Source organism: Lonchura striata, chromosome 4A (genome assembly GCF_050655825.1).
Source record: "Lonchura striata isolate lonStrDom1 chromosome 4A, ASM5065582v1, whole genome shotgun sequence".
Lineage (NCBI taxonomy): Eukaryota > Metazoa > Chordata > Aves > Passeriformes > Estrildidae > Lonchura > Lonchura striata.
In genome coordinates, this window is record NC_140742.1 from 14,532,602 (window position 1) to 14,820,959 (window position 288,358).

The following is a 288,358-nucleotide window of genomic DNA, read 5'->3' on the forward strand; positions in this document are numbered from 1 at the left end:
CCTGCTCTCTTCACCAGTGAAAACAGTAACTCTGAGGAAGGCACGTTCTTCTCTCTCTCAGGATTTTTCATAGAGGAGAACAGAGGAAAGAAAGAGAAAACAAGTTCTATTTCTGCTCCTTGTTTTCCCTTGTGGAATGTGTTTGGAGAATTGTTTACCTGGGCTGATTGCTTAATTGGATTCTGGTGAGGATTGTTTGAGCCTGATGGCCAATCCAACCCACCTGGGGCTGGACTCTCAGAGAGGGTCACAATTTGTGAGTTAGATATGGTAGTTAGAAAAAGTAGGTGTGTAGTTTTAGAATATACTATTAATATACTAAATATTAATAGACACATGTATTATAGTATAGTTATAATAAAGAAATTGTTCAGCCTATTGAACTGGAGTCAGACATCATCATTTCTTCCCACCGGGTTCACCTGCATTTACAATAACTCTGTAAAGAAACTTGGGCATAAACTCTATGGACTTCCAGTGTCAGCCCCACTCCACTGGGTGCAAAGTTTGCATAAATTCAATTAGCACAGGTCCATGGCAGATGAGATAGCCACTATGAAATATACCTTGAGATGAGATAGGCACTATCTTGCCTCAGTGAACAAGAGGCAAGTCCTACCAGTAAAGTACAAGTTTTAGATTTGAAGTGTATAAACTCTCAGAAGTTGCTCCCTTTTAATAAATTGGCAGTCTAGAGAAAAACAAATGGGTTCTGACTGAAGATCTGCAAGAGAAGGAATGCCATCAGTTGGGCAACTTTCCCTTCCATTCTGCACAAATTTGTCAATGGATTCACTTCCAGGGGCACTGAACATGGTTAACATTCATCAAAGCCTACACAGAGCTATAGATTTTAAGGAAATCATAAACTCGAGGCCACAGGCGACTACTGTTGTTAGTATTTGGCTCCTCACTTAATGGACCATTTAATAGCACCTAGCCATGCCTGCACTGAAGAATATTCTCTGCAATATGAAGCTGGAGACCTTAAAAGCTAAACCCAAGCCTCTCACGCTGAGATTTTTACACGGCCAAATGTGAACATTCCTCATTTTTCAGCATTTTCCATGCAAGAATAGATTAATTTTGAAAGGGAACTCTGAAAACCCACCCCTAGAGCAACAATTAAGAACAATCTTATGTTCTATTATATGGTAAAAGACAGAGATATCAAAATTTCATTCCACAGCAAAATATAGTGGGGGGTTGTTGCAAATAAGGATTCTCAGAATCAATTGTAGATGAATTTTTAGTAGCCTTTTAAGGTTTAGTAATGGACTTATTTTGCATTATTTGTAATTGCTATGAAAAAGCTGCCCCAAGGTTACTTTCTCTCCTCATTCTTATTTCTCTTTCTCAATGAGAATTTGAGGTAGTTTTAAGGCAAAAAGAGGAGCTCCTGACAGATCTGTCATCCTGTTATTCCCCCACAAGAGCACATCTATATATCCTTCAGTTTGTCACTAATCATTAATCTGAGTAGCTGAAGATGAGATTGCTTTGACAGAAAGCATTGAAGGGGGCATTTGTTGGGGGTGGTAGTGTGTATATATACACATAAATATATATATAAGTACACACATATATAGAGAGGTATGGTCAAAATTTTAGATACAAAATATTCATCCTCTGAAAAGGAATAAATTTGAGTATGACCTTTCATTTTCATCTGACCTTTCGAAAGACATGATTAAACTCTATCTCCTAGCAGTGCAATTGATTTCCCCCAAAGGGCCATTTATCAGAGAATAAACTGGGTTTATACATTGAAGTGTATATTTTGTGGCTTTTACATATCAATTGGTGTTTCAAAAGAAGTTCTCCATTTTGAAAGCTCTTCTGAGAATACCATAAAAAATATTAAAAACAACTCAGGCAAAGCCCCTGACTTTTTATCAATGTATCACTGCAGTAAATCTTGTCAATTAAAAGACTTAACTTTTGAGAAGAGCTGTACTGAAATAACAAAACAGAACTAGATGTGAGTAGCAAGTTCTCAACAAAAATCCAAACCACAGCCCCATATTAACTACTGTGAAGAAAATTAACTGTATCCCAGTCAAAATTAACACATACCATAAAGAGCAAGTGTTGGATTTTAACTAATATCTGGGGGTTACAACAACCTGGACATGCAGACACCTACATTCATTCTTAGCCCAGTGTAACACCCCAAAACTGCTGTGAGAATCCTTGTGGTTGGAATTAGAGACATTTCATTTAGGAACAGGCAAAAATATTCAGAGATTCCAATCTTGAGCCATAATTCCTTAACTCTGAGTGTTTTAATCCATTCATTTTGACACTGTTTTTAAACAAAGCATTTATAGTAGAAGGATTTAAAACATTTTCATAAGTGGTTCAATGCTAGAATGTACAGAATCAGACACAGGATTTACTTGTTTTACAAATGAGTCTTAGTACTCCAGGTGAATTAAAAATAATTTAATTACTGCACCTACAAAGAAATTTAAGTTAACCAGAAAGTAATTACCTGTGTGGTGTAGCAGAGGTAAAGTGATATCTAGATTTAACATTAAAGTTAATTGAATTATACATCTGCTGTGGGAGAAAAATAACTTGCTTAAACTCAAATTATGTTCTCCCAAATGTGATTATACGTAACACATTTGCTATTCTCAGACAATCATAAAGTAAATATTATTTCATCAGAAGGTAGAGTTACTAGGAATATTTACTCTAATGAAATACAAGAACAAACAGATAAACAAGAGATTGAGGGATAAATATTAACCCTCTACTGAGCTTTACTTGAGTTCAAGACTAAAAAGAGGACTTGAGAATTAAGCCAACACAGCATTTGAGCACATCCTTAACCGTGAGTTTTGTCAGTCAGGTATTATACAAACTGCAGATTCTCCTGGAGATAAGTTATACGAAGGTGTCGGCTTGATAAGCAGTGTAAGAAGCTCTCAGGGCAATAATAAATACACCTTTGGTATGTGATCCTCTGGTTTGGACGGGGCTGCTGAAGTCCATAGACTTGTGTCATGTCAGGACTCCAGAGCAGCCCTGGTGGCTGCCCGCCCGTCAGGAGCTGCTCAGAGCTCCTGCCACCCTCACAGGTTGAGTGCCATGCATACAGAAAACCAAAAGCAGGGTGCAGAAGGAAAGATACAATACAGATGGATTGGAGGGGATGTGAAGCATTCAGTTGTTGTGTGAAAGTCCAGTTTTCTCCAGGAGATCCTACAGCGATGTCAGCTTTGTACTCTCACTGCCAGAAGGGACAGGCAGGTTGCTGGAGCACAAGTGACTTGCTCAGGGTTGCCCTACAGACTTGGGACAAGCACTGGGGCAGGGCCTGTGTAACTGCAATAAATTATACTGAATCTCTGACAAGCATATTAAAGGGGGAAGGTTAAAATCTGAGGAGAAAGTCCCAAAGTACTCCACTTACAGAACAGCATTAGTTTGAGGTAGATTAGTTTTTAAACCACATCCCAACTGAGATGAAAAACACACTTAAAAACTTGCCTTGCTATCCAAATGAATGATGGGCATAATTTGCTGTTCAAATGCACACGGGAAGGGATTACTTTATTGGGTACACTGCCTGCCACCGTCTGCATTTCACTGGCAGGAGCCCCGAGGCACCGAGCAGAGCTGGGACAGCTCTGATTTAGCAGCCACGAACAGGCAGCTGCTGCAGAGCCCCTGCTCAAGCACAAATGCTTGCTAAACTAATCGAGGTTAACTTCCTCTAACTCAATATGCAAAACAGAGCTCTATCTTGCCTGGCTTCAGCCAGGGGATGTCATGACAACAGCCCAATAGATTAGGAAAGTTGGCACTAAAACCAAGCAAGAGAACTGAACTGGGTGGAAGATGGGATGACAAAATTATTTCATCCCTAGAGATGTACAAATAAGTTTGAAAGAATGTTTAAAATATATTGATTCAAAGGGAATGTGTTTAAGGATGCCCTTGTCATAATAATGTCCAACCTCAACTCTGTACCTTGGTCTGGCATGGTAATTTACAGGGCGATTTAAGAATTAATGTGCAGATTTTAGACGATTTAGAAAAGTCAATATTTTGACATCAACTAACTGTTGAATTAAATTTCTAGTACAATTTAATGTCTCTGACCAAAATAAGATATAAACTGACAATTCTAAAGTCACAGTGACAAGAGATTATCAGTAATATCCTCTAAAATTTTCTATTTTGAGTCAGAATGGCAATTTTGTCTGGGTACTCTATAGCATAAAACAATCTGGCACCAACTATTTTTCCAAACAAAGAAGTGCTCTTTAATTCACCTTTGATTTAAGTGATTTGAGTTTTCACTATTTGCACCCACCAAAACAGAATTTGAAATTATTTCTAGAAAAATGAAAAATTACCATAGAGCTTTGATGAAGGCACTGGCAAGACACAACACTGAATCTCTCATCTGATGTGATGTAAGGAACCCAGAAGAAAAAGGAGATAATCAGTAACAATTGTGTATTGATATTCATTATGAAGGAGTTGAGGTTGCCCATTCTAACAAGAGTGCTAAATTCAGTGAGTACCAGTGTGCAAAGCTGTACCACTTTCTTAGAGGGAAAAAAACCAAATTCCACAACTGCTGGGAGAGAGTAATATTTGAAAAGAGACCTTGTATTCAGCTGATTCAGGTTAGTATTGTCCTGACAGTCAGTGCAGCTGCACTGATTTACACCAGCTGAACATCAGTGTCACATTGTTGGAATCTGTGATATTTAAATGATCCTGAGACTGTAGAAAGTCTCTGTCTGTCAGCCCCACTGCCAAAGCAGAAGCCACAATTGGTCTGTGCTGGTTCCAAGGCTGTTTATTCTGTTTATCTCTCACATGTTCTGCTGCCCTGCCCAGCTCTGTCCTGCAGGGCAGCGTGTGGGGCTCTGCCCTCAGTGGGATGTTACAAACATTAAATACCAGAAACTCCCTGGGCTGGATTTACAATAACGTGCCAATATCTGTCACCTACGTTGGACAGTGTGTCCCCAGCCTGAACCAACAGAAAAATGCCAACACCACAGTGAGACATGGAGGGCATGAAGAAGGAGAAAAAGGACAAGACATACCCAATTTCCTCCATCTTGTCCCCTTTGAACCTCTAATCCAGAATCCTAAAATTTTACTTTTGCACCCGTGCCACACTTAATTATTACTCATATCAAACACTCAGAGCTGGTAATTGATCCTGTAAGATTGAAAACTCTTTTCCATGGCCAGAGATCACAGCCAGTGTCTCTGGGGGCTCTGTCCAGGGGGGGTCCTGACCCCTGCCAGGGTCCCAGACCTTCCAGGGCAGCCAGAGGGATGCCCTGGATTCCCACATCACATCTCCTCCATCCAAAGCAGCACATTGGATCTTTGCACAGAGCCACAGCACTTCAGCCAGACTGATGAGATGCTCGCCACACTTCCAAGCGTGTGAGCAGGCAGTGGTTACAGAGTCCTTGGAAATGACAGGATGAAGCTAAACAGCCAATTAATGCAGGAACATTACCTTGAGAGTTTGCTAGAACTAGCATTAGGGCATAGCAAAGAGGAAAAAAAAAAAAAAAAAAAAAAAAAAAAAAAAAGAAGAGTTATCATCTGTAAAATCATTTATATTTTAGAAATACAGAGGTTATGGCAAGAAGGTATAAATGTGAGTAACAACCTCCATAGGTATAGAAATATTGCAGCATCATCCCCACAGCTTTGGTGGTAAAACTGCTGCTTTCTGTTTTTTCAATCACCATATTTTCCTACTTCAGTTTTTCACATGCCATGTATTATGTTTATTAAGTTATTGGGTAGAGTAAATTAGAATTTCAGAGAGCAGCATGTATACAGATACATGTGTTTTCTCCTCTAACCTTATCACATGACAGTATGATTAATATCAGCACACCAAGTCAGAATAAATATTATAAATATTTAATAATTTTCCTTCCTATAAAAGTATTAATAAAGCAGCAGTAATAGGTGCAAGAATATTGCAACAGCGTACTTCTCTGCTACTTTTACTTTCGATTCCTTTTTGTAAAATCATTTCTTGCATAAAATATTTTTCATTTGTAAAGACAGCAAATAATGCTAGATAAATTCTGGGAAGATTTAGAGCAACTAGCAGCAAATTTATCTCCTTGAAGGATTCCCTTGCACCAAAGGGCAGGAATCTGAACTCAGTTATCTGTGAAGTTCCGGATGTGTAGGCAATCTTTTATAAAGTTAGAATTCCAGTTTAAACTTCCCTTTTATAACCCTTCACAGATTCTGACTGTTAATTAGATGCTGCTCAACATGTAAGCAAGGATGTTTAACCAGTGGGCTGAGGTGAGAAATCACTGCCCCTAACAAAAGAACCTTGGACCACAGTGGGACAAATTGGAGTCCAGTAATTTAAGTGCAAAGATGTACAGCCAATCCAGCAGCATTTTGACTGGTAACTCCTTGTAGCTGGCTCCAAAGACAGTTGTGTTCTAAACATCTCATCCCAAAGACAAAAAATCATTTTTTCACCTTGCTTCTAAGTGGTTCATGAGAAAACCTATCCTTTCAATCTTAAAAACCCACTAATTTTTTACTAATTTTTACTAAAATTTTACTAATTTACAAATTTACTAATTTGCTACCTTATTATCATTTGGCATTGTCATACCTCAGTGCAATTGGTTTGGTCTTACAGAAGCTAATGGGACATAGGGAACCTGTGGGTTACAGTACCAGCAGGTGGATGACAGCAATACAGGCATGATGAATATCCCAAAAAGTTCTGTGGGGCTTGTTCTAGACATTAACAAGTGGTTCAAGTTAGATGTTCACTGTAGTAATTCAGCATTTCATTTTTTTAAAAAAATGTATATATTCTTGTTCTGCATGAGACACCCTTCTCAGGAGAGACACACACAGGGGAACAAGTCCTGCACACTTTGAAATGAATTAGGAGCAGAGAATTCAGCTTTTCTCACTGCTCACTTGGTTTCACACTCCTTTCCCTCCAAAGAGAAAGCGATTCTTCTGTGCTAGAGGATTTAGTAGGTGGTTCTGCACTGCTGCTCCCAGGATGGGAAGGAATGCTTTAAAACTATCAACTAATGTCCAGAGGCAGCTGGGGAGCCATCCTTCCTCTACAGAGTCTTTGCACATAGATACCATTTGGAGAAGATGTGTGGCACAGCCCTCCAGGCTGCCAGCATGCATAACCCTCCTGTGCCGTGTAATCAAAGCACCAGTGTCCCTCAGCAAATATTACACCCTGCCTGAGTGTTCCAGGCTCCAAAATTCAGCTTTAACTGTGACATCTACTCTCCCCTGAGCTGGCTTGATACAGCACTTGGGTCACACAGAGGCAGACAGAATGACTTTGTGAATAAAATCTGCTATGAAAACTTTCTAGTTAGGAAATCTCCGCTGCCGTTTGCCTCCCACCCCAAACATTACTGCATGATTTCCAATTGGGACTGAACGTGCACTCCGAGCTCTTTCCCAGGAGGCAGATTGGTCTGCACAGAATTAGTGGGGCAGGGAAGGGAGCTGCCTTCATGTGCTTTTGGTTCCTCTGGCACCACAAAGCAGCAGAAGAGAAGATTCTCCTTCTGACCTTGAGAACTTTGTTCCTTGCCCTTATCCTGCCTTCATTCTGTTTGTCACAAAATGACCATCCTCACTATGTGCTGAATCAAACAATAATTCCAGTAGGCATTGTGACTATATTGTCCTTCTGCAAAATAAGAGTTAAATGCAATTCTTAAGATGTGAAAAGCAGGAAGGCAGGAGATAGTCAAAGATTTAGACACAACAAATGGTGCATTTTTAGAGGATTAAGTCTATTCTTCAAGTGTGTGTCACATAGGACTGAAGGTCAAGTGCATACAGCCACCTGAGCAGTGAAATAATCCTCCAGAAGTACCCTGCCTGCAGAGACTTCTTATTATTCTGAAACAGAAATTACTAAGGGAAAAAAGATGAAAAAAATTCAGAAGTCCAACTTTTTCAGGGATTAGTTCTATAAATATAACATCATTCAAAGCCCATTAGAAACATAAAATATTTCAGCTATTCTGAACCTCAAATATTCTGAAATTCAGGTATTATTCATATCACTAAGGTAGCACTGTGGATTTGTTTTAGCTGATTATATTAAATCAATGTTGTTTAAAAATTCAAAAGACTGTAAGACTATAAGACTATAAAAGCCTGCATATGCCTACAGCCTGTTTGGAGAAGTTTGCAGTCACAAGAGTGGAGTGAGTACTGAAGTTGACAGTTCTGTCTGGAAACTGAAGATGCTGTGCCATGGCCTGCCTTTCACATCCATGAGGGACACTGTGCAAAATCCACTTGATGCAAGTTAAGGAAATGAGGGATCATTCTGTGTATGTGAATCTTGTTCTTGCAAAATCCCTTCTGTATGTCCAAGTTGAAAATCCTGCTTAATTGAACTTCTGTGGCACTGCAGCTGTACACATGATGGAATGGTCCTTCAGGGGAGCTCCCTGTCAGCAGTAACCCCAGCTGTCCTAGAATACCCAGACTTGGCAGAGAAACAATTTAACTTCTAATCAGAACCACTGTGCAAGTATCAGGTAAATCAACGAGGATGCATTTCTCAATGCCTGATACAAAAATTCCAACATAATTGCTGTAATAGAAAATGTAATTTTCTATTACATTTCTAAACCTCCACCAAGATCAAAAGCACCTGAAAAATTGGGAAGGATTCAACACTTATCTTATATATTTCTTACAGTTCTTATAAGGTTTTTTTCCCCCTCAGATCACAATCAAATAAAAGGGGTACTGAAATTTGAGAACATTCACTTGATTTTCTGATTTCCTAAAAACAACAATTGACAAGCAAAGCGGTTGCATCACGCTTTTTGAAACAGAGCAATGAAAAACTCTGATTCATATTCACTGGGTTTGTCCAGAACTTACAGGTAGCCCAGTATGGAGAAGAGAAAGCAAACAAAATCTCTATTTGTGAGCAATTGTTAAACTTATCCTCATTGCACTTTTTGAAGAAACTCTTACCATTACTAGGCACAAGTACAGCAGAAGACATGGCAATATCTATATAAAATGACATGTTGCAAAGTATAAAAAGGTTGATTCAGCTTGAATGGGTTTACATTAACAAACAATTGGCACCAGGTGATGATCAAATTTAAAATCTTAACAGAGTCAATAAAGAAATCGGACTGCAAATTACCATAACGTTATGAACCCTATTTAACACCACATCAAGTCTGCCAAACAGCAATCCAACTTCCAGAAATATTAAATTTCACATCTCTGTATTCAGGAACATCACACAGGCAATGCCTGCCATCTCAAATGGAAACCACTTCAGTAAAAGACTCTGCCACCACTGCAAACCAAACCACTCCCAGCTCAGGCAAGTGTGACCTTTTAAAAGGGTACCTGCATGTCACCTCACCATTAAGTAGTGTATCCATAATCTGCCCACCACTCTGCAATCTAAAAATATTGCCCGAGGCCTTTGTTTCCTTTTCTAGTCTCATAATTGCAGTCAGTTTCTGCAGCAGATTCTGACATTCTCTTGTGTGCTGGCTGAACTCATTCTGTCATGAAAGGTCAGAATGTAAACAGCTTCAGAATGTCAATAGGTGTTTCAAGTATTCCATCTCAGCCCCAATTGCTTATGTGCTCAACCATCAAGTGTTGATTCGGAGGTCATTAACTTTAAGGTAGGCAACTTGAGCTCATAAAGGGAAAATTTTCTCTTTACCTACCTTCTTCAATAAAAATTTGAGTCCAGGTCACATTGACCATTAGCAGTTATTCAGAGTAAAATGAAGATTATTGCACTTCCTTAATCCTCCTCAGCAGTTCCATGATGTGTATTTAATGAGAGTGACATTTAATGTATTTACATTTTGGGAGCTTGGCTTGCTTAAGAAAAGAGGATGTTGTGCTACAGATCCATTTAATCAGACTTGCCCTGATTTACCACAGTCCTGCAAAGGAACTCTATTACAAGCCAAAATAAATCATACCTAATGCTATATAACTTTTTTTCATATGCGAATTTTCAAAGGCACTTTACAAAAACAGTTTAGGTTCATTATTTCTAGTAAAAAGAAAAACTTGTCAAGCTGGCCAGTTTATTAGTGTCAAGCCAGGAATATAATGCAGGTCCCCTGCAGAGACTTAAACAGACTCAGCTGCTCAAGACCAGACTAATACAGGCCAAACAACTGAAGAATTGCAGCATGGTAGAAAAGCAGTGAATTTGTGAGGAAATCACGAGACAAGGAAGTATTTGTGGTTCTCATGTCCACAATCATTTTTTGAATAAAAGACTTCTGCAAATCACTCTTTTCATTATTTGATATGCTAAAAATTAATAGGAAATTTGATGTTAAATTTAGACCAGAACTGAAATATATTTAATGAACTATACCCTGCATTCCCCAAATTTAAATTCTTTGTTGATCAAGAGTTTTGTTTGCATTTTCCATTCCAATTCTTTATTTTCTTTAAAAAGAGAAGAACTATGACAAGCAATTCTAGCTCTTTCTCCCATAGTTTTATAGCAGTTTAATATTGTCTTTAACACTTCTTTGAAGTTCAAAAAATCTTTGATGAAGTTGAGTTTTAAGAACTCATTTTGGATCCACTCAATTCATCAAAATAGTTCCAAAAAACTTATTCCATGTACAAGATCACCTATAAACAACAGTCATTTCAAAATACAGTTTGGAAAAAGAAGCCTACCAGAAAAATCCCACTGAGAGTATCATTAGAGAGTGGGAGAACTGAATACATATTATTTTAAAGCTTGAGAGCTTATTTGCTCTAAAGATAGCGATATCTCTACATCATTTATTTTCTTTTGTTTTCTAGTATAAAAGGATTTAAAAAATAACATTTATTTTCATGTCCTTAATCAGTTAGTACATACTTATTTTTAAACACTGCCTTCAAAAAGGCTGAGTAAGACCCAGACTTGCAGAAACAAACAAGCACCCGAATGTTATGATCATATGCAGGACATTTCAAGTCAAAAATCTTTCTTGTTTGCAAAGTGAGGAGCAATTGAAAATGGAGTTTTATAGTAAGGCTGCATTTCAAGCCCGCTTTCTGTTTGATAGAGAAATGATAGATCTCTCAATGTACACTACAGAAGTTTAATTGAAAACAAACAAAAATCCAGCTAACCCCTGAAAAACAAATCAGAGATGGAATAATGAAATAGTCCCTGCACACTGCCCCAGTTTGCCAGGCAGTGTCTGTTGTTTTTATCCAGAGCATGCAATTTAAACCTTTTTGCTTATTCTTGTTCTTTTCTTTGCAAGAACAGACAGAACTGACTAGAAGTCTCCTCTATTAATATGCCATATGCATGCTGTGCTCCAGCTGCCATGTTAAAAATACATAAGGCTAAATTAAAAACTGCTGCAAAGCCTTTTGGTGGCAATCAGATAACTCTAGATGTAAAATATGATTTTAAATGAAAATATTTTCCACACATTTCGTATCAGTAATATAGATGAAGGATAAAAGAAGACTACATTTTGATAATTATCCTTTATGGACATTCTGTATCAATGCTCTAACTAAACTGTATTTCTAAATTGCATTTAAAAGTACAATAACTGAGTCATAGCTTCAGCTGGTACAAACAGTAGTGAATCCAGCAATTTTCACCAGTTTGAGTGTCATGACCAAATGAACAGCTTTTCTCTTTGGAAGGAAAATAAACCCTTGCAAAGTAGTTATCAGACTACTCAATAAACACAGTGAACTGAACTGTGGTGTTCAGACCAAGTAGAAGCAGCGAAATAAACCCCAGTTTGTGGGAGATAATGGTGCCAGGACATAGTGTTGTTTTGGACAAAAGAAGGGAGAGCAGAAGGAAAGAGAAGCTGGCAAATTTGCAAATATGTGCGTTGTCCTTGTTAATGGCCACAAAGTGCAGAAAGCTTTGTCTGAAAGTGAGCAGGGTTTGGGCAGCTGGCTGCCCTCAGGGGGAAGATGAATCTCACAGAGAGGTTTAACAAGACCCTCCTAAGGCCTTACACTTCAGGGAAATGCATTTTCATTGCCTCAGACACAGCCTCACTCAGCCTTGTGCCCTCAGCAGGGGGACAGTGAAAGGATCTTGTCCTGCATTTTGGACTCCAAAGAGTTATGTGTCCATATCTCCTAAATGTCCTGGGGAGGGCACATGTAGCTGCCTCACTGTGGGAACTCAAAATGTGCCTCAGACATTTTTGGAGGTTCCGGGCCCAGGTCAGAAGCATTTTAGACCCTGGCAGGCAGCTGGAAACAGCTGTGATTTTGGGTTTGAGCCATGGAATGATTTACCAACCTTGCAGGAAGAACAAGAAGTCACAAAAGTTTAGATATTATAGTAGAAGTAGTCAAAAAGTAGAGGGAAAATTTTTTTAATGCTGTACAGGGGGGTTTTAACAACAGTACAGGGGAGTTTTGGTTTTGCACATGGGGGTCAGAGGGTTTAAGATGGAGAGATTTGGGCCTGTCCTGTCCTCCCTCTTTCTTCCTCCTTACCTCCATGTTCTTGGTGATGTTGGCACTCACAGATTGGTTTAGAGTAGAAAAACACCATTTAATATAGGTAATAGGCATTGGGGAAAAACTGTAACCATGTCACACGTAATGTACCATATAAAAGACAGCAGCAGCCCTGGCGGGGAGAGAAGAAGCAGTCGGGGTCAGAGAGGATGTCAGGGTGTGTGTGTGCCTCTGCCTGAGCTGTGAGCAAACCACAGCAGCCCCAGAAGAAAATCTTTTAGATAACTTGCAATAAACTGCCTTGAGACCGAACACCAGAGACTGCTGAGCCTTCCTTTGGAAGCTCGGGTTGGAGGAGGGATTTTTCCACCACACAGAGCCACCCTGTGACCTAGGGTGGTCTTCAACACCTCACCTTGTGCTTGTGGCCCCATCAGAACAATCCCAGCGCTGCCTTTCAGCTCCCTGTGGCAGCACATCTTCCCCAGCCTCCTCTGTAGCACAGACAGCTGGGGCACAGAGAGATAACCCAGCCTGGAAGGCTCAGCAAGGGGCAACTCTGGCACCAAAAGGGCTCAGGCTTTGGCTAAGAATCAATCTCTTACCATGGAGAGTAGTTGTGGGAAGAGATAAAGGAAATATTCTTGACTAAGGGACACTGTTTTACAGACTGTAAAAGCACACACAGTTACCACAAAGCCTCTACACACACTCCCTGAAGGTGCGAGGAGCTTCTCCTGGTGTTTGGACACAAACCTGTGGTTACTTTCCTGGGAGCTGGGGGAAAGGATTTCCATGTGTGCTACACCAACATTGAATCCTAAGCTTATAGTACTTCTTCACTAGCTGCAACTGAAAAGGGCACCTTATCATGCACTGTATGTTGTCCTACTAGTAGTCCTTTTTTTTGTCCTTATTCCTGTGTAGTATATAGTCTGTATTAAGTCTTATGTCTGTTAGTTTTGTGTCTATTAAATAAATAATTCATTCCATAACAGACCAAATCAGCCATTATTCAGGAATAAGAGTGGGTTTTGGGGTATTGGCCTCAATAAAGCTGCTGCCAGAGGCCTAGGTAAAAGGCAAGGACTTATCTAAACCCCCACATCCATTCCTAACACTGCCATGGGATGCTGTTGGGAATGTGCTGCCAGCAGTGTCAGGGACACTTGGGATTGTCCTCCTCAGCAGCAGAACTCCTGCCAAAGCTGGGAAGAAGAACCACGGGACTCAGGTTCTGTGCACCCAGCTCCAGCCCCAAACCCCAGCACCAAGCCCCTGCCCCAAATCCTGCCTCAAATCCCAACCAAGCCCCAAACCTAGCCCCAAACCCAAAAGCCAGCCTCAAACACAGCCCCAAACCCAACCCCAGCTCCAGCCCCAAACTCAACCCCAGCCCCAAAGCCCAAGCCCCAAAGCCAAACTCAACCCCAGCCCCAAATCCCAGCCCCAAATCCCAGCCCCAGCCCCAAACCCCAAATCCCAGCCCCATACCCCAAATCCCAGCCCAGACCTCTCCAGAGCTGGGCTCCCCAGGCTGCCCAGGGCTTGGTCCTCAGTGATCTGCAGCCAACAGCTCCAAATCCAATAACTCTGCTGCTGGATCCCCAAAGTGCAGTGCTGGGCTTGGGACAGCAGATCCCATAAAATAGTACTCTGTCAAGGGTTTAAAAAACCCTTCCTTTGCAGATAAGGAGACTATAACCTAATCCATCATCCCAGCTTTCTTTGGCTTTGTTTTCACACAAGGGAAAGAAACCCATCAAAACTACTGTTCAGCTGTACAGATCTATTTTTCTAAAGCAAAAACTTATTGTTATGGACTATCTGTATAGCTGTACAAAGGTTAATAATTGTCAATCCAGAAAATAATGGGCATATTTAGATAATAATTTTAATAAAAAAAGAATATTGCCCTAACTGCATAGTAAAGTCTACCAATCTTCACTCCAGCTGCAGGAAGTAAATTTCTAAATAAATGGTCATTTCACTTATTATGAAAAAAGTATTGGAAATGAAGCAACTATCAGAAATATATTAGAATAAACAAATTCCTGTACTATACATAATGAAACATGGCTATGTAATTTTTAAAAGACATATGAAATTAATTTTTATTGTATACTGGGGTAGCTTCATTATGCATTTATAGTAACTTATAAAAATATCTGGCTTGTTACAAGCTGTAGTTTCAGCTTATTTCAATAAAATAGTTTGCATCATTTGAGAACCACACATATATAATAGCACAAATAGAAACTAAATCATAACTGTTATAAACATGAAAATGTAAAGTAAAGCAGGGCTGGAATATTAATCTCTTCCAAGATGCAAATACACTGATAATGCAAAATTTTTCTCCATTACTGAACCTGTTCACACCACAAAACTCCACTGAGTCAGATTTCACCAATACAAGAAAAATTGTTGTTGGTCTTTCCCTGATAATTAAAATTTGTGGTTTCTCAACACCAGAGCTATCATCTATTGTCATGGCAGGTCTAACCCAGGGTAGTGCTGCAATGGACTGAACTGAATAATGCACTGCCAAGAAAAATCTATAAAGTACCTTTATTGCACATAATACTGTGAGAATTAGGTTACTGCTGTGCAATGCTGCCATAGAGGGGGTAAGCCCCAAACATATCCAATTTAAAACAAAGGGTTTGTGATGCTTCTGCCTTTCTCAGGCAGCAGACAATACAGTCACATGAGCTTCCTCGGGATCTCCTTTTCCTTTTAGCATTGAACCCTATGATCAGAATTGACATTTTAAACCCTTTTTCTGAAATGCATTGATTCCATACGTGGTGATAAGTTCCTCAGGTGTGGAGTTCAGCCCCCAGTGCCAATGCAGATTGAGCAGTAGTGTGTGCATGGGTGCATGGCATACCTGAGGAACGCAGTTAATGCACTGTGAAACTGCACAGCAAATGCAGATGTGAACAATATATAGACTCTGATCATTTAGCAAAGCCTTCCAGACTTCTCAAAAATCACTGGCTCAGCACTGAAAGCTATAGGTTGCCTCTCTATTGTTAAATCATTAAACATGGTGGGTTAATGGATCTATAATGAAATAGAAGATCAGCATGTTGTAAGTATAAAACATCCAAATTTGCCTTGAAAGCAACACAGAGGAGGAGTATGTGGCACAGAAATTCAGTACTTCACAGTAATTTTAATCCAAGCAATTGATCTGGACAAACACAACTCCAATATTCAGACTTGAAAAAATTCACACTGATTTTGATTCTTTTATTTAATCTATTAGTTAACTAACCCTGTTAAGCATTGAAGGAAATATTATGTGTCTCTTATTCAGGAAAAACTTGCTTCTACATTATATTAAAAATATATATGTAATTTACTTGACAAGATTGACTTTGGCAGCTTTTTTGTAAGGGAAAGACCAATTCAGGGAAGTCTCCTGAGTGAAGGAGCACAGCTGCTTTGTGCAAAAGGAATTCAGGTGGAATGGGAACATGGCATCAATCTTTCAGGCAAACCTGTCCCTTTCACATCAGTGACTGACATGACAGTTTCTAGGTCTTGAGGGAGCCTATAATTTGCTTCCTTGTAGTCTTGTGGCTGTTTTCATTTTAGTTTTGGGTGGTTTATTTCTCTTTGGTTTGAGGTTTCTTTTGGTAATTTCAATTTACTAGAAAATCAAATCAACCATTGCAATAAAAGGCTTCTTTTTTTCTTTTCACCGGGTGCACATCTGTTTCTCCCTGCAATATGTCCTAGAATCATCCTATTATTGCATTTCTAAGGGAAGTTTTGCTTTCTTAGTGCTCTACATAATACAACACAGAGTAGAACATAGCCATCTCCCTTGTACATCTCAGACAGCTCCCAGGGGAGAGCTTGGAGATGTTCTAGCCCAGGTAAATTTGCCCAGCTACTTTGGCAGATGCTACACTGTGTGCAGGCAGTCAGCTCGTTGCTCACCTGGGAATGAAGATCAAACCTCTTCTTTCAGATCCATCAAGATTTCATGACTTTTTTCACTGCACAGAAGGGAGAAAAAAAAAAATACAGGGAATTCTAGGAACAGTGTTCCCTTTTCCTCTTCAGGCAGGAATCCACATTTGGCAGAGTGACAAGGAGCTGGCAGCTGCTGTGCTCTTGGTGGTGAGTCAAGGCATCTACATCACCACAAAAGGGAGTTCCTAGGACCTCAAATGCCTTTCCTGATGGGGAACAAAGAGGAATTACCTCAAACCAAATTATCAGCAGAAAGAAAAAGCTTCAGGATGAATCAATAAAATGAACTGTAACAAATTGCTTTTACTGATTCAGCAGTTCTATTTCCTGAACCATCCTGAATTCACTGAACTTGCTAAAGTGAGCTACCTGAATTTGCTACCTTTCACTTCAGCTCCTTTTTACATCCAGGAACTTTTCTTTCTAAGACAAGCACCAGACCTTTTCTCTTACTCCTATCCTTCTCTCTGATGCTTAGTAAATTAATTCATTCTTTGAAACTACTAGGTATTTTCAGCCTTCAATTTATTAAATAAATAGCAGTTGCAACTACTTTATTTGTTTTGCTTGAAAAGACAAATAGTGGAATATAATGATGCTGATTTATTTGTTTTAATTAAAAATAAGAAGCTCAGTAGGCACTGCAGGATTGATAAATGTAAGTAATTTAATTTTTTCCTACTGTTTTTTCTACTGCTGTTGCAGAGGTACTTTTTCCAGCCATCAGCTCTCATATCTAAATTTCAATATCAGTGGCATAATTTGAAGTCACAGAAATGCAGCAGAATTACTTCATTTCTAGGAAAAAATAAGCAATATGATTGCATTGTATCTATGTATGATTACTAAGCAAGCACTTGTATGGTGTAAGACCAAGAACCAGAAAATTACCCGAAGTATCTCATTATACAGTATAATTTCTCCAGATGCCCAATTCAAAGACCATAAAATGCTCATTTTCTAAGTCTTAGAATATGTTTCATAGTGAGATTTCTATTAATTGAATAAACAAGATTAGCTGTGTTGCATCTTCAGTGTCTGCAATTTTATCTGGGGACTTTATTAATATACTCCCTTTCACTTTTCATACTTGTGCTTTGTTAAATGAAGACTCACTTTGCAGATTTTCATTTTGTCTTGCTTTTTTTCAGTATGTCAGAGGATTGCAATTAATCTGTAACTCCTGCTTTTTTAAAAAATTGGGCAACACACAAATAACATATTTGCTCTTCAACAAAATTTCATTAAGCTTTCTAAGAGATGTTGCAAACTTTTGTGCAAGAACCTCACAAAAAATTACATATGGATAGTACAAGTAATAGAAAATATAAGGACTCCTCATATAGGTTGCAAACAAACAAATTAAAATATTAAAAGGGAAACAGAGAAATAAATACTTTGAACTTCACAGACCTCTCTGTAAAGTATAAATGACAAATTGAAATTAAGAGGTCTCATGTGGAAATTGCATACTTGGATTTGGGGAACAGCAAATACCATGGAAAATAACAAACAGAAAAGTATATTTTTAAAATTATCAAACATCAGAAACTGAACAAAATGTTTGATTTTGAGGTTTACAGGATTCTTCATAATGGCAAAAAATATATGACAGACTGTAAAATATTCATGGAGTGCTTAAGTTTCTCAGTGCCAAAAGATGTTGTCAAACTGAACAGCCTCACATCAAAAATTATTGTGTCTATGAGATACTGGTAAAGGTATCAGATGTTAAAGGTTATGTGTTTAAAATTTGCTGGTAGTGAGTGATTTACATTTATCCTAGCTAATGTATCTTGTTAATTCATAGTTACGGCAAATATTTCTTTACTAAACTTGTGAATTTGGTTGTTCTGGCATAAACATAACTAAAGCAAAATACAGGAACAAAAAAACCAAACTGAACCACATAAATAATTATGATTGGAGGAAAATTTTCATTCATTTCCAGGTTTGGTGCTCAGCATGTGATATTGAAATATGAAATTTAACAATTCACAGAGATAAAAGAGAAAATCACAGTTCCTAGAGTTACCTCCATTATAAAACCCCACCACCCCACTTATTTCTGAACATAATCTCTTGTTAAGGTTTTCTACCAACATGAGAGGTATTTATGTCTTTCTGTAGATAAATAATGCTTAGCTGACAAAAGTGTGAAGTATTGCTGAGAGTTTCCATATAAACAGTTATAATGTTGGTAAATGGCTTTTATGGCTGTTTTGGAAAGCCCAGTAATTCTAATAATTTTCTTATTACTGGATGCTCTTTGCCTTCACACTACCTGAATCACTAAAATTCATTTTCAGTCTTCAGAAGTGACAGAGATGAAAGTTTCTACTGACAACTCATAGAAATTGACATTATAATAATAAAGGTAAATTCATGTATTATCTAAAATAAGAGCATTGCTGTTATTGATACAATACACTTTGTTACTTTAAATAACAAGTCAGACATCATCCTAAAAGCACTGTGAGCATCCAGGACATTAATAAGTACAGACAGGAAGTTGCAGAGTTCCGACATTTTTATTTATAACTGTATTTCATGGACTGACATTAGAGTTTTGTTACAGTCATTCACAATCTTATTTGAAGACAGTCCTTTTCCTGAGAACCTACACAGCAGAAGTGAAAAATACTAAAGTTTATTTAAGCCAAAAATAGGTAGAGTCAGTGAGTATACTGACAGAATTCCAACACAGAAAAAGAAAACAAGAAAACTTAGCACCACCTTATAGAGATGTGCTGGCAATTTTTGAGTGCAATAGTCCAATCGTGGTAAACAAAAATGAGTCACTAGATGAGGAGTTGTTTCATACAGGCAGGAATTTTAGATGGGATAAATTGGAAACACAGCTAAGATGGAGTCAGGCCTGGAAACCACTCCAAGTTTGCTGAAAGACAACAGTAAAATCAGCTCTCCCATGGATTGCAGTTACCACCATGGGACCCTCACTCAAGGTCATCTGTGTGTCTCTTAAATAAATGACAGAAGATATTTTTTGGCAGTCACAACCTTGACTCTTAACTTCAGACAGCTTTAGATGCAGCCCTGTCTGTAGAGTTCTCCAAAATGCACTGAAACTCATTGTGGTTATTCTTCATTTTGTCAAAGCTTCAGTTTCCCTGTAATGGGCTCAAGAAGGCCTTGGATTAATTTTGACAGGTCAAATCCCCTTTCCATTGGGAACACTAAGGAAAAAAGCCTGAGCAGGTACAGCACCTCTCATCCCATCAACAGCAACATTTTCCAGAGCTGAGGGATCTTTTCCTCATGTCATCCTGCTACTTAGAGCACATGCATAATGTTTTCTTTTATTTTGGTTAATGCTTATTACTAATGTATGTAACATGTGGTAGCCTGTTATAAATTCAATTAAATGTTAATGTAAACATCTGCTTGACTTCATCTGTATACTGATATATCAGGCCAAGAAGTAAAATTTTTACCCTGTGAGTTGCTTTTACATTATGTGCCCATCCAAGGAGAAAGAGACAAGGGAAAAGAACCTGTTAAATTGACACTGGGCAGCTACAAAATCCTCTAAGTCATTGACACTATAAAAGATACCTGTATCAAAGCAATTGAGATTAAAGGCACAGGAGTTAAAACATTTCTCACGGGGCTCAGGAGTACCAGTGACTATTAAAGCATAAATAATAACCTCAAAGAGAGTACAATGGGAGATATCACAGTGTTTGGAAACAGAAGAGTGAAGCCACTTGTACAGGCAGGAATAGCTACACGCACTGGACACGTTCAACTTGTCAAAAAATGACACAATTCTCAGACACACTCACAGGTCACTCATAGAAGAGTCACCCTGAGGAAGCAGCTCCGGAGAAAGGCACATAAATAATAGTTTAAACTGTTAAAGCTCATATAAAAGAGATGGCCAAACAAGCAACAGCAACTTTGAAATATGAATCATTACTTAAATACATCCCTGAGTTGGAGAAAAGCTAAGAATCATTAGAGAAAATTTGCTCTCCTCTATCATGCAACTAAGCAATTATCACCTTCCTCTTAATGTCATTTCAAAGCTTTATTTCAGACAAACCATCTCAAAATTAAAGACAGCTTTAGAAAGCAGAAAAATACTCATATGGACTTCTCACAGAGGGAAGATAAGAATACCATTAGTCACATCAAACACAAGATCCACACACAAATTCCTGACATGCTGTCATACATGACAGCAAGAAGTGTTTCCCCTACATGGTGCAGGTCTGCCAAAGAAACCAGTTGAAAATTCAGTTGCTGACAGATGAACACGTGTGTTCTGACTCACATGAAAACACCTACATGACTCTGTAATGAATCACTGATGCACCCCAGCAGCATTATATCCACTTGGACCTAAAGTTCCAAAAGTTTCAGTATCAAAAAAATCATTTGTGTAAGGTTTCTCTTTACCTTAACATGTGGCTGAAGATTTGGCAACAAGAGTCAGCTCAGAAGCTCAATCCTACTTTTTCCCCCTTCTCCAGTAGTGTGCCTTTGATTGGCAGCCTCAATTAGAAGTGGCACCACACATTCCTACTAATTATTGTCCTGCCTAATTCTTGTAAAGCCTGAAGGAATTTAAGCTTGCAAAATTGGTGAATGAAAAGAACCTGTGGGTTGTTATGGTATCTGCTGGCTATAGCATGTAGACTAACAAGATAACACAGGTTAGGATGGATAATAAACTAATGCTAATGGACCACACTAAAAGAAACATTTTAAGTTTTCTGTGCTATAACATTTAGAACACTATTTTAACTGTGCTGATTTTCTCACCCTTGGGAAGCAAAAATGGTGCATCAGTGGTCTCATGTCAGTGCTATGGAGGTTGGTGAAAATGTTGGTGGAATGTCTTGAGGACTTCGAAAGTAATTGGATTAGTGCTTATATAATTAATAGGATTACTCTGACTCTGCACATTAATAGGATTTTTCCTTATCAATTCCAAGCTTAAATGTTATGAAACCACATGTGTCTGTATACCTCCCCCAAGAACTCTGTGAATCACAACAGCTCCCAGTCTCATAATCGTGAAGCAGTTTCTCTGGAAGCTCCCCTCTGACTATATTTATCTGGGCTTTGCAACTCTTCTGAATAAAAATATAGGTTCAACCACATAAATGTTCTCTGATGTCTTCTGTACACCTTTATCTCTTCTAAACGGAACTTTCCAAGCATATACCTACTTTACTGAAACAAGGTTTTCTCTGAACACATTAATACCAAGTTCTCTCCAAGGCTGCATTCAAGATTACTTTTTTTCCCCCTACAACCAATTTACAATCCATTAAGCTGCTCTACTTTTCTCTTTTCAGCAGCTATTTAACTTGGACATTAACCTTTGTGGCTGGCCACAATCTCTTAAACACTTTGCTTGCAATGGACTTCCCTAGGTTGTCAGTTACATTTCTCATAGAGAAATATGACGGGGAAACCATTAAGCCTCAGTATGGTATTTTTCTGCCATTTTTAGTTCTCAGGAAGCTTTCATATGAAACCTCTGAATAACAAAATATTTTGGACAAAGTACAGTTTTAAATCAGTGAAAATGAATCCACTTCAGTGTGTGACTGTTTACATCACCTATTTAGCTGGCAAATTGCACAGACCAAACAGATCAATGCACACATCCTTGACTTGGCACAGCAACTAATTCTGCCTCTATTTCCTCAGCACAACCACCATCTTCATGAGGAATGTTCATGACTTTCTCTGGGAGTTTGAAACTTGAGAATTAATTAACTCACAGACTGCACAAAACCTGTAAAAGCTAAGAAAAGAGTGTACTGCCAGTCTTTCTGGTAAAAGCAAGGAGTAGAAGTTATTTCTTAAAAGCTGCTTGACTTCAGCAATAAGACCACTGTAGAAATTGAAGTTAACTTGCTGGCAGACCTGGCAGAAGACAGTATTTGCTAAGCACAGGGTGTTTATATGTCTTGCACTGAGCAGATACAATTTTATTTTTTCATTACAGGGTATCTGGGTGACCACAAAAACTCCTAGTTAGAAAAAACATACTCTCCACAAAAAAAAAGGATAAAGGATAAAGAAATACTTTTACCTTCCCAAGATAATGGCCCAAAATTTCAGAAAGAAAAAAAAATAGGGTGAAGCTTCAGAATGTGTTTCTCTAGAGATGAGCAGAATCACAGTGTACAGCCAATACAAAGAAAACATCTGAATTGGCTCTCCTACAACTTAAGTGACACGTATTGCCCAGTGAAATCCATAAAGGACCTGGGCTGGAAAGTAACCTGTATCCCTTACTGGCAGGGCAAAGCCCTTTTCAGAGGCTGCTACTTGTTTTCAGCCATGCTCCAGTTCTCAGTGAGTGAAAAAGCACATTCTAGCAAGGGAAAAAGAGGCTGCAGGTGTGGTGGAGTATAAAATAAAGTGCCTGCAGGAAAATGCTTAGCCTATCCCTACAATCAACTTCTTGTCTCAAATCTTCTTCTAATTTTACAGTCAGAGTAAAGGTAATTTTCAGGAAATGGTACAAAAAGAGAGTATCACTGAGAGGATGCATTCAGAGACAGTCATAAAGAACATAAACCCATGAACAAGAGAAGACAAGGAAAGCCCCATGTGGCTTCCCTGTATCTGCCCCTGAACTTTTTAGTTTTCTCAATCTGTATTTTAGTCCTTCTCTCTAGCCATAGATACAAGACACCCTGCTTGTATGTTCTTGGCAAAAAAAGCAAAAGCCACTTGGCACTTCATTTTTTTTAATGTATATTTTATTACATTTCTGTAAATAAAGATGTTTTAAAATTCATTTATTGTTCCTCTCATGTATTTCTGATTGAAAAATCTGACTTGAAAATTGAGTTTTCCAGTTTATGTTTCAGTAGATCCAAAGTAACTCAGCATTGCTTCATGCATTTTGTCTGCTGAGAAATTGAATTTACTTGAGCAGAACCACATCAAAAAATAACATGAGAATATTACAGAAAAAGAGGAAAATACGGTGTGATAATTACCACAGATATAGACTTATCCTAATATCAATCATTGATGTTACTCACAAGACTGGGTTGAAATCTCATTAAGAAAAATCTAACCTTATTTTTGTTTGTAACAATTATCTTGCAATTGTTTGCAGCAAAGGCATGACAAAGTAACATGACTTTTGTACATCTGTCTTATGCTTTATCTGATTAAATCTGGAAAGGCACCGAACACAGAGAGATTACAAACAGTTATAAAAATAAATATTTGATCTTGTATTAAAATGAAGGCTCTAAAATTTGAACCTCAAGTGCTAGCTACATATTTCATCTCCATGCAGGCTGGAAACAAATCATAGTGTCATCTGGAAAATGTCCATGTCTTGTAAGTTTGCATAAAATTCTGGTTTCATTTTTATTACTTCTGGGGCTGCTTCATGGATAAATATATTTTATTGTAATAGCAGTAAAGTCTTTGTTAAAAAACTATTCCCACGACCATAGCTCAACTCATTGCCTTGTTCAGGGTGGAATTCAGTTTTTGTTGGAGCACTGAACCATTCAGGAATTTCACCAAATAATGGATTCCAGTAACAAGGAAAACAATACTCGAAAGTCAATCGATAAATTTCTTGTTTCAAACTACCTATTTTTAAAAGTTCCTTGGACAGTCCCTTAGGCAAATTTAGTGTGCAGTTTAAACATCTCCCTTGCTGGTTTTTATATAGATTACAACATACATCTTGTAAGTACCACAGGTCACTGGTGTGCTCACAGTTTCTATGTTAAATAATCATATTATCTCTACTGCTTAGATTAATTAGTTTGGCTAACTTGTACTCTCTCCAGCTATAAAAGATTGACAGATCCATAATTCTATGTAATTATGCTGAAAATTAAGTGTGAAAATATTGCAACTGAATCACTTGTAAAAAAATGTCTCTTTTCAATTGACAGCTACTGATTTTAAGGAGAGCATATTGAAAGTGAACTGTTTCTCCTGGACTGAAGATCCTAGGAATATCATCCAGTGGTATGCTTGAAGTGAGAAGAGATTTTATATGTTAATCAATTGTTTAAAAAATCTAGATATCTGAGGGGGGAAATCTTTTAAAATTTAAATAAACATACATTTCAGAATTCCTAATTCTAGATCTGTACAGGAGACAATGGTGTGGTGTTACTGGGAACCCTTTTGTAGAGGTTTGACACAACTTGACATGAGATGGAGAGATCAGTAGTATTGTAGAAATAAAGAAATGTAATAAAAATTAAAAATGCATAAATATATGTATTATAGCACCTTCATTTCCCATGTATTGAGGAAATTCAGACATATTTACAATGTCTGAATGGCACAATGGCAATGTGGGATATCTGAATAAAAACTAGAAGTGGAAATATATATACTTGTACAAAACAACAGAGATCATCTACAACATTGAGGTTTAATTTTTCTCCCTTAGTCCCTACAATACAGTGTGTTCTTGCCACCACTTAAAATTAAATATGTGATGTGTAGCCTCAACACATCTGACATTTCTAAAAGAGCACAAATGAAAAGATTCCACATCTTGTGTTCCGTACAAATGACAAGATTGCACAGTACAGAGGAACAGGGTTAGAAGCAGCACAAGGACATTGCTGGAGCAATAAGTAACAATAAGATGTGCAGTAGTAGAGCCATCATGGAAACAAAATGTTTACATAGGACAGAAAGGAGAGCTGACACCAAAAAAAAAAAAAATCCTTTCATATTCCTTGGTACTTTTCTTAACCATTTGTATCCTTGGCATGGAGTAGCAGATGATGGACTAATTAATTTACTATAGATCCATCAGGTTATTGAGTGTAATCTTTTTTTAGGCTACAAACGTCCTTCAGGGAATAGGACTCAATAGTGGCTTCTGATCTTGTCTTACTTGTTTTAACTTTGGTTTTTGTATCAGTAATTGGTGCTGAGGGTTCTCACCCCCAATCATCATCCTTGGTCACTGCCTGATTGGTTTTGCTTTTCCCACGGTTTGGTTTAGCTGCTGGCTTAGGCTCATGGTTTGGTTTAGCTGCTGGCTTAGGCTCACGGTTTGGTTTAGCTGCTGGCTTAGGCTCACTGTCTGGCTTAGCTACCTGAAAGAGAAATGCCATGATGACTCTAAAGAGAAAAAGCTCATTGCAATAAGCTGGACCCTGGCATATGCTTATCACACACTGCTAGATACTGTAGGGTGGCAGACAGAGGCAGCAGGCAGGGAGATAAATCAGCAGCTACCCCAGTCACTCCAGCTGCACCCAACACCAGTTACTCAAGTTATAGCTTGTCAGACATCCCTCAGGCTGCTCTGGCTGTCTCAAGACCCTGGCAGAAGGCTCGGAGACCTTGGCACAAAGTCAAAAATATCTGTGACTTTGATTTTAGCCCATGGAAAAAATGGCCAGCTTTGTGTGAAGATTTACAGGTCACAAGAGTTTGAGTTAATGTAACACAGGGTGAAAAAGTAGAATTTTGGGATTTTTCAGAATGGGGTTCAGGAGTCAAGATGGAGGAATTTGGATGTGTCTTGTCCTTCTTCTTGTCCTCCATCTTTCACTGTGATGGTAACACTTTTTATTGGTTTAGAGTAGAGACACACTGTCTAACATAGGTGATAGGTACTGGGAATTAATTGTAAATAAGCTACATGTATTTCATAGTATAAAATTGTATAATATATATAATATATATATAATTGTAAACACTGCCCTAGAGGGCAGACAGAATGCCTGATCTGACTTGCTAGACAGAGCTTAGCAGGTCAGAGAAAGAATGTTATAGATAAGAGAAAATAAACAGCCTTGAGAAGCAAAACCAATGCATCTGGACTTCTTCTTTGGCTGCTAGGCTGGGAGGAAAAGACTTTTTATGATCTACACAGACCCCCTGAGACAAATCTTATTATTCACATAAATATTATTCAGAACAGACAACTGGGATACAAGCATCATATAGTCAACCCAGGATAAATTGTCAATTTGCCCCTCAGGCTTCCAGGATCACACATTACTCTAAATTTCTTAACAGTCCTTAACACAGAGTTTCATATTACTTTTTTCCTTCAGTTAAATTCAACAGCATTTTAATTAACTTCTCATAATATAACATTTTTTTTATATGCTACTTACTTTCCTAGATGGTCATTCATACATTAATAATGAACAAGTCAGGTGTTAAGTTGCTAACAATAAGTAATACACTGTTTAAAAAAGTTTTAAGTTAAAAGTAATATATTTTTATTATAGTCTTTCCTTCAATAAGTAAAAATCAAAACACGTTAATCATAAAACATTTTTCTGTCCTAGGACCCTCATATAAAGGCCAACCTTCAAGCACTTACAATTTATTTGTCATGGTGGAAAAAAAATCAATAAGGTACTCAATGTTGTGTTATATTCAGAGTGTTAAACACTTTGGAATGTCCCCAGGAATGCATTAGCAGAAAAGTCAAGATATACTGTGATATAGGAGTGGAGATGAAGAACAAAATCCTGACAAACTCTGAACTCCAGAAGCTGGCAGTGCTAAGGCCACAAGAATCATTTCCAGCCAGACCAGAAGACTACACAGGGGGAATGGGGCAGCTCCTGTTGGCACATCCCCACCTCCTTATGAATTAAATCAATATACCAGGTGAGATTAAGAAAACCTCAAGTTTTCATTTCTATAACCTGTGAACTAAAAATGTGATTCAATCTTTTCATTTGTGCCTATTTTCTGCATAATTAACATAATTTTTTTCTTGTAATGGTTATGAGATTTTGAGCAGGTTACTGAGAAATCCAGGTATATTTCAGATAAAAGTGTGTTGCTTCATGAACTCCAGGACATATAAATCAGTCTTACACCTTGGGATTTTTATTTACAGAACCAAACTTTCTTACTTTGCTTAAACTGTATTTTAACCTATCATTCTTCCAACTATATATGAACACCTGTGTTTACAAGTGCAGAACTGTAGCCTGAGGGTTTCTGGTATATTTACCTCATCACAAAACAGTGCTGCCAAGTAAAGTCAGTATATTCAATACAATCTACTCAAGGAGAACAACCAATCTGAGCAGTGTTTTTCATCAAGAAAAAAAACCAGTATTCATCATCAAAAATAGAATATGTATTTAGTCTGGACTAAACCACCTCCATGCACACCTACACCAGCTAAGTTCCCTTTCTTTATCACAGTAAACATCTACTGGATGCTGCAGCCAACTAGAACGATCTGCCTCCTTCTCCTGGCTGTTGGACACCCACTATCTTTAAGAGTGTGCAATTACTATGGAATTCAAAGTTATAATTTCTGGAGGCTTGCTGCTGTTGGCTTTACATCCTCAGTCTGTGCTGCAGCTGGGAGTGTTGCTATGGCAGCACCAGAGTCAATGCAGGCCACAAACCCTGCCCAAGTTCAGGGGCCTGGTGTCCACTCTACTCCTGGTTGCCATGGTTGCACTGCTTTAAGTACCAGCTAAATACAAGTACAAGTTATAATCTGGCTCTGTGCATTGCCATCTTTGTTTTAAATTGCTCTGTAAGAATGGTTCTGGGATTGCCAGGACAAATTCCAGGAAATGGTTCTGCTTATTATTCCCAGCTCTTCCCAAATGGCAGGGAAACAATAATAAGGTGGCATGACCTCCAAAAACATTTTCAAAAAAGTCATTTATGCAAATAAAAGCATTAAATTTTAGGATATTTCTTAATAAAAGTGTCATCTGACAATATGTAGAAGAAACCACTGCTGTTTATTTCCCACCATCCCCATTTCCTCTGGGTTCACACGCTCACCATGACAAATAGTGTACTGTATCTTCTGGCCAATGCCCAAATTCAGCTGATTTTGGTGAAGTGAAATTAATTAATTAATTTTGTAGGACATTTATTTCCTTTAAATACCCAAATAACTCTATAGTGAAGTCAAGAACAAGTTATGCCACATTCTACAGGTTCTGAGAGGGAAACAAGGTTAAAGTCTGAAAATTGTTCTTAGTTTGTTTGGGTTTAGCCCTAAAACCTCCAACTCAACATGTCACCTAATATATGGAATTTGTCATCATGCTTCAGTGTGTTATCAAAACATCCAGACTGATATAAATCAGACAAGATGTGTAGCTTTTCAGACTGTAGGCTGCAGGAAAGAGGGAAAATTAGAAGAATATCAACATTCTTCCCTACCAGGGGATGATGATGATATTCTCCAGATAAAATTCAGTTGTATTGCAAGATGTAAGAGCATCAAATTCAGTTAACTTCCCCCAGTTTTCACTTCCCAAATGTTCACAGCACGACTGTCACTGTTAGGACAAGTCACTCCCGAGTGTGCTGAGCATCTTTGTTTTTTAGCAGGACAGGCATGGGATTTTCTCTGGTACTTTCTAACGAAGTTTAGGATGCAGCAAACTCTGCTTTAGCAGTCCTGTATCTGTTTAGGGGTTCAAACAATGGCTCTGCTGCTGGAAACATCATCATGAATCATGAGAGTCTCAGATTTTCTGGTTTATGAGACTTGAGTTTGAGATTAAATTAGTCTCCTTAATTATCAGAAATTACTTCAGTAAAAATAGTTTGTAAGCAAATTTTTATCCTTTTTTCTACTCTTTCTTTCATCTCCCTAAAGGACCATAGTTCAAAGACTGTGGAAAATTTTTCCTTCTATAAATGTTTACAAGATATTTCTTTAAAAAAATGTGCAATTGTTTTGAAACATTTCCATTTTACAAATATCAGAGTAGTCAACTATAAAATACCTTTTTTCCTAGCATTTCCTATGAGACAGAGAATGCAAACTCCTCATACATTTTCTCTTCTTGCTAAAGTTCAGTCAAAAAAAATCTGCATGACAAATCACTGCAGAGCTGTCACTTCCATTTCTAAGTAAAAACACAGTCTACAGGGAAAGTCAGGTTAATCCTTTTAGTAGAAAGCTGCACAGTATTTGCTGTTTATGTCACAAATGTACCTGTTTCCATTAATTCTCCTCCTCCCTTGCTTAGGCATCATATTTAACAAGCTTGCAGAGTCCTTGCAGGGCAGCACAAAGGTCTCTTCCCCACCTGCACAGCTCTCTGAGATGTAACACAGCTAACTCACAGCAGCTTCTGAAGGCATCATTTTCTGTGAAAAGGAAGAGCTCATATTTGACCCAAACTCCCTCTTTTTTGGGGGTAAATTTGTCCTTTTCTTCTCCAATCTGCCTTTCTGATGCCTCGCTCATTTACAGGACCATATATTGTGGCAGAAGTTCATTTGTGTTGCTGTTGTTGAACAAGAAAATAATCTGTTCCCTTTTCCTAAGGCTGGAGCTCCAAGACAAGAAAATGTATTCACTGTTGTCTACATTTATAAGAGAATTCCACAAACTATCATCCTGAAACACTGAAACAAATTAAACAAATGAAACACATCTGCTGATCCTTTCCACTAAATAATAAGAGATTTCTTCGGGTTTTTTACCAACAATGGCAGGTCAAAATCTTACTTAGGCAGAACATTCTTGGGTGTACTCAGGAACCTAAGAAATCAGGTACTTCACACTGAATTTAAAATCATTGCAATAAAATAGACCAGTGTTTAAAAAAAAAAAAACAGATCTAAAGGGGAGCTTACTTCAAGTTTGAGGCAGAAAAATTTAGATGCTGCTGCAAGAGAAGCTCAGAATAAGGATATCCATATCTTAAGTAATAGTCACCTACTGCTTGAAAAATCATAAGAGAAGGCTGATTTTCATGTATTTATCTGAATTCCTGCATGTAATTCTCTTGAATTTCAAAGCTATACTGACTTCCTAGACTAAGCCTCAGGCCATCGAATAATAAAAAAACATAGCATTAAAACAAGTTATCATCATTAAGAATTTCCTAGAATGACAACAAAGAGCTCCCACATAAGAATGTGCTGGAGGCAATGTGACTGCTCCAGATCTAAGTGGATGTAACTCACAGACACTGAGCCTAGCTGCTAATGAAGAACGTTCTCTAAATACATTTAAGTTTGAAGCAGAAAGGTTTATTCTAGAGAAAAATGAGGCAGTGGGACAGCAAATACAAAGGTAAGCTGTAACTCAGAAACAACATTCACCCTATTAATATGATTTCTGTTCAGAAACAGAGTTACTTAATGTATTTTCAGAGTTCATTATGAGCTTATGCTGCACACATAGGAATGCTGGATGGAATTAATTTAGCAAAAGGCTGTATGTACACAGGCTCAGAACAAGACTTCTTTTTTCTTTTGTATTTCAGAACTCACAGCGTTAAGCAGGTTGCATCAGAATTTCTACCCAAATTTACAGAATTCACCTTAAATATTCCTCTCAATGTACATCATTGTCTTGTTTTGGGATTCAGAACAAAAGCTTAAGGTAAGTGGAAAGGCTGCCATCAATGCCAATCTGTAAAAGGCAAAGCCACCTTTGTGGGAAAATAGAAAAAGAAAAGTCAGGAAAGTGAAGGAACAGATGGACATGAAAATTATACTTTGGGAACAATAATATTTGCTCCTATCCCAAGAGCTGAGGCATTTTGTAGATTGTGTTTAAATTCAGTTGAAGAAAGAAATGCTAATGGTGAGATGATGATGCTTGTTCACATAATCTACAAGAAAGCATGAAAAAATAAAAAAAAAAATTAGTTTCGAAGGGATGGATCAATACAGTAAAAGATCCAGAATTACAAAGCACTTGTACCCAATGCAATGATGCAGAGGAGTACAAACCTTGACAGTAAATGCAGAAGAGCGGGGATAAACTCTGGGTTTAAAAAGAGCTTAGCAAAAGTATCTCTCTTTGTGAAGAAATTCTTGGGAGCTCTAACAACACAAACAACGATGGGAAAGGAAAGCAGCAGGAGCAGCCACTACACTTCCCTGCACACGTTCTAGCAGGAGCTGGGCAGATTCTGAGAGGCAAACAGATTTGTGCCCAGGAGCTCTGGAGCTTGTTTGGTTTCTGCTATGGCCAGCCCAGGAACTGAGTGGCTCCCAGTGCATCCCCATGGCCCTGCCTGAAGAGCCCCTGGCTGGTGTCACTGGTCCCCCCTGCCAGCTGTGTAGGTTGCACACAGATACCCAAACCTCACAGGTGAGGCTCTGAGAATCACCTGCTCAGGTGCTGTGGTATCCAGGAACCTTAGCACTCCTCCCTGGAAGGGAAAATCAAACCAAACGAGAGTCTTGTGCTTCAAAAAAGGGGCAGGCAAATATTTATAGGCAATCTTTGGGGTATTAAAAAGCTATCTGAATTGGGTATTTCTCACCAGTTTATTGATGATGATGTCTCCTCTTTTGCATTTTCATGCAATAATACCTTAGGATTAAAGCTATTGTGCAGAAAGATGTCAGATCCAATTGCTCTTTAAATTAAAAAAAAAAATATATATATATATAATTTCAATTTTTCATAAACTGGCATGTAGCCTGCAAGCTAGTATCACAACTTTTGCCAGAAAACAACAAAGGGCTTGTCACCAATGCCTTTTGCTTCCATAAGTGTTTCTTTCCTGGTAGGCAGCCTCTTGTTAGACCTGGGTCAAAAGTCATCTTATAGAAAGAAATCTACAGGTAAAGGCCTATTTAAACCAAACCTACTTATGCTAAATTCTAACATTCATTACCTGAAAAACAAAACCCCAAATCACTGAGAATGAATTGATGCTCTGTATTATTAATTTCAGGCCAAGCAAAAAGTAGTTTTTATGAAAAAACACCTTATCTGAACTATCTAAAGAGCATTTTGATTAAAAGAAAACACCAAACCCAAGAAAATAGCAGTAATAAAATCTATGTTTAAAAAGTATTTGAAAATATTCAATCAACAATATGATTGGCTTTTCAGCAGTGACACCTCTGGCTTAATTTCCTCCCTCTGGGACAGGTTCTTGGGTGGTATAGGATATCTCCAGCACCTGCCAGACAGCAGTAACTACCATTAAGCAAATGAAAAGCTTTTCTGAGAGTGTCAGCCCTTAAAAAAGACCATTAATTTCTCTTTGCTCTCTATTTCCCCATCACTCACTCCTATGGCAGTTGTCATACACCATCCTGCTCAGCTGCAAATTCATATTTCTATTTTATTGCATGTGCCTTGCAAAAGTCTTTCCTCATGACAACTTTTAGTTACATTAACAGTAAAATAAAGACTGAAAAACACTGTGGTGGTTTCTGGACTTGATCATATTATCATACTGGATCTCTGCATTTTTCCTTATAACAACATGTATTTCAAAAGCCTCCTATAAGTGTGTGTATGTACATATATATATATATATATATATATGTATGTATCTCCTGCTTCCTGTAAGAAAACTATTTGTCTACAAGGGCATCTGATGACAGCACATTTGCTTTTCAGGTGTATTTCCACAATTTCTTTTATACATTCTATACCATTACCAAGGAATAGCTCAAAGTTCAGTGCATCAGGAACACAAGATGGGGTTTTTTTATTTATAGGTGTGCAACTGTATACTTTAATTCCAGATATGATCCATCTTCCTCTAAAGGAAGTACACTATGTTTTATTAAAATCTTCTGGAGAACATAATTCTCAAAATAAGTGAAAGTGTAAATAAATATTCTTGCTAGGAATATATGAATTATTCTAAGTCAGTAGCAGCATGTCAGTCAGGGCTGATTAGATTCTTTACAACACCACCTTATGAAAAGAAAAAATGTTAGATTTTGTCCAAATAGGTAATTTTTAATGAGTGATATTTGTGGAACTTTTGGGATCAATGAGCCTTCTGTCATAAACTGAAGCAAAACCTTTACTGCAGAACTGTGAACATTTTCTTGGAAATTCAGGTTTGCACATGTTATAAATCTGAATTATATTAACACCTGGAGAGCTCAGCTGAAATCAGCCCTCATTGTAACAGGTATAACTATATACAGTGAGAGAGGCACAACTCCATTATCTTACTATCAAAATTGCCTAAGTGCTAAAAAGAGGACAAAAGGTAAATGGCAGTCAAGGTCCTGGGTTACTCCAGGCTCAGATGCCAACTTGACACCTAGTTAACAACATTTTCTATACTGTCCTCCAGCTTCTGGCAGCTAAATCCATTTTAAGACAAATAGCATCACAGAGAAAATTTATGCAAGTGTATAATCTTCCAAGGAACTCTTCTAACTTCAAGGATGCAGAAAAAAATACCCCAACACATTACCCTAGAGGCAAACTCAATATATTGTCTTCAAAGCATAAAATAGTAAAGAAAATGGTGTTTCCAACTTCCATCCAAATATATTTAAAAGTATATACAGAGTCTCTATCTGAAACACACCAGTGAACAATATCTGAATATTGAATACAGAATTTCCTCAATCTGAATTGAGGAAATTACCTCAATTCATTCTCCTTTCCTCTCAAACCCTGTAAAAGAATCACTTACAGAAATCTCATACAGAACAATGCTGCCTATTATTGCCAATGAAAGTTATGAGTCCACACTTTCAAAAAGACTTGTGAACAAAGTTTGCTTGCAGCTATAACAATTCACATCCAGAGTTACTCCAATGGTATTTACAGAGCTGTTCAAATTTACACAGCTGTCACTAAGAATTTGGTTCTGTGTTTCACACACCCAGATTTAACAGCTTCCCTCTGTAAAATGCAGATGAGGCGATTACAGGAATTTCAGGGACACTCAGGTATGCTATCCTGCATGGCAATTCTATCTCACTTGAAGTAAATATGTTCTAGCATGTTGCTGCAAAATAGATTCCTACTTTATTGTGAGTAGACCTGCATTTATAAAGATGAGTGTTCCTTCCTAGGAATGGATCATTTCCAGATTAATTGGTAAATTGCTGTACCTTGGCAATTAGCACAATTTGGTCTACTTCTACAATAATGTAAACATTCTCAAATGAAATTGAAATTATTTTATCTTTTCTCTGTCCATTTTCTTTCTGCTCAGGTGGGAAAAAAAAGGGGGAAAAAAAAAAGAAAAAAAAAAAAGGAATGAACAAATTCTGTTGCACTGCAGGGAAGAGTAACTATAGTAATACCATTACCATGTGATGTTGTAAACACCAATATTATAACTGTGTCCAAAAAATATGAGCTATTACATTTTTAACAAACAGTATCAAGCAAGTTACTTTTATTTATTTGGTTTACCTTCTAAAGATTAATTCCTTTACGGTTTTTTCCAAGTATATGGGCTAGGATCTTTAAAGAAAACTGATGTTTCCATATAATCTCAAAGTGGAACCATGAAAAAAACTGAGATATAGCAGGAATTTTGACAGTAGCTTAAAGGGGTGTCTTGAGAGCTGGTTCTGGCCTTAAAGTTGCTGACCTTTTCATCAATCATGACTATTATTCAGGTAGAGTTTACTTCCACTCCCTCTCCCTCACTCCTCTGAAATCTGTTTTGATACCTTAACAGTAAAACTGCTCCCTAAGTTGGTTCCAAAGTTTTCTGTAATATTAGCAATACCAAGTAGAGAGGCAGGTCTTATCCAGACCTGCTTGCAATTCTTAAACACTACTGTTTTATACAGTTTAACAGAAGTGAAGATTGATTATTCAGACGTTAAAATCTGTTTCTCATCAGCTAGTAAATCTGTTTCTCATCAGCTAATAAAAGACAATTCCTTCCTTAAATATCTTTTTCTTCTCTTACTTAGATTTTCTAAGCAGTGCCATGGAAACTAGACATCAGTATGGTGTGATATTTGCAAGCATCTACAGGTTTAATGGAAAAATGTGACAATTAAAAGAAATCTGAAAATTGCTGTGTTTCTATGATAGATGGATTTTATTAAATTAAAATTTCTTGATCATTAAGCAATTAACTTATTCTGTTGTGAGAAAACGACTAATGAATTATCCAGTTTTAGGAGCCAGAAGGGAGAGGAGAGAAAGGTTATTTTTAATGTTACTTAAGAAATATGACAGTTGGGGATCAATAAGGAAATGAAAGAAAGCTCCATGGACCCTGGGATCTCAGCAGGGCAGTGTGATAGACCTTGCCTGGTTTATTCATCCTTCCCAACAAAAACCAACTCCCTGCAAGGGCTGTGTGTGAGCAGTGACAAGAGAGGCCACATTGAACTCAGAAATCTCCATGGTCAATACTCACATGGATAGAGATGGAATGGAAAATAGCACAAGTCTTAAGCAAAACTTAAATCAGTGCTTGTGGACCTAAGTGACCTTAAAGAATCTGATGTTCACTATTAACTAACAAAGCAATTTATCTCTGTGATTATTTTACCAAGTGACACAGTTAAGATACCTTCCCCTCCTAATTTCCTATATTATTTTGCAAATGCCTTGTCATCTGACCTTTCAATGTAGGTAGATACTATTTAAACTGACCTAACATGATAACTATATTTTCATTTTTCACAATATAGAAAAATTATGAAAATCTCATACAAATTAAAGAGTGCCAACAAAAGTGCACTACGTTGCTTTAGTAAAAAATTCATTTGGAGAGCAATATAACAAATGAGATATTGCTCTGAAATATGATTTAGATTACCATGTAGACTGATTTTGCTGCAATTTCTTACTAACTGCAAAATGCCTACTAATTAAAGCAAACCCAGTCTTGCTCTCCAGCACCTACAGCACAGTTCCCCTGTTCTGAGAACCAGCACAGCTCAGTGTTTTCCTGCAACCAAAATGTAAGGAAAATATTTGAACCACTCTTAATATTGATTAAATGAATGACTGAAGACTGGAATCCAGTATCACATTTTTGGGGTGATAATAGCAAAATATACAGGCTATACAACAAATTTAGAACTTTCAGGATAGAAGGAAGATCTGAACTTTGTGGACCAAAAATGTATTAGCTTCAATATTTGCTTTTGATGAGCAACATGCTTACACTGATATAGCTCTTTCAAGGTAATATGCAATGACTTACTGTAACTCTAACACACAGGAATTGAAAACTGAAAAAAATAGAATTCCCCTCAAGAATTTTATTCCCTCTCTTCTCAAACTAAAGGCTGATGAGTGTTCTAAATACTGTGCATAAAAATCAACTAACATGTAGGCCTTTAGCGATCTGCCCTGCAACACAGTATCCCAGAAGAGGTATTCCATGAGAAATTAAAACATTATTTTTCTGAACAAAGATATTACAATACTGCATGAGAATACGTGCACTTCCTTTCATTTGTAAAATACTTGGCCCACAGTAACCAAATCCTGTGAAGGCAAATCCTCCTCTGACTAGCTTACCCACTAATTTTAGGAAAATGGTATTAAAAAGGAACCAAACATATTTGTGGGCTTCTTTCTAGTCCTACTGCTTCTGAATTTTGCCTGTAAGTCCAAATTAGCTTTCAGACAATCCTCCTAAAGAAGGAAATATCTATACAACCATTGTCAGTGCATCTGACTGCTTCTGCTTACCACCTTTTCCTCCTTTGCCTGGCAACGCCCATAATGACTTTCAATTCCACCCACCAATTTAGATCAAATTTAGAAAAGGTAAATGTTTCAGACATGTTACACCCCAGAAAATTCCTCCTTCATCCTCTCAAAAAAAACAAACTCTGAAAGTATTCAGTATAACAATGAGCTTTGACTTAATGACTCTGTAAGGAAGATGGTGCCGCATCCTTTGATCTTCATTGGACCCAGAGAATCAAAATAGGACAGAGGTGTCATCAATACTTACAGTTCAGGAAAAGCACTAACAGATTAGTACAAGAAAAGCGGGAAAAGGTGTAAAAAAGAGTGGATTTTGTTTATCTTGCTTACAAATGGAATGATAGAAACAGTTAAATTGGCAAAGAGCTCTACCATCAAGTCCAACCACTAACACTGTCAAGTTCACCACCAAACCATGTCATGAAGGGACACATCCACACATCTTTTAAATACCTCTGGGGATGGGGATTCCACCACTGCCCTGGGCAGCCTGTTTCACTTCTTGACCACTCTCCAGTGAAGATGTTTTCCTGATATCAGTTCTAAACCTCCCCAGGCACTACTTGAAGCCCCTTCCTCTTGTCCTACAGTTTTTCCTAGGGAGAAACTCACCAAGTGACCCCCACTTGGCTACAACGTCATTTCAGGCAGCTGTAGAGAGCAAGAAGGTCTCCCCTAAGCCTTCTTTTCTCCAGGTTGAGGAATCTGAGTTCCCTCAGCTGCTCCTCATCAGAGCTGTCCTCCAGACTTTCTCTGGACACACTCCATGTCTTGTAGTGAGTGACCCAAAAATTGCCAGGCTTTTGCTTACTTGTTTGTGGCATTCTGTTTGATTTCCATTTCTGTTCCTAGGTACCTTTCTGTATTACCAAAAGGTTTATAAAACTGTTCTACAATTTTAGGAGACACGTTGTTTATCAAAGACTGAGAGTAAACCCTTATGGTAACTATGCTACTAATTTAGCTCAGAACTGATGAGTTTTTATGTAGAAATTGGTAGATAAAAATTTGCTTTAAATAAAAGCTCTCTTTCAATGCTCATTATGGTGTGCTATGGAAATAAAAAGTGTCATCCTTTATTATTCCCCCTCCTGATATAAAATAATGTTTACATTGCAACTCCTCAGAAGAGGCAAAATTTTCCTGATCTTGCAACTTACAACACAGGTCAGTGTTTCCTGAAGCCTTGACCAAAAGCAAATCTAATTCCAGACATCTTTATTTAGGTCATCTATCCAGGCTCTGTAGAGACCTACCCTGTGCAATGAAAGATGCACTGAACCTTTGACATTTCCACAGATATACATCAGTGCCTTAAGGATTTATGTGAACATTTCCATTCCACCAGAGTAAACACATCACTCTTATTGATTTTAACTTACCGAAACAAAGATGGAAAACACTAACTTTATAATGTCTTGCTTAATGGTTGGCTGGGAGATCTCATGAACCACACTTACAGTCCCAGCAATGAACTTGACCTAAAATGCAGAGAAATGTTAGGACATAAAATGTAACTTAATAACACTTCCAACACAAATAGACCTTGTCCCAGCAAAGTGGTGGAGGTGCAGATAACAGAAAAGAAAGAAAAGTAGAATACAAAAGAAAGTATTCAATAGAATGATGGTTTCTTTGGATTAATCCCTTGAATTCTCTAGGAATGTTCAGAAAAAATTAAAAAGTAGTGAAACATAGGAATCATGAATGACTGAAATATCAAAGCTCACAAAGGCAAAATATGCATATTTAACATAAAAAATAGGATATATTCTTAAAATTTACTACAATTCAATTTGCAAATTTTTTAAGTAGGTATTTTTAGTATATTTTGTTGTTTTTTTTTTTTTGGGGGTTTTTTTTAAGGCATGGATTGGCCTGACAGAAGGATAGCCAATACTTTGCAAAGTTCAGTACTTGAAAGTAATACTCAGTGAGGGAAAAAAAGTCAATATAATTTAGAACTTTCCCATCTAGTTCTACTCCCAGTGGAATGTATGCAAAAGAGCAGCAACAAACAAATCACCAAAATAAACTTTGGGTGAGAAGGATGGTGGATAGTTTTTAAGAAGCTTGGACTTCAATTAAGGCTTTCAGGCAAATTTCCTCTGTGGGTGTCCTGTGATGCCTGAGGCACAAGGTCATGATGAGTTGCTCCACTATTTCTGTCCAAAAGAACTACACACACTTTAATTCTACTGAATTTTTTGCATCCTCTACAATGCCTAAAATAAAGTACAGTTTTCCTTCACTCCTTGTTTAATCAGGGGAGAGAAACAAATACCTATGAAAAGCAATTCAATTTTTCTTATTCAGTCACTCTCTGGAGTGGTTTTCTGTTTTGTTTCTGTGTCAGTATTTTTAGCCTGACAGTATAAGCACTTTGCATAAACACACCTTGACTTCACAGAGATAGAAATGACTGAAAGTCTCTTAATAAATTTTGTGTGACCATTAGAAAATCTCTCCCCTTTTCAAACATATTATCAAAGCTGAAACTAAACATCTAGAAAGCTGAGTTGCTGCTGTGCCAGGATCAGTAACTGAATTTCTTTAGGATATGCAAAGACCTTTCTATCAAGCCCTACAGTCCCATTTCATTGCATTACCTATTTACTTCAAGAGACTCAGATTAAATATTGCTTTAAAAATCTTAAATTATGCACTCAGATACATAATCACCAGCCTTCTTCACACTGAGGAGAGTGATAACAGCTAAACACATGATTCATGAGCCCAAGTGACATCACACCCTTGTGGGGGTTCTTTTACAAGAGAGTTTTCAGCAGCAGTCAGAAAAGATCAGGCCAATGCACGATGATGGGCAAGGACATGATCCAGGTCCCACTGGAATCTCTGTGAATGTTCCCATTTGCTTCAGCAACTTGGAAAGCACAGAATATTGAGTAATGCTAACTCTGAAAACACTCAGCTGGTGCTGATGACTGCATGGCTGGGGAGTCTGCCAAAGATATCTCTTGAAAGTGTTGTGAATTTACTCAAATTCTTGAAAACTGACTCCTTATCTGGGTTGTGAGGCAAAAAAGAAGGAAAGTTTAAATACTCTTCATCTCCAGCATCTTAGTCACCATTCTTCCTATGCAAGAGGATTATGTCAAATGAGTGTTTTCTCTACAGAGGGAATCTAGCTTGGAGAGTAGGTAGTGGTAGGATTGCCACTGTTTTTATAGAATTTTCCTTTCAGAGGCCAAAACTCAGCAAGTATATTGCACAAAACCCCATTGCAGCGTCTGTCCCTCTCACCAGCTAGCCCTGCACAGATCGACTCTGCGGGCAGCGGGGCCACCTTCCCCATCCGCAGGCAGTAGGGAAGTAAAGGAAGTAAAGGAGTCGTCCTCTTGGGGCAATCCACAATCCAAATTTATCAGGGAGCTCCAAAGAGTCCTCAAGGAAGGATGCCACCAAAAGGCCCCGAGCACCAGTGTGCAAGGGGTTATATTGGGGGGTGGTAACAAAGGGTGGGATTACCAACAGAGCAGTGGGGTAGCACTAGGGTGTAACAACTGGGGTGACATGCAGGGGAAAGACCCGATGGGAGGGGAGAGAGGAGGGGACCCTGGGGACCAGTCTATCACTCAAGGCCCTTAATGGAACTTTCTAGGTGGAGAGGAGAGACCTCAGAGTGACAGACAGCCCCCAGGGTGGGGTCAGGGGAATGACTCGGCAGGATTTAATGCAAGGTGGGTGGAGGGAGGGAGGATTGACAGGTGGAGGAGGAGGAGGACAAAGAGGGCAGGACCTTTTACATAAAAGGGGAACGGGAAATAACCACCTTAAAGGGGAGAACCTAAAAACACAGCCCAACTACTCCCCCTTTTTTATTTTAAACAAAACAAAATGAAATGAAAATAGAGTCTCTCAAAATGAGTTAAACTCAGCCTGGGGAAGGAATTCTGAGTTTGGGTAGGTGTCCGTGAACTAGGGCTGGCAGGTAGGAGCTGTTTCTCTCCAGAGTCCTTTCTGAGGCTCCGGTTCTGGATGATCTTCTTCATCTCTGGTGGACTCTTGAGCCGAGAGGAACGCTGCCTGGTTCGCACTGTGGATGGTGAGGAGTGCAGGGTACATGGTGTCATGCAGGGGTCTCAGGCTTGGTCTGCAAATAAACACAGAAAAAGGATTAATAGGTATAACTTAAATAGAATTGGTCCTGTGTCTCCTTCGCCAGCAGACGTCCTGCACCTGCCGGATGGACTTACCGTGAGTTGTTTTAGGAATACAGGGCTGCACCCACTTCAGAGGGACTCATTTTAACCCTGAGGGCGTAGCCACACAGGCATACCCCCACCCCCAGGTGACCAAGTCAAATGGCCCTTGTATCTGCCATGTCTCAGGGTCCTTGACAAGGACCGGGGGCCTCTCCTTTAGCTCCAGTTGCAGATTTCCTCAGAAATGCCTCACAATTGGAGGGTTCAGGTTCTCAATAGAGCAGTTCAGGAAGTTGAGTGTGAATAATGCCTGGGCCAGCTGGACATGAGGGGATTCCACCTTCATAGTCCCACGTTGGTGTAACAGAATCTTCTTGAGACTCTGGTGGTTTCTCTCAACCACGGCTTGGCCTGTCAGGGAATGGGGGATGCTCCACTTTTGTGCTCCACTTCCCACAGCTGCAGGAAGCTCCTGAGCTCCCTGGAGCTGTATGCTGGGGCACTGTCCGTTTTGATGACCTTAGGAACCCCCAACACGGAGAAAGCATGGATGAGGCGATTCTTTACATCCATAGCTCTCTCCCCTGCATGGGCTGAGGCGTAGACTGTGCCAGAGGAGGTGTCCACCGATACATGGACGTCTCTGAGTCTGCCGAATCCAGGTACCTTGGTGACGTCCACCTGCCACACCTCGCTCTGGAGTCCTCTGGGGTTGGCCCCTGTGCTGAGCACGGGCATCTGATGATCTGATGACTTTGGCACTGAGGGCATGCTGCCACGGTGGCCCGGGCCTGTTCATGGGTCAGATGAATTGCTGCACCAAGCCAGGCGCAGTCTGGTGAAATTTCTGATGACTGATCCGCGCCTGTTCGAACATACCGGGGAGTGGATCCGCCAGGAACAATAGCAACTTAGTTTATGAAATAATATCCTCTGTTTATAAGCTGAAATACAAAGGGTATAAAGAAGTAACTGAATTAGAGAGGTAACTGCATGTCCTAGAGAAACTAATAACACCAAATGTGTTATCTATATTACAATGCAAGGAAATTCTATGCTATTCAGAATAAAATGTTCATTATCCAGAGAAACATAAATTGAAATGTCCATAATTTTTACAAAACCCCCAATAGTCTGTTCTACATGCATATGAATACCAAATTTTGTCAAATACCTAACAAAAATATTTGGTGCAATTAATTTGGTTTCTTGGTCTTCCTTTGTGAACCATATGTACTTCCTTATTCTTTGATTCCAAGCAAAGTTTGATCCAGATCAGCAGAGGGAGACCAGTATCTTTAGCACCCTAAAGAACTGAGTCAAAAATTGGCAGTAGATGTTTGCCTTGAAGAAAATTATTTTTTTTTTTGGCCATGAAATTCACAGGATTCAGTTCTACTGTAGTTCTCTTTATTTACTCTCAATAAATTTACCAGAGAGCACGATTTCAATAGTCTGGAAATGTTGAAGTTTGTACTTATTTCCTGACTATTCTGTATGAAATACTGGCTTATATCATTAGTATAGACAGGAGTATAGTCTTTTAGCAGTTAATATTGTTTTGGAATTAATATCTCACTATTTTAATTAGAAAGATGTCTATTAATGAATGAGTTAGAGAATGGCTATGTCTATTTGGATACAATAACTGCATACAACTCATTTTCCCATCTCAAAAAAAAATTACATATTTATATATATATACATATTTATTCTGTGGGGTAAGATTCATTGCTGATAAGATGGATGAAGGCAATCACCTTGTCTTAGTTTCAAAAAGATATTTAAATTTCTTTAATTACTCAAAATTCTTTGTGAACCTCTGATAGCAATTAAGGACAATGTTGTAGTAAGATAACAGGTGTGATAAATTTGGAAAAGTGCAATATTTTATTTGAATAAAATAAACAGGGGTGACATAATTTAGTATTTTTATAATTTAGACAAATGCAGGGCAAATTAGAAATAATTGCCCTTAAGATATTATGATGATTTTCTAATCAAAATGTAACTAGAATATTTTCAAATTTAGAATATGGCTATCCCTAATGTGAGAGGAGAACACTACATTATAAAAAGGAAAATGTTGCCCCTATTACACTGCAAAAGCCTAAGAACCTCCTCCATCTTATTTACTACATGTACAGCAGTGCTTTTATACCACCTTAATTGAGTGCTAATTGACTGCCTACTTTGCATGCCTATGAAGTGGTTTTCTTCATCACGGACAGACACATGGAAGGTTTTATTCCAGCAACTGCAAACTTCTAATTGATCCTCACCAAAATTTCCCAAGCTTTTCCCCTCTGATATTCCTCTCAGCTATTAGCTCCTTCATTCAATTTCATATGAGAACACACAATTTTGCTTCCTCTCATGGAATGTAAAGTCAGGCACAAGAATGCTCACTCACATAAATTTACTTGTCAAATTAAGAAAGGGCAGAATAGCAGCAATGAGCATGTATCTACCAAGTTCAGTGTGTGCCAAATCTTAAAAACAAGGTAGGATGTTACACAGAGCAAACATCTGGAATTCTCTGTGCAGCCAACCACTAGACTTAGGTGCATTTTGTGGTCCTCTCCTTGCAAAGTTACACTCAAAGATCTTGTTGAAAATCCTTGAGACAAACAGAACTTTTCAATTATCTTTATTTCTTTTTCATTCTCAGTCTTCTGGAAGCCTTTTCAAAGTCAGAGGATATTTGTAGCTGAAAAAATAGGCAATTTGTTGAGCACTGCTGGTGATGGACACCGTCCCTTACACCTTTTCATTGCATGTGCATTCTGTACAAAACCAGGCTATGCCTCACTTGTCCTAATGTCAGCAGCTATTCAAGCCTATCCTGTCTCTCCAGAATAAGGCTCCTTCCTGGACCTGACCCTTCAGCTGCACTCTTTAACACTCCCTCATGGGTATATCCTTTAAAACTCTTGTCTGCTGCAGGATGGATTTGGCATGGGAAGCTGAGTGCACCCTGCTGTGCTGTGTAAAACACCACATCCCAGTGCTGCTTTTCAGTGGAACCTGTGGCAGCTGGCAGAGGAGCATAAGCAAAAGGGATAAAATAATTTTCCTTCCTTATTTCAAAGCAGTTGGAATATTTGCTTTTTAGATAAGCTACTGCAAAAGTATCTTCATGCTACCACTGGTTCCTTAGGATGCCCCATTAGCTGTGGATATACAGAAACTTATATATAAGTTTATATATACAGAAACTTATATATATCAAACTTATAACTTGAAAGAAAGAATGCTCTGCACAGCAGAACTCACTGTGCAACAAGGGACTTACCTTGCACCAAATTATGTTATCAATTATGTTAAAATTAAAAACTATGCTGCTGTTTAAGTGTTGCCTAAAATCTTCACAAGATACAGACACTCCAGACTTCCATTAACTACTTTAAGGAGTCTTACATTAGGATTTAAAGGCTAAAAAAAGTCCACAAGATGTTATTTAGTTTATATTAATAGCTAGAGACATTAATATAATTATTTCTCCTAACTTCACTACATAAAACCACTCCCTTTGACAAAGATGTCTTTAACTAGAGAAGATAAATGGTTGGAACAGTAACAAAAAGATACAAAGTAGAGGCATTTTTGACTTTACAAGGTAGATAATACAAAAATCTCAAATTATTATTTGGGCCACCTGAATCCCTTCCCACTGCTCCGTTCACTAGGCACACATTAGTCATGTTCATAGTATCACAGATTTTTTCCTTTTATTCTTTTCATTTTCTTCAAACAATTTAGATATTATATGAATATAATTTTATTCCTTTACACTGGCACAGGTTCCTAGAGAGATGTTCAAAGCCTCAAGCCTGTCACAGTTTGAGAGGCATTTGGATAATTCAAATTAACATTGTTTTATTTAGTCAGCCCTGGATTGGTCAAAGAGTTGGATGATTGTTTTAAGTCTCTTCCAACTGAAACAGTCTATTCTATTCTAATCTCACTTCACATTTGCAAGTAATGTGACATCAGTGAGGAAGGAAATGAAACACTTGCCTTGATTTATATCATATATTCTACAATGTACACGTTTTCTACACCCACCCCTCTCCCTTTGTTTCCCTGATCAGAGCTCTTCAGTGCTCTACAGAAAGTTCTGTACCCTTAACTGAAATTGTGTAAAAAAAACTCTGAGAGAGAAAAAAAACTCTGCCATAGTTGTGACCTAACCAAAGAACATTTCAGTTCTCTCTTTTCCAAGAGCACAAAAGGCTAGAAAATGAGAGATCAACAAAGCAGCTGCTCCGAGCTGACAGAATGATCACCTGTTTGCTCAGAGCCCCTGACAGAGCTGACTAACACAATTTCTTGCAGCTCTTTTCTTTACTGTAAGAACAGAGATCAGAGGAAGCACTGTCCCCAGCTCACCACAACTCTTGGACACCCTCTTGCTGAATGCTGTGTGAAGAAGCGATGAGCATTTTGGCAGGATGGATATGGTGCTGCAAGTAAATTTGATTTGTCCTCATGTAGCAAGAAATAAAGGTACAGATCAACTCATCACACAGGGTTTATGAGTAAATAATTAACTTTTCCTGCAAGATAAAATCCTTAAGAATACCTCATCCTGCAGAATGTTGTAACTTCCTATCACCTGTTTCATAATTTCTGTGTATTTTTTGTATGTGATTCAAGGAAGCATGTCTTGTTCGCCCTGCCTACTCCGCTTTTTCTCTCTTTAGGGGAAAAAAAATATCTTTTTCCTCTCCTCTTCTCTCAGTTCAGTCAAGTAATCAACTGTCCTGGGGTTAAACAAGAGTAGGGCATGAATGCATTTTAATGGTGCAAATTATCTTGGGTTTGACATGACAAAAGCTAATCTGACAGTCTTTTATGAACTGTTAGAGTCAGATATACAGACAGCAATTTTCATAATACCAAAGATTATTCAAAAGTTATATAGATAAATTATACAGATATCAGTTTCCAGTATTAAAAAAATATATACTGCCATTTTCATCTCCCAGTACACCCTATTAAGACACTGAAACCTACACAATTAAATTTTATTTTGCAGATACAGAATAAGTATATGTTCAAGGAATAAACTTGTGGACCTGTTAGTCCACACTTTTCACTGACCTGCCACGTTGACAACCATTTCAAGTAAACATGATATGGACATTTAATCTATATTTTACTTATATTGACAAACAGGATTATTCATCAGCCTAAAGTTAAGCACCAGTGGAAGTATGGAAGAATCATATGTTTACTTAATCTCTTCTAAAAAATCAATAAAATTAAAGTGCCTAGGGAAATAATAAGTTTACTCACACTAAACTTCCCAGCTACAGTACCAAGACTGATAGGAAAGGAAATTACAAAACAACAAAACATACAACTAAGTAAAGATGCGTGAAGGTGTCTCAGCTGAGGATAAATATTTATTAGGGAAATGAGGCTTTCCTAAAGAGACAATTTAAACATCAAGAATTGCTAAAAGCAAAGGACAGCCAGTCAGCATCAGCCAAAGTAACACAGAAAATTCAAAATCTGCCCAGCTAGCTGCATTTAAGAGATAATTGAGTGGGCACAGTCTTCAACATGGACAACAGTTTTAGGCAAAAAGGAGAGTTACTGTTACATCTCTTTGTAATCATGCCTTTCTGTAAAACAATCCAAAATTATTTTTAGTCATTTTCCATTTTGCTGCCTCTGCAAGCAAGGAAAATGTGCCATTTCACCAAATGCAGGAGTCTTTGGATTTAGCTGAGCAGTAACATTTGATAAGATCTAACAGTGAGCTTGGCAAGAGGGCAAGAGCTACCTGAGATCTAGAATTAGCAGGGTTTGGGCAGGAACCTCTCCTTCCTGCTGCAGGGTGAGTTCAGTGTCCCCTTGGAGGCCTCGGGGCTGATGTGCAGCACTCTGGGATCTCCTTTGTCCCACCACCATCAACTCACATCTGCTGTCTGGCTGCCAGTGCTGAATTACATAGATCTGCTCTGCATCTCTATTAACTCTTTCATCTCTATCTCATGGTCAAAGCTTTCCTAAGCTCTGCAGCATGCAGATATATTTCATTTCCTCTGAATTACTTTGCCTCAACCTGCCATAAAGTGGCTGAACCCCGTGGACAATCCACTTTTTTGTTGTCCCATCACACAGACAAATCCATCATGATTTTCAGGTGCTTTTGAGTTCCACATCAGATGGAGATGAGGTTGTTTTTAAAACAAGCAAAGCACCAGATGTGACCAGAGGCATGATTCAGATGGAAAAGGCTGCTCTGTGTATGGATTTTACAGGGTCAAGGCATACTGGGCTTATGGCAAACGTTTTAGCTTGGAAAAATCTGCAAATGAAGCAATGGCCTAACATCAGTTACTCTGAGCAAGTTTGAGATCAAAAGCAGCCATTTCAGCAATCTTTTATACTGTCATTATAAGGGAAGTGAGCTCTTACTCTCTCTGCTGCTTGAAGACATAAAAGTCCATTAAGGCAATTTTGTCACATAGAGAAGAAAATCTAAAATTTTAACACAATCTTAACTCTACTATAAAGCCAAATCTTAACTCTGCTATGAAGCTAAATCCCACTAAATCCTCAACATATTCATCAACTGATGGTAGATAACAAAACAAAAGATCAACAGGTGGGGAAAAACACAAACTTCATCTTTTATGATAATATCTTTCAATTGATTAAAATCAGTTGTTTTTTTTTTTTTTTAAATTGCCATTGATATTTCACATTCATGGAATATTTTAGTGAGGATTTTATTCTGGAGTCAACTATTTACCTACCTGCTACACATGAAGCAATCATTCAACCATAAATTAATTTACAGATTAAGAAAAAAAGAACAGAATTTATTACATTGTCTCTTTTAAATAGATTAATCTTTGTTTTCTCTTTTGACCATAAAGGAAACAGTAGAAAATGTGTTGTCATGTTGGATTTAAACCCTGTGAAAGGGGAACTTAGACTCAATTTATTACATAGTGCTTTTACTTTATTGTGCAGGTGGTCTCCATAAATTAAAATGCTCACTATATTGAAAGGAACTTGTAGCATTCAACCTAAATTCAGCTTTTAGTCAAATCCTTCCCTCTGTAAAATTTCCTATGGAACTTCAGCTTCGGGGTGTTTGTATGGTTCAAACAGGGCACAGATGTGCCCAACATGCTATTGATGCCTGTTCTTTATTTCATGGATACATGATTCTGGGTGTAGTTTCATGAAATATTTATCAGATAAGATAATTTCAACCTTGTTTTTCAACCTAAGAAACTCTTTTTCTTCTCTTTATTACAGTAGCCTTCAATAAGGATTATAAAAAGATATCTTGGATAACTATTTCTTTCTAAATATCAGCAAACCTCACTCCGGTGGTGTATAATTTATTTTGGGGCCTCACATGGACAGGAGCTGGGACAGGAGTGCACTTATTCCTGTACCTGACTTAGAGCAAGAGCTGGTGTTTGCAGAGGAAATTCAATTCAATTCTACCACTTAAATCATAGTCAACAGCATGCACTACAGAGGTCTTTGTGGGACAGACAACTTTTCATTTTAGAGCTCTTAGAACTCTGGGGTGTCCAGAGCAGTGGCAGGAGAGAGGAAATGGGGGAATGTATGAAAGGAAATAGAGGTACATCCAGGTCCCACTTTCTTGCAGCTTTCTGAATTTAAGAGGTTTCCTCCTGCAGATTTTGCAAGTGATAGCAATCTCCTTTTCAGTGGCTCACCTGAACTTTCCAGGCTCAGGCTCCCTGCAGGCCCTGCAGTTCACCTGAGGACAGCAAGATCCTGGAGTTGCTTCTTGTGTTGCTTTTTCAGACCGTGACACAGAGCTACAGAGCACTACAAGAAACATATCACAGCTTATACAAAGAATTGTGAACATGGATGTAGCTCAGTTTGTCATAATGCTTGCTAAAATGTTGCTTAGTTAAATCACTTAAAGAACATACCTGTAGCAAGCAACAATTTCTTCAAAATATTCTAGATCATTAATCTCTGCTCCTGCCCCCAGTTGCAGCTGCTATTACCTTCTGCAATGTCATCTATATTTATTCCTTCACATCTTCCTCCACTTTCACATCTTTTCCTTCTAGTAATTGCATGAGAGAGCCCGTGGAACCAGTGATTTATCCTGCTGGCTTTGATATCTCTTTCAAATTCTGTCTCAGGGCATAGAAAAATCTGACGTTTTAATGATGCGGCTACTTTAAACTGCCCAGCAACTTTTCTCTGAAAGTTGCTCTACTTTGTGTACCTCTGCTTCTCTTTATGTCAGGCAAGACATTAGAGTACATTTTAAAACATTTGTCAGTTTGGTTCTAACTAGTCCTGCTTTTCTCTAAAACCAAAAATAGAGAGAGCTCTTTTGCAAGTTACTGGAAGAGAACTATATCATTTTAGGACACAGATCTACCTGCAGCCAAACTAAATTTATCTTGCAGAAAGGGCATATCCCCAAGTCCTTTCACTACTTAGACAGGAAAGCCAAGTTTTTAAAAAGTTTATTCCTTCCCTATACCTTTCTTTTGGCTCAATTACCTGATTACTAAATTGATTTTGTAACAGACCCAAGGTACTACAAATTTCTTTTGCATCTGAATATCTCTTTTCATTTTTGGATTGTCAATCTATGTAGGAGCATGCTGTGATCACAAATGATTTTTTTCTTTCACTCATACAACTATTAGTGTTAATGGTTTTCAGTTATTAACCTTGGGACTGCATCAACTTCAGAAGACTGATGGAAAAATTTTGCTCCAAAAGTCAAGACACAAACCAAGATGAGATCCAACTCAAATACTGTTATTGTGGACTGGCATGTTTATTTCACTGTCTGCTTACATGAAAAAGGACAAGAATTCAAAAAAATACTAAAAAATACAAAAGGAAAAAGAAACTGCTTTTTTCTGTTCTAAAAACTTTCAAGATTTCCATGTTTTTAGTTAGTGAGTAGTCTTTTAAAAATCCATACTCAAATTTTCACACCAATATAGGCCTTTCCAAAGGTTTAGTTGCACCCAATCTATATCCTAAACCTACATATTAATGTACTTATTTATGCACTAATATTTTATTTTCTACATAGTAGATATTATAAAACATTGTAGTTAATAATGTACTTTAATACATGCTGCCATGCATTGAATCTTTCCTTGCAATCCTGAAATCAAGGGCTTAATTACCTGATATTCCAGGCACTGGGGTTTTTTTTGAGGGAGACTGTTTTCCTTTAATTAAGCATGTTGTGATGTATTGGAATTTCACAAGTTTTTTAAAACACTCATGAATGAGTCTGTATTAGCTACCAGTAATATTTAGATGTCAAAAAAGTTGGATTTTGTAACTGGTAATAAAAATACTTCAGCACATAAAATAACACTGATTTCTTAAATGTTTTTAGTTTATTTTAATGTTATCATCAAAGCATATTTTCAGTTCATATTTTCCTCTTTTTAAATTACACCAACATTTGTATGGCATTAAATCTCATTTCCGTTGCAAAAATTTTCTTTTGATTTTGACTTCCATATGAATAAATGTACTGCAATAATAAAAGCCAGCTGTTAGTGCTTCCACACTTTCTACTTTTTAATTAATATCCCAAAAAATATGGGAATACCAAGCACCTCCTGCAAACTGAGATTGGGGGACTGGGATGGTGAGTTTTGTTTCTCACAGAAAATGGCTTCCATATTATTTAAATTCACCTTAAACATACCAAGGTTATTTGAATCCTAGTTTTATACATAAAAATTATTCATATGTACAGGAGAACTCTTCTTACAGCCTGATTACAGTGGTGGCTGTACCCTTTTACATTTGTAAAAAATCCTTCTCCAAAACCCTTTTATACAAAAGCACTCTTACAAAACTAAGCTGGTTCATGAAGTTTTGCAAAGTGTATTTGTAGTGTACTGAACTTCTGTTTTCAGTCTTCAAATAGCTGAAAACTGTTCAACAATAGTGTCATTTCCTCTTTGATCAAATATTACAGTAAGACCCTGCCTTTAGAAAAGTACAGGAATACCAGTAACTCACATGGAAGTGCATTGACACGATCCAGATGGTGATGGAGGAAGATTTATGAGGATGTAAAGTATCAGCTAGCTCCATACAAAATAGAGGTGAGGAAAATTTACATCTTCATTCTGAAATATTTTGACTTGTAGTTGTTTATAGATAAAGAATGTCTACCTGCACTGGCAAAAAAAAGGTAAAGTTTTCCTCTATCTGAAAAAAAGCCATTACTTTTTATCCATGAAAGGCAAAAAAAGTCATCTAGGTAGCTAAATGTTGTAGTTATATGGACATTCATATTGCATAGACATTGACAAGATTTTTTTGCTCACATAACATGGTCTACAAGATTCAACATTTATAGTTCTCTGAGAACACAACATTTTACTCTGAATTGCATAAACAATAGTTGTCCTTTCTTAGCTGGAAATGCTACTGAAAAAGTGAATCCCAAAAATATCACAATCTGATACATGAACTGCAGCTAAAACCTACAGGGTGCTATCTGATAAGTCTAGAAACCAGAAAGTTGTTGAACTTATTCATGAGAATCCCCACACTACCAAGAGAAGATTGGTACTTGTGCATGACACACTTATACATAAGAAACATTAACTTAGAGCCATCAGCCAAATTGGCTCTAAATTTTGGTGGGTTTGTTTGTACTGTACTACATATATTTATTAAGTTATATTTTCTTCACTGTAAGTCATGTCAGGGTTTCTGCAGGAACATAGGCTGCACACTGTTACATTGACATTTATTGTCAGTTTTATTTGCAGTTTTATGTGTGTCATTTCAGATACTTGCTCTATTTCTAATTATTTTCCAACACAATATTTGTGTCACAGTGCTCTTGCCAAAACAATTCTTATTCTAAAAATGGGAATTTATTCTATGTGATTTATGCCATATCAGATGTGACTGATGGAGGCTCTAATGGTGGGTAATACTTCATATCATGTGGTGCAGCTCTTATAAGCACAGCACACGTTGTTCACATATTATGTACTGTAAATACTGCCAAATAAAATTTGCTGGACTTGTCAGCGAAGAATGAAATAAAATTCCTCAGTGATGGCAGTTCAAGTGTTCCATTTAGGTAGTCAGCACCACTTATCTGGGAGCTATTTAACTACATTTGCTTGCACTATCAAGCAGAAATCAAGAAACTTTGAAGTTATTTGTTAACTTCACAGTAACAGACACAAAGAACATTTAAGAGAAATAATCAGCAAAGCTTTGTTGGAGGCAAAGAGCTCAGCCTCCTCCAGCACTCAGGCTGCAGTGTTTCCCTTCTCACCAAGCAGTAATTATTGTCCAAGCTCAGCAACAGTTAAAAATTGGCAGCAAACAGCACTACATTTATAAATGCTTGACATTTTCTCATTGTGTACTTACTGAACTGAGTGAGAGCTGGAAGTCTTGAAAATATGAGGCCAAAAACTTGATAGAATCCTCAGAAAAGGTTGTCCAACATTCTGTAACCATGATTTATACACTTGAACAAGAGAGAGGTTTGGCCTTGACAGGACTGGTTTTGTTGCAGAAACTCGAGTGCTGATGTTTGTTTTCTAAGGTTTAAAAATTACTACTGTTTAAATAAAGATGCATTTGACATGGAGAAAGCATCAAAAATGCAGAAATACATGTAAATAAAGGTGCAAGAGTTTCCACTGATGATACTGAAGTATGTAAAAGTGCTAAAAAAGGAGAGTTGACTAAAAAAAACTGCAAGAGGACCTCAAAATACTGAGCAAGCAGGTGACGAAACTGCAGGAAAACATGCATGGTGATAAATATTAAAGGAAAAAAAAAAAAAAAACAAAAAAAACCACAATGCACTGAAAGGCACGAGAGCCCTAAATGCACAAAGGCAGTGAAAGACTCATGAAAGAGGAAATAGGTGAAAGTCCAAAATTACCCAGTAGTGCTTAAAGCCCCAGTTTAAGGAAAGAATTTTAAAAATCAAACAAACAAACAAAAAAAATCCTTGTTATTTTTGTGCATGGACCAGCAAATTGCCTGCAAGCAAAGTGCTGGAAAGAGAAAACAGATTAGGACTTTCTAGCATCTAAAAGAAATGTCTGCAGAGGTGTGATAGATGCCTTCCTAAGTTATAATGTGAAATAGCTAATCTTAGATGGAAGGTTTAAAGTAGAGAAATGGCAGAACTTAATCACACCTACTGTAGTTAAATATTATTAATTGCCTCAAAATTGGTGCAGATAGCAACTCTTTACCAAAGTTCAAAAAGTGGCTAGATAAACTCACAGAAGAAAAACATCCCCTAGTGCTTATTAAACTCAAATGTGACAGTTCTGACTGAGTCTCTTATTAGCCTGAGGAAAGCCAGAGAATTTAATGATACCTGGGAAATAAAGTTTAAAAAGTTATGCAAAAGAATACAGTAACTAATAACTTAATGGGAATATAGTGCTAAGAAATTTAAGTAAAAAAATGGACATAGTAACACCAGATACTCTGATATAACATATGTCAATAAACCATAACAAAATATATTAAAGACATTATAACTGATAGTAATGGTCATATTCTTTATCTGTTTTCAAGATGATCAACTCTGTCAAGAAAGTTTTCTTTCTCCAAGAAGCTTTCAGTAGAATTCAGTTAGTGAGATAAGATCTTCATTACCTTAATTTGCTCTGTTTTTAAACTGCAGCAACAACATAATGAAGCATAGATTATACCCTCTAATTCCTTAAAATGGGTAAACAATGGTTACAGCTGAATGTCAGGAATTTTGGAGAAGGCTGTTTGAAGTATGGATTGTTTTATTAGTTCCCACTCATTTAAGCCATTGGGATCCTTAGGAGTAGCTACCAGATGTGTTCATCCATCCATGAAGGTTATCCCAACACCCTCTCAGATGAACACCTGAAACAGACAATGAAATCTAAACATCAGCTCCTTAAACCCTCATCCTTAGCCTGTTAAAGCCATAGGCAGATATGCCAGAATTTCAGGCATGGAGCTCTGGTACCCAAATAATTTTGGATTAGTATTTTCCTTTCTTTTACCTGACATTCCTTCTATTGGCTGCTGTCCCAGAGACAGGACACTAAATCCAGCTGATCTTTGGTGAGATGCAGCACGGGTGCTCCCATACTTAGTGGTCAGTTTTCAGTTTTATATTACCTTATTGCACAGTCTTTATATTAACAAGCAAAAAACCACCACCCTCTTTCCACATATTTTTAATTATATTGCTTAGCAAGAAGAGTATCTCACCACTTAGGGTAAAGAAATGAAGGAGAAGAATAGAAGTTTGATTTTCCTTAAAACCACATCATAGTTGAAACATTGCCAAGTACCCCTTTAATTTCTTTTACTATTAATATTTTGTTCCCTATTTCTTGATCCTTTGTCTTTAAATCTTCTTTAAAATTGTGCTTTGGATATCCCAGTGAAAAGAGATATTTCTGAGTGTAGGGTCTCTGTACCTGCTGTGGGCACAGAAGCTGTACCAGGTAACCCATGTAAGGTAATTTAATTTGGGTTTCATATCTGAGGGGTCAGGCTGTTAAAGTCAGTGGACAATCATTTTTCCTGTGCAAAATATGAAAGTAGACAAAGATTAATCAGTGCCATGTCACAAATGCTGAGAAACCTTTGTTAATAAAATCAGCAAAGACTTGAGAAACATTATGGACACAGCAGAGTATCCAAAGGATACCGAGAGGCCAAGGGACTGTCACTCAATTGTCCTGCATGCAGCACTTTGCACTTTCTAGTAAAGAATTGCACTCAAAATCCCCAGCTCTATACTGGAATTCAATATTTTCATCCTACAACTTTGTAACCAGGCATGTGTGGGTATTGTAAACAGAGAATCAAAGAGAACTCTGAAATTGGTTTCCCTAATGGGGGAGGCAGGGCAGCAAAATTTTCCAGTGGTAGAGATGATGTTTTTAAAAATAATACAGTTATGTATTCTGGTGTTCTGCAACAGGTCCAAATACATACACTTAGTGAAATTAAAATAATTCATCACATTGATCTAAATGACAGTGATGAATCAAAGAAAAAAGAAATCCTTACGTCTTCCTGGAAACAGTAACAAAGCAAAACAGAAACTACTTCTATATATAAAGCATTGATCAGTATGATTTGTGGGAGGCTAATACACCTGACTGCCTAGACTAGATTTCCATTTGCATTAAAGAGGAAACCTTTCTGGCCTGCACATGCACAAACTGCAATTATAGGCTAGAGGCTCTAATCAGACTTTTTAGAGCATAGAATGTTATTGTTCAGGTACCTTTAAAAGTGAAAAAAAAATTAAAAAAAAATTTAACAATGTACTCCCAGGGAGGAGTGCTAATCATTTCTTCAAAAAGGATAGGCAGGTCATGGAACCAGTCTGATAACAGCTACCAAATATTGTTTATCCTTTATATTTAGATTATATTTGTGACACTTCTGAAACCTGCCTTTCAGGAACCTTCTCACACAGCAGACACAGACAGTGACCTGTAACACTTTGATCTATGACATACAAGTTCTATCAATGCCCCATGAATTTCTTAGTGGTGAATTTTATTTCTTTCAGTGATAAAAAAATCAGGTAAAAATGTCTTCTTTTCAGTACACATGCTACCAACACAGGAGAAAACTGTGCCAGCTAAATCTAAAACAAAAATCTGGCATTTGCATTTAAGAAGAGTGAAGAAAAAAAAGCTCACTTTTACTGTGAATTAAGTCTCATTAAGAGTTATTGAGCTCTTTACATTTGTAAAATAAATAGGTATTTTTTATACATGTAGCTCATAGTATAGCTTCAGCACTTACTCAATTACTTATTACAATTTGGATGCAGATTACCTGAGATTTGCCAAAAATTTGAAGATGTTGTTACCACAGTCTCTACATCAGTTCTGTAAGGAAAAGGGGATCTTAGTCCAGTAATTCCCAGCAAGAAGTTTTAATTTTCAGAATGCTTGAGTCATCCAGTTGTTGTCCCCTCAGTTTTTTGTGGTTTTTTGAAATTGAAAATTAGTTAGAAGGAAAATGTATATGAGTGATTTAAGGAAACTATGATGACAATGCACACAATATAAAAGATTTTGCAAAATCCAGTGTTCCCTTTCAGAATTAAGTACAATGTATTGGTTTCAGAACTGCCTATAACATGGGTGGGCTATTTTTAAATTATTTTTGACAGGGTCCTATGTTGCGAATGAGAAGTAAAACTAAGATTTTGCCTTGGAAAATTTGCATTTCTAGCTAGTAAAACAAGAACTAAATGAGATAGTTATACAAACCATCTTTTATTCCTCATATAAAAAAATATCTAATTAACTGTTCATTCTGCTGCAGACCAAGATTCAACCATCAATAAAACATTAAAAAATTAAAATTTTTCTTAGAATCTGGTAGCTTTAATGTGACTTGGTGTTTCCTGGAATCTCATTGGGCCCTCTATCTTGCCTTGTAAGAAGCTGATATTTTATTCATTGCCTCATCAGAAGTAAATACCCCTGTGCTTGCTCTTTCACTTTTAAATATTTATACATATGTTTCTTCTTACAAACTTGGAATATTTCTATCAGTGACAGGAGTAAGGCTACTGACATATGGTTAGAGAACAGAAGCCTACTTTTTTAACTCGAGGTATTATCTGGTCAAATGGTTTTTGTTATAAATGATTTACAGGGCTGTTACCATCAGCAGATTCCTCTGCCACATCTTGCTGAGAATATCCTGTACAGTGACATCCACATACCTTGTAAGCTCCAAAAGGATGCTGTGCCAAAACCCTGGTGCTGTGAAGAGTGCAGAGGATTTATTGGCTCTCTGTGAATTCCCAGGTGAATTGTAGGCCAGTGACCTGCGAGGAGATCATCACCCTGTGCCTCTCAGTTCCTTTAGAGCAGAAACTGTCAAAAAGATTCTTCCTCTTACAAAATGCTGTGTGTGACACCAAGGAAATGCTGAGGGTATTAGGTTTCCACTAACTTTGTGATCCATTAAAAAATTATCGCAATTCTATTTTTTGCAGTGTTTTTTTCTGTTTCAAAGAACCCCCCAAAGAAGCCTGGGTTTTTCAAATCCCTGTGCTGTGCTTACTAGAGAAAGAAAGGCCCTTTCTACCCTTGTATTGTGGCAAAGAAGGAAATTATCACATTGTCCTTCCCAGAGACAACAGTGAAGCTATTAATAGCTATGTTTGACAACCCATGTTCCAAAACACCCCCTCCAAAGCAAAGGTTCAAGCATGACCTTTAATTCTCTCTATATCAGGAGCAAAAGGCCTTTCCAGAAATATTTAGCCCAATGGCACTCATTTTGTATTAGCCCTTGCTCATTCAAGCTTCTTGAATACATCTGGAGGGTCCTTCAACAAGTTTTTTGGCACTATTTATGGAACCTTTCCGACAGCTCATTAAGCGAATTCATGAGCTTTTCCCAAACATGCCTAGAGACTCGTGTGCATTCAGAGTTAGCTAACAGATTGCTGCAGCTCTAATTAAAATATAAAGTCATTCTAAGCACACAACCCTTGGCAAATCAAATGCGCCAACTGATTAAAAAAAAAATTGTTTCAATTGTAAGAATAGTTTGCCAAAATATTATGTTTGCTCCTAATGGAAATGAGCAACAAATTTATATCACACAGCAGCTAAAAGCTGAGTGGGAAAAAGGCTGTTTTAGCTAGTGACAGCATATGAAATCTCTTCACCACAATTCCACACATTTTTAACATAAACTGCCATGATCTCTGGATGAAATTTCTAATGAAGCACACATTTTAGCCTTCTGATAAAATTACTGCTATTAAAAGCATTTCAATGAAATCCCAAAGTACAGCAATAATTGCAATGCTGCACAGGGAAGTGATTTCCAAACCCAAAATTGAGGTCAAAGGCCAACAACATTCCCACTAATACCAAAAATTTCTCTTCATGTGATTTCAACATAACTTATAGATGTACATCTCATATCCACTTAAAGCAGGGAGAGTAATTTCACTATATATTAGCTTCAGTTGGAATGGTAGTTTCTACAAATATTTGTTGCCCTAAAGAATTAGAAAGAAACAAAGAGAATTGAGACAGAGTTTTCAGGAAAGGTTTAAGCATTATAGAACAGAGCTGTGTGGTTGTTATTGAGACCAAGTTCATGTTCGTTCCGTGAATACCAAGCTCACTTGTATTTCCAAATATACTGGGAGATACATACAGGAAAAATACATCATTGTGTAGAATTCTGTACTTCCCTATTACAAAAAAAATATCAAGAGCATTTACATTAAAAAATAAGGTTTATAAAAATGTATAAAGAAACAGGCATAATAGAGAGAAAAATATGAGCAATGAACAAAAGTAATGGAAGATTCTCTTCAGAGGCTCTATAGAAATCCACAGAAACTCACCTGTCTCATGGGCTACCTTTAAAACAGCATGAACCTAAAATCTGTCTCATACACTGACTTAGAGGTTCAGGAAATACATGCATATGACTGAAGTAGTCTTGCAAAGTGAAAGACCTATTAAGAAAACAGATACATCACTGCAAACTTCCACATTTGTTAGAAAAAGTGCAAAACACATGCCACCTATTTTAGAACACCCAACATTTTACTTCTAGTATAAGAATAATTTATAGTTTATGGTCTTCCTTCACTGTTTCTCTGCTTCTTTTCACTTCTTCCAACAACAGAAGAGATTAATGAGATTGGTGCTGTCAGAAAGCAGAAGAATTTAGTCACTTTCTGCACCACTGGCTCCCTCTCTTGAGGACTCAATGAATTAGGGTCTCATCAGCTCATAAATATGAGGATGCAGAGGGTAACCAGTGATGCATCACCTAAGGCCGCAGCAGCTGATGTGAAGAACAGTTTTGCCTTGTTCCAGCACTAAAGAAATCTATAGGATTAGACTTGTATGTGTCTCTCTTGCAAAGCTTCATAGACAAAGTTCTCTCTCTTATGTGTCAATGAATACAATGTAAAGCACATTTTCCCTTCCAAAATCTCACGTCACAGCAACTTCCAGATGAGAGCTGCTCTTACACGACTAATGCATGGCACAAACACCAGCTGCTTAGCAGCACATGCTGCAAATAACTCATGAAATCCATATTCTTGGTCTTACATCCAGTGAACAAGCTGACAAGGGAATTTTCTCTGATTTAAGGGTTTCACTCTCTCCGAATTGATGGCTTGAAACACATTGATCGTCAGACTTTTAAGCAGATGCTTAAATTTCAGTGTCACACTAAAATACATTGACTCCAATGGGGACATAACCAAGGCTGCAGCCAGGGAAAGTACTCTGGGTAAGAGGGGAGAAGCAGTCTTGGAAAAATTAGTGTAACAACATTCACCAGCATGGGCACAACACAAAGTGCATTTCTATCTGCACTCTCAAGCTGGTGACTCCTTTGCTATCTGACTCATTAAAATAAGATGAGGGACAACTTACTTTTTCATGAAAAAATTTGTAAATCAGAATTTCTACATGGAGAAAAACAGGTTTGAGAGACTTCATGACTGATTAACAGCAGGTAAATTAATTATTGGTGGACTGGCCCAACTCTAACTATTGCCAGTGCCCATCATAGATAGATGTTACTGTGCTGTTTGTATTATATTGTAAAAGAAACAAATAAATTCTTCACTTAAAAACTTAACAAAAAATAAAACTCGTTAAATTTTCTGGTCGATAGTGTTAACATTCCCTCTTCTGTCTGCCTTCCTTCCTTTTTAAGATCTCCCAGGAAAATGCAAATCTATGTATAGCTGTGTATTCTGAAAATATGCTCCACTGGGTGTTTAACCACCCTGCCTTTGCAGCCCTGAAACTGTGTGACTCGTCAGCATATTCATTCAGCATTGAACTCAGTGATTTTCCTCAGTTCAGCAAATATTTTATTTTTCTCCAGTGCCAGAAAATAGGTGAGAGTTACAATAAGTTTAAAATATTTTCAGTACAGGTGGCCTTTTATCTCCCACCTCTTTCCTTGTACTCTTTTACGTGTGTTGTATAATCAAGCAACAAAGTCTTTTTTCCTGTAAATAAACACTTCTGTATTTATTTTTCCAAAGGTACTTTTCAGGGTCTCACATTGGTTTTCCTGTCACTGTATTTCAATTAATCCTTGTGAACACTAGGGAAAATGAAACTTGGGTTTGAGATGTTTGATTTCTTTTCATCCCTGTCCTTCACTTCCTGAGGGCTTCCATGCAATCACACAGAATGGAGAGGGGCTACAAGGATAAAATTCTATTCATCAGGCAGATGCTGATGAGCTGCATGACAATGGAATTGCTGTACCCTCCCTGCACACCTCTCAAAGGCTCTTCTTGTGTTGCTGTTACATAACCCATGAGTTTCTTTTCTGAAATATTTGACTTGGATTCTATTTCTGGTGAGCCACAGGGATGGGAGGGCAGTAAGGACTCAAATTCAGATTTATTTCGCCTACCATGTGAGCTCCATTATTGTCAAAAAGACTTTGTTAGCTCTCAGGTGTGTAAGACAAGAGGGAAACAGAACACTGTGAAAGAGTACTCAGTTCTGGGAGGAACTGAATGGATTTGAGGGAAAGGTTGGATAATATATGGAAGGACCATGTTTAACCCCAGTTCATGACTGCTCCCAGCTGAGAATCTGGATATCCTCACACATTCAAAATATGTGGGACCACAGAGATTCCTGAAGCTACTTCATCCCACATTCAGAAGAAGCAGACTTCCTTAGGATTTCCATGTCTTGTCTTTACAAGCATGAAAGCCTGGTCACACGTTCCAGGTGACTGAACCCCTGGCTGTGGCACCAGTCCCATAATTTTCTGATTCACCAGACAGACCCTTTCAAACCCCTTCACTTTGCCTGGGAGGACTGATGAAAATACTGCCTGCCCTCAGGATGCCTGCCTGCTCTTCAGAGCAGTCCCTGGCCATGTCTGACCTTACTTTAGTTGGGCACGGCAATCTGATAAACTACATCTAATAGGATACCTGACCCTTAGAGCTACAAATGCTCTCCTTCCTTTCCCCTTTCTTTTATTTTTAAAAAGTTCACAGGAACATTTATTCCAGCCTCTGAGCATAATCGCTGAGTTTCATAAAGAACAAGATTCCCACAAGGCCTCATAAAAGTTATTCTCAGTATTACAGTTCTACTTCAAACGGGAAATAAAGCCATTTTACAATAACCTTACTGTCACAAAGTGCTTACAGCCAGGGTGTTCACTGGGAATAATCCATAATAAAAAGGAACCCTTTGGGACTGTCTGTCCAATTGCCACATATAAAACAAAGCAGAAAATAAAGTGTTGGATGTTTAGCTGTACCTCCAGCTACTGACACCCACAGCGTCAAAAATAAGGAAAGGAATAAAAAGATAGTCTAATTAGACATCACTATCTGAAGTGCTGCTCTTAGTGGGTTTTATTTGCTTTATATCATATATTTTAGTTCCAATTTCTGCTTTCTTTTTTTGTACCTTTTTTTTTGGTTTTGTGGGCTTGCTTGTTTGTTTGGATGGGTTTTGTCTCAAGTTATCCCTACATCCAATGCACTCTGAACAATTTTGCACTAATACAGATCCTTTGTAATCCATGTGGAATTTAGCACGTGGAAATGCTGGCCAGGTGGTGGGAAGTGGGGGAGAGGGACCTTGAACACCAAAATGAAAGAGTCCAAATTAACCCCCACAGTTCTATTCCTCTCAAACTTTGTGTTTGTTGCACCCTTGAAGAGAAATATCATTTTACTTAAATTCTGTGCTTTTTAAAAGCAGGTATATCTGTAAAGACATGGGCAGCTAAGACATGAATCTCCAAAAGCCAAATCCGTAGAGGATACGAAGGAAAAAATCCATAAAGCAATATTAATTTCTTTTTCCCATCAGCTGGCAGCTTCATCTTAGGTCCACCCCATTCTGACATTACTTTTTGCCCTTAAAACCAGGTGTTTTTAATAATTTACATAATGGGAAGGCTCTTTCCTATTAGAGGATATCTGCCTTGCCTCCTGTGAACCTTTATGGGTTATCCTCTTATAACTTCTCTGTGAGCATATTAAAAGTGAGTAGCTATTGTGGCATCTGGCTAAACCACATTCCATTAATCATCATATCCCACAGATTTCTCCCAATGCTAAATGCATTTTGTGTGCACATCCAGAAACCTCTGTGCTCTGGGAACTTCTCAGGAAGGACCTGATCTGCATAACCAGCCCTGAACCTGAGGCTTTCCTTCCTCACACACTCTAAAGTCATGAGAGCAAGCCCAGGGTATGCAATTCAACAGGGATTACATTGGTTTTATTTGGAAAGATCAGGATGGTACCATTAGCAAGACAGGGAGAAATATGAGCCAAAAGCCATCCTTTGGAAAGATGTGAAATGCACATATTTTTAATTCTTAACACATTTATATTTCTTATATGGAGGGGCTGTTTCACCACTTCTTTGTGAAAAAACACCACATCAAAAAGAGATATTTTATGCAATACATTGATTAAATGAAAGATGTATACTGTTTATTATGGTTATACAATTACCACAGATCAAATTTAGAGTGCATCAAGTCAGTTTACATGCTTTTTTTATCCCAAGCAGATTCAGATAAGTCAACAAGATGAGGTTTTTTCTTCCTATTTTATTCTTACTTTAACTTAAAATTAATAATCTAAAATTGTGGTATTTATCCTGAAGCACTCAAGTAAAGGGAGAGAAATCTATATAAGGAGCAAACATATCACAAAAAAAAAAAAAATTGTCAGTCATACACCAATAATTAGTTTAATGAGTATTCTTGAGTAAAACAGAGATCTACTACAAAAACTTTAATTTACCCTCACACCAAAGGTTTTTGTCAAAGGTTCCTTGATAGAATAAAGGTCCTTACCCCTTTCTAAATATGCAGTTTTTAAGCATCAACAAGAAATCCTTAATGCCTTTCTTGAACACCAAAATTAGAATGCCAACTACTTGTTTCACCTTAATTGGCAGCTATGTTCTTTAAAATGGTATCAGTTTCAGTGAAACCACTATGACAAGAATTTACTTCTGAATATTCAAATTTTGACTACAAATGCTGCACATTACCCATAGCACCTGAAGTCAGAACCTGTATCAAAAAGCCTGGAGTAGAGATCTCCCTGCAAGATAATAAATGTAACTGCAGCTGAGCAATCTCTCTTAGTTTCATCAATTTTGCCAAGTCCTCTTCTAATTACAACCCAAATATAAAACCAAATAATTTCACTGGCTGCAGAATAGTTACTTGTCATTTAAATCCATGTGCTTTCTCTGTTATCTCTATAGTTATTTCTCAAATACATTTTCAAGAGGAAAACTTTCCACTTAAGATCTTTATTCCTCTCCTGAAGACATGTGAAATCCTATGCACCAATGCCATCATCAAATGCTGTAAGGCCATGAATTTGCCTGAGACCTTTTTTCCTCAACATTTTCCAGGCTGTGTAGTAAATCTTCCTTTAGTTGCTTTCAGTATCTCTGCTGGACACACACACACATTTTAACACAGGTCAACTTGAAGTTGACACCTGACAGTTACTGTACCAAGTAGAAAAAAAAGAAGTCACAGATATTTCCCACACTTATTTTCTAGGTTCTTCCTGATGCAGGACTGAGCTAACACCTATTTCAAACAGGAGGAATCTTAGTTTCCTTGGAAACATTTGGAAAATGTTCCAAACTTTCAACAAAGCAGATGCAGGGTAGACACACTACAACTTAAACCAGAGGAAGGAAAAGTATCCAGATCAGGATGCAGAAAAAAGCAAGAAGGAATAATTTGTTTTTTTGTTCTTGGGCCTGTCTACTTTTTCCTACTAAAATTTAAAAATTTTATCTCACACTTTCTAATTTTTGGTCAAATTCTGAATCTTTATCTCATTCATTCTGTTAGAAATATCTGGACAAACCTTGTCTAAAGGAAAATAATCTTGTGAGATAATGACTTCCAGAAATTCCTCAAGCACTGTGTAATTTAATCTTCATAATAAAATTACCTTTATTTCCATATTGCAAGATGGTGTAATGGAATGCATATTTCCATGAGTTTATGTTTTAAAAAGAAATAAGTACACTGATGAATATGCTTTTAATTCTTTTTAATAATCAGATTAAGATCACACAAGCAGCTTCAGAGTTTGAATGACGATGTAATAATTCATCCATGGCACTGTCAATGACACTTGGCTTTTGGCCTCATGCTTAAACCATGTTAGCTATAAATTACTACTTTATAATTCATGCCTTGTTGCTTAAGAAAAAAATTATTGGAGCATAATAACTGTAAAATTGTATTCAACTACTGGTTTTATTCACTCAGTTAAGTATTTTAAGCATCCTTCCAATTAATGCTTGGATCAAAAAATGAAGTTAGGGGATAATATGTAGTTGAGAATTTTTGATATTCACTACCATTGTCTTCTTAAGAGACCAGGGAACGTACAATAGAGAGAAATGTGTGACAGGATTTATGACAGTTCTACCAAAAAAATTGCTGCCTATAATAGACATTTCTAGCACTGAATAAACATCAGCTAAAAGATGATATTTAACAGTCTGTTACAGCTTTCTATAGAAAGATTTTCACACTGCTTGAAAAACAAAGGCTGTCAGAAAACCGCTAACTTCACAATATGTCTGACCACATCAAGGAAGAAAACAAAAATTCAAACTCTCTGTGAAATCATTTACATTAGATAGAAGACTTGTAAAGTAAATTGGGTTGCTTAGTTTGAGTAAACTATTTCAAATCGTTATCAGCAGTGATTTATACCTGTGGGACACACTGTCCCAGTGGACCATATCTGCCATTGGGTGAATTTCTACTCTGAAGCAACGTTCCACAAACAAATGTGGAATGACTAAATGTAAGCAGAAAGAGCTTACAATCTGTACAGATAGACAAGGAACAAGAAATTACACCTGAACCCATTTGTTGTGAACTTTCCACTCCCACTTTTAAAGGATGTGCCTAAAAAAGTGGTGCTCTGAAGCACAGAGTGTGAGGGTGATGTGAAACCAGCTTTCTGCAAATACCTGTTCAGTACTCAAATCCCCTTTTTTTAAGGAGCATAGAATAGAGAGGATCTTTTCCAGACATGCATGAACAGAGTGTTCTGCTCTTCTTGGCCTCTCACTTCAGGAATTCAGCAGAAGAGACCAGCAGACTGCCTTCAAACTTCAGTGAATTTTTCTTCTTGGAAGATATAATGCTGCCTATGGATTTTTTGTTTTTCATAGCATGCCACTGTTCTTTTCTCTTTCAGCAGAAGGTAAAAAAGTTTAATATTATTTCAAGCTATCTGACTCTTTCTTCTTCAATTATGTTATCAAATTATTGCAGCAAAGAAACTGTGAAATAAAAATAGTTTGGTTGTCCTGCACACAACATTTTTAAAAGACAGTTTGCAGAAGTATCTCTACCATAATTTGCACCTCTGCCTAGGAAATCTTGCTTCTGCAGGTGACAGTGATATATTAAACCTGAGAATTCGCTAAGATCAAAATGAAAATGAAGAGGAAAACATGGCAGAGCTGCAATTGCAAGCAAACAGAAATAATTTGTCCAAGGTTTGACAAAGTCTTCTTGCTCTCTGACCATATTAACTTGATTTAGCAATGCAGCTGCACACTCAGGTGTAGATTCTGTAGAACAAGGCACCATCCTTTACATTCCGAGGGTTTGGAATAATGAATATCCTTCTCCAAAGCTGAACTGGAATAAATCCTAAGCAAAATTAAGTGATTCTGTATAAAAACATGTTGTGTTGTTTAGGCAGCAAAGGAGAATTTCAAGTCTGAATAATAAGTTATTTACCAGAAGATTGGAATTTAACAACAATTAAACAAAGATCAGAAGCACACAGTACAGACAGAAGCAGTAGAACCATCCCTCTGTGTGTAAGGCTCATCACAAACTCATCCTAACAAATTCCCAAGTACCTCATATTTCATTCCTAACTTTTTACAGGTTTGGTAACACCTTTTCAGATGTTCTTCTTTATTCCTTATGGTGTTGATATGTTATCAAACAGAAGGCATAAAAAAAATATAAACCCATTTTTTAAAACTTTTCCAATTAGCATTTAAGCAAAAGAAATCTCCCCTCTGCAAAAAAAAAACACAAACAAACAAACAAAAAAAAAAAAAAAAAACAAAAAAAAAAAAAAAAAAAAACAAAAAAAAAAACCCAAACAAAACAAAAAAACCACAAACAACCAAACAAATCAAAAATAACTACACAAATTTTGTATCTGAGAGAATACAAAAGACCTTCTCTTAAACCAATTACATATTTTTTCTTGGAAAATTTGATAACTGCTCTTTAACTAAAATTTATTTCAAGATAGGTCGAAGGATTTAGGTAGGAAATATCCATATAGGAGCTATGTAGTTCTATAAATAATGCAAATAGATTGGTAGCATTTTTTCATGTCTCAGATGATAATATGTGAAATAAGCTCCCATTATTCCAGCATCACTTCTTATTCTGCAGAATTCTGGGGTTTCATTAATCATGCTGAAGTGCAGCAATTATTTTTGAAATGTCTCCTGTGCAGTAAAATTGTTTTTTACTCAATCTTGCTATTTTTTACTCTTATGCTTAAACTATTTTCTATTTTCACACCTGGAGCTTTTGCCACTGTTTTCATATCCATTGCCAGTCTTTGTTCACAGTAGCAAAGCAGCCTCCTCCTTTCCCCTGTTACAGCTCTGACACGGAGCAATCACTCATGTCACAGCATATTGAGTTTATTTACACACAATTGTACCACGTTAAGCTTTCCATTATCCTACAACAGTGATCTCAGCACAATCACATGCAGCTAATAATGATAATATCCAGAGAGTTCCCTCTCTATTTCACAGCACAAACTTCCTTTTGGTAGTTTACTGTGACCATTCAGGGCAATATCAAGGTTTCTGCCTCACATATAAGTAGTGTCTTGATTCCTCTTCTCATAAAAGCATGACAGAAAATTCTGTCTATGCCACCTATTCACCCATGAGGTGCTTGTAGCTGACTCATAAGTGATCCCACTGGAATGGGAATGTGAAAAATATCAGACAACCCCCAAGAAATGACCTGCATTATAATACAGAGATATCACAGTCCTACATCTGCAGCCAGACCACTGACTTCACTGAAGGTCTCTTTTTCCACACTATTCAATTCAATTCACCTGAATGAGGAGAACTGCCTCACAAAACTGCTTCTGGGGAAATTGGAAGCCTGAATGGAAAAGCACTTCCACACCAGAAGAGATAAGTGCTATGCTGGCTGTAGAGGGCTGTGCTGGTTGTGTAGAAAAACACAGGCAGCAAAGGTTTTGGGCTGGAAGAGGCAAGAGGAGAATCCCAGCTCCTGAGTTTGATCAAGGTCATCCTGGCACAGCACATTGTAGGATAGAAACCATGTAAATCTTTAAGTTCAACTCAATTGGTTTATAGATCTTCTCGGGGGTGATTTCTCTCACATCATCAACTCCCTCTAGACTGTCCAGATTCAGGGTCACAGAAAATTTTTTAAATTTGGCGAATTTAAGGGAGCTTTAATGATCACATCACGAATGATCACCAACCTCCCCAGCACCAGCCTCACCTAAGCAATCTGATTAAGGCAAACACACTGCAATCACCCATGGAAGAGAGCATCACATGACAATAGCATCAGGAGCATCCAAGTCTCAATGGCATTTTAAAATTTAAGCCTTAAAATGCCAGTAGCAGAGGGAAAAAGACACAAATAAATGGTGAAAAAAATCCACTGTGTCACTGTAAGCTCATTGAAACTCTGTGTACCTCCTGAACACTGAACCAGCAATTATCTTTTTATTATTATTTTGCATATATACATATCTCATTACCATTTCTGACTACTTAATGAATTAGCTTATTAACATATTCCAGAATTTTTCAAACACAAGGAACTGTCCTTCCCTTACACAGTTTCTGCCTGGTACAGGAATCTTTGGTGTATGTTTTACATTGAGATGCAACAAATGTGATGATAATCAGAACATCATCTCACAAAATACATCCAGAATTACTGTTTGGTGATTTGCTCTTATCATTCTTCTTTTCAGTGTCTTCTGCTTTCCAATTAACATGTAATTTGACAATTACAGGAATTACATCCAAGTCCTTTTTGCCTTTCTAAAAGTTATCAAGCATAAATACTGCAATTTTAAAAAAACACTTAATTTTTGCAGATATTAAATTGCAAATATATTCACTAATCCAAAAACACGTAAAAAATACAAATCTGACAAATCAGAAGTCAACAAAGAATGAAAATAAGGATTAACCATTGATGTAGGGAGTGTGAGGTTGTAATGTTTGCTTAATGCTCCTCAGGTAAAAATGTATCTGAGGAAACAGGAATGTGAGTTAAGGGGCAAAGGAAAAGGATATTAAATTGTATTAGTGTAATTGTATTAGCTGAAAAGAGTGGTTGTGTTGGAGAATGTAGAGATATTTACTTAGTAAGATGAAAAGGAAGTTAATGGGGATATGGGATAAGGGTATTTCAGTTTTGCTCTGCACTGGAGGCAGCCCAGCAGCTCTGCTGCAGCAACAACACTGCAGCCAGCACTGCATTCCTGCTTCTGAATCCTGGAGCAAGACACACCAAATTCATTTATCCCCCCATATATACATTATTTTCCTTTTATAAAATACCAAATATATTTTTGAGTTTTACTCCTTAATTTTCTAACAATGTAACAATAACTAAAAGGCAAAAAATTACTTAAAGATATTTTTTAAATCATTAAAAGTATGTCAAAAAGGAAAGTAATTGTCATTTTACTTTTTCCAGTGAATCACAATTCCCTCCTCCTCTGATAATTCTATTACCTTTTTAAAAAATAATACATTGCCAAAGAAATCCAAATGCACCATTGCAGACTGACTGAAGTTAGTTACAGAAGAATTTTTGCAGTATTGCATTTATGTCATTATTCCCAAAATCATTGACCCAGGAATGCTCTGGTCCCTCTATTTTTTTTTTTTTTCTTTGGCTTATCTACATTCCAGAGTGCAAATTAAGCCAAGCTCTCAGTTTTCTGTGACCAAAGTGCAATAAAAAGCAACAACTGAATTTGAAATATTTATTAGAAGTAGAGAATGAGAAGAGAAAAGCAACCGAGGGAAAAGAAGCAGCAAAAGCATTGGACAAGGTTACTTAAGCTGCCAATTAATGTTCAAAAATAACCTCAGCAATAAGCACAAACATGACAGGCCTGACAAAGAGTAAGGCTGCAGCCTTAATGAATACTTGATACCAAGTGCAGCAGCCAGGAAGCAGCTTTTTTCCCCCAGGATTTCCTATACGGAACAATGCATTTTTCCTCACTTTTCCTGACCAGAATTGTCAGAACTCAAAATTTCCCTCAGACATTTTTGGAGGTTCTGGGTCCAGGTTAGAAGCATTTGAGACCCTGGCAGGCAGCTGGAAACAGCTGTGATTTTGGATTTGAGCCATGGAATTTTTTACCAACCTTGCAGGAAGAACAAGAAATCACAAAAGTTTAGATGTTATAGTAGAAGTAGTCGCAAAGTAGAGGGAAGTATTTTTTAGCGCTGTACAGGGGGGTTTTAATACTTGTACAGGGAGGTTTTGGTTTTGCACATGGGGGTCAGAGGTCTTAAGATGGAGGGATTTGGGCCTGCCCTGTCCTTCCTCTTTTTTCTTCCTTACCTCCATGTTCTTGGTGATGTTGGCACTCACAGATTGGTTTAGAGTAGAAAAGCACCATTTAATATAGGTAATAGGCATTGGGGAAAAACTGTAAACATGTAACACGTAATGCACCATGTAAAAGATAGAAAAGCACCATTTAATATAGGTAATAGGCATTGGGAAAAACTGTAAACATGTAACACGTAATGTCCCATATAAAAGATAGAAAATCACCATTTAATATAGGTAATAGGCATTGGGGAAAACTGTAACCATGTAACACATAATGTACCATATAAAAGAGAGCAGCAGCCCTGGCGGGGAGAGAAGAAGCAGTCGGGGTCAGAGAGGATGTCGGGGTGTGTGTGTGCCTCTGCCTGAGCTGTGAGCAAACCACAGCAGCCCCAGAAGAAAATCTTTGAGATAACTTGCAATAAACAACCATGGGACCAGACAACAGAGACTGCTGAGCCTTTCTTTGGAAGCACGGGTTGGAAGAGAAGTTTTTTCCCCACACGGAGCCACCCCCAACCTAGGGTGGTCTTCGACAGACACTAAACATCCCAGGCAAAGGCTGAAAGTGCAAAGGAGGGATCAGTTTTGGGTGGGCACTGGGAGCCAGGCCAGTGCTGGCAGATGGAACAAGTCAGACAAAGCTGTGCATCCTCCTTGGTGGCACAGCTGACAGGAGATTCTCTGCAGCCCCAATTTACAGCCCTGCCCTGGCTCTGCTGCACCCCTCGGTCCCTTCTGCCCCTTCAGCTCCTCCATCTGTTCAGACAAGAAGGTCTTTTGTAGGTATCTATTGTAAATGCAGGTGAACCCAATGGGAAGAAATGACAATGTCTGACTCAATCCAGAAGGCTGAATGATTTCTTTATTATAACTATGCTAAAATACATTAATATGCTATATAAAAGGAGGATACTAAAACTACATACTACTTTCTCTGACTCTGACTCTAACACAACTCGTGACCCTCTCTGAGAGTCCAGCCCCAGGTGGGTTGGATTGGCCATCAGGCTCAAACAATCCTCACCAGAATCCAATGAAGCACTCACTCCAGGTAAACAATTCTCCAAACACATTCCACATGGGAAAAACAAGAAGCAGAAATAGAAATTGTTTTCTCTTTCATTTCTCTCTGTGCACCTCTATGAAAAATCCTGAGAGGGAGAGAAATGTGCTTGCCACAGGTATCTTACAAACAGGCAACAATAAAGTACCCAGCCCAACAGAGGCTATGGGTTTTGAGGCAAAAAAAATAAAAAAAAAAAAAAGCAGAAACATCAACCCTTTGTGAGACTCTTTATTTGCCACTGCTGTGGGGAATGGTACTGAATAAATGGCTGGTGCATCCCAGCCCACTCCTCTCCAGCTGGAATAGGAAGGAACCACTGCTTCCAGTGCCAAACTTTCACACAGTCAACTTTAGATCTGGTTTTCTCTTAATTGTCTGTCTGATTAATTGCACACCTTTTCCCCCACCAGCATCATGTGTTTGAACACTGGGTTGTATTGCGACTTTATCTAATGAGCCATAAATTCTGTCTTTTATAATATATCAGTTTCTGCCTCTGGGCTTCTGTTACCTGACACAAACTTGTCCTATTATTATTTCTGTGAAATCCTTCACAGTTTATAATTCACTTTCAAGAACATTTTACTGTCTCCTATTTGAAATAGCTGTCTTCCCTAACAGTACCATTCATAATTTAAAATCTATATTTCAAATAAGTTCACTTATCACTCTGTTGAAATATTTTCTATACAAAAAGAGAAAACAATAAGCAAAAACAGCTAATTAGAAGAGAGTTGTGTTTCATTTTAGAAAAGTAACAAGTGATTCCAGATCTCTGCATTAACTTTTAAAACTAGATTTAAATTTATGTTTCCCAAGTCCTGTTTCACCTGAAGATATAGCAAGAATTTCAAAAAGCTTGGAGACTTGTCTTTCTTTGAAATCAAAACAGGAATATTCTTGCCCTGGGGCTCCTAAGTCACTTTTGAAATGTGACAGTGTTGAAAAGAATACAAATTGCTTCTTAAAGAGCTTGAAGTTATTGATGGATATAGAGTTGAAAATAGACAAAGAGTTTAATGACACTTTATTATTATTATTATTGGTAGTAGTAGCAGTAGTGTTGTTATTAATTTGTTGCTTGGCAAAAAGAAAATTTCTTGGTTAAGGATCTTTCTAAAAGCACTCAAGTAAATGGATGAAGGGGACAGGAACAACTGAGGAGCAAACTTCATTTGAAACACAATTTCATGTATATGAGCCTCTCCCTCACTCAGAAACTGTTGGATCACTTTGATAATGTTTGAACTTTCACAGAGGAGTTTGGGCAATAATTCTTATTCTCGCTCTTCACATATATAACTCTTCCAATATTATTATATAGGAAAGATATGCTAGAAAAGCCATGGATCCTCAAAAGCTGTTCCCTTTACTTTCTGCCCAGATGAAAATAATTTTCTAAATTTCAGGAAAAGCTGGGAGCTTTCCAGAGTAACATGTTCTTGAAACTTTGTTCTAAGGGAAATTTAAAACTGTTAAATATCCATTATGTGGTGTATAATTGATATATTAGATATATTAAAAATATTTAATTTGGTGTTTGTTGCTTATGGATAAGAAAACACTTTTTTCCCCCTGAGCTCACATCTAAAATAAATTAAATCCAAAGCCATTTCTGCATTTCTGTGACATCCCTGGATCATTCTAAGACCTGTCTGTCCCAACAGCACAATTGTGCAATGCAGTGAGGTGTGCAAAAAGAGAGCTCCTCCAGGCTATCACACCCTAATCCTTTTTATGAATAAAAAAGAGTGTTAAATATAGACATTTCAACTTAAAAAAAAATTTAAATAAAAGAAAAATATTTTTAAAAAAATATTTTAAAAATGTAACATAGCCATTTTATCTAAATTTGAAATTATATTCTGTATAAAACTATCTTATTATAGTTTTTTACTCTGCATTATCCCTTACAAAAAGGCACAGCATCCCTGTCTCCTGACATCTTATCCAACAATATTCCACATAATCAGTGTGGCAGAATGAGTCCAATACTTACAGTGACTCATGTTCCATATTCAAGAACAAACTTTTAATTAGTTGAGAAAGGTGAACATGTCTCTTTATCTAATCAAAATCATCATAAACTGAACTTTATTCTTTTTCTTCCATTGTTTGTTGTTTTTTTTTTAAAGAAATCACTCTAATTTTAAAGAAGACAACAGTAAGGGAAAGATAGAGAAATATATAATTTGATCTAATAGCACAAATTCTCATATTGCAGTAAAAGCTGGTGTCCAGTTTTAAAAAAGAAAATAACATTAAAAACAAAAAGAAAGGAAAGGGTCAATCTTGATGGATGGACTTATAGTAAGGGCTCTATTTTCTTTTCCTATGTGTTCCTAAACTCTGTGTTTATAGCAGCCACTCATTTTGTTTTTCCTATATGTGAAAACATTCCTAAATGTGATGGACAAGCTTATTGTAGTACAAACACCAAGTACCTGCCATTGGTCTCACTGGATTAATATTTACTTCTACTCCATACTTCATCTGTGCAGAAGATATAGATGAAAGCAGAACCGACAAGGAGATTTTGTCAAAAAGGATTTAAAATAATTTTTTTTCTAAGTATGCAACATTCAACAAAAGTCTCAACCTTGCACATGACCTAATGAGAACATAAAATGTCAACTCCAAGTTTCAAGGATAAAAAAATAAGCAAGTAATTAAAACAGAGGAGATCCATAAAAATATTTTTAGGCAATTCTATTTCTATCCTCGTTCTAAGACTTGTATTCTTTACACCCTGATTAACAAATCCTCTCACATTTTCTGGCTCCTGAATACTCTTCATAACAGTCATGACATCCATGGTATTTCACGTGGATTTGATACACATGAACTTATATTTTGCACATAAAAGACAAGGTAAACCTGTAATTTTGGCTACTGCTACACTGGAAATGAACAGCACAGCAGTTGTGGGGAAAAGTGAATTCTCTAATGGACTACAGAGCCACAACTAGTTATTCAAAAACTTCCTACTCATTCTTCAGAGAGTAAGTGAGTGAATGGGAAGGGCTCTACCTCCAGCAAGAATAAATTCAACAAACTGCAAGCAAATAATGATACAATGTGAGCCAAGGCTACAATTATCAGAAGCACACTGAACCAAAAGCAAGGTGAAAATATCCTGTATTAACATCTGCCATGCTGTAGGATCTGCATTCCCACTATGTAGAACATAAGTGCACTGATCTTTAGAAGTACACGTATGTTAAAAGGAATGCAGGAATGTTTTTCCAAGGACAGCCACTTTTCCCATCCAGAAAAGGGAAGGAAAACACTGCATGTGAAAATTAAAATGCCTTTAGTGTATGTCACTTAAGACAACTGCATCACTTATCAGCTTGCAAGTACAGCTTACCTTTTAAGTAGAATATGAAATTAAAAATTTAAATATCAGTATTTACATGAAAAATGTTTTAGCCTACCATACTATTATTTCAACAAGAATTCAGATACTCACTCTCCCCCTCTCTTAGCAAACATATCCCTAAACTTTTGAGATTCTCAATATTTTGGAGGCCTATATCTCATTCTTTAAGCATTCAAAACTAAATGTGAAACTTGTGAATTTGTAAAATAGGCTGCAGTCACAGCCTGACAGAGGCTGCACTATCTCATCAGTTGCTCAGTGCTCCTACAGCTGGAATCTCCAACAGAAACAAGGACTGCTGACAAATAAGGAGAAAACAGGGACAGAACCATTTCTGCCATAGGGACAGTTCACCAGAGCTGCAATATTTCTGTTTCAATAGCACATATTGATTGCCAGGCAAAAATGTGTGAAAGCCACTATAAAAGATAAAACATATCCCCAACTGGGTGAAAGCCAAGTTCACGTTCCTTAGTTAGGATGATTTAGAGTCAGGTGGATTCAATACCCTGCCAGAATATCACATTCCAGATCTTTCTAAGACAAATCTGCATCTCACATCCACAGGCAGCCAGGACCCACAGCTTTCTCCAGCCACACCTCTTGCAGACCAAAACATTCAGTTTTTTTCTAGTTTCATCTAATGAAAACAAAACTACAAAGTTCCAGAATATGGTGCAGAGAAGAACAACCCAGCTTTCTCAGGAAGACACCATCCTAACATAATCAGCTAGAAATACAAAAGCTGGAAAGATGTACCAGATGAGCAGAGTTGTTTCCTGGCACAGAGAGCTCAGGCTAAGCAAAAGCCTTTGCTGGGTCAGTTTACAGCACACAAAGCATGCAGAGAAAGTGGCAAAATGAATATTCACGGTCAGGTATGAGTCCAGAAAAATATACAGAACTTTAATGCAGAAATGTCTTGAAGATACTGAAGTCTGATGGCTGATCTCTCTGTTTTAATCTAAATGGGTGCTAATCACTAAAGAGTCCTTCAAAATGATTGGGAGTATTTTCTTTCTAAAATGCTACTAATGTTGCTAAATTTTCAATATTATCATTATTCTTTCTGCAGCTTAGGCAATGTGCTGCTGTTGGGTTTTTTACCAGTGAAAGACAAAATGCAGTGAGGGAAGAGATGTTTCCACCCCTTTCTCTTTGCAGGGGCCTTTCTGGGCCACAATAAACAGATATTTAAAAAAAAAATTATACTGCACAGGTACTCCAGAGTAAATTCAGACCAAGAACTATTAACCTATGAACACACAAGGAATGAAACATTATTTTAGATCTGTTCCAGAGTTATGAGGTCTAAATCTATGTGTGAATTCTACATTCCAGACTACATAATCATCTTGAAAATTTTAGAGAACACCACAAAGCCACAGACATTCTCCCCAAATTGCATTGCCTTTAAAAACCATTGTGCTCAAAATAAACAGCAATTATATGTAGTTTTAAAAGGTGCCTTGAACTCTGCTGAGTCAATTGGCTACACACAAATTGTCCTTGAGGATTTTGGTTGTTCCATAAAATATCCCTGAGACTCTTCAGAATGCTGCCCACTCTCCTTGCTACCATTAAGAGAAATGATGCATTGCATATTGGATGAGAAGTGCTGAAAAAGTAGCTTGGGTAGGACAGGGAGATCCTCACACAAACCTGGAAAACTGAGCAATTTTGGAAATCCATAGTAACAAACATTTTGTCTAAATTCAGCAATAGAGAATTCGTCTGAATTGGGGACCCACACAGAGACAAAAATCCCTTCTGCATATGGAAAATACATGAAAAAAAAAAAAAACTCACAAGGCAGCACTTTACAAGATTCTTTCCAGTATTTGCTCTTCAAAAGCAAAAACCGTCCCAAAATTTTAAAATCACTGCAAACACTGCTTGCATTTTTTTTTCCAAAAACACACACAATAAAGATACAGCTAAAGTTTAAATTCAAATAGTCATAATTTAGCTTAACTTCAAGAAGAATCCAACTTTAGAATTTACAGAATCAAACATTGACAATAATTTGTGTTTTGATGAGAAAAAAAATACATGCTTAGAATTAAACTTAATTTTCAGTCACTCCTGGAAAGGTTTTGGGGATGGGGGGTTTATCCTCTCTTCACTTGCACTCTTGCTTAAAATATATTGTCACCTGCTATTAGATCACAGACAGTTTTCAGTAACTGTGGTTTCCCCAGTAATGCAATTTCCTTGTTCCTGTGTAACTGTATGGTTTGAAAATAATTCAAATGCCTTGTAAAGCTCATCTTGAGGATTTAAATGGGATGAACATTAATAGAATTAATAAAAAGGGTTGTACATGTACAGTGGGATGTTTATAATACATGCATGTAAACCTCTAAAGGAGTATATCACCCATTAGTTTAAAACATTCTGTCCATTAGAGCAGAATTAATGATGAATAGGCCACAGAAAGCTGTGAAAAATTTTTGGATAAATTAAATGGATCCAAGTTGACAAGACCAGATTCAGTTCACCCAGGGGTATGCAGGAAACCAGCCAATGCAATCTGTGAGTCATTAAAGCTTATTTTCAAGAATTTGTTAAAGATATAAAGGGATGCTTTTAAAGGACTGGTGAAGGGCAAACTTCATGGGTATTTCCAAAATGAGGGAAAGGGTCTAGAAAATTATAGATCAGCCAGTCAAACTTCAATGCTCAGAGAGATACCAGAACAAATCACTTAAGAGTCAATTTAAAAGCACCTACAGGATAGTAAATGTGATAAAAAGCAGCTAACATGGATCTGTCAAGAACAAATCTCATCAAAATGATCCAATTCCCTTTCATGACAGGATAATGGGTCTGGCAAATAAGGAGGAGGCATTAGAGACAATCTGTCTTGACTTCAGCACTGCACTTGATGCCATCCCTCTGGACACTCATGAGTAAACTGGGAAATTTGGGGTTGATGAAGACAAAAAATGGGCACAAAACTTCATATAAGTGCAGCAACCAAGAGTTTGTTGTGAAGCAGGAAAGCATTTTAAGCAGAATTCTAGATGAGTCAGTCCTGGACCCACTTCTACACATATTTTCAATTTCAATGGTAGGCTGGAGCAAATACAATATTCATTCCCAAACCAAGAGACTACATATAATGGATTTAGTGGATAGAATCCAAAGTGGATTAAAAAAAAAAAAATTAAAATCAGTTTTGGTAATTTCACAAATTACTACATTTAAAAAGATGCCCAGAACATTATTTTGCAGCAAAATAGTAGACTAGAATAATTTTCCACTCCCTTTGAAGAATTCAGGGCTGCTCTGGGGATCCCAGGTACTGCTTTATGCCTTCAGGCAGAAGTCTTCATAAAACCTTGTATTTTTTCTTACACATTCATATAAAATTAACCAATTTTGATTAATTAAATGTTTTACCGTCCTAAAATAGTAGCACAGGAAACAGAGAGGGAAAACAGCTTGCTTTATTTTAGAACCCTTTGTTTCTTTTCCTTCATTGTTTCTTTCAGCAATGTCCTAGACTGAAATGTAGTTAGATTTTTCTGAACTGTATTTTTTTTAAGTAGTGGTTGTGTCATAATGAATGATAAAGATGATAGTTTTCAACACAACCAAAGCAAAAAGTAGTACAAAGATAGGACCAATCAGGGAATAGGGAGGGAGTGACTCAGGGACATAGGAACAGGGGAAGGAGCCACTGGGGTTTTATTGGCTTTTTGAGGGAAGCTTCTTGTGTCTCCCCCACCCAGGGAATTCCCCCCAGGGTCTGCACATTTCATAGGTGCTCAGCTAGAACAGCACTGATATTGTAATAATAAATGCATTTATCAAAACTACCTTGATTTAGTAAACTGCTAAAATACACTGAGTCTCAAAAAGCATTGGAAGCTGATTTTGCAAAAAGTAAATAAAGTAGCAAGACCTCTACCTATTGTTGCAGCAACTCTTTGTAGAACTCGAGCAAGTCACTTCATCTTCTGTTCTATTTAAAAGCAAATGATAGCTCTTCCTTAATTTACCCCCTGTGCTGAATAATTAGTTAATCTCTGTGTAATTATTTCAAATTGTATAAATGTGCTCAATATTGTTATTAGCATAACCCAAGCTGGGTAAGATACAGAAAAATACCACTGTGTATATTCTATCATATCAAGTTGTTAGGCCTTTGCAGTAAACAAAGTAATAGTTGGCTTAAAGCAAGATGGAACAGGGAAAGGAGAAGCTGAATTAAGTTCTTTAAAAGGAAACCAGAGAGAGTCTAAATAGAGAAACAGAAATATCAACAAAGAGCTGACAGATTGTCAGGGCAGAGGGGAAAAGAAGGCATGACCCAGTAAGACAACCACACCTCCAAGCCAAAGGCAGCTCATCTGAAAAGAGATCAACACTTAGAACAAGTGTTCAGAGTGATTTCAGTCACTTGCTGAAAGAGGAAATCCCTGCATTCACAAGTTTGTAGCAAACAGGAAACAGAAAGAAAATTGGAATTTGCAGAACTGCAGAGATTCCTTCAGAGCTGCTGCAGAGAGCATGGTAACTGCACAGAGTATGAAACATTAAAGCAAAATCCAATGCAACTACAATGAAAGGGTAAAATAAACATCATATTTCTGCATCCAACATCGTTTTTTGTGAGACTCTCAGGTCACTGCCTTGGCCATTCTTCACTTTTCACTTCCAAAAATGAACAAAAAGACAGGGAGAGAGATAAAATCAAATTAAACATCAAATATTTCTGAAAGTGGAAAATGCTACATATTTGAGTGCAACTTTAAAATCCATTTCCATTAAAATGTTGTGCCAAAAATCTGTCATTGGGGTGTGTTGGAGGGTGAATGGCGACAGGTAATATGCGCTCCCCATGTTTGCTGTCATGGACTATCTTTTTCTGTAAAGGCACTTATAAACCTGGGTCTCTTGTGTTCAGGGAGCTAGGGAACATAGCTTTTGATTTACAGAGACATGGGAATGTGTGCAGTGAGGAAGCATCCTGATGACCAAATAAAAAAGATCAGTAATTGGTCCGCCAGCCATGGGATGAAGAATGATCAATCTCCAGAGGATAGGGATTTGCAGATTGCATTGCACTACAGCAAATTAGTTTTTTAACCATTAGTGAAAACTTCCTGTTTAGGTGTGCCAAAGGTGTTTTTTTATTTTGCAATCAATAAAATGCTAGCGCTTATTGTCTTTTTTAGCACCTTAAGTAAGCCTGTTTTAAGGTATTTGTTAATAATAAACAGAATTTCTATAGAGATTTTGTGGATTTTTTTACTTGATTCATCCCCTTTACAACTTGTACAGGGAGAATCAGTATTGATAAAGTCAAAAAATCCTGTTCTCCAAGAGCATGCATGACTTACACATCAGAGATTTAGAAAAAAATCAACTGAAAGGGGCCTGTGCATGACCCAAGAATAGATCAACCATCAGTCCAGCTATATGGGCATTTTATTCACCCCAGGCCAGGGTTCCAAGAGACCTCAGCAGGCCAAGACAATGAGAGTTCAAACAGACTTAGGTTTTGAACATCCTCTAGTAGGGCTTGTTTCTGCATTCCTGCTTTTCCTCTGGTGGCTTTGCCCTTTCCACCTGTCCATCCCATCAGGAGGACTTGAACAGAATTGTAATCCAAGCTGTTTATCTGTAGCTCATTGTACTTCAAGTGAACAACCAATCTCCATGAAGAGGAAAATCTGTATACTAAAGTATAAAGTTAGCACAGTCTACAGATGTACATTATGTCTTTTTTGTCCCATAGCATAAGTTACAAAGTCAAATCTCAATTTTCCTCTCTACAGCACCCTCCAAAACAGGTAAACAAATGGCTTTTTCCTTGCTACCTGGTTGGTCATTGAAAGCTCTTTCACTCACTCACTTCTGCTAACCTGAAGAGCTTTTTTAGGTGTGGTTCTCATGACCACAACTCTCTCCAAAACCAATCTCATGTAATTTCTATCTAATTCCAGGGTGAAACAACCAGACTTCAGAAGTAAAGCCTCCATGAACAAACCCCTGATACCTTCCTGCACCAAACCTGGGAGGTTTCATTTCCCTGGGCTCAGGCCTGTCAGGGAAGGCACTCCAGCAGTCATGGGGTTAATAGGATGGGTTGATGTGTTCCCATTGACACACTGAGCATCCCTGGCTGAGGCACTGCAGGCAGAAAGGGACCACTGATTCCTGCCAGAGTCACTCTCTGTGTACAGGAAAAAGACAGAAAAGAGGTGAAAAAACTTTCACTGTGCTCAATTATTTATCCTAAAAAATGGTAAAGTTAAAATAATCCCTTTTCAGATCACACACATGGGTTTTCTCTTAAATGTTCTGATAAATACCAAAGCACATTTCATCTAAATAGAACAGGCTTCTATAATAAAATGTGTGTGATATCAAGCAAGACAGCATGATAACTTCTCATCTGGGACAGCCAGTAGTTTGGTCCTAAACCCATTTAGGGGGGCACACTAATTAGCTAAAATGCAGCTGGTTAAGTCCACATGATCAAGTGACCTTTCCTTACAGCAGAATTCCAAACTGTTTTACACTGATTCTATACAGGTGATATCAGAATCAGGCTGTTCAAATCCAGTATACAAGTTACTCCTTAAGCAACAATATACTGTTAAAAATGAGAATATAAACTGCCTAATAAATTAAGAAATAAGAAAAGGTATCAATATTCACAAAAATAGGTACAAGGAGAATCAAAACCAAACCTGCTTATCCCTGCAATGATTTTTTTTCATGAGATTCACTCACAGAATATCCTGAGCTGGAAAGGGATCACAAGGACCATCAGCACTGTACAGAACACCCCCAAAAATCTCACCTTGTGCCTGCTTGGGTAGCTGGACTTAAAAGTGTTCGGGGCTAATATAAATTTCCCTTACACATCAATAATAATGTTAGAAGAGAGAGAGAGAGACCAAAATTCTGGGCATGGTAATCTAAATTTTAAAATTTACTTATTAAAAAAATGCAGATATGATGAATCTACTGTTCCATCTTTTAAAAAGAGAAGAGAGAGACAGAAAAAAGTGGGGGAGAAGGTTAATTCTACCAGTTCTGTTTGTAGTTTAGTACATCTACTGGATATCATGTTGCATCAGTGAAGCATAAAACTATAATGCAAGTAAAATTTTTAAAAAGCTATTTTTGAGCATGAAAACAAAAAGTTTTATGTCTTTTACTACATACTCTTCTACTTACACCAAAAATATATCAAGTTACAATTATCTCAGTGTGCTTTCCAGGAAAATTAAACATTTGGTGTCTTGTTGTTCTTGCTGTTTTCTGTAATGAATTGCACACATCTAAGTGTTACTTAAATATGCAGCAGGGCTCTGCTCCCCTAAGAGTTAATTTTCTGTCTGTGAAAACCTGCTCCTATTTAACAAAGTACCAGCTCTTAATCAGCCTTCAAGTGTAATGGCTAGCTGGGGTATGAAAACAAATTCACTGCAAAGCTCATCAACACATCATTGTTTCTAACAAATAAATATCTTAATACTGAAACAGCACAATATTTGTATATATAAATTAAAAAGATTAAATGACATATCAATAACTCTGTAATTAATCATCTTTTTGCTTTTCAACATGAACAGTTAAGTGATGAAAATTGATTGGGAGGGTCTCAATAAGTACCAATGGAATTGAATGGAGATGTTCAACTCCATTCTCCCATATTTTAGGATTGTCTTTGTAAGAAATATAGAAGAATAGGGATCTGGATAAATTTTTGTCTTGCTTTTTTTTTTAATTTTTCTAACTATAGAGAACTAAGAATAATTAATAAACATAAATCATTTGCCTTCAAGAGACTTTTGCATAAACTGGATTAGAAAAACCAATGGACAGAAAATACCTGAAGAAAACATCTCCATCAATTTATGTTATCTTTTAGGAGCTTCTCTGTCATCATTCCTGCATAAAACACACAACAGCCCTCTCATCTCTTCCTTCCCCTCTGTTCTATACCTGTTGAATATTTACTATCCCTTCCTTCAGTTTTTGTTCTTCCAGAACCTGTAGGATATTGCAGTTTGTTGTCTCCCTCTGAAATAACAAAATCTAAGTTATATAATTACCAGGAAAGAAAATATGCACTTAAAGTAAGGTATTAGAGGCTAATGAATAAAACATTATTTGTTTCTTAAATAGAGTACAGCATTTTATTTTCTGTTGCTGTGAATTTAGGTGAAATCTGTGTAAATCTCTCCATAATAATCCTTAAAACTCCTGAGAGAAAACTTCCTGAGAAAAAAAGACATTAATTCAGAAAAAATCAGTTTAAAGAAAGAACTCAAATCTCCTTGTTAGCACTTTGACCTTGCCATGGATATTTTCTGCACTGGTTTGTCCTGCTCAGCTGCCCAGAGCTCCTGAGCTGGTGGCCCTGCCTGAGGTGTTCTGCACTCCCAGGCACTAAAACCATCACAATTCAGGGAATTTCCCAAAGACCTGTCTCTGTTCCACTGCCCTGATTCTGTTCCCTCCTTTACCCACACTTTTCTCTTCTCTCTGCCTTCTGCTTCTCAGGTATCATTTTTTTTTAATAAGTTATTTTTTCCCCCAGGAGGATAAGATTGGGTTCTCTTTCTGTTCTACAGGAAATCTGCCTTTTGTTTCTTCAATGGCATGGGGAGAGCAACAGTGTAGGAGTGATGAGGGTTTGGGGGCTTTCATGGGGATGATAGATGGGGGGTTTTAGTCAGTTTTGGTTTGTTTGTGGCTCTTTTTGAAAGTTTTTCTTCTTTTTAATAATTGGATTTCATTGTCTCACTGCCCTCATCCACAGGAAATCTCTTTTCTCACCTGGTGCTGTTCTCATCTCCTCACAGTATTAACACTAAAATCCCTGCACAACTGAAAATGAGAGAAAGCATCCAAGTCCCAGATCGTATCTTCCAAGGCATTACTCACAGGAGCTGCAGGAGCAGAACTCAGATTATCTCAGAAGTTCAGTGTGTGATTGACACAGCTTGAGTGTCTCTTCAAGTAAAGCAAATCAAGAGACTTCTAAAATAAAAGTGGAGTAGGAAACAAAGATCTTTACAGGCACTATGCCCTAATCTTAATTATTTTAATTAATATTTTATGGGTTGCAAATGCAAGGGGTTTTATGCTTTGCCACTTTTGTGTAATCAAGTTTCTTTCACTATGAGCTGATTAATCTCTGTTTTCTCTTTTAGATGATTGCATTTGTTCAGAGTTTAGCTCAAAATGACACATTGTAGGAATAACCTATTGAAAAAGCTCATCCTTGTTGGTAATTAGCTGTAATGACTTCTAAAGGGAAAAGGAACAGCAAGGGCAGGGGAAAAAAAGGTTCTTTTTTTTCCTCTCCTCAGCATTTATGTCTTAAAGATATACTGCACTAACCCCAAACATTGCTGGCTCATTTGTTAACACACAGGTGGTTTGTTTGTTTGTCAATTTGAGACTTAAAATATTGAACATTTTATCACTTGTGACATCTGAACTCCTGAAATTATGAAACTGTAAGCTGGCTATGCTTAAATTTTCTAAGCTTAATGATTGCTGCTCTGCCCACCAAATTTATTTGACAGATATTTTGTTGCACACAAAAACTTATATCCACAGATATATATTTGTATACACACATACCTTCAAACTTTCTTCCACTTTACCTTGAACTAAATGCAAACATTTAGTAGGAGGAAAAAAAAAAAAAAAGTAATGCAACACTGCCATTATCTCACATCTCTGTTAATTTTCCAGGTATTGCGTGAGACTCTCTCCCCAAAGATGAAAGATTTTCTGAGGAATAAGAAAAGTTTCCTCAGAAAGAAAAGTACCAAACTCATCATTGGGATGGAGGGAGAAAAACTGATTCCACAGTAAAAAGGGTACAGAGATGATTCTTATTTCTTCCTGCGGTCCTTGGGAAACTGTGTAACCAAAAGTAAAGGGCTGTTATAGACAAAATGCTTGTTCTAACCACACCACATCCTCAGGACAATGAATAAGGAACATTTTGAAAAATAGAAGAACAGATAAGGGGTAAGAGATTCTTCATCCACTTGACAGAGAGGAAAAAGGGAGGAGGGAAACAAAGATCGCTGCTATGTGAGATCAGAAGAAAACTAACTGCAAAGAACAGCAACAGAGGCTTGTTTGAAGCTCTCAGATCTCCTATCAGTAAGTTTTTAAAACTGAAAGGAAGCCTCTCTTTATTCTCCTCCCTCCCTTCTGGATCAAAATGAGGGTCCTTTGAACAAGTAAAACAGAACTCATAGACACACAAGTGTAACAAAGTGATAAAAGGGCTGGGGCCAGAATGTAACCATGAAGGGGATCAGAGGATAAAGGAAGAGTCATCTGAAAAGTATCAGGAGAAAAATAAAAATAGCAAAGATGATCAAATAAGATTAATAAAGTTTAATGTTAGACCAGACCTTTTGTGTCTTTTCCTAGAATGGTTGTTGCTTAAAATATCAAGGAACATATTAAGTCCTGATTCTGTTGTCATTAATATTCTCTGTAATAAAAAATCTTCCAGCATTCCTACACTCAGAGACAAAACAGGGTTTTTTTTCCAGAAGATTTTAATATATATTTAGTGCCATTTTGTATTTTCTTCTCGATGTGCAACCATATTCTGCCTTTTGGTACCATGACAAACATCTGCATAATTGACTTACCTTTAAGTGAAATACTCAATATATTTTAATGCACCTATATGGGTAAACAATTCCTGACTGAAAGTCAATACAAATAAATGGAACAGTTCCTAATCCATCTTTCTTTTCTCAGTATTTGTCAATTAATTAACCAGGTTAACATTGTGATGCAGTGCTATTACATCTTTACAAATTATTTTTGGGTTTGTTTGGTCGGGTATTTTTAGCATTTCCAAATATAGATATTTCCACAGTATTTGACTACAGAAGATAGCTATGCTAATCAAATAAGAAATGAGAAAGGGAGCTACTCAGAATTTGTTGTCTAATAGACAATGATACCTATGAGAAAAAGAGAAAGAAAACAAACTTACAGATACCCAGAAAACAAAAAGATCATTTAAGGAAATAGACTGATATGTGCTGAGAATGGGGGAGAAGGGAAAATCAGGGATCTTTCTGTTGTTCATCTAACTCAATGGGGAGAGGAATCCTAAACTGAACATAGCCCTTTCCTCTCTCAAATATTTCACTCAGGGCAGAAAAGTCATCCATTTTACCCCTTTCTTCCCCAAAAAATTCCAGCCTGCATTGTTAATTTCTGCTCATGCAAGTCTCTGCAAAAGATTCACATCCTTTTTGATTGTCTCCTTTTACACAGAAATCTTATTTCTCCCTAAAAGGATACATTAAGTTCAGATACTTTTTAACTTCTGAAGGAAAATTGCTTTTAAATGCAGCAGGGGTTAGCCTGGCTAGTTCAGTTCTACTGGTTCACCATGACAAACCAACAGTTGTTAGATAACTAATATCTGGTATCTTGTGGCAGAAAAAAAATTAGGTAATTTTTAATGTTGTCCTGGTTTCAACCGGGATAGAATTAATTTTCTTCCTAGTAGATGGTACAGTGCTGTGTTGTGGATTCCAGATGAGAATAATGTTGAAAACTCTCTGATGTTTAATTGTTGCTAAGCAGTTCTTGCTCTCATTCAAGGACTTTTGAGCTGCCCTGCTCTGGCAGGGAGCAGGTACACCAGAAACCAGGAGGGAGCATGGCCAGGACAGCCCACCTGGGCTGGCCAGGGGATATTACACACCATGGCACACAGTGTCCTCTATAAACTGCCCAGGGACAGGCTGAGCAATTGGCACTTGCTTTTCTTAGGCTTCACCTTTTTCTCTTTATTGTCTTCCTTTTCATCACAATTAATATTATTAATTGGCTTATTTCAGCTATGAAACTGCTCTTATCTCAACGCAAAGACTTTATCAATTTTCCCAATTTTCCTCCACGAGCTCCTGGGGTTGCAGGAGCTGCTGTGTGGCACTGAGTTGTCACCCGGGTTTAAACCATGACAGCTGCCAATGCTCACAGCCAAGGGACATCTAAATATACAACAGAAACATGGGGGGAAAGAGGACTGTGTCATAAAAATCCTTAATTTTACATTGCCTATATAAATAGCTATCCAGGAAGCTTTCCTAATGAAGTCTCAACTTAAACTTGAAATTCAATTATACTTCAGGTGATTTGAAAACAGGAAATTAATACATTTAACTCTTCAGACATTTGGTTTTCAAGATCATCTGTTTAAATCACTTTTTCCTGTCTGTAGAACAAAGTGACAGGACAGAATATGAGTCACAATGAGCATATTATGGAACCATGAATTATTTCAGTAGTTGATAAAATTATTTCCAAACATATAAACAACATCGTATAAAATTAGACAAACATTTAGAAATTTAAGAAATTCACTATTTCTTAATGACAAGTTCTCTCCTGATATATGATATGCCTTCTAAAAAAATTATATAAATCAAAGAAAAAATTTTGGCTGTTTGTTTTTTGTTTTGGTGAGGTTTTTGTTGTGTTGGCTTGGTTTGGTTTTGTTCTTTTAAACTGGGATTAACAAATACGAAGACAAACACTTTGATATTTTTCACGGTGAATGTTATAGAAAGGTACTTAAATTCTATCTAAGATGTGTTAAGAATGAAACCTGAACAGCTACTATGTCACCAAACATGCAAAGGACAGACTTTTTTTTTTTTAATAATTGGGGAAGGAAACAGGTTGTACAAGCACTACAGGACTTCATGGACATTTATTCCAGACACATTGTTCTTTGAAAAGGAACAATGCTGCAAAGTAAGTGTGGTAGCAGCTCAAGAAACAAAACTTCCCCAGGCATTGTCCTGGGAAAGGCTGTGAGAAGATCAGAGAAAAGAATGAGAAACAATTCTTATCTCCACTCACTGCACCTGTTTCTGTGCACATGTGGAATGTGTTATGGAAATTTGTTTATCAAAGGCTGGTTTCTTAATTAGCCAATGGTGGTGGTGTTTAGACTGGAGGAACAATTAGGCCACCTGTATCATAACTGCCTATAAAAGCAATGGGTTTCTTAATAAAGACAGATTGATCAGCCTTCTGTGAATCAGAGTCAATACTAATTATTACCAATTTGGGGATGTGTTACTATGACAGGTAAGAATTCAGAATCAAGAGCCTCAAATATTCATGTTTCAGTGAGTTTTATTCATATTTCAGAAAGCTTTTATCCAATCTTTCAGCTTTCTGCAATCAACAAGCAGCAAAAAATCCCTCAAAAATATTTCATTTTAAATTCTTTAGCCATTTAGACTTCTAGAAGTGTATTCAAAGCTTCTGGCACGGATCAAATGGATTCCCAGAGCCTCTGTCCTACCCCCCCAAAACTGAGCTTTCAGAGTGCTCAGGAATGGCTTGTCTTTACTCACTACAATTATCACTTCCACACTGATTTCTATCAGGAATCTACTTTAGAAGTCATCAGGGCCTCCAGTTTTATCAGAACTAGATATCAGATATGTCCAGCTTTGGTGTAATTTTTGTCCTAATGCATATTTTTAGAAGCTATATGGGTCTAGTGGGAAAAAAAGAGATTTTACTTGTTTTAGATCATGGAAAGAAATATATTTCATAGATTTTTTAAAAAAAACATTATTGTACTTCACAAATTTCTCATTTTAATGTATAAAGACTACCCTATTTCAAATAATCAATTATTCTCAAATGTTATAAACAAGGAGACCATGTTAAAGTAAAAAAATATTTCTCCTTTTTAACAGACACTGGATCTCTTTCAGTAAGATTTTTAATTAAGTTTTACACTATATTGCCATCTATAGGATAGCACTTAAATAAAACTTCCAAAAATTAAGCTGTGATAACTTTCTTTATAGCTCTTCCTTGCAATTTACAGACAGCAAAAAAAGGTAGTGTGGTTCTGTGATTCTATGTAAATAACTGATGGCTATTTCATCATTCCAGGATAGCACTGCACAAACAACTGCAAAAATCTGGTTGGGTAACCACTAGTAGATAAAGATAATTCCATTTGTTGGGACCAGAGGAAACAGCACACACACACACCAGCAGAATCCCCAGAGGTCTTTGAAGTAATGACCATATAATGTAATATTATAATGACATATTATCTGCTCAACAATAGTTAGAGTATCTTTTGCTTGACAGCCAAACAGATTTCATCTTTTGAGCTAGTTTCACTACATGCTCCACCTGGAGGATCTGCTGGATCCAGATTATCTTGAAAACATGATTGAGACTAATCCTCATGTGGCATTTTTTACCCGATTGGCTTTATCCTCCACCTAGTGCAGCATGCATTAATAAATAATATCTGGTACTGAAGCCTGATGATGAATAATCAAAATTAAAGCCATTCTTTTTGTTTCCTACTCTGAACTTCTTTGTTGTTCATCTTTTGGGTTTTTGCTTTGCCTTAGGGTTTTCAGCTTTTCAGTTATTCCGACTGGGTTATCCTGTGAATTACTGAGTTTCCCATTTTACCAGGAATCATTCATCTTTCTTTGCAGTCAGATTTGCCTAGATAGGCAATTGTTCACAGTCCAGACATGCTGTTATTTGACTGCTTGTGTCACAATTCAATTTCTGTGCACCATGATGGAAGCATAGCAGAGGAAGCAGAAATTATACACGTCTTCTTTACACTCTTATTGTAGTAATGTTGGCTGAATCTGTAAACTCTATTGTAAATTCCAGTCTTTCTCAGTAGCTCTTTTTATCCCTTTCTTCATATTTACATTTTAAAAAATAACTTGTGTTGGTCAAAATCTTGTTGTGAAGCAAAGATATTACAGCAAGCAAAGAGTAAGATGTTGAGCCAGTCTCTTTGCACAACTACTTCTGCCCACTTTCAATACATTTGGTTCTGCACATTACTTGAAAAAGAATAAAAAGCTGCATTTGGCACTAAATTTAACCTAGCAGGCATTTTTGTGTCTCTGTAGTAAGAACCTAGATTTCTCTGTATGCAGAGAGAGGAAAATCAGAAACAAAAACCCAAAAACTGTGAAACCAAGATTTATGGCAACTAGAAGGAGCTTCTGCTCCTATTTCGCTGCAGAAACAGAATAATTTGCAGAGGGTCTTTATCATTTTCTATTTATGACATTGAAGTTCACTTTTTTTTTTGCATCTTACTCTTGCTGATCCAGCTCCACAAGTTTGAACTTCTAGAAATACAAGCATTAGAAGGCACTAGAAAGAACAATTCAGCAGTGCCAAATATTATACTATTAAAAGCACCAGAGAATCTGTCTTAGGAAGCCAAATTTTTAGTAGAAAACACATTTTTAGGAATAACACATCAAAAACCAAAAAGATCCATGATTCTTATCCTGCTAAAGATACACAGCAAGCCTGAGAATGGTCATGCAACATTATGCAGTTATCTCCCAGCATTACTGGTTTTGTTTCTTGTCTTGAAGTCTGGCAGATACAATTTTAACTCTGTAAGCAGATGCTGTGTTCTCTGCATTCAGGTATATTGCCAATAATATAAAGATCCTCAGCAAGTGCCTCATCAAAACTTCAGAATGCATGAGTTCACCATCCCTGAGAGATCCAGATGGCAACTTTTAAGTGAAAGTAAACAAACAAAAAAAAAGCCCTCTACTTTTATACACTATTAGAGGTGAGTGCTGTTCACGAAGTACTTCATAATTAAAGATTTAATAATGGATGCTAGGAACATTCCCTAATGATGGCTGGTCAATGTCCAGCAACATTTTCTAGTTATTCCAGGACTGAATGTGACTCAGCAAAGAAGAAATATCTGCATGCCCACATGAGCCAATCTTTTGGGTTTATCCTGAAGTTCATGCCATGGCTCAGCTGATTTTTCAAAATGTGTAAAAGAGAATTATATGGGATGAGATGCTATAGAGCTCCTACTGACCTAGTTCTTTTTTCCAGCAACATTCAGAAATATTTAGAGGGATATCTTTCCCCTCCTACTGAACAAGAAAGATATTACCTCTCCTTATCAGGTCTCGTTTCACTGAATTCACAGCAGTTTCCAATGAAAGAATTATTACATGAGTGCAGGGGGTTAACAGACATCACTTCTACCCACATTAACATATTTTCAGTACTCCTACTTGTGAAGCCACCCCAAACTCAGGCTGAGAAATTCACTGCCTGTAGTACTTGTTACACCATCTCATCCTTCCCTAGCCCTGAGGTAGACTAAATTACATTATTAAATATTACATTATTTAAATTTCCATATATCTTTTTAAGCAGACAGTAAAAAAGAAGAGATTATATAAGTTAAAATGGTCAATAATTCCATAAAGAAAAATATTTCAGTTTCTCTCCAGCACTTAAGAAAAATTCACAGCAATTTTGTGCTTCTTTCTCTGATGTCAAGTAAATGAACATATTGCCAGACTCCCACAAACAGGTATTGTCAGGTTTGCATGGCTTTGTTATTTCAAAACCAATTGCCTCAAACAAGGCAAAGTGAAGATTACTCATACTCCTGCCTCCTGCTGAGCCTGAAGCTTTAAGAGAGGCTTTTAGTTTTATGTAACACAAAAAAAGATGCCAACATATTCTGAAGAGCAGAAAATACACTTTTCCTCACATTCTTATGCAGTAAGTCATGGAGTTAGCTGGATGATTGTTATGGAACTTTCCAAAACAAAGACAAGTTTAGGCCAAGCAGATGAAAGTTCATTAAATCAAAAGTGAGCAAAAATAGCATATTTGGAGAGTAAAATCTCAGAGCATTGCTACTGCAGAAGCAGGCACTCTTGGATATTTTGATTCCATACTGAATTACCAATCTGAATGCTTATATTTTCACTTAACAGACAGAACTGAAAATTTTAAATTTTTAAAAGTCCATCAGCAAGAACATTGGTGGTATCAGGAAGGACTGCCCAAAACAATGCAATTTATGAGATGAAGGATGTCTATGTCTGTAAGACTATTGTGATCAACATTCACAAAATGCAGTCCAAAATGGAAAGACTGAATAAGCCCAAGTATGTACTTTGGATTACATTTACATCTGAAGTTAGAAGCTGAGCAGCATTAGCAGTTTAGAAGATCAAAGCATCCAAAGTCTTCATTTTTTTACTCAAATCTTTGTTTTTCTTAAAAGCAGTCTTTACTAAAAATGTTTCAATTATTCTCATTGAATTCTGTCTTATGAAAGTATTAGGTTTAGTACATAGGAGAGAAAAATGCCATCTTTTGGGCTTAGTAGTATAAAAACACCAAGAGAAAACAGCTAATGGTGACTCATTTTCTCATCTTTCACTTTACTTTTTTTTCTTATATCAGTGCATGAAATATTACCAAAAATTACACTGCTAGTTAACTTTACACAAACTGCCAAAAAAATTATGAAACAGTAAATTTGGCCAAATAAGACTGTCTTTCCCTCTGAGTTACCTCACAGTCTTGATTACATTTTTCAGGAAGCTATGGCAGCAAACACATGTTGAGCACCCTGAGTTCCTCTTAATTTTAAAAGTTGTCTTCAGAATTTCACTTTCTCTGTATTTACTTTACTTTCTAATATTCCATTTCATGCAGCTAGTAGTTAAAGGTGGAATCTTTAAGTATTCCAATTAAACCATTAATGAAGATATATCCCAGCAGAGTGAAAACATTTGTAACAGAGGTTCTGGCTCTGTTACAAAAAAAAAACTAAACTCCATCTGCTCATCTTCTTTCTCAATTAGTGGCCAGAAATGCCAATAATAATTCTGCCCCTTCATTTAGTCATGCAGTTTTGTCCACTTTTGCTACCTAAGAAAATCAGAAACCTAAGCCTGAAACCCATGAGTGATTTGGTGGAATCAGTGGCCACCCTCCAAACACTTCAGGGATACCAAATGTGTGAGATCCAGCCCAGATTAGAGTCACCGAGCACATACCTGTGCTTAGTCAGCACAGTAATGCCATAATTGATATTATTCATGCAATGAAGTCAGAATGACTGGAAGTTTACTGTTGTGTTGCAAATTTTGAAAGAGAAGCAGCTAAAATAAGCAAATGGTAAAATTATCCATAATAGCTGCCTTTGAATCATGTCCACAGTTCCATCAGTCAGGCAAAACCAAACTGCAGCACTTGGTGAGTGACCTTGTCGCTGACACACAGCTGGGGTGTGCTGGGGCATCTGCCTGCATCCCTAAGGCCCCCCAGTAATTAGCACACAGCTGCCTACTAGATATAGTAATATGGAATTTAAACACCTTCAAATGATGCAAGCATGACATTTTAATTTCAGATAAGAAATGGGATGTACACACCTCTCACACTGGCGTTTCTAGATTTTGAAGGCAGACTTCATTTTCTCCACCACCTCAGACTGCACAGAACAGAGTGGTCACAGGTCAGTGTATTCCAGCCTTGGTGGAAACTCTTTGAGACACAATGGACAACTTTGCATCATTTCACCCTTTATTGGTTGCTTTAGATGTCCAAAGAAAAAGTCTATCAATTTGCCTAGCTCCATCTAGGCAAATCACTATAGAAAAGGAAATCACTATAGAAAAGGATAAACTAATCCATCAGAAGATAAAATAGGAATATGCTCTATTCTCTTTCCTCCTGGGCAGCCAAAGCAAAGGCAGCATTTTGGATGGGGTTAGCAGATTCCATTTTTAATTTAAATTGCCATAAGGAAAAGGCAGTGAAGGAGTCTCAGAGCAGAACCTAAATGCAGTATTGATGGGGCAGCCATGCACAACACCTTTCCTAATGTAAAGAAATTCAACAAAATTACTTTTCACATAGAAAATCTACACCTGTACAGGGCTTAGTGTTCCTTCATAGATTTTTTTAAGCCCCATGTGCCTTTGGGATTCCATTTATACTAGCTATAGTTATTCAAAGATTACATAAACATATAAATATTGTTATCCTTTCTTTAGAGAAATGCAAAAATAAATACCAAAAATCCTTAATACTTCTTCAAATTGCTGGGTAAATTAAGAAAAAAAAAAAAAAAGACAAAAAAACCCAAACAAACCAAAAAAACAAACAAAAGAAACCTCACAGAAACCCTCAGGCAGAACACTAAACCATTGAGAGACTGTGAGAAATTTATCACTTTGTTGTCTTCAGCTTCTAGAGAATATTCACTTTTGGTTTTCTAACATCAAGCCTCGGTGATGAAGTACTTCCAGCATCTAAGACTAACATACATTAGTAGAACCTGAGTGAAGTGTTGCCCAAATCTCATATATATTACCTGGCCAGAGAAGAGGCCTTACTCAGGGGAAAAAAAATAAAAAAATTTAAATTTAATTTAATTTTTTAAAAAAATGTTTTTCAACTAAAACCAACAGAAGCTGCACATAAATTTATCTATGTTTTTCAATGGCACATGATTAATATAAATGTCCCTTTCCTAATTTATAAGTTCTGAAGTAGATAAATCATTTCAAGTAATATTTGGACCGAAATACCTCAGCACTGTATTTTGATGTTGATATTACTTTCTTTAACTGTGTAATATCCTGAGTTGCATATCCAGCAGCTGTCCAAAATCAGGCTCTTTCCCCACGGCCATGGCAGACCTCTTGCTTAAAACAAACAACCTCCCAGTCCCTTCTCCCCTCAGGGAAAACCCCCAAGCTCAAAAGTCACAAATTCTTACCTTTCCTAGTTGAAGTCATGTTTTTACTTGGCGTTCCATGATGGAAGAGCAGCATCTCCTTAATTGACAATTATGGTAGTACAGAAGCACAGAACCTAGGGCTGCTTTGCCATCCAAATTCTGCTGCTTGGGCAGAATCTCTTTGCTAAGCAGAAACATCTGGTCCACTTCGAGCAGGGCACTGTCCTAACTCATCTGAAAGGCAGAGGAAGAGTCGTGTTGCACCCCCAAAGGCAGAAATCTGGTGCATGCAGCATCCAGGATGTTCTCACCTATCACAGAAATTTTAACTGGCTGAGGGAAGTTTGCCAAGCCAGGCAGGAAATCAAAAGTGGGATAATAAAGGGGGATTTCTAGCTCAACACAGGTAAAAGCATTTGCACACCACAATTTCTTCTAGCACAAACAGTTCTTAGGACTGCAGATACATTTTCTCTGTTATTTCTCTAACTAAATGCATGAAAATGAAGCTTCTGCACATGCAGAGGGGCTGTTGGGCTGAAAACATTGAGAATTTCCAATAAGAGACACTGCACAAGAGTTTAGGCTTCTTACACTGCCAGGGAAAAGCTGTAAAGTACAATATGAATCTTTAGTTTTGTTCAGTATCAGGTCTCTTAGTGAGCTCATTTAGCAGGTTTTATAGGGTTCAAACAACGGTTTGCCAGTAATTCCCATCTCAGTGACAATGGTAACAGTGTGGTGATTTGCTTAAGAGACAGAAATTAAAACAATTTATTGTATTAATTAGCATCTCCTCTTCTACACTAAGAAACTTGCTTCAAGTAATCTGACAACTTAATTGAGGACATCATTGATTTTAATTAACATTTTTCTTAGGAGAAAGGCTGTTACTGTTGGATGGGGCTGAAAATTAACAGTAGGGGTGAAAAAAAACACTCCTAGTCAAAGAACATTAATTTCTGGCCTCACTGCAGAATTTTGAAATTCACTGCCTTTAGATACACCAAAAACACAGGTAGAGAAGTACTAAAAAGTCATGACATCTGAGATTATTTCAGTGACTGGACTCAAAATGGAGTCAACATGCATAACATCACTTTAATTGGTCTGTATTCAGATCCAGAACAACAACTAGATCCTTGCAATACTCACCAATTTACTTTTCTTTCATTGACTAGTTTTCCATAGTTTTTAAAACCCTGATATTGAGCTTAACCTTCAGATTGAAATGATTCTTTAGTCCAACCCATCTGCTAATGTAAGCAGAAACTTGTGCCTTAACAAGATTATTTAAAATAATGTGTTCAATTTTTATTTATAAAGCCATCCAAAATTTGTTGGATAGTACCATTAGCTCTGAAAAAAAAAATTGTATTTAAAAATTGAAGATGAAAGTCATATTTGGAGGGGAAGGAAGTGTCTTTCAGGTTTTGTAACAGAACAGTATATTGACCAAATCCAAAATGTCAAGAGCAGGGTCAGATCCCTTTACAGGAACTAAAACATTTTAAAAACACAGAGCAGGATAATTCAATCACTGTTTATCATGTGTAGAGTGCTCTATCACTTCAAAGGATTTCAGTACCAAATGAAGCAGAACCTGTTCATTAAACACTTCATTACAAAACCAGAGGAAAGGGTAAGAAACACCCAAAGGACTCAATCTGCACCATTATTTTTGTAGTTTTTGCACAAATATCTAAATTCAGGAAGAACAACTACAAGACCATCCCACTTATTTTATTTTTTATTTTATTTAACTACATTCCTAATATAAGCTCCCTTTTTGAACCTAGTTCATGGCTACTTGCCACTTTAGACTTGCATCCTACACAACTGAAGTCAATGAGAGATTTGGTACTAAATTTATTCCAAGCACAAATTGTCCCAATTCGTGTGCAGAGACCCACAGTTCCAATTATCTTTAGCCAGCAGATGTGAATATTCAGGACTTGTTCACACCCAAAGTTGACTGCTTTACCTTTTCTATTATTATTTGAAGTAATAATTACTGACAGCAGGTTCCCCTGTATATCACCCAAAGCAAGTTCACTGCCCTTTAGCTATTTTCATCTGTCTTTGTGAATGAGAGACATCAAGGCAGAGTTTGCTTTTAAAGGTGAGGATAAAAGGCCTTCTGGGCACTTGAGATTGCAGATGGAATGCAGAAGAACTGTCCCAGGTGTCTCATGCAGACACCGTGCAGAAAATGACAAACTAAAGCCAAATGCCTTCAAATTATACTCCCCTCCGCCTTGTCCCCCATTTTCTCCTTCTACCAAACATTGTAAAATCATTGGAAAAGTCTGAAGAATTTTTCTTTCACTTCCATTCTATCCACAGTGAGAGATTTTAAATATTTGTTTCTTGCTTTTAAAACATCAGATGCAAGGCAAGAACTCCACAATGCTTCACAGCAGGTAGGTGCTGACTTACTGTCATAAAAGTGTTGATTACTTTACTGTTCACTCAGGTTATTGTTCTCCTTATAGGACATTTTCAAAGAACCCAACCTAAGGCTAATTTCATCTTAATTACACATGAAATTAAGAGCATGAAAATCCTCTCCACTCCACTTGATTGCTTGACCAGTTTAAGTGCTTCTCTGGACAGGTGCATAGATGAAGATATGGGAAATTATTTGGCCATTAAGAAGCTAAAAAAATCTAAGGACTGTCCCATAGCTTCTTTATAGACTATTGTTGTTCTGAACCAAGAATACAGCATGGGCCCACACTGAAATTTTCATTAAAGTCAGTGTGATCTTACAGCATGCACAAATTCTTTATTTGAATTAATGGTGTGGGGAGGTTGCAGAATACTGGCAACACCTCTCATAATTATAAAAAATTCAAGATTTCAGAGACAGAGGTGTGGGCACAACAAAAGTTTCCTTGGAACACAAACCAGAACAATAATTTTGTTAAAGAAATGTGTTTGACCATTTCTATTGTTATTTTTGGTAAATTTAGCCAAAAAAAAAAGTTCTTGGAATGTTTATATGAAGAAGCATGATTGGGTTATTTATTGTGCAGCAAAATTATGTCTTTTACTTCTAGAATTCACTAATTTTTAAAAGGCAGTAGAGGAGAGTACAAGCAGTAAAATATTGTTTCCATCTCTGTTTCCTGCAGCTTTGAAAATAAGTAGCTCTTGTTGGGGTTTTCTTGTGTTTGGGTGGTCTTTTTAGATTTAGTTCACACAATACTCCTTTACACAAACTGTCAAGTTTTAGAATTCTGTGTAACCTGTGGAAGAAACTGATCCAGGATTTTGCATTACCTGTTCCAGAGCACAGATTATAACACATTACACAGTGAAACTATCCTACCATTTATAAACTGTATTTAAAGAAGCTCTTTACTGAGCCTGAAATGAGAAATATACCTGAAATGCAAGTCTGGACTAACATACTTGATCTTGGACAAATCAGTTAAAGTCCTAGAGCATTTAATCTCAAGAGGCAGTGACACTTGTAGACCCTGGAAGCTTAAATTAGATTTAAACTAGTCCAAATGAGAATATCCACTTTCAAGTCAACCCACTTGTCTTCTGTAAGTGCAAACAGGCTCTTTGATTTTTAATTTTTTTTTTTTTCAGGTTTTAAAGTTAACCAAATAGGGAACCTTTCCACTGGGAAAAAAAAAAAAAAAACAGTAATTTATGCAGGAAGAGTAAACTCATGTTTTCCACAAGGTAGATAAAAGCCACCTCTCCACTGAAAGGCATGAGGCAGCAGCAGTCTCTGTTAGGATTCAGCAAAGGCAGAGACACCCCAAACTCCAAAACTGTGCAGCAGGATTTCATGTTTCAGTGATGCCATCAGCTCATGAGTCAGCCTCCTCCTCCTCACTGGAGTCCCCCATCTCTCATGTCCCAAAACTGCCATGGCAAACTTCCACCTGTGCCTTCCCTGTTACACATTCCTGAAGCTGAGATACTCTCGGTGAGGTTTTGTGAGGAATTTCTGAATTCCACACAAAGTTTAGCAGACTCCACGTCTGATTCCATGATGCACCACAGGAATCCTTCAGCCTTTTTGACAACAAACCTTGAGGGCAGCTCTCTGAAAGTCACTGCAAGAAAACGTGAGATTCGAAAACCTACATCCTAGAAGTGACACTCTTGGGATTAAGTGGTGTAACATTTAAACTTATCATTAATTCTAATGCACTTTACTACCACCACTACACCGGACAGAAAAAAAAGGTTATATCCTGTAGAAAAAAAGCTTTGGTGTGGCTTTCTGAAGGAATCTGGATATATATCACAGCCTGGTTCCACAATGTCCCAGATAAAGAAGATGGATCTCAAGCTTGATTTGGTTCTCAACAGGACTCTAAGCATTCTGTATACATCTAAACAAGTTCTGCAAGCTTCATAACTTCATCTAATAACTCAACATTTTACCCATACTTTCTACTTTGTCTGTAGTCCTTTTCAACAGGTATTTTTTCTTATTCTTTGTCCAATGCCCTCACACTTAGTATGCAGGTATTTTTAACAACGTTTTAGAGTATTACACATGTTCTATCCTCACCCTGTCAGGAGAAAACTCCTGCAGGCTCTTTGTTTAGAGTAGTGAATGATATTGACCTAAAACCCAACCCAGACCAAGGAACCCAATTGTTTGTGAGACAGGCACAGTGCTGAACTGCGAGTCACCAGTTCATCTACTGCAGGGTTTATGAAGTTCTTGAGAAGAAACCATCAGACAAAAGCTGCATTCAGAGCAACTGTGCAGATGGCCAACACACTGTTCAGCCACATCCTGGAACAGGAATACATGAACTCCATGATGATCTGGGTCAGTAGGGTTTGACCCCAAATGAACTGCCAGCAGTGACCAAGTTTTCAGAGCAGTCTCATCCCACACTGGAACTCTGCACAATGTTTCCTCTGTACCTGAAGCAGTACAGTATTGGATTATCTCAAGTGCTATAAGTTTATTTAAAGCTGATTTTTTTCCTAACTGAATCTTGAGTGAGTCATCAATCACTCAGCTATTCAGTGCTGGTTTTTCCTCCACTGCAATCTTACATTAAACTTTGTCTAACCACTTATGACAGTTTTTGAAACACTTTTGAAATGCAGCTCCTTTTGCCTCATCTGTCTTCCTGCCACCCTTCTATTCCCTCCAGCTGTCCTCCTCCCCTGGCATCACCACTTCCATTTCTCCTCCATAGGGGAACAAAACCAGACTGTAATTACTGTCTGCAAGTATTTACTCACTCCCACATCTTAATGGAAGCAAATTGCTGCTCTCTCCACAACCCTAAAATGGGTGTCAATCCTCAGGTGAAAAAAAATATATATATTAAACCATGCCAGTACTATCCCACACCACTTACCTCTGTGCCAACAACTTACAAATATTTCAAAACTTAGCACCTTTACTACCATTACAGCCTTTTTGTTTTCTTGGTGTTCCCTCAGTCATACCACTTATATCACATCCCATTATATATTACTTATGAATTAGGCCCTCTATAGGTAACCATGTTCAAAACAACTTAAGTCAAAAAGACTCCCATTTTGAAGAAAAACATACTATAAATATATAAAACACCAACAGAAGTGGGAACTAAAGGAAAGTTTACAGATAGATACCCTCTTCCAAATTTAGGTAGTTTGGTGGAATTTGTAATAGTCATCTACTTGACAATATTTTCCAGTGGACAGGGCACTCAACTAACCTTCTGCTGGTGAAAGTGATCTCAGATTCACCTAGTGCAGTCAAGAAATTAATGAGCTAAATCAGCCCACCAATTTCAACAGCTTAAACCTACACATTTGAGTTTTAGAGAATATTCATGTGAACAGCTCCTTTAGGAAGCACCTGCAGAGAGATGATGACAGATCATGGTAACTTCTTCCTGGGAGACAGAAGTCCTGTCTACAACCTGATTTACCTAGGGATTGAAATATCCTAATTTGTATCTACAGTATGAATGTAATTCATTAGAACAATTTAATTCATGTCACTTTTAACCAATTTAGAAATTAATCCAGCTTTTCCACTCAAAATAGGCCTGCCAGAAGGGTCAGTTATACATGAAAACAAAGATAAAAGAACTGCTTAGTTTCCTGTAAATTTTCCTTAAACAAAATCAAACTAGCCATACCACCCTTTCATCTAAACAGAGCACACAACTAGATAACCAAATATTTCATGTGTAAGACAAAGGATCTGTATTGGTGGGTTATACAAACATTTCTACCAATACATTGCTCACAGAGAGGAAGAAATCACATATCTTTAAAGAATTAGCTTCCATAAGAGCAACAGCTGCTCAAATGGTGGAGTCAGTACAAAAAAAAAAAGCCTCTCCCAGCAACTCTCAAGTGATGTTTGGGCCAGGCCATGGCTCTGTTCACAGTGGAGCTGTGTGACAGCACAAGGCAGAGCCCCCAGGTGGGATCATCCTGCATTATCCATAAGGACAGAAATCTGCTGATCAAAATGCCCAGGTGGTCCTAGCAAGTGGACTGAAACATATCCTACATAGGAGAGCAAAGTAAAAGCCAACAGGTCATTACCAAGCTAACTGGGGAGAAATTCCTTCCACACACAACACCTGGCAACCAGTTAAGATCTGTTAAAATTTGCCAATAAAATATATTTGTATATACACTCACTTCTAAAGTTTCTCTGGAACTTTTAGAAGTGAGTATATATACAAATACAGAACAGACTCTGCATAGTTTCTTCTCTTCCCAGGAAATTTTTGTTTTGTCAAAATTGCAGGCAGGCTTACTCCAAAGACTACAATTGAGAAACAGTTCTGAAGAGTTATTATATGTGTATTAATATGTACAAGATAAACACTTATTTCAAGCATTTATTTTCATTCCCTTGTACAGAACTGGTAGATTTTTTTGCCTTTTTTTTTTTTTTTTTTTTTTTACTTCAGCATGTGGCACTATTAATCTCATTTTAACATTTTCATTTTCTCTAGTTCCAATTCGTACATCACTGCAAGACTGCACCACATCACACACATCTAATGCATCATTTTAGTTTGAGTCATTAATCTTTGCTTTCCTTTCAAAAGATAAGCCATGTTTAATAGCTATATCATACAATCTGCATCAAGGCTCTGGAAGAACAATTTGCAAACTTCAGGAAAATATTGTATCTTTACCAAATTTAATTACACATCCAAATATAATTTTTAAGAGGCCAAAAGTTCTTGCTGCAACAGAAAGAGCTAGGAATACATTTTAAATAATTTCTGCTTGAGTCTTGGGAGAAATAAAAGAACACAATCATTCCCTCATGTCCCTCTCCCCAGGCTAGTTAATGTTATCTTCATACAATAAAGATAAGGATACAGTTTTAAAAGATGTTAGCATTGATAAACATTTAGTAACCCAAAAGCACCCATCCTGAAGAGGCAGAACATTTATAGAAAATTAGATTGCCAAGGGAATAAATGAGTCTTATGCTGATACTGCACACCTTGAGGCAGGATTTAACCTATGACAAGCAGCCTGGCTTCAAACATTTCTCCAGCTGTCTGCCCCCACTTGCTCACTCCATAATTAGTGACAGCACAGCCTAAGCACTACCAAGCACGTAAAGGACACTAAGACACAACACCCAAAATCAGGTTACTTTTAGACATTGACATATTTGAAAACTTTGTGTTAAATCTTCGTAAATATTTTCTGAAGTGCTCCAACAGCATTGGGTCTCATCCATTCAATGTTTTTGTTCCATGCACACCAACACCACATCACCAACCACATTCCAGATTTCTCCAAACAGAATTAAAGCACAGGAAGTGACACAGAGCTCTTTGCTGCTCTCCTCGACTCACAAGACAGTTGTAATCTAACTGGTGACTAAATTGAAGATTTTGTCAGAGTTACTGCAATAAGGTATTTGTGGTGCTGCATTCCTGCTTGATCTTTTTCCCTGTGAGAAGGAGGTGGTGGTACTCTTTAGAAGGGTCATCCAGCCTTTCAGCAAAGATATGTCACACACTGGAGTTAAAATAAGGATAACAGGACAAGATTAAAGGAGTGAACCAACTGGTCAACTAATCCTTATGTGAAGGAACACATCTAATTATATTCAAAAGACTTCATTAAATTTTGAAAGGAACTCTTTGCTTCTTAATTTCAGTGGAATCAGAACTATAAATAGAATCATTCACTTAATTAATAGTGCAGGCTCCTTGCAAGAATAGGATAATGTGAGAGCTCATCACAGCACTTCACATCACAACTAGGATTTCGGATAAAGAGCAGATTTCAAAAATGCCTCATTTCCTGAAGTAAAATGGCCAAATGGCCTAATTTTTTAGGAGAACTGGTGGTTCTAGCTAGCTGTGAATGACCATTGAGGCCTCTTAGAGCTGTACCATTTCAAGAACTGTTAAATGTTCTGTATGAACAGAAGCTGTATCACTGGCTGGGGCTCCATGTACAAATCATGAACGGGATGCTGAGGAATGCCTCTGGAGCTGTTTTATATTTCAGCATCTGTCTCATTGCATGGTTATGACAATGGGAAGATGCCAGCAGCTCACATCCCAACAGCAGACAAAGAACTTAATGTTACAACTCACTTTAAAAGCTTTTTGACCAGTCACACAAAGCAAAAGCACATTGACAGTAGTTCCATCCAACCACTATAAGCACACGTACCTTTGGTTAAAACAATGCTGGCTTATTTCAAGTACAATACTTGCTTGTAAGCCTCAAGATACAATGCACAGAGCTCCATTATTAAGCTTAGAACTTCCTAATATCTCACCAGATACACTTTTCTGTAGCTTAGGGAGTTATTCTAGCCAAGTGTTAATACACAGACCATTGTTCTATTTGTCCTTACTTTCTACTTCTTGTATAGTTTTTCTGCTGACAAATATTATGGCTATTGCTTAGCTCTAATTGCAGTTCTGCTGTCTCTGAGGCCTGCCTTTTGAAACTTGCTCAAAACCCTCTCATTTTAAGGATTCCCACAAAGATACATATAATAGAAAACAAAACTAAGAAACACAGTTCTTCAAAGTTCATTGGGACTCCCATAAGTATATTCAAGTGATCAACTTCAGGAAATCATTATGCTAAATAAAGTCACATTCCAAGCCATGCAGCTGCCTCTCTGATTCCTGAAATCATAAGCCCAAGATGTTTTCACAGCTTTTATTTAATGAATATTCCTCAACATATAGTTAGACCTGAAGGCTCAAAAATAAGAAGGCAAATAAAAAGCAGTAAAAAGTCTTTGGTTTGTTTATTTTTTAAAATCTCATTATATTTTAAAATAACATTATGAACTGGAGAAGTAAATAGTGAGTTTTGACCTTCTGAGGTTCCTAAAAGCAAAACACCTTATAGGAAGAAAACTAGAAACACAATAATGCACAAATGTATTTAGATGGTCTTCTCCTCTAGTCTTTTCCAATTTAATAAACATGTTTAGTGTCAGTAACTGAAACACATCAATTCAGGAAGACCTCAATTCCACCCTTTTATTCCTTTCCTTTACTGTATCTAATCAGACAATTTATAAACACTATTGCATTCTCCAGAACCAGGTGAGTCCCTGCTTTTGATTTCTCCTTAGGACTGATTCACAGTTCATCTGTGCAGTTTTTCTTACATTTTTATTCCTAACAGCCTTTCTCAAAATTCTTTCCTCCTCTCCCAATGCTAACAGTACATAAACGCAAAATTTTCTCCCAGGAAATATCTGCAAAATTTCCATGTGAAAAGTGACATCTTTTCCCCTTAAAAAGCTGTGTTTTCAATGAACTCCATACTCCCTCTTAATTATTTGACCAGTCCACTTAAGTCAGATTGAGACTTGCTGATTTTAACTCTAAACCTTCGAGCTCCAGACAATAACGGTATCCCCAAATTCCAGATCAGCTCTTGCTGCACACCCACCCACATTGTTTATCTCAGTGTATTCTGCACACAGCAGAGCATTCAGCAGCTCAGCTGAGTTAAGACCGTGTCAATTCCAGAATTACTTGGCAAAAGGGATTTCCTAGATAACAGCAGGCATGCCTTTGGTGCTCGGTGTGCATAAGCACGGGTGTTACAATCAGGGGTAGAAATCTCTTTTTGACCTATGGCTGCTTCCTAAACCCACACTCTGCTCTGTGTTTACAGAGTAGAGTAGTAACAGAGATCAAATTTCTTGAAGTATTTTAATCGACCCTTTCCTTATTGAAGTGTTCTCATAGTATCAAAGACTATTAATTAGCTGGCTGTGATTGATTTTTTTTTTTGTTACTGTAATTTTTATCAAATTCTACACATACTATTTATATTCCCAGATACACCTGTCCACATTTTGTAATAGTTGACAAACCAGAACCAAATGCTACAATTAAGAAGGAAAATTATACTGCATTTAGCAGTAAATATTTCATTAGAGTAACAAAATACCCCTCTTGTTCAGTAATACAAGGGATATAATTTGTAAAATAAACATTCCTATCTTGTATCTATACCTTTCTGTAATATATATATATATATCTATTATATATGGCTCTAAAACATATCTCTACTAATTAACAAACAAATTAAAACACATCCACAATTGGTCTAATTAGTGATTTTGGTCTCAATACTTTGAACATTAGTTGTTTCATAAAAAAATATACAATTCAACAACATTGGAGCTTATGGGAACCACAAGTGACAGAGCCCTGGCCTCTCCCTGGGACACTGAGTGACCCCTTAATGCAAACTGCCACTTACAGAGCAGCTCTGAACTTCGAAGGAAACGTGATGAAACACATCCATACAATGGATTAGGTGACCCAAGACAGGAAAGGAAAACAAGGTATCTCATTAATACCCTGCACAGTGATGCTGTGTGTGTTCCACTGGGGTTTAGTGCAGTGAGGAGTACTTAATGCATTATGCTAAAGAGCCTCAGACCTTAGGAAGATTCAGCCTGTGAAACAAAAAAAAATCCTATTAAATACATTTGTATTGGTAATCTTCCTAGATTATAGTAAAATAATCTGTGGAGAAATCAGAATGCTGATTATAAGCAAGGGATCCAAAATGAGCTATGGGACAAAACAGAGAGCTGGAATTTTTGCCTTTAAAGAGTTTTATATCAAGGATCTCTGCTTTATCAGCAGGTACCACCAAAAACTAAAATACATTTGCAAATTTGCACAGGTCTTACAAGACACTGAAGTTGTCTAAGAGAACTTATTTTCTTATTTTCTCTAAATTCATTTATCCCAAATTACTGGAGTACACTGAACCAATACAAGCATTATTCCATTCTGTTCTGACACCTCCTGCCAGCAGATGACTTTCCATTTAGCAAAAGCCTTAGTCTACTTGGTAAAAAAAAAACACATATAGAATCAAACTCAAATATCTCTATCCTGCCACAAATCTGGCTTCTTTTAGAATTACAATGTGCAGCTTTTCAGCTCTTATCCACAATGAGTAACTTTCCTCAGTCATTAAAAAATACATTTTCTAAGGTGTTTCAATGGGAAACACTGGAGAAGATTTTATTTTAATGCCTTGGGATAAAGTTTTCACTAGTCTGGCATTACAACAACCCCTTAATAATCCCATGCTGATTTAGAAAATTCCTAACCTATTCCCTTTGTTACTGAAGAACTGTTTAGAAGTACAGCTAAGATTCACTTGATCCCAGTTACAGAGATGCTGCAAGCACGTAACTTAAAACTGCAAGACCCCACAATTCCTTTCCCTGTTTTCATCCCTCCACAATCTCATGCTTAAAAATATTGTTATTTGACACCAAATAACTCTTAACACCTGTGAATGGAATGCTTGAAATTGTCAGAAAATTGTGTGTTTACAGTTAGCCATCCCTCAGCTGAAAGGGCTTCTCCAGCTATTCCAATATTCTTTGTGCTGTGTGTTTACCTTGCAATAACCATTTGACTCACATACAGCTGGGAATTAGTGTTTTATTAATGGTAGTAACAATGTGAATTTAAAATTCCACACAAAGCTAAATTATAATGAGTTACAAAGAAGAACATGTTGGATTTTCCATTCATTTGTACTGCAGCTAGCATAAGTCTGCTAGTTTCTACTGAGATAAATGATGATAGCCTCAATACGAGACAGAAAACTCCCCATAACAATTGCCAAAACAAACACATCACAAGGATCCCAGCAACTCCTCCTAGGACTATAAACTGTAAAACAACACAATCAACCTAAGGTCAAAGTTTGGCTGCTGGAACTTGATTACTTCAGGGCACTTAAATCTCAACATTTGATCAAGGTCATACTTTTTACATAGGAGAATATTAACTCTGGTATTGCTGGATCTATGTCAGAGACACATTGTTATTGAGCAGTAGCAGAATTCTGCATACACACTCAACTAACTGTTACAATCATGGCTGGGTTTTTTTGGTTTTTGGTTGTTTTTTTTTGCATGCTATACAAAATTACTGTTGCTTTTTATAAGGTGGGGTTCTTACAGGACACCAAGAAAGCCCAAACAGAGTTGCCCACCTGTTGTTGCAGCTTCAAATCCCCCTGTGATTTATTCCCAGAATGTTTAAGCACGCTCCAACATATTATTTCTAGCACTGCCAAGCACAAGGATTTTTTTAAAAATCGAATTCAGTGCCCTGTAAATATCATAGTAACTGCCTTAAAAGCCATGAAACTTTGTTTGAAGAAAAGCTGTAAAGTTTCTTCCCTGCCTCCTATTTTTCTGATGCTCTTAGGCGTCCTTGCTTCAGATTTTCAAGGCTTTCTCCAAACAATGGTCAGAAACAATTCCACTGAAAATGAAAGCCAAGATTCTCATGAACTCTGTTGACCACAGAAAACAAAGTGTGGAGAGAAATATCACAGAACCACGACAAAGCCTGGCAGCTTTTCAGCTGGGTTTTAATTCTAATTTCTGATACACTTCAGTGGTAAGCAGCATATACTTTTGTCCTGGAAATGCATCTCTTTTGTGTGTATGTTCACTTGAGTCTTCCTGATGGATTTGAACATAATATACTTCTAGGTTAACTCTCTCTAAAGAGATCAGTTATTTCTTTCAGGAAAACAAGGTCACCTATCAACGTGTGAGACAAGGACAGAAAGGATACAAAGCCTTTATGATGAAATAACAAGACTTCAATATAGGACATTATTTAAGCTAAAACATTCTTCACCTGCCCATTCCAGCAATAACTATAAGCACTCTTATTTCATTTTAGGAAAAAAAAATAAACAGAGTATTTTGGTCTTAGCAAGTGGCACTGAAGTAAATCCATTCTTATGCAACTATAGGATGCAGGAACAAACACATATTCTGAGAACTCTAATGCTTAAAAAATCAAACCATGCTGATTTAGGGCTTAACCTGCATGAGAGATGGAAGGGGTTGACAGTGACTTCACTTCAGATTCATTATGTCCTTTTACTACAAATCACACAAGACAACCACAGAATCAGCACTGACTTACCTCCCAAACAGGTTATTTTAAGAATCACATGACAACTGAAAAATTTGCTTTCAGGTTCTCTTCACATTTCTAAAAGCCATATGGCATAAAAGCAACACACCAGGTGCATTCTACATTGTTTCCAGAGTATTTTTGTCAAATAATATTCTGATACTAGAAAAAATAAAAGAATAAAATTTATCTGCATACTTTGGAAATACTCCTTTAAACTCTCAAGACTAGAGGACTAAATACAGTAATATGTTTTCAAGAATATTCTCAAAGCACCTAAATGCCTGGATTTCACTAATATAAATCTTTGTGCTAAGGAGAGCACTGAAGCATAACAAAAAGACCCAAAATTGCTGACAGGTAACACACAAGAGTAGAGGGCCACTAGCAATAAAAGTTGCATGTTTCAGTAAAAAACCCAAACCATTTTGAGCAATAACTCAAAAGTGAAATAAAATATACCTTAGGTGGTGACTGCACTACTTGTGCACTACTTGAAATTTGTGTTTCTGTATACATATGTATATATATATATATACCTTTGTTTATAATGTTGCATTGAAAGAATCACCATACTGCACTGGATTCTACATGTGCACTGCAATGGACGTGGGATGAGAGAGAGGAAAAATTATTAAATTCTTGTCAATTTGTCAGAAATGGTTCCCAACTGTTGTTAGTTACCTTTTCAACCTAAGAAAAGTCTTGTATTAATACACAGCTGATTCTTCAACTGGCAAATAATCTGTCATTTCCTGGTACACTGGATTACAAAGCACAATATTTATATCTGTGTGATGTAAAGGTATTTAACATATCTGAAAAAATCCATCACAAAAGCATAGTAAATGCATAACAGAACATACAATTTTTTACAGGGAATGGCATAAGCAGCTAAGGAAAAATCAGTAGTAACTCACCAATTTCCAAAGAGAAAAAGGAAAAAACAGTTACAGCAGATTATTAGATTTTCAGAGTTGTGAGCATTTTATTTTCAAACACCAATATGTAAAGAATTAAGTATTACTTCTTTTTTCCTCCAGTTTTCCTTAAGAATCAAATGTAAGTTGAGAAAATCTTCAGTGTCTTCATTGGTATAAAACAATGGGCAAGGAACCCCATGGCAGAGTGCCTTATATGTTAGTAAAATGCAAGAGAAGGTATCTTTCTCTGGCTGTATCTCTTAAAGAGGAGTTAATGTACAAATTGTAACTTTTCACTGCATGAGTATCACCAGCCACTTCTTGGTTAGCTGTTGAAATACAATTAAGCACTTACAGAAGTAAGAAAACACTTTTTTTTATTATTAAATGAGTCCTGAAGAACTTGCCTGCAGAAATCTCAAAGTAGGCAGTGATACGAAGATGGCACCAAACATTTCTCCAGAAACTCTCAAACCTGGAATTGTACTCAGCTTTGAAACCAAGTGAAGCTCCCCACGGGAAGAATGTGACAAGCACCAGCACCCAAGCATGCAGCTTGTTTCTCATGTTACTTCTTCCTAGCACACCATAGTAATGCACTGCCTTCCACAGCTCTTTTTTTCACTGCATTTTATGTTCTGCACTGCTGTCACTTCCTTATAAAGAGCCAGATTGTGCACAGAGCAGAAAAAAAGTTTTATTTTATTACTGAGCCCAAAAGCCAATTATCAGAAGATAATATAGTCATGCAGTCAGGGCAGAAACATCATTTCCTTTCTCTCCATGGGACCGAACAGGTCTTAAGAATTTTACATTTCATTGATTTGTTTAAAGCTTAAAAATGACTCATCAGGCACAGCACCTTTCTGCAGCACCAGAAGTCTCCTGCTGCAGTAAGTGATGCAGGGCTGGTACAGGACACAGCTAGGATTTCCAGAAGAACTGAATGCCCTTGACTTGGTGCAAGACCCAGGGCTTTGCCTCCAGGGATTTATTTTATTGTGCTTGCTTAAGTTCCTGTGCAAGAGGCTCTCCATGATAAGAGATTTGGCTTTGACACATATCAAAAAAAAAGTTAAAATTTCATCTTTGTCTCTTAATAGAACACAGTTAAAAATTTACTCCCATATTGGGCTTAAGGGGCACCAAATCAGCCAATTTAGAAAATTAGGACACTGCCAAAAAGAGTTCTGTTGATGTAACCATTTAAAGAACTAAATGGTGTTCAACCTCAGTTTGTAAAAATACCTCATAATTTACATAAACACAAATCCATTCTTTTACACAGAAATATCTGAAAGCTGTTGCAAAACAAGACCTCTCAATTCTCATTACAGTTATAAAAGATCAAATTTAAATGAAACTAACAAAACATAGTTTATGACTCTCCTTTAAATATATCTCCAAAATATACAAATGCATTTCATTTTCTGAAGCTTCCATCTGCATGACAACTTCGAAACAGTTTTCACCTTTTCCAAATAGTTTGGCAAGAAACAGACATTCTTTTATTATCTTTTTAAAAAATATATTTTCCTCCTCTATCAAGGCTAAAATGTTTGTAGCATTGATGAGCCTTATGACAACTGTAAATCATGTTGAAATCTATCTGTTCATGAAATGAATCCAAGAGTACTGTAGAACATAAACATGCCTTTGCTTCAAATGTGGAAACAATATTTCACCAGGCCTGGAAATGGAGAACTTAATAACCACTTTGGCTTTGTTTATTGCAGCAATCATTTCTATTCTAGACTGAACACTGGAAGAATAGTTTAGTGGCAAATTGGTCACATTTCCAGGATGTAAACTGTATTACCAGATGAAGTAGAAAGAACAACCTTTAGTAAGGGATTCTGTTTTTTTCAAAACTGGAGTCAGCATGGCATTAAAAAGCAGAATGAACTAACACTCAGCTATGTAACATTGTATTTTCATTTACACTACTCAGATTGTCATAATTGGGTTTTTACTGTCATGTATCTTCTCCCCTGGATTTGTGCTACAATTGCTCTCTTGATGCTGCAAAAATAAATGAGAGGGAATAAATTCAGAAGGAAAACCAATAATTACACTCTTATTCATTACTAGATTTCCAATATAACAATCCATTAGTGGTGTTATCTGAGAAGTATTGGCATCTGAAGACCTGACCTTAACCTTTTAATTCTGAGGCAATATCTCCAGAGCAATTCAATGTAAATGACACATATATATACACAAGTGCTTACACAAAAATCTGTGAAGTCTTCTCTGTGTTTCCATGACTGTTTACAAATATTTTACTCTTTATGAGAACAAAAATTGTTCTCTTCAACTGTATTAATTCAATGCCATAAGTAGAAATCATACAAAACATTGAGATGACATCTGACTTGAACACTTCCCTGGGATTTACATTCTTGATTAGAATCAGTAAATTACATAATGTGCACATATAAACATGCAGAAAATAGTATTAAAGTACAAATTACAAATTAATACTTCAGAGTAGTATCAGATATATTTTACCTCTGTAAACACACAGCAAAAATTCACCAATGTAGGCCAGAGGCAAAAGTACAATTAATTTAAAATCCCAAAAAAACAAACAGGGCAGGAGTGTTTGTTTTCTATTTTGCTGTTTCCATCAGCTGTCTGATCATTTTGCTGACAATCACCCCTCCCATCATTTTGTGAGTACTCAGAGGAGGTCATCTCACCTCCTCTCTGCAGCTGAATCCTTGAATTCTGCTCCAGCAAACTCTAGTTCATTGTCTACATGCCATCAACTGCTTTTTATACTGCAACCTTTAGTTTTCTAATCACAGCACTTGTCTGAATGACAAGACATCAGAAACAGGAAAAGTAACAATCCAAAACATAGACTTCTTCATTAAACAAGAAGAAAGAGTGAGAAAGATTGTGCTCAGACTTAGGAAAGAATTTTATGGGATCAGACAATCTCTTTCCACTGTCAGTCCATAATTTTTACATGACTCACACTGTTTCATGTGTGCCCTCGGGGACCCACAGCTGGCCAGAAGATCTATTCCCTGACTCCCCTCAGTCCTGCCCAGCTGTGAATCACATCTCTTCACACCGTGAGCTCTTAAATCTGCCAGCATTATCCACTTTACCCTACAGCCTACTGCAGCCACAGATTGTTAATCTCTTGATATCAAGACAGAAAACATGCTGTCATTTGCTGTGTCCACGTTTCAGATTTAAATTCTTTTGCTGCTTGCAAAAGCTGTCTGCCCTATGCTGTTGATTGCAGTAATTGATTCAAACACCTCATTTAAATACACAAGTGTAGTCTAACTGGCTGATTTGTACCATCTTTGAGCAACCTGGTCCAGTGGAAGATGCCCTGACATTGCAAGGGGGATGGAAATAGAGGAGATTTAAGATCTCTTCCAACCCAAACTCTTCTACAGTTCTATGACTTTGAGTTCTGAAAGTCACCTGTACCTTTCTTTAGTGGTGTTTTCTTTCCTTGGAGCATGGACAGAGTCACTGTTACATCAACTAAGGCCTCAGTTCTCAAATTTTACATTCAATAAAGTATGGCACTGCCAGGAAGAGGGGTCTTAGTTGGGTACAGTGATCTTGATCCAGTCTTGGCTTGTGCCCTCCCACAAAATGAGAATATTGTTAGCTAGAACAACCATCCTCCTAAGAAAATAACTGCAGACTGAACACAACCAAAGCCAAAACCACCCTAAATTAGAAGTGTTAACAGTTTGCATCTGAAGTCTGTAAATAAAAAAGCAAGGGTAGGTTCTGCAAGGTATTGCTTTACAACTTAGAGCAGGGGAGACAGAAGAGAAATAGAAGGTAGAATTCTATTGATAATTGGAAAAGATCTTTGGGTTCTCCTTACATCCTTAACCAACTGCAATGTAATTTCCTTTGCTATTCTCTTAGCAGAGTTGTGAGTCTATTTTCCTATACAAGCATCTCTCAAATAAAAACTCTGAGGGCTACAATCCCCCTGCTGTTCTTCAGCTGTCAACTCTCCCTTTCTGTACTTTTTGGCTCTAAAAATATTTAAACAATAGCCTGATTCTCAACAGGGCTTTGCTTGGCTAATTGAGCACAATAATGTACATGAACAGCTTTTTTGTTCACAGCATTCCCAGGTGAACTGGGTCAGCTCTAATTACCAGCTAAAACACTTCCAGAAGTACAGAATTAAAATGGTATCTGGGCAAACCTGATCTGCTTATCCTGGTATTCCTGCATGGGCAGGAATGGTTTTGAACATCTATGGTGGAAATATCTAGATCTGATGTAGGAATCCAGACTTCACAGTCAGCACTGGGAAACAGGCAATGCTACAGCCTGAGTTTTTCACCCTTTTCCAGTGTGCACCTTCAGCTGAGATGGTTTGCATGACAAAACTTCTCTGCTGTCTGGGAACTGAGTGCCCATAGCCAGCTTTTAGTGCACATTTTTGCCATTCTCAGTCACACAAAACCTGCCCCGCCACAGCCTTGAGTTGGGTTTCACAAAGCTCAGTCCTCTACACAGGACATTTTATTTAACTAAAAATGACAAATTCATTTCAAAATCTGTTTTGGATTGCTTGGCTTAAGAGAAGCTTCCCTCAGAGACTGGTGGATATGAGCTGAGAATATCTCACAGTTTCCTCAGCACCACCACCCTGGTGCTCCTGAGCAGCAAAGGCCAACCTCAAAGAACATGTGAGTCATGTCTTTATAAAGCTCTAGGCCTGGGGCTGTACTTAAGTGGAACTGGAAGAGAATGGTGAGACAAGAACAGAAACCCAGCAAGCTTGTGGCAAAAAAATGTACCAGCAAAGAGAGACTATTCTTTCTAAAAGCCCAGACAAAACAGGTTCTTGTAATTCCTGATGCAGCAAAGAGAAATAGTAAAAAAAAAGTAAAATTTTTATTCTTACTCTCTCCTGACAGATTTTCTTCATACTGACATGAGCGATACTTGGGTTTCCAAATATCAAGGGCTGCATTATACCTTCTTCCTTTCCTTCTGGTTAAGAGTTGATAGAAACAAACCCACTTGAATCAAACTTTTTTCTTCATCTTAGCTTCTCAAAGCAAACTGTCATTTCTTCATGAAGACAGAAAGAAGGGATAATGAAAGACAAAAAACACACACAGCAATGGATTGAGGCATAGAAAAGGCATTTGCCTTGCAATAAATATTATATGTACATGTTTGATTGTGGTTGTATTTGCAATCCTAACATGGTATTCCACACTTCTGTACAATTTAACAACTCATGAGTGTCAAAGATGTCTTTAAATGAAACAAATGTATTTAACAGAATGAAATAAGGGAGGAGGACAGAATGAGTCCCTTTTAAATTCCTAACATGACAGTCTGCTTTGTCATTTCTTATCAGCCTACTCTGTACATTGCTGTTAAAAATAGGTTAGAAAGTGTTGTAGAATAATTGATAGTTGTTAATCATGTACTGTTGATTTGGTTATGGTAAAAGGAGTTAAAAGGGGTAGTTGTAAGAAATACAATACTCATTGTGCCGTATTACACCTAAACAAAGTGCTCCACCCCAAGCGAAATGAGCCAGCCTGGACAGAACTGTAATGGGCCAATCAACCTTAAACCTTCATGGAAATGTATGATTCAAACAGAAACCAATCCAAAGGAACAAAAAACAGGATAAAAAGGGGGTTTCTAACCCACTGAACCCATGCCACTCCACCTGGAACACCGGGGACATCGCTGCTCAGCAGACCCAGCGTCGGCCCCTTGCTTTAGGCCGTTCTTTTTTTATTACAATAAAAGCTGAAATCACTTTTATTACTGGGAGCATGGTCCCATTTCTAACAGTGCCATAGCTGATTACATTTTTTTGAATCCACAGAAGCTACACCAAAACTGCCTTTCTCAAATTTTTAAAAAGCACCTGGAAGTAGCACAAGAGCCACAGCGTACTGCAGGTCCCCGTGAGCTCCTGTGCATCAGCACTTCCCAGAAGCTGCAGTGCTTGGGGGGGTGGTGGTGTGTTCCAAAATATGTTCTGCTTCAAGCAAGAACGTTCCAAGTCATTAAATGCCAGATCTTCCATGCACAAATAAAAGGCTTCGGAATTCTCCTCCTTAGGATAATGGTATTGATATCCCTTCATGACTGTTTAGAGTAATAGATGCTAAAGAGCAAAATCACTCAGTAATGCTGTGCTTTATTCCACAGTGCCTGTGGGTGCAGAAGGGTGGGTATGTACTGAAACACCTCATTAGCTCCTGTTTGTTCTGCTGACTTTTGGATCAGACTTTGTAGGCCCATGTTCCACAAACTGTTTCCAGGCATGAATCAGTGCAGATCAGACTGGATCTCTTTTCAATCCTCACACCAGCCAGGATAGGGACATCAAATCTGATTGCAACTGAGGGACTAAACCAGAGAAACTTGTGAAGTCTTCTTATTCCCTAGCAAAACAAGCCCTTTTCCCTTAGCTCTTTTTCATGGTTCCCTTTGTGTGACAAGATCGTTAAAACAAAGAAAAACCCCAGCCTTATCAATTGTGTTGTAAATGTTGTCTACACAGGCATGTCCCCAAGCCTCTGTTTGTACTCATCAGTTCTAAGGGACTGATGAATCTCAGAGAAACTTTCTTCAGTAATTCTTACAGATGTACTTTCATTTCATGTAAATTAATAATTTTTTTCTGGGATTTGTGTTTGCTTTCTGCTGCTCCCATCAGTCTCTGATCATCATCAGTGCTAAATCAATAGGTATCACATTTCTAGGCCAATTACTATCTAAAACAAATGAAATGAAAATTGTATACATTTCTCACAAGATCCTTGTTTCCTTCTCACAGCTTACTGATTCCATTAGCTGTGCCTGCTCAGCTTTCAAACTTTTATCTAAATCACTCTGTCCATTATTAAACTGAGATACTAATTCAATATTCCCTGCACCTTTAACAGGATTTTTTACTTGCACATAATTTAAATTATGACCATGACATTTTTCTCAGAATAATTAAGATGTTCCAAACCAGCATCCATCCTCACCATCATTTAGACAGCTCTAGTTAGTAATTCCTGGAAAAAATATGTGGGATTTTGTTGCAGTCTGGAGACCTATAGCCCAAAGTGCCAGGAGACAAAAAAAAAAAAAAAAAAAAAAAAAGAAAAAAAAAAGTGACACAAAATCAATGCTATCATTATGTGAACCTATTTTTGACAAACAAATAAAAAATAAAAACACAGGCTCAATTCAATTGAGTCAGAGCTGCCATTGACCCTCCTACCCCTAAAAAAGATTATTTTCTTTCAACTTCCTCCCAGGATTTTTCCACAGCCACTGCCTGAAGTAGAAGGTTATCTGCAGGAAAGTCTTTGAAGCTCAGCTCCTCAGGCAAGGCTTCTGCTATGGGAGGGGTATGAGCTCTACCTCACATCATCCTTCCTCCTCAGAAGTCTTCCTCTCCAGGTCTCCTGGGGAGCTCGAGCTGCTCCTCACTCAGCACATCCACTTGGCCATGAATTTCCCTTCAGACTGAGGCAGTTTTTTTGCTAAAAATCTCTGAGATTTCAGAATGTCCTTGTTCTGTGCTGGATAGAATCCAAAACCTTTGATGTTTCTTCAGCTAATTAAAAGACAGACAGCCTGCCCCAGAATAACTATCTTTGATAAAAATATAAATTGATCAAAAGAGATTTCTGTCTGGTAAAGGACAGACTATTTCACAGATATATTTCTTAGATAAGAGACCTAAAATCACAGAAGAGAGCAGTTCTATTATCATCATTATTACACAGAAGTAAAATAGAACACTTATTTTGTGACTCTCTTTGTGACAGCATCAGCTGACACCCAGTACCCCTTGGTCATGACCAGTTCTCATCCTAATTCCTCCTTGTCTTCAATTAATTGAGTTGAAAGAGATTATATGTCCCAAGAACAACAAAAAATAGTAGGTAGAATCCTTGTTAACAGAGCTGAGTAAAATATCATGAGTTTTTGTGCTGCTGGCCCAGCTGCAGGTTGCCAGACCCAATCCCTCTTCTGAGGGGCATTCATTGCCCTAAGGATACTCATGGAATCCTGATTACTAGAGAGATCATAAAACACAAAGGTAAACCCAGGGAAGCCTAGAGGGAAACTCCAACATTTAATGAAAATTCAGAGGGATAAGGCACAAACCCTGAATTATATTATTATTGGGTAGCTGGCTCCATAGTATATATGTGATGTGGCAGATTTGAGAAAAGCAAATGAAGCCTTGCTGCTACACACATCTACCAACCAGCCAGGGGGAAATGGTGTGAATCATGCTTGGGAACTGCCAGATTAGTGTACCAATAAAGCAAAATGGAGCAACATCTTATTGCACTATCAGCCGTAAAATAATTACAAATAAAACATTATGAACATATCTGGGGCAGCTCCCAACAAAGGTATAGGAGCTCAATGCTCCTATGCTTTACTAAGGAGACTGAAACTGTTTAATTGGCTCATTAATGAACAAAGGAATATTGAAAAAGTATTTTTTATTTAGGTGCCAAACTGCAATTTCAGAAATAGCAATAGTGGATGAATCGAGTCAATGAAAGACATGAGGAGAAAGGCTTTTAAAAAGCCAAGACAAAATTTCAAGGTATCATTTCTCCATGAGCAGTTGCTCACTGCTGCTCAGAAAGGCTAAAGGAGCTGGGAAGAGAAATGCCAAAATCTGACCACATCACAAAGCCTTCTCTAAAAGCATCTGGTGGAAGCTGAGGGCAGTAAAACTCTGGATCAGGCTCACTCTCCACGTTCCTCTGTCACTGACAGCTGATTATGGGCTGTGGTTTTCCCCTGATGTCTGGGAAATGTGCAGCAAATATTACAGCTGCAGGAGGGCTGCAGTGAAGATCTGGGATCTGGGAGCCATTCTAATCCCTGCTGGGAGCAGAACTTGGTAAGGTGTTAGCTGGTTCAAATGCATGAAGGAGACAGAAGTTAAAGCTTCAATGAAAGTGCATTCAAGGACACCTCATTTTGCCAGACAGAGGACAGTGGCAGCCAATTTTCAAGCTTGCTTTATAAAAAAATAAAAAGTTCCCTCTGTTTTATCTGAGGAGACCAAGAAAAGCATCAGAGCTAAAAACTACAATTATAGGAAAAAAAAACAAATTTGTCTTTTCTGATTTAGGATGATATACTTTGACCATAACTGGATTTCAAAATATTGTCTCTAATCCAGATCTTTAATCCAGGCTGTTTGAAATGGGAGCAGTGGAACTTGACTTCTGAAGTGTCTACAGAAATATAAACCAAAGACAGTTCAATAGATCATAATACAGAGCCTTATTATAGCAAATTTTTATCCATTCCAATTTCTTTCTGTTTTCCTTTCCTTCCTCTCTTGCCTCCATCTTCCTCTACAACATGCATTTCTTTTAAACTCTTTTAATTCCAGGTTTTTGTAGATATTTATCAGGAGCTTTGGAGACAGGACATGTTAATTTCTGTTCCTCCTCTTACGTTAAGGATAAAGGTACAGCTACAAATACACTGAGTTGTGTTTGTATTGTATTCCATGTTTACATAATGTAATTATTCTCTAACAGAGAATTTTCCATGAGCAGGTAAGAGATCTGGCCACAATTTCTTCTGTGACCCCTACCTAAATATCTCTCTCTGGGCTGGTTATTAGCCAATGAAAGATTTGTGAGGGTCTCATTAGGCATGTAATATTTACATTTGCCAATCTTCTTTTCATTCTTGATGCCAATACAATTAAGTTAACCTTAATACACAACAAGCAGAAGGCTTACAAAGCCATTAAGGTTTTTACTTTTTTTTAACTTATCCATTTATAAATTAACTAAATCATTTTACAAACTTTGTTTATCTAGTTCCTTGTAGCCAAATCACAGGTTATGCACATTAATCAGTGCAGACTCTGACTTCCAATTTAATAATTGCCAGGAGTATGTCCAGGTAGGACACTTTATGGCTGGCACTTTTAATGCCATTATTCCTGTACTCAGCCACCACTCCAGAACCTTTCATTTTGTCTCTCCATTTTTGCCATGAGGTAAAAGTATTTTTCAACCTGTCCCACTTCCAAATATATTTCAGCTATGAAAAACCTTTTATATTAAAGACAAAATAGCCTCTCTTAAAATTAGTAACTCAAATGGCTCACAAAGGAATTCTTCTATGAATGAAAACTCCTTGCATAAGGACATGTAAGATCTGTCCCTTAAACTTTATATAAGAACCTGCCACAAGAAGGTGGAAAAATGAATAGACAAGTCACATTTATTTATTCTTTTCTGATCCTGTACAGAACTTCCAGACATTGCCAGCAGGTGAGCTTTGCCTCACTCTAAAAGGTACTTTTATAAAAAGGACATACTGACAGTATTTTTCTTATAGCTCAGTGATCTTTTTATTAAAGCATTCAGCCATGCTGTTTCATTCTGAAGAACTTCAATTAATATGTCTAAATCCTCAGGATTTTTCAAATGAAACTTGTGGATTAGGAAAGTACCTTGGACAGAGCCTGCAAAAACTGTATTTCTCTTCAAACACATCAAGTAAATTCATTATGTACTTCAAGAAGGTTTTGTTTCCATCAAAGGAAGAGTATGTAAAAGGAAAAGCATGTTTTAAAATTCCATCAAAACTGATGCATTATCCTGATATTTTGACAAGTGTTGGCCAATTAAATTTTTTAGGATATTACATTTTCGTCTTTATTTTTCAACAATCATGGTGGCAAATAAAGGCATGATATGATTATCTTAAGTTTGGTTTGGATGTATTTATGTAGTCTGAAATATAAAACAGCATTACTTGTTAAAATATAATAACTCAGTGTATACTTTGGCTGTAGTTCAATATTAGGAGTGTAACCGTAGAAAAATAGTGGATTCCTTAACTCCAGTAACGCACATGGTTTATACATTTAGGATTTGGAAGACTCAATCAGATTTGAACAGCAGTAACAATAAACACCATAGCAGCTGTTTTCAAGCTGAGTTTGAAAGATTTCTGTAACAAGAAAGATTCTGAAAGATTGTGCATAAAAAGATCTCATGACGACTGAGGTCACTGATGCATCAGAGCTGAGTCCAAGCTCTTCATTGCTTTATTGAAGAGAATAGAAGGTTCACTATGGGTGTCTTTGTATACAAACAGGGTTTTTAGTGTCATATTCAATAAAATAATGAACTCCAAAGTTATTCTTCCATTCCTTGGATTTGTTGAAGAAAACAAAATATAGTCCACCTAATTAGTCACATTTTGCACTTTGCAATACACAGTCAAAGTCACTTGTAATTGTCTGTAATTTCCATGCAATAGGTTGAGCATACTGGGACTCCCAACAAATTTCCCAGGTATCAGAATCTGTTCTCTATTTTTTCCCACGTATAAATTAAAAATTAATTTCATCAGATAACTGAAATAATTTTAGGAGGTCATACATTAAGTCACCTTAGGCAATTTAAGTCAACTGGATGCAATGACACTAAAACAAAATCTTCTAGATAAAGAAGCCAATGGAAACTCCTTTTAGAATGTGAAACTAATTTATATCAAAACAATTAATTTATCTAACTTAAATTAATCCAGACAACAGATTGTTTCTATGTGAAAAGAAGCATCAGCTTAAAAGTTGAATACTCAAAATTCTCTTTCAACAGACGGGCCAGTTTAAAAAGGAGTAAATAGAATTTCCAGCAGCATGAAAGAGCATTTTCCACTTGTCTTTAGTTGCTTTTCCCTATTATTACCTGTTTCTGCTTTTAAGATTGAATTACAGTTGTCACTTTGCTTTCTTGATGAACAATCTATTAAGAAATTTTCTTCATGTGCAATATAATAAGCCTCCCTTTGAGTCATGGGTTGCTAATGTGCATTTCATTTACACAACTGTAAGCTCACAGTATATATTCTCAAAAGAAAAATTGGGAAGAAGAGGTAAAAATAAAATTGAGTTCTATCTTTATTTGAATGTTAGGATGACATTGAGTCAGTAACTGTGAAGCATCTTACCTATTATGTTATTTTCTACTGTATTTTAATATCTAATATATTCTATATGTACTGAATAATTTTCTGTTAGGTTTGATGTCACGCTGAAGTCCTAATGTGGCCTTAGCAGCATAACTATTTCAAACTGGTAAAATATGTCTGAATTAGAAATTATCTTCCCTAAGTGTGGTAGGGGTGGAGGAGCTGCACTTAAATGGGTCATATTAAAAATTCTTCTCTTTATCAGTTTCTACTGATTGGCTCCACAGCAACTGCCTCTGAACTAATTACAAAATTATAAATATTTATAGAATGACCTTAGGAACAAGATACTGCTACCTCAGTGCTTAAGTAACTGCTAAACTTATTCCATCCCTGAGTGGAAGAGTCCTGCAATTTATCTGCATCACTGCTTGATCTACCCCCCAGGATGACACACAGGCCTTCAAGCAAAGCACTGCAAAGTTCACTTACACACAAGAACAGTTGTGTTTTCTGCACAGCTGCCAAATGAGGAACTTCCTCCTTCCATCACACTAATATTGTAGCTACCAAGCCTGTGCAACATGGATTTACGTTTTCACTTGCCTTGATCCTCCTCTCTCCTAATTTGCACAGAAGAGTCTGAGGCAGTGCCCTGACTCATTACCTTATAGGATAAATATTTCTCTCTCCACCCCTCCCGACGAAAAGTGTGTTTGAAAAGGCATCATTTTAAGGTAAGAGAAAACTTTCTGTAGAGTCAAATTGAATTCTGTAAATTATTAGGCCTAGTGAAATAATAAAAGAGTGTAGAATAATCAAATGCTAGTCATTTTACCATGGAAGCTCTCTGAGCTGTTAGGCAGCACAGACACTCAGGTTATGTGGCTCTTCATGGGGTGACAACACTTATATTTCATAATGCTTTTGTGTCCTCAAGACAGAGCTACCCTTGTTCAGCTCCATTTACCACTTCCAGACTGACACACAAAGGAAATTTTCTGATTCTCAAAACCTCAGTCACTGTAGACCTTTATGCTTTAATATCTCCAGAAAAGCTTGGGGATTCTTTTATCCCTCCTAACTTTTAAAAAAATACTCCACTTTTAACTTTTGTCTGCACCAACAGAAAAGCAGGCATTTGTGAGCAGGATCAAAGCACAACAGGAAACCACTGTAACCTAACTTCAAGTCACACTTTTGCAGCAAAGTATTAGAAGCTTAATACTGAGAATTTCCATCCTTTTGTGAGCTTGAGTCGCACCAGGAAAATTTAATGTAGCTTTTGACAGAAAAACTAGACAGGTATTCACCTTACACACACACACCATACAAAGAGTCTGAACCCATACCACTAAGGCAGTAGGATCTTTGACTGGATGAATGCAGAATCAGACCCATATTATTTTATTTGTGGTAGTAAGAAGACTGGCCTATGTCTATGAAATCTAGCTAAAAGAAGATATACTCCAGGCTCTAAACTCCTAGAACACTTAACAGTTATCAAATATTAATAGTATTAGGATAATCAAATTAATATGATTGAGCTAACCTCTCAAAAGAGAGAAAAAACAACCTTTTGTTCTCCCTTAATTATGTGGAAAATTACGTATGAAACAGAAGTCTTGTTTTTGTCCTGAAAATTTTCCTAGATGTAGACTGTTTCAGATTGTTAAGAACTGAAGTTTCAGCAATTCAACTGTCAATGATCACTAAAGAAAGAAATTGTCATGTAAAAAGTGGCCAAAATTACATCTTGTCTTCACAGAAAATTATTCCGACAGATTGTGACTTGAGTCCAAGTCACTCTGAAGACTAACATGAATAATAAATGTTATGGTTCAGGAAAATAATTTCTATCCATTGTTAATTTTGCAACTATTGTACCTGAGTGGGGAATGACACAGCTTTCAACCTCCTTTCACAGAGGTGATAATAGTCGTGATTAGCATCACAGGGGGTGAGCATAGTTAGTGCATCCCTTTTCTGCTCTGGAAGCACTTTGGGGAAGGACCTCTTATGAAAGGAGTCATGGAACTCCTGTGGGAAACTGATCTTTAACTGGTTTGGGAAAGGACTTTGAAGCTCATCCAGCCCTACCCCTGCCATGGCAGGGACACCTCCCACTGTCCCAGGCTGCTCCCAGCCCCAGTGTCCAGCCTGGCCTTGGGCACTGCCAGGGATCCAGGGGCAGCCACAGCTGCTCTGGGCACCTGTGCCAGGCCTGCCCACCCTCACAGAGAACAATTTCAAACATCTAATATAAATCTCCTGGTTTTGGTTTAAAACCATTCTTCCTTGCCCTGTCACTACCTGCCTGTGTAAAAGGTCACTCTCTGGGTTTTTTTATGACCCCTTTAAATGCTGGAAGGTCCTTTAAGGTCTACCCAGAGCTTTCTCTTCTCCAGCCCAAACAACTCTCAGCCATCTGTGTAGGAAAGGTGCTCCACCCTCTGAGCAGGAGCACCTTCTTCAGCCTATAAAGAGACTAGACTTATAATGCATAAAATCAATATATAACTATGTTATTTTATGAAAGGAAGTTTATGAGCCTATCATAAAAACTGATTCTTTAGAAAAAACCTTTTCTGCTAAGACAGGGATCTGTTTGCTTGTGGCAAAATAGATCATGAAGCCCATCCACAACCTATTCACTACCTGGATATAAAGTTGAGAGATTTAACACATGCATAATACCTAAATCTATGGCATACTTGATAGAAAAGATGTATATCCTCAGATATTTTGACCTGGTAGAGTATGTATGTATCTGTATCAGCATAACAAGCTTTATTAAACGAATAAACTGAAGGGTATCTTTGATCTACATTTGTTATTCTTTTAATTTATAAGAGCTTATTCATAAAGTCATTACTCAATTTTTATTTCTTCAACACACAAAAGCAGAACTGGAGGTAGTATCAGAACAAAAGTGCACTACATGTAACAGAATAATAATTTCAGTACTAGTATATCATAATGATTGTTTCTGATTTCATGTTTGATTGAACAGTGATGGAAGAATAAAATCTGAAGCTTGCATTCAGTCTAAAACATATCAGTCCTGGATGAAGTGTTTGTGCTTTGACATAAGATCTTCATCCATTTCAAGAAATTTCCACTTTTAAGTAACTGTGGAAAGGGTATATATATAAAGTGTTCTGACTCCATTATGGGACTAGTGTTCCCTGCTTAAACTGCAGTCATCTTTACTTTGCATTCAAATACTCAAATTCTTTATGTTCCAAGTATTCCCTGTTCCACACAAGCAGCAGCATGAGTTTCTTCAAGGTCAACCCTTTGGTCACCTTTGCCTAATGTAAAATCCTTCTCTTTCAGAAAAATTAAAGTGACAGAACAAACTTTTAGGATAAGGCTGCACTGTAGACAAAGGAAGAGGTTCCTAGATCCAAATGTTTGTTTCCATGTAGGAAAGAAAAATCAGGAGTACACTGTGTAGTTTATTTTGTTGTACTTCATCAAACTTGATTTTCATACAAAGTCAACTCAGCTATTAGAGCCAGAGGGAAAGTGTTGATGATGAAAGCAAGAAAGCTGTGAAATAATTTGCAGAGTTCAGCTGCTCCATAGCATAATCAGGGCCTACATGAATACAGATGACAACTATTGAAATGCGAAATCAGTAAATTCAAACAAATTTAAACACACATGGTAGGGCTAAATAATTTAGACAGGCATATTCCTTGACTGATGACTGCAGGATAGATACTAATTTCCTTCAACTATTAGGTCATCAAAACTCAAAATTCTTAAAGCTGAACACATATCACTTGGTTAATTCATACATTCTATCAACTGGGATATAATTGTTATGTAATTATTGTTTCATTTCAAGTCATTTCCCACACTAACAACCAGCATTATTAGTCAGCTATTCCTTTTATAATACAGGCCTATCTACATAAAAGTGTAAAGCTGGGAAGAACAATACATTTAGAACCAACATCAGAAGTAACTTGCAAAAAATACTTCAATATAAATTAGTGGTGGGGAAATAAAGGAACTTCCTAAATAACAAGATGACAACTTTGGCAAGACTATCAGGTAAGCACAGGTCATTGTATTGCTCCATAAAACAAATAAAGTAATATTAGTTCCTAACTAATAATAGCGCCATCAGAATTAATTGTTAAACATTAAAATCTTTCATAACCCACACAACCCAGGCTGCAGGTTGCTCTGCCAGAGGCTGAAACTCTTTTGTCCTGGGCTCCCATGGCGAGTGCCACACTGAGCATTTGATGCTTGCTGGCTGAACTCATTCTGTCAGCAGAGCAGTTGGTATTTCACACTGGAATTCTAACTGTACTTCAAGGACAAGTCATCTGATCAAAGGGTACCACAAATCTTCACAGTGGATGACAGATAGCAAATGCTAAAGTATTATTTATGTGAATGACCATTAAGAATTTGAGATGCTTTTCTAAGCCATTTCATCATTATCCATTCACGTTTTAAATAACCCCCAATTCCTGGCATTGCAATTGTCCTCCAACTGCATAATATAATAGCTGAATAGTCTGTGAGACCAGCATGAGCTACTACATACATCTAGACATATATTTGAAGTATTTTTTTAGCTGAATGAAGGAAAGACTAATGAGACAGAACAATCAGGGAGGAAAATAAATCCTTTGCTGCAAAGGTCTGTTCTGTGGGTCCAAAGCTTGTGTTCTTGGGAGAGAACATGACACTGATGAAGAGCACCATGGCTGATGTGTGTCCTCCAGGTAAACAAGCCCACTGCGACATTCAGCTGTGCATATCAAGCATGTATGTACATGAGTAATGTTCTTTATTAAGAGGAAAATCATATGTGAAACATGACTGATTAAAACCCCCACCAGAATCACAGGAAATGAGTTCAAGAAAATGAGCATGAAAAGTCAGATGTGATACTGTACAAATAAATTTACCTGTGAAATATTTTTCTTTGACAATCTTTCTTTACAATCCTGAAATTTGTTTAATCACTCAATATTGTCTGAGGAAAATTTCATGAACAGCTGAAAATTATATTTATACAAACTAAGTAAAAACAAGTAATGGCTTAGAGATCATGACACAAGTTTTTGTGTGCATAACATCACCAGAGCAGAATTTCCATGCTTCAAAAACAGATCAATAGTTATGAAAGTGTTGAGGGATTAAGAACTTCTGCCAAGAATGTCATTTACTGAACCATTCAATAGAGCAATGAGAAATGCATTTTCTGTGACTCTAGTAGTCCCCTCCAATTAACTAAACTGAAGGAGTTAGAACTTAACAGAGTTTTTTTATGGTGGGGTACACAACAATCTTGACCTAAGATAACACATGCGCCAGTGTAAACTAGGAATTTAAATTATTACTTGTTACAAAAATAATGTGCTCAAATACAGAGGAATTATAAAAATACTCTGAGTTCTGGCCCAAAATTTCTGAGTGTCACAGGAAGGATTGGCAGTGTTCTCAATGACAGTTGGATCAGACTGGCAGAGGCTAACAAAGAACATACCCTGCCATACATGCCTGGATTTAGAGATCTTTGCTTGCTAAAATCCCAATGGTACAGCAGTTGTGCAGTGTCCCCTTGATTTATGTTCCTTGTCTTTGCTCTCATCTCAGTGAGGCTGCACCTCAGAATTTGGCTGAGACCAGGCAGAGTCAAAGCAAAATGGCAACAGCTCCAGAGGAAATTTCTGAATTATACCACTGGATTATACCTCTGCCACCTTTCTGCAAATTAATAGCCACCATTACTAACCAGCAGATCTGTTTGCACTGACTCTTCAGAATTAAGGATTTTAAAAGAATCTAATCTAGTGCTAATCTGAAGGGACAAATGGCTTCACTGAAAAATCTCAAATAGTATTGATAAAAGTGGATGGAACAACAATAACTAATCCTTCAGTTTTCACATCTTTTAGATTAACTCCAGTCTGGAAGAGATATCATAACTCATTTCCATCTACAAAACTTTGGAAGTGGCAAAGAACCTGTGTGTTTTAGTCTAGCTGTTAGGATGTTTGAGAGAGAGGGATCACATTGACTGGAATCAGTACTAAGAAAGTTTCTGGTTCAAACCACGACCAAACAGAAGCTGAAAAGTTAAAGATACACACAAACTGACTGAAAAACAACTGCAATAAACCACATCTAATTGACTGAATTGAGCTTGTATTAGACCATTTTTCCTTCAACTCTTTCTGGTGTTAAACTTAAATGATTATGGTTCAGAAAATATCAAATTATCAATACAATTTTGTAATAGAGAAATTCACATAAAGTGTAAAAAATTTTAGCAAATCCAAGTATAACAAATAATATCTTAGTCCCTAAGTAGCCAGAGTCAGGAATATGCTCATTCATCAAAGTCAAGGGGAAAAAAGCACAGATAATGAGACTATGGGGAAGAATTAATGGGAAAAGGCAGTTCTGTGGAAGGGATGCAGCTTAGTCTTAAAATCTGCAGGTTGCTTGCTAGCTATCATATCCAATTCCTGTGCCAAGTTTGCACAGCTATAAACAACTGCTGTTTAATTTCCATTTCTGAATACATTATAAGGCAGGCAGGTTGAGAAGGGTACCTTTCAAGTTTACCCTACAAATAAGGAACCATGTTTCTGTACCACTCTCACATCTTCCTTTTCATCTTTGTTGTTCTTCATGTTTCTGTACTTATTTTCATCTTTCTCCCATTATAGCTATTTAATGGTAATGAGACAACACTTGATCCCCCCTAAGTACATCAATGTGCTTTTTTTTGTGTGTGAATATCAAATGCCTGCACTCACATTACAGAAATACCCAGGTAGCCATGGAAAGACACTTAATTCTTTGACAGTAAAGGTGACTTATATTTTTGCTGTTTGTCACCCCAGACAAGAACAGTAAGAAAGGATAAAGACACTTACAGAGTCCAGGAAAAAATTCTTTTCTTCTAGAACAACTAAGCTAGGTGGGAAGGAAAGGATATAAATACTGAATGGAAAAGAATCACTATCAAGGTATAACTACAGGGACTATTAAGCAGACCAGTGCATAGCTTTATATGAGGCATAACTGTCTGCATTTAATTCAGAATAATTTGAGGTCAGTGGGAAAAGTCTTGACGAATATTCCAGCATTCAGAGAAAGCTGTGATTCTGGAAGGAACCACAGTGCCACTGTTCGCACCTTCTCCATTATAGGTTCATGGGAGGTGTGCTCATGTTACGTAGAACACCTGTCAAAGCTAACAACTAAAGTCATATCAGCACAAGACAGAGCCTCAGCCAGTCCACAGAGAAACCAACAATCAAACTCACACTTCCACTGGAGCTGGGGCAGTTCTAATGAGACTTTGTTTAGGTCTCTGAATTTTTTCTCTCCTTACACAGACAAGGATTCTTCTGACCAAGATTGGAACACCTTGATATGAACTCACAAGATTCACTTATGGTAAAAGCTCAAAGAGTATTTAAGTCCATGAAATAATCTTGATTCCTGGCAGAAGTTCTCAATGACTGACCTCTTAAAGTTTGGTATTTGAATTACAGCTGTACAAAATGCATATCTCCAGCCTCAGCCAGTTCAAAGGTAGAAATGCTCTTGACTTCCTGAATTAGTAGTGGACTGCTTGACGTGCTTTTAATATCTGCAGACTATTCACTTGCACTGGAGAGGAACAGTCTTGGTTGACTGGCTGATCCTGAAATGTTCTGAACCTGCCATGCATCTAGAGTTCAAGTTAAGGTTATTTGAGAGGTTCACATGCTGCTTTGACCTTCCCTTGGTTAATTCAATGTCTGGACACTGAGCTTAATGATCTGTTTCTCTGGCTGTTTCTCATACTGGTATACAAAATGATGCTTAAAAAGAGAGTGCAAATACTTTTCATTTGTAATATATTTATAAAATGTTATCTGTCAGGTCAAGGCACGGAACTCAGGCCAAATAAATTTGTGCTGTAGAGTTGTGAGCAAGGAGGAACATTCTTCCAGCCTCCAGGATGCAGAGACGTTAAGAAATTGACTGAACCTATTTTCTGAATTGTTTTGGTTTTTTTCCCCTTGGTGAGAGTCATGAAGAGGTCAGTTTTTTAATAGCATGGAATGAACAAAAAGTGTTGTGCACAGTAGGCAGAAGAGATGGCCAGAAATAAAAACTGGGGCTTGCTGAAAACTGTCTGTCAGAAATGTTTCACTTCACCAGTAGGACACTGAGAGCAGAAACCCTGGGGAGGCAACCAGCACCAAACACTCTGCAGTACACAACAATATTCCTCTGGCCCCAAGAACCTCACCTTTCCCCCAGCTGTTTGCAGTCATCATTCTGGCTGCTACTGAGGACTGCCAGCACTTCCAGAAGAACACTGTCAAATCTGACTCATGAGTCAGATGGCAGTGAATTATACACAAAAATATCACATCACACCAAGGACATTAAATCATAATCAATTAACGTGGCTTCCCATTATTATTTGCTTAATCTTGAAATATGACACACAGGCTGAACACATATGTCTCTGTCATCTCTGCTTTACAAGGCCAAACAGAAAAGCCTAACTCTGCTTTCTGTTAACAGAACTTTTATGATCTAACTTCCAAATTATTTTGAATTTATTGAGTAAATTTACCTAATTCAATTAGGTAGAACATTCAATTAGGTAGAAAAATCCTACTTAATTCACAGAACTCTATATAGCATGTAGCTTGGAAAGCTTCCACTTCCAAATTACAGACCACTACACAAATGAGAAAACTTACTAACATTTTACTCAGATTCTTGTGAAATATTCTTCTTGAAATGTCATACCAAGGGTAAGAAAACAATGATCACATCACACTTTCCCCCCCACCATGTCTATTAAAAGCATCAACTTTACCATGACTTCTCAGCAATAAATAAAATCCTACCCTCCATAATAACATGTTCAAGGAGTCCAGCTTGTCAGAACAACAGGAATTTCCAGGTGTACAAGCTGTCAGGTTCTCCTAGCAAGCCAGAAGAGAGTGTAAGGACGAAATCATACAGGCCAGGCTACTGGGACAAAAATCCATGAACGTTTTTGTCATCATTTGCTGCCACCTTTCAGTCAGCCCCTGCTCTGAGCTGCCTTGAGAGAGAATTTCTCTTGTTCACCCATCTTTTGGGTCTATCATAACCCCAGGGAGATCTGTCTCACAACATAAGAAATTAAATTTGGCATGTATGTTCTTCATGCCTCCCTTAATTTTTCACAGTTCTACTGACTGCTCATTTATTAGATCTTTTGATTTAGAGATTTTCATTGTGATTTTACTTATCTCTCAACATTGAACAAATAAACTTTCACTGGCATCTGCTGGATGAGCGTGAAGGGAATGAAATATGGTTGGTTTTGTTGCCTGTACATAAATTTTACTGGTACTAATCAATAAACTTTTTACTTGCAGCACTCAGGAGAACACAGTTTAACTATAAAAACTGGCAGAAGGAATGCAGAGAAGTGGCATTATTTCTGAAGTTGAAGGTAAGATCACATGAAATTGTTTTCTTTGGACTATTTGTGCCAAGCTACCACGTACAGGGGATACAACTCTCAGTCCTGAAAATCATGTATAAGTGACTATAACTGAACTGCTTTGTGCTTTTTAAGCCAATCCAGGAGTTTAAGAAATCACAACAGAAATAATTGCCTTTCCAAAGCAGTCTTCCTGCAGGTGAAATAACAAGGTAAAGAATGCCAAAAAAAAAAAAAGGGAAAGCCTCTGTTTCAGCTCTTTTAGACTTAAACTCCACAACCACAAAATAATTCAACTAGAGGATGTAGAGTGTAGGTGTTGCACCCATCCCCATTGTAATGATAGCAGAGGCACAGCTTTTGTAATTTTTTTCCATCGGTTGAATTTAAATATACATTTCAAAAGTAGAAGCATATTTACATGTTTTAAAAAGGGAGAAGTGAGATAATGGTATGATACACTTCAAGTTTAAAAGATCGTGAAGGAGGGTCATTGGAGCAAATAGGAACTGCAAATGCATAGCCATTAATCATTGTACCAGTACAAAATTTCTTTGGAAGCCATGAATTTCACCTGTATCTCTGGATAAGACAGGGAAACCTTCCTTTCCTACACCATCTTAAAAGCCTGTGCTGGAACAAAGTTGAAGAGAAAATTACTTATTTAGATCTTTAATTGCAATATGGGACATAATAAAACGAGTCCAATGAAGATTTCACTATGCCAGAAAAAATAGATAACGAACACCATTATTTCTTTTGTAGCAGTATCAGGAGAACACAGCATGAAATACTCCTCAGACACCACAAAAAAGACTCCGAAGAATTTATGCTGAGTGCACTAAATGCTATGAAAGACAACTACTGTGGTACAGAGACATTATGGCAATTCTTGAGCTCAGTTGTGAGAGTTGCCTAAAACAGGCTAAAGCATTTAGTACCAGCAGAGTAAAGATACAGGGAATGCTGGGGGTACTCATTGTTGTGTGATCTGGAACACTGGTGACCAGAGTGAGACATTTGTCCCTAACAACTTTTTGGGGTCTGACCACAAATGATGCTTTATCCATCAGATTCCTAAGGACTCTGACAACAAAACAGGATGAAAAAATTGAATACCAGAGACAGACTGGAATACACGAGAAATCTCAAAGGGAAAAAGTACTGCTCTAACATATCTTTTCTTCTTTTGTTAAAACAGACATAAAAAGTATCACTGCAGTTGCAGATGAGACCCGCACTGGTAAAAAGGTAAAAACAGTCACCCAGTCAAACCCAGAGTCTGGAAGGGGACTGTAAAGCATCACTCTTATGAGAAACTGAAGATTTTGTGCAGTCAAATTTAGGTCATCTGTCCCTCAGGAACAGATAAGATCATTAATTTGATCCCAGAGTAACCTGCTGGTTTGTCACCCTTCCATCAGAGAGGAAAAAGAGAAATTTGCTCACTGCAGTGAAAGGGGCAGAGGAACCCAACTATGCAGTGTTTATTTGGCTGGGCTGCAAACAAAATAAATGCAACTTTGTTATTTTGGCATTAACCTCAGCTTGCTACTTCTGGCTAAAAAGAGATAATTAAATTAAGTTCATCCCTCTCCAATTGCAGGCCTGATTACTATCACTCGGCCATAATGCAATGTTGAGAGGATACTTAGTCTGCAAAAATCATTGCTTTGTTGTGTTTTGGGATGTGGTATAATTATTATTAAATTATGCCAACTTTAATTTATTAACAACTCTATTTTCTGCACATTTAGGTTTTAGTACAAAAAGTACTAAATAGTACTATGTTAAACTGCAGGACAAATTATTAACACATGAACTCCTGATTATTTATATTCCAGGTGGTGTTTAAAAGGCATTTGTCCAACTTCACTTCTTTTCATGTTATATTTAAGACATGGCTCAATTTCTGAAGATCAGAATAATTTTCAGAGTAAGCAGTTTACAATCATTTTCACACTGTGAGGGACTGAGGGAGACACAGCTTTGGCTTCTATTATTCATGCTTATTTTTCTTACATTAATATCCAAGATAAATATCAAGCTTTATCCACTATACCAAGGATTGCAGAGAAGCTGCACAGAAAGAAATCCATCCTCAAAGTGGAATTTACAGTCTAAATACAGTTTGTATCTTCTTAACCTTTGCAGTATCTCTACCATCTTGCAGGTATGAGGAACAATCTGCAAGATCCATGTTAATCTGTTAAGTACTTCTTGAAGCAATTGCCAGACCTATCTTTGCTAGACCTGTCTGGACATGGTGGGATTGCTAAGAGGACATTTAAAAACACTTTTCTCCTCATTCCACATTTGAGTCACTCAGGCCAAGTCATTTCCTCTTTTGTTTGATGGACATGAGACTGAAACGCTTTTGTACATCACAGTAGCTTAATTCTACTGAACTGCTTTCAAGCTGTATTTAAATCACTAAGTATTCTCCACCTAAGCCTAATCCCTCTGCCTTCTGAAAAAACTTGATTCTTGGCAAATAGATATAATTATTTCACATGCTTTTCTCTGTAAAAACCTAAGTCCACAATTAGCTCATATGAACAGGCACAGATCAGAAGAGCTGTAAGTGTGGTTTTCTTACAAATCCTTAGAATAAAATTATCACATGTTGCCAAGATTTCCTGGGTAATTTTGTAAATAAATTCACATGAAAGTCAGATCCACTCACTGAGTCACAGCCTATTTGGTTTTTCATCTCTGCTGGGCTAGGGAAAATACTGTCCACTAGAGAGCACAGTCCAAGAGTTCCTGTGCCAGATACTGATGCTCCAGAAATTTCCTATCCCACCTCGTTCTCCGGCACAGGCTCCTCTCATTTTCAGAAATGAAACAAGGTTTTGGTAGATATTTCTTGTCCAATCCATAGATGAATACCTCAGTGTCATCAGAAACAACTGAGTCTTTACCCCACAGACAAGGCTAGTAAAGCATGAATTAGAGCAGAGGTTTGATTTAAAACCAATCTTCTTTATTATATGAAATATTTTATTTATATGGCATCCTACAGGGATCTCTGAGATTGGGCAGCTGCTACTTGGGTTTATTGTTGTATGGCTGTTATTGCACAGCTCTTCTCTGGTGCCCTGGTTCAACACAAAAGCATGCATGGTTACTTCTTTCTCTGTGCCACTTTCAAAGCTGGTATGTTTGTTGTGCCTGCTATACCAGATCATTCCACTATCAAAAGGAGTAAAAGATGGTTATCCAAAGTTTATCTTGTGTCTGAATTACTGCATGTATATGCTTTAAAGCCTAAAATCCTTTCATAAACATTTTTCCTCTTACATTTTTCTTGCAGAGTTTCAGAAACAGCTTGCCAAGATCGCACACAAGCTGCCATGAAGTTCACAATATGAAAATAAAGTGATTCTTTTTCTTTGATTGATGTCCAAAGTGCTCTCTCAAGATGTGACTAATGCAGCTACAGAGCAGTGGGGGAAGGCCATTAAGGCTTGTATTGATTTCCTCTGAATTCTGGATAATATATCAACAATCTTTGCTACTTCTACTTCAAATTTTTAATTTAAATAACCAGAACCAAGCAGTCAATCACTGGCTTCCCTTAGAGCTGAGGCTATTTTGCATTGATATTTCAGATGGAATAGAAACCATAAAGCTGCATTTGTTATGCACGCTATTAATAACATTTAGACTGTGATAATATAATAAATGTAAACAAGCAAACTATGCACTTCATGGAAGGTTTTTGAATGGTTCTGCTGCTGCCCGACAGCTTTGGGCACCACAGTATCAGAAGGAGATGAAGCTGTTTGAAAGCTCCCATTTTGCTCCTACAGTTGAGAAGCAGCTGGGGTCACTTGGCTTTTCCAGCTGAAGAGACAGAGAGGAGAACTCATTGGGGTCTGCAGCTCCCTCATGATGGGCAGACCCTGATCCCTTCTCTGTGCTTGACTGTCACAGGACCCGAGGGAACGGCTGAAGTTGTGTCAGAGGAGGTTCAGCTGCGTATCTGGGACAGGTTCTTCCCCCAGAGGGTGGTGGGGCACTGGAACAGCTCCCCAGGGCAGTGGTCACAGCCTGACAGAGCTCATGGAGAGGCTGGACAATGCTCTGTGGCACAGGGTGGGACTTTGGGGTGTCTGTGCAGGGCCAGGAGTTGAATTTCAATGATCCCCCTGCATACTTTCCAATTCAGGATATTCCATGAGTCTAGATCAAGAAACAAGGTACCAAAAAAATGCAATTCATCCTCAATAGTGAATATACTGTGGGGGTAATTTTACAATACTCTGCTAAGTGTTATACTCTCTTTTGAATACTATGACTTCCACCTGAAGACCAAATAAAATGAAAGCAATACTATACCCATTTTTAAGAGTGTCCCCAGGACACAGAATTTCTAAAACTAAGTGCTACTTCTTTCTCTGTGCCAATTTCAAAGCCGATATGTTTGTTGTGCCTGCTATACCAAAACAGAAAATGAACATATATCTCTTAAAATAATAAAAGTGAACAAATATATTTGTTATTCAAACATTGTATGAGGATGTGCACATGTCCTTGACATTTATTTTGGCATGATAACCTGCCATTTGCACAATATCATACTCAGTCACACATAATGCTTCTGTTGAAGGATGGATGCTCTGATTAACCTCAAAGTGCTTACAAATTATAGTTGCTTTCTTTATTAGTTTGTTCAAATACACTTGAAAAGGCTCCTGAAGGATATCTTGAAGAAAAACAACCAGCATCCTTTGAGGCTTTCTTTCCTTAACACTCTCCTCCCCTGATTGGCATTGAATGCATTCTAACACTCCTGACTTTCTTGTCTCCTTTCTAATAAGTCAACTACTAATTAATCAAATGCTGATTTTAATTGGAAACATTTTCTCATTAATTTGAAAGATGATTGAAAAAGACTTAATTCAAGAATCACCTTCTGTTCTTCCAAAAAAGACTGTGTGACAAAACTCCTGTTTCAATAAAAGTATCATATCAAGCTCACAGATCTGCTCATGTAGGAAAAAAAAAAAAAAAAAACCAAAAAAAAACAACTCAAAAGCAGTACTTTTGTAATACTTCACCAAATCAACAAAAATGCAATAAAACTGCAACTTGAAGAGCATTCAAAGTTAAGAACTGCTTGCCAAATTTAATTCACTGTGTTTTGCTGGCTTTCTCACAAGTCTGACACAAGCATATGCTCGCTGGCAATGTTTGCAAAGTTGCAAGTGCAGAATAACCTCTGGGTTACTACACTGTGCTACTAAGTGCAGAAAAAACTGCACTGTGAAGAGGATTAATCACGGAATGTATAGTCTTTGTTTCATTTTTAAGCATAAATTCAATAATTTTTTTCCAATTCCATGAACCCTAATCTAGATAAAGCCTCTTGCTAACAGAGGGTTGGAGCTGATTGTCAAGGCACACCAAGCATCAGTAAGGCTTTTAAGGACTGGTCATGAAAATTACAGTAATTCCACCTGCCTGCAAAGAAAAGGCATTAAACCAGTCTGTAGCAAATAAAATGTTGGGTTTCTTTGTAATGAGCAAGCAAAATAAAATCCCAGCTGAAAGTTCTTAGAACTTACGAAAATACTGAACTCATTGTGGCCAAAAGATAAGATCTATACTTGACTATTAAAATCATTCAAGTAATTATTAAAATCAGGCCAATTAGTTTAGACACAAAGCAGCCAACCTCTTTTTGTCCTGTCTTTTTGCAATACCAGACAAAACACACGAAATCTCAAGCTAAACATCACACTTTAAAGTGGTGATTTACAAAACATCTGCAAATGTTGAGTGCAGCAGGCTCCCTCTGATGTCCCTTGAGATTTGCATCATCTAAGTTTTAGGAGCTACATGTGTTCAACTTCAACACCTAAATATTACCAGTGTGAGCCACACAGATGTTGAATGAAAACCCTCTAAACAGCCACACTTAAAAAAAAAAAAAAAAACCAGATGAAAACACATTAAAAGGACTCTCTTACTGCAAATTTTCAATGCTCTCATGAAGTTTTCTGAGACTATGCAAATCATCTACATAACTGAATGAACTAATTGATGTTTTGATATATGGGAATATGCTTTTTGGTGGAGCAGATGTTAAGAGCACTGTTTCATAATTTGTCAAGTTTACTAAATGTCACTGAGTTTGTCTTAAAACTGACTTTTCTTATTGTGATCCAGTTTATTCCCTGAGAAGAACCTACTTGATAAATGTGTCTCAAGTTATAAAGCCTATCTCCTTCTGTAATTGAAAAATTAAAATATCTGGAGTAAAGACACAGTCAGACTACAATAAATGCAACAAGGTGGTGGTTTGCGTTTCGTATTTTCCGCCTTTAATGGTTATAAGTCAAGATGTGTTCCAGCACTGGAAATACTCAGGCACAGTAGAGCAATGACTTCATTTGGAGAGCAGACTGGGCCCTAGGAATTTAAATAGAAAACTACTAAAGCTTTTGGTAACATAATTACAAATTTATATTCAAATTAAGTCTTTTGAACTACATCATTCTTCTGATTACTGGATTCAAGGTAAATGACATTAAAAATATAATCTTTATTTTTTTCCCTTTATGGCTAGTTATTTTCTAGACAAACATACTGACTGCAGCATAAGGCCAAATTTCTTTATTAAATTGTCAAATGGTATTCTTTCCTAAATTTCTCTGAGCAACAAGGAAGGTTTTAGAAGAAATACCTGACCATCAATTGGATTTCCAATCATTAAATAAGCAAACTGATGAAAAAGAGATCTGAAGAGGAATACTGTACTGCATTGCAGTTTTCATTTCCTTTCCTAAAACTGATGGTTATTCAGTGGTCATAAAATAGCATCCACAGACAAAAAGGCACCAATTCCATATAATGCATTTACTGAAATAATAAAATTATCTTAACCAAAGGCTATATTGTTATTAAAATGAGACACTATACAGTCCTAATAGCTTCATAACTTTGTGCACTACTTTACCAAGCCTAAAACAGACCAGGCATCCATTCCACAACCTAAATTCAAGTAATGAAACATGATGAAATTCAACATAAAAGATAGGTGAAAATATAAAAAACTAGAAAAGAAAATAAAATGAATTACTGAAATCACAGTTCTATCAGTATTCATATAAAAGCCTTCCAGCACAGTAAATGAGGTTGCGATATTTGCCTTCATAAACTGCAAGTAGGTTTTTTGTTTTTTATAAAATTATTATAAAATGTTTTCCTGTCTCAATAGAAAAGAGAGGGCCAAGCAGGACACAGTCAGTGGGCAAAACTGTGCACTGCAGAGGATCTTGGTTCTCCTCTCCATGGTGTGCACAGTGAATCCTTTCCATGAAAGGAGATTTGCCACCCAAGTGAGGCTGCCAAGCTGTTCCCACGACACAAGAAGGGCATGGGAAACACCATAGAGAAAGGAGTTATCCAGGCCCCTCTCAATTGCCATGTAAACACAGAGGTAATAGGAAAAGGAAATTAATGTGTTTTCACCTAAACTTGGACAATTCCCTCCATCAAGTGTATTTTTATTTCAGAAGTTACGTCAATGTGTATCACAACAGGGCTTCCTAGAGAAGCACATCCTTGCACTACAGCTGGATGTCACTGCAGAGGTAAAGCCTGACAGAACACAGGTGAAGGATCTTCCTCAGACCTGAGTGAAGGAGGATGAACCAAACTTCACCACTGAGCTCTACTTGCTAGATGCAGACCAATAAAATGAATATTTTAAAGGACTCCAATGCTGCATCTGATTTCAGGGAGGGAAGCTTGAGGCTAGCTCAGCTTCCTCCCTTGGATCACACATCACGAGTGGCTGCTCCTCCCTCGACCCTCGGCCAGCAGAAAGGCAGCAGCTCAGCCCGGGACAGGTACCATATCTCTGCAGTGGACTGATGTTATAAAGCATCGAGGGAAGGAAACCAGGAGGGTTCTTGTTTGCATCTCCAAGCAGCCTTTATTCTACCCCGAGGGGGAGATGGTAGCACAGAGGCACAAAGGAACAAGCCTGAAGGGAAACAGTGACTAAGGAACCCAGAAGAGGACAATGCTGCAGTTTATAAAGGGAGGAGTCTCTGGGGAGGAGCCAACAAGAACCACTCAGAATACAGCAGGGAGGAGCAGGAGGCAGGATTACAAATTGTCAAAACCAGTGAGGGGATTAAGGGGAGGGGAACACTCTTACCTAACCAATAAGGGTTTAAGGATCACATGTCAGATACAGAGGGTTCTGGAAATAGGGGTAGGGATTAAAATGACTGATGGGGAGTAGGGGCAGGGTTACAATGATAGGCACAGAAGGAGCTGGAATAAGGGGTAGGTACTTGGGATAACAGGGAGATGGGAGGAAACACTCCTGGGCAAAACCAAAAGTGTGGTACATTGGGACAAACCATCATAAAAGATTTGAGTAAAGCATAACAGTAACTTGAAGAAATATTACTTTAAAAAGCACACTACCACAGGACTCAATTTTTTTTAAAGAATGTCAAAGTGTTCTGCTGAAAGGATCTAACTCCTGACAACAAAAAAGCTGCCCAACCAGTTAGAATTTCAATTTATTTTCCTACAAATGCCAGTATCCTCAGTGCTCACGAATGAAATTTTAAAAAACATCAAAAACCCACAAAAACCTCATAGGTGTTAGAATTTTCTTTCTTTTCAGAAGTTGTGATAGAACAAAATAGATTCATTAACATTCATATTTTCCTTAACTGAAGTGATAAGGGACCATCTAGCTCGTCAATCTGGTGTGCAACAATATTTTTCAACTGACTGCCCCAAATTAATTTATGCTGAGAATGGAGCTCAATGCACCTCATTATAATAGTCTGTGCCATTCAATTCAAAGATAAATACACACATTTTTATCTCTGACTAGGATAAACCTGGAATAAGCCTCCTAAAATTAATTGGGGTTACTGCAGTCTTACTCTAATGTCACTCAGATCTGTGTGTGGTCTAGAATTAATACAGAATATTTGCACAATGGTAGATGGATTCTACTGCAGGAAGGGATTCAGATGTTTGTGAACAGCAGAAAGTTTTTCACTTAAGAAAGAGATTAAGCAACACCACCTAAGAAGTGAGGCCATCATTTGGCTGTGTGCATATATTTAAATGTCCCTGCAGAGGAGTCACTGTTGGTTGAGTGCTGGTCTCCACAGTTTCCATTAGGCTCCAGAATAATAAGACTCAGAATAAGAAGAATCAGCATTTCAATCTTCCTAGAAAGGTCAAACTGTGTATTCCAGTTATCAGATTTACAAGAACAATAAACTCTGTTATCCCAGTCTTACACATTAGCCCACAGAGGGCTGCATTCTTCCCATTTTCGGCCCTATCAACAGTGAAATCTTTCAAATGCATAGACTTAAAATTGATTTACCAAATTTTACCTATACTGCAGAATACATCTGAAAAGAAAGTAGGTGCTCCATTTTACCAAAAAAAAAAAAAGAAAAGTAATTTACTATGAATTAAAACAAACTAGAACAGCTGATTAGAAATAAGGAAAGAGAGATAATAACACAGTATGTATTCTGTGTAAACGCTAGAATCTAGAATATCTGTTTGTCACTTCCTGTTCTGTTTAGATGACTGCTATGTAAAACTCAATTATAGTCCTGGCAGGAGGAGTCTCTCTTTATATTTCAGGAGTGTGACTTTATGCAGAGTCTGCTCAGCAATATGTGTGATACACCAGAGGAGCACATAAATAACAAGCAGCTGGGGCCAGTACAGGTTCCATTGATGTAGATGGTTCCCTCTTTATATGGCTGACAATTTTAATAAAAAAGATTAAATCCCAGAGTGGTTTTAACTTTATCATTCAATATAACTGACACTGCAGGAAGTGCAATATGCAGTTAGAAGGTAAATTAACTGTGTTCTACATAGCATATCCATCATGCATGAGCAGTGTAACAACTTGGGGTAATCACTACTGCTTTTTTCATTTGGCTAAAAATAAATATTGAAACCAGAAGTTAATCAACTATACTGTGAAAAAAATTTATTTCCATCTTAAATCATACTGACATCCATCTAACTACCAAGATGCTCATGGGCAAGTACCCCCGGTAAGGGATGGAAGTACAAGACTGCTGCTACTCCAAATGACCAAGTCATTATAGGAAGGGCTCTTTTTGAGAGGTTCTCTGTATTTATGAAAGCTTTCCTGGTGGAGGTAAGCAGAAAACCTCTGTCTGTTCCACTCTTACCCACTGGCCATGGTAGCTGTACCATGCTGGCACTGTCCCTGCCAGCACTTGTGCCTCCAGCAGCCGAGGCAGGATTGCTGACACAGGGAACATTTCCTGCTGATCAACCCTGCAGCTCTCAGTGCTGCCCACGCAAAGGTGTGCTCCCATCCCTCAGCCCAGCTGAGGGACAAAAGGAATTACCCACACAGCTCAGCACACTACCAATAAGAAGGAGCAAGGATAAAAATTGCATTTCTAAATATATCTGTTATTGTGCTTCAGTTTTCAATCTAATATTAGAACTTCTGGCATGCACCTTCCCATACCTGGGCAATTGGAAAATATATTTTTTCAGTCAATTACCAAACTAATATATTTAAATTCTTTGCTTGCACATAATGAAAAACTAACTAGAAACAACACTCAAATTTCAAAAGCCTCAGCAATTGCAATATAGAGACTGCACCCACCGAGTGTTGCAGTAACCTGACAGTTCCTTGGACAGCGGATTCACATTAAATGAATGTTTGATATATAAAGGAAGAGCTCACCACAAGATCTGATAAAAAAAGCTTAATACTTTCAAGTGAACCAAGATTAGAATTACAGGTTACCCTGGTTACAGCTGCTGGTGAATTTTAAAAGCAGTTTGAATTAGCCTGAATCATTCATTGCATGCCTTAGCTAACATATGAAAGAAAAAACCTGACAATGAATTATCACTTGGGAAGGCAATTCTGATTTGAGCTGCTGTTACTAAATGTAAACAAATTTTTAATTAGTCTTGTTCAATGACTTCAGGTTCTGTTATTTTGGTAGTACCTCAATTGTTATTTGCAAATAAGCAGAGACTTTGCTAAATAAGTTATAGAAGACTTTGTAATTAATTTTGATATGATCTACACCTCTGGATAAATCCACTGGGAAATTAACTCAGCTGGATCCTACCACAATTATTTGTATTGAACTCTCTCTAATCTTCTACAGAAAAATTTACTATAACAAAATATATGGACTAGGAAGAATTTACAAAGCTGTATTTCAACTAAACAGTAAAAATTCAGTGAAATACTATGAAACCTACTCAAAAAAATAAGTATTAATACTTAAGAAATTGTGAAGGAATATGAAATTTTTCAGTTGAAAGAGATCAAAGAGAGGGGAATGGTCATTTTCCCAGCAGACAGAGGAAAGATTAACTCTCTTTTGAAATATGCTAAATATTTATCCAGATAATAAATGTGGTTTTTTTATAGAGCTAACTCATCTTCAGTGATCCTGTTTTATGGGTGAGGTCCTGGCAGAGAGATTTAATGTTGGAGAAAAAAAAAATTAAGAGAGACATTTAAATAATCTAGAAGAATAGCAAAGTTACCTAATGTCAATCTTCAGTGTGCCCTGAGCTTAAAACACTCTGAGGATGAAGCTCTCTGAGCTTCATAATCTATTTTGGCCATTATTCATGAACTAGCATTATAAATTACCTTCCTTGGCAAAAAATGAAACCAAACACAGTGTTCTTTCTATGTGGATGCCCCATAATGAAAGCAATCTGAAGATCAATCACTGACAATTCTAGCTCCTACTAAAAACCAAGAGTTTTATGAATAGCAACATTTTCTCAGCCAGGACCTAACAAGGCAAGCAACTCCTATCCTGCAAACATGCGTTATCAATAACAATTTTGCCCTCGGTTTATATCATCCTCCAAGAAGAAAAGAAACAGCCATGGGTTCAGACAATTGAGGCCACATTTGGATGCATTTGAATTTTCCTCTAGTTGTCAATAGCTCATTAAATGCAACAGCTTCACAACCAAGATGTAGAAATGAAATATGTAAATTAAGGCATTTTAATATTGAAGCATGCATTAAAAGGCTAAGAGTTTTCTAAATGCCAGATTAATGACAAAGGTCAATGATTATCAGTCCAATTGCTCGAAGTGACACAGCAGGTTTAACATCCTGTGCCAGAATACAATGCTGAAGATTCTTGAGAGTTCCATGAGAACTCAGGACTCTTAAATTAGTAAGATTTTCACTTGTGCTTGTGGCTCCTTTTAAAGATATTTGGTGTTCTCTTATGCTTCAAGTCTCCTGCTCTCCTAGGTATCCTACAGTCAAAAACTAAGATTAATTTTCACCCTTTCTGTTGAAGCAGAGCAAATATGAATTTAGTGTATGATTCTGAGTTAGTGAAACTAAGGTTAAATGGCCTAAGCTTGTACAACAATTTCTAGAATAGGGCACTTCCAGAGTATCTATTTCCAGAGATAAAGAATTATCAGATTTCATTAACTAACTGTCCAACAAGTCCTTATGGTAACCCAGTTTGTTCTCACTCCAACACTTCCACTTCAACAACCCTGTTCCCCTGCTGCTCAGTCTTCTCTTTGTAGAGATTTCTGGACTGTAGTTGTAGGATTTGCTCTCCATCTCTTACCCTCATTTAATCCCTCCCGACGTCAATATATTTACACAAAACTTTTCTCCTCTATTCTGGTAATTAGATTTTGGAATTTCCTGTTATGGAAACTTCCCACTCTGACCATTCCCAAGACTGGCAGGCACACTCACACCACCCCAGACAATCACTGCTGGGACTGAAGCCCCTTTGCAGGGGTCTGACGGGTCCCTGTGTGTCTCCCCCACATCTCACACTCACACCAGGTTTACCCCAGGTTTCCCACAGGTGACTCTCAACTGTCTCGTTCCATAAAATAATTTATTCCTGTGCAGCAACACAGAAACAGCTCCACCTGGTGCCTGTGAGGATGACCCCAAACAGAGCAAACTCTGGACTTTTAACCCCTCACAGTCTGATGTTTCAGCCCCTGCCTGAGCCACAGGTACCCTTTGCTATCCAAAGGGCAGCAATTCACAGCCTCTTGCCTCAGGCCAGAGCTCACCCCAGCCCCCTGCACAGGATGAATTCCTCACCACCCTCTGTTGGACTCCCCAAAGATCCATTCTTCCCATTCAGATGAGGTGGATGAAAACCATTTATGTAGTTTTACTCCAAACAAACAAATAAACAGAAATAAAGTCAGCCGAGCAGCTTGTACTTTCCAGAGGTAACCCAACGGCTCAATAACCTAAAGTTTAGTAGCAAAGTATCCTCTAGCAAGTGGAAAGCTCATTTTACATGGTAAATCAGCAAAGAGACTCAACCAGTATCCCCATACAAGTGTGACAGACCCACTTGCACCTGATATGCACTTTGCAGTTCAAAGATAACACTTTATGCTCAGCAAGGGTAGTGAGACATTATCTTTTTCCCCACTGGAAATGCAATTGAGAAACTGCTAATGGATTTATCAGGGAGCAGCAGAAACAGTTGTTGCACAAGGAAGGACAGACCAGGAGCTGAGGCTGAGCAAGCAGCAATCTTACCTGTCAGGTGCGGTGCCAGAGCATCCGGGCAGAGCTGGGCTGTGGACGTTCAGCTGGCCACCCAGTGATCCTCTGACAAGATACAGTACACAAAACAAGTCCAAGGTAAATTCTGAACCCCCATTTGGCTAGTTGGGACAGGAGGAAACAGGGCTAGCTACCAGACAGCTCAGGGAAGGAGTAGGAACCACAGCACAGCTCCTGAAGAGGAGAAAAGCAGAGGGGGTGTGGGTGGTGATCCCAGGTGAAGCTGCTCTGGACAGTCAAGGCTCGTTAACATACTCAAGGACCTGGAAAAACACTTTCCTGTAGAGAACAGTGTCCTGCACCAGCAAATGGCATCAGCTCCATTTAGCAGGAACCTTTGGGTGGGATGAGGATGGTTTCAGCCTTGGAAGATGTGCCTGTTCCATGCACACACGTCCTGGTGCCGTGGCACCGCGCCGGGGGCTCTCGGGTGTCTGTACCCCACGAGAAACAAGAGCTGCTGCTGCAGCCAGGAGCACAGGAGCTGCCAGCACCTTCCCAAAGGTGCTGGGTTCAGGCAGGGGCTTAAAAAATGGCACTTTAATCCCGTTAATCTTGTCTGAAATTCCCTGCACAGCTTTACATTGTTAGCAAACCTTATTGATCCTTTAACAGAGTAACCTTCTTATGAACTAACGGGTTAGGATGGACAGCTCCTAGGCAAATAACTTGTACATACAGAATTATGTGCTGGCAACAATTCATCTTTCTTTTCCCATGTAAAATATTTTTTTGCCTGGTACCTCGTTGAAATAACCTAACCTTTCACTTTTGTGCAGCTAAAGAAGATTTATAGCAGCTGAAATCTGCCTGTAGTCCACGTATTAGCTCCCAAAACAATTTAAATGCTTTGCCATACTGAAGGTTTTTTGTCTAGAGAAAGAACATCTTTAAAAGAAAATAAAATCTGACAAAAAAAATAACTATTCTAACCAATATAATCTGGCCTTATAAATATAGGCAATTAAAGAAATTTGCTAGTATTCTGTACCATAGCTAAGTGAACTTGCAGGTAGAAGCAAAAGATTATTTTCCACTATAGGTTTAATCTGAATCTCATTTTGTTCCTGGGTGAAAAAAAAGGCCAAAAGAAAACAGAAGAAGTGGGAAACCTGGACATATAATTCTGGTAGAAGAATGCAGTAATTTTCATCACAAATATATCAATAGTAAAAGAAAAGTTTTTAGAAGTTATTAGTTCTGCCTGAGATTCAATCTTGATACTGTATGTTTAATGTTTTCCATTTTCTGGGAAAGTATGTTAAAACTTATTAGATTAAATGAAAAGCAAATCACGGACTACTGTAAAGTATTCTCTGAATCAGTTTTTCAAAGTAAAGAGCATTGAAAATTGTAATTTAGTCCTGGGCCTTTAGAATTTCCTGACAAAAGTGCCATTATTATGATTTTTTAAAATCAACCAGCAATTACAAATAAATAGTTCACTTGATTTATGCCAGTGAATGTACCAAAAGGTGAACAAATTGCAAAGATAAATTTCTCTAAGTAAACTTTTCTCGTACAGTTTTAAGGCCTCAGAATTTATTGCTACAAAATTATAGACACAGAGGGTTTAATGAGCAAATTCACATTCTTAAATCTGTGGGAGCAAGAAAATAAAAGGTACTTAGCATGTTTCTGAGACCTCTTCCTGACCTAAAAAACACAGAAAGTGCCCAGTGCTGTGCAGTCCCTGACCAACACAGATGTCCCAAAGTGAATCCATAGACACATATCAAACACAGGTGCTGGGAATTTCCAGTGCCTCCACGTTTAAGTGGCAAATACCAGAATTTCAAACATCTAAAATTCCTTTGGTACCTGATGGCCAGATCCAGTTTTTCTTAGCTAAGCTCACTTAGGGAATTAACTTTTATTACCCCATTATTACAGTATGAAAAGTGTATAATTTCATTTCTGTACTTTAATATCTTATCTTTATGACTTTTTTTTTTTTTAATTCCTTTAGTTACACTCACTCTTACTGCAAAAAGAATTCACCAACTTTCATCAAAATTCTGGCCTTTAAATGCAACTTGATGAGTCAACAAAGCCGTATTGTTATTATTTTCTGAAAAGAGGGAAAACATTGCCCTCTAACAGAAACAAAGAAGGAAGGAAAATTATTTGAAACGTTAAAATGTGTCTGCAGTGAACTATTTAAATAACAATAGCAAGAGGGAGCTTTACTGAAAGGATAATGAGAAAATCTCTTAGCAGTTGGTACAAAGAGTGTTTATCTGGGAAGACTTTCCCTCCTAGCTTTGTGGTTTCCAGAAAACAAGCAACACTTGGAGGGTACAGACAGGGGAAAGAACTCAGTGGAGGAACTCTTTACAATTTAAGCTGATCCTGGTGGAATTGGCTGTGCCTCCCCATGGCCTGGTGTAAAGCAAAATGTGTTAACATTTGTCTGAAGAGTTTTCTTTCCCACAGAACTTGAAGGGCACATGCAAACCTTCTGTCAAAAACCAGCATTTTTAACTGCTGTGAATATCTGTTTCACTTACCCTGCAACCATCAGCATCACACTGTACATATGAGCTGGTTTGAAAATTTTCCAAGTAACATTTTGCTAAGGTTTTCCTCATTTAGTTTGCTGTTGGACCTTTGTTTTGCTGAGTACGGTTCAGAGGATGCAGGATCTGATTTGGAGAGGATTTAAGGGGGCCTTCCATGTAATTTTGTGCAAACTGTATTGATAATAATAAAATCTAATAAACAAAGGGTGAGATTAAATGGAAAAAAATTGGGGCAAGTAGTTTTCATAGTGGAAGAAATATGTTGCTCTTCAGCCTCAAGTTACTGAAATATTTCACTGTTATAATTACTTTTTCAGCCTTTTTAAAGTAAGAAATGCCTTTTTTTCCATTTTTATAGAGGGGAAAAAAAAAACATTACATGGGAAGATTACTTGGATACATCAACATCACTCTGGAGTACCCAGTTGAACCTGTGATTCCCACATTAAACTAAATTATAAAAATAAATATAGTTGGTTTCCTTTCATCTTCCTTTCCGGTTGTTGAATAATTTGAAAGATTGAATTCTGTGCCCCATGGACAAAAGTCTCCTCTGCTCATCCTAATATTCCTTTTTCTTTTTCTGAGGACAGACAAGATGTGGAAGCTGCATCAAAAATTTACTTATGAAGTTAGTCCAAGGGAGCAGAAGTAGCAAAAATAATTTTGTGTGACTACAGTGAAATAACAGAGCATGTGAGTTTATAAAACTATCACCTGAATGCTTTCCCTTACCATTGCATTCACATCTCAAATTGAAAAGAATTTCAATGAGGTAAAATATCCTCTATTGACTAACATTTTCATTACAGGGAACCATACAGCTCAGGAGAGAATAGTCTGTTGCTGTTGGTTTCTAATGGGTGTTTATTATCCCCAGGCCTGCTGCAGTGGGAGAGTACTGCAGGTGATTAATGACTTTACCTGCTGCAAAAGGGCAATTGCAGAAATGTCCATCTCATTTTTTTATTGGCAATACACCACTAAAGTGTAAATATCCAAGTATTGTAGAGGAGGACACTTTGGAATTAATAAGGAATAGGCTCAGTCATCTTAAGAACCATATATTTTGAGTTTAGAAGTTAGACCTTTTATGAACGGAAAGACTTTTCCAGACTGGTAAATTGAATAGCTTCCTCTTTCAGATGAATTGTTTTGGAAACCTCTTGTCACAGAAAGAACTATTCTATCTGTGCTGAAAATAGACCACCCAATCTGGGTTGAATATGCCATATGCATTACAAACTGTAGCTCATACAGTCCTGAAGTAACTCCAGCTTTAGAATCACACTGATTTAAAATTATTTTGGCTGAGATGACGTGGCTCAGGTCTATGCATTTCAGTGCATTTTTGGTGAGGCCACTTTCCTGCAGGTGAGCTCCAACTTCCCCTTTCAGCTCTGCCAGTGTTTTTGTACCTGCAAAGAGACCTGCAGATGCCCAGGGCTTTCCATGCCATTCACAAAATCATGTGTCTCAAAGATAAAATTCTCATTTCCAATGAAGGAGGGAAGGAATAATTACAAACCCCAGAGCTCAGACACTGTTGCATTCATCTTGCACATTGAAAGTACAGGTTCAGGCTATTAATCTGGAGCAGCAATTAAAATGTGAGCCTCCCAAATGAGGAATTCTAAGTATTTTAAGCACTGGTCGCCTGGCTGTTCTCAGGTAGACAATTTTTCTGTCTCCTTTTCTTTGTTGATAACGGCTATTTTGTGAATGTCTTTTTCTATCTCTCATTTTGACCAGGTTTTCCATTTCACATCTGTCCAAAGTCTGGAATCGGGAAAGATTCAGTTTAGGGGATTCAGCAATTTTCAAACAGAAAACCTCTGAATCTTTCACAGAACATTCCCAAGTGATTCTGCTTGTGAACATTTATTACCCTGAAGGCTTCCACTTCACTGAATTTCAAAAGTCTTTTGCAAGCAGATGAGGTGCTGAAAACATTCAGATAAAGGTTACAAGAACCCTCTATAATATGAAGTGGCAGGCAGCCTAAGAATAAGAATTGCTACTACTTCTTCCAACAAAAATTACCCAGGATAGCACTGTAATAATGGTGGCATTAGAGAACACGAATGTCTTCAGTTCCCAGGTGGACTGTTGTCCTGTAACCTACAGATTTGTCTGGGACAATTCCCCCTTTTGCTGTATCCAAGTGCCCTATCAGCTATCCTTTCAGCCCCAAGAATATCAGAAATCCAGCTCTACACAGAGGCCCTCTGACCCAGCTGCTGCTTTGTGGCATATCACAAACTAATCTCAGTTAAACCAGCACAATTCCTAAAGCATAACCTCATTAATGACCAATGCTGCATAATGGCTTTATGCAGGTTTCAGGTCATCATCACAATAATCAGGAAAAGAATATTGTATAGCCAGTCCTGAGGCATCCACAGTACTATTTCCAATTGTGAGTCATCATTCCTCTTTAAATTCAATTCCAGCGGTTCAGATTTCAGTCAGGCCATTTCTTTTCAACAAGGAGTCAAAAGTCCTAAACCCCCCACCAGTTTTAAGCTGTGAAATTCCTCTGACTCCTGTGGAGAAGTTTCTGCTGTTAAATGGTGTGAATGATATCAGAATTAGATGACACCTCTCTGAACACTCATAGCTGCTTCTCTCCTGTATCTCTGCTGCTTTTGCTCTCTCAGTGCCTTCAGGTCGTGCCTGAGCTTCCCTCACAGCATTTCAGCTGCAGTAGGTACTGCAGAAGCACGTTGCTTTGCCATCACATTTCCTTTCCCCTCTTTTGTCCTTCTTAAATACTTTTTCAATATTAAAAAATGAACATAAAAAAACCCTGCCTAATTAATCTTTCAACCCTCCTTCTTCATTTCACCAATCACAGATTTTTTGGAGATACATTTTCTTAAGCAGCTCATGTAAACCAAATCATCACTATGTTTGTGTCTCCTTCCTCTCAAAAATCTTGTAGTTTAACCCCCATAATACTCCCCATCTCATTTCTTTCTTCCATATTTCAATTTTAATAAAGCAATAGATGAAACAAAGTTACTAGCAAGTAAAGACAGCAATGTATTCTCAACCACTGAGCCTTGTCACTGTGTTCTCAAACAACTCTTTAACTGCCAGCTGGATCTCTCTCACTTTTTAATTCTGGATATCTACTTCTTCCCTCCCAGACTTGACCTTCCATCATTTGGTCTATGAAAACATGCAGGAGCAAATGGAAAAAAAACCTGGATTTTCACCTCTGGCTCTTGTGGTGTTTCAACAAAAGCAGAGTCAGTAACCTCCAGCAAAAATTGAAAAACTCCACAACACTCTGAGAGTACATTTCCTACATGTCTCTAAAATACTGCAGTGCAATATTTTGCTTTGCACTTTTACTTGGTGAGAGAAACTATTTGTAGTGCTTTTCCTTTCATCTCAACCAAAGAAAATCATGTGTCTAGTACCTGTCATATGTACATGGCCATACTGGCAGGAAACTTGCATAAAACACATTTGCTTGTTTTATCTAAATAATCCCATTACCTGCCAGCAAATAGTATAAACAATTTTCACAGAAACAGATATCAAACTGGATTTGAGTCAGTAAGCTAGGGAGGAAATCACTAGCTTATGTCTCAGAGTATGTGAATTATAATCCTAGCAGGTATGTTTAAGTCTTATTTTGTTCACATCAAAGCCTGGTTGCAGGGACAGCTCATTTCATTTCCCTGGGAACCAATCTAAAGATGGGATATAAACAGATGGCAGAGACTAAATACCCAGTTTTAAGGCAACTTAAGCACAATAACATGAATCCTCCAATTTCTAACTTTGTAGTTTGCTTTCCAACAAACACTTTAAAATTTAGAATTTTAAAGAGAGGCAGGTTAGAAGGGTAAAGTGCCTCTAAACCAGTAACACCTGCTCAGCTGGGTCAGTGTGGAAGGAAAGCACCCAGTGGCTTTCCAGTGTGTCCAAATCTGTCTGTATTTGGCTTCTCAACCCATTTTACAAGTTGGTATTAAAGCGAAATGTGCTTTCTCCTTTCCCCAGCCCTGTCTGAGAAGGAAATCACAGACCCATAGAAGATGCTGGGTTGGAAGGAGCCATCAGGATCATTGCTGGGCCAGGCCAGCAGTCCCACCCTGTGCCTGAGAGCGTTCCCCAGCCACAAACACCCGCAGGGCTGCCCTGTCCCAGCTGCAGAACCTGGCGCTTGCTCTTGGCAGACTTCACCCAGCTGGGGATCTCGAGGCATCTCTGTCTTGTCACAAACTTTGTGCTCCTTTGAGTCCTGTGTCAATGTCATTAAATAAATGATTGCTGACTTCAAAGCACAGCGAGGCAAAGAGGAACTGGGGGTCTGCACACACCTCAGAGTGAGAGGTGATGGCAAAGGATGAGAAACAAGAGGATTAAAACAAGTGTAAACAACAAAGAAAAGAGAATGTGGAAGGGAGAACCAATGGAGGCCTTCAATAACTGAATAAAAACTGGGCTGTGTAGACTGGGAGGTAGATTAGTCTGGTGAAAATTAACCCGAAGATCTGTGCCTCTTCCTACCTATGCTGCTTTTTACCTAGTCTTTCTTTGTACAGCATGCTTGTGGAACCAGTTTTTGTTCCAGACTAGCACTTAGTGACAACAGATTTAAGAGGCAAGTCTGCATGATTACAGGAGACACACAGATACACATGAGACAAATTGAAATGGCAGCGCTGTACTTCTGTGGAAGGATGTAACATGTGGCAGTGAAAAAATCCCTCTGGCCAAATGGCTTTCACTGAAACTGCTAAAAAAGCTTTTTGCTTCTTAAGTGTTTGACTTATAAAAAAGAAATTATATGTAAGCTGCAGGCAACATTCAACGCCCCTTACTCCAAGCCCAGAACTCAGTAACAAAGATGGTTAAGTAGCTCAAAATGTGAACCAAGTTTTAATTATATTTAAATTCTCAACATTATTTAAAGAAAAATAACATAATGAGTCCATCAAGAGCAGAGATAAAGACTGTAGCCCCCAAACAACCAATAACCTAAGCATGAGGCTGAGATAATCACAGGAGCAACACGTACTTAGCACAATAACCTGTTATGGGTTTCATATCACAAACACTTTCATGGATCCCATTAGACTACTATGAATGGAGACAAACATTAAAATGTATTCACTGTCCTTCTAGTTTTAATTCAATCCAGGCATGAGTTGAATATGAATTTGTGAAAATCAGTTTTCACCTTGTGTTATAACAGTGAATTGTGAAAAAGGTCTTTTTGTGAAAAGCCCCATCCTTGCAGAAAAACTGTGAAATAGACGGTGAACACAAAGGTGAATGGATAATAGAAATGCCTTTGAGACATCAAAAAATGAACAAAAGGGGCTAATATTCTGTAAATAGTGTCTTTGTTTTGCACAGCATTTTAAATGAAAGCAGGAACAAACTATACTTCTGTGTAGTCCTAGCTACCATTCCCAGCTCTTTCCTACCTCTCAAGTCACATCACTGCAGGTACAACAAAATAAACCCAGGACAGGGTTGTTTTCCATGCCTTTTCCAGCTCCTAAAGTCACTTCAAAGAGGTGTGCACCACTGAGTATATTGGGTCTGTTACTGGTGGCCTTATCAAGCAGAGTGTTCAAACTTCAGTGCCTGCTCCAGCTGCCCACTGACTTAATGGTGCTTCTCTCTGGGAGCAGAGTGCAGCTCTGCTTTGTCTCCTGTGCATGTTCCCAGGGCACTTGGCACACTCTAAATTTTACCATCAAATGGTTTGAAACTTTCTCACACTGGTCAGGAATGTGAAACTCCCAATAGAAACTGGAAATCAGTCTCACTGAATTGTAATGAGTTCCCTTAAACAGGAGAGAGAACAGCAAAAGAACATTCTGCCAGATCTTAAGCAGAGGGAATTTTAGGGCTCCAGGACCTGTCAGAGGTGGAAAACAAGTCCTGTTGTGTGGTGAAGGGAGGGTGGACAGCAAGGGGTAAACGGGGAAAACCTGATTGCCATTCTTTAAGGAGGCCTATGGTAAGTGGGAGACACTGATTTTCAACAGAAACAGACCTTCTCCCATATTTTAGAGCAAGGGTCATCAAGCTTCTTGATCATATACTACCCAAATTACCATATGCTGTCACTTCACAATACAATTTGAAAAGCATTTTAGCATCTCAAACAATGAGGAAGAGGAAGATGTTAATAGAAATAGAGACGTCAGGAAGAAATCCCTGGGCATTGTGTTAATGTGAAGGGATTTTATCAGTTCATCTGGTTAATCCAATTTAGCTGGTTATTCCTGCAAAAGTAATCCAATTAATCTGCTTGTTCCTGACAAAAAATATAAAAGAAAAAAAAAAAAGCCTTCCAGTTGATAAAACATATTCTATAATACTGCAAGTTTCCTGCAAAGTTCCAGAGTAAGGTGTTTTTTAAGACTGTTTTCCAGAGTAGTTCCTAGTTACACAGAAACTTCTGAGATAAGTTGGGATAAATTACATTTTTCACATTTTACATTTATACATGTAAACTGTGACTTCCCATTAGGGGACACAGTAAATGTTTCAGGAAAAGGTAGAATCAGAATTTTATTATGTTACAAGAGTTTATTTTCTGCTTACACCTCCAACTGACCCTGAGAGTAGATTAATGACATACTTTTCTGACCAAAACAAATCAGGGAGTCCTTCTTTCATCTTCTCTCAATATATACCACAGCTTTATAACAGATTTTGTCAACAACAACAAAAAAAAAAAATTATCTGCTTATTTCTTCCCACCAAAAAGCCAATTTTGTAAAGCAATTCTAGAGTTCTCAGAGAGACATTTAGTATTTTAAAAAGTGCAGAGTAAAATTTTTAGAGCTGGTGCAGACAGAAGGGATTTTCTGCCCCTTCCCATCTCTGCTGGTTCATTAAAAGCACTTATTATCTGCTGGGCTCTACACGTGTGCAGCACAGTATTGCTGTTACAGAGATGCTTGTGTGGATGCTTATAGAGAGGATGTGGAGAGATGCTGTTAAATAAATTTCCATGGAAGTTGGAGGTGGTGCCTCCCTGTCAGTCCCAGCTCAGGAGCTCTGCTGAGCTGGAAATCACCACGGGCAGGGATGCTGAAATGGCTCTGCAGCCTCCCAGTGCTGGGGCTGGTGCATCTTTTGCTGATCAAGACAGATTATTTCATCTGTTTAAATAATCCCAAGTGGGTTTGTTTAAACACATCTGATTTCATGCAGAAGAGAAACTAACACCGGTAGTTGTTTCTTCCTGATTTTCATTGCTACGGTTGTAACTCTAAATTCTAAAAAGGAGATAATATTTTCCAGATAATTCTTCCTTGCCCTTCCCCACTTCTTCCCCCTTGAAAATCTGTTCTTAAAATACACATATATAGAAAGAGACAGGCAGGTAGGAAAAGAGGAAAACAGTATCTGGAAAACATGAACATTCTGTCTTTATATCTTTGGGGAAAAAAGGATGGCATGGTTCCAGTCATAAGCCCTTTGTACAGAACACTACAAGTATACAGCCAACAGTTTTATTGGAAGTCTTCAAAACATGCTGTTTTTTCCTCATGAAAAATTTATTTTTGAGTCTCATAAGGACTATGAAAAAAACTTTGACTTTCTTTTAAGAGAAAAATCCTGAATTCTTAAAAGACAGTGTTTGAAAACTTAAATCCTAACTGTTCAAACACCTATCCTCTAATCCACTCAAGTTCAAAACACATTTGAAACTGTCATAAATTGTGAGAGACACCAGTTAACAGTAGAATAATAAATTCACAAGGATTTTACCCTTATGCATCTGAGTTGAATTTATTGTCAAATCTAGAACACTCAGAGGAAGAAGCCTGAAGACTTCCTTTTCTCAGAATGAGAAGTTATTAACTTAAGTATTCGCAGTTAAGAATATTTGTTAAGGTTTTTGCATGGATCTTAAGGAAAGAAAACACTTGGTGATATAAACTGTTTTGCTTCTCATTACTGACAATTGTAACAAAATATATCTTCATAAGACACCACAAATGAGGTTCCTCGTTTATTGTCATTTTTCTAAAGCTAGGGCCAAATTCAATCCTTGAATTATTTCTATCTTTTATTTAGAAGCAACTGAAATTTTCCTTACACAGTCTCTCCCTTACCATTAGGAATTACTCTGAAGACAATCCAGCAGCATTTCAATCAAGCTCAGTGTTATCTTCCTAAAGTTTAGTGTGCAACTTTTGCAGTCCCCATCCACCAAATCTCCAGAAATTAATATATGAGCATGGATCACTTTTGGCTTGTGAAATGGACACCTACATGTAAGCATTCTGTGGTGTCCGAAATCTGGTTCAAGATCATGAAATATATTTAATAAAATACATTTCTACATGTTCTCCTGACAGATTTATACATTACTCAATGTCATCTGTAATGAGTAACCTCTGCCCTTCTCATCAGGATGGAAATTACTGAATATTTCTGATAGACCACATAACATGTGAGTAATGCTGCTTCTCAAGCATTTTTAAGAATCCAATCTTGAACAAGCACTCAAGGCAGGCCAGCAGTGTCTGATCGTGCTGGTTGCATCCAGGCTGGTGGGCAGAGCGTTTTTCTGGGACAAAGTCTGCAGCTGATGGCTGCCCTGGTATTCTCTGATTGCTGACCTGTGAAATCACAGGAATCTCCTCCTTTCACTCTGGCACAAGGGACAGTAAAACCAGCCACATTACCTCTACAATTCACACCAGGACACAGGCTAAGGAATATCCAGGCAAAAGTTTATGAATTTTTTTTTTCTCTACTTGTGTATCCTTATTCTTTTGTTACTTTATCATGACTCTATTACTCCAGTACTTTAGTCGGACTCCATTAAAATTCAGTGGCAGGCTACAGAGGGCTAAAATGTGAATTTGCATACTAACAACATGAAGTTCTACAATCAGAAATATCAAAGACATATTGAACTAATCTCTGAAGGGAAGAACTTCTGATTCTACTTAATATTTGCTAAAATATATAAACCAACTCCCAATTATAATGGATTCCTGACTGACAGATAAAATCAGTCTGCTTGTTAGTAATTTAAGTATGTCTAAGCTCAATGAGTAACTTGTATGACTTTGAATTTCATTGCATTAGCTAAATGAAGATAAACTTTTAAAATTGTCATACCTGATTCTGTGCTGAAAAGAATGATGAAATTGAGGCAGAACTTACCTGTCCCCTCCACCAGCTAGACCATCATGTGTGGATGTATTCTGAATGTAGAAAAAAAACAATCTCCTTTCATCTGGCAACTTGTAAGACTCTCATCTCAAGAGGCAGCTGGCCTGCCTCCTGTTTTGATAGCTCATATAGCTCATGGGCACAGTGTTTTCACCTTTTCTGGGGTGAGTTTTATTTGGACTAAATGTTTCCTTTCTCTTATCCGTTCCCTTTCCTCTCTTTGTTAATATTTTAAAATATTACATTTACCACTTTAATTAGAGAGCCTGTCTTACCCAACATTTTGTTCTTACAGTTCCTGAATCATTTAAACCTTTCAAGTGCTTAGAATCAGGTGGCATCATCCACTGGGCACCAGTAACAGCACAAGCAGTCCCAGAAATGCACTTGTTAGGCAGACACTGAACAGTTCCCTTTATGCTCCCATGAAAAGCTGACAGGATATGCAATGTGCAGTGGAACAGGAGCTGAGTTTTGTGTCTAAATTCCCAATTAGAGCAATGTGGAGAGACCCTTACAAAACAGTTCGTGCAATGCTCCTCAGCTCATGGAGAGCCCTTGGTGGTGCAAATCCCATTGTCCCCAGTACTCAGCAGAGAGATGCAGCCAGCAGCACCAGCACACCACTTGGAGAGCACTGTGGGAGGCTCACTTGCACCTTCCTGCTCTCCTTCACTGCTCTGGATGGTGCAGGTTTAGTCTAAGTTCCCCCCAGAAAGACAAATCTGTGCTGCTGTGCCACTCAAGTGTGGCAGGTTTGAAACCAACCACTTGAAAATGGGGAGATGGAAACTACAGGGTGTTCTTTTGAAAGAACAGACCTTGCTCACTGGAGAGAAGAAAAATATTTAAGAGAGGAAACCTCCTCACAGACTGTGTTACAAAGTTTGGACAGGCACAGAAATGCTAAGGGTGCTGGAATAAAATGCCCCAAACTCAGAAATTAAGGCACTGCTCTGCAGTCAGTTATGGCTTGTCATTCCTCAGTAAGATGTGAAGCCTGTCTGCCACTGCATGTGAGTGCTCTGCCAGCTCAAAGCTTAACACACACACTTTGTGGCACAAAGTCACAATCAACAATATGTTAAAAGAAAGAAATAAAAAAAACCTATGGATTCAACACCTCAATCAGCAAAATTCAACATCATTTATAGGTATGGAAATATGAAACTGAATTTGTTCATGACGTAGTTTTCCCTCCTGTTCATATTAGTTCTGTATCTGGTGGTGTAAAGTCACAAGTAATATCCCTTACATTTGGCATTTTGTATTATTTCCTCTTGTCTGAGCATTGCACCTTCAGGTATTTCAATTATATGTGAAAGATGGGTCTCTTCCTTTTGCTTCACTGTAGATGTTTTTCATTTGCCATTTGAACTCTGTAAATGTATGTTGTCAACTCTACTTAACTTCAAAAGCTACGTCTGTCTTACGAGACCTTTTGAGTTTTAACCAGCTAAATTTTTGAATCTGTGTGCCTGGTATTTGTTAGTCTGCTTGAGACATATAATTTAGGATTACATGAAACTCAGTTAAAACTCATGTTCCATCCATGGAGTGTGATTTAAAACACTCAGTGAAATTCCCAGATTAAGCATTATGTTTCTCTTCACAGATTTTTGTCCCTCTCTTCATCATCTGTGGTAAGTAGCACATTGTGGAGTAAACTCTAAGCTTTACTTCCTACATACCCTTGAAACATTTTATGACAAGAGCATCTCTAGGTTCACCTCAGCTAAACCTCTGCTCACTGAGCAAATTCAGTGTTTCTTTTCAACTCATCAAATATTTCTTTAGTTTCAATTTAAAGGGTTTGCAATTCTTTATGCTTCTCCTGAATTTATTCCTCTTCTGAAATTTTGTCACAAATATTTTGGCCTCAGGAATTTTGCGACAAATTTGTCCATGCTACATTCTGTCTCCAAGATTATTGTAAAAATGACTCTGCACCCTTTCTGGGTATGCGTTTTGCAGAATTGTCCTCTCTATGCACACAGAATGTGTGAATAGACACAAGCAGGAGCACCACTAGCACCTGTTTTCTGCAAGAGGTGGGTTAAGAGCCACTAGCAATCATGACCACTCAGCTCCACTAGAGCTGAAGCATTAAGAGGTTCATCTCTATTTGGCCTGTCAGTGTATTCCCTCTATCACAACAGTGACTGCCTTGCTCCTTTTGTGAGGTGTATGCCCTGTATTTCACTCCTTTCATTACCCTTTGGATTCCTGCTCTGCCCTTTACCTGTCTCGTTATCACAGTGCCTATCACAGGAGGGTGATGACATCTGAAACTGAGCAGCAAAGCCTGACAGAAAGGTGGATTTGGAGACAATTCACTGTGGCAGGTGACAATTACAATGAACCTGACTGAAAATTGGCCTGATGTCCAGGGGCATGGCAGAGGCCAACAGCTCAGGGTGAGTGTTACCACATGTGTGAGCTGTGAAACAATGGAACCAAACAAAATAGTACCAAACAGAATGGAACCAAACAGAATAGAAACAGAATGGAACCAAAGAATAGAACCAAACAGAATGGAACCAAAGAATAGAACCAAACAGAATGGAACCAAACAGAATGGAACCAGAGGAAAGGCAGGCAAAGGACTCACTGCTGTTGTGGTCATTCTCTCTCCAATCCTTCCCATGGAAAGGCACTTTGTAAAACTGTCTTCTCCTGGATATCTGCTCCTATGGAATGAGCAGAGTGAAAGCTCAGCTATGAAAAGTACGTTATTCACCTCTGAGGTATGCTGAACCTGGGATAGGCACAGTATCCCAGGAGGCCTGCTACATCTCTTTTTCAGACAGATAAGGTTATTCCTGTTCTATGTGCTGGTCATACACCTACAGCTGCTTTGTGCTTAATTTTACCTAAAGGCATTCATTCTTTTTCTGAAGGATTGTAATCCTGCCATATGAGTAGGCAAAAATAGAGTTTCAGATTTTCTGAAACCACTCCATGGGCCTTCACAAATCCTCCTTTGCCATATGCATTTTTCTAGACATTGTGGGGTAACGTCAGAATGATGGAAAGCTACAGCACTGTGCTCATTTCAGCCCCCACAGCTGCACAGCCACAGGGTTGGACTCTAAGTCAGGATCACAGGGGAATGCACAACCTTGAGTACTACTTTAGGTACTAAGGTGTTGAATGCCTATACATTCTACACCACAGCAGTCAGGTGTCTTTATGGATACAGCTATAAAGAAAGATTTTGGGGCTGAGTGTCCATTCTCCTCCTTACATGTCAGAGGTCACCTAAAGAGGCAAATGAGCACACAGACAACCTGGACAGGATGGTTCTCTTTAAAACCCCTCCAGAGGAAACTATACCTTCTCCCACCTACAGCTCTAAGCTATTCATTGCATAAACAGAGATAAGTTCATATTTTCACCACGCTTTCTGAAGTATAGTAATAAAAATAGGTGATGATGAAATGTTGAATAAAAAAACAAATTCTGTTTGATAAGAAAAATGTCCCCTTGAGAGGAAATGTAATCCTGTGATCATATATCTGCAGCTGGAGCTGAGTGAAAATAAGCAACCTTAGGTCAGAGAACTGCACAGAGGTGGAGGTGGTGTAGATCATCTTATAATTTAGAGGCAATGGTTGCAAAGTGCTTAGCTGTGATGGGGAAAATTATTTACAGCAAGTGCAGAGAATAATCTAGTGATATGTGAGGCTCTGCAGTTACATAAAAGAGAGAGATTACTCTTTGATCCGAATATCTGTGCTCTCTTATAGCCCTCATTACAGACGTTGATCAACCGAGCCTGCTGCATTGCTTCCAGATGAAAAGAGATGAGAGTGATACTCCCTCGCCTCCTCAGCAGCTTATCTATGGGAGCTGTGGAATTATTTGAATGATGGAACATAGGGCTGTACCAAAAAAATGGAGGTGGTAGTGATCACTGTTCCTTGATTCCTCCTTGGAGAATGAATGCAGGGAGTTATGCTATGAGAAACCACAACCACTGTACAGCAATTTTTCATCCTGAAGTAAGAAATCTCTCACATAAGTATGAATATACAGATGTACTTTTCACTTATTGCATTATGCTTATTTTGTTCACAAATCATTGTTAGTCAAATACTTTTCTTAAATAGATCACTTTTCTATCAGAAATATAACCAAAGAGTCATGTACAGGTATCTGTAGAACAAGGTCTCCATTGACTCCCTATTCTCAATCTCAATAAATATTCACACAGCTGAGATCTAAATACTAAGCCTGAGGATACTGCATGAGAAGGAAGATGAAAAAGAGCTGAAAAACAGAACCACACCAAAATCTGAAGATGTGACTCTGCAGAATATATTCTATCAGAGGAGCAGGTTGTCCTGTCCTGACTATTCTGTGATGCTAAAAGCAGTTTTCTTGTAGAGTTTAGCCAGTGCCATTCCACCACCTGGGGTTTGAATTCTCTCTTACATGACCTTGTTTCTCTTTCTGAAACACAGTGGCATCAAGTGAGGTGGAGTTTTCCAGAGCAGGTTCCCTCCACAGTCAATGGCATCAGCTCCCCTGAGGTCTCCCTTGTGACCCTGAGCACTCCAACCTCCCCACTTGGAATCTCTTACGGTTGATACTCTGAGATTTATGGGCTTTTACTCGTAATGAGAAAGCTTTTCTGAAACTTGCTATTACTGCAGTAATGTGATTTTTATGATGGCAGGCAAACAATTCAGTATAACTAAACAGGAAATGGATGGATAGGGACAGCTTTTCCTTGGAACACCCTGGATTTTCTAATTTGTGTTGATTCACATACTGCTCATACACAAGAGGAACCTTCTGAATTCTCAGTATAAAGGTGGAGAGCTGCTGATTCCTTTTTTACAGGAACTGCAGCTGCAGAGAAAATTGCCATCGACAAAATGATATATGATCATTTATGCAGCAGAAATAACTAATAGAGCTGAGACTGCACAAAAGTGCAATATTCATCTTACAGAAAGCATTTTTCAGTGAGACTATATGCAAATCAGGTTTTATGCTGCTGAAGATTCTGATTAAACTTATAATTTAGGTTTTAATTGAACTTTTTATTGGATTTTTCACAATAATTCTGCCTCATTTATATAAATAATTAACTGCTGTAAAATAACTTGCCAAAATAAATTCATAAATTCTATGGTGATATTTTTTTTTTTTTAAATTGTGGTGAATTTCTGCAGCATACAAACACTGAGCACCCTATACCTGGCTTTTGCTGTGTTCCACACAGGTAATCCTAACAAATCTGTACACAAAAACAGGATTTAACAAAATGCATCTGTAAAAGGTGCAAATTATTTCTATTTTTTTAAAGAGATGAGCAGATACAGACATTAAAATATTGCAGAATAGAGCCATAAAGATGATTGTAGTCCTGCAGAATAGGTAGCTTTGACAGTGAGGTATATGTGACTGCTTTGCTGTCCAGTCCTGAAGTACAAAGTTAGTGCCACTTTACAGTAAGCTTTGGAAAGAAAAAACGTAGCACTGCTGTACAAAATTAAGATTCAGTCTTCTTTTGTTTTTTTCTTTTTAAGAAGAAGATGGCTTCAAGTTAACTGCTTACCTAGAAATACCAAATTTATTTACAGTACTTTAATTCCAGAAAATCCCATCAGCTTCAATGAAATAATTCTACTTTTATGCTGGTGTGATTTAGGTCAAATTCTGAATCACTGACTTTTAAATTCCAACTTTAAGGAATTTAATATTTCTCTACATCCAGCAAAATCCTGCTTTACTACCTACTGTAAACAGTATTTTCACAGATGAAGGTTTTAAGAACTCTATTAATTATGTTCCTTGGCATTCCTAATGCTGTATATCCTTTCTGTAGTAAGACAGATATCCAGCTGCTCATTCATTACTTATTTACATTACCAAAAATGAAAATACAGTCCATAAACTGCTAAATGAAATTTTCAGTAAAGCTGAGATACAAAGTACTGTGGTTCAGCAAGTGAAGGACACAACAGAATGCAGGGAAGAGTCAGTGGGTTTAATGTTGCACCCCTAAAAAATATCTCTAGTTTCCACCAAATTCAGTGTTTTCTAGGAGACACACAACAAAAAACTGAGCTCTGTTACTCTGCACAGACAAAAAAAAGAGGGAAAACCTATCCCAACCCCAAAGGAAATTTTTCTTTCCCATTAACTGTTTCAAGCCCCCTGGGTGGAATCACTACAGCAAGTTTTGAATGATGTATGAAATAAAAGTTCCTGCCCAGCTAGCTGAGAGAGAATTTGCAGGCAGTGCTTTGTTTATATGCATTGTTTATATGCTCTGCTGTTTGATGAAGTATTTAGCCAAGTTAGAAACACAAAAGCCTGGAAGCTTTTTTATAGATGGGAATGAGCACTGCAAGTGTAAAAGCAAAGTCTGTTCTGCAGTCTATCAGGGGAGTGCAGAACTTCAAAATTTAATCTGTCATTTTACAAAATAAAACTGATAAGCAAGGAAAATATTTTTAATCTAAAACTAGACAAAAAATTCAGATCATTCAAGTAACACTAAAAATTAGAAAATAGTCCATATTTCATGTAATTTTTACAATCTGATTGTATTAAATTTATTTTGTCAATTTAAACAAATGCAGCCTTTCAGATAAAAAAATGGAGAAAGACATAGTAATTTAGGAATATCAAAGAATTCATTATTTACAAAAGAAAGTGTGCATTTTCCTTGATTTCTTATTCTTTTATCCATACAAGTGCTGTTCAATAAGCACACAACTGACCTCATTTTGACTTAGAGACTTCTAATTTAAAATATATTTCAAGCCTACTTCAAGCTTTTCTCATTGAACTGTTTCAGAAGTTCTAAGGATCAGAAACCTGTTATATAACCCTAACAATTTCAAGGAAAACTTTTTATTCTTTTAAATGTGATTCCAGAAGTTAAAAAAAATTGGTTTAGCAAAGTTTAAAAAAATAGGTTTGGTGATATAATTCCAAAAATACTAATAAAAGATGTATGAAAGAGATACTATCACTGTGCAATATTATTAATAATTAACCACAATATTATTTTCACAGAAAATATAATTATCTAAGATCATCAGACAGTAAGAAAACTTCTAGAGATACATTCTAGCAATGACCAGAATCACCACAGGACCCAGACATGCTGACTCCCAGCAGTGGCTCCCTTCACTCCCTGGACAAAATGCAAGGAGAGCTCTTGCTTTCACTGGTAGATTTTCCACCAAAGTCACTGTGATCACGGACAAAGGCAAACTCATTAATTAATAACTGAAATCTCATTAACTACTTTCTAAGATATTCCAAGTAGACATTGGAATTAAAACTGCACAGATTGGCCAGACCTCAATTTGTTCCTTCTATGGCAAACAAAATAATTTCTACACAAATTTATTTATGAAGAATACTTGTTATTAATAATAAACATATTACTTGCTTCTTTCCTTTTTTTCCTAAATAAATAATAAAGAATTATTCAAATTATTTGCCAGAAACGTGGAAATTTGAAATGAAAATTTTTGGCCATGAGATTTGAACTCAATTTATGTAGGTTCCTCTTTAAAAAAAAAATATCCCCATCTCCCACTGGAAGAAGTTAAATCATCTCTAGATTATTCAGACAGCATTTTTATTTAGCATATTATAACTGAGATGAACTGAAAGGGCAGCTACTATTAAACTGGTACTTATATAAACTTCCAAAAAAAGTCTATTATTTCAATTGATATTTCTGTTATGGAATGATTTCATCTTCTCCTCTCTTGACCTCCTACATGTTCAAGTGCAATAGTTTTTCAAATAGCTGTAGTGACTCATTTAAAAAGGCAGAGCTGTCCAGCATTATTAGAATTCAGTGGAGTACATAAATATAGTTTCAGAGGCTTTTATTTCACACTCTCACAGTCATCAGAAATACTTAGAAATAATAATTTAGAAGTGTTTTATCAATGTTTCAGTTGTCTGGGACCCAGTGAAATGGAGATATATTTGAAATGACAGTGGATTACTGCAAGGTGAGCAAAATATTTGGAAAAAGGTTCCATAGGAAATTCACTGCAGTCCGTGTGGCTTAAACATGACTGTCAGTTATTCAAAATGTCATCTGTACAACCAGAGTGCCTCAAGCTCTGGATTAGCAGCTGATTCATTCATTGTAATTTCTATAAATGCCAGAAGCCATTCATGATCTTTGTTGTCCAAATACATTTTGTCATAGCAAACCGGAGCAAATAGCTAATATTTTATGTTCTCTTCGATGGAGCTTTAATTTCAGAGTACCTCATTTTAATCTCTATTAATTGTTCTAGTGTAATTTTTTCAGTTCCTGAAAGCTGCCCTATTTCAAAAATATATAGCTGCTTCCAAATCAAAGCCCCTCAGAGATAATTCCTCTGGATATCTGCAAAAGACCTTTTTTGTGCAGGTCAGAACCAAATTATGAGGGATACATGTCTCATGTAATTAAACTACTATTACTGAGAGGTAATGGCATTTAAATGCATTCTACATTTATGCCACATCTTTATGATGAGCTCAGAATTATTAAAACACCTTAATGCTGCCCTGTGCTGGTGGGATGGAGATTAGATCCAGAGTTGTTTTCTGCCCTGTGGAGGGTTCCCAGCACTCAGCAGGGAGCTGCAAGGTCCATGCAGCCGTGAACTGATGGGGCCCAGAGCTGCTGCACTGGGGGGAAGAGAATGCATCCTGTCAGCAAGAATCAGAATTACTTCAGGATGGAGAAGTACAAGATAGCCTGTCGGAACTCAAAATGTCCCTCAGACATTTTTGGAGGTTCCGGATCCAGGTCAGAAGCATTTGAGACCCTGGCAGGCAGCTGGAAACAGATTTTGGGTTTGAACCATGGAATGATTTACCAAGCTTGCAGGAGGAGCAAGAAGTCACAAAAGTTTAGATATTATAGCAGAAGTAGTCACAAAGTAGAGGGAAGAATTTTTGAGTGCTGTACAGAGGGGTTTTGGTTTTGTACATGGGGGTCAGAGGTTTTAAGATGGAGGGATTTGGGCCTGTCCTGTCCTTCCTCTTTTTTCTTCCTCACCTCCATGATCTTGGTGATGTTGGCACTCACAGATTGGTTTAGAGTAGAAAAGCACAATTTAATATAGGTAATAGGCAGTGGGAAAAACTTTAAACATGTAACACGTAATGTACCATATAAAAGATAGAAAAGCACCATTTAATATAGGTAATAGGCATTGGGGAAAACTGTAACCATGTCACACGTAATGTACCATATAAAAGATAGAAAATCACCATTTAATATAGGTAATAGGCATTGGGAAAAACTGTAACCATGTCACACGTAATGTCCCATACAAAAGACAGCAGCAGCCCTGGCGGGGAGAGAAGAAGCAGTCGGGGTCAGAGAGGATGTCAGGGTGTGTGTGTGCCTCTGCCTGAGCTGTGAGCAAACCACAGCAGCCCCAGAAGAAAATCTTTGAGATAACTTGCAATAAACTGCCTTGAGACCGAGCAACAGAGACTGCTGAGCCTTTCTTTGGAAGCTTGGGTGGGAGGAGAGACTTTTCCACCACACGGAGCCACCCTGACCCAGGGTGAGCTCTGACAATAGCCCTTTGCAGAGATGGCACTTAGGGGAGATGGGGTGGGGCAACCTCTATTCAATATTGTAACTTTCAACAATATTGGTAACTCTGAGAAAATAAGAAAAAAAAATTATACAACACGTATTTACCTGTCAATCTCCCTGTGAGTAAAGGATCTCAGGCCCAGGTGTGACAAAAGAATGTAAATCTGCTCGCACTTGTTTTGTGACACCACAGGTCTTAAAATACAGACCAGATTTAGCACCATGGATTCAGAATCTAAGCATTGCTCCAGTTGGGTTTCTCAGTAGCATGAACACTGCTTATGGGCTACTCATTATTCAGCTGAACAAAACCAAGTAAAAGACGCCAAACTAGCATTCAGTTTTTAAATATAAAATACTTACAATAAGTCTCTGATTCTGATTTTTTAAAAAATTGGTCTCAGATGCCTCAAAAAAAATATACATCACCTAAGATAATTACAGTGGAAAGAATTAATTTATTATGAAGAGCTGCCTGCATAGAAATGAGAGGTACCCTGACATAAAAATCAACAACAGAACCTTCAAGCAAACCCAACATCCATGCTGGGAATGACAAAAATGTCTAATTCTGCCCATCAGTTTACACCAACTTCCAAGGAATCAAGCCAGGTGCACACGGGGTTGTTCACTGCAACCATAATATCTCCATTTGTCCTCAATCTGAGGACAGCCACATGCAAATATGATTTAAGACAGAGTGGTTTTATTCCTTTGTGCGAAACTTTTTCCTCTGATTATCATCTGAAACTGATTCTAATGTTTCCAAGAGCACAAATACACACAGATTTACTCAGGAGCTATCACATCACAGATACCTGAAAATATGAAGGAAAGTTTAAATCAAAAGGGAGAACTAGAACTGGAAAATATCACTTAGTCAAAAGATGTTTTTCCAGCAATTTAACAGCATCTACTGTTGTTCAGAGGGTGTAGCACCAAAACACAAATTACCTCTTCTGAAGGCAGCTGGAAGAAATGCTCAATTGTCTGTAACTCAAGAAATGGAAGTACAAGCATCAAAAAAGTGAGACAAGTGTTCAAAGACATGTGAGCTTCTAAACTACCCATGCCTCATGTTGGATTTCTAATTCTTCAGTTCTTTCCAATAAATTGAGACCCAAAAGCTCTTATTTACCTTTTATATAAGAACAAACTGTACCTCCATCTACATGAATCAACTTAGAGAAAACTTTGGGAAAGCATTCTTGTTCATTTCAGCACTGTCACCCATCTGCACAGGCTAGTTCTTAAGCAGAAACTTTTCAAATTAATGTGCAGGGTATACCAAAGACACTCCTGAAGCAATTCCAGTGAGACTATACACTTAATATCTGTTCATCAAAGAATGATTATTCTTAGTGAGCTCTAGGCACAGTACATTCCTTTCCTGGAATGCATTATGAAAACATATATAAATATTACATCAGTATGTGAATCAAAATCTCTACATCTAAAAAATATAAGAAAAGCCACTTTACAGTTCGAGGAAACACCACATACTGCACGCATTCTCAAAAGAAAGAAAACTGTAATTGAAATTTTCCAGAATCTAGGACAAAGGAATTCACTCACCCAGCTGCTGACTGTTCTGTCAAATTTCTTAATGAAATAATTTATTTGATAATGATGACACCGAGAGAACTGGTAACAATATGACCCCTAACAGTTTGTCCCTACACTTCATGTATGACAGGCCTGCACTAGCTCTGTTGAATTCAGTGCAGTAACACCAACAGCTGGTCCTTTCCTCTTTTGGGAATTAACACATGGAGACACCTGTGGAAAGGCACAAGATTATTAAACTGAGGATAAGTGAGATAAAGGTGCTTCCAAATGACTCTGCCTGATGTGAACAGTTTCACTGTGACCCAATAGAATATTCTACAATTCAAAAGACTGGCTTCTTGTCTTACAAGGACTGAGTTTTATAAAGCTTCTCAGAAGAAATGCAAAATCACAGTCTGGTTTAATGCACTCTCTCCATCACCCTTCTCCTAGTACTCTCTTCATGAGGTGACAAACATTAAAATACCCAACCAAGCTGTGGGACAGGATGGAAAGTCCTTGAGAGCAGGTGGAGAACTGGAAACAAACACCCAGGCATCAATCCTTCTGAGCACTGCATGTGAACATATGGTTTTTATCATATTATTTGTATCTTTAATTTTTTTTTTTTTAACGTGGTACTCCATTTATTGTTTGAAAGGATGGTAAAGATAAAGGCAGCAAGCATCAGAAACATAGAAGTAAACAAAATTCATCCCTGGGAACTACTTTCACTGAGATCCATTCCGTCTTACACAAGGATGACACAATAAAACAGTGGGAACATCTATTCAAATAGAGATAATTAAAGACAATGCAACAATTCCAGGTCTCATTCCTGTCCTCCTTTGTGTAACCTTGACCCCTGTGTCCCTGGTCTCAAGGAAATGCAGGGAGAGGAACCAGCCTGGCACTTAGAGGGTCTCATTTTGTCCCTACTGCAGTGCTGCTGTACTCCCTGGGCCTGCTTGGCTCTTGCAGCATCACAGGCAGAGAATTATTGTTATGGTTCTGGAAGTTTTCCTTGGCATACTGTACTTTTTAATCAGAGCTAGTTTTTTAGTCCTTAGAAAATTAATTAAATTAAAAATGTCATGCTTGAATGTGTCATGTATCAATTTTGAAGACTTAATTATAAGAGGGAATTAAGCTTTGATTAAGCTTTTCTTCTGAGAGCAATAGCTGTCATTCTCCTCTATCTTAAAATAAGGGAATCTTTTTGGCTCAGCCTACAAAAATGTCATGTTATTATTTATTCCTGACAACACTGTCTAGAAGTCAGCCTGGTCTGAAGACAAGCACTGCAGGTACCATGGTCATTTTCTGCATTCTGTATCCTCAGAGAGCCATGGCATTACAGTCTCCTTGTAAAAACTAGGAGAGAATAACAGCACAAGTTGGTAATAACAAAACTCTTAGAATCACATAATTTGGATCAATTTGTTGAGGGAAGGTGATATTTAAAAACTGAGTCTTCTGTTGTCTTACCAGAAAATTCCTATTGGGTTTTTGAGCTTTCAGGCATGATAAGAGTGTGGGCAAGTTGTGGAGACTCTTGTAGCTAAATTGATAGAGAAAAATTTAATAAAACTGAGTTAATAAAAAAAAATAAACCAGGAAATATCAAAATCAGAACTCTTAAAAACAAAGCACTAACTAACTAGCTGGAATGGGGGTGTGGGGGAGTATGTGTACTGCTGAACTCAACACTTGGCCTGCTTCACTCATTTGATGCATTTCCACAAGAGCAAAGCATACACAGGCAGGCAGTTTGTTCTTAGGAATTTCTGAAAGCTCTCAATACTCAGCACCCAATAATGAGAATTAAAATGCAGCAGCAATAGAAGCTTGGTTTGAGCAGTGACTGAAGGCTGCTTAACAGGGAGGGAAGCAATGCCCATAGAACAGGACCATTTCCATGGAATGCACATGCCAATCATCCTCCTGGACAGATTCCTATCACTTAGAGTCCTGCCAGGGTTATACATTAATTGTAATCTGGAAATAAGCTGCTACATTTAATTCCAAAATAATTTACAGCTGCCCCTGTGTTAATGTAAATTATATAGCCCCATAGTTTGGCAGAGGAAATGAAAGCTGACTGATGCAAAGCAGAAACAGGGAGAGCTTCTGTTATTATTTGTATTATTACTGCAAAGAAAGGAATTTAGAAAGTGGAAATCAAGGCTGCATTTGAACAGACCTGTATTGTTGCAGACAATACTTGTCTGAGAGAATAACTAGGATGAGAAAAGAGGAGAAAAAGCAAGCACCTTACATTTTACAGACAGGAGCAAAAGCAAAGAATTAAGTAGTTTTATCCCACACAAGTATAGACAAACTAACTGAAACACCTTAGCTGAGAAAACAGAAGCTTGAAGCTTTTTATTTATTCAAGGGGAAGAGCTATGTACAGCAATGTAGAAATGGCATACATTTGTCTATTCAGGAAGCCTTAGGCAGCAGCATGACTACTTTGTGTCTCATTAAATATCAGAATTTAGGTGGGATAAATCCAACCTAGAGAGGTTTGGAGATTTGCCCAGGGTGAGACAGGGTGATTCAGCAAAGTAAAGAACTGAATCAAAAACTGTGATTCCCATACCATTTCCAAGGCATGGTCCAAAGGTATTTCCGACACCATTAGTGAGACACATAAAACTGAATTCTGAAATCCCTTGCCTAAATGAAGCCTCAGACAGTTTGGTGAAACCTGGACATGCTGAGAATTCCAAACACACAGCACCTTTTTGAAAAACTCCCACAGGGAGCAATTGCAATAGAAAATGGATCCTGTGGTCTTGTAGCCCCCAGGTAATTGCAAAGTGCCTCAGAGCACAGACTCTGTTTGCATTCGTTTTTACATTTGTGCATTGCCATGTGTAAACCCCCAGGGCTCAGCTTACCAAGGAGAGGCTGCTCACCAGGAGGCAGGTCAAGCCCTCAGGAAGGGTGCAAATGTCCATTTGGACTCTGTTATTTCTGCCTGGACTTGTTTAACCAGGAGAAACTCCACAGAAAGGGAAAATAATGAAGTGCTACTGCTCACCCAAAGCCTGCTGTCTCTGAGCTACTTGGAAGGGATGATTGATGTCTGAAAGAAGGAGCTGACAGTGTCTGTCATTGATGCCTGTCTTATTTCTCCTGCATTGCTTTTCCTTGGAGTAGGCTTAGGAAAAGTTAACTCTACAACTGCACCGAGATTAGAGGAGGAAGTGATAAACAAAAAGAAATCCATCATAAGCATCAAAAAATTATCTGAATGCAACCTACCTAAATACTGACTTATTTACTTCAGTGTCCAGCCTATTTGGATTGTTACTTTCTCAGATCAATGGACAAACTCCCACACTGGCAGTTTCTGATCAGGAACTACCACATGGCATTCACTGTCTCATTGGTCCACTCATATGAAAATTTCAAGTTCATACTGATCTCCTAATTCTAGGATCACTAAAATTAGAAGATGCTTCATCTAAAGCCACCAAATGAAACATATAAAACAATTCACTTTATAAACCAACTTTTTAGTACTTCAGAGAAAGTACAATCCTCCTTAATCTCCACAAGTAATGTGCCACTCAGACATTTTTGGAGGTTCCAGGCCCTGGTCAGAAGCATTTTAGACCCTGGCAGGCAGCTGGAAACAGCTGTAATTTTGAGTTTGAGCCATGGAATGAGTTACCAACTTTAAAGGTGGAACAAGCAGTCACAAAAGCTTAGATATTACAGTAGAAGTAATTACAAAGTAAAGGGGAAATTGTTTTAGTATTGTACAGGGGGGTTTTAGCACCTATACAAGAGAGTTTTTACTTTGTACATAGAGGTCAGAAGTTTTAAAATAGAAGAATGTAGGCCAGTCCTGTTCCTCCTCTTTCTTCTTCCTTACCTCCATGTTCTTAATGATGTTAGCGCTTATAGATTGGTTTAGAGTAGAAAAACACCATTTAATATAGGTAGTAAGTATTAGAGAAAAACTGTAAACATGTATCACGTAATATATCATATAAAAGATTCCGACAGCCCTGAGCAGGGGGAGAGAAAAAAAACACCAGACAGAGAGGATGTCAGGGTGTGTGTGTGCCTCTGCCTGAGCTGCTGAGCAATCCGCAGTGGCCAGAGAAGAAAACCTTTTAGATAACTTGCAATAAAATACCTTAAGACCAAACAATAAAAAGCTGCAGAGTTTTTCTTTAGAAGCACAAGTTAGAAGAAAAACTTTACCACCACACGGAACCCCTGAACCAAGCCAGGGTTACGACAATTAAGCAGATGAAGGTCAGGTCTGTGTCTAACTGAGCAGCCACTGCAAATAACCCACACTACTTCCAGCCAAACACTTAATATTCCAGTCAAGCAGAGGAAGTGATCACAGTATAGAAAGCTTATGACAGAAACGGCTTTGCAATATTTATATTTAACAACCCCAAATAAAAAATAACATACAAAGTACAATGCTTCATTTGCCATTCTGTGCATGCCCTCCCCAGAGCAGCCTACAATAACACAGGAATGCAGGATGCACCATATCAGAGCAGAAGATTGTTCTGTCAAGAGCAGCACCCTGCCTGCATTTCAATGATGGGGAAAGTATGCCTTGGTGCAGTTTGTTTTATAATTTTTCAAGGTTATTGAGTACTTCTGGATCCTTCTGAATGAGAAGTGCTATGCAAACACTGATAATTTTATTATATATATGCAGCTGTAATTTAGTACAAGAGGGAGATAGGCCATGGAGTCCAGTTAAAACTCTTTGAATGCAGAAGAATTTTTTTTTTTCTTTGAGCAAATAAACCAAGTGGGAGAGTCATGAAATCATTAAATCTTTCTAATTTTTTTTATTAGAAATATATTATTACCAAATGAAGGCTTTGAGGAACACTGATTTAAATACAGTGAGTTACATTGATTTTTAAAACAAATAAATAAGCACAAAATTTAAAATAAACCATGTTATCAGTGTTTACTTGATCTTCTTAGGAAACTCCCAGATTATTTTGATATATACACATTTTCAAGCAACTTTTGGGTTTCCCAATGCACTGTCACACATAGAGCACAGTTCAGATTCTCCACACTGAAATCAATTCTGAGCTGAAGGGCACAGCCTACATGGCATGAAAGAGGTATGAATTATGTACCTGTTTAACCTCACTTCTGCTTTTGGCCTTATGTCTGTAAATCTATACTAAACACATTAAATGAAATGTGTTTCAAAATGCCAGGTGGAACCAGATGGAGCAATACCTTGGGCAGGCTTTGGAAATATTTATTCAATGGAAAATGAGAATAGTTATAGTGGTTCACCTTCTTTATCCAATTATTCTAGCAGGCTGTCAACAGAAGCCATCACTAGATGCCCCAGAGGAAATTAAAAAAAAATTTGCCAAATATCCAACTAGAACTTCAGGACCCCTAGCAAGCAGGGATGAGCCCTCCCAAAGGCAAAGGCCAAGACAAGCAATGCTACCTGCACTCTCTGCACTCTCTCTTATCTTTTCAGGGGTCATGGGCCAATTTCCTATTCTGTGACTGTTTCCCATCTGTTCAAACAGGTTGTTGAGAGCTTTATTTAGGACTTTTTTGAAAATACCTTTTTAATCAACCCAAATCTAGTTTCATAAAAATATTTTCATATTCCAACAAACATTTGCTGAATAACATTGCTGTAATTTCAAGCCTTGTTTTTCCCTTCCTTGAAAGAAATATGACACCACCATTCCCTTTTGAAAGGCATTTATTTTTCTCACATTCTTGGCTTCTTCAAGGTACTACATTATTCATTTCAGTATTTATCTATTTTGCTTTCTTATTTCTATACTGTCCTTCACTCCCTCCAGCCACATGGGACTCACATTTTTCAGGTTGTCACATACACATTTAAGTCTTAATCAAACAGACATCAGATGCATAATGTCCTAAATACATCCAAATTCCTCCTACGAGCACAGTTTTAATACAACGTTTATGTGAAACACAAAGTTTATTGTAGCACTGAGGGTAACTGCTCTTATTCTAACCAGGAACATTTGTGTTCTCCAACCCAGTTATCCTGGGGAATCATAATGCCTCCTCTCACCTTCCCGAATTTGTTTAGATGTGATGAGACACCATTTTGCAGGCAGGCATTATGTATTCCACTGGCTCCTGTATTAATTTTTCTTACTGTCAATGAGGCCTCTACAAATTAAAGAGCTATGCAGAAACTAAGCTATAACAGCAGACGCTGGCATGACTTTCAGATACCACAAAGAAAATAAATGAAACCATCTAGCAGTTCTGACAACTTGATAACACAACATATCTACCCTAACCAAGGTATGGAACTTGAAATTACTTTATCCAGCAGTAACTTCAGTGCTTTGTCATGCAAAGTTAGGCACATCACACCTATACACTCTGCAGATGACAAGTCATTGCTAATTAAACCATAACCCATTAGTAGTCATAAACACAATAGCAATAGATCTGGAGTTCAGTGACACTAGCTGGAATATGCAACATACTTCCAAATGTGGAGCCCATCACAAATTAAATTTTTTAAGCCACGTAAACAGAAAACACCTATTTATTCAACACGGGAAAAAAAAAAAAGTAAAAAAAAAAAAAGTAAGGGGCTTTATGTGAACTTTTGATCACTGAACTGGCACTGTGGCTCACTCAAAGGAGCAGAGGTGGTTTTAGAGACCTTGGCCAGTTCTGATTTTTCTCTGTGGCTATCTGCAGTACTAGTGAGGTGATTTCCTGATGTCAGAACAGGGGACATTCATGGGTCTGACATTCTGTTCATTGAAAAAGAAGCCAGTTCATGATAATGCCCATCCCTTGTGATTTGAACTCTGCATTTTCCCAAGGGATTTGTTTTAAGCATACTCATAGCTTTTTCCAGTTAAAGGAAACATTACAGTACACAAGAAAAGCATACGTAATGTGTTACTGACCTTTACCTTAACCTTTCTGAGCTCTGCTTTCCTCATTGTTTTCCTTTCTGACTCTGCAGTACTTCGGCTCACACTATCCCTTAGTTTTTCCTCTTTAACTTGTAGGTTTGAGTTTAAATAAAAAATTTAAACATTTGAAATGAGATATAGCACCCTTACTCAGGCTCTCTGTAAAAATGGTAGATTTATCACACAAAAGACATGACACTGGATGCCAGAAAGCCTCAGCTACATTGAGAGAAAACTACAGCTTCTTGGTATTTGGCAATAGAGGAAAAGTAATGGTGTTGTAAGACGAAAGCTGAGCATTGTGGTACTATGCAACAATATATTAATCATCTGTTATGGAGTAGAGAATGAGAATTGGATTTGATTTTTCAATACCTTAATATGACAAGTTCTCTTTTCAGTCAAGCACACAAAAAACCCAACCCATCTAGAGCTCAGAAAAGAGATTGGTCTTCAAGTAAATGCTTTTCATTTTGTTATATCTCTAGCAAACTCTGCCAAACCAAAAGAAAGATGTTTTAAATGTTGCTATATTACAATACATGACATTATAATAGAATACATCCTTTATTTCAGTGTTGCTTCATGGTTCTAGAAAAGAAGTTTTTTATTATTGAGGACCAATAAATCCCATCCCTTGCTGAAGAGGTCAAAACCTCTTACTGAGAATACTTGTATATTTTTAACCTATGAGGTAGGCAATGGTCCCAGTTGCCTCTCACCTTCAATTACTAATCACATGAAGAGAAACTTAATTGTCTTTTAAGATGTACCCTTTGCTGCTGCAGTGGGTAAGGGTTTGCAAACCAATTTAGGAATGCAGAATAAACACATAAGACTTGTACTATTTATCCAGGACAGCTATTAAAATCTCAGCTACCTATTACCAGCTGTGGTTTCCAGATATGACACCTTAATTTGGGAATATTTACCAAAACTTTTCTTTATTTCAGTGTCCCTGTGGGATACCGTTAATAATTAGTTTCACCAGCAGTGCTCCAAACTAAACTAATTTTTCATTTTTATTACAAATAGCACTCACTGAACACCAATTTGCAGAGTTTTCATTAGGTCTGGGAACTGTAGGACAGTGATATTTCAGCAGAAGATAATTTCTGTAACACAAAAATACAGTAGCACCAGCAGTCCTGCTGGGAATCTGATTTCAGTTTGGCTTGGAAAAGCTCACACACATTCGGTGTCCAACAGAAAAAAATCCACTTTGCAACACAGAGAGGGACTAGGAAGAGAAAAAAGAAAACTGCAGAAAATCAGAGAACTCAGTCATACTGCTAGGAGAGAGGAGAATGAAATCCAGAGCTGCTGTCCCACAGCCCAGTGCCTTCTCCAGAACTGACTCTTGATTTGTGGTGCATGCCATCTTTCTGTCCCATGATCTGTGTTTGGCTGCTGTCCCCTGACCTGTCCTTCTCCCTTCTGGAATGCATGAAGTGACTGATGTCCCCAAACACTGCTTCCATATGGCTGAACACAGCTTAAACATTTAGGGTGCTGTTATAAATAAAAATTATTATTTAAGTCTTACTGATTAACAGATTAAGGCTGCTGTTGTACAAAGGTCTGAAAACAGATTGTATTTTTCATGGAATAAATCTGTTTGAGCTCTTGGCCTTTAGGGACCTTTTTTTTTTTTTTTAATCAGCACCATTTAGCATTTTCTCAGCTTTTAAAGCTGAGTTGTTTAGCCATGCATGACATGCTTCCAATGGTAAGTTAGCATAACAGCACATGTTTTTCCTGCTCATTTGGATTGTAAATATTTGTACTGCTTGCTATCAACAGCTTTGCATTTCTGTACCAGGCTACATATATATATATATATATATATATATATATATATATATATAGTTTTAAAGACACTATAAATAGAACTACATTCTGCATTTATATATAAATATATTTAAATAAAAATGGCAAAACAATCCATGTATAATAAGCAATAGTTTAATTTTTAGGCATGGGCAAGTCTTGAAATTGAAAGATTTAAGATGTTTGTGGTTCAGGAACCTACATTAAAACATAAACTTTCATTGACAGTGGCAGAAGCTGGCAGATGTTATTTTGCTTGTGCTAACTCAATAAACGCAGGTCAAGCCCAATTAATAAATCAGCCATCACTAAGTGTCAAGCAGGTCTTTTAGTCAGAGAGAAGACGGGTGAGGAACCAGGCTTGTGCTTATCTGTCACTCAGACACATATCTCCACCTGCCATCCTCAGAACACAGAATCCTGGAATCCTGGATGCTGAGAATTTTAAACTTTTTGTGCTTAAAGGCACAGACCCACAAGAGAACACTGAATTTGACCTGAGGTTGTGGAATAGGTTTTTAAAATTGATTAATAGCACTGGGATTATGGGTGTGTAGTTGGTTAGAAGTCTGTAATATCACAGGGTGGAAAACTTACAGTTTGGGATTTTAGAATATAGAAATAAATATGAAGCAAGATGGAGGTTTTAGAGCTGAGGCAGGTTGTTCTTCATTACCTTCTACTTCCTTCTTCATGGGTTTGGGTGATGTTTGTGACTGGACAGAAAAGTCTGCATTGTGGGGGATCAGTTATTGGGTTAAAAGGGAAAATAATCTAGGTGTCCTTTCTTAATTGGATAGTTTAGCTTTAAAAGACCTTGTAACAAAGAGTTAGTTAGCCATTTTGTGCCTTGCTAATGAAAAAGCTGCTGAACTCACAGTGAGATTATAACATAGATAAGAAATAATAAACACCTGAGTCCAAACATGGAATACTGTCTCAAGCAGCTTCAATCCCGACCTTGAGAAATGGATAACAGAGGAAAAATAGGATTTCATTCCTCTTTTGGTTTCACCCAGGAAGAGACAATCCAGCTCACGCCTTGTTGCTCACATCACAACGGGATGGATTCAGCCCATTTTTAGGGGGACTCAACTGGTTCAGAAAACTGGCACCCAGGGCCTGCTCTTACAGCAAAACTCCTTGGGCAGCATGGGGGAATCTCACCCCCACAGGAGGGCTTCCATCAGCATCTAAATGACAACTGTCAAGTAACAATTTTAACCAAAATGGCTTTTTAAAACATGTAGTTACACAAATCTTTATATTAACAACTAATAACATTTTTATATTAACAACAATTAGTCACCTCTCTCATGTTCAGTAGCCATCTCCTGTGGTGGACAAGTGACAGCACTGATACAGAGACTATTTCACCTTCTCAAAGGCACATTTCCTCTGTGTGACTGTGCTGAATTCTGGAAATACTAACTGGTGTAGAATTTGTGATGACTTTTGCTGACTTCTCAGTTATCCCTCCTCATTACTCATAGTTGGTTTTCCTCAACTGAAGTGAAGCATGATGGATTTCTCCATAGTTCTATACAGAAACTGTGTGGTCCTGACCTCACATGTATGATTCACATCTGGCCCCATTTCCTGCTGATCACCACCCCATTGATGACTAAATCATTATGGTAGAAGTACATGCTGGCTTTTAAAATTGAATAAATGTTCTGGCAAGAAATCACAGAATGCTCTGATCAGAGACCTGCATTACTTCTGCCATTAGCTCTACTGATCACACAGGTTCTGCCACATGTCTGGATTTCTGTTTAATAAGACTGGATAGATCTGGAGAACATAACCACACCTACAGTCACTGGGACAGCTGAGGCTGAGGCACAGAAAACAAAGGCATCCTCTGGACAATAAATTGGGGTGGTTAAGGAAAAGGGCACAACAATATTAAATCAGTATTCCTTTACAGGTTCAGAAATGGACTGCCCAGTAGAGATGAATGGGCAATTAATCCCTCCCAAGCTGTTTGGATTTTTTTTTTGCTAATCATGAGCTGTATAAAATATCTTTTTATTAGCTATGTGCTTTCCTCAGGTTTCATGAGTATTTTTCATTAAAAGCCAACTCTACATTGCTGTTATCTGACTGAAACGTTAAACAGTATTAAAGTTCACTGTTGGACATAACAATGAAGAACCCGCAGCAAAATAAGTGTGAGGGAAAAAATCCCCAGAAACATCATGATGGTCTCTAAGTTTGTATTTAGTCTCTCAAATAGCAAGAATAATTTTTAACAGGTTCTAACAGCTCTTAGCAGAATTGCACATTTCCATTAACAACATTTCCAGCACCAGCAACCAGCATTGCTGCCTGATGGGACTTTGCAGTGCACTGCAGCAGCCATAGGGTTAGATTCCTAATGCTTAGCTTGCTCCAGAATTGCCTTTTTAAGCTACAAATTACTTTTTTCTGTTGCCTGAAGTCATAGATGGACTATTAAACAGGTGCTGCAATGTGTGCTGTGCTCTACAAAACCAAACCACAGAGGTTGAGGTGTCACCTCTGCCCACAGACCTGGGAGCCTCCCCACTAAGTGATGAGTACAGCAAAGAGGGAATGCAGCAGGAGGGGTTGGGAATTACACCCATGCCTGGCACAGAAAATCACCTGCATAGCCACAGACAAAGAACTCTACCACAGTGTAACTGCTTGTAGACATTTTACAGTAAATCATATCCCTCTGCTCTCTTTCTTCTCAGGACCAAATTTGTATCTGCAGGAGGGGTGGAAATGCAGCAGAGATGCTCTGCTGGATGGGTTCAGCAAGGAGCAGTAGTGGTTTGAGATGATAGGCATTAAACAGCTTTCAGATGGCTCAAAATCCTAGTTCAGCTCTTATCCTAAGTAATCAAAAAAAAAAAAAAAAAAAACAACAAAAAAACAGACCCAAATATATCTGACTGTTCTTTGAAAGTATCTGCTGGAGGTCCAAGCCCAGAAACATGCATCTGTTTACTACATAGAAAAAGACTGTGGTTTACTACAGATTTTACTAATTTGTGGCAAGCACATTTCTCTCCCTCTCAAGATTTTTCATAGAGGTGCACAGAGAGAAATGAAAGAGAAAGCAATTTCTATTTCTGCTCCTTGTTTTTCCTATGTGGAATGTGTTTGGAGAATTGCTTACCTGAAGTGAGTGCTTCATTGGATTCTGGTGAGGATTGTTTGAGCCTGATGGCAAATCCAACCCACCTGGGGCTGGATTCTCGAGAGAGGGTCATGAGTTGTGTTAGAGAAAGTAGTATGTAGTTTTCGTATCCTCCTTTTATATAGTATATTAATGTATTTCACCATAGTTATAATAAAGAAATCATTCAGCCTTCTGAATTGAGTCAGACATTGTCATTTCTTCCCATTGGGTTCACCTGCATTTACAATACTAATTCATTCCCACTCAGACTTACAGCTCTGGCTAGGACCACAGAAGCATCCAGGGTGTGAGGGCATGGGAATCACACTGAGACAGAGACACTCAAACAAGCAGCAGAGTGCAGCCCAAGAGGAGAACAGCCTGTTCCCCACAGCTGAATTAGCCCAGGACTGCACTGTAAATCCCCATCCTGGGGCAGCTCCCCAGAGCCAAGGCAGGAACACCTTCACAGTGCCATAATGCCAGGATTGCACTGCTCCCAACAGCCTGGGAGATGCTTGGGTGACAGACTAGTTGAGATAATGAAGTCTGAGATCATTAAAAGACAAATATTTAAAAAAAAATTTAAAAGAACATTTTCAGGCAATTTTGTTTGCTTGTTTTTCTGAAATAGATTTTTAACATGGCAGTGCTGTCCTTCACAGGTTACCTCAGCCTCCTTTACTGCCCCATTCCCTGGAAGCTTTGCTACTCCCTTAGGACGGCATGGCAGGTCCTCAAGTCCCACAAATGTTGTTTGTGACTGCCAAATGGGACTTGCTCTGTCATAGACTAAGTCTCTGAGGGTCTTTTTGAAGTCTACAATGCTTTGAGTTCATTTTTAAATGCAGTCATCCCAGAGGAAAATCTTCAAATTGTTGTCAGTAGAGTGACGGTCCTTTGTGATGTTACAAAGCCCTAAACTCTGCCTAGCAGAAATAAGATGCTTCACATGTGTATGTACTGTTTCTGCCATCCTAGTCTCATTCTGCATCAACAGAGAGAGAACACACAGCTAACAGTAAGAAAGTATATTTTTTCTCTTCCTCCTTTCATATTTTTTCAAACAAAAGTTAAGCACAGTGCTTCTCTTCCAAGTTAAGGTGGCTTTAAATGTTAATAATAATAATAAATTACTGAAGGATATGTATAACATACCCAAGGGAAAAAGCAAGTTGACACTGCTACGTATTCCTCGTTCAGTAATAATACAGGTTTTACAAAAAGTTGTCAGGAAACAACAAGAGATTTTCACCTTTCTTATAGCCTGAAACAGTTTACAGCAAATATAGTGTAGGAATATGCTAAATATAGGAAGAAAAGATATCACCATATGGTTGTTTTAATTAGGACCTTGAAAGCCCAAGTAGTGGAATTTTAAGGCTATGTACTGACATTTTAAGTCTATGCATAATGAATATTTAAACAATCCTGTGAATTACCTGCCTAGAAGTAGAATTACAGCCTTTATTATGACCAGGGATATTCTTATTAGCATGGGTTTAGACAGTGCAATTTTTGACAGCTTTATGCTATAAAAGGCTGCTCTGTTAGGTGTAAGTGAGCCTCAATTTCACATGAAGAATTACAGATATTTAAGAAATTATCTCATAGCAGTTATCACCTCATGTGAAATTGCAGCAACACATTTCCTCTGCACTCCTAAAGACACCAAAGAGGAGAAATTTGCTCGAAATTCACACCTTAAGGATAGACAGATGCAGAAAGTACACACAGTGTACACACACTGATTAGTGTCATACAACATTCAAATGGCACCTTGACAATAGCCAGGGCAAATAAATACCTGTAATGAATCGTGCATAGCCCACAACCTCTCTCTGTGTAAGGCCCTGAAGTAGGAAAGTGAATAGTGTACTGTTACTGCACTAATTAATATTTAGTAACCTATATTCTGCTATCCATCTTTCAGCCTGTGAAGTTCCTGTCCTGGTTTCCCAGGACATCCTGGACTACAGGGATGGATTAATATACTGGGAAAAGTTTGTTAGTGTTAATTGTAGTAGTCATTAATAGTTTGGAGCCAGCCTTGATTGCTGATAGTGTTTCTGCTGGGTACAGAGGCTCAAATTCTCTGGAAAGTTGGTTTTTAGCCTCTGAAGTCCCCTATAAAGATAGAATTCTGAAAGAGTTCCAAGACAAGACATAGCAGTTGCTACACAGATTTACAATGTAAGAGAAATTAATGTTGCAGATAAATATATCAGTTAAAGAAGAATAATTTTTATTCCCAGCATTCTCTAGGAATACTGCTGTCTTTTCCTTTCTCCTCTTTAATGAATCTATTCAAGCTGAGATTTACTGCTTTAGACCAAGAAAATGCAAGGGTAAAAGAATACTTTTTATTTCTGTATCTTATATTCAAGTTTAATATAAATTCTGGGCAGTAACAGCAACTCTTGAGCTTTAGTGTTAAGAATTTGGAAGTACTTACATTAATAATATTGCTGCTTCTTCTTCTGAATATAGACTTCTGCTAGTGTAGTTTCTTACTAGTAAAGCAGTAACTTTTCTCTGAGTGCATATGAACAAAGCTGTGGCTAAGTTTGTCCAAGTCTATCAATTTACACCACAGTCTCCACAGCACAGTCTCTCACCTCAGTCTTAAGGATTTTAAAATATGTTTAATATCACTTTTTATCACCTCATTCTCCAAGCTTTAACACAATGGCTGAGGAAGGGCAATTCTCAGAACAAAATGAACCCAAATCATCCATTTATGAAAAGCAAAATTATGCCAGCCATACTTCATCACTGGCAATTAAGCATAATTTCTGGTGCCAGAAATAGGAGCGAAGAGATTTAAAGACAGACAAGAGAACTGGCTTCATGTCCTAGGCAGATGTAGTGCACTTTGAAAATTTACTTTTAAAATTTCAAGCTCTTTGCCTGGATAGTCACCTGAGTCCAGAAACACAAATCCAGTCAGGCTTTCAAAGTACTGTCCTTAACTTCTTTGCTTTAAAGGTTGCTGCTTCTATCCAACACATGTAAAACAGAGTAGGTATCTTGTGGGGGAAAAAAATGTCACTTTTTCCCATCATTTACTCTAAAAGCCTTTTTCCTGTTACTGAATCTTTCTTGTCATCTATTCTTGTCCATTAAACACATTCCAACACTGCTAGGGAAGGCACAGTCCTCACTGTGTACTACCTAAGAGCAGTAGCTGAGACTGCTCTGAAACACCCCAGTCCTAATGGCTAAGCCCATTTTAGCACCAAAAATAAAACACAACAAAATAAAATAAATACAGGCATAGCACATTTCCTATCACTTGCAATCAAGCAGCTCATGTAATGTTCTCTGTGCTGAAGAGCACAGAGAGTTTGAGTGAAATCTTCCTTAACAGATACTCTCATCTCCGTCAGCACCCAAGCAGCACTCGGAACACTCCAAGTGTGCTCCTAATGGTAAAACCCTGAGGCATGAAATGGAAGTCACAGGCTGTGGCTGTCCTGCTAAGTGGTGCTTCACATGCCCACTGGAATCAGATCGTTTGGGAAAATGGCAGGAACTTTGGGAGCTGCTGAAGCAGAGAATCTCTAAGGCTGCAACCTCAGTCCCAGCTGAAAAATCTGCAGATTCCAACTGCATTCTAAGTGTGGGAATTACCACATGAAATCCATTACTTATCTTAACACCTTATCAATATGCCCCTAAATTCAACATGCTTTAAAACCTCTGTTGGACATTGATAAGCATGAGGGTAATGAAGCAAATGTGCCAAAGAGAAAGTAACAAATGGCAGGAAGAGAAGAGCATCCCTATTCCTCCTCATTGCATTTCACTGATGCAAGTCAGAGAAGTTTGGAAATGGAGTCTAAGAAATATTCACATTCTGGACAAAGCTATGCCACCAACAATACATCTCAAAATATTTGGGAAAGTCAATTTGCAATATATTCCAGTGTATGTAATTATGTGCCAAGAAGAGTTGCTAGCTTCAACAGAGGCCTGAGCCTCTTACTTGTAGCTATACCCCTCTGGTGAAGCCAGAGATGGTAGAAGGATGGGAAATATCACTCCCAACTGCCATGAGCCCAGCATGACCTTGAGAAATTACAATAATTAGTGTGCATACACATATGTCAGCATAAGCTTTGCATGTCTAACTATGTTAGAAATATAAATAGCAATACTGAAAAGTTAACATACCAGTCTCAGAAACCCGTATGTGCCTTCTGCTTAACTGTGACAACATGGAACATAAAGATGCACAAATTTAGAGCACCATCTGGAAAAATCCTATTAAAAAATATTCTTAGAAGTTAAGTCCTTAGCAAGCAATAAAAAAACTAATAAAAGTACAAAATTATTATTGTATATAAGAAAACAGAGCATATTCAGAAAGACTTGTTAAAGGACCTTGACAGGGACAGAATAATTAATATGAATTACTAGTTTGTAATCTCTTTGTTTCATAGTCATGGTTCCAACTTACAACATTTCTGTTTCTTTAGGCAGCACATAACTTATGATCTGATTTGTTCCCAGTTCTTTGTCTCTTGCTCTTTTCCTAACAACTTCTGGACTTCAGGTATTTATTAATTAATTGGGTTCTTTCATTTAATAATATTTTTACAGTTATCTATATCCTGTTCCAGGACTGAAATATATTCATCATGGATAAGAGGCCTGAAAAATAAAAGAACATACTGTGTATTTTTTTGAAATCTGTGGTCGAATAACACCTTTACGGTTGGCCATCAGGGACATATACAACCACTTCTGAAAGAAATAAAGGTAGATTTTTTTTTTTTTTCCTGAAAATGGAAATTCATTATCAAGGTCATACAATGACTCCTGACCCCACAGGAAATATTAATACATTTGATACATCCAGGGCTTCTTTTCAAGGAGACTTGTTTCTGGGTTCCTGAGGACTTGATTAGGTTCCAAACAAATTTTTTTAATCCAGCTGTTTTTTCTATTATTCACTTAATATTGAGGCATTGAGGCAACTAAATTTTCTTTTAAGTACTTGTGTGATTGGTTTCTTAGGTTTCTTATTTGAATTTTTAATATGGTTGGGGTTTTGGTGATTATATGCTTTTTTATGATTATATGCTTTTATACTTGATGCTTAATATTCTCCCTTTGGTGAATAATATTAAAAAGGCTTTCTGCTGAAAAAAGAGTCATCTAAGGTAAAGGACTGGTAAAGCTGTCTTGTAACTTAGATGACAATCATAAACCATTACCAGAATATATTAAAAAACAAAGTAGGTTAAATGAAAGGTGTTTAACCAGCTAAAACAGTGGGATTTCTTTAAAATACATTGCATAAAACTATAAAAAATGAGTACAGCACCAGAAATTAATATCAACTAAGAACAGACAAAAGGGCTCCATTCATCAACTAATCCAGCCTCCAAGATTAATCTAGCTACCTCTCATCTCCTCTGACTTCAATTAAATCCCCCTGTCTAGTTTCTTGAGTTGGCAAATCTTTTAAAATTAATTCCACACTCCTGTTTGCAAGACCATTTTACTTCTAACCCTGGCTAGGATGGCTGAGAGCCTGGCACCTAGTATATGTCCTCACTTGTTTCCATATTTAAACAGGCTGTAAAAAATGTTCTTCATGGCCAAGAAAGAGTTTAAATATATTTCTAAATCCAATAATAGAGGACTGCAGTCAGACCAGTCACTCTGAAAAGACTGCCTGTTAGCTGTTTAATTATCCTATAAGAACACAAATGATTTAAAATGTTCACACCCCAAAACAATCCTGTAAATCATTTCACAATGCTTTATCACATTTAAGTACTCTCCAATTTACCTCCAAGGATGTAAACCATTTCCATCCATTATTGCTCTGCTTTATGGGACTCTGTAATTTCTTTTAAAGAAGTTGGTTCCATTTCAAATTGGAGCCAACATAAATCTATCACGTGTTTATATTAGTGGGGAAAGCATAGAAAATTCCCAAGGTAGTGGTTGTCCTCTGGCCATAGTAAATGCCAGCTCTGCCTCTGCACTTTGGTTTATTCCCTTTCCTGTGTTTCCTTCTGTACAACACAAGAGGGAAGTTCTTATAAGCTGGGCTGCCCTTGCCACTTTTCTCCTGACATGCAATAGAGCTGCTGACCTCGTGTCAAAATCACCGAGTTTAGACAGGCATGGCTGAATCTCTCTCCATAGCTCTGACCTTTACATTCCAAAAACAATGGGAACAACCAGCAGCTTTGCAGGCAGCAGCAGCAGCCCCCAGGAAAGGCTGCACTGCATCCCCACAGCCAGGTGCAGGCAGTGCCAACCTGCATGTCCACAGACACCTGAAATGTTGTGATCAGCTTTCCAGCAGCTCCTTCTTGTTGCAGAATTTCTGACAGAGGTCATGATTTATGTTTGGAATGAGGTTTGAGCTACCCAGTCAGACTAGGCCTGATAAGTGGCCTTGATGGGGTCTCGAAGCCTTTGATGCAGTGAGAATTCAGTTGTGGCGCAGGTAGAAATTGTGTTAAGGTAACTAAAAAGTAATGAGCTATCCGAGCATGAATTAGAGCTGCAGTGTGAAAAGTTTGACCACCTTAAGGCAAAGGTAAACAATGTTAGTGTGCCAATCAGAGTGTCTTTGTAACTGTAAACTGTGTAGAAGCTTATATAAACTCCCATCTTATCTCGGATAAAGGGAGAACGTTTGATTAACCACATTGGTTCAGATCTGTGTTTGTCCTGTCCAGTTTCCCGTTTTTCCTGAGATTCCCTGGCTTTTCCTTCTGAGCGCTGAACAGAAGGCAGAAGTGTGCAATGGTTGTTAGGAAATTACCCTGCTTGCAGAACAAAATCACCTCTCGTTGCGAGTGCCCTGCTCGAGCTCACCGCCCTCCTCGGCATCCCTGGATCTGTCAGGAGGAGGCACACACTGTGAGCTTTCCAAAGCTATTGATTCTGACATGCCTGCCATTTCCTTAGCAAAATAACTCGCCTCTTTGCTACATAGAACCCTAGCAAGGGAACATTTACCATCTGGCTCTTAAACAAGGGGCAAGGAGCAATGCCAAGACATATTGTTCTGCTCAAATATGTCATCCTTTTATCTTCAGATGGCATTTGGGAAGTTGCCTTGACTGGCAGAACAGCATCTCTGCTGTTTTGCTCTCTGCCTTTGAAACAGCAAAACTGAAAGCCCTGTGTCCTATATTGCACCCTCTTAAGTCAGTCAAGGTAAATAAATATCCTGCCTTCTGCACCTTCCACAGCAAAATAAAAAATTTTTAAAAAATAAAGCTAACACAACCTGGCTTATTTCCAGGCAGATAAAACACTGATAGCCTTGGTGAAAGGTGAGAGGATTCAGACTTCAGTGGGCAAGGCTGCAGGATTAACCAACAGTGAATGAGCAGTTTTTGATTCAGTTTTGTCAAGTTCAGGAAAAAGCATCATGCTTTGACTCTGGTGGTGCCCTTGATGGCATGTAATGAGTTTTGCATTGTTTTCTGCTAAGAAGATAATGGTCAAAAGCAATGTTCCCTTGAGGAAGGGTCTAACAGGAACCATTCCTGGGGTGTCTCAGGAGCTGCAGGACAGCCCCACACTCTGCTCAGAGCATGCTGCCCACACATCCACTTCTGTGTGGAAATGCACAACACTGGAGACCTTCCAAAAGTTCGTTTTGCCCCTCCTGTGGCACTGTCCTACAGAAATATGGCTCTCCACAGACAGCAGGGTGTGCTTACCACAAGTACCCACACATTGACAAAGCACCCAGAACAGCCATGCTGTCACATGTCAGTTCACAGGTTAATCACCCAGAAATGGCAGCTTTTGATGGAACCAAAAACTGAGCAACAGAAAGGAGGGGGGGATTTTCCAAAGCTCTTCCCATGGAGACAAAAATCAGCCAAATAATCTGACACACCTGCTCCATCTGCTGATGATCACAGCTGAATTCACATCTGCACCAGCAGCTATTTTGTGTCAGTGTCATGGTGAAGTCAGAAGAGAACCCATTAGTAAAAGAGGAAGTCTTGGAATAACTTATAAGGGTTGACATATGACTTAACAGGTAGCAATTAAAAGGCCAGAGGAGGTGATAGTGTTGCTTGAAAAGGGACATGAGAAATTGTGTGGTTATGATAATTAAAGCTAAGATAATTATAGAGATACAATAAATATTTGTTTATTAATTTATTTTTAAGATTGATGCCTCAGGCAAAGAAGAGTGAATATCTTATGAAAGGATCCCTGCTGAATAGCACTGGAAGATGTGAAGTGAGGATGCTCTTTTATACTACTTCTTCAAAATTATAGGAGCTATTCCCCGCTATGAAGAACAACTTATATGAGCTGAATCAAAATCAGCAATACCACTTCCTTACAGGTCGTACAAGGAAGAGTTCCACAGGGAAAACATCTTAAATGAAAGTCTACCAGAAATGTCAGTTTCTTCCGGAACTGTATTAATAGAAATAATAAAGTTTAAATTATTTAAGCAGTAACTCCTCATTTTCTACACTTCTATCATATTTTAATATTCTGAAGGAAGACTTGCACAGTTTGACTTTACAGTTGGCTGGAGGACAGTAGAGGCACCTCTAGCAGGAAATGGCATGTTTACATATGTGGCTCATTAAGACTGAAGAGAGAGATTAAGTTCTGAAAAGAGAGATTCGGCAAATCTAAGTTAGAATTATCAGAGCCAGAAATACCTGAAGCTCTAAATAAGACACAAATATTCACTATTGAGATTTTGGTACCATTTCATTTCACCAGGACAGGTAAGTGTATACACACACTTTTGTTTCCCAAATTTTCACTGAATATCAAAGTGGGGGAAAATGAAAGGCTTAGGACTCAACTGATACCATCAAAAATAAAAACAAACTTTAAATTGTGGCTCAGACTGAGAGTGGTGTGCTAGTTCAGAAAATGGAAAATGTGGAAACTATTTGAATGAGAGCATAGTCGTGAAATGCAATTCCCTGTTTTGTTAGGGAGCTGAAGGAACCAAGTGGAACAAGTCTGATCACATCTTCTAAGCCACAAAATAGAAGACAGAAATCATTTTATTTCAGGTAAAGGCTTGGGACATGCTCCTCTGCTTAGAGCCCATCCAGATAATAAGGTCCATTTGGAGTATTCCTCAGTCAGAATTTGACTCCCATTTGTTTCCTACACACATCCTTTGTGACCACCTGGTGTCACATGGAACACTGTGCATCTCTTCCAAAAGCTGAACAAACTCAGCATTGACCCAGCAGCCCTGCAACGCAGCAGGAATATCTGAAAGAGGAGCAAGTGTTCAAATCTCATGCTGAGAATATAACAACCACATCTTTTTCCCAAGGAGAGGAACCAGCTCTAATGGCAGAGAACTTAGTTAAAGCAAGAAGGAAAAAAGATTAAATAAAAAGAAACACAGACGTTCCATCTGGTTGCCCAGCTGCTTCTGAAAAGAAAAATCTCTCCCTGTTGAAAATTACAAAATTGTTGTTATAGTGCAGCTCTTTCAGAAAAAAAGAGCACAAGAATTCTTGACTGACAAGGACTTCCAATAATGGAAGAAGTCAAGTTTTGTCTTGCACTTGTTACATTATTTGCATATGAGAGATTTTCCTAAATTACACACAAGAGATTAAATAAGACTGAAGGAATTGTAGGAATACACTATAAGCAAAATCATAACTTAAAGTCAAAGAATGAAGGAAACGCAGGTCAAAGAGCTATTCCTCTGAAGAAAAAAAAATTATTTCCTTGAGTTTAAAATCTGTGAAGGAATTTCAGCTTCCCATGAGCCTGAAGCAGGGAAAGATCAGGGAACATAACAATTTTGACTGGTCAAAAAACACATTTTTTGGAAGATCTTGTCTTAATAAAGATATTGAATAGTGTGGCTTTTTCAGCAGTCAGAGAAAACCTCTTTCCTCCGTACTCCTCCTCTCTGAGAGGGGACAAAGCAGGGTGTGAGGCTGCTTCCCACAGCCTGCTCCTTCCAAACCTTCCAAGCCCTCCCTGCCCTGGGCCCTCGTGTCCCAGGCTGCAGACTGGAGCCAAGGAGGATGCAGAGGTTCTTTTTCCTCACTGCTGTGCCCCATGCCAGGCAGAGCCTGCCTGAGCAGCTGGGCACAGCTCACCCTCCACCCCAGCCCCACGCATCCCTGCTCCAGCACATCCCTTGGTGCCAGGCTCCCCTGCTGTCCAGGCGCCCTTGGAAATGCCTTGGACAGGCTCATTGCTCCCGTTTGGAGACAAGGCAAACACTGCAATTATTTAAACTCTGCATCCCACAGCGCATTCCTTATTTCCATAAGCTCCTTCTTATCTAAATGGAAGCTGCTTTGACTATTTTTGTTTCCCTTTTCTCTCCTCTCAGGCCTCTGGGAGCTGGTTGTTGCACCACAGCTCTGTGGAGGTGCCTACTTCAATTATTTGAAGCTGGGCAAAAGAAATGCTGATAGACCCCCCAAACGCATCCATAAACCAAAATATAGAAATTCTCCACAAGGTATTCTGAGTATTTGTACTTGTCAAATTCTTTGCTGTGACAATAGTCTCAAGGCTGATGACTTTTCACAAAGAACTGAAATTAATGAAGTACTATTTAATAGTCCCCCAACTTCATAAGAAATGTAAAGTAGTTCCTCCTAATTCTACTCAGATAACTCCTCGAATTTCAAATGTAATTTGGGATTATTTTGATTAAAGCAGCAAGCTCTGTCAGAGCAAATCAAAGTCTGTCCTGAAGATGAAACCTTGCTAAAACAGTATGTTTTAGCAATATCTATGTGATATTGTACTGCCTTGGATATTTTTTAGAAATGTAATAAAATATTTTTGCAATATTATGTCTTGCTAATAAAATATTTTTATATTAGCAAGTAGGAGAAGTAGAGAAGAACAATCCAGAAATCATAAAATAGAAACACAAAATACAAAATATATAAAAAGAGAAGACAGGAAAATGGAGATTACAGCAAAAAAAAAATTTATATATTTGCTTTCATGCTTTGTGAAAATTCAGCGAGACTAATGCTGACTAGCAAAATGCCGCTTAGCAACACTGGCATCAAAGGTTCTACAAAGAATTTATGTTAACTAACCCCATGTAAATGCATTTTAAACAAGTAACAGCTCTTGATGTGCCAGAAATGACAGGTAAAATGAAATTTGAAATTTCTCTTTTCTCTGTAGAAGTCTGATTACAAATGCTGCTCTTCTGTAGAGCATAAGAATCCTCAAACCTTTTGGCTTGGCAATTTCAGAAAACACACAAAAAACAGGTTCCTGATAATAAACTCTCATTTTGTGTCTTGAAAAAGATAAATAAACAAAGAAGGGCCACAAAAATCTCCCACACTAAACCCTACAGACTTTAGAAGATATGAAAATTCTAAGATTGTATAGGAAGCTTCATATAAGATTCTCTAAAGGCAGTAATATGTCCTTCCTATAGGTCTTTAGAATCATTGTGTTAGACTCGCAGTGCAGAATTGTAATTTTCCATTAATTTTTATGGGATGTTAAAAAAAATCTAGGGAAAATTAATTTCTTATTAAGTTCCATGATTATTTCTTGAGGCATATTGTAGTAGTATTATAAATAATGTATCATTTGTATAGCACATTTACCCTTCAAAGAACTTTACAACTATTAGGCAATATTTAATCTTTTCTGAGTAGAAACATCAGTGCTTTCCAGAGAAACAATATGAGCTCTATCATTACCTCAGAAGTGCATTTAGAATAATGTCTGGCCTTTCTGAATTTCAGCATTTCAATTTCCTGGAGCTAAAAAGATGGCAGAGAAACTTGATATACTAGTAGTTTGTCCAATGTCATTGGAGAGGTGGCACCTTTACTCTCCAATCCACTGTCACCTTTAAAAAAGTATAAATACTGGAGTCAGAAAATAAACTTCCTCTTTTGCACCTTGCAATAGCAGCAGCTCACATTGTGCTTTCACATGTCCTATAGCAACACTTTACAACTGTGACTGTTGTGCCTGAAGCTTATTTCTCCCTGCAGAAGGTATTCCCCAATATTTATATCCATTTATATTTACAAGGATTGAGAACAGTGGAGAGGTCTCAACCAGCTGGTAAAATCTCCCATGCAAAAGCTGTAATCCTGAACATGATGAGATTAATTATGGCCCAGGAGCCTCAAAATCTGCAGAGAGCTCAAAGGTTCTCCCAAAGGTACTTCCACACAGCCAGCCTGGAGTAAGCCAGCTTCAAAAGGAAACCACTTCCAAGTAAAAATACAAAACATGATAGTCCAAATCAGTCACTTGCTTACTGCCACCAATGTACCTCAGGGATAAATTATTCCCTTTTGTCTAAAATAATTTGCTCTTATATCTTGAGGTTACATGTTTTTTGTATGCTTTTATGAAACTCCACATATAACCTTCACTAATCAAAAAAATACCTTAAAATACAGGATACTGAGAGGAGTCCAAGTTCAAAATTCTTTCTGGTTTTTAAACAACCTCAAACCATAAGCAAAGTATATAAATAACCAGACTTAAAGCATATTTTACATTTACTTCTATATAGATCAACACCAATAGTTTACTGCTCAGTTATACTAATTCCTGGAAGATAATTGCATGAAAAATTGTCAGGCTATATAACACACAGGATTTAAAATCAACTGTGACATGAACACAAGGAAAATGAAGTTCCATTAATATTAATAAAATTTGATTAGAAATTATGAGGTAAAAATACCAGACTCTCCTTTTTAACATTATTGTGTAATGTCATGGATTTGGTATTTGTGCTTATACATTTGTAAATGTGTTAGTAAATTCAGGCTACTGTCATAGCTGGTTCATCTGAGCCCAGGGAGAGGATTTTCCTTTTGAAATCAGTAGGAGTTTTGCTATAGACTTCTTTAGAAACAGGTATCCTTCCTATATTATTCATAACAATTGATACACTAATGCCCAGAAAAAGCGAGAGGGATCTGACATGATGTGCAAGTATTACCTTTGTACTCCAGAAGGTGATACAACACTTGTAAAGGAAAATATGTTTTTGTTGCTTCAAAACCTATTTGAAGCCTTTTTAGTGTTCAACTATAAATCTGAGCAAAATTTCTCTGTGTCAGTTGCAGAACAATTTGGCACCACTAAATCTGCTGAACTGTCAGAGTGGTCAATTGGGCCCATACTTTCAGCATAATGTTGTGAGGAAAGGAAATTTTTGTGATTCTATTGTGTTCATTTGTCAGACAGTGAGTGCATAAGAGCCCATTACTAAGGTGTTAGAAAATCCAAGCAAGCACTATATCAGATAGGAAAGCAGGTTCCAGTTTTCTACTGTTTTGAAGCTACCTGGTTCAGTTGGACAAGGCTCTGCCACTGCTGGGTGAGAGGGCAGAGCTGTCAGGAACAGGCCATTCATGGCTGGTTACCTTTTAAGCGTTATAGCCTACTGATGACAGGAGAAAATTGGGTCAATCTGTTACTGCTCTCAACTTGATGAATGCCAGGTTCTTACTTGTAGCCACAATTCAAAGGAAAAGCAGAAGAAAATTTAATTTCTGATAGCAAGATGTTTTCAAAGAAATTTTCTAAGTGAGCTTCGTCATCAAAAATACTCTGGAGAGATGCCATGGGGTTGTCACTCACAGCCCTCTTCACCTTTCCAGTGGAGGCTTGCTGAAAGCCATCCCAGCAAGGCAGAATTTCTGAGCACTCCTAGGCCACTGTACACTGAGAAGCAGAGCTTTTGTGAAAGCCCTATTCACAGAAAAGGAAATATTTCATAGAACAGGAGAGAGATTGGCAATGTTTACCTTCCTTCAGGGGGGCAATTAAAACACCAAAATGTCTCTGCTCTGCGTTGACATCAGTTAATTGGTTTCTCTTGAATGATGGCCACAAGCACACAGTGCAGTGCAATCCTGTATTTCTAGTGAATTCTAGTGAATTCCCCATGGCTGCTTACCAGAGCTTCCCAATAACATGTTGGAAACATGTAAAAGACAAATGTGTTCTGATGCTGACCTGGGGTGAGATTCCCCCTGCGGGCAGTGGGGTCAGCAAAGACGTCAGGACAAGCTCTCTGATTCAGCTGAGCTAAAGCTCATGCTCCCCAGGGCAGTGGTCACAGCACCAAGCCTGGCACAGCTCAAGAGGCATTTGGACAATACTCTCAGGCACAGGGGGTGAGGCACAGGGCTGTTCTGTGCAGGGCCAGGGCTTGGGCTCCATCATCCTCGTGGCTCCCTTCCGACTCAGCTGATTCTGTGCTTCTGTGACCTATCTTTGCCACGTTACCTCCATTATAGTGCTGCAAATTAAAGCAGTGGAATACACAGGATTGCAGTAGAGCTACAAAGCATGGCCATGAAGAATTAGGGGATCAAAGTGCAGAAAAATGTGTGGTTTCTTCTCTTTGTGGCAAGTGAATGCAGCCTACGCAAAGCGCTGCTGAAGGCTCCAAATGTTCTGGAACGGTGTCTGCTGACAAGACTAAGAAAGTGTTTCATGCAGAGATCCTTTTCTAGAGAAAGATAACAGCCAAGTTAGGAGTTCATGTTCATAAAGGACATTAATATCACAGGCCTTTACTGCATTATGAACTAATTCAGTTTCACACTGAAGCTATTTGAGTAAATCTAGCTTTCTATTTTCATCAACTGCTGTTTAATGAGAGTTTGAAGAAGAAAATTATGGCAAATCATTTTCTAATCTTTTAATTTAACTCTAAAATTGTTCTGATAACCATATTGGCTTGGACATAAGCAACAATAAATGCAGATTGGCATCCACAAAAAGGATAGACAGTTCTCTAACCACTGTAATTAATATTGCTAGGTTGCATACTTTAAAGTTCCTATGTTCTTCAGAGTTGTGGTGTGCTAGCTAAAATCTGTTCAGTCAGCCTCATTTTGGCTTTCATCCACATATATTAATTTTGCCCAGAAGCTTTCCAGAAACTTAATTAAGCTGGCAGGTTGCATTCTCTTATGGTCCATCTTGAGCACAGTCTCTTTTATAAGACTTGAATTAGAGAACATATTCATTTGGGCTGCCTACTTAAAACTCTTAAAGAAAAAAAAGGTAAAAAAAATTAAAAAGCCATCTTCCCTCAAAGCATGATTATTTAATTTTCCATGAAAAATCTGGGCTGTTTGTACTGAAGTGTTTTAAATGAACTCCATTTTCTGGAAATGAAGGTGCAAGCTTTGCAGTAAATAACTGGTCAGCTCCTCAGAGAGCGCAAACACTCTGCTGCTGGTTCCAACCTTCAGAAATACAGCTCATTCTCTGAGATTTTGTGATATACTCAGACCTTCACTGTTTAACTACTGGCTCAGGCCTCTTAACTGTTTCAATAAGTCATGAAAACTTTTTTTATTTACTTCTAAGCACAGTGAGAGGATAGAACTGAACCAAGACTTCAGGTTCAGACACTGCACAGTGAGGACTCAGAGCTGACTTGTAATTCCATGCAGAAAAAGAAGGAAATTCTAAAACATCCAAACATATTTGATTCCATCTCCAAATCTGTGCCCATGCTTTACTTCAGTGACTAGGTATTTTCAATTATGTAACTTCTTAAGCTTCTATTCTGGGTTTCCTGAATAAAGCTCTTTTACCCTAAAAGCTGGTAAATACAGAGCTGGCTAATTCTCATTACCATTTAAGACAGTCACAGAACCAGTGCAAAGGTCCAGTGGTCTGTGTGACCTGCTGGGCTGTGGTCTGTGGCAGACCAGGGTCCTCTAAGGAGTTGTAATGAAATTGCTGCAAAAGAAAATTGATGTCCTGAGGGGGCCTACTAGCCAACAGGAAAAACCCAGACGTAAGCAAGATAGAAATAATTTACTTTTTTACCCAGGAAAATTAACAGAAAGATTGGGAATCTTTGAATTCTTGAAGTCTCACCTTGAATTCTCCCAGAAAGAGGGTGATAAAGGGCCAAAAATGGCCAAAGCAGAAGTGCTGCACTAATAACCAAGGGTCACTGAGTTCCATGTCAGTTTACCTCAGCAGGAGTTAATTGATCAGCCTCTGCAAATATTTAAGTTATGTTTGAATCTCCATATGTGCAGAATTGTCTGGAGGAGCATGTCCTTGCATGACTGTGGTAAACAGAAACTCCTGTTGTGAAACTGAGCACAAGCATTGTTTCACCTCCGAGTCTACTGTTAACAGATACAGAATAAATTATTGGAAAAGCTTTCAAACAACCTAATTCAGTGAGTAGTTGATGGCAATTATGTAGCTTCCCCATGCTGAACACAAGCCATCAAACAGAGAATAGATCAAAACAAGGAAGCTCTTTGGTTTCCTTTCCTCTGAAGTCCCAAGCCAGCTATGTGCAAATGACATGTTCTCTATTCTGCCTACAGAGGGCTTAACTGAAAGAAACTTATTCCCTACTCCAAGATCAAATTAAGTCTATTCAGGAAACAAAGTTAGAAACTGAATTTCAAATAATTTAATTACACTATGTAATTACTTTACAGAATCCATAAAGTATTCATTAAACAATAATAAATCCTACCTGATTCCCACCATGACACACATCACGCCTTTGGAACAGAAAAATCCTTAAATTCTTTGTTTTACTGAGCTAATGAAAATGTTAAATTACACTAGCAAGAGCCAGCTGAGCAATTGAAACAACCATATCAAACAGATGATTTGGGATGATACAGTACGTTTCAAGGTGAAAAAACATTATTAAATAAATTGTTAGGGCATGAATGCAACGCCCAGTGGTTAAACTCAGTGGGTCATAAAGGATTCTAACCATCATTTCAGTGTTATTAATGTGTTCATCTAGCTCTCCAAAACAATCAGTGAAATCATAAGTGAATTGTTGTAGACAACTCTTTTGGAACAGAAGGAATTCTCACATTGTCATTCAGTTATCACATGGCCTTAGAGAATTGCAGCTCCTATCTGTCATTTAGATAGCTAAACAAAAAAAAAAAAATAGAAGAAATCTGCATCATCTTCAGCTGTTATTTTGTTCTTCCAGTTCACTGGGCATTTAATTAATATTTGGAAACCCAGGCTGCATTCTGCCATCCCACTGCAAACACAGCATCAAGGGCTGTCCCTTTAGGCCATCCATCAAGGTTCACACTGTCCCCAGGCCCTCACAGCAAGGGGGGCTGATGGCCACAGGGTCCTGTGGCAGGGGATGGTGCACACAGACCCTACCCATATGGTGCAGATGGTTTTCTTCACTGAGAGGGCTTAAATTTTTAACTCCATGGACTTTCAGTGTACTTCTCACCTCCTGTTGGGCAGGTTTACATTTCAAATCACACCCTTGGTTTGGGATGCTAAAGCATTTCACATCTGTGCTGATTGAACTTCACCCTCAAATGACAATGTCATCCCTTCCTGGGGTCCCAAGTCCCCCTCTCTTCTGACCATTTGTACAGTGTTACTGAAAATTGGGCTGATGAATAAGAAAGATGGGCAATCCCAGCTGGCTTCAGAGAGCCCTTCTCTCTGCTGTGCATGCAAAAGAAGGTTCCATTTTTAACTAGCTTAATTTAATTGTAAATGTATCTCCACCATGCCCGAGCACTGCCTGGCACAGTGTGCCCTGTCAGATTAAGACCCTCTGGGCACTGCTGCAGCACAAATTATAAAAGCTATTATCAGTATGACAGACCAAGCTTTCCAGTAAAAACCCCTGGTTGCCACAGGAGCTGCACACAGTCCCAGGGAGCCCCCAGCCAAATGGATGCCATGCATGAGAGCACACCAGTGCATCTCCTCTGCTGTCTGTGGGACAACAGGACAGACTTCAAGCAGGCGCTTTTACAAGGCAAAATTCCTCCTGTGGCTTGAGAAATTCATGCCAGAAGTGTCGCTACCCAGAGTGTGACTGTTTCAGACTCCACAGCATTTTTCCAAGCATTTTAGGCATCCTCTCAGACAGGACACTGTGACTGAGAGACAGCAGAGGGAAAAGGCCTCATCTGAGAGCCACATGAGAAATGAATCACAGAATCACAGAATAAACCAGGTTGGAAAAAACCTTTAAGATCATCTAGTCCAACCTATGACCTAGCAGCTCCTCATCAACTAAACCACAGCACTGAGTGCCATGTCCAGGTTTTTTTTTAAACACACACAGGGACAGTGACTGCACCACCTCCCTGGGCAGAGGATTCCAGCACAAAATCACTCCCTCGGGGAAGAATTTTTTTTCCCTGGGTGCAGCTTAAGGCTGTGTCCTCTTGTTCTGTCAGTAGTTTCCTGGGAGGATACACCAACCCCTATCTGACTACAACCACCTTTCAGGTAGTTGTCACCCCTGAGTCTCCTTTTTGCTAGGCTAAACCACCCCAGCTCACTCAGCCATTCCTCACAGGGCTTGTGTTCCAAGCCCCTCACCAGCCTTGCCCTCCTCTGGACATGTTCAAGCACATCAATGTCTTTCCCAAACTGAGGGCCAGAACTGGACACAGCACTCAAGGTAGAGTCTCAGCAGTGCCGAGTACAGGGGAGGAATGACCTCCCTGCTCCTGCTGGCCACACTGTTCCTGATACAGGCCAGGATGCCACTGGTCTTTTTGGCCCCCTGGGCACATTGCTGGCTCATGTTCAGTCAGTCCAGCACCCCCAGGTCCCTTTCTGCCTGGGCACTCTCCTGCCACTCTGACCCCAGCCTGTGGCACTGCAGTGGTTGCAGTGGCCAAAGTGCAGGACTTGGCACTTGGAATTAATAAACTTCATCTTCAACTGCTATTTTTACATAGCCTGGACAGCAGGAATGACAGAAACAAGGACACACATATAAATCTGTGGAGTCCGAGCCTAGAAAAAATGACAATAAATAATTGAACAAACATTCAAACTCAACTAAACCAGACAAGTCTCACTGTGGGGTAAACCAAGAATTCTACTGGTAATCAAAGATGTTGAGCCAGTCTGAGGACAACTTTTTGGAGGCAATCTGCCACAACAGAAGCTGTCTGCATCTTTCTTGCAAGCTGAAAGATGAAAGCTTTGGTTTGCTTTCCAAAGAAAGAGGGCTGGTAATAAGTAAAAATAAGTGGTTTCAAAACCTGATTTGCCACAAAACACCTCAATTTTTGTGACATTCACATTCTCAGGACAGAGAGACATAATTCTGTCTCTCAGGAGAAGCACAGAGAAAAAAAGAGACAACAGTATTTATCTCTGCTCCTTTGTTTTCCCCATGTGGAATGTGGTATGGGGATTGTTTACCTGCAGTGATTGCTGGATTACATTCTGGAGAAGGTTTTTGGAGTTCCATGACCAATTGGACCCAGCTGTGGCTCGGACTCTCAGCAGAGAGTCACAGGTTTTGCAAGTTTGTTAGTTGATAGTTAAGTAAGAGGTAAGTATGTAGAATAGTATAGCATCTCTTTACATAGTATATTAATGTACTATAGTATAATTTTAATAAAGCAGATCCTTCAGCCTTCTGACCTGGAGCCAGACATCATCATTTCTTCCCACTGGGGGTCGCTTGATGTTACTATACATTTTCATAAAATTCTCTTTGGATTCTATATTTTTGTTAGAGGCTGGACTTGAAATGTTCCCTGCATCTGTACAGAGAAGAGGCAATAGACATTATTGCAATATAAATGATAAATAACAGTAACAGGAAAGATGTCAGTGCTACAGTGTATTCTAAATATTTCTGTATGCTGCAGGACGGGAATACACAAACATTTAGCAAATCCCAGAAGAAAAAATTCTAGTACATAATAAATCAGTATAATATGTTTATCATGTAATTTTCCTCTAAATTAGCCAAACTACAAGAAAAAGTTATTATTTAAATCAAGACTCTTGCTTTTCCATTTGTGTCTCTTCACCTTATTTATTTTGGTTATTTCATATCTTGGGAAATCTCTTCCTAATTATGCAGACTCACAGTCTGACTAAAATCACAAAACACAGAAAATGTCTATTACTAATGATGTGAAAGACTGCATTCTGTCTATATTTGTTGTCCAATTCCCTATGCAAATTCCCTTCTGCATGTCTGGGAAGACGCATTTGACCAAGTGATTGTGCCATTACTTGTTCTGCAGACAGATTTGTATCACAGCACCAAAGTGCTGCAATCTACAGACATGATCTGCTCTGTTTTGAAGGATCAGTTTGGAAAATATAGTTTATGGACTGCTTAACTCTAAGATATTTTGAATTTAATAATTCACCGAGAATTCAATTACAAGCAGAGCACCACCTTCTCTTGGCATAAAACTTCCATAGGGACTTCAGGAAATGGCAAAACACAACTATTTCCAAGTTAATGAAGCAGCATTGATTTCTTACATGTGAGACCAGGAGGTCAGCAGCAACATTTCATGGGTATGAAGCTGAAATATATTTTATTTTCTGGTTGTGTCAGGACTAACACTGAACTTCTCACAAGTAAGTTGCCACTTGCTATTGATCACAGAATCAATTTGCTGAGGCCAACATTGCCTGGGACAGAGTGGTCTGTGGCCCAACATCACAGAGCCCATGGCATGCAAGGGAAGGAGTAGTGGCTGAATCTTCCTAGGGAAAGGTGAGGCTAGAGCACAGTTACTGCAGTTCCTGCAGACTGACAGCAAGCTCAGGGTTAATTAAAATAACATACATTGCAGTTTTTTTTAATCAGAGTGTCTTACTGCATATAGAAGCCTAAGAAGGACTTTCACCCTGTGCTGCCCCATGTCAGCTACAATAAAACACTCTTATTGGAGTGTTTCAAAACTCCCAGAGGGACAAGAAAACTATCAAGAGTTTGGCCCTGAAATTTAGAAGTTGTTGCATTTTGCTGCCATCTACCATTACATTACAAACAGAACAGCTTTTCTGAACAAATGGCTAAAATGTACTTTCACATGCTGCATCAAAAACCTCAGGTTTCCACAGCACTAGCTCAGCCAAAAATTTCTGCAGTCTTCTTCCCTTCCCTCACCACTGTCCCAAATGCCTCCTCAGTAACTCAAGACACCAGGCACAAAAGGATTTCTCCAGGACTCCATTTCCTTTTTTTTTTTTTTTGAGTGAGGCAGAACTACTTCCAGCACCACCTCAAAAGCTGCTACAATTCAGAAGGCAAACACTGACATGGCCAATACTCAGCTCCCTGATGTGGAGGGGATTCAAGCAGGTCGTTTGACAGCGGATCCCACAGAGAGGGAATATAACCATCCATCACCATTGGCTCACTCCTACAGATGTGACTGAGATCTCCAGCAGGCATGCAATCATGAGCTGATTGCCTATTCCAGGATTTATTTTAGCTGCTGTGTGTCAGGATCAAAAATCCATGGTCTGAGTAAAGAAACATTCAGCTGTAGCTCTTAGGCTTTAACTCCTGCCACCAGCTGAGGTTCAGAAGCTTTCAGTCTCCCAGCCCCAGCTGCATACAGACTGTCTCTGTTTATTGAGGGTTCTTATTTAGAGACTTCCTCCTGCCACAGCAGCCAATAATCTGTCTGCCAGAGTTTTAGTCATGCTCCGCTTCCTCTGGACCCTGTTCCCAGGCTGCAAGTTTCTGCAGAAAGCAGAAATCCTTAATTCGAACATTGGATGACTAAACACAGCTACAAAACACTAATGAATGCAGAGAAGTTTGTAACTTCGGTTTGGATGATAAACTCTTGAGGTTAGATGTTTATTTAAACTTTAGAAACCCCTCCTAGAGTTTGTTGTTTCAGAAAGGTATCTCCTGTCCCTGAGACCTCTTAGAAAAATCTCAAGGCCATCTTCTACCCGGTTGAAAATCTTTAAACATTCACACCAACTGCATGCCATATTCTAAATTAAAGAGAGTGATCAAATTGAGCAATTCAAAATAATTAATGATGGGTTTACTCCCCATCATTCAGCAGAGGAACCTGGTCAAGTTGCCTAACTTACACATAGCTATTTGCATGTCCATCCTCCCCAGACTGACTGATTTTCTCTGTTGATCTCCCCTATTTGAACATATTTGTGGTCATAGCACCTCTACAAGGGTAGAAGCAGAACTCTTTCTAGGATAGTCTCCTGTTATTCTGATTTACTGAACAACAAAATCATAAAAAAAGAAAAAGATGTTTCCAAGAATCTGCATCTTGCATGCATAAATTCCAGTGTTAGCAAAAAATAGAATCACATATATTTAAGGGTCTGACCCAAAAGCATTTTGAAAGGAGCCCAGACCTGACCAGGAAACTTGGAAAACTCCGTTTTCCTAATCCTAATGCGGTGCACTAACCACGAGATTTTATCTTTTGAATTCACTTTGCAGAGTCAAGGATTTGATTTTCAGAAGGGAGCCTTTCCTAGCTGTACTTTTCCACTGGAATTTTGGTTCCATGAGGTTAGATCAGTGACTTAGAGGTTTAACAGAGCAAGAAAGACAATATCTCAGGGAAAACTTAAAGGGATCTGCCTGACATGAGTAAGGAGAATAAACCCTTTCCCCATCATATTGCACAGAGCTTGGCAAGGAGATGTTGAGATAGCAATACAGGGGAAATAACAATGAAGTCTGATTCTTCCCTAAACCTTTTGTGATTTTCTCCTGCACAAATCATTGATCAAGGTCCCTGAGATTTGCAAGAGGAGCATTCACAGGAATGGGGCTGTCTCTCCACATCAGGGCAGATGATCCTCAACACAGGAATTTAAATAGGAGTAACTGTGAGATTGCACCATCAAACACAAGTTTACAGAAGCCACTGTAGAAGCAGTACTTCTCTGAAGCATTTTAAACATCAGGATTTAGGCAGGTGTGTTTATGAAGACCTTAAATTAGGGGGTTTACTGACCCTGAAACTGCACATGAAAGATCAATACTGATCACACAGGGCAGAATTCAGAGTGATGAGGGGCTGACATGCCCTCCATTCAACAGTAAGGATGTCCAAGAAGCCTAACTCCTCAGATATGTAGACAAACAGATATATTTTATAGTATAATTTATATATATATATATGTATGTGTAATATACTATATAAACTATATTATATAGTATATATAGTACATAGTGTATACTTGTATAGTACAGACATACACATATGTATGTATGTATATAGTATATATGTGTAATATATCTTATGTTCCTAAAATTAGAAAAATAATGCCAAAAGAAAACAGAAAAATTATAGCTAAATAAACAAAAGGGAGAATTTCACATTAAGTTAGATTCTTTCAGCAGTGAGGTACCTGACCTTGAGGTAGTGTGGTCATTTAACAGTGAAATCTTCAAGTATAATAGATTTTAAATTAATGCTTTTCTTCTGCTAACTATACGGTGCAGCAAATGACACAAGTACATTACATAGGTTTATTAATTTTCACTGCTGCTGTTTGCAGGAGATTTAGATCCAGCTGCTGTGAGGATATACTGGATATTAGACTGACTGCCAGCCTTTATAAATTACCTCAAGAAGTAGATGGCACCTCTAATTAACAAGTGAACTGTGTGAAACTGTTGCTCAGACTTCAGGGAGAGAAGTGGAAAATTCTCAGGGTCTAAAATTTGGCTATTACATAACAAATAAATCACTCTGCATAAAAACTTCCAATGCTGCTAATTATACATGGAGAAATTTAATGTGTGTGTACAATATATGCAATATGTACATAAATACCTAATTTAATATACAAAAACATATGTACAAAGTAACACAGATATATACATATGCCTATGTATGTGTGTGTATATATAAATAAAAAAATGCAATTAATATAGCAAGAGAATTAGGGACACTGATAGGTTAAAGCAAGAGTTCAGAAAAGATTAACACTTCAATGATCAACTTAAAATGGGCATTCTGGAACTTTTTACCACTATATACTACCCATTAAATATTTCATTTCTTTCACAACCTACACATGAACCTGCTGATGATGATGATTCATAAATTCTGCTTCAAATTACCCTGCATTCAAGGAAATATTTTCCTTTACATGTTTCCTGGTACTTGGGACTACATGTTTTTAAACACAAGGCTCTGGGATGATTGCTTCCAAATTCAGAAATTCAAGGAGCTCATTATGTAAATGAAGAATTATCTGATAACTAATCCTGCTGTACCTTATTATAAAATAAAATCAAAATAGAATATAATATTAAATACAAATTACAATTAGAATAGTATGAATGCTAAGAAATAACTTCCATATAGACTGAAAGGTGTATAATACTAGAGGAGCCGTTATCAAGCCTCACAAATACTTAATTACAAATATTTTGCAGAATTTGCATTATATTATCAGCACATTATAATGTGGCAGTTGGGATCCAGCATTTACAGGTGTATTATAAAAGGGGTTCCTCCTACCTGGTAATGGAAGGAGGAACACCGTGGCAAAGTTTAATTGAAATCTTGTTAATACTTCAATGCATCTGATTTGATTCATTCAATTTTAAGCAGATAAAATTTAAGACATTATAATTTTTAAATTAATAAAATAATCTTCAATCTACACTTCAAGCTGCCTCTTTATCTGCTACCTTTCATTTTGTAAAGCTGCAGTCTCCATGGGTATGGAGATGCTGTAGAAAAGTTAACAATCGGGACTCGTCTCTCTAGAGATACTTATCTGGTCTGTCTTGTGGAGTTTTTTATAATTTTTTAACTATATATAGATAAACTTGGCTCACAGCAAAATCATCATAATCACATCATCCTTTTGAAAAGTTCTCTAACTTGTTTATTGACAAGGAACTGGTTGGCCTAATTATAAATTATTATCCCCAGGGTAGAAGGTTAGCAGCAGACATATGTACAAACGGCCGCTTTCCTGCTGCATCAATTAACACAAAACCACAGAGTTTCATTATCTCTCAGGGCCAGCTTCCTGCAGCATTTCATATCATGGCCATATTTGGATTTAAAAGGTTTTGCCTTTGGGAGCAATAGGGTTGGTGAAAAATACATATTATTCTTTTTAATTCTATAAAGAAAGAGCTAATCTCTGTGTAGAGATGGATTGTGACTATTGCCTTTCTCAGGTGTCAGAGGAGCTCCACAGAGGGTGGGAACAGACTGGGGTCTGAGCTGGGCTCACAGGAGCCCTCCGGGGTCAATGCTGGCTCAGCTGCTGACACAGGTCTGGTTGCATGGGCTGTGCTCCAATCCAAAACTCAGAGCAGCAGAAACACACCCTGGAAATAGTGGGAAGAGCTCTCTACCCCAGCAGCTCCTTTCAAGGATCTCAAGAACTTTGCCAGCATGATCCTAATAGAGCTTGATGAAACCCAGAGGATAACAAGTGACTGAAGGAGAAAAAAGGCAAATCCAATTTAACAGCTGCCCTTCCCTATGCCAGCAGTTTTACATGTATTTCCAACGCCCAGTCAGAATCAGAGTGCAGCAGAGAATGCCTCATCCCACTTAAACTTACAACCTGTTCTACCCTACCAGCCTGTAACCTAAAGCCATCTCAAGCTGAAATTTGAAAATCTAACTTTTGAAAGATTTGATATCTTCCTGGCTTTCAAATGAAATTCTTTGGATGACTTTTATACCACAGTAGATAGCATCCACCCCATAAAGAAAGCAGAAAGAACTGGAAAGCTTTCTAGTGGTAACTTTCTGTACCCTTTCAAATGGGAGTGAAGCATCAACAAGGAAAAACAAAGCCAGAGCCATAGGAAATGTAGATCAGAGTGGGACACACATTGTTCCCTGACCCTGCACAGTTCAAGGTCATCATTAAACCACCTCACCCAGCAGTGTTAATTAAACAACCACACTCTGAAGTGTGAAGAGGACCCATCCAATCATTCCATGGTTGAAAACCAGTTCTGCAGACACAAGGAGCTGCTGACAGATGGGTGGAGGATGTAAATCTGCCCCAGCCACTGGCAATGAGCAATAGGAATGTCTGTCTCCCAAATGGCTACTGAAAATTCAATCTAGCTTCAAAAGTTGAAAAAAAAAAAAAATAAAGCACTTTGGAAAATTTCACGTGAAGCTTGGACAGCATTGAAATGACCCTTAAATATAACTGCTTTAACTATCAAATATACATGAAACTGAAGAACCTTGAAAAATTAGTTCATTCCTTTTTTTTTTTTTTTTAATATTCTAAATCTGTCATGTCAGGGCCTAAAAAAGGTCTTATTAGAGTATCATTCACCTGGTAACTCATCATGGGAGCCTCAATCCACTGAGAATCCACTAGACTGAGGTCCAGTATGTCAAGGCTTATAGAGAGAATGGATTTCACAGCCCATTGAGTCAATGGATGGAGCAGTTTCAGTCTGCTGGGTTAATGTGGGTGCTGCTGACACAAAGCATTTAATGCTTTTACAGCATTAAAGAGCTAAAGTTTTAATGGAAAAAACACTTTATATTCAGGATAATATGTTTTCCAATTATAACAATTAAGTTTTGTTTTTCTGAAAAGGAAAGGCAATACATTCATACTGTAAATTATTTGCTAGATTTACCACCCAAATTAAAAGGGAAAACATTTTTTTTTTCTTCACTTATGATAGCCAAGAGAACCAGTTTTAAAGGTCAGTCTTGCATATTTCTCATATGAGCTGTAATTAAACACACAAACAGCCTTACTTAGAGACTGTTTGTGTCAGTAAAGTTTTGCAAGGTCAAGTTTTTGCTTGAGACTGAACAAGTTTAAATTTCAAAAGAAGCAAGCAGATTCTGCAACCAAAAGGGAAGTTCAAGCCGTCCTCTGTGCAAAAGCAATTACACCATTAAATGAGATTTTGGAATGAGACTGACACACACATTTCCAGCACTGGTGGTAGAAATGGTGCTGCTTTAATGTCAGCCCTCCTTCAGAGTCCTGGAAATTCAGTGTTCACCCCCTGACTTCAGGGGATGGGTGAAGGCCAAGGGGGCTGGCAGCTTCCCAAGAGACACTGAATAAACATTTGGTATCTGCTCTTTCACTGCCTCTTCATCAGAAAGCTTCAGAGCAACACACAGACAGAAGCTTCACTGACTTTCCCTGTGGAAGGAGGCAGATGGAAAGACAAGGAGCAGCTCTCTAGGACTGCATCAATAAAAAGAAAACGGCCTCACAAAGGAAGATTCACACTTTGCATGAGGTTAAGGAACTAATTAGGGGAAATACCTACTTGTGAAAGCCTCACGTGATGGTTATTGAGAATTTTAGCATAACAAATTGGAAATATACTTTGTCCAATGATGACATTATTTCTTTGTGACATTACTCAAAGCAAGATTCAATTATCTGGAAATGAAAAGGAAAATCTTCACATGTTTTAGGGTAACTTTCATATCGATAATCAATCCTTTCATTCTCACACTTAGGGAAAGCTTTATAATAAAATAAACCTTTCTAAGAAACACATTAAAAATCCTGTAGTATTTCTAACTTGTTTATTAATATTTTTGATCCAAGTACACACGTAATGGTTAATTAAGAATGCAAAAGATTTCTCTTTCTGCATAATGAAGGTTAATATCCCAAAAGAGTCAAAGCTTGCTTTGCAAAAGAGCAAAAAGAAATGCAGATAAGGAAGATGAACATGAATAATGAAATAAGCCCCCTTTAATTTCACAATCCTATTAAAAGTTGAAAAGGAGAATTGACCTGTTTCCTGATGGGGCACTGCTCTTCCCCAAGATTAAAATATTTTTCTTGAATATTGATTTTCTTTAGTGGGCTCCTGGTCTCAAAAATACTTAGAAAAAAGCATGGCCATATTTTATTTTTCATTTTCAAGTTGAAACAATATATTTCACTAAAATTTACCACCTGTTATGACTAGTATTACAGCAATACCTAGGGCACAAGAACATGGAACAAAACCTTAACTGTGCTGCAAACATGGAGCTTAAGCCTTTCATCCTCCCAGCTTCTGAGGCACAATTCTTTCCAAAATTATCAGTGCTAAGTATTTAATCAAATATCCATAAATACTATTTGAAATAAAAATATTTGGGTCAGTGGTGGTTGTAGTCCACCACCTGTTGTGGTTCAGAAACGGTATGATTTGATGTTTATAGAATAAATCATTAGTTATGAATTTTGTGCTTGCAACAGGAACAAAAGCAATGGATATACCACATTTCTGTATATTAATTGATTTATTTCATCCTTTAACAGTACTTCAGAACTGTTTTATTTGTACTATTTTCTTTTTGCTATTGGTGGATAAGAAGAGGGACCAACAGTCAAGTGAAAGCTAGAATGTAAAAGCAATTCAGGACCTAAAATAAGAAAACTGCAGAAGCCTTGGCTATCCCATTTTGAAACTTGAAAATGTCCTAATGCGAAATTAAAAGACAATCTTTAGGCTAAGAATATTAAGAACAAAATGTAGCTGTGTTCAAAATGTGAAAATTTCTTTTTATTCACTTAAACTGGTTTAATTCTATAATAATGCAGTGACTAATTGTGCCCTGAGTAGGCACAAGTGTGCCTGACTGAAAAGATTGAAAATGGCAGTTAAATAATTAATGTAAAAATATGTTGATGAGCCTAACTAAGAAAATGTGAGATACTGAAAATGAAATAGCTAGCATTAGGTAATCTACTTACTGCATAAAAGGCATTAGAAATATCCATTAACTGCATCTGCCATAAATAAACAAACCTAAGAAGGAAACCAAAAGATAATATTTTTCCAATTTTGCTTAAGAGGAATATATGCAATTGGTTTTTCAACCATTAAATAAAGAACCCCATACTATATGAATCTACAAACTTCACAGTTTTCTTGGGAGTAAAATTAAAATATGATGTACTAATTTGTTTTTGGGGGTGGGAATGAGGGTACTGGAAGAACTACATTATACACTCTAATTTGATACAAATGATTGGTATTAATATGTGAATATTAAGTTAAATTAAGAGTTATATTCAAAGAGGAAGTCAAAACTGGAGGAGTAAATTCCAGCCTGGAGCTGTAGGGTTGCTGTCATGTCTCTGAAGTCTTTGAGACCAGGATAAACAAGCACCTGCCTGATGCAGAGAAAAAATTACTGCCCTGAAGCACAGGGTGGGGTAAGGAAAAAAAAAATAAAAAATGGTAATTTGAAATCTTCTCAAGGCTGATCTTCATGGCAGTGTGGAGTTGTGGCTCCTCTGTGGCAGATCAGCAGCAATGCTCAGAACAGTCAGTGGACCAGAGAAAGCTGGGGAGAGGCACCTGAGCCAAACAACACAACAGGGCAACTGCATCAGAGTTAGCAATGAGCCTGTGAAACAGCCTGTGCAGCTGGGAGAGCCCTGCCTTGCAGAGCTAATGAGGCATTGAAGTAACTAACAGTTTCCAAATCACTGAAAAAAGAAATCATTCAGCTTCCTCTGCCTGAATATTCTCCACTCTCTATTTCTTTTTGAGCAAATAGGGTAGAGCTGAGGCTTTCATTGTTGTTGCTCCTGAATTTTATTACTGATTCCAGCAATATATTTATAATTTTGGATGTTTTTGAAAGCCAGCCTCCTTTTGCAGTACAACTTAGCCCTGCAAAACTTCTGCTCATGCTTCAATGTGAACTCTTGGGGCTGAGCTTACAGCAGCCTGTCAAAGGGGTGAGTGCTCTAAATGATGCCATTCATCTCCTGGCCATGCACTTTGCAGATGAAAAGAAGGATAAATGATTTTAGCCTAATGCAGTACCTGCCTAGTTAGGCCTTAACATTTCTCTTATCACCATGGTAACCCTGAAGGAGAAACACACAACTAACAAAGTCTTAGGAATAAGGAAAACAGTTTTAGTCTTTTTGTTGTTCTCCCTCCTCCCCACCAAAGGTAAATGATGCAAAAGGTTCAACACCAAATACTCCTAATTTACTCTCCAGACTCTGGAGAGTGAATCTGTGCACTCCTTTTGCTTTTGCACATTTACACCGTGTTTCAGCAGAACAATTGTCTTGACAAAATCACAAATCAGAATAACTAGAAATGCAGCCTGATGTAAAACTCACACAAGTAGCTGCATAATCAAGTCTGTGTGACTTTGGCACCATTTTGGTGAATAATACAGATTTTACTGTATGCAGTTTAGCTCTCAGATTAAAAACTATACTAAGGACCCTAATTAGAAAATTACGTGCATTCAGTCACATATAAAACAAAAGAAAACCCTGGCCATCCTAAAATAAACCCTATAGGACTAAAATAAGAAAATGTTTGCTCTGAAAAAACATCTCTTTTGCAGCTGATGGAAGCATCAGCTTTGACACAGATTATGTGAAAATCCTCAGGTCAGGGGTCTTCAGAGAAAGTCTTTTACTCAACAGCTGCCAGAAGAAAGGAACTCTGCTTACTACAGAACTGAGCAGAATTCCATATCCACAGTGGGACAGCTGCCAGGAAACTCCAGCACTCAGTCCCAAACACATCACATCCGTGGGAAACAGGCTGGAGAATCCTGGAGAGGATTAAAGCCCTTCCCCAGCCTGGTGGAGGTGCCCATGTCAGCAGTGTCCCTGTGCAGGGCAGATGTGACACCCAGGACACTCAGCAGGGCTCCCAGGACTCTGTGCCATCATTCCTTTCCACACCACACAAGGCTCTGGCCTTGCAGCAAGGAGCCCTGGGCACACTGCATGTCTGTACAGATTTTTTCTGATTTTTTCTGGCCCCACAGATGTTTTCTGTGCACTGGAGCAGCTTACAGAGCTCACAGGACAGCACAGCTCCCACAGCTCCAGACAGAGCTGCTTCCCTCCTTGTTCATCCTCTGACAAACAGCCCAGGCACAGTCAGCATTTGGGAAAAGTGGCTTGCAACACCACCAGAGAGCCTATTATCATAATTCTCCTCTCTATACCATCTAATGTTTCTAGCAGCAAATCAAACAACAGATGTATGGCATCTAGAGTCAAACAACATCTTGTGTTCCAAACAGATTTGCTCCGCAAATATTGGAAGATGTCCTCAATAGCTAATATTATCATTTCTCCATTTTTCTTATGAAGAAACAAGGAAATTACAGGAAAATCACTATCTATTTTATAAAAATAAATGTCTGTTTAGAAAAAATAAAGTAATATATGCCACAGAATCGTACATTTGTTCTGTTCTGTTTTATATCTGAACAATCAAAACTGCTTCTTCTGCATTTATTTGCAAATGCAGGCAATTTTTCTAACACATATTCATTTAGGAGGAGAGCTTTTACTCACGTTTACATACATTTAAGGTGATGGCAATACATGATAATGTCTAAAATTATTATTTTCCCTTGTGAGTTTCCTTTTATGTTAAATTTTCAATTTTCTAATTTCAGGTTTGTCTACTAGTCCTACAGGAATACTTTAATTCTTTTAAATTCTTTTCAACTGCAGAATGGGTTAAAAGAAGTGCTAGAATAGAAACTACCTATTAAGCTTACCACAATTTGAAAAGAAAAAAATCTCATTTAAATTATTGGCTCTCCTAATATGTAACACAAAAGAGATTAATCTAGAGAAAGTAAGGACTAGAAGTCTTATTAACAGATCTTATTAACAAAGTGCCACTCACAAATGAAGGTGGTGTCACACTCGGTCACTCGACTTCACAATAAATTAAGATGATTCATGCCTAGCAAACATTTCACATTTTGAAAAGCAGAACAGATATTAGTCAAATTATAGCCCAAACCAGTTGTGACATGTGGATGATTCCTGGTGGTTTATAAATGTTTAACAAACACTCATTAAATGGTTTAGCAGAAGTTTCAAATGCACTCTAAAACTTGTACTCTGCTAGGTCAAGGGTTTAACAAAAGCACAAACATAACCTCTCCTTCCAGCCTGCTGTTTGGTGATTTCATTAGGAAATGCAATTTAGCTAATGATTCAGTTAATCTTTTTATAACCACTCACATAAATCTTGAATAAATGTTATGCAAGCTCCAACACTAATTTAAATTACTCCTATTAAGAGTCATGTCCAAATAAAAACATGACTATTGGCAATAAGAGCTTTACAAAGGCATATCCATATGGTACAAGATTCAAAAATACAGAATTCCTCACATCCCTATCCTTCTTCTGCTGTCATTTTAAAGCTGTTGCATTTCTTATTTCCCTTTTCCCTTACTTGTCTACCTTTTCTTCTGCAAAAGCGATCTCCAAAAGATAAAAATGGACAGTAAAACTTCAGATGTTTTGTAGTTAAACTCCATCTATTTGTGTTTTATGGTAAGCAATGCAAATTTTGGCTTGTAGAAATAACCTTATTAGGTATGCAGGCATTTCTCTGGAAACACTATCATAAAAACCACAGCTAAGTCATTAATCTTTTCAAAAAGCTTGTTGAGATCCCCATAGGCATTTAAATGGATCATAACAGCCTCACATATGAAATATAGAGCTGGAGCCAAGAGTCTGACAGAAGTGCAAATTTGGACAAATAAGACCATCAAAGCTTCAGCTGAAGAGATTTCTCTTCTCTCCACAGGACAGGGGGTTGATAAGACCAATCATGGAGGGTGAAACTATAAATGAAATAGAAATGCCCAATTCATGCCAGCAACACACGGACTGTTAAAAGCCTACCTGCCTGCAGAGAGCAGCTATTAAATGATTGTATCACTGCAGACTGGCAGAGGATAAATGATGGAGCCCTTGCCCAAAGGTGAACATCCCTGTTTGTCTTGGTGGATTATTAGATCACACTCAGGGGAGTGAGCTGAACACTTGGCATATTAAATCAATGGAATTATGACCTCCTCTTGCACAAATAGAGGGGGGAAAACCCCAAAACTGTTACACTGCTCATGGGGGGTGAGGGGCAAGGAGTCAAAGAACCTCACCTCCAGATGTTCATGTGGCAACAGAGGAGTTTATTTTGTAGGCTACCCTTTCCAAAGACTTCTGAAAGACCCAGTCTGGATATTTCATTGGGCTGAACTCCCTCCAGCCCAGGATCTGGCCAGTGAAATTCTTGCAGCTTTATACAAGATCTGACTGGGAGAAGCCTCTGTCTGTCAATCCCAGGGCTTGGTAGCTGGTTATCCAGTAATACAAAACCACCAATTTTCTGGGATAAACCCCACAAATTAGTGGTTATCATATCCTTGGCAATCAAAATTGTGCCAAAGAGCTTACAAACAAAGCAGGCCTCAGAAAGAATCAGCCCAGATTTCACTGTTTGCCTCTGGACTAGCTCCAAGCTGCTTTCCAAGTTAGGTATGTTTGCTGCAGATTATTTTACTGTACCAGGATAAAGTAGTACACCCGAATCTGCTCTACTCTAAAGCTGAAATGATCAGACACCCTTACAAAATTTACTCAGAGAGGACTATGAGCTGAATTAGAGATGCTGAGACCTTCATCACAGAAGCTGTACAAAGACACAAAGTTTTTCCAGATCCTGGGGAAAATATGGATTTGTCCAGAAACAAACATTTTGAAGTCGTTTTTTGGGGGGAAATGGGATAATGTAGGTTTTTTTATGGGATGTACAGAGTAAAAAGAATTGCTACCTGTGTGAAAGAGACAGCAGGTATAAGAAAAGTTAAAATAAGGTTTGCAAAATGAGCCTACAATAAAAGCAGTAACTGAAATTTCATCATCTCCAGGAAGGACTTTATAAACACCCACACTACCATTATTTCTTTCCATAAAACATTTCAAATTTGTCTTCTTGGTATCAGCCAGGTAAATATTCAGGACTTTTAAAATTTAGCATTAAATTAATCTACAAAGTACCACTGTTCTTCCTGCTTCCCCAGGTCTAATGGAAATACTTAATGCTATGTTGGAAAAGAAACAACACATTATCTGGCATTTTATAAGTTATACAGCAATGAGACACAGAAAAACATGAATGTGTGTTTGCATTCAAGAAGAAGAAATATGCAGCCTTTGTGATAAGTTACACTTTCTCACACAGGCATCTTTTCTGTGTCTGCAATTTCAGTAGTCAATAATCTTTTTCTTTTTTGAACAGGGTGTAAAACAACTTGGGATTGTTAAGCCAGCCACATGAAGAATTATTTCCATTTTCAGTTAGCTTAGCATGTAAATGAAGCACTGCTCTGGCACCATGGTATAAAAGGTCTGAGACCTCATCTGCTTTAAGCAGTTGCAGTATTTTGGAGAAATACAATATGCACAGAAGTTTAAGTATGCTTATAAGTACCCAGGATTAATAGGCAAAAAAACCCAACTGTAGAACAATTGCAGTCTTTCAGTCATGCTGCAGATCAGCTGAGAAATCTAATGACAGTGACATGGCCCAGGCTCCTCATTCCCAGAGCAAGTTTAGCTCTGCCTTGATGTCTCACCCCTGACAGTTTGGTACCACAGAGGTTGGACTTGAAAGCTCAGCCTCCATCCCCAGCTGTGTCTGGCTGGGCAAGAGGGGAAGGAGAGACTTCACCAGCCCCATCCAACCTCAAACACTCCACCAAGGCTGCAAATCTCTGCTTAGTATCCCAAAACACTCTCCAAGTACTTCAAATGGACAATTCGGTTCAAAGGCACAGGAGATGAACCCTGGGCTGTTCCCACTGCTGAATTAATCAGCAAATAAGGAGCTCTTGCTCTTCTGAAATAAGCTGAAAATTATTAGAAAGTTTTAAGTTTCTGGGAAACTTTGGAAAGTTTTAAGATTCTTTTTCCTCTCACCCACCCCTATCTAATAGGGGAAAGAAAACATTAAATATTAAAAATATTTCATAGGTTGAAATTAGGGAAAAAAATCTATAATGATGCATGTGGATGGTTGGGTTTCAATATTTTGTGTTCATTTAATAAAATTCCTTTGTAATTTTTTAGTAAGAATTATCTTGCCTTCCTAGATGAAAACCAGTTGCAAGCAAAATCCTAAAACTCTTCAATTTTCAAGATATCAAAACAGAAAAGAGTGACAGTTCTAAATTCATTTGCTAACTGGAAAATTAATCAGACTTACTTTTCCCCATGAACACGATGAATGGGTGTCTTATAAGGAGCAAATGACAGAATATCACCAAAGATCCCTCTATTTCTGCTAAGTGAGGATGCTCTGGGAGCACTCAGCACCCTCCTGCTCAGAGAGGAGTCAGCTGCCAGAAATGGAGCCTGAACTGGGATTTCCCTCTCTAGACAAAACCTCTGCTCCATGCAAAAACTAGCACTGCAGAACAGCTCACGCTTTTTGGAACACAACTAGAAAATAATAAAGCAAAAATCCAAGCAAAAGGCATCAAAACATATTCGCCTGATTAAAGTAATTTGTTTTAAAGAAATATTTTCTACTGCCTTTTTTCTAAAAGTCTTATTTACCCTCCCTTCAAGCTGTCAGATACCAAAAGCAGACAACAGAATTTGCTTAAAGACCATACAAGGGCTAGAGAAAGGTCACAAATTATTCCCCCAATATAATTCCTCAGCTGCCTCCCTTCTCAGTGGATTTTCATGTATTTGCTGCTCCTCACACCTTAATTTTGTAAATTTATGTCAGGAATGTGGAATCCTGAAAACAAAGTTACAGGTGCTTTGTACCTGATCAGATACTGTTTTCCTCTTGTTTTATTTTTCCCTGGTTTTTTTGGGGTTTTTTAGAGATTTCATATAGGTTTTAACTTACATTAGGTAACCAGACTGTTTTTTTTTTTTTTAATTCAACACAAAGCTTACTACTTGGAATACATTTTCTAGACAAGAAAATGTGGATTTATTCACACCAAACTGCTTGGCTGTGGCTGCCTGCCTCTGCTCTAATTAATATTTAATTATTTATTTGAATTAGAGCAGCTTCTATAAGTGTGTGCCAGACGAGAATAGCCGAGGAGCCGCAGAGCAACATTTGCAGGAGCCCAAAGTTCAAATCCCTATCCTGATTTAATTTTTGGCTTTGGGAGTCAGGACAGCAGCTGCCTCCCCTGTGGTGGGAAGAATCACTCAGGGTCTGACTTGAATTCCTGCTGAGCAGCTCCGAGTCAGGATCTGAGCAGAGTCTGTTGCCTCAGATGCAAATTGGGATCAGTCCTAAACTGCTTCCCAGAGATGTGCTGAATAATTAGCAGTTGCAGAGGGCTTTGAGATGGAATATTTCTTAACTGGAAGGGGTAATGAAACAATACTCTTGTGCTTAGAACTCTGTAACAACTCTTTGTATGAGCTACTCATGGCAAATCTTAAGTCAGAATTTGGATGAGGAAGAAGTGGAATAAGTTTCCAGTTTTATAAAGCTGCAACTAATGAAAAACATCAGACTTCCACATTATTGATCAATGTGATGGGTGATTCCCAAGGCTGATTTTAATAAATGCACACAAAGCTACAGAGAAATGATCCATTTGTACCTGTCTCCACTTATTTGTGTTTCTATAGTTCCTATATTCAAGATTTGCTATACTTTACATGCAATTAAATCAATGTTCAGTAAAACTGTCTTTTGAACAGAAGTAGGAATTACAAATACAAAATTTCAGGGTTTTTTTTCATATAAATGCTTTATATAATATCCACAGAAATCTATATTAATGAATTTATCTAGACAACCCCAGAACAAAATCTTCCTTGGCTGCTACTTACCCAAATAATGTCCTAAATAACCAAATTTGTTAGCTGCCATATGATTACTAAGGCAGGCTGAAAAGGAAAAAAAAAAAAAAAACCACATTAAGTGCCACATCTGTAGGAGAACCATGAGATTACCTTTTTTTTTTTCCCCAGTAGAAATTTCCTAATCCAAGCCCAGAAGCTGCTGAGCTCACGAAAATGTCACCTGCAATTGGAGGGAGATGTTTTAATTGCCCGCGTGCCGCCGTGCGTGCTGCAGGAAATCGGATTTTGCTCCAAGCTCAGGACCATGGACAGCCAGGGGAAGGATGAGGAGCAGGAGCTGCTCCCTGAACACACCCGGGCTCCACCACAACAAATAAAAGCTGCTCAAGGCTGCCCTGTGCCAAAGGAGTTAATTAATTGCTAATTGTTCACTTGGAGGGGTAACACCATTGACAGAAACGGGCCTGATGCACAAAGAGAGTTCAGGAAGGACCAAGAGCTGCTGCAGTGCCATCAGCACCGAGGGCTGAACAGGGATTCTTCTCTCTCCAACTCAGGGAAATGTATTTTTGGCAACGTTAACATCTTTCAGGCATTCCAGTCAAATTTGCAAAGTTGAGAAACAAAAGGAGCCACAGGAACATTTTCCCATACTTCAAAAACAAAATATTTGTTTTATGAAATGAAGCAGGACGTTCCTATCTGAATTTCCTTTAAGTGCTCTTGTAGAATAAATAAACCTTAAAATATTCAGAATAGAATGGAAACATTTTTATTTTACTCAAAAGAGCAAAGCCAGATATTCTATTTCTTTTAAATACCTATATTATTGCAACTACTTTTTAAGAATACAAAATAACAACAAAAAAAAAGCTATTGCTGGAATAGTTCTATATTGTAGATAGACACGGTTCACTCACACAGCTTTTCAGGATTTGAAGGTACCACTTGCAGTTTGATGAGTACTCTCAAACACATTTCATATCCCCATGCTTCAATTTATTGAAGCACCAACTAGTAGAAAAGACTTGGCTTGCCCAATTAATTCCAATTCTCTAGGAGCTCAGCATCTCTTTCATATTTTATGTATTTACATGCCTTTCCCAAACCAAAGTATAAAGCTTATTATGCAGAGGTGATCAGAGTAGTTTAATATTTTTTCCCTTGGAAAAATTATATTTAGGAAAAGGGTGTGTCAGCATATTAAAGCCCCATTGCAACAGGGTTGGAATTAGATTATATTTAAGGTCCTTTATTATCATGGATTGGTTTGAGTTGAAAGAGTTTATTTACCCAGCAATGGAAATGTCTGTCTCAAAGTGACAGTTAGACTTGAAACCCCATTTCCTAAATCCTATGCTGCTGACCTAGCAATGTAAGAAAAAAAATTAAATAAAATTTAAATAAACAAAAAATTTAAATAAAAATTTAAATAAAAAATTACTATTAAATATTTACTATCATCATAGAGAAAGGAACTTGCAGATTAATAGCATGACATTTATCAATACAAGTTGCTCACAAGATTATCCTACAAGTAATTACCTTTCATTTTGTCAGTAATAAATGAAACATAATGTTTGAATTTTGATCTTATGAAGCTTAAAAAAATATAAATTACCCAATGAGCTACAACTCTGCTGAAGATCACAAAAGGTTTAACCCAACATTAGCACTAATGAATCATCAGGGCACCTCACAAGCCCTTCAGAAGGGCTGGATGTAGAAATAATTATTTATTAGGACAGTACCTGACAAGATTGTTGTTTTGTTGAACTGGCACATATGAAACTCAGAGTTGATGAACTGCACTGATATCAATGCTATTAAAAGTTGTTTAACATGCACATGATTTATGATTTTTTCAAAATAGAAGAGCACTCTCATCTCATATGAATTAAAACACTCACATTGCTAAAACATAGCAGTAGCCCAGGTAATAGGTATTGAATGAATTCTTCCACTCTAGCTCTTTCCATTCTCAGCAGGTTTAGTTGTGGAATATGACAATCCATGCATGTATCTACATTCTTGTAAAGTGACAAGTGACTTTATCATTGGAGAGAGAATGGTAAAAATCCCTGTAACTTCTACACAGTCATCAATACCTGGCTTAAGTTCCTATCCGCTAAGTAGAAATGTCCATGAGGTGTTTCTATTTCCATACATTGTGATAAACCATTTTTAGGTACTTTTGTGGTTCTCTCATCTGTAATATTCCTAACAAAGCTAAGTACAATGGAATAGAATAATTCATAAAAACTAAAGTGCTGCAGGTTTATATATATTTTATGTGTGTCTCTCTTCAGAGTCTTGTACTAGCACTGCAGACATAACAGATCACATAAATGTCTCTTCCTACAAATCTAGCTCTAAAGCCTTATACAATAACAGTTTTACTACTGAAAAATTAAGAGGAAAAAAAAATACACTTTATAAAGAGAAAAATATGGAGCTTCCCCTTCTTCAAGGATAGCCCTGGCCATGAATGTGTGGCTAACACCTCAGAACAAAGTGAAAATCACTTGGAAAAACAAAGAACTTCCAAGATGTGCTAAATATCACAGATGTCAAACTATTTGCTCTTGAGGACTCCTCAGGAACTAGAGCAAAATGCTTTAAAATACACACAAAGTACACAGCAGAAATAGTTTTGCTCCAGCCAAAACACTTACAAACTAAAGACCACGCAGAAAACACACTGCTGAATGTGTGTATGCACTAATTCTCCCTGCCATGTGCAAGTTTAGAAAACCAAATATTTATCTTCTAAGAATGTTTGAGACTCCCATAGAATTGACCTAAATACATACAAGCTTTGAGTAAATTTGTGGCACTATAAAACTGGCCTATATTTAGGCAACATTGTGGAGCATGTTCTTTTGACTCTTTTATTTTCCTTTATAACTGTGAAACAACAGGGGAAAGATCACACATGAAAATTACACCTGGCAAGGGAAATTTCCAATAAAAATATGGTGGGGAGCATAAATGAAGCCTTACTGCCAGTTGTCCAGAGCCACATCTCTCCATGGCAAGAGCTCAGGAGGTTTCCCTTGCCAGCAGTGAGGATTCAGGCAAAACCTCAAACACAGCCCACCCAAACAAGTGACAGTGGCAGAGGTCACAGGTGTGCTCAAGCAAATGGATGGCTCAATCTCAAGTTCAGAGAAAAATAAATATAAATAATCTTCTAAGATTTTTTTTAGTGTTATTTTCAAAGGTCAAGAAGGATTTATGTAGTGGAAAAAGAGCTGCCTGGCCTGCTTTGTCCATGTGTAGGTGTTTAAATGCTTCTCAGTTTTTATCCAAACTCTAAAAAACTATGCAGAAAATTCACAATTCTTTTCCTCCCTAGCAATCCATCAACCTTAATTATAATTGTGCTGGAAAAACATAGCACTCTTTATGGAACCTTTTAAAGCCTGAGTTGTTCTGCTGCCATTATAAAAAAAACTAAATGGTTGAGCAATTTAATTTAATTTCTCCAATACTGCCTTATGTTTTCTCAACAAGAACCATCTCTCTCCTAAGTTTGAAACATCTGAAATATTGATTACAGTACACTTTTGAGAGCAAAACATATTAAATGAGTTATCTTTGTCATTCAACAAAAGCCATAATGAAGTAGAAGTGATTAGAATGCATTGTCTATACATTTTTTCTGTCTTATTAAAACTGAAGTAAAACAGAATTTTGGGATGAGTAAGTGTAAGGTTATATGTTACTAATGGCAAAAGAAACTTGTTTGCCCACAGAAAAGCTATGCTTGTGGCTGCTCATTTCCTCAATATTGTGGCCGATACGACGGGTTTGATGAAGAGAAGCTGGTTCTGTGTGCTGCAGTGGAGCTCCCAGTTTCAAGGCAGGTTTTCTAGATGTCTGAGGATTTTTCTTTGTGTCTGATCAAAGCCTCTTTTTTTTTAAATTTTTTTTGTATATAGTCAATGGGGTTCTTTTCTTCCATGTAGACTAAAAGGGAATTTTCAGCCCTTTCCACACTGGAATATTCAATGATCTCTTTTTTCCTTACCTCAGCACAAGAAAATGAGAGGAAAAAAAAGGAAAAAAAGAGAAAGCTAGCTAAACAAGCAGCAAGAGTAAAAGCTACTGTCTTGGCTTCATTCTCTTAGGGCAGTACATAAGAAGCAGGTAAGAAAGGAAAAAATTACATAATGCCCCTGTCTGCCAGCAATGTGAAGCTCCTGCACCCCTCTGGGGACTGCAGAAGGGTTGTATTTCAGCTCCCAGTGTCAGAGATTGACCTAGAGCACAGCAGACGAGGATGGCACATCTTTAGGGCATTTGTGCTCCTTCACCTCCCAGGTCTATCTCCTGTGCCCAGGTCAGTTCTATCCAGTTTTATGGGCACACCATCAAACATCACAGCCAGTTAAGAAGAAACACTGAGTGGGAAAGAGCAGCTCATGCAGTAAATTATAGCAAACTTGCTCAGAAGGCTCCATTTCCAGAGAGCAATCAAAGGTAGCCAACCATGAGGTGAAGACATCTCAAGCCAGGTGAACAAGAACAGAAAAAAGGGAGACACTTGATTAAAAATATTCTGGTGGAGGATGACTAGAGACACAAAGAAAGGAGCAGCTGGCCAGGAAGAACAAGAAGTCACAAAAGTTTAGATATTATTGTAGAAGTAGTCACAAATTAGAGGGAAGAGTTTTTTAGTGCTGTACAGGGGGGTTTTGGTTTTGTACATGGAGGTCAGAGGTTTTAAGATGGAGGGGTCTGGGCCTGCCCTGTCCTGCCTCTTTCTCCTTCCTTACCTCCATGCTCCTGGTGATGCTGGCACTCACAGATTGGTTTAGAGTAGAAAAGCACCATTTAATATAGGTAATAGGCATTGGGGAAAAACTGTAACCATGTAACACGTAATGCACCATATAAAAGATAGAAAAGCACCATTTAATATAGGTAATAAGCATTGGGAAAAAACTGTAACCATGTCACACGTAATGTACCATATAAAAGAGAGCAGCAGCCCTGGGCGGGGAGAGAAGAAGCAGTCGGGGTCAGAGAGGATGTCAGGGTGTGTGTGTGCCTCTGCCTGAGCTGTGAGCAAACCACAGCAGCCCCAGAAGAAAATCTTTGAGATAACTTGCAATAAACTGTCTTGAGACCAAGCAACAGAGACTGCTGAGCCTTTCTTTGGAAGCACAGGTTGGAGGAGAGACTTTTCCACCACACGAAGCCACCCCCAACCTAGGGTGGTCTTCGACAGAGAACCCCTCTCTTTCTCATTCACCTCTCCAACTTGACAAGGACCTCTGTGGGTGCCTGATCAGCCAGGGCCAGTGAAAGGAGAGGTCCCTGGCAGTGGCAGAACCGCTGCCCTCAGCCCAAGGGCTGGAGGTGGGGAGCAGCCGCGCACCGCGGTGAAGGGTCGGGACCAGCCAGCAATACAAGCACCACCTCCACCCGAGATCGGGGCTGCAGCGTCAGCATTGGTCATTCATGCCATCAGTCCTGCCTGTATCATCTCTTTTCTTCTTTGCTGAGATTTATCTGTACTTACCAACTGGAAAATTTCTGCATTTCATGGTATGAATTGCTTCTGTGCCTTTAGCATTCGTATTTTGGCATTTGGCAATACAAATAATTATTTTCACTAATAAAATAGCTCATTTTATTTTGTGGTAAAAACTGCAATGGATTTCAGCATGCAACTAAAACTTTAAGACTTTGTTCTTTCAAAATTTAACAAGTAAACAAACTGCTATTTCAATTAACATGCTGGAGAGCCTAAATGAGTATATAACACCATGTTTTATAATTTGGTCATTTTTTCGCCTATTAATTGTATTCCACTGGAGAAGCCTACTTAGGCGTGTAGAAATCTGTCATATTTACCTATCAAATGTACAAATAATGATAAAATCCCCTGCAATGCACCAGCATGTCTGAAGAATTATAGAAACAGCTACAATAAAAGATAGATCAAAGAGACACTTCCTCACATGGTATGAGTAGAAATCAAACAAATGAGTCTGAAATATTAGTGATTTAAATAAAGTAAAACAATCAGAAAGGACCATCTAACTTCTTTGAAATATTAATAACAAATAATTGTTGAGTTGGTCCTTCTGCAATGAAACACCACATGAAAAACCCTAGAAACAGGGATTCCCTTGTTAACAGTGTCAGTTTTCATGATCTCAATTTTCTCAAGGCTTCTCCATTTTCAGGTCTGAATTAATTCTAGATGCAGTTGGGCAACTGATGGGATGTTGCTGTTACTCTAACTTATCATTAACTGCCCAAATTTCATCAACTACTTTACTGTTCTTTCCCATCTCCTCCAGAGATAAGTGCATTTAGAAGCTTTCATTGATGCAATTTATGCCATCAAATTTTACAGACAGGAAAAGTCTGACAGCCTAGAGAAGGCTGACAAGGCATATTTTCTTTCTCTCAAGAAAAAGCTCTATATTTATATATGCACACACATAGAGAGAGACTTCTCAATTGTTGCAGCAAATTATAAATGATGCATGAAATGAAAAATTCCTGTTGGGTGCACTAAGAAGTGTACAGACAGTGCCACCATGGAATCAGCATTTGCCATGTCATTCACTTATTGAGAAACACTGACTCAAAAGTCGATAGAAAAAACATCAACAGTTACACATTTCACCCTGCACTGTATTTTTATGTTTCCTATTTGTTTCCCAAGTCTGTTCAAAATTATCCTATTGCCAACAGTCAATCACATCAGGCCAGGTTTCTGTATTAGAAATAGGCAGAGATTGTCAGTGAATCCATTGATTGGACTTTTATAAAGGAACCTCAAGTATCAGTGGATTGCTAAATTGGGGCTTTCCTCTGAAATTAAAAAAAAAAAAAAAGCCCAAAATTAAATCTTCATTTACTATGAGTTATTATTTGCAATCTAATTAGCTATATTTTCTTGATTTTCATCCCCATGTGTATCCTGAGACAAAATTTGAAGGAATGTATAATTGCATAAGGATTTAATTTGTGGTCAAATCCATGCAGGCAGTCAAGCATTTTCATTCTAGTGTCCATGGAAGAACTGTTTTTCACTTTACTGCTCACATCACAGTTGGAGCATATTCTGCCTAAAACATTTGGGATAGATCTACATGTAACATAAGCTGAAAACAATATACCAAGATTTAAAATAAAGGTAAAACAGTGACAGAAAAGCTAAAGGATAGACCCATAATATTAAGGAAAAATGAAAGGTTTTGGGCTATGAGACTACAGAGGAGCATTCATGGGCTGACCTGATCTTCTGTAAATCATCTGGATTCTGTGCTTGTGCAGGCTGAGCATGTGCAAAGGGGAACATAGCAGCTGGAGACAAGGCACTGCTGCATATCCTGCTCTACACAAAAAACTGTAAGTGTTGTTCAAATTTTCTAAAGGACAAGTGTCCATTCAGGATCTTAATCCAGTTTGAAGCACACAAAGCTCATAAATATAAAATATTTTGCTTTGAGACCTGGGAAGAGCAATCCAAACATCCTCCACATATCATCACTATATATGCCTCAGAGCTCAAATGCTGTAATTTCACCAGTTTGCCTCCTCTTCTGCAGGCAAATTATATCTGCATCTGTAATTCACACACAGGTGCAGTTCCAGACACTCATGCCTCTAATTAAACAGCACTGAGTTGCAGGTGTAAATCAGTCAGAAGTTGAGTCACATTTCAGTTCAGCTTCTTTATTGGGTGCAATTTTAGTCTTGGTAAAATGTCACTCTTAAATTTGTTCCCTTGGTGCAAAAGTCCATAGTCCAAAGTCCCCACTCCATTATTTGCAATAGCAGAACAATCCTGAGAGACTAGGTAGTAAAACAAGAGATAAATTTTTATTGAAAGATGTAACACTGATATGAAGAACAGCCAAGGGAATGATATATGATAATCTGACCACAATCATCTCCTTTTAGCATTTCATGTGATTTGCTTTTAAGGGAATGTTTAAATAACTGTGGTGCAAAATTAAGACTTTGCATGACAGATCAGAGAGGGAGCTCTGTATCACAATGCATTTTCAGAATGCATCTCAGGATGTCTCATGCTATTGTCTCCTCAAGCACGTGGTGTTTACTCAGGTCTGCTTTTGTCTTGCTAAATAATAGAGACATCTAAAACCCCTCAACTCTCAGAATTAAGCTGGATCTTGAGCCAGTGGGTTTCCAGTTACAACACACTATTTGCAAAACCTCCAGAGTGCATTTCATCACCCTATCTAGGTGAAAAACAATTTCCAAGAGGAAAAGAGTCTGGAAGCCCCATTTTAAGTTCTCCTGAAACTCTTACATATTGCTTACCCATTTTCAGGATGACTCAAAGAGAGGGAGAGGCCTAATCTCTATTCACAGTGGTGTTACATTCCTAACTATTGATTTTCATATTTTAAATATTTAGAGGCAGAGGATGAATTCAATTTGATAATATCCCTCTAAAGAGGAGAAATTCCTTTTCTCACTGGGAAAAATTAATCTCATAGGTACTATTTATACTACGTAGCAAATATTATTCCCAGGGGAAAAAAATAAGTAGGAGCCAAATTTATTTTGACTACTAAAGAAAAAAAAAAACAAAACTGGGAGTTCAGATGCTCTTGATAGCTGGAAGATTCACATAGCTTTTATTAAGGACTTTGAAATAAGATATGATGTCTGCCTTTATTGCTTAACTTGCATTGATTAAAGCATAGCAAAACTCAGGTAGAAAAAGTGAAACTTCTCTTGAAGTCAGCATCATTACAAATCACACTGGTAAAGGAAACAAATGAAATCCTCTTCAATAATTCATAAACACAGCTCATTCACATCAAAAGCCTCCTCTCAACAGCTCCACAGCAAATTATAACTGCTTGATTAATCTAGAACAATACTAATTATGCACTGAGAAAACAGTTCTAAGGAAGAGAAGGCAGCAGAGGAGACAAAATATTGGCTAATTTACAGGAAGTGCAGTGTACTTCAGTTTAGTCAAGTCAACTTGATTTGTAACGGGAGAACAGGCATCCTGCTTCACAGGAACATAAAATATATTTACAAAGGACAGACATACAGAAATGGATGTGGCATGGAGCTAAAACTCTGGCACATTCAGTGCTTGTTATCAGTCAAATATACCAACATGCTCAGCAAGGGTTTGCATCAATCTTTGTGCTGTAGATTGAGGCTCAGGAGCTGAGGGTCTGAACAGCACACAAGGCTGATTTTGGCTGGTTTACCTTGTCAGGCAGAACCCGCAGTTCTTACACAGCCCAGCAGGATTTTAACCCACGCAGTTTTGCTTTCTCAGCCAGCCAAAGTAGTGAGACTTCTGAAATTTTGTGCTTCTTGTCAGATTGCTGTGAAGTTAAACCAATCTCCCTGTTAGACTTCCTTAAAAAGTTTCGCAAAGGGTGCAATACACTGGGCCCTTAATCTTCATATTACAGAGATTAACCTTTTTACAGGCTGGGAGGAGCAGGCACTGAGGTGTCCTAGAGCTGTTGAATAGTTACTGCTGTGCAGACATTTCTCTGCTGAGTCTTGACCAAGCACTTGAGACAGAGTGAAAATTTAACAGGGTTAGAAATCCATTTGGATTTAGGTGAAATGTGCCGCTTTGAGCTTGCTAACATAAGTGAAATATACTGTTTAGTCTGGTAACTGCAGCACTAGCAAAATTGTCCCAGCTAAGGAGAAGAGAATGCAAATTTTCACACTAAAAAGAGATAAGAAAGACTCCTTGGACCTTGAAACAGACAGGGCAGAGTGACCCAGGAGTTCTTTCTGTACTTTCTGACAAAAACTGAGTACAAGTGTAACTAGCTGTAAGTGTAACTCGAAATCAGCAGAATGAATATGCATGAACCTATTGTGAAAATCTATCCATATGGAAATTAGTAAGGGTAATAAAACAGGATCTGGAGTTCTCATGTCCATTGAAGGGCAATGAGTCCCCACATGTGTCCAGTGCTGTACATAAACATACCATTCCCTACAAACCTTCATTGGAATTGTGGGGTTTTGATTTTTCATCCACATTTCACACTGCACGGAGCTTTACACCTGGATTCTACCAAAGCATTTCAAGGTACTCATCAGCACACTGACAACAGCATAAGAAAACCAGACCTGGTTCATGATCAGAGGAACAGAACATGCAGCCCTTCTAATCTAGTTTTTAAATTCTGCTTCTTGAAATAGCCTTATGTTGTTTTACGTTGAATAATGCCCTAATACAAAAGATCACACACCATGTGGTAAAAATAACCACTTAATTAATCCATTTTTCTTCACAAAGTTCAAAAGATTCCGATATATGTCAATGATATGGAAACAAAAGCACCAACAGCTCTCCCTCTGCTTCTCATTTTCTGTTTAGGACATCAGTTCAAATCCACCCAGAATGACCTCTGCACCAACACACATATTAAATAAAAATAATCCCAGACAATCAGCACAAAATTAATCTCATAAGGTGAATTACCAATTTTACAGCATCATTCCAGCCACTGTTGGAAGAGCCTATAGTAATCTAAGACATCACTGTCTACCAAATACAAGAATGAGGCACCAGCACACGCTGATCTATCCCTTCTTGTTTAATGAAACTCAGAGTGAGCTGTGACCTGTGCTATGGCAGGAATGTAGGAATTCCTACAAATTCTGTAGGAATCTTGTATCCAATGTGCATGTTTTCAAGGAAGAACCAAAAGAGGGAAAAATTATGGTAGAATCACATGGTCAAATATAGACCTTAGAGCAAATTTTAAGCCCAAAGCAAAACTCATATATGAGACTATGAGAAGATTTTGAAACAAAGTTAGATTGGAGGAATTCAAGAGTAGAATGATCTTCCACAAAATTTGTGCCTGCACCCAACATCCATCTTTTTGAAGGCCATAGAATTATCTTGAGTAAAAAAAAAAGATTTAAGAAAACAGAATAGCTTTGGAGGTCATTTCGCTGCCAGCGCAGATTTTTTTTGGATCTATGGGAATACAGTGCTGATAGCATGAAACCTCAAATTTTAATGCAGACATGCAGAGATTTGATTCAAATCCACTGCTCTCTGTAAAAGTGTGTAAAGGTCTAGGGATCTCAGTGGGATTTGGACCAAGTCCTTTATTTAATCCTTATCTTGACTTGTTTTTTTTCAAAGCAGATAAAACTGAAAGTTTATGAGTTTTTACAGGCTTGGAGCACTGATGTTGCTCTCTTTTTGCCAAAGGCTTCTTGTTTAAAATATTGTTAAAGAGAAGAAAGGAAAAAGGAAATGTTTAATTGTTAATTATCTGAATAAGTATTTCAGAAATTTTCACTTAAAACTATGAATGCAAAAGGATTTATTTATGAAGCAAAACAACATGCAATATGCAGTAGTAGTTCATCAAAGCTAGCTAACATTTCACTTTCATTAAAGTTGAATAATTTCTTACTAGAGTCACTGTATATCTAATTTTCTTGTAACTGGTGAATTCTCAGTATAAAAAAAAAGTAGATCTTGCAATCAAATAACTACTAAGATCAAAGTAACTCCTAGTAGCTATTACACTGTTAAAAAGAGGTAACATTGAGAATAAATAAACAAATAAGCTCATAATTTATTAAACAAAGCAGAAGAGTTGATTTTCCAAGACAAGCTTCAGAGTTTCTATGATCTGAGTAATTCTAGTAGCTGCTGGCAGTAGGCTGGCTAGACCTTACATGTACATAGAATGAGGGTCAAGCAAGAAAAGCATTGCTTTTCTGAGGCTTCCCAAAGCTCTTGCTAAAGTAGCTAAAACCATCTTCTATATCCAAATGTTTTGAGGAGCAAGGGACAGTAAGCTTTGCTGCCTCCCAAACTGGTAGATTTTGTATCTTTATAGTTCTGCAAAGATGAGCATAACTTTATGTGATGAAACTCAAACACAGGAGTAACCTCTTCCTTATAAATTGCATCTAAGGCCCCTTTTTCAAAGCTTCATTCTTATCCCAACACTGTATTTTTACACATTTAAATCCACACAGTTGCATTCTCAAAAGATGGGATATTTCCAAATTCCACTCAGGTTTCAGGGATGAAACACTTCATGACATCAGAACAACTGAGTTTTTTCCAGTAATGCTCCAATATTAATTTACTCCACAACTTCAGGCACACAATATTTAACATAGTGATCCAGCAGGATTTGTGCCAGCTCAGCAATCTGTAGCATTTTTTGTTTATTTAGTGTGAAACATCCAAGAGTTTATTTATTCCCTAGGAGAAGGAAGGACCCACAAGGATTATATTGTAATCCCTCTCGATCTGGTAAATTTGCATATATTAGTGGCCAAATACAAGAGACAGCTTTGGGATCCACAGCACCACTAAAGCCAAGAAGGAGCAGTTTCTCATTTACAGCATAAAACAAGCCTGGTGACAAAAATATCCAAAAAACGCCTATTAATATTATAACCTGTCTGATTAGAGCCCTGCAGGGGTAGCTGTGCTGGTAGCAAACAGAAAGAGGCTGATTGTTACATCTGCTCTCCAAAAACATTTGACCAGGAAAACAAAAAACTCCAGCTGCAACAACAGAAATCCCAGAGTTTTCAAATTATTTGCCCAAGAGGCTGCTCTGTTCAACATCAGGCATCACAGTGAGGAAAGAAAGGCTGCACTGTCTTCAGATGAGAAAAAGTAATACTAGATTATTTTAGAAAATCTGAAAGAATACTGTGTATTAACATAAAATGAACTCAACGAGGCACCAAACTCATGTTCAAATGATCACTATGCAGCAAGTTTCTTAAAAATAAGAGTTGGATCTGAAATGTCAGTGCTTTGAACAGAATGCCATTGCCCATCTAGACCAACTTCATTACCTTTATTAGGTGTGAGCTGATGGAAAAGCACTTAAAGAGAATGAATAAATACACCAGATAAATTTAACATTCATTTTTCTCACTTTATGCTTACACAAGTCAAGGTGCACTTAGAGGAAGGGAAAGCATTCTATGGAAACCAAATGGAAACAAAATTAAGCAACTTCCATCACTGCATTAAATAACTGACACTGCAGCCAATGTAGTAATGACACCTTCCCACAGCAAACACCCTCTAAATTCCTTGTAAGACTAATTTAAAAGTAAATGTTTGGTTGTTAGCAATAAATGTTCATGTAAAAGAAAATCAGAAGAGATACATATATCCTCAGGTCATGATTCTCAGAACCTTTGCAATTATATTTCAGAGCCCCAAAATTAATATTGCTGCTGGTGTTTTGAATATCCATTCCCATTTCTTAGCAAACAAAATGGAATTAACCTATTAAATCAGGAATGAGTAAATGCAGCTTGGACACTTTTATACTTTGCCCACATATTAGAGGGCATTTGGAATTGCCTTTCACTAAATTTTTTCATGTTACTATTTTCTTCAGTGTCTCATGCATTTGCCAACAACTCCTCTCAGTTATGTTCTGTGCTACAATACACTGCTGAAGGAACAATGCCCAGGGATTACAGATATTATTGCTTAGTTACCATATCATAAAAATAGTTAAAACCCAAAGGAGAAATCTTCAGATATGTTAGAATACTTTGCTAGAGCCATTACCACACAAACATCAGATGTGCAGTGCTGCAAGTTCAGGAGTCTAAAACAGACTTTATGGACCTTTTACCAACCACTCAGTGCTAAAAATATCAAGATGACTGTGGAACCATAAGGAAATGGGTTTTGTTAATGAAAGCCTCTGTAGATGTAACACATATGAAAGAAAATTGCCTATTGAGAGAATTGTTCTTAGTGTCTCTCCCTGGGCTGTTACAGCCCGTAGCTTGTTCTTTACCAAATGTGGGATCTGATTTCCCAGTGTTGTGATGTGGAAGCAATAAGCTCAATTTAATGACAGAACAGAAAAACTGCAGGGGTAGCATGTTTCCTTTCAGTAATTTTGTGCAATTTCTAGAAAGAATATTTCACTCTTACACAGCCATTCCATTTTCTTTTTAAGCAATCTTATAAAACAACATTGGAATTGGGCACAGCAGCATCTGTAGTGCCCGTGGCACGGCTGTGAGACCACGCTGGGGCCAGATCAGGCATCACCTGGCTCTTTCCCTGGTACCACACACCCAGGACAGGTGTAGGGCAGCTGAAACACCATGGCAAGGTTTTGGAGGTGATGAGTGCAGTCCTACACTTGTGGACCTCCTCAGCTGTCAACAGGCAGGACACAGGACTCTGAAAGCCTCTCAGCCACCTGCAAGGAGCCCTTTTCTCTCCTTGGAACGTCTGAGATGTCATTCTGCACTGCTGCAGCCCCAGCAGGTCTCACAAGCACCATCACCTCTCCTGTAGCCTCCAAAAAACCCAATGTGGTTCAAACTCTGCATTTCTGTTGACTGAGCAGCAGGCATGGGACACAAGGAGCAGCCAGGTACACCCCCAGCCCCAGAGCTCTGTTTGTTATTAATAAACACACATCTCCTCCTTAAACACAGAAAGCAGAGTCATTTAATCTTTTCTAAAGACTCTGAAGCAGAATCTCTTGAAATGCATTTCTCTTGAACATTCTTTCACTGCACTTCATTTTTTATAAAACAATTTACTGTTGACAGGGAACTTGGAGCACAATGGTTTATTACACTAATCCAGCTCCTCCACATCCTCAGTCCTCTGGCCAAAAAATATACAAATAGTTCTGAAGTGTTGAGTATGTCTGTACAGCTAAAATGCTTTTGCTGAAGCCATGAGAACAGTGGAGTCATTTTTGTCTTGCCTTTCATATATCTGAAACCTCACATCTGGTGTCAACAAGTAGGCATCAGATTTTCAGTTTTGAAAATTGCTTACTATAATATCATAAACTGTGTTTGAGCAAGAAGGGAATGCAGCAATTCATGCATTGTCAGAAACACAAATACTACCTGAGGACCAACGTTTTCAAATTGTTTTCCATTAAAAAAAAAAGTTGAAAACATCACACTTCTAATAGAAATACCAAGGGATGCAGCTTGCAGTATCTGTTATATTTTGATGGAGTTTTTAAGCAAATCTTGCTCTTACATTTCCTTAGATATAGAAGTATAATTCTTTTTAAAAGATTAAGAACTTACTTTTATAAACCATTATTCTAAGCAGTGTGATGTAAAACAAGTAAGTAAAGCATCTGAATACATGCCAAGCTGGGAAAATTATTTTTAAAGTACGTTTTACAGTGAAGGTGCATTCAGAGAAATGTGTAGCTCACTCTTACAATTTTAATCTCTCTGAAATGGTTTCTGAGGTGTAACACAAATAAAGACTGTGTTGAAAATATATTCAGGCAGCACAACCCTGCAAACCACAGAGATGATTTACTGATTAAAGATAATAATCTGTTGAATAACTGGGGCTTTTAACATATGGCTTCATGTATACCTAGACATATATACAGATACAAAACTATCTTCAAAGGCATAAAGAATGGTTAATTTGAGATTCCTACAGTACTTAGGAGCAAAATAGGGTATGGGGAAAAGCTTTTGTGGTGATCAAAACTGGTGAAAATTGTCATTTTCATATTGTATAAATTATTTGCCAAGCACCCATTCCATCTTTAGCTGATATATTTTTTCTTACTCTGCATTGGCTTTGTAATAACAATGACTGTCACCATAAATTACTAAGAACATTATTCAATTTCAAGTAGCTCCATTTGTTTTCATGTTTCCAGCAAAACTATGACAATAGAAATAGATTATTGTAATTGCTTCTTCAAGGAAGGACTACAGGTGGTTTTATTTTTCCATGACTAATAACTCCCATTTTCCTATTCATTCAGCCACTGAGATGTTCAGACTGTGGGCAGGAGGAAGTGATGTGGACCTTATTGTGGCAAGAAAAAATAGAAAATATGATAAAGCCTTAAAAATATCATTACATTAGGCACTGTGGTGATGCTGATGAGAGACAGATCACTAAAGCAACTGCAATTTACATCAAGAGCATCTTTCATAAATAGAAAAAATAATATATGCAGTTTTATTACTTTTCCTTATTTTGAAACAAGGCAGAGTGAAAAATCTTATCACCAACTACACTGACATCTTCATAAACAATGAATGCACTCCCAGCTGTGCTCTGATATTTTATCTCCTTTTCACCTTTATTCACAAACATTTTTTTTCTAAACTGACCAATGTAATTGTCACACAACTAACCTGTAAAAGTTCTGCCTCTTTTGCTATTTCCCACTTTGCTCATGTTTGCTCTAGACCAAACTTATATACTTTAGAACCAACTTTAAATACTTTAGAGCCATATTAGCTACTAACACAGGATCACTGCACACAAACACTTACCTGAATTAAAGCCTGGTAACTGAAAGCTTGCCTGCAGAGGGAGATCCAATATTTTAGGAGAGGCTGGTGAATTCTGGTGGGAATTAGCCAAAACTTATATGGACATGCCAAATCAGGGGGTAAAGAAATCATCAGAACAAATTGATAAGACAGAAATTGGCAAATTGGGATCAGTGCTGGAATTCCCCAATCACCTGTTAAAGAAAAGCAAACTCTGTTGCTGTGCACAGAGCTCTCTTCTGCACTTGAATCCTTCCCAGAGTAAAAACCAGATGATTTCCACCTGTTGCATTTCTGAACTTTTACTACATACAGGTGAAATTAATTTCAGTTTAACAAAGGCACTAGCAAAGGAAGGTCAGCCACGAGGACACAAAGTACAATTGCCACACTCTTGCATTTTTCATAAATTTGATGTGATCAGAATTTTTTAACATCTGCAGGACTAGCTAATTTTAAATTATTAAAACATTTCTAGGTTTTGCAAGTGATTTCATTTGAACAAGAGCCCAAACACATACTGTACCAGAGATTTAAAATATAAGGATAATAAGTGATTGCAAATTTGCATATTTAATACAATATGGTATAAACTTAGAGGACAATGCTAAGGAATTGATTGACCTCATGGTAAAACATAAATGGGAATAAGTAAAATTATTAATCACTCTCCTAGAAAAATCAAATTCACCCTACCAAGGCTAGCAACATAAGCCAGTTTATGATGAATTATGGCTTCAGAAACTTTTATCAAAAGCAGCCAAGTTACTGCAGAAAATTAGAAAGAATGAGTAATATGTTTTCCTTTAAGTTCTGTAAGCTTCCCCCCTTAGTTCATTTTCACCTTAAAGGAAATTTCTCTTCATCAGCTATCGGGAGAGATTCTCATCCAGGGGAAGAAAACTTGCACAATTTCCCTACTTATTACAATTTTGAGAAAATCCTCCATAACCAAGGTGCTGGTTTGGGTTAGACCACCCTGTAGAAGCCTCTGTGCTTAACTGCAGTTTCTTTTCTAGTAACTTAAGAAACAGAACGCAGGAGGGTGACCAAAGTACAGTTTGGGTGCCCAAATTTCTTTGCTGCTTTAGGGGCCCCTCAAAGATGCTGCCAGCCTGTCCTTGAGGAGCAGCCTTTAAGGCATAAATCCGTACCTGGCCCAGGAAAAGAAGGAATATGTGCTTAAAGCTGCTTTCATAGACCTGGGGCTGTGTAAACATCCTCAGCAGGAGCCGGGAATGAGACAGCCACTACTTGACACAGGAGGTGCTTTTAATGCAGCCTCCCTCCTACAGAGGATTTCTCACACTGAGGAATGATTACCTGCCAGTTCCTCCTTTAATACAAAGGGTTACAGGCTCCCTGCACCCTCCATCTTCCAAAGAGGCAGAAAGTTAAATCTCCAGCTCTCTGCACAAGTATTTTTTTTGAAAATAGTGATGCTGATCCCGGCATTGCTGATTGAAAGGGATGCTGCAGTGCAGGCAGCACAGCCAATACATTGCAGTGGTGTTTGAAATCCCTGCAGCAGCAGCAGGGCTCCCCAGCTCTGCATCCTGCACTGTGTATCTGCCCCTTCCCCCTTGGCTTCCTTGGGGTAATAAGAATAAATTAATGCACTGGAGAACCACTGAAGGCATCATACATTGGCATCTTTCTTGGACTCTGCAGTACAAATTATTCATATACCAAACAGTTTCACAACTTATGCCTTTTTTTCGAGCATAGGGCTTGTAGCATTCTAGAGAATTCTTTGAGTCCCTTATACTGCTAATGCAATATTTACAGCAACCTATACCAAACTAAAGGCTATATTTGCTGAGGAAGCCTCAAGTTTCTTTTTCTCTTCTGTTTCCTCTCTGTTTGCTTCTAGCAAGAGGCACTCAGGGAGAAGCCAAATGATATGCTAATAATATTTTTTGTTAAGCTTTCAAATTCACTAGCACTTGCTATGTCAGTTTACCTAGTGTGGATATAATCTGGAATAAAAATCAAGTTTTGATTCCATTTTAATAAGACATTTTGTGTGGTTTCACAAAAAGGCTGAAATAAAATAGAGGCCTTGTGGATGCCAATTCAGATGTTTTATACATATATTTAAAAACTTATAAAACTTTTAAGTGGCTATTCCATTTCCTAGGATTTCTGAAATTAATTTCATCTCAGAACTCTATTGAAAGAGAAGGCACATCTTTCCAGCCTGTTTGTTATGATCACCATGGAAATTCTTGCTTCTGAGAAATTATCATTTATTTAGACACATCAGTGCAAGAGTCAGATAAAAAGTTACCAAAATGCTGCAATTTCCAAGATCAGGACTATACCCTCTGCAGGAGGGGATTTCACCACAGAGGGTGTATGATCTAAAGTAGTCACTGTGGCCTTTATTAAATTAATATCTACACACAATGAGCCATCAGGGAACCACAGATCCAAGAGCGAATGTCATTCTTTGTGCATGTTCCCACAAAACTAATTTGCATCTAGAAAATCTGGGTGTAATTTGTGTTTCATTAAAAACACTTCTTTTAAATAGAAGGCAAAATATTAGCTACACTGACTTTCTGATACATATAATTATACCAAGCAGGATACTCAAATCATGGCTAGTATATTAGCTGGCCCTTGACAAAAAAGATTCTTTCACATCAGCAACAATGACTACTGACCTTAAAGCCACAGCTTTTCACACCTGCTAGACAAGTAACAGAAACAATAAATAACATAAACAGTGCTGGTTTTAGCTTAGACTCCCTTAGTGATTTATGGGGTGAAACGTGTATATATTGCAAAGTGTTTGTTAAATAAATAGTGTCTTTCCCAACCTGGATCCAGTGAAATCTGGACTTCAGGATACCCAGGCCAGTACCTCAGCACAGTATTAGAAATCTCAGAAATAACTGGGATCAGTGTGAATGTTGTAAGTTTGCCTTACCAGCTCAACCTCAGGCTTCCCATGGCTGAGTGCAAGACCTCGGCATCCTTAAAGCAATTTATTCACAGCGCAGTAACACAAAACCATCTCGAGCTGGTACCTCCAGGGAGGGATCTTGAATCCTCGGGCTCTTACACCCTTGGAATCCATCTTCCCAAAGAGTCTGAACTCTCCCTGCTGAGCCCTCTGCTCCTGCCCCTTTAATATCGCTCACCTGGCCACACCACAGGTGTCCTTTGTTATGCAGAGTGTCAACAGTTCCACCCCAGAGCTCAGTCAGGAGCTCTCCCTGCAGCTGCTCACCTGCACCAGGTGTGTTCCTCAGCAGTGCTACCCAGAGAGATATTCTCTTTTTTCAGTTTCCACCGTGACTATCAGTTGAGTTACCAGCTTTAAGCAACTGCAAAATGTGAAATTGTTACTTTGATTTACAGTAAATCTTTCATCTGGTATATTTGTGGCTGTCGGGTCAACTGCCTGTAAGATTTACTCTCAGTCCTCAAACAGACACAGTGATTTGTAAATCTACCACATTAATCCATAGGTGTGTAGGATTTTATCATGGCAGTTCAGCCCATCAAAGCCATTCTCTCATTCTCCACCAGTGAGATGGGGGAGAGAAATGAAAGGGTAAAAGTAGGAAAGTTTGAGATAAAGACAGTTTAATAGGTAAAACAAATTTATTTCACTCAAGTAAAGTAAAACAAGCAATTAATTCATTACTTCCCATGGGCAGCCAGGTATTCAGCAGGCCTCCATCAGGTATTCATCGTGTGTAAGAGTGATTCAGAAAGAAAATTCCATCATTCCAATAATCCCCCACCCCACTTTCCTTCTATTTCCCCCACATTTATATGGTGACCGTGAGGCTGTATGGTCTGAAGTATCCCTTTGGTCAGCTGGGGTCAGCTCTCCTGACCATTGTCATCTTTCAACTTTTTGTGTCCCCAGCCTCCTCGATGGAGGTGCACAGTGAGAGGCAGGAAGGCTTTTTCTCTGCTCAGCAGCAAATAAAACATCCCTGTATTATCAACACTGTTTTCAACACAAACCCAAAACAGCCCCATACCAAAACTTAACTCCATGCCAGCCAAAACCAGCACAGCCTTTTGTACTTCTGTCTATGCCCAGGAACATCTAATTAATGTATGTGATCAATGTCATTGGAATAAAAGGCTTGCACATATTTGCAGGTTTTGGGCTGAATTGTTACATCTGTACCAAGTGATAAAGCCCCACAGAAGCTCCAGCTGGAGAATGCTCAGCAGCCCCTCTGCTTTGCAACACAGGTCTGTGGTTTTGTGCTGTTCTGGCTTTTGCACCAGCTCCCATGGAAACAGGTTTTTTGTCAGGACCCAGCCCTTACAAAGCCTTTTCCAGCTGCAAATGCATGCCCTGCCACAGCTGACTTCCACCAGCTCCACTTGAGCAGAGCCAGGCTCATCTAAACCAGGCTCAACACAGGCACCTAGGCTCTGACCCGAGTCTCTGGAAAACAAACACACTCAAAGACCATCCAAAACAGGAATGAGGGTGTTAAAGAGGCACTGCTATGTGGGGAAGCTAGGGACTTCTCAATCTTTGCAGATTTACTATAGGATATTGCAAAATTAATTTAGCTTCAGCAATGGAGAGAAGCCCTAAAGAGAAGCAAGAGAGCTCTAAGACAGATCAACAAGGAAAAAACAGAGTAACACTATTTTCACCTCTCTGACTCAAAAAATTTCTGCAGTAATTGAAGATCAAGACCATCAGCATTTATTTTCAGAGACAGGGTAGAATTTACACATTAATTACCAAGAGATATACCTCATAAAGTATTCAAGCATCCTTGGACAAAGGCAATTCTGGTCTGAGGGAAACACTAGTGAAGATCACATTGTGTTTTCTGGGAAATTAAAGGAGGCTATGTAGCCTTTTCAGATCTACTTGGAAAACTCAGTATCTACTTGCAACCTTTGCTTCCCAAAAGCCTTTGAAAAACAACTCTCATGCCTAAATCTCCTCCCCTTACATCATGCAGACAATCCTTACACACAGGTGGTGAAATCATAGATTTTTATACTCCTGTCAAGGCACTGCATGAGTTATGTGCCACAGGTGAGCACAGATGAATGCAATACTCATTCTGGAGCTGCTTTATGCCAGTCTGATGTATGCACCTTCTGCTGTTACAACATAGCACAAGGATAACCTATTACAAATAAAAGTTAATGAAGATTATATATTCAGTCTGAATCTGTTGTCCACACATTTTTGTCTCTGGACAAAAATGATTCACACATAAAGTGTGTGCTTCCCACTCACTGCCATAACTCCACAGCAACATATTCTTTTTATAATGCAGTACAGAAAACAAACACTTGCACAGTAAAACTCCAGCTGGGAGGAATAATGAAGCATTTAGCAAAACCAGACAAAGACCACACGGCTGCATCTCCCTCCACACAGCATAGCCTATTACTGGATATAATATTAATAAGCTAATGATGAACTTTTAACCATCCAACAAGTTTTATGAAAGATATAAATTACCATTAATTTTCTGTTCGGGGATTAAAGCAGTCAAATATCTACAAACTTTAAATACTTTTGGTATATGCCAAATTCACTGCAACCCAGAACCTGTGCACAGTCCCAGTACTTCTGCTTGTACAGCTACTTGGAGGAACACGAGAATTTACCTAACTTCAGACACCTCAGTGATGCTAATTAAAACAAGACACTGGAACTCCTACACGTGGTCAGCAGACAGGAATACAACTAGAAAAAAAAAAAAAAAAGATAGAAACCAGGATTTCATTTGTCTTATAGCAGCACACCAGTTTCTCCCACCATGGTGCCTGAGGCATGACAAAGATAGGAGAAAACAAAATAATTTAACTGTGTGCAGATCTTCAGGACTTCTGGAATCCCTTCTCCTTCCCAAGTCCTGTCCTTCACAAGTTTGCACTGCTGTTTGTGGGCCAGAGGATGAGTTTCTACAAAGAAATTTGGTGGCAAGCACTGCAAGAACTTTGGTTTTCATTTCTGTGTGAAGGGGCCCACAGGTCACAAACACAAAGCCAAGCCATCTTTATAAACTAATGGTCAATGCTGAGAAGGAGCAGCATTTAAAGGAAGAAAAACAAGTTCAGTCATTAGCCCACTAGTTAATTTTCCCCCCAGTCTACTCTCTGACCACTGCAAAATGCTGGCAGGAAAGAAAGTCACATCTGTTTAAGTGCTTGGTACTGAAGGAATTAAATAATCCTTCATGACTGAAAGTAAAAATCCACACTCTGTAACAAGCCATGATGAGCTTGATGGTTTGTGATGAACCTTGTGAGAAGCTATGATCACTCACTGAAGTGTAAGTGGCAGGAAAGGGAGTCAGGAGAAAAAGGTCTATTTGAGCTTAAGGGCAATCTTTGCACCAGAACAAAAGGCAAGTGAACTCACCATAAGTAACTGTGTGCTTGGAAATCAGTATCTAACAGAAATGAGGTCTGGAAGTGTCTTCAGACATGACAGTGGAGAAAAATTAACTGGTTTTAAATTCTGGATAGACTTATATAAAATAGATGTCTGTGAGACAGGACCTTTGGATTTTGCTTCCATTCTTCTACACCTCCCCTGGGCAGAACTACACAAATAAATAATTATTTTAAAGAAAGACTTAAAATACAAACCAGAACATGAAGCAGAATGTGCAGATACATATTTTCAGGAAAACACAGGCTTTTTCTCCCTACTCTGCCCTTGGACCACCTTCAAAATACTCTTGAGTAGTTTTCCATCTGTGAAGAAAACAACATTGTGGAGGATCTAATTCAGAATGGGATTGTGCATCATTAATGTGCTCTGAGAGTGCAAAGCATATAGTCTTAACAGTCTACTTCTAAATTTTAGTAGACAATGCTAAATGATAAAGAACACATGAAAAATTACTGTATTTTCCACTGTGAGACAATACATAGCAGCTCAGATCTTTAGACTTCATTACATTATTATCTATTAATAACCTCTGAGTACTCCAAAGTATGATATTAAGTCACTGCATAAACATGAAATGAAATAAAAATAATGTCAAAAGTCATGGGCATCCAAAACCTACTTTCTGTAACAGCTTTTGAGAGGCTTTTTCAGCCAACTGGTACTCTCCCACCGTGACTTGCCAGGTTTCCCAATTTTGTCTCACTCTGGCCCAGTTATTCCAATGAGAACGTTCTTTGCCACAACCTATTTAAATGCTGCAAACACACAGCAACTAACTAACACACTAACACATAAAAAATATTAACTAGGAAGTATCCTGCTTGCACAGACAGGGAACACTTCCTGCTGGGCATGTTTTTCTCATCCTCACACTGTGGGGAGTTGACCTTGGCTGGACTGCAGGTGCCCACCAAGCCATTCTATCACTCCTCTTCTGGACAGGAGAGAGAAAATTGTGAGGAAAAGCTCAAGGGTTGAGATAAGGTCAAGGAGAGCAATCACCAACTACTGTCAAGAGAATCGACTAGGGGAAAAATTAATTTAATTTATTACCAATCTAATCACAGTAGGATAATAAGAAATGAAAACAAATCTTAATATACCTCCCCCTCACCCCTCCCTTCTTCCCAGGCTCAATTTCACTCCCATTTTTCCCTCACTCTCTCCCTCAGTGGCACAGGGGACAGGGAATGGGGTCTGTGAGCATCTTGTCACACATTGTTTCTGCTGCTCCTTCCTCCACAGCAGGGACTCCTCACACTCCTCCTGTGGCCCAGCATGGGCTCACTCGGATGGGAAACAGTCTTCCAGCTTCTCCAGAGTCCTTCTCGTGGGCTGCAGCTCTTCACAAACTTCATTAACCAAAGCTGCCTCAGCCTGGGTGTGCCACGGGTCACAAGCCCAGCAAAGCTGCTCCAGACTGGGCTCCTCTCTGCCCGGTCCTGCCAGGACCCTGCTCCAGTGTGGGCTCCCAGGGGGTCACAGGCTCCTTTGGGCACATCCCTGCTCCTCCCGGGCTGCAGGTGCATCCCTGCTGCCCAGGACCCCCGTGTGCTGCCGGGGCACAGCTGCCAGGGGCTGCAGGGGAACCTCTGCTCCGGCACCTGGAGCACCTCCTGCCCTCCTTCTGCACCTGCAGGGTGCAGGGCTGTTCCTCTCGCATATTCTCACTCCCCTCTTCTGTGCCGCAATTTCTTTTGTGCAGTGGCTGCTCCTCCTTCCTAAACACTTTCCCTCAGACGAGCTGCTAGCACTGCTGGGCTCCTTGGCCAGGGCAGGTCCATCCTGGAGCCAGCTGGCTTTGGCTCTGTCAGATTTGGGGATTATCTCTGGTACCTCCTCAAAGAAGCAGCCTCAAGGACCTCCCCTAAGTCGCCAAAATCTGGTCACACAAACCCAATAAGACACATCAAGTTTCAGTGCTGTGATGTATTAAATTATTACAATTTCTGCTACACTGATGCAGCAATTGCAATAATTGCTGCAGTGGTTCTCAGGTCTGCAGAAATTGAATCTGACTTCTGATATATGAAGTATTTGATCCTGCAACATCTGCCTGATCAGCATAGGGTGTTTTTCAACAGGGAGCTCTCACAGAAGAGTTTGTAAACAACATTTATAAAATACAGATGCTCTTGGTTGCAGATGCATTGAAGGAAGCTTAATAGCAGTTTGGATAAGTGGTTGTGAACTTCCAAGATGATTTATCACCAGTAAAAAACAACTCATTTTGTAAAACATATCCTATTAAAGAAGCATTAAATGAAAAGCAGAGCTAGAGAAATTGTCTTCTCTAGAGTTCTGTGGGGATTCTTTCTTTCTTTCTTTGTCATTATCAACAATACAAACTTGAGCAACAAAATAACTTTTTTTGATTATGAATTTCATGTTTATTTTGAAAAGCAGCGTGGATGGGTAAATAAATTCTTTTAAAAACCCCAAGACTGGAATTCATAGCTATGCATAGTTTAAAAAAAATGAAGCAGAACAATATTCTTTTAAGTCAGGATGAATGCATACATATGTATTCCCTTCTGCACAATTGACTGAACTTCACTTTCAAAATGTCAAAGATAACTATCCTTCAAATGGTTCTATTAAAACTGTGATAACCATAGTAACTGTATGTCATTTGCTTATACCTTTGGTTTTTTTTTCCTTTTTGGTGCATATTCTTTGCAACAATGCTGCTAAGACAGGTTAAAAAAAGCAAGTCCTACCTAATTAATTATTTGAACATGGATGTTGATAGCCTTCCTATATTATGAAATTTTGTTTGATAATTTAAAGATCTGTTTATGGATATGAAACCGGAACAAGCCATTATGAAAATATAGTACCACCTGCTGCACTCATCAGTATAGAGAGGCTGTTACCTACTGTTTATTACTTCTTTCCCCCAAGTAATTATTTGCATCAGAAGAGGGGAGAGTAAGGTCCCCTCCAGCTCTGGATATTCTATGATTCTATGCTTAAATTAAGTCAAAGATAATTAAGAGATCCAGCTACACAGCCTCCAATTACTATCAATACTAATGGATTTTACACAGCTAAATCCCACAGACATTTGGGAAAAAAAATCTCAGTGCTTAAACTAACGCAAAGTGTTGCGGTAATATTGTTTACTACTAAGCAGGGAAAATAGATTTAGGCCTTTTTCAACAATGTCAAGTACAATCCCAGGGAAAAGGCAGATTTTCTAGGGAGTGATGGGCTCAGGACAGCTGTGTAGCACTGTGGGTTACAGAACCATGCTGTCATCACAACACAGCACAACACATCACAACACAACACAACACAGCACAACACAACACAGCACAACGGAACACAACACAGCACAACACAACACAGCACAACGGAACACAACACAGCACAACACAGCGCAGCACAACACAGCACATCACAACACAACATCACAACACAACACAGCACAGCACAACAACACAACACAGCACAACACAACAACACAGCACAGCACAACACATCACAACACAGCACATCACAACACAACATCACAACACAACACAATACAGCACAACAGAACACAACACAGCACAACAGCACAACAACACAACAACACAGCACATCGCAACACAACAACACAACACAACACAGCGCAGCACAACACAGCACATCACAACACAACAACACAACACAACACAGCACAGCACAACAACACAACACATCACAACACAACAACACAGCACAGCACAACACATCACAACACAGGGCCTGGACACAACCTAACCCCTAAACAGGCTCTGACTTTAACACAGTCTGATAATCTCACTTCTGTCTGTCTTTGATTACAATTATATCCATCATTTCTATTCTAATACTTCATTCAGCTCTAAGTTAACTATAAATTCTTATTTGGGATAATCTGGTAAAATGTACCCCCATTTCCCACCTCTCTTCTCGTAAGAAGCAGCTCATGATGCTCAGTGAACATGTCAGCTGCAGAATAAAGAACTGTGGTACAGCCTTCACTTGGTGGTTCTTACTGAAAATTAAAAAGCTACTGATAAATTTGAGATCAAGTTCTAAAGCTGTCCTTCCATATTGCTGATATTTCAATACAATGTAATTCACACCTTCCAATTCCTTCCCTCTGTGTGGGGAGAAATGAGGCAGTAGTTCAGTGGCTTTTGGATTTGGCATGGGTTTCAGTCCAAGATGTCTTTGCCCTTCAGTCTCTGAAGTTCTAGAAACAGAACTTTTCATGTATGCAGCCATAAGAAAATAATTTGGATTAAACAGAATAAAAAATATCTTACATAAACAATAGGGGGGTTTAACTTATATTTGGGGCTAAATTTACTCACATCCTATGTCTACTGTGAACCTATTTATTGTGAATGCAAATGGGCAATATGGAATCTTTGGCAAAACATTCCTGCTTCATTCACTTGCAGCATTTCCATCATAAGAAAAACAAATGAAATTTTAAAAAAAACTTTCAGTGAATAAACTCAGCCTGGCTCAAAATGATCTTCCTGAGCCTCTGTCAAGATGGTGAGCTTATATATTTTTCTACATATTCTGTTTTAAGGCACCATACTGGGATATTACAGAGAGTTAATAATTTCAGGGAAGGATTAAGGGAATGGTCAGGGAAATTCATAAGCTGCTTTGGTACTGTCAAAAGGAAAAATGGCAATATTATCTGTTCAAGGGCTTTCCTGATTCATGTGACAGATTATCCTTAAAGTCTGAACAATGCTTTGGTGACTCCTTGAATTTGAAATGTAAAACCTCCCAATTTGCAAGCTTTGGGAAACATAGTCAGTTAAATCAACTAAATGCTTTATATATCTATAAATTCCTTTCATTCTACTGCAGAGCACTTGCAAATCGTACACCATCCTTCCCACACTTATCTAGCATTTAGTACCACATTCCCCATCCAATCAGAAATAAAGATGTTATGGATATTTTCCTCCCTTAAACATTATTCTTGTGGCTAATAATGCACTTCTCTCATTTACTTGTCCTCATAAAATAATGAAGAAAGAATGGCAAGATTTCAATTTTTTAACAGTGAACAAATTTTCATTGATTTCTGAGAAGGGACAATCTTTTGCAGTAAACTGTCATGAAATCTTATCCACTTAGAAGATGGATTTGGAGTTATCTGTCACAAAAAAAAAAAAAAAAAAAAAAAAAAAAAAAAAAAAAAAGGCAGCTTTTACTTTCGATATTGAAGTGGAAAGGTTTTCCTGCAGAAATATTTTTTGTAAATTTTTACACAGTGATCTCACCATGTTTCTGATTTTTTTAGCACAAAAATTATAAATTCGTATCAGTCTAAACTAATAGGGAGTTTATTCAATCTTACAGACTCTAAATTAAAGAGATTTTATTGTCACTGAATTAAATATTCCAGTGATTACCAATAATTACTACCACTTAAATAAGTGCTTTGTTGGTGTGGGGGTTTTTTACCAATTTTAATTTCTCTGAGTATCCCTTGATGTCAGCTTTTCTTTGTTGCACTTCTGGTTTCAAAGGGTAAGTTTCACTGACTATCAAGTTGGTGCTTTTTTCAGTTTTGCCCTCCTCAATCTTCATATGCAGGTCAGAAAACCTCCCTGTAGCAAATGTCTCAAGCATTTGAATTGAACTCTTCTTAAAATAAGGTTTGTTTAGTGAGGGGTTTTTATGCTTCCTTCCCCTCTGATTTATGGATTTATTTTACATAATGTATAAAGGCTAATTGGTGCTCTGTGAACTTTTCAAAGAATCTTCTGCCACTCATGCTCTAACAGCATATTTGCAGGCATAAAAATTAATCAAATTTCCCTGTAGTTAATTCAAGCTAATTTCATTTTTTTCCTATTACCAAGTTCTCTCTTCCTAAAGGTTTCAGGGTAGACTGAGACTTAAAACACTCACCACCTTTAATAGGAACCTGGACATTTTTCCTGAGCTTGACTGCAAGAGAGGCAGGAGGGGCTGCATGTCAGGTGCAAAACAGTAATTTAATTCCTTGTGCTTTTTAAGAGTTTAAGGGGATGAGCTCCTTATCTGAAGGGAAAAAAAATGAGACTTCTTTAGTGGTTGTTGCACTCTGTGTGCCTTTCAGCAGATTCCTGCAGAGGCTGCACAGCAAGAGGCCCTGGATTCTTACTTCATGATGGTTAGCCCACAGTGTTGATAATTTTTATTTAGTTTAATGCTTTACCTAATTTTAAGTTCCTGAGTGATCACAAGAGTCTCTCTTTATGCGTACAGATCCTCTGTAGGCAAATCAGCTTTATTTCACCTATTTGTGACTTGTACTGACAATTCTGAGCCTAATCCACAAAGAAAACTGTCAGAGGCATTATAAATTAACAAGTACATGGTCCTTCCACTTCCAAGCACATAATCCTAAAAGAAGGGTCTTGAATTTTCAAATCAATATGCACTTTTAGTTACCAAAAATCTCTATTTTCCTAACAATTCTGTACATATATCAGGCCATGGTGATTGCAATTACAAAAAATTTTGTTGTCTTGCTGGGTTACATGTACACACAGCTATACAGAAGTGGGAGTTGAAGCCTAGCTCTCTGACAAGGGGAAAGGTTGTGCTACGGATACATGGAGTATCCTCTGTTTAACAGAAAATAGAGAGAATGAAGACCTAGGAAAGCAGAGTTTGCTTCTTATTAAATACAAAGCTCTGTTACCACAGCAATGTTAATTAGTGGGAAATAAGAAGGATCCTTTGATGTATGCATTTTAGCTCAAATTACTTCAGTATGTTCCAAAATCAGCTTTAAGAGATGTTGGGAAAATATAAAGGCAAGTGGGTCAAACAAACTGTGGCTGCAATTTGGTACTTAGTATTTTGATGTATTTACACCTGGGTAGCTTTTGGCAGCCTATTTTATTTTGCAGATGACTTTCTGAGTCCATCTTTGTAGGAGTGGGTTCTAATGAGTCAGGCCATTAACAACAAATCTGAGGCAGCAAGAACAAGGCAGCAGCAGTGTTTGTGCTCATTGCTCAAACCCTTCTGGGTGTTACACCGGGAAGGAACAAAGACAGACAAGGTCAGATCTAAACATAAACTCCTTTGTGAAACGTTATTTGTGCACAGTACATTCCTCATTAATCTATTTCAAATGCCTACCATATTCACATATTAATGCAACATCTCATGTATGTTGTCCAACCATTTTCTCCTTTTTTGCTGCTACAAAGCTAAAAAAGTAACAGCAGTGAGAGAAAGGTCAGATTCATGCATAAATTTTATCCCCCAAAGGAAATCAAAATGTATTTTGTTCATATACTAAGAATATTTATTAATATATCAGTAAACTTTACCAATATTTCATTAACTATTCAGTCCCCCCAGTAGTGACTGATAAGAACAGCACAAGGTCTTCTTTTCCCCTCCTGTTCTTCATTTACACCTCCTCCCCCACAGGATGTTTTTGCAGCATAAATCTCATACTTTGGTTGAGCCTTTGTTGCCATGTTTACATTTTCTAAAAACCTATCTTCAATTCTCTAAAACTGAAAGAGTAACTTTGATAAATGAATATTAATTTATTCCATTTCCATGAAAATCTGCAAAGTTACCACAGGAAGGGATGAGGAGAAGATAACAGCAGCAAATTCTAAGCCACATGATTCCACCCACAGACACTCTAAAGCAAAGTTTCTCCTGGTAACATGACCTGTCAAACACCAAGATGTGAACTGCAAGCAACTTTTCCCCTATTACCAGAAGAGTTATTTTCAATTACTAGTTTCGCCTTTTAAATTCTCCACATGTTTTCACCAGCAATTCTTTACTATTTCACACCCTTTTCAAATTCACATCTGTAGAGCTAAATGAAAAAAAAAAAAAATCCAAACCACATAAAAACCCCCATCTATCCAAATCAAGACTTTGCTCTTGGTTTTCTGTTATTAATTATTGGGTTTCACCATGCAATATGTTTCAGGACATCAGCATATTTCTGGACATCCATGTTGTGAAAGTATGTTCTCCTTTGCTTTTTTTTTTAATTATTGGGAAAAGTTATGTAGTTACTAACATTTTATATATTAGGAATGGGAAGTTGCCAGACAAGGCATTACCAACCTGGAGACATTGGAGGATGTCTCTGGACATCCTCCAATACTCATCTCCACAAGCCTGTCAGATGTCCAGGATCCTTCCCAACTTCCAAGATCTTTTCTCCAGTCCAGACCTTCACCTTCCTTCCCAGGCTTCAAGCCCCTGAATGTCCCAACCAGTTCAAAACCAGAAACACAAGTGATCAACTTCCTCACTGCCAGTTTTGTCTTCCACCTCTTGGTTACCTGGAGGTTTCAGGACATGGCACTTTTGTTTAGCCCAGGTGTTACCCAAACCTGCACATGATTCACCAACTGCAGCTTGCAAGTAGCACCTGTTTGAAATTTCAAAAGCTCAGTTTCAGACATTCACCCACACAACACAATTATGCGCCAGAGAGTTTTGTGCCACCTACACTAGCCCTGGGGGGAAGTTTCTACCTTTTCTCCTTCTATTCATACTTTTAACAGAATGAACTTCATTTAGTCAAAAAAGTGCATTTCAAGTTGTTTGGATTTGTGAGAACTTTCCTTCTAGTTCACAAACTTCAGGCAATATTTCAGAATTTATCCACTTCAGCCATTGGTACTTTTGAGTTCCCATTCCAGTGCTTGCTCTGGCACTGGCCATTTGGAAGACTTTCCAGTATTGACAGCCTTTTTGTGGGTGTTTAAATCAGTATTTGGAAGAATAAAGCAAACCAATATAATTTATGTCTGCTTTATCTTCACCAGTTGTTTCACTGCTTATTTCTCAAAGAATAGGAAGTGTCCATCCTTACTTAAGAGCCACTCTTCTAAGAAATCTCAGTGTAAACCCTCAACTTACCCTGACTGCACTCACTGAATATATTAGCTGTTATAGCCATTAAATTTCTATTTATTGTATTAAACTTTAGACCTAAGCCCTTCCTTCTCTATATAAGTCTGTGGAAAGCATCAGCACTGCCACCCTTTCCTATCACGTCCCTGGGCACATTCCTATCAGTCTCTGTTCCTCCCAGGTCATTGCAATGACTGCTCAACTTCACATTCTGTGGAGCTGATGAGAAGTCTAATAAATGCTCCTTTTCTTCTGAAGACTATTAAGGAAAGCTGAACATTTAGCTAGTGTCTTTTTAATCTCATTTTCATGAGTTAGACCCCTAAGTCAAAGAACTGTATCTGGATTTTCTTTTTTTCATCCATTCCAAGAGCTGTTTTAACTGAACTTCCACCTTGGAGTATCCAGGATACTGAAACATCAAGCTTCCCCCACTTCAAATTAAATAATAAAAAAAATGTGCTTCCAGATATTCTGGAACAGATTGAGCCTGCAAATCATTCCTTTTTTAATGTCAGCTCAACCTTTACCTTGAGTTTGCCAGGACCTCTCTCCTGCTGGCTGTGCCATCCCCACACTTTGCTCATAGATTAACACATGCTGCAAAAATCATACTCCAGGTTTTAACAGTTTCTGCAATTAATATTGAATGAATTCTCATGGGCTTCCCTTCTTCTTTGCCAGTCTCAATCACATTTAGGTTTGCTTTTTTTTTTTACTTTCTCACTTTTCTTTCTCTTCTTTCACCGCATTTCATCTGAGTTGTTTTTCATCCTCCTTCATTTGCATTTCTCAGTCTCATTCAGATCTCAAAAACTCTTCATATGGAGTTCTCACAGATGTCACTTTTATGGAGCTGAAAAGCAGTGAAGATAGGTGAATTTCCTCTCTGCAGTGAGGAATTTTGTTTTGAGTAAATAACAAATAAGCTTCTGCTATAAATCACTAAACCTAAGTGAATATTGTGACTTTACTGCTATAATGCAAACACCATACACACTAAGCATTTGCCAGAACAAAAGTTAAGCTGAGAGGAAATTTACTTGGCTTAGTTTCCAGTCTAATAGTCCATTATGTGCAAGCAGTGGGAACTGCCAAAACTCAGAGCCTGGCCATGTATTTTGAAAATATTATGGCTTGAGAGGTGACCAGACAGTAACAGACTATTTATTGTAGCTACAGGAAATCACTCTTGTTAATAAAGAACCAAAGAAAGAACTCATAAGAAAGAACCAAAAAAACTGCCATGTTAAAGCAGTATCTCTATCCAAAACCAGACAAGTTTTGCCTACTTGTGTCAACTTAATTGGTAAAAAAATAAATTTAACTAAGAATAAAAAGTAATACAGGCACAAAAAAAAATTAATTTTCTATTTTTAACTTTAATGAGGAAATGGTAAAATAGATGCTTAGAGAGAAGGTCTGAAAGGCGTGGGCAAGACTTTGGGCATTGGTAAAAAGGCAGAACAAGTGGAAAGACTGGATTTTAGACAACCTGTGTAATTAGCTTTCGAGGAAGACACCCTTATCTATAATACTGTACTTTTATTTCTCTGTTATTTATGATAAAACACATTTTCTAACAAGCTTAAGGATAAGACCTTAAAATCAATAAGAATAGACATAACCAGTGGAAGAATTTCTACAGGGAAGAAGAAAAATGTAAAGGGACTGAGAGTCACCACAATTACAAATAACATAGATGAGCAAGAAGGAATTAATAACTACTCCTAAAAGGGTAACTTGTAATGTTGGATATGTGGTGAGAAAATAGAAGGGGGCAATACTTCTGCAGAAAATGAGATCTCAGAAAATGAGATGTCCCTACATCTGCCAAGTTAAACTTGTCATGGCAAAAATAAACCTTTTAAAAAATGTGGGAGAATAAGTCAGCAATAAGAATATGAGTGAAAAACAAGATAATTCAAGAGAGAGCAATTAGTCTCTCAGTAAGCTGGGGAGCTCAACAAGGCAGAATAAACCTGGGACATGGCAGAGATCACAAAGTCTGATGGAGAGGGAGAAAGGGTACAGAATGCTTTATGTTTTGTTTTTATTATTTAGCACCCAAACAGGGAAAAATTTCAGAGAAAAAACTTTGCAACTTTGATTAATACTGTTGTTTTAAGTGCAACTGTTGGTTGTTTCCCAAACTGTCTGCAAAACAGTGGAAACATGAACGGAATCCTTAAAGCAGATCTTCCAATATTAGTCACTTTATCTGCCATCTGTTAGGAACCACAACTGCCAGTTCATTTCATTTTTTACAAGCTGACCCTAAAATAACTCACTGTAAAATTGTAATATTTTTCTCACTTCCTGTAAGGAAAAGACATCCTAACTTCTTTAAACTAAGGGATGAAATGGCTTGTAAAATATCAAGATGGCCTTAATAAGTATGTACTAGCTCATTCAACTGATGTGCCATGAAGCTGGAGAAACCTTTAATATTCCATTAATTTCACTGTAAAAGGCAGTTCCATGAACAGAAGTAAGTTCCCAGACAATGAAGGAATCTTCATGCTCATTATTTTTTTTATTGAAGTAGACAGAGACTTGACAAAGAACTACACTACTTGCAGCTACAAGAATAAAATCACTGGACATCCAATATAGCATCACACTAGGTACATATATATCTACTAGCTGAGTTTTCAGTGGATTATAATACAGCAATAACCACATGTCAGAATAAATTAACATGCAACAACGGGATATTCATGTTGCTTAAACAAAAGGACAAAAGGAGTTAGTAGGTACATTTTAAATGAAGAAAAGGACAATGGAAAAATAAATAAAATTACAAACTCCATGGGTACGCTTTGTATCTACAAAAGAGTGAAAAATCCTACTGTCTTTTGTGTCTGCTGGAGAAGATATGCAAGGCTGTACTCACCTACTCAAGCAATATGAAGGAAAGAGAAAACACAATGGTGAGGGAAGAGCTCAACAAGAGGCTTCCAGTCCTATTTGCAGCATGCATAACTATTATTTGAGAAAGGCCTGGCCAACAGAAGTACATTTACAGATTAGAAAAATGAGTGGCATCAGCAGACTGCCCTGGTGCTGCAGAGGGGCACAAATGGGGCATCTTCTCTTACATGAGCTCTGGTAACAAACTGGGATTATCTCTCATGGGGTGTTCACCTGAAAACCTGAATTACTTTCAGGAAGAAAGGGACTATATTCTCATTTCACTAGGGAAGAATCTCTCCCACAGATTTGCTCAAGATAATGAAGAAGAATGAGGACGCTACTTCATAATAAAATTTTCGTTATCGTAGAAGTGAGAATTTAAGAGGAATTACACATATTTAAGAAAAAATTGAGCTTTATCAAAAGGCATTGAAAAATACCTCAATAAACAAGGTGAAGTCTTAAATACACATACACTAAATAAAGCAACTTGCCAATAAAAATATTTACTGAGAATTACCGGGAAGCCAAAGAGAAATTCACTTGAATTAAGATAATGCCTCTGGCTCCTAACAGGAAATATTTCAGTTCTCTCTGTGTCAGCATCCAGGGCAGGTCAGATACAGTGCCAGAAACATTAGTTGCCCTTAAGAAACTGAAATACTCCAGAAAACAGAAAATCCTACTGTCTGCATAGACCCAGGTTGGTAAAATTTTGTGTTTCAGTTATGCATCTTTTGGTTTGGAGACAAACCAAAAGTTTGGGAAAGATGCCACGTTGACCATTTGGTGACATTGGTTTTGCCATAAGATGGTTAAAGCAGTTACACTGAACTGTGAACTCAAAACCAGTGGACTCAAGTCTGTGGCCAGTACTTAAAAACAAAGGTAAGTTAATTTTTCACAGACTTAAGACTTCCTTTCCATAAAGTGATTTCAGTTTTAGAATCACAGAACAATTCTGGCTGAGAGACATCTCAGGAAATCAAGGAGGTCATTCTCCCACTAAAAAAAATCAAGTGAGTTGGCCAAGGCTGGATGCCAAGGCTGAGCCTCTCCATCTGTCATGCGTTGGCACTGGAGCAGTGCCAGTACACCTATGAAAATATCTTTTTCTCAAATGGTTGCTGTGACATGTGGCCAGAAACAGAGCAGAGCAGGCTCAAACTTAGAAATAAAGAAAAAAACTTTATTAACGTACACTATAATAAAAGGAACACACAAAATTCAAAATGAAAACCTTCCAAAACATTCTTCCTCCTCCCACCGAATTTCCACCAAAACAGTGAGACAAAACCTTGGATTCTCAATCAAGTTACCACCTCTCAGATAATCAATTATTAGTTCATCAAGGGAGAGAAGAGTCTCTCTTGTACCATAGCCTTCCAAGGGAATCACAGCTGAAACCTCTTATGTTTCCATGTCACACATGGCACCACCTGGAGAAAATCTGCCATCGTGACATCCTCCTTCCCTGTACAGTGCTTTCACCACCGTGCATGGACTGAGACTGCTCACAGGGTTCCTTTAATGATGCTTTGCCAAGGAGCAAAGACAAAAGTTTCTCATTTTTGGGACAACAGTCCCCCCCATTTTCTCCTCCCCTGGGGCCGAGGGTCTTGAAAACAGAGATCTTCCTCTCCAAGACACCCTCCTCATCTTCCTCTGTTCACTTCACTCCTGCCCTGGCAATCACTGCAGCAAGTAACTCTCATGGCTCAAAGCATTGCATCCCCTAAATGCAGTCTCTGTTACAGGAAAATTGGTTCAGTCTATGGCTATACAAGAAAAAGTCCAGCCAAAGGCCATGCCATCATCTCCTCCCACCTAGGATTCTTTCTCATCTTCTTCTGACATCTCAGGCCTCAGACTGTCTCTCTTCTCTGTCAGATCAAGGAGCAGCAGGCTTCCCAGGACTCCCACAGCTGGGCACCTTCCCCCCTCCTTCCCTTTCTCCTCTGCCCATGTACTGCTGGCACACGATACCAAATTTCGAGGTGGCACAGGCTCTCTGTCTCTCTCTCTCTGGGGGGCTGCCCAGGACATCTCAGTGTTTCTCTGTCAGAGTCCAGGACATCCCTCTGGTTGTCCTGGCTGTCTCCAGACCCTGGCAGGGGTCTCAGAGACCTTGGCATGAAGTCAAAAACACCTGTGGCTTCAATTTTAGCCTGTAGAAAACTGCCAAGTTTATATGAGGAATTACAAGCCACAAGGGTTTGGTTAGTGTGATATTTGAATTAACACAGAGTGGAAAAGGAGAATTTTGGGATTTTTAGAATGTGATTCAGGGGGTCAAGATGGAGGGATTTGGGCGTGTCCTGGCCTTCTTCTCTTTCGTCTTGTCCTCTATGTCTTGCTGGTATGGTGGCATTTTTCTATTGGTTTAAATTAGAGACACACTGTCTAACATAGATGTTAGATATTGGCACATTATTACAAACAGTCTGTACATAACTTTTGATATAAAAGGTAAACACCACCCAACAGGGCAGACAGAATGCCATGGCCTCCTTGCTAGCCAGAGCTCGCAGGTCAGAGAAAGAATAAGAAAGATAAGAAAAAATAAACAACGTTGGGAACACAATCAGACACATTCCAGACTCCGTCCTTGGAGTCTGAACTCTTCACTGACAGAAGCAAAAGGAAGAGTTCCCCATCGTGTTTCTTCTGCTTTTAACTCCCTGTGTTTTCAGAGGCGAGTCCGTATCTTCAGTGGTTACACCAGCTGTCAATATTCAAATCTGACCACTGATTGGTTTGGCTATAACTTCCTGAGAAAACTTATTTCCTTGTCAACCTATGACACTGTCTCTTCTCAGCTGGATGGGGACAGAGCAAACAGAGTTAAAGACTCCTGGGTTGAGATAAGGACAGGGAGAGATCACTCAGCTATCACCACCATGGGTAAAACTGGTTTCTTTGGGGAAAATTAATTTATCACCAATCATATCAGAGCAGGAAAATAAATAAAACCAAATGTTAAAACTCCTTCTCCCCATCCCTTCTCTCTTCCCAAGCTAAGAAAGTCTAAGAAAACTTAGAAGCAGCAAACATTATTCTATCTCCTGGAAACAGCAGCACATTTTCCCCATGTCTGTGAGTGTGTGGCCCTGGAGGGGTCTCTGCAATAGTCACCACTGCTCCCCTGCATCTGGAGGCTCTCAACAAAACGGTTCCTGCAGCAGCAGTAAAACAAGCCCTTCTGCAGCCTGCTCTCCATCTCCCACTTGGCAGAGAAATATAATTTTCTGTTCACATTCAAAAGGAAGAAAGCAACTTTGAACACTGTCTCTCTCTCTCCAGCTGTGACGTGGGGATAGAGCTCTTCCCAGCCACCAGAAACTCAAACATAAAGACAGCAGATGTGAAGGAAAATTTAGTTCTTTAAGAACAGAAGCCACATCCCTAGCTGAAACAGAAAGCAAGTCCCCAGCTCCCCAATGACGTAAGATGATCTCCCCTGTGTACAAAGATTTTGGACAAAAATTCAAACAAACAAAAGTACAAATATTTGCCATTTGCTTCTACATTATGGTGTCAACAAAGATATAACCCATATACATAGATATGCAGAATATCCAAATTTGCATTTATTATAGTGTCTGTTTTGTTCCTAAGCTGGATTCTCTACCACTGGGTTATTGCTCTGATGCCCTGCAGCATAAAAGTTGAAATTGTCCCAGGATGAAAATCTGTCATAATGCTTTTATTTTTATTATCCTAGACAAATTTGCTTCTCTGTAAACCTCTGTAGTCTTGTCAGTAACCATATGAAGTATGTCACTATTATTTATAGAATTGATTTAAGTCAAGGATGATTTTGTGATGCCCTCAGGCTGATTACTTTCCACCATGACAATACTCTCTTCCTATAGAATTGCTTTAACTTTCAGAATTTGCATTTTGCCATTATTCCCTTCCTGCTTTATTATTTTTGATTTTGACAAGACAAATCCTATGCTTCTCCACTCTATGTCTTCTCCCACTTGAGTTTTATTTTCAAGAATTTCCTTTCTTCCTCTTTCATGCATTATGTTGGTTGCCTTTGTGTTTGTTTACCTGCACTGGCTTTGAAAAGAAAAATTACTATGAAAATTCCTGCATCACTTCTTTTCTTTTCTTTTCTTTTCTTTTCTTTTCTTTTCTTTTCTTTTCTTTTCTTTTCTTTTCTTTTCTTTTCTTTTCTTTTCTTTTCTTTTCTTTTCTTTTCTTTTCTTTTCTTTTCTTTTCTTTTCTTTATGTCAGCCTGGTTTATAGTATTCATTTTTGTCTTTTAGGGAGTGTTTGGATTATGTTTCAGTGGAAATGCTTTTCATGGGAAGTGCCTCCTTTTGAAAATGAATCAGCATGTACAAATTCATATGTTTTTCCTCCTTAGGAACACACATTAAGGGAATGTAGGTTAAGCTTTAGATCCAAACTAGTCTCTGCAGGACTATAATTTGCTGAGATAAACAGAAAGAAGGAAAGGCAAACCAACAGGGGCATCCTAGATTTAACATCCCTTCTGTTCTGGCTGAGATACATTTGACTCTGTCACTTGCAGATATGCTTTGCTGCCACAGTAATCAAAACCAGCACAGAAATCTCTTAATCACTACAACATTGTCAGTCTTGTCTAAAGCTATAAACATGCAGTTCACCAGAGACTGAAATTTGTAAATATTCCAGACAAATGTGCATTATCCAATACTGTAATCTGTCTTCTGTGAAATATGTTTATAAATAACATGTTTATAAGAATATTTGAGGAACTTATAAATGTCACACAAAGACAAAAATATTGAAAATCTTGTATAAATGTTTCATGAAGACTAACAAAACCTTTTGTTACAAAGAGAATGCTAAAAATTTTTTCATTGTCTTTGAAAACGGCCGCAAAAAATAATGGATTTGTTCTTACTTGCAGTCACTACTCAGGTAAGTACTGCTTGGTCCCTCCAGCAAATTTTTGGACTATGTTGGATTGGGGTCACCAGCCAGCCTTGAAAATCTTTCTCATTCACTTGCATTTGCTTTTAGGCCAGTAAGCTATGATTAGCTTTTCATCATCATAATTAATGCAGTATGGATTAATTAGTTGATTTAGGCACCTGAGAGGCAATGTTTCATTTGACTGTGGCAGGATATGCACAGCAAATCTCACCTCCAGAGACTTTTTGTATTTAATACTCATCTTGGTTTCTATAAATTTTTTGATATCCCTTTCAAGCAAACAAATCTTACAGGAAAAAGTCATTTCAGCAGACAGAAGCACAAGAGAAGAAAGAGCATAAGCCTCCCTCATTGCAAAAGCAACCTGAAAAGAAATATGCAGAAAGGAAGGGCACCAACCTGTGCATTCTGCAAGTTTCCAGTAAGATTTGGCAACAAGTCACCCCAAAGCACAGTTTGGTATGAGGACAGAAATTGAAGCCTCTCTTGCCAACTCATTCCAGTGTTTGACTTGCCTCAAAATAAAAGATTTTCTCAGATCCACAAAGAATTTTTCGTGTTTCAGTCTGTGCCCATTGCCTCTTGTGCTGTCAGTGGGTGCCTCTGAGAGGCCTTCTTCCCTACAGCCCCATGAAATAGATATCAACATTGATAAGATCCACTAAGACTTCTCCAGACAAAACAACCCCAGGTCTCAGCCCTATGCTGAGATGCTCTGTGACCAAAACTATTTATAATTAATAAGATTAAAACAAATTATAAGCCTAATAGAGCCTATGTTTGAATACATATGAAATAAGGCACCAGGACTCCCTAAATACAAACTGTTTTCAGAGAGCAGGGTGTTTCCAAAGAACAATCAAACAATCCTTTAGCCAAAATATGCCATTATCCCAAAGAAAATATAAATCACAATGATAAATAACAAAATCTATTTCAAAGAAATTCTGCTTCTGAGTCTACTTTGTGATTGTTTCCCTCAGATTTAAAAGAAATATGTTTTCCTTTGAAATGCCCTCCAGAAAGGAATGAGATTTTAGGAAGCACCAGCAGACAGTCTCACTCCAGACCTCACATCCAGAGAGGCCAGGAGGTTCCACAGCAGCAGCTGGGAGAATTTGCTTCACAGGTGTACCCTGGATCCAAATGAAGAAGTTAATGCTAATTAAGCCAATGTTTATGAGGATTTTTTCTAATATGCAAAATGACACTGTGTGGTACAGACCTTCCTACCCTTTGCTTACTGTATTATCCTTGCTCAAAAGAAGAAATTTCAAAGCAAAAGAGTGTATCCTTTGTGTCTCTCCCAGAATTATGCGTAAAAAGGGGTTTCTGTAACACTGGAAGAAAGGCTTTTTAAATAAAAAAACATGGTAGCTTATTTAAATAATTTATCACCCATAACCAAATACAGATGTCTCCATTTACCATGACTACTTTTTTTTTTCAGAAATAATACAAAAGTAATGCCATTTTGAAAATACAATTGCATCTTGACAAAAATTTGTGTAGTATTGTATTCAATCTCAGGCATATGCTACCTACCTAGTAATTCCATTGTAAATTTATGGCAATTATTCCTTAGAAACTTCTTTAACATTTAGAGTTTTTCCTTGACACATGCAAAATAAATGCAATTTCTAAAAACGTGCTTTCTGCAAAGCATAAACAGCCATGGAATTACTTTGCAAAAAGACTGCAATTATCATTTAATCATGCTTAATTATATGGGTAATGTACCTCGAGCAAGTGTTAGAGAAACTGAGACACAGATACTCTGTTAAAGTTACAAAAGTGGTATTTAATCCAAGAGAATATTGTCTGTCACGTAGCACTGCACTGCTATCACACCCAGAGGCATCAGACTGATTTTGCTGATCAGAAATCAGCTTGAGCTTTCTGGCTTTTACCTCCTGACACTCCTAGCTGGGACAAGGCCTGTGGTTTACAAATCTACAAGCAAACAAAAATATGGGAGCTGTGTCATAAAAATGCAATTTGTATCTTCTGTTTCAACTGTTCCAGTGTTGTTTATCTACATATAGACTTTCTTTTTTTGTTGTTGTTGTTGTTGCTTTTTTAAAATTATGTACTAAATTAATAGAAATCTTCATAAAAGCATACCCATGACTCCCTTAGGACCTCACACCACCTCTTTATGATACCATCAGCACCAAGTGTGCTGTATAACACACAGAAGGGTTGATGATAGATCTCTTCTCTTCTGCAAGGGTTTTGCAAACCAGATCTGCACTGCTTTTTTGGAATATCTTCTCCACAGCACTTAGCTTTCTTCCCTAGGGGCAGGGATCTGGCAATCTGAGAATCAAGACTTGCATTTCACAGCAGTCAGGGTATGAACAGAGTTGATTTATGTCAGGCCAGAGCTCTGGGCAGGCCTGGCTATGCTAAACAGGAGAGCAGATTCATTTTCAGAAGCTTGCTGAAAACAGTCTGCAGTGATTTATAGGGGTCTTTCCAATCACTAAATCACTTATTTGACTTTGTAGAATAAACATTAGTACATTTTTCCTTTTACTTGCTTTTTTCTTCTCATCTATAACCTGCTAGCTAAGCCCTAAGGCTAGAATACTGTCAATATTTGTAAAACATTTGCTACATAAGAAGCAATTCCTGCAGATATTACCTAAGAAATCATCTGAATGTTTTGGTAATACAAATGAGGAGCATCCTGTAGGTAATATGAGGTGGAGAGTCTTCTGTTTCAATGTGGGCAAACAATGACTTATGTAAAGATCTTTGGCCTGCTTAATAGCGCCCATTTCAGACATAAGATGAAGAGCAAAGGTAAAAAATTACTCTAGATACTTCTGTTTTTAAAAAAATCACCACATATTACTGAAATATCAACAGCTATTAAGCTGTTATTTTTCCAGCTGTACACTAATATAAACTTCTTTAAGTTTGCTCCTTATGAAGCCTGAGGGACCATGACCAGTGGCCGAAGTTTCCTTTAATTTTTTTGCACAATCCTCTGGACTAGATTTTATCTGTCCACCCAGAGGCAACCCTGTCTACAAAAGGGGTCAAGGATTCCCCCAGCAGGGCATTAGGCACAGCTCCAGTCCCTGTGTTTGCCAGCTACAACATTAAGTGAGAGAGAAAGTGAGATAAAACAGCAGGTGTCAAGTAGAAATTGCTTTCCAGGTCTAAGAATAGACAAGTTGATGGTTCCACTGAAATAAATCAAAGCTTTTTTACTAACATCAGCACAAGTTCCATTATTTAAATCTTGTTCAGCCCAGGACACCAGCCCCTTTGGCCTCAATATCACCAAAATAAATGGTAGAGTAATGCAAAACTAATCACGTGAGAAGATCAAGAACACATTTTTAATTAAATGCTGTTTAGTGTCCTATGGTTCAAGAAATAGGTTTTTCTTTTAATGATTTATTTAAAATCTGTTTGATACTGTGCTTCATCTGCTTTTGTTTGGGTTTTTCTTTTTGATCTTAGGCTATTATTTACCTTACAAACATTTCATGCCTGTCTGGGATTCTCCAGAGCTATGAATCGCACAGCTTTATCTTCCTCAGAGGCACTCATCCTTTCTTTGTTATTGATGTTCTACCTCCTCAAGGTACATGATCTTTGTCCCTTTATTGATGCCTCATTGCATGCCTTTTTCTCCATAGTCAGACAGGTTTCTTGAAGATGGTGCAACACAAAGTCAAACATCTAAAGAACATGGGGACAGACACAGGGCAAAGCATTGGAGTGCAGCTAAAAGGATGCTGGCCCTGCTAAGACAGAGTGGCCTGGCAGCCTGATTAGTGTGTCAAGGGGAAACAATGAAAAGCAAAGAAGAATCATGCGTTAAGACTGAGTAAAATGTATAGGAAGAAGAAAGAAAACTCCTGGAATAGTGAAAGCTAAAGCAGAACCAAACATACAAAACTAATTAAAGGAAACATTACTAAATGCCTGGTACTTACATACCAAAAAATATTCTTAAATATTGCCAATGGACCAAATTCTGTTTAGCTGAGGCTACTGAGTTATTTAATTTATAGCAATACATTAAAATCCCTCTCCTTGAGTGAAGAGATGGTAGTTCCTTGGCAGGAGAAGGCCTTTTAATTGATAGCAGTTATTGTTCCACACATTGGGGCATCACCACCTCTCTCCTGCATGACCCTCTGACTTTGTTCAGGTCTGAGCTTTAATTGCCAAGCAGACTCTTGTGGGAGTGTGGGAGCCAGGCAAAGGTGAGGGCCTAGGCACAAATCCATCTGTCAAATCCCTTGTCAGTGCAAAGCCTTAGGAAGCAATGAAGGAGAAGACTCTTGTCTGGACTAAGAGAGTAAATTTAGACATAGTTTTGAAACTGTCAGTTGGATAGTTAAGTCCCCACAGTCAGATCTTAAAACATTTGTCAGCAGGAGTGTATGGACATGATTGAAACTCAGTGAGTCAGAGATTTTGCCATTCATTTCAATGGGTTTGGAACTCTCCCCAGAAGATCTGCCAGGGAGGCTGCAGTAAGAGCCAGAGGCACCGAATTCCTTCTCTCCCAGAGTCCGAGACTTCCTGCAGAGGAGCAGTCACAGAGCAGGGCTGAGGGGTGCTGAGTGTCAGAATCTGAGGCATTGATGATTCTGAGATTGTAGAAAGTCTCTGTCTTTCTGCCCTGCTGCCAAAGCAGAAGCCATAACTGGTCTGTGCTGGTTCCAAGGTTGTTTATTCTGTTTATCTCTCACATGTTCTGCTGCCCTGCCCAGCTCTGTCCTGCAGGGCAGCGTGTGGGGCTCTGCCCTCAGTGGGATGTTACAAACATTAAATACCAGAAACTCCCTGGGCTGGATTTACAAGAACGTGCCAATATCTGTCACCTACGTTGGACAGTGTGTCCCCAGCCTGAACCAACAGAAAAATGCCAACACCACAGTGAGACATGGAGGGCATGAAGAAGGAGAAAAAGGACAAGGCACACCCAATTTCCTCCATCTTGTCCCCTTTGAACCCCTCATCTAGAATCCTAAAATTTTACTTTTGCACCTGTGCCACACTTAATTATTACTGATATCAAACACTCAGAGCTTGTAATTCATCCTGTAAGATTGAAAACTCTTTTCCATGGCCAGAGATCACAGACAGTGTCTCTGGGGGCTCTGTCCAGGGGGTTTCCTGACCCTGCCAGGGTCCCAGACCTGCCAGGGCAGCCAGAGGGAAGCTCTGGACTCCCACAGCTGAGGAGATGGCAGCAAGAGGAGAATTCACAGGATGACTGGGTTGGAAGAGACTTTCAAGATCATCGAGTCCAATCCATCCCCAACACCACAATTAAACCCTGATATCCAGTGCCACATCCAGGCTTGTTTTAAACACATCCAGAGATGGGGACTCCACCGCCTCCCCAAGCAGGCCATTCCAGAACTTTATCATTCTTTCTGTAAAAAGTTTTTTGCTAACATCCAACCTATATTTGCCTTGGTACAGCTTTAGACTTTGTCCTCTGGTCTGGCAGCTGCTGAAGGGTCCTTTGGAGCACAGGGAGGTGGCAGCAGCTGCTGCAGTCAGGAACCAGGGCATGGGGAGACACGGGAGCAGGAGCTGGAGAGAGGCACAGCACAAACCCTGAGCTGTGGCAGCAGCTCCCTGGCCACATAAATACAATCTCTGACCACATAAATACAACTTTCCCAGGCACCATGCTGGGGAAAGTCTGAGAAAATCAGAGAAAAGAATGAGAAACTATTCTTAACTTAACTTACTACACCTAGTACTGTGGCCATGTAGAATGTGTTATAAAGATTTGTTTACCCAGAGGTGATTTCTTAATTAGCCAGTGGTAATGATGTTTTAGTAAAGGAACAATCAAGTACACCTGTAGCGAACTAGGATATAAAAGAGCAATGGGTTCCTTAATAATGATATATATAATAAAAAGATTGACCAACCTTCTGTGAATCAGGGAGTCAGTGGTAATTATTACCCAGCCAGGGGCTGGTGCAACAACACTGGGTGATGCACTGTGAGCCACCAGAGGGGTGGCAGCAGCCTGCACTTGTCCCTTGGCCAGAGGGACTCATGTGATGACCTTTGACAGAGGCAACCCCACAGTGGAACTTCACATTTCCACTGCAGACGTGGAATGCTGGATTTTCTACTCTAGAAAAACAAACTCTGCCTGTGACAAATAATTATGGAACCAGAATCAGACCAAATTTATTACTGAAAATAAATTATGCACATGAGAAACTCTTTTCTCTGTAACTTTTTTTAGGAGAGTGGTTTTGTTTGGTTTTGTGTTTGGTTTTGTTGGAGTTGTGGGTTTTTTTGGTGTTTTGGAGTTTTTGTTGTTGTTTTTTACCATTAAAAATCCAGATTTTAAGGGCACTGAGAGAAATATTTCGTAAATATTATCTACTGTCTGCTTGTCCCATGCAAACAGCTATTCCCACAGAAATAATAAATTTAAACATATTTTATAATTTTTTTAAAGGCATGAAAACATTTGCCTAGATTCTCAGTTTAGCTAATCTTGACAATTCTTCTAACAAAATGGCATTTTGGTTGTCTGTGAGATTTAGTATGTATCCTATGAAATGGCAATTATTTATTTTTTACTGACATGCATTAGTAAATATCATTGAGCGAATACAAATGACTGTGTAACACTATGTACTCAAAAAACTGAACATGTTCTTTTTAAAAACTGATGAATATAAAGGACCTTGAAATGGCAGATTAGTTTGCAGCTCTCATTAGCAGCTCTGAATTTTAACTTCTGTTTTATAACAGCTGCTGTACATTGCTGAGAGTTCTTTCACAAAAGTAACCTTCATGGTATCATTTTTACTTAATCTAGTATAATTAGGGATCAAAATCAGACCTATCACAGTTCCCTGAGATCATAGCTGACAGATTAACCCTGCAAAAATTAGTTCAGTGTCATTTCATGTTACCCTTTGCAAGGCATACACAGAGACTTGACCTGGCATATTGTTGAAAACAGACCTTTTTTGCCTGAATCAATTTTTACTTAGAAATGTGAAAGTAAACAAATTTTATATGGAAGGAGTCCCAGAAAAAAAATTCCTATAATTGGAAAAATAGGGATGCTTGAGAAAAGTCATGGGGTATTACATTTTTCACACAGGGGACTAAAAATAGATTAAGGATTATATTATCAGTGTTGAAACAAGTTGACATAATTAATTCAATTTGAATATTGAATATTGACCAACTGTTTTTATTTTTACACAATTGACTGAAAATCTGGCAAAAAAATATAAATGATTTTTTAAAGTCGAGATGATGCATGAATACATTTGACTACCTTCATCTGGAATGACATTTAATGCAGGCAAGACAACAGAAATTGCATTGCTGACATGCACTCTTTGAGCTTCAAGTAGCCAGTCCAATGCTGGCCACGTCAGGAGACCCCTGGATCTCCCCTCTAAAACTTATGGGCAGATTGGAGATTGGACTGAGATCTAAATGTGCCAGAAGAGCAGCTGTGAGATGAACAGACAGCACGCCACCAACTCTAGAGACATGAAAAATTAAAAAATTACCAGCTCAGGCTCATTCTGTAATACTTTATGTTACCCACAGTATGAATTCAGTGTTACATCTCCTTTCCAGCCTCTCCACCTGGCCTCCCTCCATGCAGGATGCATCTTGGTTTCAGCCCACTTGAGTCCTGATCACCTATTCTGGAAAATGCTTCTGAAATTAGGGGATTTCTGAAAGGACACATTGATTTTGTTGGAATAAATGATTTTATGATACTTTAACACAAATAATGAGATTCATCTGACCCCAATGACAGCTCTAGAATCTGTGTGCTCTGTCTCCCTGTCACACCAGGTTTGGTTTTGGTTGGATTTGAAAATGTACAATCTTTGGAAGCAGTGGCTGAATCAAGAGCCCCAGAATATGGAGCTGATCACATCAAGTTTCTGTATGGGTTTGAGATCCCAAACCAAGACTCCCAGAAGTTTCCAGATCTTCAGCAGAATCTAAATCGTGACCCCTGAATTATAGTCAGGTTCTTAGAGTTTTCAAGGTGAACAGCTGTAAAGTCAGGATTTGTTAGAGAGCCCTCCTGTCCTTAGCTGGGAGACATCATACCCAGCAGGACTGAGTCCATCAGCTTCAGAAATCAGGATTCTCAGTTGTGAGACAGAAAACAATTTGGCAAGCTTTTTAATCTTCATTTAACTTTGGTTTTGGAATTTCACCAGAATAAAAACACTCAGAGGAGGAAAAAGGGAAAAAAGATCAATCAGTTGTGGCACTTCTCTGCAACAATTTACAGAGGTGACTCCTGCAGACCAACGCTATTTCCACCTGCAAGGTGACAGCCTCCAGACATGAGGCAGAAGAAAAACATGGACCCCAGGCAGTGAGTCAGAACTCTTAAATCATGTCACTAACACCTCAGAAAGTCTTTTCACTTTCTTCTCCCACCCTCCCCACCTCTGCCAAGATTTTCTTCTTCAGGAACCATACCAGTATGTTGAGATCTCGTTCAAATGGACATTGCAGGTTTTCAGAGATATTAAACACCCTCATAATGCTAATAATAACAAATAACAAGCCAACAATTATGGTTTTTTGACCCTTGATGGAATAGAAGCCAACTAGAGCAAAATATATATTTATTAGTCAATGAAACTGAATGGTTTTAAAAGGGAAGCATCAATAAAACTGGGGGGAAATGTCATGGGATAAGCCTCATGACAGTGCTATGGTAACAGTTCTTGCTGTACTGCAGCTGACTGCTAGGATTAATTTGCAAGGGAAATAGCTTTCCTATCCAGACCATTCAATCAAATATTAAGTTATATGGTCATTATAGGCAACTGGGGAATATAAATAATAGGAAATGCTTATTGTGCCTCTTCTGGTATCCTTAGTTATTAAGCTACTGCTTCAGCAGCAGCAATAAGCAAAATGTATGTTTTGATTCCTGGGTAACTTGTTGGAAATTAGGTTTCACAGTAGTGTTTGTGCATTATTTGATCAAATGCTGCATTATCTTCCACACTTCTTGGTGGTATTTATGTGTTAAGCTTCCTTTTATTAAGTTTCTTGCTGAAGTATGATGTATTAAGTAAAGGCTCCCCACAGTAAATTATGTCAGTTTCTTGGTATTATCACTGCATTACCCTGCTCCGAATGATCTTATGTGCCTCATTAGCACAACATGAATTACAATAGGGAGTTTAATCTCCAGTCCCACACTTCTTTATGCACATCTTTTTCTCCCCATAACTTTTCATTACCACAGGCTGGGAGTTTAGGCTGATAATCAAACAGGAATGGGAAAAAAATCGTGTTCCAGGATGAATGAATATAACAGCCTAAGGGAACAGGAAACAGTATGCGAAGGTTCTCTCAGTGATGGCAAATAGGGGAATGGAATGAAATTTCAAGGCAGACATGTATCATATTTACTGACTCTGCATACCTAATCACAGAAGAAATAAGCCAACATTTTGCCACAGTGCCCTAAAAGAAAGGAGTGCAAAGACTCAGATTCTCCCTATGGGTTTTGTGCACTTCAGTAAGTCCTCGAGTCAGGAACATCCTTCTTCTGTGCCTCATGTGAGGGAAAAAGGCATTTAGAGGAAGCTATCTAGATCCCATGCAGAAACCATTAGAATAGAGCCTTTCTCCCTGTGTTGCCTTCTACTGACACTTTTCAAGGATATTTTTTCCTATTCGTTTCTTGATATGGTTATATGGTCAAATTAATTGAGACCATGGGCACCTATGCACAAAGGTTTTCAAAACCCAAAATTCTAATCTTCTTTTCCTAGGGACAGAGAAAAGTACATTGAAAGAGATTTTGTATAAAAATATTCAGTTATATATTGCTCTGCTTCAAGGGAAGCCTTCATTTTTATGTTTTAGAGTAAGTTTCAAATGAATGGCTCAAGTGCAGACTTGGAGGACTGAGCAGATAGGTTAAATAAAAAATGACTTAATGATGGACAGCTTTCATCTCCAAACTTAAGACCTAAGATCTGAGAGACTTAACACCCACACTTAATGAAAAGCATCTCCAGAACTACTTTGAGAGATCACACATCAACCTGAACAAGAGGAGACAGGCTCCCATGTGCAACAAAAAAAAAAAAGCAAAAGCAAAAAAACTAGGCTGTTTTTATTCTAAACATGAAATGTGTTTAATATTAGTTACTTCATATAGCAATGTTTTGAAAATAATTTGTACTGAATTTATGCTATTTTTTTAGTGATTTGAGTGATTAGAACTGAAGATTTCTCCATGGCTGAGCCTAATGCACAGAACACAGGAGAACAGAGTTGACCTGCCAGCTCTGATTGTGTTTCTTGAATGCAACCTATATCAGAAATGTTTGGTATTTCTACACTGAATTTTAAAAACAAAGATATTAATATTTGGTTTCTAATCTTGTGAAGGATTAGTCTACACAAATTTTAAAATTCTGAGTGTTTAAGGTATGACTTCCAAGAAATTCATGCATCAATCTTTAAAAGAGAATCTTCTGCATAAAGTGACTACAACTCGTATTTTACCAGAAAAGTGCAACTTCTGGCAATTTTTTATCATGTTATTGTGATTGCTCTAGTCACAGCATTTGACTGTGGGTCTCCTTAGGGTGATAATTTTTCTGGCTATAAATGTTTTTATTTATCTAAACACCAGGAGTGGAAAGGGAGCTGAGCCAGCACAGAATCTTCTCTTATAGCCCCTGTGGGCACCAGCCTCTGCCTTGTGGTTGTCAGACAACCTCTCTGAAAGAACTCCGTGGATTTATGGATTTAAATGCCAGACTTTTTGGAGCAGTGTATTCCAGAGAGTTACAGATTCAACAGAATAAAATTTAAACACAGACTTGTCCTCTCTTACCCTTTTTAACAAAAACAGGTTATTATTTGAGTTATACCACAAACCTGAAATATGTAACCTGCTTCTACTGCAAATTTATTCATGTTTACCTATAGGTGTTTGCAGTTACCCACAAGTAAATTTCAGCAAGCCCTCATATTTCACTTTGAAATTTACAACTTTCTTGTAATTTTAAAAACAATTTCAAACATTGCTTTTGAAAATTGAAGTTTGCACTTCTTTGCGGGCTACAGAGGTTCTGTTATTGCTTTATTAATATTTAGTGTCTCATCCATCTTCCAAACACATGGAAAAAAACAGCATCATGGATGTAGCCCTGTCACAGCCAGAGGCATCTGTACCAGACCTGCTTCTGTCTTGTGTTTGCACCATCAGTGCCAGTCATTCATGTTTGGATTGGCTATAACATCAAATTCAGGCTTCTTGAGGAGCACATGAAATGCCACCACAATTTATATTTACTTTGTTAGAATAACAACCATTTTCAACAGAGCTGAGTTTAATTCAACACCTCAGAATCCATGGGTTAATTCTAATTTATGTAAAAAAACCTGATATTAAATAATTTTTTATTAGCTGTACATTACAGAAAGTCAGAATGGAGAAGAATCACTGGAAAGGAGAAGAAGAAAGTTTTCAGGGAAGTGGCAGAAACATTTATCAAGTCAGTGTCACACAAACCCCTGTTGGATGACTTTGTAGCAGCAGTTGGACACTGTGCTAAGCAGACATTGCCTGGAATTCATCCACTGTGGGAACTTGCAAAGCATGACTGAAAAAGATCACTTGGAATAACTGAATGGATTTGGAAAAACCTAAGCAGTATATCAGCTCAGTCTGAAGCAGAAATACAGAAGCATAAACCCATGAAAATATCATAGAAGATGGAAGGGAAGAGAAGCAGAAATGTGTGTGCAGTTTCACTGATTGCTTCCTCTGGGAATAAAGAAGTTCAGGTAAGAGTCTGCATGAGCAAAGTCAGACAAGCTGTTTGTCAGGACAGTGGGAGGCAAATAGTGATGCAGGAAAGAGACAGCAAAATCTATCATCATTCAGGAGCACTCAGTGCCTCTTCATTTCTACCCGTTAATACTTCTGTCACTGTTTTTTTTTCCTCTAAATTATTATTATTCAAGATCCAAAGCACCTCTCATATTTCATTTAAAACAAAAAAATATGGCATCTTTATATATAGAAGTAGTTTTGTGTAGGACTTGTCTTAGTTCTGGATAAAGCCTTTGATGCATCTATTGGCTTTCTTTCAATAATATTAGCAATTAAAGTCAAGAAAAAGACATCTTTTCAACACTTATACTTAGCATTACACTGTACATCTCGCAATATTAAAAAAATGCTCTTCTCTGAGGAATCAATTCAAAATTATATTATTAAGCTGCCTTATTCCCAACAAACTTTCCACTCTTCTTTTTTATTAACAGCAGTAGCAGTGATGTCTAGAGCCAGAAAAAAGTTATAAAAAGAAATATTTATGCTACAAACAACTCATGACCAAGGCTAATGCACTGATACAAGAAAATCCACCACAGTGTAACTCCAGGGAACAGTAGATCTTCAGTGGAACCACAGAGGTAGAGGTTACAAACAAGCCACAGGAAAGAAACTGGAACGCCTGGAACTCCATGTCAGTCAACCATAACTTGAGTCAGGCTTAAATAAACAACCACAGTTAAGGCTTGACAGCTCTTGTGCAGCATCCAGGAGAGAGATGTGCTCATCTCCTGGTTGCTCCTCGCTTCAGACATGCAGTTAGGTCCATTCCTGCTTGGATCAGCCACAGCTGGGTTTTGCCATGCATCTGAAACAAGACAAATTCCTGCTGTGGTGTCACCCATGTCGGATCAGCCATAACCAAAAGAAATCTACCCAATCTACAGTTTTTGTTGACATCAGGTTAAAAGCAGGTGCAAATGCTTCACTGTTCTGGTCTTAAAAAGTTTCTTCACTGTCTGAGCAAGTGCTAAATAGAATGATAAACACATTATTAAAGGAAAGAGAAAGTTATAGGCTAATAAATTTAATTCTTTTTCATTTAAATGGAAAAAATGGCAGATTGAAAAATGCTTCTGCCAATTCAGGTCAGCAGAACATTTGCTTTACAAATTATCCTTTTGATAGTAAACGTAAACGAGATGAGAGACTATAAATTGAGAGGATCAAATGTCATTAAGTTATACACTCAATACAACAGCATCAGGCAAAGCAGCATATATAGGTGCCATCATTCCAACACATAAATCACTCAGATTATACAATGATGTGGTAACAGTTTCTCCTTTTGGCACCTGCTCATTTTACACACATTTATCTCCAAGCATGAACTGAGCTGCACCATTAGATATCTCATTTATGCATCCAAAGTCCCCAAGTTTAGTAAAACCAAACCCATTATGCTAAAGTAAAAGAATATTAAAGATCAAAACAGTGTTTGGGGCAGGGATGTGGAGGACTTTAGGATACACAACAAGGGTGATTATCTTCAGCCTTCATTAAATGTGCTGAATAGCCTCCAGATATTAATTGGCATATTGTGATAAATGCTTTCATTGTTTGTTACTGCAGCAATTATTTGAAATGTCAGCTCCTCCTGTGCTACTGCAAACAGGCTGAAGTAATAAAGGAACAGGTCTTAAAAATGTAAATTTTCTTGAAAATTGTTGCAGGCAAGAGCATTCATTCATTGCCAGAATGCTTTGACTGCATTTTATTATTATTATTACATTTTGCTGCTATTATACCTGAAATCCCATGTGATACTGATGACAGTATCTGACAAGTTTATTGCTTATTTTGATCTAAATAAGACTGATATCAATTCTTTTGTATTAACTTCTCCATTTGGTCAAGCCCAGTCAGTACCTCATGTTTTATCCAAAAATACAATAAATAGAATACATAAAATAATTTCTTTTTGTCAAAGCTACATCAGAGAAGTAAAGTCTACTGGTAAGTCTGCAGGTCAAAAAAAAGTACATTAGGCTTTCATAGGAATTTTTCATTCACTCTACAGCCCTGAGCAAGTTGCTTAATGTCTTTGTCCATCTCTGCACTTGTCTGTATAGGGGCATGATAATAACTTTACACTGAGTCATTTTCAGCAGTCTAAGAGGGCACAGATGGAAGTCATTATTCAATGCAAATCCATTTTGTTTTTTCCATAAAATCTACAAAACAAAGTGTGTTATGATATTAGGAATGCTCTAGAGAACTGAAATTGCCAGTCAAACCACCTCTGAAAGCTGAGTTCCTGCATCCAGTCCACAGCCCCACCCCAATCCTAGATTTTGGGAAGTTCCCTGATCATTTCAACCCAGTGTGCAGAATAGTTCATTCCAACACAATGGCCAGAGGGTATTTTTTAATAAAAGGCAGGACACCTGTAGGTTCTCAAAGGGCAGATCAGCCACATTGGATCTGAGCCATTGCTTTAGGGGAAGTTGATGGATTTGGATGGACCATGCAACATGAATTATTAATAGGGGATAATTGTAGTGCACAAACTGCACAGGTACCACTGCCATCCACCCCTAATTCTTTTCCAACACAAATATTAATCAAGACACCTCAAGGGGAACTTGATGTAAAAAATGAAATGGTTTCATGTGTTTTATCAACTACGAAGTCAGTATAAACAATCAGTTCTGTGATTATATCATTGATTTAAGCTTAAAGCTTTTTATTTACAGTCTTGTCTCACGTGTGAAGCCTTTGCAAATACAATGAACAAAGCAACCAAAACTGGATTCTCAATGTTGTTATCCTAAATATCCTTGGTGCTTCAGTATGGCCCAAATAAAAACAAAGGAAATCAGCTATCAACCTGCCTCTATCATGGTGATTCAGACCAGACTCATCTCTAGCAACTGCAGAGCCAAAAAAGGAAAACAAGGAACTCGATTTTAAATATAATCACCCCAATTTAACAAATCATTATTTTTGTCTTAAATCAGTGGAACTCAGTGTAGTACTACAAACTCAAAATATTTACATTTCTCTTTTCACTAAAAGGCACAGGATAATCTCAAAGTACACATTTGAGGAATATGTAAAATTAAGACAACTTGTAAAAATGCACACAACTTGTCTCATCATGCCTTACTAATGAGAAACAGGACAGGAGGCACAGACCTCTCGAACTGTCATGAAATTTGCACTAACTAAACAGCAGGACCAACATAAATCAATTAATTCTAAAATTCTCCCTGTTGCAACACGTCTTTGTCTTATACCACAGATTAGAATATTCAGAGACATAGTAATAATAATGGTAATAACATACTAATGGTAAACTACAAAATCTTAATACTCCACTGCATTAAGCATTTCTGCTAGAAATGTATAGGATCCAACTCTGAATTAACATCAATAATTCAGTGAAGCAAATGTGCCATTCTCCAAAGGCCACTGCACAAATCTTATCTTCCAATGATATTTCCAGACACCAGCTCACTTCAGACATTGCAGTCTCCTCTCTGCCAGCTGTGACAGCAGCAAGGCCTGAAGTTTGTGGTTCCATATGATGCAAGAAGGAATGTGAGAGTCGTGCAGTTTCCATGTAAATGGAAAGCATGGGTTAAGTCAATCCAATAAAATGAGAATCATCCTTTCTGAGCATAAAATATTTAGAAACACTGCCTTTTAAACCTCCATTTTATTAACCTTTATCAGCTGCTGTGAAACCAGCACATGATGAGATTTTTGAACTTTGCTGTCAGTAGCTAAAGGGTAATGCTTGTAGTGATTGCTGTTTTGCAAAATGATAATTCTCATACCCAAAAGACCTTCTAATGGATTTATTCTCCAACAATTACCGAGTGGCACTGGGAGACAATGAGCACGGTTTGGTGGCTGCATCTCAGGGTAGTGAGAGACTGGCTACAATTATTGACTTCCAGCCTTGCCTCCAGAGCCTAAATAAGGTCAGCACAGTGCTGCAGGTGAGAGGGGTTTCCATCCCGAGCTGTGGCCAGGGCAGGAGTGGGACTGGGCTCCCAGCAGCACAGCCAAGGTCTGCTGCCCACGGGAACAGCCCAGCAAAGAGGCAAAACAAAGCCTCTGTGAAGTAATTAAATTTGCAGTTACACAGAGAGCTGATCAGCACTGGGCTGAGCGAGACAAGGACAGACCTGCAGCTTAACTCTTCCATGTTCTTTATAAAACAAGCCTTATAAAATCTGTCCTTTGGGGTATAATGTACCCCAGTAGTCCCAGAGGAACAATTCTTCATCACAGTGTCCTTTCAGAGTGATGAGTTGAGAAACTTAAACATTTCAGCAGGTACAGACTGCAGGATGTCAATGGGGACCAACAAAATCCCTGCCCCATGGACAGAATTATTAAGGCAAAATGACTTGTAACCATAACTCGTAATTTCAAGAGGTTTGCTTGTATTGAAGCATTCCTCTAAAGACTTGAGATAAGAGAAGCTCCAAGGAAGCCATCCAAAAGAGAAACTTATCCCAACTAGCTCTTTCCAGGATTCCTCAAAACAAGACCCACTCACAAGATCCAAGGCTCACTGAGGGAGCTGGGCTGATGTTTGGCAGATAAATAAAGGCAAGAAGCAGAAAGGTCAGATAAAGTCAGTCTCACTGGTTGTTAATAAAAGATTAAAAAGGGAGAAACTGCCTGAATAGCTCCTTATGGCTGAGACCAGGCAACTAAATGCTATCACAGAGCGAAGAGGCCCCAGATGCAGGGTTAGAGATTCTTAAATAAACCTTGACCTTCAGCAAGAAAGAAGACCAGAGAGTCAGCAGCTGAAAGAGAATTTTCACTGGCAGGCTGACCACTGAGAGCTCCCTCCTGCTGCACGGAGCTGTTTGAGAGAGATGAGTGTAACAAAACTCATTTCACAGAGCAGATTGTTTTCTAGCAGGCAAGAAGCCCAGGACATTCTTTTCCTTTTCTCCCCTAGGTAAAGTTTTCAATATACTCTTCTTCCTCAGAGAAATTTATATGTGATTCTCTGATGGGAGCAGCCCAGGAAAGGTGTGCTCGCCCATCTGCATCATCTGCTGGTACCTGCAAGAACTTAAAATCAATTACCTTCCACAAAGCAACAACTGCGAAGAAAATACTCCAAAGTAGAAGGTAAGCAACCAACTGGGTAAGAAGTGTGAAAGCAGGAAGCAGACTGTGGCAGAGCAGAGTCTCAACAAAAGGATTAGAACAGCCCTAATATAGTCCTGAATATTTTCAGTCTCCCCTCTAGTGAGCCTCAGCTCAACAAAGCAGAGACAGATGGTGCCACATCCCAGGCTGTGTGACACTGAGCAGTACCAATAATAGAACAGTACCAGCCAAGCAGGAGAAGTGACAGCCTTTCCCATCTTCCATCCATAGAGAGAAGTCATTCATTAACGTTGATACTAGAAAATATTTAATCAGTCTCACAGGCACGGCATTAAAGGATGCTTTTTCCTGGATGTTTTACAAAGTGGAGACTCCTTCCTCGCACTGTAAATGTTCATATGTCATACATATGGCAAATATGTAAAACAGGCATTCTAAGAGGTGCTGAGAGTGGATGAGCTGCAACTCAGCCCATTACACCTATTTTCAAATTCCAAATGTGTGGAGATCCTATTTTTCCCAAAAAAAAACAGCTTTCATAGCCAGACCTATATGTTGACACTTATATTGTCTATAGTGTACTTGATAGGGGAACACTGGAATGAAATTATGACAATGGCATCTACTGCAAAACAAAATCAAATACAGGTCCAACATAGGCACTCCACATTGGAGCACACCTGGAGAGGAAAGTGGGGTCTAAGAAACCTTGCACTTTGTTCCTTGGTTTATCATTTAAACAAAAGTTTCAGGCCTAATAATTCTTCTTTTGATTGATTACTATAACTTAGCTTCCCACCAAAGCACAATATTAAATATGAGAAGTTTGTGCTTTTGTTAAAATTTTAAAAATAAGTCAACAAAAACTTTGAGAGCCATTTTAAAGGCAGTTATTTTACAGACAGCATGTGAGAGGGCTGTGTTATAGTTAATATCATAGTTAATATTAGAGTGAACTGAAGCTTGCATCAATACTCTGGAGCTCAATATTATCTTTCCAGTCAGTAGAAATGGACACAGATGACTTCATCTGAGTTATAAAAATTTATAACATCCAGACTCTTGCATGTTAACTCTTTTGGTTCTTTGAAATAGCAGATTCCTGTTGGCTCTTAGGCCATTCCTACAGTCACTCCATTGCCTTATTTTCCTTATTGACAGAAGTGATTTTTTTTAAAACACCCTTAGGAAATGTTTTCAAATCTATGCCAGTGAAAATTATCTTTATTACAATTTCAATACTTGTTCCCTTTAAAAGTTAAATACCTGTGTAAAACTGCTCATAGCAGACTTTTCCACCACAGTACATAAAAGACAGAAATGTAATTCCTATAGAAGTACCTGGATGACATTTGTGCACCTGTCTGGGAATTTTTCAGCACACAAACTGAATATAAAAAGACACACTGCAGCAGCAAATAGTCATCACAAGGAAATGAAACAGCATTATGGATCAGTAGCAAAAGGGGGAGAAAGGGGGAGAATGTTTGTCTACCTACACGTGTGTAAGAGAAACTCACTGTAGTCAAAGCTCAGCAGCTCACTGTGTGCTCTCGTCTCACAGCACAGTTTTAGGCAGGAAGGCAGCCCCAGCTGCTCCCCCATAACACCACCACAAGCAAAGTTAGGGGGACAAGACACCTGTTTGGTAAATCTGAATAAATTTAACAGCTGATATCTTTGATTTCCTATCATATGATTTTTAAGATTCCTCTCTACTTGAGCTTCTATGAGCCTTTCACAGACCCACATGCAGGGAGCAAATGCAGCATGTCAATATAAAGTTCAAATCTGCTGTGTAAAGAGCACCCTACTGCTCCTGCCCCATTACTGTCATTGCAGTTCACAATTACTGTATAAAACAGGGCTCAACATGACAGTGTCATTCACCTTCCTCCAGCCTAAATCATCACTGACAGACAGCTGAATCACCTGCCACCTTTCATTTCCTTTTCAGGAACACCATATCTAAAAATTACATATCTTGAAGGGTTTGAAGTCTGTTATGAATAGTTCCCACACCAAATCATTCAACTCTCAGTTCCAAAGGTGTGTTTCTGCATAAAATTCATTCACATCATTGATCTGCCTTTTGGAAGTTTATCACCTTGTTCCTTCCCTACATCCTACAGCAACCCCATCTTCAGTAAGAGAATCATAGGTCCATCTAAAATAACTAGAAGACTTAACAAGAAATGAGAAAAAAAAAAAGTCTTTTACATCCTATTCAATAGCAAGTGTTCTCAAGTTCTTTCTTCAGTAAGAACTCCTGAGACTTAAGAGAAGTCAAGGGAAAAATCTGAATTCATTAAAATGGGCTTTGGATTTGATCCAGAGTGCCTTCCTTGGTATGCTACTTTATTACATGTGACACAGCTGGTGGGGACTTTGGTTTTGTTGTTGGGTCTTTCTCATATAATGAAATCTTGTGGGAAGTTCTTAAAATTATTTTTGTCAAAGTCTCCAGAAATGAAATGTATGTGTGTGAAACAGCAGTTTGTCTCCTTAGAGATGAAAAGCAGCCACTTTGTTCAATTAGCACCCACTCTAACCACTTTCATTCCTCTGCCAAGATTTAACCAATATGAGATTTATTGTCCAGGTTCAGCTCTGAAAAGCCACGTCATCCTCCTCTCTGTCCAACACCACCCTGGGATTTAGCAGATCAGCCACTTTTGTCACAATGTGACTGCATTTGTTGCAGTGGGAGGATTCTGCTTTAGACAAGTAAAGAAGAGAACAGATTCATTTCCAATGATGTTCTGTAAAACTTGTATCTGACTGTAAGAGCAAGTTACTGTGATTAAAAAAAAAAAAAAAAAAAAAAGAGAAAGAGAAACAATTACAGGATCATATTTTTACAGAGGAGTTGAGAGAAAGCTACTATCTATTGCAACTTGAACATCTGTACCTGGTTGCAAATGTTATAAAGAGTAATCTCTTAAAAGCAACATTTTTTTTATCAAGTTCCCTTGCTATTACAAAAAAAAAAAAAAAAAAAAAAAAAAAATTCAATTTCCCTCCAGGAAAAGTCATCTGGGGAGCTGAAACCATCTGTGGAGCAGAAGCACAGTACCAGTGTCTGCACACTCAATCAGACTTCAGACTGACAGGTGATCACTCATCTTCTCTCTATTCCATGCAACACTTGCTCATCAAATGCTTTCTCATAGAAGAGGAATATCATGGATAAAATTTAAAATGCGCAGGACTGATGTATAATTGCTCTTTATAAACATCATACCACTTCATTCTGCCTGGGGGTAGTGGCTGTTTGGACCTGCTGAAATTGTCTCAGATTAATTATCCTTGCTGTAAAGTAGACTTGGTCCTCAGAATTTCAACTACTAAAAGTGGAAAAGTGTTCCAAAAAATACATGCCAAAAAATAAACAACTGAAGGACAAGCAAGGCCCATGCTCTTAATCCCCAAATCTCTTTAGCAGTAGAATCAAGTAACAAAAATACTGGTTAACTGCAGTACCATTTTCTAACTTCAAAATATAATGCATTCTCCTTCAAAATGCGTCATAAGAACTTGTTGATTTTTATGACAGCTTCAGTGGGAAAAGTCTACATGAAATCTTGGCTCTTGTTACATTTTGGAAATGTCAAAATGCATTGTTTCAAAAAGGTTAAAGCAATTTTTCAGTTCAGTTTTTTCAGGGTGATTCATCTCATTTAGGCATTTGTACTGTGTTCTAGTACACTAGAAATACGGCATGAGCACTAGGATTGTACTTAGTTATAAATTATTTGGGTTTTCTAACTACATATTTTACTATACTTGGGTATTTTGACACTGTATGTAATTTTTGAACATAAAGAGAATTTGACACTTAAAAAAATTAAATTCAGATAAATTTACTGAATTGTTTCATTGAACATACAGGGAGGGAAATGGGAGACATTTCAGTTTGTACTTTACACTCTCCACTTCAAAACAGCATTTTAATTTAATAACATTAAAAGAGAGCAAAACAACCTCAAGGTGCACCCTCTGCATATGGAACAAGGAGCTTCAGAGTGAGCTTACATGTATCGTCTTTCTTATTTCAACAAAAGTGCAAAAAGTAGAAACAAGAATAAAATATATTTGCAGCATTTCCTCTGCAATTACTACTTCATTTAATCTTCTCAGCTTTCTTGCTCTATGTGTTTATCCCGTCTCTCATCAGAGTTAAGCAAAGTCTGACCAGATTATTTACCTGAATTGTCACAAGCAACATGCATAAAGGATGCAGGCAATGTCTGAATAATAAAACACACCATTCATGTTTCCTTACTGCTCCACACAATCTGCTCAGCTTTAGTCAGCTAATTACTTGGAGGAAGGGCAGAAGAAGCCACTTCTGAAAGATAAGTGGAAGCTATGCTGAAACCTGAGGGGTCATGCATTAAGTACCAAAGAAAATGGGAAAATTGTTGCAAGAAAAATGAGAAATTAATAATTTTGTGTGGCATGAGGGAATAGAAGTTATCAGTCAAAGTGGATGAATCAATAACTGCTTCTTAACAAATCTGTCCCTATTTATACTTGGCATTTGTGGCTTGTTCTGTCATACATCTGCTTTTTCCCCATTTCTTTCTCTCTTTTTCTGTCTGCCAGACTCTCTGGAATGACTGTGAAAAGCTGGATAAATCATATTCCTTAGGTGTTACTTTGTTGGGTTTGTGGGCTTTTCTTAGCGGACGCTCCTCAAACCACTCCCGTTCCTATTTTGTGGTTGAATACCTGGTGGGGTTCATCAGATCCTTTCACTGCAGCTGTTTTCAGCCTGGGCACCCCTGCAGACAAAGCTGTCTCTGCTTTTAATCCCTCCAGACTGCCAGAGCCTGCACTCTCCTTGCACTGGCCATGGAAACTTTTCCCTCTGTCATGCAGAGGGCAGAAGACTGATACAGGCACATTATGTGGCCATAATCTGGTCTGCCAGAGCTGCAAAGGCTCATTTCCCTGGGAATTGTGCTCCATCACTTGAGGCTGATGAGCACTCGAGCCACTGACATCAGTCAGACCATTCAGGTGAAGAAGGACTTATCACAGGAGAAAGGGTTTATAGGATGTGGGTTAATACTCTGAGCCTTCCTCTCTGTTTGAACTCAAACACTCAAAGTGCAATTTGATTAAATTTCAATCCAAAACAAAGATCTTTAAAAATGAAGGATTTGCAGCATTCTATTTTTGCATGTTGTAATTAGATCCTTCTTATATGTACTTTCATTTCAATATTCTCTCAGGATGAAAATCATGGTTTTTAAGCTTTGCTTTTATTTTAAGGCACAATAAAATAGTGGCTGAAAATGTAAAAAATATAAAAGGTTAAAAAGAACTAAACTATTAAGTTATATATCAGAGAATGTTTCCTGAAAACTCAGCTATTGTGAGAACTTCAGTAATGGAATTAAGACAAATACAGTTAAGAAAGATTTAGTTACATATTTGTAAGAGGAAAAAATTACTGAGAGTATCACAGCGTAATAATGAAATATAAATTGAACTTCTATCCGTTAAGTTGTGAATTTAACAGCAATTATAAAACTGGCAAGTTTTCTTGAAATATCTGTGTTTCCAATTCAAGCACTTACCAGGACAGGGAAATTTCCAGCTCCACAGGGTATCCACTCCCAAAGGTGACATCCAAGGACGGACTCAAGGACAAGCTGGGGAATGGGAGGCTGGAGAGCAACTGCAGAGAGGGGCCTGGGGCTCCTGGTCAGTGGAAAGCTGGACAAAGTCCCAGCAGTGCCCTGGCAGCCAGAAGGGACATCCCTGTCCTGGGGCACTGGGGACAGCATTGCCAGGAGAGAGATTGTCTGGCTCTCCCCCCCCAGGAGCCTCACCTCGACTCCTGGGGGCACAATAAAAGAGTATAAATCTGTTAGAGAGCATCCAAAGGTAGAGAAGGATCTAGAGGAGACCAGATGAGGAAAGGGTGAGGTGACTTGGCTTCTTCAGCCTGGAGGAGAGGAGACTGAAGACAGATCTGCCACAGTCTGCAGCTTTCTGGTGAGGGGAATCAGGGGAGCAGATGCTGATCTCTCCTCTGTGGTGACAGGGGCAGGACCCAATGGAATGGCAGAAGTTGTGTCAGAGGAGGTTTACTTCCGACATTAAAAAAGGTTCTTCACCCAAAAGGTGGTTGGGCACTGGAACAAGCACCTCAGATAAGAGGTCATGGCACAGAGCCATTTCTACATCATTATTTTATTTTATTAATTGGTAAATACAATGAGCATTGTGGTGCCAATAAGGTTTTGTGTTAGTTTCAGGTAAGTTGATCAGTTTGTGAAAGTCAGTGAAACTTGTAGTCTTGATAAGAAGACCTAGGAAATCTAACAATTCCCATCACCAGTTTGGAGGGGGCAAAAAAATAAAACCTGCAACAGAGTCTGCTATACCACTATATTAAAAACACAGATCCCAAATACTCATAACAGCACACACATCGATCAAACTTAAATTCAGTTCCTTTATCAAATTATTAATGGCTTTTCTATACCTTCTGACATCACCCATCTTCCTTTTGCAAGGAGTGGAAGAAAGCAGCAGAAATGCTTTTATGTTTGCTCCCCAGCACACTGCAAAAATACAGGATCAATGTAACTTTTTAATTCCTTATCTCAGTAAAAAGACCCATGCATGTATATACACATTAGAAGAGACAATGGAATGCAGGAGGTGCTGATCCAAGTCTTGTTGGACCATCATAATGTGCAAAGAAAGAAGTACTGGAAAGGTAGTCTGAAAATTCAGATCAAGAGTAGCTCACTTAAACTTTATATTCTGCCCTGTATTAATTTTAAAAATGCTTGGACTCCTCAAGATCATGCTCAGTCTATTTAAAAGTATCTCTTTTTTTATTATCCCAGAAAAATCTTGTTACATTTCCTAAAAAGGAGAAGGGGACCTAGTACAGAAGATTCTTTTTTTTTTCCTCTTGAGGATCAAGCAAACTCTACAAAGCAACTGGGTGTAGAAATATTTTTGTCTGCTTTTATCTTATGTGCAGTGGGAACACATTAAAAGGTAAGGAAAAAAAACTTCAAAGTCCTTCCCTTTTTTCCTGAAATTTTACATTTTTCTATTCATTACATTATAATGATCAATGATCCAAGAGATATGAAGTGAAATATGCCAAAATTGTCAGAATGTGAGAATACAGGAAAAGAGTTATGAGGAAAAGGTGGTGGCAACAGGGAAAAGGGAGGGAGAGGGAAGGAAAAAGGAAAGGAAAAGGAATGGAGGAAGGGAGAGAGAGAAGAAAGGGAAAGGGAAAGGGAAAGGGAAAGGGAAAGGGAAAGGGAAAGGGAAAGGGAAAGGGAAAGGGAAAGGGAAAGGGAAAGGGAAAGGGAAAGGGAAAGGGAAAGGGAAAGGGAAAGGGAAAGGGAATTATTTCATACAGATATGATCATTTCTAATTATTTTCTTCTATTCTATACCCACTAATCAAAGAGTAGTGGGTAAAAAAGAGAGGTTCCTAAACTTGAAACCCACTGAAGGCTGGACTGCAGCAGTGAGTAGCTGGTACCAGCCCAGAGCCACACTGCTCAGGGGGTGCATTCACTGCTCAGTGTTTCAGACTGTTTGCACTGGTGCACACCAGCAGTGGCATTGGAATGGCTCTGAAATGCTTTTGCTGTTATTTACCAGCATTGCCAAGTGGGAATTACAGCTTTTGCTCTTTGTTCCACAGATATTTGTTTTGTAAACTGATATTTGTTTTTCTCTAAAGTGCAGCAGCAAGCATAAGATGTGTAGGCACTGCCTCTATTTTGCTAACATTACATAATGCTCAGCACAGTGACAGGCAGGATCTGGATAACAAAGTTACAAAGGGATTTGGCTCGTTTTGCATCTCTGTTGAAACACTAAAATATCTGTTTGAAGCAAATTGTTTCAAAGCAAAAGATTTATTTTGCTGCTGGTTTCACTGACATAATTACATCCTGCTCGGTGAGGTAGAAGGCTCACAGGTAGAAAAATTTCAAAGTGATGATTAATAGCTTCTCTTAAATAGTTATAGAGGTTCAAGTGTATGTTAAAGCTGAGTATCATGTTTGGGGATGCAGTAGAGACAGAGTGTGTCGAGGTAGGAAGAGCACTGCACCATTCCACAGACAGGGTAAGGTGTGATCAGAATAACCCGGAGCTTTGTCACCTATAATGTAGGGACTTCAGAGAAACTCTTCATGTCAACTGTATTCTTTACAGCAGCTTCTAAAACTAGATTGCTGCAGGCTTTATTTTTTTCCTAAGAAAAACAGTCATACTGCTTAAAAAATAAAAGGTCATGTAAAGGAGGGAAAAAAATCATCAAACTGCCTTCAAAAATGTTAAACCTACTGGTTACACAATGATTTTGGCTAAAATCAGATCTTAGATTAGGGTTTCATTTTTCTATTTCCCTTCAAGAAAAGTGCAATGGAACTATTTAAGTCTGCATTGAACTTCTGACGTGGTTTAGAGTAAGGTTTACATAATTTTGGTGTTTAACTTAGTGCCCAAATTCACAATCCATACATAGATTATCCTAGTTTATGAGCACTCAAACCTTTTTGTCCATCTCTGGAACAGACTTTTGACTCCAGATTGTTTTGTCCATAAACATAGTTTCTTTTTTTCTGCTCAGGGGTGTGCAAGCTCCCAAGAGAGCTAAGAGTGTTGGCTTCCAGAGAACATTCCCTTATTCCTTTCTTACTTGTACTGTGTTAAAAGCCCTTTCTTGCATTAAGCCATTCTATAGTTTCCTTCTCTCCATTTCTTATTTCCTCTCTGTTACTTTCAGCTCAAAGCAGAGGTGGCTCAGCAGTGTTGCCTGAAAAAGCATTACACATTTCTGCTTGGAAGTACTTTGAAATCCATAGACTGAGGGTTAGCCCTTAGTGACACCAAATTGAAATAAATGTAATCAAACTCCTTGGAAAAAGTTGCAGAAGACACTCTAAAAACTGACAGGTGAAATTATATCCAAACTTGTGTTATTTATTTTTGTTTTCCTATGTTCAAAGTCTTTATATTTGTAAGCACAAGGAATTTTCTCACTGCTGCTGACAGGATAGATGATAATGTAATGAGCATGATCATTTTTCTACCCATGTGTCTAGCAGCCATATTATTCTGTCCTTTCTCATCTTTTCTAGTTACCCACTGTGCCAGTTTCTCTCCCACACAGCCCTTCCTGCACACTAATAAGTTCATTCTTATAGTTTTTAAAGACTCCTAATACTGCAATACAAGCAAATCTACATGATATATACATGATTTATTCATTTTTGATTACACCAGTCATCTGGGGATAAAATGCCCTGCAAGTAAGCTGTTATTTCAAAGGGATGCTTTGCTTTATTTGAGGTCAGCCAATAAGTGCTTACACAGGAAAAGCTCTAATAGGAAGCAGCCTCAAAGACCAAATCTTCTGTTAATTAGTTATTCACTCTGCATCAAGCCACCTGCTTGCACAAGGTCCAACTTCCAACAGACAAATGGTTTTCTTTCAACTTTTGCTTTGTTACAACTCAAGAGCCAGTTTGCTTGATTTTGCAGTTGCTGCTCCTGGATCCCTGTGAGTTGGAGTGAATTTCAACAAGTAATTCTTACCAACGTGTATCATCTGCTATGGGTTCTTTTTCAAACCCATACACAACTACTGCCCTAAGGCAGCATCAGAAAGCACTGACAGTTTTTTCTTTTTATTATTATGATCTGAAACATTAAAAATCATCTGAAATAAGGGTCTCATGAACAGAGACTTCATAATATTCTGATATCTCAGAGGAAATTCTTAAAGACATGTTTATATCTATTCCACTGACTCAGAATCACAGAATCATTGGGACATGAGACACTTGAGTCTATGCAGAGTCAAAATCTGCAGCTCTGCTGTCTGTATCAGATCCACAAGGAGCTACAGACCTACAAATCAGTGTTCTGGTGACAACCAACATCCTGAAACACATTCTATGCAAAAATCAAAGACTTTATCTCCACATGCTCAATTAAAAAATTCCCATGGTTCATCCTTGTGTTTAGAACTGCAGAACCTAGCTTACTGAGCATCATTTGGCAATCCATTTTCCTCCCTTGCCACACTACACTATCAAACAAAACTCCTTATAAAACATCATGCATATATTAGTAGTTCCTTCAATTAGTCTTCTTCTATAGGACAAAAACCAGACATTTGTAATTAGCATGTATGCATGTCAGAGAGGAGAAAAATGTAATGTTCTTAAATTATTATTATTGATTTCCTCAAGTGTAGGCTGTATCTTTAATATTATTGAGGTTATATTTTAAAGAACTGACGTATGCATAAATCTAATTTCTTTGAAATTTTAATCAGAAAATCATTTGCACTTTTTATGCTTGGAGTTTGAATTTGTCCAGAAAAAGCCACCTCTCCCCCTTAAAAAAAAAAAAAAAAAAAAATTAATCAAGAAGAGGTTGTTCTATTTTTTCTTAAATTTGTTAAGTCACTCTATGTGAATTTTGCTTCCTAGATTCCATGCAGCACTACTGTCAGTAGGGAACAGAACTCCTTACAAGACCTGTTTCACTTCAGATTCTGCCTGTTGGTAAGAAGGAGAATGAAAATCTTTAGTCCCTGTGCCATTCAGGTGCACAAACTCACCCATTTTGTCTACGGGAAGGTTCCCCCCTTCTTGGGAAGCCTGGGGAAATTTTTGGGTGTTGCAAGGCACAACACCTGGCCTGAAACAAGGAGAGTTTCAGTGCTTGTTTTGGCTTCTCATTGCCTTCTCTGATTAACTTTTTAATCAGGAGAACCTCAAGAAATCTTTGATAACCAGGGTGCACACAGCTTTGGCTCTCACAGGCTCAAAGGATTTTGGCTCTTCCCATAGTTGGAATTAATTACAAAATATAGCAGTGTCCAACACAAGTAAGAGGCTAGGTTTCTGCCCCTGGGTTGGATGCTCCAAGCCCAGACTGCTGCACCTCTCCAAGGAGCTGGGATGTATTGCTGCTCTGGAAGAGCCAGTGTCTCTCTCCCAAGCAGCAAACCAACAGCTCTCGGGTGTGCAAGTTCCCTTCCCTGCCTGGCTTGGAGGAATCTTGGCAGTTCATGGTGCTCATTTCAAGACCCCGACTGCCGTGGCTCTGCTCCATCTCTCTAAGGGCTCTTTATTCCTTCTCTCCCCCAGTTTGAAATGGCTTGGCAGAATCCTCATGGGACTCATCAAAAGCTCTCTGTTGGCACATCATTTATTCTCATTTGCATTAGACTGCCCACCCAAAATAAAAGGGGTTTTCTTGTTGCTTCTACTGGCCCTGTTGGTATTTGGAGAGCACAGACCTACTGCTATGGAGAATATTTTACAGGAGCAAACTCGATTTCTGCCAAAGGAATTTCCAGTTGTACATTCACTTATGTTACGTGTGCACAAAGCTTTCCAGCTTGTCTGCTGTTAGACAAGGTGAAAGACTGGGAGGAGATTCAAGCTGAAGCCTCCTCCAACATTGTACTGCACCTCCTCTTAGGAGTCATTATTTGTTTTCCATAGAGTAAATCAGCCAAACTTACCTGGTCTCTCCAAAACTGAAAATCAAATTAAATGTACCATGAGAATAATTGTATTTGTAATTGCACACAGTTTAAAATACACATTTTGGCTTAGATTTCACAAGGATTTATTAGTCTTCCTTACAGATTTCTGCACATTCAGGAATCTTTTCAAAGTATTCCTTGCAATCAAGGTGACATTGTTCCAGAAGCTACACTCCACTGAACAACACACATCATGGAGTATATTATGTACTTAATGCCCTTTAATTCCAGAAAACATCTCAAAACTACATAATTGCTACTAGTAATCAGAAAAAAGTGCATCCCTGCCAAGAAAAAGTCTATCCTAAAGCTCATATTTTGGGAGAAGGGAAAAATAAAAAACTATTCAATTAAAAAAATCTCACAATAAGATGGTATTTTAAAAGGAAATCTTGCATATTCAAAGATACTTGCACAAAGATACTAATTTACCTACCAAAACCTATTTAAAGGACTTTTTCCTGAATCAGAAAATACTCGGTTCCAGAAATAGAAGCTTACATTTGAGTATTTTAGTGTATGTGGGTATTTATACATAGTAAGTACAGTAATAACAATGAAGTTCTCTTTCTATTGTCTTTAGGGGAATAATAAGAAGCAACAGATTATGTCCTAAGAGAACATAAGGGGTAAATAACTATATGTGACACTAACTTGTATTGCAAAAGTTTACCTAGATGGAAGCACACAGAAATTATTTACTCTTCCAAATAGTTTAAAGATATGACCTTTGCCACCTGCTACAAAGATCAGAACACCAGGCTGTCCACAGCACCATTACATTAACTCAGCATTAGCAGAGCTGAGACAGCTCAAGGGAATAAATATCATGTTATTTAAACCAATGTAAGTCTGGCCATGTCCTTTTCTCCACATACATCCTCCCATCCTCCCAGCAGCAGGGAAAGGCTGTGAGATAACACACAACAATCCAGACTCTGGCTAGCAGGAGCTCTGATTTGTTTAACCATTACACTAGTCTGACTCTCCTGTAAGCTATGGCAATTATTTCCACACCTGAGTACAGCTACAGCACATGGTAGAAGGTCACCTACCCAGCCTATGGGTTTCATTTCTCTGTTTAATTCTCTTTTCTTTCCTTCTCACATCTTTAACCCAGTTTTGTTGAAGCGTCATCTCTTCAGTGTTATCTGCCTTACTAACTATCAGCTAAAGCTGATGTTTCTCAGAGCCCCAAAGCCAACAGACTGATCACATCTGCACAGAGAAATGCATTACTTGCACCCAAAAAATTTGCAGTTTAAAGTCAAGTGAAAGCAGCGAGCAGATAGAACAGAAGGGAAAACATATTTAAAGAAAAAGTGTAGCAGCCATTCTGGAAAACATTAAAGTATCTACAAGCCACAATATATCCACAACTTCAATTCTGGAACTCTCTTCAACAAGGTTTCAGATGAAAACATGAGATAACCATTACTCTTTCTTAGCTGCATGAAAGACACTGAAAATACTGCAACCCACTACACAAGATTCAGTGCTTAAGTGCAGGCATATAGCATGAACACAGAAAGAAATCTCCCACCACCTTTCATCCCATCTCTACTTTTCCACCCAGGCAAAGGCAGGAGGAAAACCCTTTTATCTCATTACTTCCACAATGTACTTGCAATAGGAAAAAATTCTGGTAGTATTTTATATATCCCTTTCTACTCTTCTTTTAGCTATATATAGAGAGAAAATAATTAGGTAAAAAGCTCTCCAAGATTCTGTAAACACGGGATGTGCACTAATCTCAAATATAACTTCAGAGGGAAGCCTACATCTGCTTTCCTATTTGTCCAGGTTTTCCTGGGAACAAAAGCAGAAATGCTGTTCTAATAACCAACTCAGACTGATCTTGGCAACTGGCTGTTAAATCTTGGTAGGCAGAGAAAGGCTGATATTTCTTTGCTGAGGAAAGGGACTGAGCCATGTAAGAGCCTTGTTAAAATTTGATTTAAGCCTACAGCATGATGCCAGTGATTGGCGACAGCCCTGTGACATTTGAAAGTCATCTGTCATGAAAGTTGGAAACCAACACAGCAACAGAAATCTAAAAATTCTAAAGTTATGTTTAAAATACAGTAGGGCTTCCTTTGGCAGGAGAAGAAAAACCATATCTTACTTTTATTTTCATCACTGTGCTACATCCCAGTTGCTAGCTCTATAAAGATTTGCTTTCTTCTGTGGGTTTTGCTGCTTCAAGTTAAAAAGGTCATGGTTTCAATTTACAAATTCATAAGGTACAATAGACTTGAGACTCGTGAATTTATAACGCAGAAGTTAAAAGAGGGACGTTAACACTGATGTGTCAGGATGTCTATGGGAAGTTGATCCTCACAGAGTTGGTTCTCTTGCATCTCCTATATTGACTTATGAATCTCATTTGCATTTCACCAGGGAGGTTTCTGAGGCATTTCCTAATAAGTGCAGTGAATCTGGGCAAGTTTCTTTATGTTGTTCTCCCTGATGTAATTCTAAAAGTGGCTGAAACCCTTTCAAGTGCTTCTGCTTTGCATACGTATTGCATTTGAGAGCCTACCATGCCATACTATCACAGTATAAAATACAGGTTTCCCTCCTGGTATCCCTCATTTACTCCAGTAAAACTGCTTGTAACTCCAAAGAAACAAAAAGTAAGCAGCATGAAACACAACAGCTGACTTACTGACTTCCCAGGCTACTCAATTAATAGATTTGAGGTAACAATATTTCAAGGGTATTTTGGGGAGTGCTTGTTTTTAGGAATTTATTATTCTTCAAGTATATTCAGGTGAAAAGAAACCATTGAATGCTTCAATGAGTTTATGGTGCTTTATTTGCCTTTTTTATCCTTTAACAACACCCACCTAATGTTCAATGAATTATCATTGAACAACATCACTAAAGTAAACATGCAATCTTTAAAATCTCATTTTAACACTAGACATCTGACCTAGATACTAAAAAAAAATATTTCTTATACCTCTGGGCAAATATTTACGATAAGACATGATAAGAAAAATTATCCATTTCTTTACTTGTGCTTAGGCATGCACTTCTTGCCCCACCTTCTCATATGGGGTCAGATACTCTTTAAGCAGAGATCACCACAGAGGTGCTGTAACCAGGTCCTAGGAGCTTTCCAGAAAAACTATATTGCAGTTATACAGCATGATCTCCAAGGGAAAAACAAATGGCATTCTCTAGCTCGTTTTTTTCATGCACTCAGACCTGTAAGAACTCCTTCAGAGACTTGCAGTGCATTTTGTGCACATCTCCGTCAGGGAGGAATTAGGTTTTATTTGCAGTCTCACTGGCACAGTAATAAATGAAGACACAGTTGTCCTATTCCACCATACTGCAATAAATGCTTGCTTATAATTAATTTCACACCAGTATAAGCAGAGGTTACACACCAATGAATGTGATCCAGAAGCTACAAAGTGGACTTATTTTAAAGGCAGGAGTTTGATATTCTGCTGTCACAGCGGTTTGATGCAGCACAGTTTTAGTCAGCAGTTTAAGTCAACCAATATCAGATATAATTATTTTATTACTATGGCCTTACTTTGAAATACTTCTTACTTTCACAGCTCACCCTGAGGCTTGCCTGCATATAAGGTTACTTTAAAGAGAAAAATATATCTAAGGGTTGGGTTAGAGTGGCTCCCACATGGCCACTGTTTAACAGCTAGGCTGAACCTGCCCAGCACAGGCAAGTGAAAAAATGCAGGCAGTGCAAGTACAAAGAGATTTCAGAAAGCACATCCAGTTGCCTCATGTTCTTATTTAACCATAAAATCCTAATTTGCAGTGAGTATTACAAAATGTTTGCAGAGAAGAGCACAATCATTAGCCACTGGTGAAGTCTTTCCAGACCTGTTAGGTTCATATTCCATGCCCAAGGCTGACAGAGTGTGCTGAAAGTTTTCAGCTTTCTCTTCTTCCTTTCCAGTCTCATCTCCACAGCACTTTGCCTAAGGCTTCCAGTTCTTTTTGCTGATTCATCTTAAATCTGGGGAGAAGAGGCAGTGGGGCAAATAAGGAAGAAAGCTTCAACTTTTATGAATTTATTTATTTATTTGTATACATTGTTGATGAGTAATTCCATGAAAGACAGTGTTGAAGCCAGTTCAGGTTCAGACCCAAACCTTACAGAGGGTCTGGAGAACCTAATGCTTTCCCACTCTTATTTTGCAAATCACACATGGGTGTGCTCAGGCTCCCAGCAGGACACTTGGAATGCTGAGAACGAGAAAATGCAAAGGAAAACAGAGGGTACTGTGACAAGAGGGCTTTAGCTGAGACAGGAGCAGCAAGGGACCAGGAGACCAAGTGTGCTTGGGCTTATGACGTCTGAAGTTGTCAGAATCTGAGGTATTGATGATTCTGAGATTGTAGAAAGTCTCTGTCTGTCAGCCCCGCTGCCAAAGAAGAAATTATAAATTTGTCTGTGCTTGTTTCCAGGTTGTTTATTCTGTTTATCTCTCACATGTTCTGCTGCCCTGCCCAGCTCTGTCCTGCAGGGCAGCAGGGGCTCTGCCCTCAGTGGGATGTGACAAACATTAAATACCAGAAACTCCCTCGGCTGGATTTACAATAACGTGCCAATATCTGTCACCTACGTTGGACAGTGTGTCCCCAGCCTGAACCAACAGAAAAATGCCAACACCACAGTGAGACATGGAGGGCATGAAGAAGGAGAAAAAGGACAAGGCACACCCAATTTCCTCCATCTTGTCCCCTTTGAACCCCTAATCTAGAATCCTAAAATTTTACTTTTGCACCCGTGCCACACTTAATTATTACTGGTATCAAACACTCAGAGCTTGTAATTGATCCTGTAAGGTTGAAAACTCTTTTCCATGGACAGAGATCACAGCCAGTGTCTCTGGGGGCTCTGCCCAGGGGGGTTCCTGAGCCCTGCCAGGGTCCCAGACTTGCCAGGCAGAGCCTCTCTACCTTCACAAGAGACAGAGGATACTCCACAGAGTGCAGTTCTGTCCTCCCAGCACCTCAGCTCCTGCAGCCTGCCCATTTCTGCCATGGGCCACTGCTATATTTGGCCATTTTAAAGAAAAATACATCTTCTTGTGGCAGAAATTTTTAGATTATGAGGCCAGCTGTTTTAAAAGCAAGGAGCAAAATATGACTGCAGTTCCTCCTCCATTTTGCCAAATACTCATGCAGGTAAAACTGCCCATTTCCCATTACAAGAACAGAATTTCCAGTGAGAGCCGAGGAGAAGCTATGTTTCCTCAAGAGGAAGGTGTATATATAGCACAGGTCAGGATTTTGATTCCTCCTCTTTTAGCTATAATCCCAGAGCTGCATGTCTGTTTACCCAGTCAGTGTCACAGAAATAAGAGAATTTGTCCCTCCTGACAGTCCAAGGAACTGCTGGAGAAGCAGGCATCTCTGGGACAGGCTGCTCACAGCTGGCAGAGGAGCTGCTGTGCTGCCTTTGGCACCCCAAGCATCACTGAAGCAGCAAACTGGACTTCCCCAGTGGGGCTCTACACTGAAGGAAACCACAGAAGGCTTAGCAGGCGTATGTTTGATCCACATTTTTCACAAAGTTGGCAAAAAAAAATTGCATTTTGATGTTGTGGAGGTTCTCTTCCTCTCTAATGAGAAATCCAGGATGCCAGTCAGCCCCAGGAGAACTCCCTATCCTACAGGCTGTAGCAACACTAAACCAGAGACTTCACACAGGCTTTTTGCAGATGTTTTGCATCTGATTCTTAGAATAGCAAGGACATCTCTCTAAATGTACAGCCCAACCACAACACACCCAAATATGGCTGAAGAAAAAAGTACACCATTTATTATTTAGTAATAAATGATTTGTTTACTCAATCTCCTTACTCTAGAGATGAGGATATCCTCTTCTTTAAGCAGGTCAGTCAGCTTCTTTGAAGGAGAAGGGATAGCAGAATAAAATATTTTATCTCTAATTCAGATTTTGATAGAGTCAGCCTAAATTCTCCTTTATCTTTACACCTTCTTTGTGAGAGGTGAAACAAGTCACTCAGGGAATAGCATTTGAGGAAAAGCTCGTTTA

General features: G+C 38.1%; 1 long non-coding RNA gene across 2 annotated transcripts; it reads right to left on the reverse strand.

Annotated features, from left to right (window-relative positions):
• Positions 1–33,625: 33,625 nt before the first annotated feature.
• LOC146763291 (uncharacterized) lies at positions 33,626–240,319 on the reverse strand. Of its 2 annotated transcripts, none has more exons than XR_014952482.1 (6): positions 233,573–240,319; positions 157,507–157,585; positions 93,820–94,014; positions 92,468–92,526; positions 41,689–41,966; positions 33,626–40,970 (listed from the first exon to the last, which is right to left on the reverse strand). It is a non-coding gene; the product is annotated as an uncharacterized LOC146763291 (long non-coding RNA). The 2 variants fall into 2 exon arrangements; XR_014952481.1 differs by having other exon boundaries at positions 214,357–240,319.
• Between the last annotated feature and the right edge of the window lie 48,039 nt (positions 240,320–288,358).